This window comes from Pteronotus mesoamericanus, unplaced genomic scaffold (assembly GCF_021234165.1).
Source record: "Pteronotus mesoamericanus isolate MK-2021 breed Mesoamerican mustached bat unplaced genomic scaffold, CSHL_Meso_final scaffold_1186, whole genome shotgun sequence".
Lineage (NCBI taxonomy): Eukaryota > Metazoa > Chordata > Mammalia > Chiroptera > Mormoopidae > Pteronotus > Pteronotus mesoamericanus.
In genome coordinates this window covers 16,295,689-16,563,218 of record NW_026555302.1, presented here as the reverse complement: position 1 = coordinate 16,563,218, position 267,530 = coordinate 16,295,689, and the positions used below count along the sequence as shown (strand labels likewise).

Genomic DNA, 267,530 nt, shown 5'->3' with positions numbered 1-267,530 from the left:
CAAGTACTCGGACCAGAGCCATACGGAGGGAGGGCGCTTGGCGGGGCGCGTGGGGGACGGGACCGAACGTGTGGGTCCACGGGCTAGTGCGGCCGGGAGCGCGAACACACTTTCTGGCCAACCCCGCGAGGCGGTAGGGTGACTGAACGGACTTCTTGGCCACCCTCGTACGCCGGAGGACTGGGTCAGACTGTTGGGCCGGTCCAGGATGACGGCGGGGGTGACCGAATGTGGTTTCCGGCCCACCGCGCATGACGCTCCGCAGACAGAACGGCCTCTCTGGCCAGCACCCTACCAGGGCCGCGGCGGCCGAACGGACTTTTTGGCCGGCCACTAGCGCACTCGCGCTGCCGAACGGACTTTTTGGCCAGCCGTGGTGGCATGGGGAGGGTGGCCAAACAGGTTTTAAGACAACCCAGCACTGCGGCGGGAGGGCCCTAACGGACTTTGTGTCCAAACCGCGAGGCCGCAAGCGTCGCCAGGCACAGCCGCGATCAAGCCCGTTGCGCATGCGCTCGGTTCCCATGACCGCCCCGACGCTGCGATTCACGGAAGAGCCGTGCCTGGCGCGCTCTCCGCTCCGGCACCGGCGACACAGGCCTCGAAGCGGCCTCCAACACGAACCACTCTTCCAGCCGCACGATAGACTGGACCCAGCCATCCCAAGGGTCCTACGTCCCGAACCGGGAGAAGAAAATCCTCACCACCCCGCCCCCCACGCCGGCCCCGGGCGCGTCAGTTCGCAACGATGTTCGAAACGGATCAGAGAGGCGCATCCCTCCCAGGAGCCGAAAGGCCTGAGGGAACTCCGGACAAAGCCGCGGACACCGTCCGCACACCCGTCCGGAAGGGCGCGCCCACAAACGAGGACAGCGCGTCAGCGTCCTTTCGTTTCTGTTTTTCCCCTCTCCTTAGGGGACTGGGACTGCGATCTGCTTGCCCCCTCCGTCCAGGGAGGCTGCTGCACACGCACCAACTCTCGCACGGTTCCCAGGCTCGCTCGGCGCGCCTCAGCGCCTGCCTCTGGGACGCCGCCGCCCAGCGCCGACAAAAACCGCCCCGCACACGCTCGGTGGCCCCTTGGCCCGGAGCCCGCGACCCAGTCGCACGGTAACCGGGCCGTCCCGACGCCGGGCCGCCTCAAACGCGCTCCTCAATGACCCCGCCATCCAAAGTCGCTCTTGCCCACTACTGTCGGCGGCTCTGCCCGCGGACCGGCGCCTGGCTGTCATTCCGCGGAACGGCCACGAGACGGCAGCAGAGACCGCGACGGGGACGACGCTCGGGCCACTCGGCTCCACCAAAAGCCTCCTCGGCTCTCGCCCCTCCCAGGCAACGAAGAGCTGGCCTCTCTCCAGCAAAACTGTTGCCGTTGGGCGCCAAGGCAAGTACTCGGACCAGAGCCATACGGAGGGAGGGCGCTTGGCGGGGCGCGTGGGGGACGGGACCGAACGTGTGGGTCCACGGGCTAGTGCGGCCGGGAGCGCGAACACACTTTCTGGCCAACCCCGCGAGGCGGTAGGGTGACTGAACGGACTTCTTGGCCACCCTCGTACGCCGGAGGACTGGGTCAGACTGTTGGGCCGGTCCAGGATGACGGCGGGGGTGACCGAATGTGGTTTCCGGCCCACCGCGCATGACGCTCCGCAGACAGAACGGCCTCTCTGGCCAACACCCTACGAGGGCCGCGGCGGCCGAACGGACTTTTTGGCCAGCCGTGGTGGCATGGGGAGGGTGGCCAAACAGGTTTTAAGACAACCCAGCACTGCGGCGGGAGGGCCCTAACGGACTTTGTGTCCAAACCGCGAGGCCGCAAGCGTCGCCAGGCACAGCCGCGATCAAGCCCGTTGCGCATGCGCTCGGTTCCCATGACCGCCCCGACGCTGCGATTCACGGAAGAGCCGTGCCTGGCGCGCTCTCCGCTCCGGCACCGGCGACACAGGCCTCGAAGCGGCCTCCAACACGAACCACTCTTCCAGCCGCACGATAGACTGGACCCAGCCATCCCAAGGGTCCCACGTCCCGAACCGGGAGAAGAAAATCCTCACCACCCCGCCCCCCACGCCGGCCCCGGGCGCGTCAGTTCGCAACGATGTTCGAAACGGATCAGAGAGGCGCATCCCTCCCAGGAGCCGAAAGGCCTGAGGGAACTCCGGACAAAGCCGCGGACACCGTCCGCACACCCGTCCGGAAGGGCGCGCCCACAAACGAGGACAGCGCGTCAGCGTCCTTTCGTTTCTGTTTTTCCCCTCTCCTTAGGGGACTGGGACTGCGATCTGCTTGCCCCCTCCGTCCAGGGAGGCTGCTGCACACGCACCAACTCTCGCACGGTTCCCAGGCTCGCTCGGCGCGCCTCAGCGCCTGCCTCTGGGACGCCGCCGCCCAGCGCCGACAAAAACCGCCCCGCACACGCTCGGTGGCCCCTTGGCCCGGAGCCCGCGACCCAGTCGCACGGTAACCGGGCCGTCCCGACGCCGGGCCGCCTCAAACGCGCTCCTCAATGACCCCGCCATCCAAAGTCGCTCTTGCCCACTACTGTCGGCGGCTCTGCCCGCGGACCGGCGCCTGGCTGTCATTCCGCGGAACGGCCACGAGACGGCAGCAGAGACCGCGACGGGGACGACGCTCGGGCCACTCGGCTCCACCAAAAGCCTCCTCGGCTCTCGCCCCTCCCAGGCAACGAAGAGCTGGCCTCTCTCCAGCAAAACTGTTGCCGTTGGGCGCCAAGGCAAGTACTCGGACCAGAGCCATACGGAGGGAGGGCGCTTGGCGGGGCGCGTGGGGGACGGGACCGAACGTGTGGGTCCACGGGCTAGTGCGGCCGGGAGCGCGAACACACTTTCTGGCCAACCCCGCGAGGCGGTAGGGTGACTGAACGGACTTCTTGGCCACCCTCGTACGCCGGAGGACTGGGTCAGACTGTTGGGCCGGTCCAGGATGACGGCGGGGGTGACCGAATGTGGTTTCCGGCCCACCGCGCATGACGCTCCGCAGACAGAACGGCCTCTCTGGCCAACACCCTACGAGGGCCGCGGCGGCGGGGAGCGCGCGCGGCCGAACGGACTTTTTGGCCAGCCGTGGTGGCATGGGGAGGGTGGCCAAACAGGTTTTAAGACAACCCAGCACTGCGGCGGGAGGGCCCTAACGGACTTTGTGTCCAAACCGCGAGGCCGCAAGCGTCGCCAGGCACAGCCGCGATCAAGCCCGTTGCGCATGCGCTCGGTTCCCATGACCGCCCCGACGCTGCGATTCACGGAAGAGCCGTGCCTGGCGCGCTCTCCGCTCCGGCACCGGCGACACAGGCCTCGAAGCGGCCTCCAACACGAACCACTCTTCCAGCCGCACGATAGACTGGACCCAGCCATCCCAAGGGTCCTACGTCCCGAACCGGGAGAAGAAAATCCTCACCACCCCGCCCCCCACGCCGGCCCCGGGGCGCGTCAGTTCGCAACGATGTTCGAAACGGATCAGAGAGGCGCATCCCTCCCAGGAGCCGAAAGGCCTGAGGGAACTCCGGACAAAGCCGCGGACACCGTCCGCACACCCGTCCGGAAGGGCGCGCCCACAAACGAGGACAGCGCGTCAGCGTCCTTTCGTTTCTGTTTTTCCCCTCTCCTTAGGGGACTGGGACTGCGATCTGCTTGCCCCCTCCGTCCAGGGAGGCTGCTGCACACGCACCAACTCTCGCACGGTTCCCAGGCTCGCTCGGCGCGCCTCAGCGCCTGCCTCTGGGACGCCGCCGCCCAGCGCCGACAAAAACCGCCCCGCACACGCTCGGTGGCCCCTTGGCCCGGAGCCCGCGACCCAGTCGCACGGTAACCGGGCCGTCCCGACGCCGGGCCGCCTCAAACGCGCTCCTCAATGACCCCGCCATCCAAAGTCGCTCTTGCCCACTACTGTCGGCGGCTCTGCCCGCGGACCGGCGCCTGGCTGTCATTCCGCGGAACGGCCACGAGACGGCAGCAGAGACCGCGACGGGGACGACGCTCGGGCCACTCGGCTCCACCAAAAGCCTCCTCGGCTCTCGCCCCTCCCAGGCAACGAAGAGCTGGCCTCTCTCCAGCAAAACTGTTGCCGTTGGGCGCCAAGGCAAGTACTCGGACCAGAGCCATACGGAGGGAGGGCGCTTGGCGGGGCGCGTGGGGGACGGGACCGAACGTGTGGGTCCACGGGCTAGTGCGGCCGGGAGCGCGAACACACTTTCTGGCCAACCCCGCGAGGCGGTAGGGTGCTGAACGGACTTCTTGGCCACCCTCGTACGCCGGAGGACTGGGTCAGACTGTTGGGCCGGTCCAGGATGACGGCGGGGGTGACCGAATGTGGTTTCCGGCCCACCGCGCATGACGCTCCGCAGACAGAACGGCCTCTCTGGCCAACACCCTACGAGGGCCGCGGCGGACGAACGGACTTTTTGGCCAGCCGTGGTGGCATGGGGAGGGTGGCCAAACAGGTTTTAAGACAACCCAGCACTGCGGCGGGAGGGCCCTAACGGACTTTGTGTCCAAACCGCGAGGCCGCAAGCGTCGCCAGGCACAGCCGCGATCAAGCCCGTTGCGCATGCGCTCGGTTCCCATGACCGCCCCGACGCTGCGATTCACGGAAGAGCCGTGCCTGGCGCGCTCTCCGCTCCGGCACCGGCGACACAGGCCTCGAAGCGGCCTCCAACACGAACCACTCTTCCAGCCGCACGATAGACTGGACCCAGCCATCCCAAGGGTCCTACGTCCCGAACCGGGAGAAGAAAATCCTCACCACCCCGCCCCCCACGCCGGCCCCGGGCGCGTCAGTTCGCAACGATGTTCGAAACGGATCAGAGAGGCGCATCCCTCCCAGGAGCCGAAAGGCCTGAGGGAACTCCGGACAAAGCCGCGGACACCGTCCGCACACCCGTCCGGAAGGGCGCGCCCACAAACGAGGACAGCGCGTCAGCGTCCTTTCGTTTCTGTTTTTCCCCTCTCCTTAGGGGACTGGGACTGCGATCTGCTTGCCCCCTCCGTCCAGGGAGGCTGCTGCACACGCACCAACTCTCGCACGGTTCCCAGGCTCGCTCGGCGCGCCTCAGCGCCTGCCTCTGGGACGCCGCCGCCCAGCGCCGACAAAAACCGCCCCGCACACGCTCGGTGGCCCCTTGGCCCGGAGCCCGCGACCCAGTCGCACGGTAACCGGGCCGTCCCGACGCCGGGCCGCCTCAAACGCGCTCCTCAATGACCCCGCCATCCAAAGTCGCTCTTGCCCACTACTGTCGGCGGCTCTGCCCGCGGACCGGCGCCTGGCTGTCATTCCGCGGAACGGCCACGAGACGGCAGCAGAGACCGCGACGGGGACGACGCTCGGGCCACTCGGCTCCACCAAAAGCCTCCTCGGCTCTCGCCCCTCCCAGGCAACGAAGAGCTGGCCTCTCTCCAGCAAAACTGTTGCCGTTGGGCGCCAAGGCAAGTACTCGGACCAGAGCCATACGGAGGGAGGGCGCTTGGCGGGGCGCGTGGGGGACGGGACCGAACGTGTGGGTCCACGGGCTAGTGCGGCCGGGAGCGCGAACACACTTTCTGGCCAACCCCGCGAGGCGGTAGGGTGACTGAACGGACTTCTTGGCCACCCTCGTACGCCGGAGGACTGGGTCAGACTGTTGGGCCGGTCCAGGATGACGGCGGGGGTGACCGAATGTGGTTTCCGGCCCACCGCGCATGACGCTCCGCAGACAGAACGGCCTCTCTGGCCAACACCCTACGAGGGCCGCGGCGGCCGAACGGACTTTTGGCCAGCCACTGCGCACTCGCGCGGCCGAACGGACTTTTGGCCAGCCCTGGTGGCATGGGGAGGGTGGCCAAACAGGTTTTAAGACAACCCAGCACTGCGGCGGGAGGGCCCTAACGGACTTTGTGTCCAAACCGCGAGGCCGCAAGCGTCGCCAGGCACAGCCGCGATCAAGCCCGCTGCGCATGCGCTCGGTTCCCATGACCGCCCCGACGCTGCGATTCACGGAAGAGCCGTGCCTGGCGCGCTCTCCGCTCCGGCACCGGCGACACAGGCCTCGAAGCGGCCTCCAACACGAACCACTCTTCCAGCCGCACGATAGACTGGACCCAGCCATCCCAAGGGTCCTACGTCCCGAACCGGGAGAAGAAAATCCTCACCACCCCGCCCCCCACGCCGGCCCCGGGCGCGTCAGTTCGCAACGATGTTCGAAACGGATCAGAGAGGCGCATCCCTCCCAGGAGCCGAAAGGCCTGAGGGAACTCCGGACAAAGCCGCGGACACCGTCCGCACACCCGTCCGGAAGGGCGCGCCCACAAACGAGGACAGCGCGTCAGCGTCCTTTCGTTTCTGTTTTTCCCCTCTCCTTAGGGGACTGGGACTGCGATCTGCTTGCCCCCTCCGTCCAGGGAGGCTGCTGCACACGCACCAACTCCCGCACGGTTCCCAGGCTCGCTCGGCGCGCCTCAGCGCCTGCCTCTGGGACGCCGCCGCCCAGCGCCGACAAAAACCGCCCCGCACACGCTCGGTGGCCCCTTGGCCCGGAGCCCGCGACCCAGTCGCACGGTAACCGGGCCGTCCCGACGCCGGGCCGCCTCAAACGCGCTCCTCAATGACCCCGCCATCCAAAGTCGCTCTTGCCCACTACTGTCGGCGGCTCTGCCCGCGGACCGGCGCCTGGCTGTCATTCCGCGGAACGGCCACGAGACGGCAGCAGAGACCGCGACGGGGACGACGCTCGGGCCACTCGGCTCCACCAAAAGCCTCCTCGGCTCTCGCCCCTCCCAGGCAACGAAGAGCTGGCCTCTCTCCAGCAAAACTGTTGCCGTTGGGCGCCAAGGCAAGTACTCGGACCAGAGCCATACGGAGGGAGGGCGCTTGGCGGGGCGCGTGGGGGACGGGACCGAACGTGTGGGTCCACGGGCTAGTGCGGCCGGGAGCGCGAACACACTTTCTGGCCAACCCCGCGAGGCGGTAGGGTGACTGAACGGACTTCTTGGCCACCCTCGTACGCCGGAGGACTGGGTCAGACTGTTGGGCCGGTCCAGGATGACGGCGGGGGTGACCGAATGTGGTTTCCGGCCCACCGCGCATGACGCTCCGCAGACAGAACGGCCCTTCTGGCCAACACCCTACGAGGGCCGCGGCGGCCGAACGGACTTTTTGGCCAGCCGTGGTGGCATGGGGAGGGTGGCCAAACAGGTTTTAAGACAACCCAGCACTGCGGCGGGAGGGCCCTAACGGACTTTGTGTCCAAACCGCGAGGCCGCAAGCGTCGCCAGGCACAGCCGCGATCAAGCCCGTTGCGCATGCGCTCGGTTCCCATGACCGCCCCGACGCTGCGATTCACGGAAGAGCCGTGCCTGGCGCGCTCTCCGCTCCGGCACCGGCGACACAGGCCTCGAAGCGGCCTCCAACACGAACCACTCTTCCAGCCGCACGATAGACTGGACCCAGCCATCCCAAGGGTCCTACGTCCCGAACCGGGAGAAGAAAATCCTCACCACCCCGCCCCCCACGCCGGCCCCGGGCGCGTCAGTTCGCAACGATGTTCGAAACGGATCAGAGAGGCGCATCCCTCCCAGGAGCCGAAAGGCCTGAGGGAACTCCGGACAAAGCCGCGGACACCGTCCGCACACCCGTCCGGAAGGGCGCGCCCACAAACGAGGACAGCGCGTCAGCGTCCTTTCGTTTCTGTTTTTCCCCTCTCCTTAGGGGACTGGGACTGCGATCTGCTTGCCCCCTCCGTCCAGGGAGGCTGCTGCACACGCACCAACTCTCGCACGGTTCCCAGGCTCGCTCGGCGCGCCTCAGCGCCTGCCTCTGGGACGCCGCCGCCCAGCGCCGACAAAAACCGCCCCGCACACGCTCGGTGGCCCCTTGGCCCGGAGCCCGCGACCCAGTCGCACGGTAACCGGGCCGTCCCGACGCCGGGCCGCCTCAAACGCGCTCCTCAATGACCCCGCCATCCAAAGTCGCTCTTGCCCACTACTGTCGGCGGCTCTGCCCGCGGACCGGCGCCTGGCTGTCATTCCGCGGAACGGCCACGAGACGGCAGCAGAGACCGCGACGGGGACGACGCTCGGGCCACTCGGCTCCACCAAAAGCCTCCTCGGCTCTCGCCCCTCCCAGGCAACGAAGAGCTGGCCTCTCTCCAGCAAAACTGTTGCCGTTGGGCGCCAAGGCAAGTACTCGGACCAGAGCCATACGGAGGGAGGGCGCTTGGCGGGGCGCGTGGGGGACGGGACCGAACGTGTGGGTCCACGGGCTAGTGCGGCCGGGAGCGCGAACACACTTTCTGGCCAACCCCGCGAGGCGGTAGGGTGACTGAACGGACTTCTTGGCCACCCTCGTACGCCGGAGGACTGGGTCAGACTGTTGGGCCGGTCCAGGATGACGGCGGGGGTGACCGAATGTGGTTTCCGGCCCACCGCGCATGACGCTCCGCAGACAGAACGGCCTCTCTGGCCAACACCCTACGAGGGCCGCGGCGGACGAACGGACTTTTTGGCCAGCCGTGGTGGCATGGGGAGGGTGGCCAAACAGGTTTTAAGACAACCCAGCACTGCGGCGGGAGGGCCCTAACGGACTTTGTGTCCAAACCGCGAGGCCGCAAGCGTCGCCAGGCACAGCCGCGATCAAGCCCGTTGCGCATGCGCTCGGTTCCCATGACCGCCCCGACGCTGCGATTCACGGAAGAGCCGTGCCTGGCGCGCTCTCCGCTCCGGCACCGGCGACACAGGCCTCGAAGCGGCCTCCAACACGAACCACTCTTCCAGCCGCACGATAGACTGGACCCAGCCATCCCAAGGGTCCTACGTCCCGAACCGGGAGAAGAAAATCCTCACCACCCCGCCCCCCACGCCGGCCCCGGGCGCGTCAGTTCGCAACGATGTTCGAAACGGATCAGAGAGGCGCATCCCTCCCAGGAGCCGAAAGGCCTGAGGGAACTCCGGACAAAGCCGCGGACACCGTCCGCACACCCGTCCGGAAGGGCGCGCCCACAAACGAGGACAGCGCGTCAGCGTCCTTTCGTTTCTGTTTTTCCCCTCTCCTTAGGGGACTGGGACTGCGATCTGCTTGCCCCCTCCGTCCAGGGAGGCTGCTGCACACGCACCAACTCTCGCACGGTTCCCAGGCTCGCTCGGCGCGCCTCAGCGCCTGCCTCTGGGACGCCGCCGCCCAGCGCCGACAAAAACCGCCCCGCACACGCTCGGTGGCCCCTTGGCCCGGAGCCCGCGACCCAGTCGCACGGTAACCGGGCCGTCCCGACGCCGGGCCGCCTCAAACGCGCTCCTCAATGACCCCGCCATCCAAAGTCGCTCTTGCCCACTACTGTCGGCGGCTCTGCCCGCGGACCGGCGCCTGGCTGTCATTCCGCGGAACGGCCACGAGACGGCAGCAGAGACCGCGACGGGGACGACGCTCGGGCCACTCGGCTCCACCAAAAGCCTCCTCGGCTCTCGCCCCTCCCAGGCAACGAAGAGCTGGCCTCTCTCCAGCAAAACTGTTGCCGTTGGGCGCCAAGGCAAGTACTCGGACCAGAGCCATACGGAGGGAGGGCGCTTGGCGGGGCGCGTGGGGGACGGGACCGAACGTGTGGGTCCACGGGCTAGTGCGGCCGGGAGCGCGAACACACTTTCTGGCCAACCCCGCGAGGCGGTAGGGTGACTGAACGGACTTCTTGGCCACCCTCGTACGCCGGAGGACTGGGTCAGACTGTTGGGCCGGTCCAGGATGACGGCGGGGGTGACCGAATGTGGTTTCCGGCCCACCGCGCATGACGCTCCGCAGACAGAACGGCCTTTCTGGCCAACACCCTACGAGGGCCGCGGCGGCCGGGACTTTGAGATAGGAGGGGAACGGACTTTTTGGCCAGCCGTGGTGGCATGGGGAGGGTGGCCAAACAGGTTTTAAGACAACCCAGCACTGCGGCGGGAGGGCCCTAACGGACTTTGTGTCCAAACCGCGAGGCCGCAAGCGTCGCCAGGCACAGCCGCGATCAAGCCCGTTGCGCATGCGCTCGGTTCCCATGACCGCCCCGACGCTGCGATTCACGGAAGAGCCGTGCCTGGCGCGCTCTCCGCTCCGGCACCGGCGACACAGGCCTCGAAGCGGCCTCCAACACGAACCACTCTTCCAGCCGCACGATAGACTGGACCCAGCCATCCCAAGGGTCCTACGTCCCGAACCGGGAGAAGAAAATCCTCACCACCCCGCCCCCCACGCCGGCCCCGGGCGCGTCAGTTCGCAACGATGTTCGAAACGGATGAGAGAGGCGCATCCCTCCCAGGAGCCGAAAGGCCTGAGGGAACTCCGGACAAAGCCGCGGACACCGTCCGCACACCCGTCCGGAAGGGCGCGCCCACAAACGAGGACAGCGCGTCAGCGTCCTTTCGTTTCTGTTTTTCCCCTCTCCTTAGGGGACTGGGACTGCGATCTGCTTGCCCCCTCCGTCCAGGGAGGCTGCTGCACACGCACCAACTCTCGCACGGTTCCCAGGCTCGCTCGGCGCGCCTCAGCGCCTGCCTCTGGGACGCCGCCGCCCAGCGCCGACAAAAACCGCCCCGCACACGCTCGGTGGCCCCTTGGCCCGGAGCCCGCGACCCAGTCGCACGGTAACCGGGCCGTCCCGACGCCGGGCCGCCTCAAACGCGCTCCTCAATGACCCCGCCATCCAAAGTCGCTCTTGCCCACTACTGTCGGCGGCTCTGCCCGCGGACCGGCGCCTGGCTGTCATTCCGCGGAACGGCCACGAGACGGCAGCAGAGACCGCGACGGGGACGACGCTCGGGCCACTCGGCTCCACCAAAAGCCTCCTCGGCTCTCGCCCCTCCCAGGCAACGAAGAGCTGGCCTCTCTCCAGCAAAACTGTTGCCGTTGGGCGCCAAGGCAAGTACTCGGACCAGAGCCATACGGAGGGAGGGCGCTTGGCGGGGCGCGTGGGGGACGGGACCGAACGTGTGGGTCCACGGGCTAGTGCGGCCGGGAGCGCGAACACACTTTCTGGCCAACCCCGCGAGGCGGTAGGGTGACTGAACGGACTTCTTGGCCACCCTCGTACGCCGGAGGACTGGGTCAGACTGTTGGGCCGGTCCAGGATGACGGCGGGGGTGACCGAATGTGGTTTCCGGCCCACCGCGCATGACGCTCCGCAGACAGAACGGCCTTTCTGGCCAACACCCTACGAGGGCCGCGGCGGACGAACGGACTTTTTGGCCAGCCGTGGTGGCATGGGGAGGGTGGCCAAACAGGTTTTAAGACAACCCAGCACTGCGGCGGGAGGGCCCTAACGGACTTTGTGACCAAACCGCGAGGCCGCAAGCGTCGCCAGGCACAGCCGCGATCAAGCCCGTTGCGCATGCGCTCGGTTCCCATGACCGCCCCGACGCTGCGATTCACGGAAGAGCCGTGCCTGGCGCGCTCTCCGCTCCGGCACCGGCGACACAGGCCTCGAAGCGGCCTCCAACACGAACCACTCTTCCAGCCGCACGATAGACTGGACCCAGCCATCCCAAGGGTCCTACGTCCCGAACCGGGAGAAGAAAATCCTCACCACCCCGCCCCCCACGCCGGCCCCGGGCGCGTCAGTTCGCAACGATGTTCGAAACGGATCAGAGAGGCGCATCCCTCCCAGGAGCCGAAAGGCCTGAGGGAACTCCGGACAAAGCCGCGGACACCGTCCGCACACCCGTCCGGAAGGGCGCGCCCACAAACGAGGACAGCGCGTCAGCGTCCTTTCGTTTCTGTTTTTCCCCTCTCCTTAGGGGACTGGGACTGCGATCTGCTTGCCCCCTCCGTCCAGGGAGGCTGCTGCACACGCACCAACTCTCGCACGGTTCCCAGGCTCGCTCGGCGCGCCTCAGCGCCTGCCTCTGGGACGCCGCCGCCCAGCGCCGACAAAAACCGCCCCGCACACGCTCGGTGGCCCCTTGGCCCGGAGCCCGCGACCCAGTCGCACGGTAACCGGGCCGTCCCGACGCCGGGCCGCCTCAAACGCGCTCCTCAATGACCCCGCCATCCAAAGTCGCTCTTGCCCACTACTGTCGGCGGCTCTGCCCGCGGACCGGCGCCTGGCTGTCATTCCGCGGAACGGCCACGAGACGGCAGCAGAGACCGCGACGGGGACGACGCTCGGGCCACTCGGCTCCACCAAAAGCCTCCTCGGCTCTCGCCCCTCCCAGGCAACGAAGAGCTGGCCTCTCTCCAGCAAAACTGTTGCCGTTGGGCGCCAAGGCAAGTACTCGGACCAGAGCCATACGGAGGGAGGGCGCTTGGCGGGGCGCGTGGGGGACGGGACCGAACGTGTGGGTCCACGGGCTAGTGCGGCCGGGAGCGCGAACACACTTTCTGGCCAACCCCGCGAGGCGGTAGGGTGACTGAACGGACTTCTTGGCCACCCTCGTACGCCGGAGGACTGGGTCAGACTGTTGGGCCGGTCCAGGATGACGGCGGGGGTGACCGAATGTGGTTTCCGGCCCACCGCGCATGACGCTCCGCAGACAGAACGGCCTCTCTGGCCAACACCCTACGAGGGCCGCGGCGGCCGAACGGACTTTTTGGCCAGCCACTAGCGCACTCGCGCGGCCGAACGGACTTTTTGGCCAGCCCTGGTGGCATGGGGAGGGTGGCCAAACAGGTTTTAAGACAACCCAGCACTGCGGCGGGAGGGCCCTAACGGACTTTGTGACCAAACCGCGAGGCCGCAAGCGTCGCCAGGCACAGCCGCGATCAAGCCCGTTGCGCATGCGCTCGGTTCCCATGACCGCCCCGACGCTGCGATTCACGGAAGAGCCGTGCCTGGCGCGCTCTCCGCTCCGGCACCGGCGACACAGGCCTCGAAGCGGCCTCCAACACGAACCACTCTTCCAGCCGCACGATAGACTGGACCCAGCCATCCCAAGATTCCTACGTCCCGAACCGGGAGAAGAAAATCCTCACCACCCCGCCCCCCACGCCGGCCCCGGGCGCGTCAGTTCGCAACGATGTTCGAAACGGATGAGAGAGGCGCATCCCTCCCAGGAGCCGAAAGGCCTGAGGGAACTCCGGACAAAGCCGCGGACACCGTCCGCACACCCGTCCGGAAGGGCGCGCCCACAAACGAGGACAGCGCGTCAGCGTCCTTTCGTTTCTTTTTTCCCCTCTCCTTAGGGGACTGGGACTGCGATCTGCTTGCCCCCTCCGTCCAGGGAGGCTGCTGCACACGCACCAACTCTCGCACGGTTCCCAGGCTCGCTCGGCGCGCCTCAGCGCCTGCCTCTGGGACGCCGCCGCCCAGCGCCGACAAAAACCGCCCCGCACACGCTCGGTGGCCCCTTGGCCCGGAGCCCGCGACCCAGTCGCACGGTAACCGGGCCGTCCCGACGCCGGGCCGCCTCAAACGCGCTCCTCAATGACCCCGCCATCCAAAGTCGCTCTTGCCCACTACTGTCGGCGGCTCTGCCCGCGGACCGGCGCCTGGCTGTCATTCCGCGGAACGGCCACGAGACGGCAGCAGAGACCGCGACGGGGACGACGCTCGGGCCACTCGGCTCCACCAAAAGCCTCCTCGGCTCTCGCCCCTCCCAGGCAACGAAGAGCTGGCCTCTCTCCAGCAAAACTGTTGCCGTTGGGCGCCAAGGCAAGTACTCGGACCAGAGCCATACGGAGGGAGGGCGCTTGGCGGGGCGCGTGGGGGACGGGACCGAACGTGTGGGTCCACGGGCTAGTGCGGCCGGGAGCGCGAACACACTTTCTGGCCAACCCCGCGAGGCGGTAGGGTGACTGAACGGACTTCTTGGCCACCCTCGTACGCCGGAGGACTGGGTCAGACTGTTGGGCCGGTCCAGGATGACGGCGGGGGTGACCGAATGTGGTTTCCGGCCCACCGCGCATGACGCTCCGCAGACAGAACGGCCTTTCTGGCCAACACCCTACGAGGGCCGCGGCGGACGAACGGACTTTTTGGCCAGCCCTGGTGGCATGGGGAGGGTGGCCAAACAGGTTTTAAGACAACCCAGCACTGCGGCGGGAGGGCCCTAACGGACTTTGTGTCCAAACCGCGAGGCCGCAAGCGTCGCCAGGCACAGCCGCGATCAAGCCCGTTGCGCATGCGCTCGGTTCCCATGACCGCCCCGACGCTGCGATTCACGGAAGAGCCGTGCCTGGCGCGCTCTCCGCTCCGGCACCGGCGACACAGGCCTCGAAGCGGCCTCCAACACGAACCACTCTTCCAGCCGCACGATAGACTGGACCCAGCCATCCCAAGGGTCCTACGTCCCGAACCGGGAGAAGAAAATCCTCACCACCCCGCCCCCCACGCCGGCCCCGGGCGCGTCAGTTCGCAACGATGTTCGAAACGGATCAGAGAGGCGCATCCCTCCCAGGAGCCGAAAGGCGTGAGGGAACTCCGGACAAAGCCGCGGACACCGTCCGCACACCCGTCCGGAAGGGCGCGCCCACAAACGAGGACAGCGCGTCAGCGTCCTTTCGTTTCTGTTTTTCCCCTCTCCTTAGGGGACTGGGACTGCGATCTGCTTGCCCCCTCCGTCCAGGGAGGCTGCTGCACACGCACCAACTCTCGCACGGTTCCCAGGCTCGCTCGGCGCGCCTCAGCGCCTGCCTCTGGGACGCCGCCGCCCAGCGCCGACAAAAACCGCCCCGCACACGCTCGGTGGCCCCTTGGCCCGGAGCCCGCGACCCAGTCGCACGGTAACTGGGCCGTCCCGACGCCGGGCCGCCTCAAACGCGCTCCTCAATGACCCCGCCATCCAAAGTCGCTCTTGCCCACTACTGTCGGCGGCTCTGCCCGCGGACCGGCGCCTGGCTGTCATTCCGCGGAACGGCCACGAGACGGCAGCAGAGACCGCGACGGGGACGACGCTCGGGCCACTCGGCTCCACCAAAAGCCTCCTCGGCTCTCGCCCCTCCCAGGCAACGAAGAGCTGGCCTCTCTCCAGCAAAACTGTTGCCGTTGGGCGCCAAGGCAAGTACTCGGACCAGAGCCATACGGAGGGAGGGCGCTTGGCGGGGCGCGTGGGGGACGGGACCGAACGTGTGGGTCCACGGGCTAGTGCGGCCGGGAGCGCGAACACACTTTCTGGCCAACCCCGCGAGGCGGTAGGGTGACTGAACGGACTTCTTGGCCACCCTCGTACGCCGGAGGACTGGGTCAGACTGTTGGGCCGGTCCAGGATGACGGCGGGGGTGACCGAATGTGGTTTCCGGCCCACCGCGCATGACGCTCCGCAGACAGAACGGCCTCTCTGGCCAACACCCTACGAGGGCCGCGGCGGCCGAACGGACTTTTTGGCCAGCCACTAGCGCACTCGCGCGGCCGAACGGACTTTTTGGCCAGCCGTGGTGGCATGGGGAGGGTGGCCAAACAGGTTTTAAGACAACCCAGCACTGCGGCGGGAGGGCCCTAACGGACTTTGTGTCCAAACCGGGAGGGCGCAAGCTTCGCCCGCCATCGCCGCGATCGAGCCCGTTGCGCATGCGCTCGGTTCTCATGCCCGCCCCCAAGCTGCGATTCACTGAAGAGCCGCGCCTGGCGCGCTCTCCGCTCCGGCACCGGTGACACGGGCCTCTGAGCGGCCTCCAACACGAACCACTCTTCCAGCCGCGCAAAGACTGGCCCCGGCCGCCCTAAGGGTCCGACGTCCCGAAACGGGAGCAGAAAATCCTCACCACCCGCCCCCCACGCCGGCCCCGGGCGGGTCAGTTCGGAACGACGGTCGAAGCGGATGAGAGAGTCGCATCCCTCCCAGGAACCGAAAGGCGTGAGGGAACTCCGGACTGAGCCGCAGACACCGTCCGCACACCCGTCCGGAAGGGCGCGTCCACAAACGAGGACAGCGCGTCAGCGTCCTTTCGTTTCTTTTTCCCCTCTACTTAGGGGGTTGGGACTGCGATCTGCTTTCCCCCGCCGTCCAGGGAGGCTGCTGCACACGCACCAACCCACGCACGATCCCAAGGCGCGCTCGGCGCGCCTGAACGCCTGCCTCTGGCACGCCGCCACCCAGCGCCAGCAGAGACCGCCTCGCACACGCTCGGTTCCCCCTCGGCCCGGAGCCCGCAACCCAGTCGCGAGGTCAGCGGGCCGCCCCGACACCGGGCCGCCTCAAACGCGCTCCTCAATGACCGCGCCATCCACAGCCGCTCATTTCCCACTACTGTCGGCGGCTCTGCCCGCGGACCGGCGCCTGGGTGTCCTTCCGCGGAACGGCCACGGGACGGCAGCAGAGACCGCGAGGTGGACGACGCACGGGCACTTCGGCTCCACCAGAAGCCTCCTCGGCTCTCGCCCCTCGCAGGCAACGAAGAGCTGACCTCCCTCCAGCGAAACTGTTGCGGATGAACGTCAAGGCAAGTGTTCGGACCAGAGCCATACGGAAGGAGGGCGCTTGGCGGACGGAACCGAACGTGTGGGTCCACGGGCTATGGCGGTCGGGAGCCCGAACACACTTTCTGGCCAACCCCGCGAGGCGGTAGGGTGACTGAACGGACTTCTGGGCCACCCTCGTACGCCGGAGGAGTGGGTCAGGGTATTGGGCCGGCCCAGGATGACAGTGCGGGTGACCGAAAGTGGAGGCTGGCCCACCGCGCATGACGGTCCGCAGACAGAACGGCCTTTCTGGCCCACGCCCTACGAGGGCCGCGGCGGCCGAACGGACTTTTTGGCCAGCCGTGGTGGCATGGGGAGGGTGGCCAAACAGTCTCTAAGACAGCCCAGCACTGCGGCGGGAGGGCCCTAACGGACTTTGTGTCCAAACCGGGAGGGCGCAAGCTTCGCCCGCCATCGCCGCGATCGAGCCCGTTGCGCATGCGCTCGGTTCTCATGCCCGCCCCCAAGCTGCGATTCACTGAAGAGCCGCGCCGGTCGCGCTCTCCGCTCCGGCACCGGTGACACGGGCCTCTGAGCGGCCTTCAAAACCAAACCACCAAGTTATTGACCCGACTAATCCTAAATGCTCTATGTACCGAAAATGGAGAATAAAATCTCCACTCTCAGACATGCATGTTTGGAACAGAAGCTCTCAACGTACAAGAGCGGCACCAGCATTAGGAACCTGAGGGTGCGCGGGAGGTGCAGGCAAAGTCAGGAAATCATCTGCTGACATGTCCTGAAGGGCACATACACAACACCAGCACTTTTACTTTATTTCGTTTCTTTTCTACCTCTAAGTGTAGAATTCTGAGTAAGTTTTCCTTTCCCCTTGTTTAGGGAAGCTGTGAGGAACACGGCAACTTACTAACGATTTTCAAGCCCGCAGGACACTTTTAAAAACCTCCCTGTCTGGAGTCACAACGCCACTGCCAACAAAAGTGACATAAAACACGCTTAGTACTCCCTTGGCCCATAATATGGAAACCTGCCTCAAGGAAACAGGGCAGTCCTGACCCTGGGGCGCGTTAAAACGCGCTCCTGAGTAACCCGCCATCAAAAGTCACTGATGTTCCACTACAATCGACCACTTCCCCTGCTGACCAGCACCAAGGTGTCATTCTGGAAACGGGCCACGAGATGGCAGCAGAGACCGCGACTTGGAGCGCACTTGGTAAGAGCGGCTCAAGCTTCCTGCGGCTTTTCCAGTAACAGGGAAAGGTGGACGGGCGTTTTCATTTTCCACAACAAAGTGACTGGACAGCGATTTCGTCGTTTCGTGCCACTGCCCTGGGCCTTCTGGGCAACCTCGCCGCTCCGTCTCCCCACAGCATTTTTGTCTTTTGGAGCAGACAACTCCTCCAGCTGCTTTGGCGGTCCTCCGCGGGTGGGAAATTTTTCTCAAGAGGAGACTTTGGAAAAGACCAAAATGAATGGCGATCCGAGGGTGCGAGATCCACTGAGGACAGCACGTGAATCGCAACTGCCTGGACAGGCGGTGACCGCATTTCCCTGGTCACCGAACAAACACGTGCAGTCCCGCCTTATCCTCCGGGATGATGGCGCGTCTTCTGCCCACACCTTCAGGAGCCTGTCCCTGGGGCGGTGCTTTCCGCTGGTCTGATGCGGGGCAGTGCTTGTTGCAAGTAACCGTCTGGTTTTCCACAAGGAGCTCCTCCCTCGGTCCTCCCACCTGAATGCACGGTACACAGACACCACTCTCTTTGGATGGACACCGCCCTATGGAGGGGCTGCTGGTGGCTCCCTTCCTTTGCCCACAATCTCTCCCCTTCCACATTATAGCAAAGTACCAACTGTTCGTCCTCCCCCTCACAATTTGTCTTTAAAAGGGAACACTTTCCTTACATCTCAGTAGTGAGTCGCCTGTGTAAATGCGGTCAAGAAGGGCCCCAACACACCTCGCTTAGCTTACGTGGAACCCAAACATCAAAGTGATTAACGTCACCATGTTGGTGCAAAGAAATACCAACGCTTGAGTTTGATACTTTGAGTATTTCGCCTGTCTCACAAGTGGCATAACGTGATCTGTCCATGATTTATATCTGGACTCGATGGCTCTCAACTGCAACTGGTCAGCCAGACCCTTGGGGCAACGGTGAGCAAGAAATCTGTGGCATGAAACTTCACCAAACACTCCTGACACATTCAAACACTCACAGCTCCTTCTCCATACACACCGCAAATCTGTTTCTGCATTCCAGTTGCGTTTTCACCTTTCTGGAAATCATACTGCCTATTGTGCCAAAAATGTTGTTTATGTTCACCCATCTTCAATATGAAACTAGTCACACAACATTCACCAGTTCTGATGAGTTTTTGAATGCCCTTGATATGACATCTATCATTATACAGTCTAACAAAGCAGTTTCAGATGAAGTTAAAGACAAGTCATGCTCCCAAGCACAGCCCCAACCTCAACCCCTAACCCTGACCCCCAACCATGCTGCACACCGGACACTGGACCGGGTGTCTGAAGCCTGTCCCTGACTCTGGACATCATACTCCAGAGAACAGTCTATCCTCCTACTTTGAACCTGTAAACCCCTGCAACCTAAATGTCTGTCTGAAAACATATTTCACGTTAGTGCTAAAAAGTTAGATTAAATCAAATAAATTGCCCTGGCTGGTGTGGCTCACTGGTTTGAGAGCAAGCCTGCAAATCAAAGACTCGCCAGTTCAATTCCCTGTCAGGGCACAGGCCTGGGTTGAGAGCCAGATCCCCAGTAGGGGGTATGGAAGAGGCACCCACACATTGATGTTTCTTCCTCTCTTTCTCCCTCCCTTCCCCTCTCTCTAAAAACAATAAAACTTTTAATAAATAAAACAATATAAATGACACAGTGACAACGCACATTAGACATGAGAAGCATGAGGACGCTGCTGCAGTGGATCAAGGCGCGCTCTTCCAAAGCAGAAGCGATGAAAATAAATGAGAAAATGCGATGTCCCCCAACTTAAAAAATTCTGGGCAGCAGAAGATACTCAGAGTAAGAACACCCATGGAATTGAATAGTTGCACATTATACTTTAAATAACTCTTTAACAAAGAACTGTATAACTCATCAATGAAGGGACAACTGTATTTTTAAAGAATTTGAATAGTCCCTTCTAGAGAGAAGACATACGAATGGTAAACAAACACTAGGAAAGATGTTAAAGGCTACATCATGGCGCGAGACCCCTTCCCGGACACTACAAAGGCTGTAATTCAGGAAACCAAACTGAGAAATGTTTACAACCACAAACATTAGAAAAATTGACCATTTCTTTTCTAAGTGTTAAATAATACAGATTTTGTATATAATGGTTTGGCATGTCCTCAACAAATTTCCCCTACTGTGGTCAAGAACTCCACTTCAAAATATATACCTGAGAAATTGAAACAGGTGCTATAACAAACTTATATATGATATTCATAACAGCACTGCGAACAACCACCAAAAGGTAGGAAATATTCAAATGTCCACCCACAAGTAAATGAATAAACAAAATTTGGCCATTCTGTCACCAAAAAAGTATCAGGCCCAAGACGGGTCTTCACTGGCAAGGTCTCAAATCTGTGGATTCTTGACTTGGTGCAGTAAAAATTTCACAACACAAAGCCAGGGGATACTGACACTTTGTATATTAAATGTAGGAACAACAAAACAAAGAAAAGGCTTAAGATAGAAGAGGCAAACTCACATCAACAAGAGAACAGGCAGAGGTGCTTCATGGAAAACAGAAAAATGAAGACACAAAGAAGGTCCCAGGAGACAGGGTCAGGGGGTCAGCCGGGGATGAGCTGCCGCTGCCCACTGCTCCCCTGGTTGCAAGTCTCATAGGGACCTTTGGAGATCAGGAGAAACAAAGCAAAGATATGCAGTTAAGGGAAGAAGAGAAGGAAGGCGCATTGTGCTCAATGAACAGTGCATGCTGGATCCTTTATCTTTAGGGTTTTACCTGTTTTCTAACATTGAGGACTTTTTAGACTGCTTCAGCTCGACTTGGGGACTTATGCTGGCACCGAATTTGACAGAATGACCATCGGTTGGCAGACATGAGATGCCAGAGCCAAAATCAGGACCCTGGACACAGACCGTTGACTCAATCCTGGACCCTGGAGTGGACCCCAAACCAAAACCTGGACCCCAGGTCCAAAGCCCCAAACCCAGAGTCATGTGCCCCGACCCAAGCCTGACCATGCAGTCCAAAGGCCAAGTACCAGATGCCAGGGACTGACATCGGACCCTTAACGCCAGACTCCATACACCAGAACCTAAAGCTTTAGCTGCACGTGGACCTCACAGGCGAACCCAGGACACAAAGCCACATCTTAAGAGGTGCAAGACTGCAGACACACAACCGAATGCAATTTGGACTCTAGAGCACAGACCCTGGACACAGAACCCAGATCTACAACCAGGATGCTATGGCCAGAATCTGGAGTTGGAGCCAGGACTGGATCCCAGATGCCAGATGCAGGAGCTGAACCAAATGTTCACACAGTAAATAAACCTAGGGTTAGATAAAATCAACCCATGCCTCTCCAAATGCAAACTTCAAGTTTTACCAAAACCAGCAGCAACAGGCCAAAAGACAGAGTGAACGAAAATAACGCTTAGCTTTGATGGCAGACGTCCGTGATCTCTCAGTTGCAGTGGGTTCAGGAGTTAGCGCGGGCTCGGCCGTTCATTCCACACCGCCGGCTCTTCAGACCTGGGGGGATGGGAAAGCAGCATTTTCCACAAACCTTGTCGGTTCTAACACCTGTGGGATAACAATCAATATAACATGATCAGATTAATACAAGGTGTTCAGCATTTAATACGTGCGTGAGTAAGAATAAATAGCAGACAAGGACGTAATATTAGGTACAGAGGGCACTGAGGAGTGTAGGGAACCAGGGCCTCACAGAAGTGAAACGGGTGCTGTGCAGGTGACTTATGGGAAGTGCGGCAGGCGGGGCAGGTTAGTTTCCGTTGGTCAATCCCAAAAACACGGGACACGGGGCATAAGGTAAAGGGTTCAGCAGAGTCCTGGCTGGAACTTCAGTGTCTAAACCTAAGGTGATTATGCTAATTTCCTCTTCTTAAATCATGTTTTTCCAAGTAAATTTCTTAGGGAAAAAATTGGAGACAATCATAGCTGTGTTTTCTTCCCTCAGTTTTCGATTCTAAAAACATCAGCTTAAAATCAACATACCACACGTCAAACTTTGGTCCCCTCATTCCCAACTTGGAAACAAAAGTCTTACATGCACCACCTAAATTAAAAAACTCTCCCAAGTTTCATTAACGTAATCATTCAGTTGAGAATAGGTTTCTTTCCTTAAATTTTCAATTTTGTGGCAGCAGCGGGAGACCCAGCCTGAGGGACCGGCCGGCTGCCCCGAGGGCCTGCCGCGCCCACGGGGCCCAGAGCAGACCGTCCGCCCCCGCCCCGCCTCCAGCCAAGGGCGGCGGGGCTGCGACCAGGAGGGGAGGGCGGCGGCACAGCCGGGACGGCGACGCGGTGGGGGCTTCAGCGCCGCAGGGACATCGGGCAGCCTGGACACACCGACGGCGTTCCCCCTCCGTTCTCTGTCCGGGGACCCTGGCCCTGCGCACCCCGCCGACGCCCCTCCGCCCACGCGGGCTGCTCCGTGGACGCGCGCCTGCCCTGCGGCCTCTGGGAGGGAGGAGAAGGAACAGGCGGGCCGCGGGGGCACAGGCCGGAGCGGAGAGGGGCTCCGGGACCAGGGCCGCGGGGCGCGGGGGAGCGCACGACCCCACCCGGGCGCGGGGGCGCGGAGCGGAGGGCGCTCACTCGGTCAATACGCCGGAAGCATCTGCTGATGCCCAGGGACGGGCATCGAGTGCGTAAGACACGCACGTTGGTGACAGAGCAAACGCGGCTTCGTGGAGCTCACTGTTCTCGGCGGTGGGAGACAAAGGTATTAGTTCCCATGGGGATACGCGCTGTGAAGAAAAAGACCTGAATGTTCAGAGAGGAAATGAATGGCCATGAAAAACCCTCTCTTTGCAGAAGCAGCGTGGACGCTGAGACCTAACGAGCAGCGCAGGCCCGGGCGTCGGGCCGAGACGCGGCGGAGGCGCCCAGGCCGAGAGGACACGCGCCACGCGCCGCGAGTGGGAGACCCGCCGCCTGGGGAGACCGGGTCCCGGTGACGACGCGCTGCGGGCGCCTGAGGACGGGACGGCCGCTTCCTTCGTCGTTGTTCACACGTCAGTCCTTAATCCCCGTTTCCTCATGTCACTAAAATATTCTTTCTTAGATTCCAAAATTCACCATCTAAAATCTTCCTTATTGAAAACGTGGTCATGTGCCATGTCGCGAGTTCCTCAGAAAACCCAGAAGGGGCACCATTTCACTTACAAAATACCTCTGATTCTAGAAGACCAGGGGTCCAAGCCCTGAACTCATTTAAAAATAGCCTGTTCCTATTTATTTAATCAGTAATGAACTTATCACCAAAAAAAATTTCTAACTGCTCACATTACCTCATTTCTTCATGTTTTCTTCCAAGCTTTATCTATTTTTATGTTTTTACAACACAATTTTCTTACTGTACAATAGCTTACCTTGATAATCGTGAAAAGCAACTTAATTATTACAAATAATAGAATGTATTACAGGGAGAGGAAATAACATGCAGAAATAAATATCCTTTAGATGTATGGAGAGATAGTAACAGATATGATCAAAGAAACAAACCAATAGCAACGGACAAAATACCTAAGATAAACCTTAACAAGAATGTGCATTATCTGTAGGAATAGAATTTTAAAATAATACCCGATAGGAGACACTCGAACTGGGAAGTGACATCGTATTCTTGAATAAACAAAAACACTAGGATGTCAATTCAGTTATTTATAAATTTAATGTGATATAGATTAAAATATCATAATCTTTAAAACTAAAACTTCTTTTCAGTTCACCATTTAAAATAAAAACTTGAAAAGAAAATTCTGAAACAGCAAAGTAATGAATAAAAGCTACTCCAACCAGACATATAAATGTGTTGTGTTATAAACCTACAGTAAACAGTGGAGTACTGCCCGCTGAATAGACAAACTGATGGGACAGAATTGATAATCCAATAATAAATGCAAAATCAGATGGAAATTTTATATAATAAAGAGGAGCTTTATCAAGTGGAAAATATTCATTATACTATAATAGTGCTGGAACAGCTGAGTGGGAAAAATACTGGACCCCTACATTGTATCCTCCACCAAAATCAATTCCTTACTGATTTCAGTAGCCACTTATAACTAATATAAAACACTGAGAGCCATCTAAAACATACAAAGAGACCTAAAAAGTTAAAGAATGGGAAAAATATACTATACAAACATTAACCCAATGAAAATTACATAACAACATACAGTAGACCTGAAGACAAAAAAAAAAAAAGCACTACTACAAATAAAGAGTACTTCATACCAGTAAGTTCAATTACCAGTTAATTCAAAATTTACATTCATTTAAGAACATTCAAAATTATTAGAACAGAGCTACACTGAAAAATACACAAATTTATAATCCCAATAGGAGACTGAACAAACCTCTCATTCAGGTTCTGTTTCAGAACCAACTAAGCCCGCAAAAAAATAGTAAAAATATTTTTAAAAAATGAGAAGCAACTGGATTCAACATCAACACTTAACTGTAGCCAAAAACTGCAAATTACAGATGATTTCCAAGCACCCTGGGAACTTTAAAAACTGGCATTATTGTGCTATAAAGCAAGTTCCAATAAATTTCAAAGGACTGAAATGTACATACATAAAATGTGTCTTCCTTTCCTTGCCATTACTTCAGAAATCAGTAACAAAAGACAACTATATTTACATTTATAAGTTATGACATACAATTCTAAATCATTCCCAAAATAAATCACAGTCAGTATTAGAAAATAATTTGCACAGAATGATAATAAAAATATTGCATACCAAGGTCAGAACATTATGGTTCCAAAAAAAAAATGATCAAAGCTTCAAGATCAGTGGTTGTAACCAAGGGCTGACTGTGCCCTCAAGGGGACATTGTACGGAGACCTTTCAGATTGTCGTTAGAGTGGGGTTAGGAAGGGCGTTACTGACTTGAAGTGAATAGAGGTGATGAATGCTAATGAGCACCCACAAAGAAAAGAAAAATTCCCCAGGAGCAAGAATTATCCATGGCAATCAGAAACCCTGTTCTCTATGAAGCAGGATGTAGAGTCAATCAGAATAGAAACAGCATGTGACTTTGGACCCTAGATCTGAAATAAGACCTCTCTTTGGACAGGGAGCAAGAAAGCTGAGAGCTACGGAAAACAACAACAAATGCCAGCGTCTTGCAGAGATTGGGAGGAGTGCCCTTGACTAAGAAGACACCTGCAAAAGCTCAGATGCCAAGGAAGACCTGACACCTTTGGAGACTCAACCACACGGTGTTAAGCCACAGCGGACACCTGAGGGTCACGCTTCTTTTGACTGCCCGTGAATCACTCTCCGATAGCTGTTTCCTAAAGTTACTTAGAATCTATCATCTTACCCTTTTAGATTCCAGAATTCATGATCTAATGTTCTCCTCTTGGAAAATGTGGACATTTGCAATATTGTGAGTTCCTCCAATGACCTGCAAGAGGCGCGCTTTTCCTTACAAAATACTTCTGATTTCTTGAACACCGGGTCCTGAACTCATTTAAAATGCTAATAATCATGCTACTTTATTTAATTAATAATGACCTTAAGACTAACACATATTTAACTCTTTATTTCTTCATGTTTTATTCCAAGTTTTAACCATTTTTCATATTTTATATAGTTAAAATAAATGCAATGTTATTATTTAATATCTTATTTAACCTTGACTACTCATGAATATCAATTTAAGAATTATCATAAATAATACAAGTCAGTAAATTATATGATAAGTAACATGCTTAAATAAGTACCTTCTATATATACAAAGAGTAATTTAAAGATACAATTAAAGAACAGAGCACTCCCAAATCCGGTGCCCGGTCTGGATACTGTGCTCATAAAATATGGTCCCAAGGTATTGGCCACTAAACTGGGACCTGAGACTTGTAGCTCACAGTCTTTAAAAAAAAAATCTAGTCACTGATATTCCACTAGAATCAACCACTTTTCCTGCTGACCAGCACTAAGATGTTATTCCCAAAAATGCCCACGAGATGGCAGCAGATACGCACGCTTGAAACACATTGCAGTAGTGGCTTTGCCAAACGGTTCATTCTATTTTTACGTATAAAATGATAGCGGTCTTTTTTTTTTTTTTTTAATATATTTAACCTCTTGGGTTAGAATTTTAAATAGACTTTACTTTCTTCATTGTTTAAGGAAGCTGCAACAGACGAAGCAAATTAGAAATGACTTTCAAACATATTTGACACTTTTAAAAACCTGACTCTACTACACTATAAAGCAAGTTTCAACAAATGTCTCATAAAACACGTTTATTTCTCGATTTACCATTAATCTGGAAACTAGTCACAAGGTGACTAGACAGTCCTTACATTTAGAGGTTTGGAATCACACATAAATAGCATTGCAATAGTCCACTAAAATCAACCACTTTTTCTGCTGACCTGCACTAAGATGTTATTCCTCAAAATGCCCACGAGATAGCAGCAGAGAGGCACACTTGGAACACATTGTATTAGTGGTTTGGCCAAAGGATTTGTTTGATTTTTTTGTATAAAATGATAGTGGTTTTCTTTTTTTTTTTTTTTTTTTTTTTTTACCTCTTGGGTTAGAATCTTAGATATATTTTACTTCCCTCCTTGTTTAGACAAGCTGCAACAGACTAAGCAAATTGCGAAGGATTTTCAATGCACACTTGAAACTTTTCAAAACCTGACATCTACACTATAAAACCGATTCCAAACAATGTCACATAAACTACATTTATTGCTCCCTTGGCCACTAATCTGGAAACCAGTCCAAGGTAACTAGACAGTCCTCACATTTAAACATTTTGAAATACACTTCTAAATAACATCGCCATCGACAGTCTTTGATATCCCGCTAGAATCAACCACTTTTCCTGCTGACCAGCACTAAGATGTTATTCCCAAAAATGACCACAAGATGGCAGCAGAGATGCGCACTTGGAAGCCACGTGGAACTACTGGCTTAGCCAAAAGGTTCATTTGGTTTTTATGTAAAAACACAATAAAGACACCTTTTTCATTTTCACCAATAACATTACTGAACAACGTATCATCATTTTTGTTCCACTGCTTTCTGCAATCTTTCAGGCATCTTCATAATTCCATCTTCCCAAAACTTTTTATCTTTTGACCAAGCCAATAAATATAAAGCTGGTTTCAACAAGCATCGTGGCACTGAAATTATACACAATGTTTCTTAAGTGTTCTCACTGCACTTAAGCTAGAATTCATTAAAAATGGATAACTAGAAAGTCCTTATATTTGGTAGTTATGTAATACATTTCTAAATAACTTCCAAAATAAAACAATTTGAATTACAAAATAATTTAAACTGAATGGTGATAAAGATACTACATACCAAAGCTTATGATAAAATCTTCAGCCTTAAATGCACATATCAGAAATAAAAGCTGGAAGTATACAAGTTTTGTATCCATATTAGGAACCTAAAATGCTAAATTAAATCCAGAGAAAGTAGACACAAACCGTGCATGTTGGCATTTCCGCAAGTGTAGCTACATAAAATGATAGTTTTTTTGTAACTATTGGGGTAGAATTTTGGATAAATTTTTTTTCATTAAGTAAGCAACAACAAACAAAGCAAATTACAAATGCTTTTCAAGCACACTTGGAACTTTTTAAAAACTGACTATATTAAACTATGAAGCAAGTTCCAACAAATGTCACATGAAGTATGTTTATTGCTCTTTGCCATTATTCTGGAAACCAGTCACAAGGTAACTAGAAAGTCCCTACTATTTAGATGTTTTAAAATACACTTCTAAATATCTTTCCAAAATAAATCACTGTTGGAGTTTGAAAATAATTTTCATGGAAAAATAATAAAAATACTGCATAACAGGCAGATCATTCTGGTTTCAAAAATGATAAAAGCTTCCTATTCAGAGGGTCTCAACCAAAGGTGTTTTGTGCCCCCAAGGGGACGTTAGGCAATGTGTGGAGCCAGTTCAGGCTGTCCTGAGGGGAGGGGAAGGGAGGGTGTCACCTGCCTGCAGTGAATGGGGGCATTGGATGCTAATAAGCACCCACAATGCAGAGGACGATGCCCCAGGAGAATGAATCCTCGGGCCCAGAAGGTCAATGGTGCTGAGAATGAGAAACCCTGCTCTGTACCAAGGAGAGCCCATTAGAATAGAAATAGCAGGTCCCTCTGCATCTTAGATCTGAAAGCAAGGAAGCTGCCGTCTTGCAAACACTGGGGAGAAGTGCCCCAGGCAAACGGTCAGGGGGCAGGGGAAGGTCTGACTTCGGAGACTCATCACCCTGCGATCCAACAGGGCAGGCGTCTGGGGACCTCGGCTTCTTGCCATCGCCCACGAGCCGCCTTAATAACTGTTTCATAGTGTGACTCAGAACAAAGAATCTGGCTCTTTGAGATTCCAGAATCACCACCTGCAGTTTTCCTCTTTGAAAATGTGGACTTTGTCATACTGTGTGCTCCTCAGATCACCAGCCCAGGGCACATTTCCACTAACAAAATCCTTGGATTTCTGGAACGCCGTGCACCCGAGGGCCTAAACTCATTTAAGATACTAACAATAATGTTACCCTTTTCTTTAGACATTAATATATTTATCACTAACAAAAATAATTTTCCTAGCTCCTCACATCACCTCACTTCTCTTTTTTTCCAGCTTTAACTATTTCTACCTCATATGCAGCTACAGAAATGCAGTGATCACTCTTCATGACAGCATATTTACCTTGAAAATTCATGAGAATCAACTGAAAAGTATTACAGACAGAATTTAGTACAGTGATAGGAAATAACATGCAGAAATAAATATGTGGAAATAGTAAATTAAACATATAATTTTTAAAAATACTTAATAGCAGCAAAACAGATTTTTAAAAACCTAAACATAACAACAAGGTACAGGATCTGCACGAACGAAACTGGAAAATGCTACTCAAAAACAGAAAGTTTAACAAATGAAAAATATCATCTTCTTCTTGGATTTAAAAAAAAAAATGTAATGATACCCATTTACCAAAGTTGTCTACAAATGTAATGTAATCTACATTAATATAGAAAAGTGGTCCCACAGGAAGAGGTCACTTAATTGGGACCTGAGACGTGTACCCCGGAACAGCCTGGCCACCCTTTTCTGCTCCCCACAGGGCGGCTGTATCGGCCCCCCACCCCCTCACCTCACACCCCACCCAGCTCACCCGCTGTCCCCGGATCCCACTGCTGGCGTCACGTTTGACCCCGAGAGTCACCTCAAGGCCCACGGAGAACAGGCGCCGGCAGCAGCGACCAAACTCCAGTCTCTCGCCCAGAACGGCTCTCCCCCCAGGCCTGCAGCTCAATCTGCCTCCCGCCCAGCCCCGCCCACACCGGCGACCGGGGGCCCCCTCTCACCTCCGGCCCAGCCGCCCTCTGGCCTCAGACGGCCCCGCCCCTCATCTGTAAGTTGGACGTTAGGTGGTCCATTTAACAACCAGAAATCAAGTGCAGTTGTGGACATCTAATGAGGAAATACATTAATAATGTGTACTTTATAAAATTAGAGAATACAAACCAGGCGACACATGAATTACTAAAGCACAGAGCTCAAAAAGCCTGAAAGTGAAAGAATGGGAAAAGATACACAGGCTGGTGCAGAAGCAGCTTTACAGTTGTTCTTATGGAAACTAACATAATTATTAAGTAATAAGACGATAAACTCTGTTTCTCGTACTCGCCACTCTGGACCTACTCCTGCCCCACCCTGTGCTATGCAAACGTAAACCCAGTGAAAACTGCACAGTAACCCGCAGTGGACTTCGAGGCAAAAAGCACGACTAGAGGGGAAAAGCGCTTCGTATCAAGAAGTTTCATTTACCAGGAAGATCCAAATTCACAATGTACTTATATCACAAACTTAAATTATATAGAACAGAAATGCACAGAGTAATTAGTAACCATAACAGATTCAGCACACCCCTCTCAGCAGGGATAGAGCGGGCCTCCGTGAGAAACAAGAGACTTTCTCGGAAAATCCAGCAGGGATACCAGGAACACCGTGAGCAGCGAATCGGATGCATTCTCCACAAATAAACAACCATATATGACTCTACCTGGTGACCTGCCCTAAGATGTCATTCCCACAATGAACAAAATGAATGGAGATGCACGCTTGGAACATTTTTTGCACTGACCGTACTGTAATGAAGCAAGGTTCAAAAAAATTCAACAGATTTAAATTATGTAAACTATTTTTCTTGCTCTCATTGTAATTAATCTAGAAGTTGGTCATAAAAGGTAACTAGAAAGTTCTTACATTTAAATGATATGAAATACACTCCTAAATAAACCTCAAAATAAGTCACAATTGGAGTTAAAAAATAACTCGAACTAAATAATAATAAAATAATAATACATTAAAAACATATGGGGAAATGTAGTGCTAAATATGCATGTTAGAGGGAAACAGCTGAAAATTCACAAGTTTTGCATCCATATTACAAACCCAGGATAATAAATTAAATCCAGAGAAAGTAGAAGAATAAAAACACTCAGGTAGAGATGTCTGGAAGGGTATATACTTAAAACAATAGCACTAGTTCCCTGTTTGGGTAGGGTTTTCAATTAATTTTTATTTTTCTGTATAATTTCAGTAGGCTGCAGCAAAAAAAAAAGACATTCTCAGGTTGTGTTTAAAAAAAATACTAGAGGAGAACATGGCTCAATTTGAGAATAACAGTAACCTAGACTGCGCGGTGACAACACCTGGGCCTTTCCTCTGCTCCCTAAGAGGGGCCCCTTTTCCTATTTGTGCTTCTTTGTGTGCAAACGCACCAGAGGAAACGGCAGGGCCCAGCCAGAGAGCAGGGCAGCCTGGGGGGACTCGCCCCGGGGCCGTCAGGGCCCCCTCACAGCCCTGAGCCTTGCAGCTGAGAAGCAGCCCCTCCGGGCTGACCCACGATTCACCTGTGACGACTCGGAGCCTCTTCGCAGCCGCGCTGCCCTCCCGGCTGCTCCGCATCGGGACGAGCTACTTGCACTGAACAGAGTTCCCTTCTTTCCCGCACCCCGAGGCTGGGACTCCTGTTGGCACTGAACTGGAGCCAACGACCAACAGTTCACAGACGCCAGATGCCAAAGCCAGACTCAGGACCCGGACACAGACCCTGGGGCCCAGAACGGGGCCCCCAGAGCAGACCCAGGACCAAAAGCTGAGCCCCCGAGCCCTGTCCCAATCCCAAACTGTCCCCGAGATCCAAGCCAGACCATGGACTCTGAAAGCAGACGCCGGACACCAGAGACCGACGGCCAAGGCTGGACACCGGGCTCCACACACCAGACCCTGGAGCCAGAGCTGCACGTGGACCCCACACACCAGCCCAGGGCAGGAAGCCGCACCCAGAGACCCCAGGTCCCAGACACCCAGCCACAGACAGATTCAAGCCCAGGCCACGGACCCTGGAGACAGAGCCCAGCCCTGTGACCAAGGCCCCACGGCCAGACTCCGGAGCTGGAGCCGGACATCGGAGCCCAGCGGCCCGATGCAGGAGGGGACCAGGTGCTCACATGGAGACAGAGCCAGGAGCCCACGGAGACGCTCCTGACTCCCCACGTCCGGGCGGCCGCCTCACAAATACTTTTTCATGTCTGTGCGGGTGTATGAGAGAGGAAAACAGCTCGCAGCACCCGCAAATTACACCAAACCCTGCAGAAATAGACCAAAGAGGCTGACAGAGCAGTAATAGTAACAACAGCAATGCTCACTCCTGCCGGGAGCCGTCCACGGTCCCTCGGCGACGGCACTTTCCGGAGGCCAGCGGCCCGGCCTGAGTGTCACGGGGCTGGGCCACCAAACCTGCGGGGGAGTAAAAGGTTATTGTCGTCGCACCTTCTAACAGCTGGGATAATAAACTAACAGGATCAGATGAACAGGAGATACTGAGCATTTACTACGCGCACAAGGGGAATCCTGTTCAGATGGAAACCAAACACAGTGAGGTGACGATGGGTATGCAGGTCATTTCGACAAATGGAAAAACAGAGCCTTAGATTTTAAGGGTGACATGCCGGGCATTTAGCTACAAGGCAGCACACCTGCCAGGTTAATTTGGGGGGGCAACCCCCCCAAAACTGTAAGACACACGGAGTAAGGTAAGAGGGTCAGCAAGCTCTTGCTGGGACTATTACTGGCTGAAGCTCAGGTGATGGTGCTAAAGCTCTTCCTACACCAAATTTTAGCAACTCAATCTGGTAGGAAGAAATGAGGTGAGAATCCTAAGTAATTTCTCAGTGTCCCTTTCCTCACAGCCAGTGCAAAACCCGCATGCCACGTGCAGATGCGGGCCCTCCTGGTCACCACCTGGGAAACTCTAAACAGAAGTTTTACACCCACAGGCTGAATTAGGACATTGTTCCATATTTCACTGATATAACCATTCAGTTCTCCCCAAACTCACCTGCCGTTACGCACCTGGCTGCCCGCCTCCGCGGGGGGGACACCGCCTTTCCTGTCCCCCCAGAACCTTCGGGCTGCTCTAAGGACCCCACAGCTACGCCCCGGACCAGCAAGTGACAGTAACCAAATTCCGGGCGTGCACGGCACGGGAACCTCACTTACAGGGGGAGCCAGACGCCCCACGTGCCGAGGAGCATCAGACACAGAACGGGGACGTGGACGCAGAAAACGAACCGAGGCTGTGCCGCCGGGAGGTGCCTGGGGCTCGGAAGCGTCCTGGCAAAACGGTCAGAGCCGCGGCCGAGCGGCGGGTGCCGTTCCCAGGACGCGCGCCAGGTGGCGGCAGAGGAGAGCAGGTCGGGGCCGCGGCGTCTGAGCCGCGGGGTCCCCTCCGCCGGCGCCGAGGGTCCCGGCCCATCAGCTCTGGAGTCTCTGAGCTCTGGGTTCTGGATTCGCGCGGAGGGGTCTCGCCCCCGAGAGAGCACGCGGCCCTGACGTGTCAGACCTGGGCCCTGTGACTGGGGGAGGGGCCCCCCGGAGAGCAGGGGTTCTGTCACGTGACCTCTGCCTGTGGGGACAGGCTCCCGCGTGTCGGAGTTGGGGGTCCTCTCCCATCCCTTCTCGGTCCATTTGGGGCGCACTGTGCGCCCACCTGCGAGAGTGCGGGGTCCTCTGACCTAATCTGGGTCAGGGGACGGAGTGGAGGAGCCGAGCCGGAGCGATTGGGGGGCTGGGGCCTTGGAGCCGAGGCCTGTGGGGGTCGGGGGTCCCACCCGAGAGCGCGGGGCTCTGCGTGTCGGCTCCGGGTCCACGCGCGGCTGTCGAGTCTGTGGATCTCACGACCGAGAAGCCTGTGTTCCTGTGTCAGCGGAGGCCGGGTTAGAAGGATCGGAAGCGGGAGCCCGTGTGAAGGAAACATTGTATCCCCGCCGCCCGCGCAGGAAGCGCCCCGCACGCCCGTCGGCGCCGCACGAACGCGGGGCGCCCCGTCCTCCCGACCGAGGGACACGGGCCGAGCTCCGCGCCCGGCAGCTCGCTGCCTGCGGTCCCGCACCGTCACTCAGTGACACACGCGCCCCTCTCCTTCGGCTTCGCCCGACGCAAAGCCCCCCCCCCCCCGGCCCCTTCGCAGACCCCCATCCCCCATCCGCCTTTCCGCGCTCGGCGCTCGGCGCGGCTCCGGCCCCTCTCGGGACGGAATCGTCCCCTTTCCCTGAAAAACGCGCGCCCGCCTCACGCCTTTTCATTCCGTCACAGCGAATCTTGTTCTCTTAGACGCCGTCCTTTTCTCTATTGCTCTTTTCTGTATTTTAATTAGAATTCTTAACCTTTTAAAAAAAACCCTTAATTTGTAGTGAAAACTGAGAATAAGGAACCGTGGACCGTCTGTTACGTCGGTTTTCCTTAGATTGATACTTATAAGCAAATTCAACCACTTCCAAGGAAACATTTATTTATAGCACGATTTTTAAATATCCCACAAAACGTGTTTACTAATCGTCTCAAATATCCTTAGTTTCTCCATAATTTGCAGCAAAACACGAATAAGCTTGCGTCCCATCGGAAGAGCCCTCGCCCGAGCTGTCCCGCATGCCCCACCGAGACCTGAACCCCCGCGACGTCCCGCACCGACCCCGGCGGGGCCCCTGCAGACCGACCTCCCCCGCCGCGCCCGCGCCCCCGGGCCCGGGAGACCCGCCCTCCCGGGGCGGCTGAAGCCCCTCAAACCGCCTCCGCGACACGGCGCCGCACGGAGCCACGACGCGCCCCCCAACCCGACCGGGTTGTCCTGGGCGTCCACAGACGCCACCACCGCGGACACGCGCCCCACCGCCGTGCAGAACACGGGGCAGCGCGGCGCCCCCCTCCTGCGGGGCCGCACAGCCCGCACCCCGCAGTTCGGGGCGGCCCGGGGTCCCGTCCAGCAGCCCGGCTTAAATCCACTGCACTCGGGGCAATTCCACCAGCAACGGAGCCACACATCCCACGACTCCACCTACAACAGTCACAACGCGGATGGAAACTGCAGCCCAGGGAACGAAGCGCCGCCCCGTCCGCGTGACTCGCCGCGGAAAACACGGACGAGGCTGCCGACGGGGCGGCCGCGGTCACTCAGCCGCGCAACTCGCGCGGCGCCGCTGGCCGAGACCTTCCAGACGCGGCGACGCCCCGCAGGGAGGCCCCGCATTTACCAAACGGGGTTGGGGGGGAGGGCGGGAAGAGGCTCCCCGCCGACACCTTCCACCCGATTCCTCCGGACCGCGCGGGCCCCGCCTGACTTTGTTACAACATCAACGCTCACGTTCGTCTTCAGGAAGAACTGGTCACGGTGGCTGCAGCAAAGAAGACTCTTCCCCGTCGGTCACTTCACTTGTGAGACCAGAACTGTCCCCAAACTCCATCTCCGCCCCTCCTCTCGCCGAGCGCACAGTGACCACGAGACGCCCCCCAGGGCGGCGTCCGCTCGAAGGGCTGCGTTTGTTCCGCCAGGGACGCCTCCGACGCGCAAACGCCGAACCATCCCGGGCCCCTGAGCAGCCGAAGAAAGGCCTGGAGGGAAAAGCGCTCCTGCGACCAGCCGGGGCCGCGCGTGTGCGCCAGGCCCTTCTCGGGCGTCCGGAGCTGCGGCTCCGGCTCGTGCGGTCCAGCCCCGCGCGGCTCTCCCTGTCCTCGCACCATGGAAATCTGGAAAATCCTCTCTGTCCTTTACCACACTCCTTGGAGGCAGGTTTTCCCGTTTCTTTTCTTCTTTCCATAAGCAGGAAAGAGAGGGGTGAGCTAGGCGGCCTTGGAGAGCGCGTCCGCGTGAACCCCCCAGCCGCGTCCAGCTCTGCAAATTCCCCCGACGCGCCCTGTGCCCCGTCCGCGCGCTAGAGGCTGGAGACCGGGCGCGCAGGGTCGCTCGGGGCGAGGCCGCTCCACTCCGCTCTCTCTTCTTTCCCACGGGGGACAGGACCCCCAAACCTGTGCGAGCGCGCGACCCCGGGACCCCTCTCCACCCCATCGCCCTTCCCCCAAAACCTTCCTTGAGTCTCACGTTCTCCGTCATCTCCGCCCGTCCGCAGGTTCCCAGCCCCAAGCAGCAGTTCTCTGTGTTCCACCCAAATACTGCGCGCAGGCCCTTCCCACCTCCCACCCACAACGCAACCCTTTCAAAACCCCTCCCTCCGCCCCCAGCCCTGCGTCTCCGGTCCAACCCTCTCGGTACTCACCGCTTCACAGCGCCACGCACCAGGGTCCTGTCCTCTCTCCAGACACGCCCCGCCCTTCCCTTCCCTTCTCACCAGGGCTTCGCCCTCCGAAACCCGACCCGATCCGCGGGGGTCACCGCCCCCCGCCTGCCTCTCAGCTGCCCCAGCGCCCCCCAGCCTCCCCACCCCACCCCCCGCTCCTCCGCCCCTCCCCGGGCAGCGTCCTCCTCGCTCCTACTCCCTAAGTTCCCAAAGTTCCCGGACCGACCTCGCCTGCGCCGTCCCTTGGTCCTTCCCTAGATCCTCGCCCCGCGCAGCGCCGACGACGCCCCTCGGTCCACCCCAGGTCTGAAATGATGCCTCTCCTTGGACAGGCAGCATGGAAGCTGAGAGCTACAGAAAACAACAACAAAGGCCAGCCGTCTGGCAGAGACTGCGGAGGGGTGTCCTTGGCGGAGAAGACACCTGCAAAAGCTCAGACGCCAAGGACGACCTGACGCCTCAGGAGACGCAACCGCACGGTGATAAAGCACAGCGCATGCCTGAGGGTCGCGCTTCTTTTCACGGCCCAAAAATCACTCTTCAGTAGCTGTTTCCTAAAGTTACTTAGATTCTATAATCTTACCCTTTTAGACTCCAGAATTCACCATTTAACGTTCTCTTCTTTGAAAATGTGGACATTTGCAATATGGTGAGTTCCTCAGATGACCTGCAAGAGGTGTGTTTTCCTTACAAAATGCCTTTGATTTCTAGAACACCACTGCCCCGGGTCCTGAACTCATTTAAGATGTTAAGATCCTGTTACAATTTTATTAAATTATTAATAGACTTATAACCAACAAATTTTTAACTCATTTCTTCATGTTTTTTCCCCAGCTGTTACTATCTTTCATGTTCTGCATAACTGAACTAACATAATCGTATTATTGCATATCTTCTTTTCCTTGACAACTCACAAGTATCAACTTAAAAATTATTATAAATACTACCTTTTAGTAAAGTGGGGGGTGAATAACATGCAGACATAAATATCTTTTACATATACAACGAGTAATTTAAAGATATAATGAAAGAAAAGGACCAACAAATAACAACAAAACATAAAATACTTGGGAATAAAATGGAACAAGAATATTCACGACCTGCATGAACAAAATTTTAAAATGCTACCCACATAAAAGAAGCTTGAACAAATGGAAAGTAACATCATACTCGGTTAGAAAAATCTTGCATAGATGTCAATTTCCCAACGTTCATCAAAAGTAATAACACAAGTAGGTAAAACTTCTTTGTCATCTGCTGAAAAAGACAACAATAGCTTACGAATCATCTAAGACGAGCACTACGCATGGTCCACGGGAGGCGTCCTGGGCTGTCCACGGACTGGGAGCAGGAAAGCAGGGCGGTGAGGTCCAGGAACGCATGCCCGGTGGCGCCATCCCACAGCCACAAGTATTACTATTTCATCGCATGTCCCTGTCTGTTGAAGGGGCACCGTCGGTTCACGGACCACTAACAACGGCACCACGCAGTGAGTCCTGACCCGTGAGGCGCAGCCTGACGCGAAGGCCTCACAAGACCAAGCGAGCGCGCGCGCTGGGGGGGCATCTGCACGGCCTCACTGGCGCCGACAGAACGAGGCGCGCAGGCCGGACACGGACCTGAAGACACGCGTGATTTCAGCACAAGGCTAAGATAAGACGGCAAAGGCCACCTCCGGGCCCAGGGCGGAGCCGGGGCGTCCCAGGCACGGGAGTCCTCGGTGGGAGCCTCGCGGCCCTGCCAGTGCCTCACGCCAGGGGCCCGGGGACCGGACATGCGGGCGTCTCACATCTCACACCCGCAGCCACTGGTCTGGCGCACGGGCTCTGGGGTCAGGCCCGAATTTCAGTCGGGTCTCGTATCTCAGTCCGAGACGGGAGCGTGGCCAGAGCCGCGGAAACAAGGGTTCGGTGGTTCCGAGAGACGGCGATGCAGCCACCGCCGCCACCCCAGCCCCCACCCCGGGACGGGGACCTCGCAGCCCCGCCGCTCGCACCCAGAGAAGCACCAAGGGCGAAAGTGGGTCCCAACGGACACCTGCAGGTGAGCGGCCCGTTAAATCGCCCTTCCTGCCCTTAGACACCGAAGAACGGCTCAGACGTCACCTCAAAGCCGCGTCCTCGCCCGCCGTCCTCCGAGGAGCCGGGACAGTGACCCCGGGCGCCGCCCCGAGGCAGCCGGCCTCACCTTCCGCTGCGACCCCGGGCCGCCCGCAGCCCCACTCAGAGTATCCCCGTCCCTCTGCCCACAGCACGCGCCCGCGGGGCACACTGCGCACTGCCCTCTGCCCTCTCCGGCCTCTGCCTGCGTCACCCAGGCCGACCGTGGGCAGCGTGAGCCTGGGCAGCAGCTCGGGGCCCACGGGGGACCATCCAGACCCTTCCAGACAACACAAGGCCACTCAGCCCTAAGAGCCGACGGGCGGGTGGTCTCGGGCCGTGCACTGCGCCCCCGCGGCCGGGGCCCTGGCGGGAGAGCCAGGCCCAGGGCGTCCCGTCTCCTCTGATCCGCCACTGGGTTCCGAACGGAGAGGGGCTCCGATAGGCAGGGGCTGGTGGCTGGCATGGGATGGCGAGAAATACCGAATAAAAGGAACGTTGACCAATCATCCCCTTCAATAGGCAGAAAGCAAACCAAAAGCCCCGGGGATGGTAGACGGTCAGACGGCCATTGTGAAAGGAAAAAGGGAAGTCGACTAAAACTTCCACCAACACAGCTTTTTTCCTGTGACCTTCCAAGCCACCGACTGATACACTTAAAGAGAATTAACTCAGTTGAGACATCATCAATTCAGGTTTTAGCAGTCCATTCAAAAAAGGGCCAAGAACCAACTGTAGTTGTGGACATGAACGTTAATGAAGATATATGAGCAGGTGATACAATACAGAAGCTACTTGAACAGAAGTTAACATCTGAAACTGTGAGGTCGGGAGATGGACCAGCAGCCAAAAGAGCAGGTTCTTCTATTTTGTAATAGTTTTTTGATTGATTATTTTTAGAGGGGGGAGAGAAAGAGAGAGAAAGAAACAGATTTTGTTACTCCACGCATATGCAATTTATTGGCTGATTCTCGTGTGTGCCCTGACTGGAGAGCAAACCCACAACCTTGGCCCATGGGGGCGATGCTGTACCAACTGAGCAGCCAGGGCATGAGAGGTTATTTTTAGTTTTATTTATTTTTTAAAGATTGTATTTATTTTTTAGGGAAAGGGGAAGTGAGGGAGAAAGAGACAGAGAGGAACATCGATGTCCGTGAAGCACATCGATCCCGTTGCCTGTCCCATGCTCCGTGACAGGGGACCGAGGCCAGCCTGGGCTCTGACCGGGAGCCAAACCAGCGACCCTTGGCTTCGCTGGGTGAGGCCCAACCAACAGAGCCAAACCAGTCAGAGCAAAAGAGGTTTTTGTGTCTTTCTTTCTTAATGAGAGAGACTCAAACTAAGGCCGATGCTGCCCAGCGTGTGCGTACAGGTGTTGGGCAGCTGGTGCCGGGAACCAGGAGAGCCGCCCAGGGCAGGGAGCGAATGAGGAAAGTTTAGTTCACGTGGCGTCCGGGGAGGGAGAATGTCCGGGAGGAGAGCTGATCCGCCATGACGGCCGCGACAGCGCGGGGAGGACCAGCCGCCTCCGGAGGCTCTGCCGCGCCGCGGTTTCAGCGGAGGGACACGTATAGATGGCAGTTTACACTGAGTTAGTAAGAGGGCATGTTGTGAAGACTTAGGAAATTTAAGAATGGGGTCGTTTTTAAAGTGGGAAACCTGGTGGTGGACTAGAAATAGGACAATAGGCTGGAAGGATGGCCAAAAGACAGGTGCTGCTTCCGTTACTGAGAGGTGAGCATATTGTAGACTCAGAGAGAAGGGCCCGGACTGAGCGAACACGGGAAGAAGAGGCGGCGGGTGGGCGAAGCGCTGGCAGGGGGCCAGAGCCGCCCGGGACTGTCCCTGCCACAGAGAAAGCAGCGGGGTGCGGCTCCGGTGCGGTTCCTCTCCCAAGCACAGCCAGCCAGCCGTGGGACGGCCCTCTCGCCCACCAGCACGCAGTCCCTCCTGTTAGGGGGCTGTTAATAGATTTCAGAGGAAGAAATTCAAAGTTGGGTGTGTTATAAGAAAAAAACAGTGTTTGACCTTCTCTTTAAGATGACAAGTACCTGATAATACTGTAGACAAAATACATTTAAATACAGATTAAAGCATCTTTGCACTACATTTTTATATTATATTGATTACATTTTTTGAAAGTCTTCACAAGTTTTATTTAAGATCTCATGCCTTTATAAAAAGTACATTATACCAAGATTGCGAAAGAGGACACCTTTTTTTAAATTTTATTTATTTTATTTTTAGACAGAGGGGACGGGAGGGAAAGAAACATCGAAGTGTGGTTGCCTCTTACACACCCCCTACTGGGGACCTGGCCTGCAACCCAGGCCTGTGCCCTGACTGGGAATCGAACTGGTGACTCGTTGGTTCGCAGTCTGGCGCTCAATCTACTGAGCCGCACCATCCAGGAAAAGAGGACACTTTTACGAGACTTTTTTATCTACTCATCTATATTACCATGTAATTCCTTTCTTACCCTAACACATGTTCTTTTTCTTCATTTTCTCCCTCCTGCTTTGAAAGGACAAGTGCCCTGGGGGGCATCACACCATCCCCTTGCCGGGAAGGCAGCAGCTTCCTGCTGCCTGGACTTGACAGAGGCACTGGCATTGCTGGTTCCCAGAACCAGGAAGGTCACTGAACCCTGAAATTAAATGTGACCCTTCTGGTACCTATAATACCTATTTCTCCATGAGCTTCTCTTTTACTCACACACTATAAGATTAAAGTACATTTTACCGCATAAGAATAAATCAGGTTGTTTTCTTGGTGCAGTGATTAAGTCAAAGAAGAAAATAAAAAAAGACCTTCAAAACGTAGATAAATTCCAACTATTTAAATCTCACTAGTTTATTTTTTTTTTTATTTTATTGAAACTTCACTAGTTTACGTTACAACACACCTACTGGGAAAATCACAGATGGTATCCAATCTTATCCTCTTAATTTGGTCCCAGTAACTCTGACCAAGGAAGTCAGGAAATGTTTTACAGGTGAAACATCAAATTTTGAAGAGGCATCCTTGTTTTTAATTTATTTTTAAACTTTTTTATTGATTGATTTTAGAGAGAGATAGGAAGGGAGAGAGAGAGAGAAAGAAACATTGGTTTGTCGATCCACTTATTTTGAGTACTCACTGGTTGCCTTCTGCGTGTGCCCTGACGGGGTCAAACCTGCTGCCCTGGCGTTTCTGGACGACAGCCCCATGAACTGACCTACCCAGCCAGGGCTGTCCTCTATTTCCCTGATTTGGGAAGAATGAAACTTGAGTATGAAGTGCACACAGATCATCTACTTAGTTACTTTTATCTTTTAAATGTTGATACTGGGGATGATATTGGCAATTCAAGTGACTATAAAAATTTGCTGGAGTCAAACTGTTATTGTAAAACTGGCAACAAAACAAGAAGGTAAACTTCCTCTACTGTGGGACACAAATCACCTCCTTAAATGCTCTTTAGAAGGAATGAGAAGACTCTAGAAACTAAGCCACGAGTGATCATGTGCAGGTGAGTCCCCTCCATTGTTACCCATGGCCAGACTGTGCCTTGAAAATAAAAGTCTCGCGTAAGTGTGTAAACCTTTGTTAAAATGCTACTGTCATTCATTCAAATGGACAGAAGAGGAGATAAAAAATGATCATAAATGCCTTTTAATAGTCAAAAGGCCATCAATGCCAGAAGCTGACAGAATCAGAACAGCTTTGACATAGTGCTTTTGTGAATATTTCACAAGATTATAATGAAAAGATAATGCCTATTTGGGAGACATGGTTTAATATCCATCCAGTAGGAAAGACTAGAAGTAATTTGAAAATGTCTTAATTATTTGAACTTTATCTTTTTACTCTAAATGTAGGAAAAACATTATTTCCCATGGTACATAATAAACATAAATTTATAGGCAGGAATACATAGACCTTACTGGTTCAGAAACACTGCTTGCACTCAGCTCTTATTCCTAACATACACACTAGATGGCATCAGAAAACAGCTCTTCCTGTTGAGTTCCAACCGTGTGTTATTTACAAGTTGCACACTAGATGGCAGCAGAGAAAAACACTCTGGTGCTATTCTCAAGGTGTTCAGGAGATGGCAACAGAAAAAAAAAAAGATTTCCCTGGTCATGTCCACTGTTATTCCAAAAATGCCCAAGAGATGGCAGCAAAGAGCACTTCCCTGCCTTAAGGGCTCTGCCCTCACACCACCAAAATAAGATTCCAGCCCGGCGTGTACCGCTCAATGAGTTGAACCCCGGCCTGCGAACGAAAGGGTCAGTGGTTCAATTCCTGGTCAGGGCAAATACCTCGGATGCAGGCTGTGTCCTCCATTGAAGGCCACAGCAACCAACTGATGTTTCTCTCCTCTTTCTCCTCCTCTTCCCCTCTAACATAAATAAAAGAAAAAAATGAAATTCCAGAACCCTTGTATAAGCTCATTTTTATATAATTCCCATTTTATGCCCCTCATATGTCTTATCTCACCTATTGCTCCCTTTGGGTAATTGAGGTGGGAACATTTGTTAACTCCATTTTACAGGTATTTAAACTGAAGACTGATTCTAACATAGTTCCAAGTCCAGGACTAAGGCCTGTCCTTCTGAACTGCAACCACACTCATGAGAGTACCCGACCTGAACTGCCCTGGGATCCAATCCGCCTCCCTCTTTCTCCCTCATTTATGTGATATTTCTTGCATTCCCTTCTTCATCTGCAATGCATGAAACAAGCTGAAAACTGTTATTCTCAGAAACATGCCGTCTCAGCCTGTTGAAGTCTTGCTTCCAGGTATATTGTTTTACTCTACTGCTTCTAAAAGTTCTCTATAGGTTTAGACCTTTTTACATGTACAGAGCTAAGATAATGTTGAAGTATCAAAAGATAAGGAAACACCAATCCCAAAAAATCACCCCAAGATGATATTCTGTCACAGGAAAACCTTAGCCTGTGGAAAGAGCTCTCCATAGCCAAAACCCCTGCCCGTTGTGGTGTGCTGGCTCCGCTCACCTCCTCACACATTCCTGCCATTTCCCCGCCTGTCGCAGAGGCGGCACCTCCCGACGCGGCCAGGCCTGGTCTCAGGTTGTGGAATGAGAACAGGACCTTCGCACTATCCTGTAAACATCTGCTGGAATGACTGTGACAGACGTTCTCACTCACAGACACAAGGTCGATGTAAATCATGGCCACTGTAGTATTTTTAATAATAAAAGGCTGGAAATAACCTCCATGTTCATTGGGTAGGAACCTGGCTAGATGCATGATAATATATGCAAAGGCAAACCCTGCCACTTTTGTAAAGAAAGGAAAGGAAAGGCTGATGCTAACACGCCATGAGCACTAAGATACGTGAGTGAAAAGAACGAAGTCCAGAGCAGTGTGTGTGGTCGGCAGGCAGGTGTGACACCTCCAGCCCTTAAAAATATACCAGGAGTAATACACACATGTGGTTTTATAAAAATCTGACAGTAAAAAAAAGAAAGAAAGAAAGAAAGAAAAGAAAAAAATGTGCGGTAAGAAACACCCAGTTCCTTCCCCAGAGGCAGCCGCCGGGGTCACCGCCAACAACCAGGGCCCAGGTGCTCCCGGCGACCTGTTCACTCAGACGGGCCAGCTCTGGGCCGCCGACGCCTGCCTTCCCCATTTTGCCTGTGAACAGCTGGCCAGAGGCAAGGGTGTGTACGTGGAGGGGCCAGTTTTCCCTCCCCATTTGAGGGAAGCCCGGCCTGGCCCCTTGGAGAACCTGCCAACAGTTACGGCTGGTTAGTCCACCCTCAGGGGAGGCCGTTTCTCATCCTCTGAGCCCCCGTTACCTGTTCTCTCTCTTTGGAAGGTGGGAGGGTCCAGAAACGTGTCCATCCCAGATCAGAGAGGAGGGGGCACACGTAACAGACTGGAAAGCCAGGAGAGGGGGCGTCGATGCTAAAACACCTGACGTTTACAGAGAGCTTGGCGGAGTCCCAGTACCTGGGCTTGCCTGTGGTCTTTGTCAACTACCCAACCTCTCCACCCACTCTTGTATGACCTGTAAGTTGAAAGATATTATTTAACAACCTTGCTCTTTTAATGGCTGTTAGAAATCATTTTCAAAACAAAATATAGTCCATGGACGAATTCCCAGACTAGGAACTGTCCTTTCAAGCTCTTGCGACAGCATCCGTTGCGTTGATTCCCAAAGCAGATGCTGGTGGGGAGCCGGCCACAGCCACTAGGAGTACACGCAGAAGTTCTCCAGCTCCTTGCGGGTTAACACGGAGTTCCGAGCTTTGGGTCCTGGCTTTCCGACCTGCGGGAGGAAGGAAGTTCAGACCCTCCCACCCACAGATCCCGCAGCAACCCCACAACCCCATGGGGTGTGCATTGTTACGCCCACTTCACAGAATGAGAAAAGGAACTGCAGCAGGGGCCTGAATCCAGTGCTTCCGGCTCCACGTCTCGTGTTTCCCAGCCACGCCACGCTTCCCCGTGACCCCCGGGGATGCCTCGGACCGCGCGGCGCTCCCTGCAGCCCTGGGCTGTCCCGCGGCTTTCATGTGGAGCCGCAGTGAAAAAACCAAGGAGCCCAGCAGGGACCTGCCTGCCCCTTCCCTTGGGACCCACAGTGGCATCGTCGGTGGACCGCAGAGGGAAGCTGGGGTGCAGTCTGAGGCCAGCGGGGAAGGAATGGGGGCTCGCATGCCTTTTTTCCTTTGGGTACAAATGGAAAGTATAATCACACCCACTTCACACATTCTGTGGGGGTTAAATGAGGCAGTTCACACAAAGCTGCACTGTCAGGCCGCCATGCGAAACCTGCCCTAACCATGGAGACCCTCCCCCCCTTCCCTGGAAGGTCTGACGGACATCAGCTCAGCCACCAGGCTCAGGGGCACTTTTGTAGACCATCCACCCCAGCAGCAGGCCGAGGTCACCGGTCTCCTGGAACGATTCCCGATGACTTGCCGACTTTGGAAAGTCATTCAGACTCACTTACCCTGCTCCCTCCGATCCCCCCAACCCTCGGACACACTGGGAAAGGGGACGTGTCCAGGGCGCGGCTCACAGCTGGAGGCCAGCCTGGGCAAGGCCCTGATCTGAAACGCAAGCTCCCCAGCAAGAGCCAGACTCCAACACACGATGTGAATTGTGTGAGACCGTCGCTCCGCTGGAGCCGCAGTTTCTTCATCTCCGCAACCGAAACACGGGGTTAGAATTTCCCTAAAACCCTGGAGATGTTTGGACTGTGTGGGCGACTTTTTCACAGGCGGGCACTGAGGGCGTTCGGAAGGAGTCCCGGAGCCTCACCTCATCGTAGACAGTGCAGGGCGAGGAAGGGCTGCGTCCCGTCTTCTTGGGGCCAGGCTGAAACTCAGAGGGTGAAAGGGCTTAAATTCGGGTTAGCAGGTGTCCCGCTCTGAGCCCGTGTGACAGGTCCCAGCCGAGGCTCGGTGCCCAGAAAGTCCCTGCAGTGTCCCCACCGGGAACAAGTGGGATCTCCCCCCGCAGGCGCTACGATGGCCCCAGAGACGGGGCACACGGGCTGGCCGGTGACAGGTCATTCCTGAGCCACGTCCGGAGTCCAGCGTCCCACCTCCACCCACCCTCAGACCACGCGTGCCCACACACGCACACGCACACACACGCACACACACGCAGCCTCAAGCCAAGGGCCTGCTCCCTGCACAGCGCACGCCCCTGGCGCAGTTTGGAAACTTCAGGAGCCCGAAGGGTCCTCGCACTATAAAAGCAAAGCCTGAGACTGCCTATGTGACCGTGTGCTGCGGCTACAGTTTAAATATAATTCTCTCCCATCCAAGTTGATTGAATGAGTTATTGGAAGAAGGGTGAACCAAAAGTCTGAAAACACGTCCTGAACTCTCTCCTGCATTTGATACACATGACCCCTGACATGCGTGCACGTAATGCTCCACAGTGTGACAGGCTTCCAGCATGTCACTGTGCTAAGGTCATGGATCTGCACCGTGGCTCCAGACGCGGGAGCATCGTTCTTCCCGCCCCCTCACACCCACGATGAGAGGATGACAATGGCACCAGCGTGCTCGGCTTTGTGGCTCCAGGCACACAGGACAGCGGTGAGCCCAGCCCTGACCAGGAGGCGGGGTGCCCCTGAGGGGCAGCTTCCACCTGGAGGCCTCGCGAGACGTGACTGGCTAGCGCCTGTCTGCTTCCCTGCAAGTCAGAGTGTGTCTCTCCGGACCCTGTGCAGCCCCCCAGCTCCAGGCCAGAGGTCACGCACTGGAAACCTCTGCAGCTCTGCTCGCCTGGGTCTCAGCTGGCCTGGAAGGACCCCGTCCCTGGTCCCGTGCACGAAGCACTTCCTCTCTGTTCGATTGTCCTCAGCCTCCCGCAGAGGCTCTGAGAAACACCTTTAATCCACTCTCCTCTGGTCTCAGAGCTGTTGTTTTTCTCCATTTTCTAGTTGGCTGGTCGACATTTAAATACAGTCATTCCACACCAGCTACTGGGAAACACTCAGCGGAAGACAGCTCCGCCAGGCGTGCCCACATGCTCTCTACACACACACGCCTGCCCTGCACACGCAAGACGGACGCCCCAAGTAGCCACCCGCCGCCACGCGCCCCTGGAGGGGAGGCTCACCTTCCGCGTGACCTGTATCACTGAGTACAGTGTGTACGCCTCTCTCTGTGGTGTGGAAGCAGGAAGCTGATGAGGAGAGAAATGAAATCCTCTCAGAAGCACAGAACCAGCCCAACTCCAGGGAGGGTGTTTGTTCTCCCGCCCCTCCCCCTCAACCCTGCCCAAACATAAGCTTCCCAATTTTTTTTAATATATTGATTTCAGAGAGAAAGATGAATTTGTTGTTCCACTTATTTTTGCACTCCTTTGTTGACTCTTTCTTCTATTCCTCGCCTGAGGATACGTTTTAATGAATTCCGAGAGAGAAAAGGGCGGGGGATGCTGACAGGAGGGAAAATAGCGGCGGTCGGTCCTTGTCTGTGCCCGGACCAGGAATCCGACCGACAACCCCGGCGTATCGGGACCATGCTCTGCCGACCTGAGCTCCCCGGCCACGGCCCAGACACGAGGCTGACATGTTTGAGAAAGGAAGCCTGGACTAGTCAGGCAGTCAGACGACCTGGACGCCTCTCCCTCTGTCGCTCGACAGTCGCTACTTGCTGAGCGGGGCTCTGCTCCTGCGCTGGCCCCTCGCCCTGGAACATTCCTGTACCATCAGAATGACTACAATTTACCTCATTCTACAGATGAGGCCCCAAAAAGGCAAATGGCCCAAGTCATGTTGTTCACACTAGAAACAGGATTTAAACCTAAACTCTCCAGCGTGCTCTCCTCAACATCTTAATGCCGCCCTCTGGCAACACGCCTTCCTTCTCTGGACCTGAAACAAAAACATTCCGCAGGGCAGGTAACCCTGCAGCGTCTAAGATGCTCCAGAGGAGGAATCTCACTGGCCCTCAACGTCTCAGATTCCTCCCGTTGGAATGAAATGTGGCCAAAGCAGGGCGACCGAAGAGTCAGTCGCTCTCACATCTGCGGACGGAAAACGGGCCACATGCTAAACCCGACAGGCTCAGGGGGGCCTGCACGGCGACCTCCCAGACGCAGAGACAGACAGTAACCGCCTCGGATGGTCTGACGTTAAAACTTTCTGACTAGAGGGGCGTCGTGGTCACGTCCTAGCCCTGCATCTTCCCGGACAAAGGTCAGTGGGTCAGTCTTTACCTTAACTGGGCCTGTTATCTTTTTGCCTCTATGATAACATCAGAATGTCGGGGTAATTTTCTTTCTCCAGACCCCTCAGCGCATAATTTCCCATAAAGCCCCTCACTGTTATCATGTTACGTGCTCATTGTTCTTTTTTTTTTTTAAGTGATTGTTTTAAAGATTTTATGTATTTATTTTTAGACAGAGGGGAAGGGAAGCATCAGTGTGTGGTTGCCTCTCGAGCGCCCCCTCCTGGGGGCCTGGCCTGCAGCCCAGGCAGACGCCCTAGACTGGGAGCCGAACCGGTGACCGTTTGGTTTGCAGGCAGGCACCCAATCCACTGAGCCACACCCGCCGGGGCAAGCGTTAGCTGCTAACACCTACCTACCCTATCCTGTACCCACCTCTGTAAAAGGAGTACCTGTCTATTATTTTACGTCTTTCCAACCCCTGATGTTTCCCAGCCCCTGCTTTGCTTCCTCCCACCTCCCTAATCTGTCACCACTGGATTTGATGTTATCCCTCTCGTCTTCTTCTCTGATCCAAAAGTATAGAATAAGGTGCAAAACTGCCATTTTCTGGAGCATTTTCTCAGTCCATTGAGATTTTGCTTCCCAGCATTTGCCATCCATTTAGCTCAAATAAACTCATAGAGACTCTTACAGGTTTGGACGTCTCTCAGTCAACACGTCTCCCTTTAAGGCTCTTTGGCTGGACCCACTGCCCCCAAGTGGGGGTGGAGGAGGCGGCACCCTGCCTGGGAATCCCCAGGGCAGCACCTCCGCCCCCGCCCCCGCCCCCCTCTCTGCCCTTCCCTGGCTCCTTCCTCTTCCTGCTCTTTCTCTGAAGCCGACCCCACTTCCCCAAGTATTTCCCGTGCCCAGCAGCTAGGCCGCCAAGCTGATGAGGCTGCTGCTTCAGGTCAAAGTTCTTTAACATTAATAATTATAATACCTTTTACCAGAACTTTTTCGTCACTGGCCACCAGCGGGCAGTGTTTCCCTAAAGAGACGCCAGCCTGGGCCACGCTGGCCGGGCGCTGGCTGTCCACGCTGGAGGAGGCCCCCCCAGTTTATGGGTCATTTCCTGTCATCCCAGACTGCAGGAGACGGGGCAGGGGAGGCTCAGAAGCCATTTCGCTCAACTTAGCCACGGCCCAGCCACGCGGCCTCGGGCACGTCAGTCAACCTCAGAGCGTCTCCTCCTCTGTGGGAGGCCCACTGCCTCACGAGGCTGTTGGAGAAGAGTCGTCACAAGAGTGGACATCGTGCTTCCTGAATGTTACCGTTAAGTCGCTAAGTCATAGTGAGGTAAGAGAGGGCGACGAAGACCTGCTCTCTCCTGAAAACAGGTGAAAGAACACGTGGGGAGAGAAAGCGCAAGGGCCTCAAGCGCCCGAAGCAGCAGGGAGGGAAGAGAGCGGCTGAGTTCCCTGCCGCCTGCTCCTCCCCGTCCCCCCCGCCCCCCCAACCACACTCCCCGCCACACCCCCGGGCCTGCTCCCACCTCCCCGCTCTGCTCTGCTGCAGGGACGCCGGACCCCGGCTGCGATCTCGCCCACCAGCTCCGCTCCGGGAGCATCAAGGTCTTCCTCTGCCATGCAAGGGTGTGAGGTTTTCTTGGGGGTGAGGGAAAAAAGCCCTCTAGACAGATGTGGCCTGGAAGAGAGAAGCCAGCGTACCTGGGGCTGGATCGAGGCGTAGATGGTGCTCCCTGCCACAGGGGAGTCCCGCTCCTTCTCCCTCTGCTCCTGCGGGAGAAACAGCGGAGGACACGTGGGGACATCAGCAGGCGGCGCGGGCTCAAGCGTTTGGGTCCAGCGGAGAGACAGCATGAAGAGGAGGAGCCAGGGGGCCTGGGGGGGTGCGGCGGGGGGGCACCCCCGATGGGGAGAGGCAGGAGGGAGAGCAGCTCACGACGCACAGTCTGCCGGGACACCGGCACTGCCTCGGCGGGAAGGGGCAGCACCGTGTGACCCCGCTCCATGGGCTCCTGCCACCTGCCGCACTTGGGCAACTTGGAAACAGCCCTGGGCTGGCTCCTCGGTCACGGCCCTGAGCTCCGAGGGGGCTGTGGTCTGACCACCACCCAGACCAGCCTTGGTGGTCAGCCTGCCCTTGGCCTCCAGCCAGCCTCCTGCGCAGCCGCGGCGCCGAGAGGGGCCCTGGGCCCCTGTCCCGCCCCACAGGCCGCGTGGGAAGCATGCTCGGCTCTCTCCCCTGAGCCTATGTCACCAGGGTGGGCTCTGGAGGGTTCATCTGGGGCGGGGGCTGGGAGGAGCAGAGAAACCCCAGCTGCCCCTGGAGGCTGGAGAGTCACAGGCACCTGGCAAGACACAGAACTCTGCTGTTTTTCTCTCCTGCCCAGGCCTGTGAGGAGTGTCTCCAGAGAGGTGAACTCACATGAAGCCTGAGGTCGAGGCCTTTGGAGGGGCCTGGGGGGCAGCAGGGAGAGGCCCGGAGGGGCCAGGCCACCAGGTCGCCTTGCTCACTGCGACGCGGAGCGGTGGGTCTGCGTCCCCAGGAGGCGTCTGCACTCTAAGTAAGCATCCCCCCTCTGCTCTTCTTCATTGCCCTGATCGAAAGTGCTCTTCATTGTTGGAGCTGCTTTTGGTGGGCACCTGGGCGTGGGTGGCTACAGGTGTTGCAGTCGCTGTGCCCGGCACCAGGGTCGGTTCTGAGGGGAGGGCGCAGTCTGCTTTCAGGGGCACCCTGACATCCCACGCTGACCAAGGCCCCGGGGCAGGGGAGGAGGCCCCGCACGTCACTTCCTGCCTGGCCCCCAGGCCCGGGCCCAGCCCCCGGGATGGGGCCGGGACGGTCCTCCTGTCCCCCTTCCCACGGGGCAGTTCAGGGAGGTTCAGCCTGTGCCCACATCCTGCCCTGCAGCCCCTCCGCGGTGCCTCCTCTTCCTCGCCCCGGGGTGACAGGGGGTTGTGGGTCCCGCCTGCAGGGACGCGGCCCGGCCCCTCGCGCTGCGGTCTCGCGCTCTGCGCTGCCTCAGCCGGCCTCAGGCCTCCCCCACCCGGAGCCGGCGACTAGGCCCGCAGGCTTCCGCGCGCCAGGCTGCACCGCGCCCGCAGCGCGATGATGAAGGGACGCGCAAAAGTGAATGGGACTTGCAGGGACGCGAGAATTTTGGTCAGACACGAAAGAGGAGAAGGCTGCACTTGCTCTGAGCCTCAGGAAAGGAGGGCACCGGGGCGCCACAGCGGAGGCGCTGGTGGCACCGCCCTGGGGTCCCCATCGGGGCAAGTGCAGCTCTGCACCCGTTTTCCTCTTTCCGTCCGTGGTCAGAGCCAGGACGCCGAGGGGGACAGAGGTGGGGGCTGAGGGCCACTCCGAGAGCGCCACTGGGTGCTCCGCGCCCGCTCTCGGAACGGCCCCTCCCGAGAGCGTTCGCCGGACCCGCTGGGAGAAGCCCGGCCGCAGGGCGCCGTACTTGATGGCGGGTCCGCAGGCTGTGGACGTCTTCGTACACCGTCAGAGACTCCTCGGGGCTGGGCTCTGCGCGGGGGGGAAAAAGCAGGGAGCAGGGCTGGGAGTGGCCCGGAAGCCACCACCCCCGCCCCCGCGCACGTCGCCCCCAGGAGCCGGACGGAGGGAGCGGCCGGGAAGGAAGCAAGTTAGTGCTCTTCCCCGGAGACCCGGCGAGCTCGGGGGCAGCAGCCAGCGACGGCCTCCCCCAGACCTGCTGCTGCCGGGAAAGCCGCGGGTTGGGGAGCGGACTGTGCGCACCGCGGAGACCCGGGCCGGGGAGCGCGGGCCGGGCAGCCGCTGCTTCCGCTCCCGACCGCGGGCACACGCGGCCCGGCCCCGCCGCCGGGATGGCGGGGCAGCGGCCCTCGGGGACCTTCCACTTACCTGCCGGCTTCCTCTTCCTTCTGTGCACGCAGACGCCGGCGAGGACGCCTGCGCCGAGCAGCAGCGCGACAGCGGCACCCGCGACAATCATCCCGAAGGCCAGGGAGCCGAGGGCTGCGGGGTGCGAGCGCGCGGCGTGAGCGCCCGGCCCGCGCGCCCCACCACGTGTGACGTCACGTCCAGGGGTTCCCCCTGCCTCCCTGGGCAACCCTCCCGCAGCGACACTGGGCGCTTGGCTCAGGTTTTCGCCTCTCAGGCCCGGTGCCCTCCGGCGACCCGCTTCCCCTCTCGGGCCTCCGCGCTCTCACTTGGGGAACGGAGACAATGTCACCCGCACGGGGGGATTCGTCACCTGATCTAACAAACGCAAAACGGAGTGAACGTCACATCTGTCTGTTCTTTGCTTTTAACTCAACAAACGTTTGGAGCAAGTCTCTCCTTTCACCTCCCTGCTGATCCTGCCTTCTCTGCATTTCCTGTGCAAACTTCTTCAGTTAACGACGGAGGGGGAAGGGGTTGGCTGTTTCAGGTGCCAGCAGATGAGGCTCTTTACAATTAGCATCTGATGTAATTAACAGTAACTCTGTTAGGCGTTTAGTGCGGTCCTTCTCACTTTACCCAGGGAGGTCTGCGAGCCTGTCACAGCCCCTGTGGAGGAGGAGGCGTGGCTGAGAGACCCAAGGACACGCCCCTGTCTGCACGTGGCTCCCACGTGTTTGCTTCTTCACCTCCCTCCTGGGCTACAAGTTCCTTAAAGACAGGGACTGCAGGTTGTTTCTGCCTGTGCTGATGCCCCATGACGTCTTATTTCTCTGATAAAAAGCGGTGCATGGTCAGCTCCAGGGAATCAGGATCAGCACAGGCAGTAAACCTAGGGCTCCGCCAGGCGCCACTGTGACCCCTGGCGCGGTCACAACCCAGGGTGCTACTGGGGGCGTGTGGTGAGTCACCTTGCAGGGAACTACGTGGTTGGGGAAGCTGTGACTCGAGAGGAGACAGCAGGGCTCTGTCCGTCTAGGCAGGAAGCCAGCCAGCGGCCAGGGCCGGGCCGCTGCTCCCCAGGCAACTGCGCATTTCCCGCAGGAAGGAAAGAGGCCCACCTGCCGGAAGGAGTCTTGATGGGGACGCAACTTCTTCCCAGACGCAGGCGGGCCACCTGCCTCCAGGCCACCCCCGCCTGGCGTCACGCCCCAGCCTCTTGAGCGCCTGAGCCTCATCAGCGGCCCTGCACCTCACCCCCTGCTCCAGCCCAAAGCGCGGCACCTACCCGGGAGCGCGCTCAGGCAGCCCTGGCTGAGCGTGAGCGTCTGGTTGGCGCCGCTGACCAGGTTGCTGACTTCGCAAGTGTAGGAGTGCGGGCCGCTGCCGCTGACCTCGGTCTGCTCCAGTGCGGACACGTTACTCAGCCTCAGGACCCTCTCTCTCCCTCGGTACCAGGTGTAGCTCACGTTGCTGCCCCCGGAGACCAGGCAGGACAGAGTCACCCGGCACTTCCCTCCGTCCAGGGCCTCCAGCCACCCCAGCAGCCTGAGGGGCCCCACCGGGTCTGCAAGCGGAGACTCGGGTCAGGGGGTGCTGCACAGCGGCCCGGCGGGGCCAGAGGGCAGGGAGAGCCACCCTGGGCACTCACCCAGCACAGAGACATTGAACTGGTGTGTCCTGACCAACCCCTCGTCATCCGTGGCCTCCAAGTGGTAGAAACCGCTGTCCCGCGGCTCAGCTGCCTCGATGACAAGGGATAGGTTCTTCATGATAAAATAGGGCCGGTTGTTGAGACGATTGCATTTCAAAGTTCCGTTGTTCAAATCAGAACGATTCTTCCAAGAGACTATCACACAAACATTAAACTTTGGATGCAGCTGTACCTTCCATTCGAAAGAGATTGCATTTGTCTGGATGCGGCGGGGGACGTGCAGCCAGACAGCTGTTTCTGAGGAGCCCAGCACACGCTCGGAGGAATCGAAGAAAGCTGGCGAAGAGAGACGGGGGAGGGCAGGGCTGGCGCCGGGCCGGGGCACGCGGCCAGCGTGACTTCCCTTGAGCCAAGAGGATGGGGCCCCGTAGGACCCCAGAGCCTGAGAACCTGAGAGTGCACATCCTGTACTGAGGACCCCCAGCTCTGAAGGAGCCCACAGGCCCGTAATAAGAGCTAACAGCTCTTGAGTATTTACCGGGGACAGGCAGGTTTTAAACTCTTTCCATGTTTTAAGCCTTTCACTTCACAATGGCCCTACAAGATTCTTGCCCCCTTTTACAGGTGAGGAGACAGATTTAGAAAGAACTTGAAAGTAACCGCCCCAAGTGCCAGTGTGCGAACCACGAGCTGGAACCACACAGCCAGTGGGGCCTTACAGGGTGAGTTCTTAACTACAGGTGTCCAGAATGAACATCACTCCTGATGGGACTTCCTCCCTGCAGCGCTGAGGTGACCAGTGCTCGCCAGCGGTGACCGCCAGGCATTCTGCAGAGTCACACCCAGTAGGACAAACACTCCACGCTAAGCTCGTGCCCCCCTCCTGCGCCCGGCCACGGGCCTGCGCTCCTGACCCTCCTGGGCGGCTGGGCACAGCACCCACGGTCACTCCTCACTAGTGTTGGCCAGCATGTTTCCCTTAAATCCTCACCTGAGGATGTGCTTATTGATGGGGGTGGGGGGGGGGAACATCGATTGGTTGTCTCCCACATGCGTCCTGACCAGGGACTGAATTCGCAACCTTCTGCTGCAGGGGATGAGTCTCCAACCAACAGCGCCACACAGCCCGGGCACGTTTGCCCGTTTTCCAGCCACTAGAAAGCTCCCACACGGACTGCTGCACGGAGCAAGACCAGAAGGGGAGGAGGAACATGCTGCCCGGGCACATCCCAGGCCCTCCCTCCCTCCCTCTCTGGGGCTCAAGATGGGACCGAGTGTGTGTGACAATGTGGCACAGGCTGCTTGTTGCCGCACCCCGTGGGGCAGGCAGGGCCATCTGAGGCGAGAAGGGGTGTTCCTGTGGCCGCCTCCGGCAGGAAAGTCATGTGGCATCCCCCGTGGAGGCAGCAGATAAGCAAGGCCGGGTGGGCTGGGGAGGCCAAGGAGGATGTGGAGGAGAGAGGAGGGGGTGGGACGGTCATACAAACAGAGCTGTCACGATGGAGGGGGCTCTTCAGATGCGCCTGGGCCTCAGGAGCACCCTCAGCCCAGCCACACCCTCATCCCAGCATGCCCGCCAGACACCAAGCAAGTACCAAAAGGGCCTGTAATTACTACGTGGTTGACAGAATATGTTCCTTTGATCGTACCACCCTCAGGTTGAAACACACGGGGCTCCTATTCCTGCCCCGGCACCGGGAGCGGATCTGACTACGAGCAGGACAGACAGAGGCTGTGCCAGGCGGCCCTGTGTTTGTCCCCACGGCCTTCGGGCTGCCCGCGAGAGCAGGATGCAGCACGCGGTGCGCAGGCGAGGGCACAGGTGGGCGAGACGTAACCAGCGCGCCTACGGAAAGGACACGGGCTGTCACCGACTACGCGGTCTTCCCCGGGTCCCCACGGGGGGTCCAGACCTCGTCGTGCACCCGGGGTCTGGGAACCAGTCCTCCTTTTGTTCCACAGCCTACACTTACTGGCTGAGATCAATAATCACCTAAGGAATTTTAATTCTGAAAACGGGAGGCCAGTTAAAGACACGCTACCCGACACTCCCACTGAGAAGATCTAAGAAAAAAATGGGCAACATAAAAAAACATGTTGTTAAAGGCATCAGGGAGCTAATAAAAAAGTGAAAAATTAAGGGTCAGGATCTGAAAGAAGGAAACTTGAAGAGATGAGACCAGCATTTTTCACTGCTGTTCCCAAGGGGTACCTTCTGATTCCACAGAAAGCAGCTCGAAGGCCAAGTGGCTGAACGCAGCTTCCGAGCAGCTCACGGAGCTGAGAGGGCAGGGCCCACTCCTGCTGGGGGCGGGGGTGCAGCTAACACCCGCCAGACTCGGGGCTGGGTTGTGAACAGCTCCATGCTGAGAGTTAAGCGTGAACAAGAAATATACCCGCCCTCACAGACACTTAAACCCAGTTTTGAATCATCTCCGCCCTGATTCAGACCGAAGTGCTCTAGAGCCTCTGTTACTGCCTACGTGGCTGCCTTCTGGAGGCAAACATCAATTATCCCTGGAGAAAGATAACATCAACCAGCCCTGACCGGTGTGGTTCAGTGGATTTGGCTTCGTCCTGCAAACTGAAAGATCACTGCTTCCTTTCCAAGTCAGGCACATGCCTGGGATGCTGGCTGGGTTCCTGACGGGCGGCGTGCGAGAGGTAGCCAATTGATATTTCTCTCCCTCTCTTTCTCCTTCTGTTCCCCGCCCTCTAAAAATAAATAGACTTCCAGCCAAGAAGGAGACATCAGTAGATACACTTTGCCTACTCACACAACCAAAAGAAGGACAACAACAAATTTAAAAACAAAAAATAACCAGAACTGCCAGAAAATCGAACTGTATGGATATCCAACAGCCAAGGAGCTAAAGAAGACACATTCACCCAGACCACGTCACAACGCAGCGACCTGGGTCACCCCGCCCTGGAGAAGCCTTGAGGCTCCGCCCCTTCCAACATAACAGGTCACCGAGACAAAGAAATATCGCCCAAATGAAAGAACAGGTCAAAGCTCCAAAAACAGAACTAAGCAATGAAGAGATAGCCAACCTATCAGATGCACACTGGTAATCAGGATGCTCACAGAAGTGGTTGAGTATGGTCACAAAATGGAAGAAAAAGTGATGGCTATTCAAAGTGAAATAAAGTAAAATATACAGGGGACCAACAGTGAAAGGATGGAAACCAGGACTCAAATCGATGCTGTGGAGCAGAAGGAAGCTATAAACTTTCAGTCGGAACAGCATGAAGAAACAAGAACTCAAAAAAATGAGGAGAGGCTTAGGAACCTCTGGGACAACTTGAAACGTTTCAACATCCAAGTCATAGGGGTGCCAGAAAGAGAAGAGGAAGAGCAAGAAATTGAAAACTTATCTGAAAAAAATAATGATGGAGAACTTCCCCAGTCTGGCCAAGGAGATAGACTTGCAGGAGATCCAGGAAGCTCAGAGAGTCCTAAAGAAGTGGGACCTAAGGAAGCACACACCAAGGCACATCATCATTACATCACCCAAGATTAAAGATAAGGAGAGAATCTTAAAAGCAGCAGGAGAAAAGGAGACGGTGAAATGTAGCAGTAATACGACAACAAACTTACAACTATCAACAACTGAACCCAAAACAAAAACAAACCAAGCAAACAACTAGAGCAGGAACAGGATCGCAGAAATGGAGATCAGAGGGGAAGGGGAGGGGGAAGAATGGAGGGAAAAGGCACAGGGAAAAAGCAGCATCAATAGTAGGTACAAAACAGACAGGGGGAAGCTGAGAATAGGATAGGAAATGGAGAAGCCAACGAACTTACAGGCATGACCCAGGGACAGGAACGAAGGGGGGGTGAACGCTGGTAGAAGGGGGGTGCAGGGCAGAGGGGATTAAAGGGGAGGAAAATTGGGACAACTGTCATAGCATAATCAATAAACTAAATACATAAAATTTTTTTTAAAAAACCATCAAGCACACCATTAAAGTATTTCCAAAATTTTTCATATATAATACCCAAAATAAAACAAACACTAAACAGCTCTAACAAAAGGAAATACATCCAAAAACCAAAAGAAAACATAAGCCACAAAAGCAGACCCAAGGGGCGTCTTGATAATAGGTATTAATCATAAACTTTAAAGTAATTGTGTTTATTATGTTCCAGGAAATAAGTTGGAGAATTTCAGTGGAGAACTAGTATGACTCTCCTGGAGAAGCTACTGTGCAGCTGCTTCTGAAATGGGGCCTTTCTTTTTTTTTTTTTTAAAGATTTTACGTGTTTATTTTTAGACAGAGGGGGAGGGAGGGAGAAAGAGAGGGAGAGAAACATCCACGTGTGGTTGCCTCTCGCAGGCCCCCAACCTGGGACAGAGCCCGTGACCCAGCACTTGCTCTGGGCAGGAGTCAACCGGCGACCTCCTCCCGGTCTGTGGGACCACGCCCCCCCCACCGAGCCACACCGGTCAGGGAGCAATGGGGCCATTTTACTAAAATGCAGCAGAAGCCGTGAGCCTGGTGGGAGCTGTGAGGCCGCCTGCAGAGGAGCCCGGGGCGGCGCCAGAGATGCCCTGGAGCAGGCGCAGGCAGGAGGCCCGGTGGCTTTCCAGCAGCTTCTGCGGGTGTGAGGAAATGAATAAGAGCCGGGAGTCTGCGGCGAGGGCAGTCGCAGGAAGGTCTGGGGTGTGAGCAGGCCCTGGGCGGCCCCTGGGTGAGCGACGGCGTCCGAGCCGGGAGGGACTCCCCCCAGAAAGGAGCAGCCCAGAGGCGGGCGGGCGGACACTGGAGAGCCCCTCAGGGCAACCCCGACGTGGGGGGCTGTGGGTGGCAGGACTGGCAGGGCCCCTCCTTGGAGCAGGAGGCTGGGGCCCACCAAGGCTGTGGTGGTGGAGCGGGACCCGCCGCGATGGTGAGGCTTTGGGACTGCCTCTTAGGAGAATGGGAGAAGCTGTGGGCCGCCTCGCGGGCCCAGCTGAGATCAGAGGGGCTGGACCCAGGTTGCTCTTCCCTGTTAAGTTTTCTCCTGCAGCCTCAGCAGCTCGGTGGTGCAGGAGGGAGGGTGGCTGGAGTCAGGCAGGGCTGGGAGGGGCCGGCCGCGGTGGCCGCAGGGACACAGCCAGGCGCCGGGGGCTGGAGACCGGGACCCACCAACAGGTCGCAGCCCCTGTCCCAGAGGGGCCTAGATGACACACGGAGAGAGAAGCGATGCCGGCAGGAGAAGAAAACATCCACACAGTGTTCGTGCGCACAGTGAGAGGCAGTGAGTGCGGGGGTCAGAGGGGAGGCCCAGGGAGGGTCCAGGAGGCCCAGGACGCGCGCAGCCCCTGCTTGGCAGTTTCAAGGCCCCTCTTCCGGGAGCTGCGCGCCGGGCTGGGCCAGGAACTGGGCCGAGTGCACAGGAGGGCGCAACTCTGCAGCTCGGGAAGAAGTGGGCAGCCGGCTCCGAGGCCGGCTGGCCGAACCGGCAACGCCCCTCGGGCGACCTGCACCGAGGCAGGGGAGGCAGCCACCCAGCTCCCTGAGCCGCGCCTGCTGGCGGCCGCGGAGGCCTGACCCCGGGGGGGCGGGGGGCCGGCGGAGGGAGCCAGGCAGCAGGGCAGCCCCCACCAGCCTGCAGGAGGATGTTGAGGTTTTCCTCGGCCCAGGGCTGCAGCGAAAAGGCGCGAGGCGGGCACGGCAGGGGGGCTCCCGCGGGGTCTGAGCGCCGAGGGCCGGCCGATTCCAGCTGGCGCAGCGCAAGGCTCCCAGGAGGCCCAGGGCCTCCTGGGCCCACCGCGCACTTCGCGGCCTCTACGCTCCCGGCCCTGCCCATGGTCCATGGTCTTCGTGCCCGCGCGTCCCCAGCGGCACAGCCCTGAGCCCACTGGCCTCTGGCCGCGCGCTCTTTCCGAGACAGCGAGTGCACGGCCTTTCACGGTTCCATTCAAACCCTGCGAGTTCCCTGCTTCTGTTCCGGCCTGTCCACTGCTGAGACTGTCCTCGCTTGTCCCTTCTTATTTACCCTTCAAGGCCCCTTCCCCAGGTCCACACCCAGGAGGAAATCTCCATTTTCTCAGTTCCCTTTCCTCACAAACACAGATGCCTGTGAGCAAGACTTAGCGTTTCCTGTCTCCCCCTTACGCTCGTTATTTTACATGCCCGCTTTCCTCTGTCTGGAAGATTCTGAAGAACAGAATCCCCCTGTGTTTCATCCTTGTTCGCCAACAAAACGTGGCATAGTTTTTGGAAGATCATTAGGGCTTTGCAAAGCTGTTCACTGAATTGTCTAATTAATTAAATTCCAGAATGCACCTCAGTGAACTCTCAGAAACAACTCCAATGGAGAACTTTCATGCAGAAACCCAGGGAAGCCGCAGACAGGTGTCCTGGGGCTGGGCCTCACCTTACAGGCTCGGGCTCCTGCGCCTCCCTCTCCCGTTTGCAGACCCTCAGGACAGGCAGCCGCGGGATGGACAGGAGGCAGTGGGGGGTGCTGGGTTCAACCACTTTGGAAAACAGGGAGGCAGCCTCTGCTGGAGGTGCGCATGCGTATACCCGTTTGACCTTCCCTGGAGAGGCACCCAGCACACGTGCATGAACAAAGGGCGCACGCACCAAAGCTCACGGCAGCAGCGTCACCACAGAAAACCTGGGACTGACCCACAGCGACCTGCAGGGCCGACTTCGGGAAGACGCTTCCACGCAGACGATGACATCTTACAAAGCCAGGGAAATAATCAGCTACGTAAAAGAGAAAGAAGAGGATCGTCTACAAATAATAACACTGACAATCTCCTCAGATGTCAAGCGAAAGAGGCCAAACCCAAGACTACCTGCTGTGCAATTCCATTCACATGCAGCCAAAACTACCCCGCGATGGTAGAGGCTGGAATAGTGGCTGTGTTCTTGGAAGTGGGGAGGAAACAGATGGGAGAACATGCGTGGTCTCTGCAGAGCTGTGCACACCCAGTGACGACGCACTGAGGCGCACGTTTGTAACTGTGTGCTTTTCTGTACACGGCACACTTCAGTGAGAAGGCAAATTTAGGAAACGGCAGCTCAGCTGTCCCTACAGCAATCTCTGCAGACCTGGGTTCCCTCCTGAGGCCTTCCATCGCAGACGCCCTCCGGAGCCCGGCTGCTTTGCCAGGCGCACTTTGAGGAAGAGCAGAGCGGCGACCCGGCCTCCTTGCCTGACCCCAGCTCCCGCAGCTGCAGCCGGAGGCGCCTCCTCGAGAGCCCAGAGCTCCGCCGCCCCCGCCCGAGCAGCAGGAAGCCTGACAGCGGAACCCGGAGGTCGCAGCCCAGCCCTAACCCTGTCCGCAGCCCTGGGCCTGCGCAACCTCCCGTGTGTCCTGGGGGTTTCCTCAGAATTTAGGGTCCTAAGTGGGTTTGAGGGCCAAGGCCCACTCCTGTGGGCAGTGATTTGAAGGTCCCACTCCCCAACTCACCTGACCCCCAAAATCATCCCAATCTGCCTCTGAGGTGCTTGAAAATAATTCATTTATTCACTCAACTAGCATGTTTGGAGCACCCGCTAAGTTGGATGCTTTGTTACAAATTGTAGGTCGATTCACATTACAGACATCAGCTGCGATGGACAGGGCCGTCCGCCTCTGAACCCCCACACCCAGCCCAGGGTCCGCACGGCCGCCCACCACACAACCAGGGAGCCCGGGCCAGCCTGGCACAGCGGGTCGAGCGTCGACCACAAAGCAAATGTTGCCAGTTCAGTTCTCAGTCGGGCTGGGTTGCAGGCCGGGTCCCCAGTTGAGGGCGGGCAAGAGGCAACCTATCAATGTTTATCTCACATTGGTGTTTCTCTCCCTTTCTCCCGCCCTTCTCCTGTCTCTAAAAATCAATAAAATTAAACCTTTAAAAAAGAAAGTCATTGGAATCTAATGAACGAACTGAACAAACAAGGAAAATGCAGACAGACTCAGGTGGAGAGCCGATGACAGCCGGGAGCCGGGCGCCGCAGGGACGGCGCGGAAGGGGACAGGACCCACGGACGCGGACGCGGCGGGGCGGCTGCCGGGGCGGGGCGGGGGCGGCACGGCAAGGGGAGAAACACACAGCGACGGTTACATTTCTGAAAAACTCCAGGGAAAGGACGGGAACAGACGGGGAGGTGTTCATGTAGAGGCAACTGGACGATTTCACAGTGTGATACAGTAATATAATCCAATACCTGTTCCTTTAAGTTAAAAAGGTTGAGGTCTCCCTAAGGTCAGGGTTAGGACAATGAGAAAACTCAGAGAAGAGCCACACGGTAAAGCGTCACCGTCTCATCTCAAGACTTAACTGACTTTCTACTCCATTAGAAATAGAGGGACAGGTACAGAACAGCCTCTCTTCTCGGCTGCGATTAGGCAGCGGCCTCCGCGGGGCGGAGTGGCCCTCACCCGGAGGCCGGCGCGCGCACTGTCCTGCGCCCACTGCGGGCTGGGTCTCTCGCGTCCAGTCCGCGTCCCCGCGAGGCAGGCGCCTCTCTTGCCGCCGTTTGAAATACGAGAAACCGCGCTGCCCCCGGGCCAGGGTGGCGCATCGTCCTGCCAAGGCAAAGGCGGCAGCTCAGGTTCCGGGCAGGGCACACGCCTGGGGTGCGGGTCCGGCTCCTAGTGGGGCCTCGTACAACACGCAACCAGTCGACGTTTCACTCACGCATCCATGTTTCTCTCCCTGTTTTTCTTGCCCTTTCCCTCTCTCTAAAAATAAATAAATAAAATCTTAAAAAACAACACAGAAAACGAGAAAACGGGGCCCCTGTTCGCGCGTCGCCCCCTTCGCCAAAACGTTGCGGGTCTGCCCTCCATCGGGCGCGCACCCAGCCCTGGGCCGCACCCCTGCGGCGGGTGCACGCGGGAGGCCATCAGCCGCTGTTTCTCCTCTTTCCCTTCCTCTCTCTCTAAAACCAATAAACATGCCTCGGCTGAGGATTACAAATAGACAGCCCTGAGCAGCGTGGCTCAGTGGGCTGGGTGCCATCCTGCAAGCCAAGAGGTTGCCGTTTGATGCCCGGTCAGGGCACGAGCTTGGGCTGCGGATGAGGCCCCCGGGGGGGTAGCGTGCGAGTGGCAACCACTTGATGTTTCTCTCCCTCTCTTTTTCCCCTCCCTTCCCCTCTCTCTAAAAAGTAAGTAAATAAAATCTCTTTTAAATAAATGGTAAATTTAATTGAATAAAAAAGAGAAACTGAGGAACAGGAGGTGGGTTCAGAGCCTCAGGGCCGCAGAGGAAGAGCGAGTTTTCCCCGGCGGAACCCGCGGTGCAGAGGTGCACGCTCACTCCGTGCACTCCTTCCCTGAACCCTAACAGAGGGGCTGTCTGGGCCGGCGCTGTGCCAGATGCTGAAGACACCGCAGCGAACACGGCACAGAAGCCTGGGCCTCGAGGACGCCGCATCCTCACGAGGGACAGTGGAGCCTGGGAGACCGGCAGTCAGTCAGCGAACGGACGGCAGCCGGGAAGATGGAGGTGCCGGCTGCAGGGGAGGCGGGCAGAGGGGGAGGCGAGACACAGTGGGGGAGGCATCACGGAGAAAGAAGGGGCATTTGAGGGGAGCCCGCAGGGGCTCAGGGGTTACCCCCACAGCGAAGGGAGGACTCTGAGCGTGGGGACCGGCAGCCACTGTGGCTGAAACACAGCGGGTGACAGAGAGGGAGGGCAGGAAGCCAGGAGGGGGGAGCCAGAGACCACCGCACGATTGTGACTTCGCTCTGCATGAAGCCAGCAGCCCGGGGAGGCGTCTGCGCAGCTGGGGGGCAGGCGCTCCCTCCACGCACACGGTGCTGACTGATGCCCGGGAGCCCGTTTCAGGGACAGCGCCTCACGGCTGTGGCACCTCCCGACGGGATGCAAGGGAAGGAAGGAAGCATCATTTTTCTGGTATTCGCGGCAAAAACGCATCCTCTGAGTGATGCAAGGAAACACGAGACAAGCCCAGATTGAGGAGCCCCCCACAAAGCAAAGATTTGTGTTCCCAAAACGCCGTGTCACAAAGAAAGGTTGTGGAGCATTTGCAGGTTGAAGGTGGCCAAGGACATAGCAAATGAATCTAATACATGATCCTGATTGGTTCCTGAATCAGGAAACACTAATGCCATACAGCACATGATTGGGGTAATGGTGAAATTTAAATGTGGACCCTCTATTTGATAGTATCACTATTAAGCACACAAAATCCGATCATTGCGTCTAAGAACGTTCCTGTTCTTAGACGGTGGTGCCAAAACACTTAGGGGAGTGAAGGAGCATCACTCTCACATGGTTCAACAGAAGTCATTAGTGTATGTTTACACGCACATAGATATATATGGAGAGAAAGAGAAATAAAGCAAATGTAGTTAGATATTAACCAACACACCTAGGTGAAGGAAATACAAGAATGTCTTGTACTAGTGTCACAATCCCTCTGGAACTCCAACGTTATTCCAAACTGTACATCTTTCACATTAAGACAAACAAAAAGGGCTTCCCTCAGCCCACGCCGGGCCCCCGGGAGGGCGCAGCCAGCGGACCTTCGGGACCCAGCCCTCCCCCCGGCCCCGGAGCCCGGCCCTGTGTGGCCCCGCGGGGCGGCCGGGACCCGGAGCCGGCGGGACACGAGGAGAACGGCTCGTGCCCATGTCACCGGCTGGTTATCTCCACCTCGGCCTCTACCTTCTGTCGCTCTGGTCCCCAAACCAAGGCTGCTGGTCCCGCCCGCCTGACCTCAGCCTCCTAACAGGCCCCGGACAAATGCCCGCCTGCCCCCCCCGCCCCGCTCCTCAGGGCCCTCCCTCTACACCCAGTGCGCCCGCTCCCTCGCCCCACCCATGGTGTCCCGGGGGCCATGGATCTAAAATGTGCTGCCACCAGGGATGGGGGGAACCACCTGCAGTGGAGGCCCTGCGACAAACGCACCTCCGCACACCTGGGGACCTGGGTCCCAGCTTTCAGTCTGCTCGGAAGATCCCCAAGGCTGCCTCGTTCTCACCCCGTCCTTACCCCTGACGCAAGGCAGCGTTTCCCTAGAGACCGCGACCCCCCGGCTCCCAAGGCCTTGGCGCTGCAGCAGGTGCCGCAGCAGGCAGCTCCAGGCCAGCGGGGGGCGGGGGGGCAAGGCCCCTGGGCTGCTGCCCACGCCACCCTCCGGGCGCACAGCTTTCCTGCCTCAGGGGTCCACCTGCTCCAGAACCACCCGGCTGCCGCGGGGGGACCCAAGCCCAGGGTCCGCTTGATCCTCCTTCCTGCCTGGGATGAGAGGGTGTTTCCTGGGCCCTTCCTGCCGCCGCACGAAAGGCACTCCCTCCCACCACACCCAAAGGCCAAGCGAAGCCGAGGCCGTCCAGACTGCAGATGGCTGGCCGGTCCCCTCCCAGCCCCGCGCCAGCTTGCCGGGTGCAGAGCGGGCTCCCCAGCTGTCAGGGGCTGCTCCTGCCTGCTTCCAGGTGACAGCAGCAGCCACCCGGCCCAGAGGCACAAGACCTGACCCAGCTTCCCTGAGGCCGAGGCAACCCCCCCTCCCTGCGCAGACAGGGCCCCTCACCTTGGCTCCGGCGTCCGGAGAGGGCCAGGAGGGCGAGGGCGAGGGTGAGAGCCGGCCCCAGCATCCCCCTCAGGGCAGAAGGGCGGTGGTCTGCACCCATCCACAGCCGCACTGTGTGAACAGGCCCAGCGGCCACGGAGCAGCGGCACGGCCTCCCTGCGAGTCCAGCCACAATTTCCTCAGCCAGAGCCTTTCTCATTAACTGCGAGCTAAGAGGCTGCAGAGAAACCGCAGGCCCTGGACCTGGCTGACAGTTTCAACAACTGAACTCGCAAAGTTTGCCTCAAGTGGGCGGGGCCCCCGTGACTCACAAACCACCTCCAGGATCCGGAGCCCCACGCCCCCAGCCCAGCTGCCATGTGGGGAGCAGGCAGGGGGCCCTTCCCCGCCTTGATCACCCTGACCAAGCGGAGGAGCCCAGTGGGGTGGGCTGTGCCCGCGGCGGGAAGGGCGCGAGGGTGTGGTGCTGCCCTAGATGAGCGGGAGGAAGGAGGCACTTGGGGCGCTAGAGACACGGGCCTGCCCTGGGCCTTCTCCGTGTGAAATCAAGGCCTAAGCACCTGCGAACGGAGACACTTCCCTAAGGATCTGCTCGTGCTCCAGCTCCTCTCTGCGCTTCCGCATTCCCTTCCTCTTCTCTCACTATCCCTTCCCGGCCCCTTCCCTGCCTTCCTCTCGGGGTTTCCTCTTCCCGTGGAGGAGTGGTGGCAGGAGCCACTCCCTTCCTTCTGCTTTCCCTGTGGCAGCAACTATTGCACTTCCCTCGGCTGGCCCTTTTCATTTTCCACCCTCCCACCTGCTCCAGCGGCTCCGGGGACCCTGGGCTGGGCAGCGAGCACAGTGGGGGTGGGGCCTGCGGGGGCACCCTGACGGAGGGCGGACTTGGTGTCAGGACAGAGACCTGGTTTGGGGAGCTTCCCGATAGCTCTTTTCGGGCACATCATTATGTTCCTGGAGCCTCGGGGGAGGCAGCGCTCGGCAGCGCTCGGGCTCTGGGGCCTGCGCGGCTGGGCTGGCTTCCGACAACGCACCGCTGCGCCCCCATTCCTCGGCGGGAATCGGCGGGCGGTGGCGGGGGGGGGGGGCCGCAGCACCTCCCGCTGCGGTGTGAGGGCTCAGCGAGTACCGAGAGCTGCTGCTCAGCCCTCCCGTGCGGCTGCTGTGCAACCTGCCCTCCGCCCGCGCGGCACTCCCTACAGAGCGACTCCGTTACGCCAGCTCCTACATTTTTGGTTCTGCCAAGGAAAACGCAAGCCTGGCTTTTCACCTAACTGTATTAGCTCAAGCTCTAAAGCCTGCCCATCCGCTGACACCTGTTTTTAAAAAACAACCTGTGCTGGTTTTCCCCAACATCGATGTTGCGACAGCGGAGAGCTGCAACCCGCCCCAGCATCGCTCTGACACGGCTTCTCCAAGCGGGACTCAAGCATGTCGGTTCCGCCTAAACAGCATGTGGGTATAAGAGCACGGGAAACCAACTTGGAAACATGCAGACCCCGACCTTCAGGCGCCCCGGCTCCGCGGAGCCGGGATGACAGAGCCCGGAAGGCGCACACCGACCGCTGCCGGCCTGACAGCGCGCACTGCGCTCACCGGCCCACGGGTAACTCCTCACCCCTCCCTCCTTACAGACACCCCCGCCTGCACCGAGGGGTGGAGACGGCTTCGAGAGGACATCCCCAGGCTCCCGGGTGGCCGGCAGCTGAGCGAACATCCGCTCCTGGCCCTTGGCGTTGGCTTTCGTGGGGGCAGGCAGCCGGACCTGTGTTTGCGGCAATGCCAGCCCTTCTCAGCCTGAACATCTTCACGGGTTCCAGCCCGTGCTTCAGGGCTCCTCCCGCCCAAAAATAGACATTGAGGGGTGACAGAGTCTGCCACCCCTAAATATACCACTTGGGTGTATCGACTGTTTGAACCGAAGGCAGTTTTCTCTTCCCCTGCCACACGTACAATGACGTCGGTGCTGTGCACGCGAACTCTGAGAGAGGAAGACGTCCTCTTCCGCACGTCTCGGATCTCCGGCCGATCTCATCTTTGAATCAACACGAGACACACGCCCGTGACCACGCAGAAGCTCCCTTTCTCTCGCTGAACCTCCCTCTGCCCTGTCCCCCCCCTCTCCCTGAATTGTTACGCCCTCAGGACCTCGGGTTCTGGTCAGCATCAAACTGCCTTAGGAACAAAGCCTCAGGTCCAACGTCCACAGAGATCGAGTCCCAGGTAAAGCCAGAAAGAGCGTCTTGACCTCAGCCCCAGGCCCATGATCGCAGAGGACCCCAGGGATCACGCCCTCACGAAACCGGGCGGAACGACCTCATGGCTCACGGCAGGGCCGGCCCCGCCCTGGCCACGCGGAGGCGTCCACGACCCCAGCCCCTTGGCCGCCGTGATCGCTGACTGTTCCTCTACATAGCACATCCCTTAAAAGTCAGCGGGGAGACAGGTCTTTGAGCACAAATGCACCTGTGGCTCTGGGCTTGGTGCCATTCCCTCCACTAATAAATAAAACCAGTTTCCTGGCTGTGAACTCCTGTTCACCTTCAGTTGGGCTTTGAGGCACGCAGCCCATGGACCCCTTTAGTCTGGTAACACAAATAGGGAAAAAATTAAACTTCACACATATGGAAGGTCACAGAAAAATGAGACTCCCCAAAGTGACCAGCGCAGGCAGTTTTTAACCGTTTAGACAAAAAAACAATAAACTTGTGAAGAACTGACAAGACGTGCCGCTTCGGCAGCGCGCACCCTAAAACGAACACTACGGAGAAGGGGAGCTCGGCCGCTGCCCAAGGGTGGCGCGCAAACTCGCCAGGCGTTCCGCGTTTTTTTAAAATTAAAAAACAGTAATAAAAACAGGAATTGACAAGACAAGCCATTTGGGGCTTGAGGGTAAGCAAATTAGTAGAGAAGTAACCAGGCTTGTTTCTGCAGCCTTCTTAGTCCCAGCTTCCCCGTGAAAAAAGTCCCCCCACCTCCCCGTGCAGGGAGGGAGCCTTTCACAGCGAGATTTGTTTCCTGCTTTAAGGAAGACAAAAAGCAGGCGGTGTCCTTGTTGCACTGCCTGTTTCTTCAGCAACTTTAATTAATGTATATATTTTAAAAGATTTACTTACTTATTTTTTAGAGAGGGGAAGGGAGGGCGAGAGGGAGAGAAACATCCGTGTGTGGTGGTCTCTCGTGCCCCCTACAGAGGACCTGGCCTGCAACCCAGGCCTGTGCCCCGACTGGGAATCAAACTGGCGACCTTTTGGTTCAGAGGCCGGAGCTCAATCCAATGGGCCCCACCAGCCAGGGCAAGTAACTCTAATTCAAAATAATATGCCAGAGTGGCACATTGTGGGGCTGCCTGCCTTGAACCCCATCGAAACAGAATTAGAGCCCACAAGCCTGTTCGAAATGTTGCCAAACCATCGCGAGAAGGAGCGGGACAGGCCTGGGCCCGGGGAGTTGCCCCTGGTACTCCGCCCCCGCCCCCGCCGGCTGCGACGCCCGCGCCGGGCTTCTTGGGGAAGGGACCTCTCAGCCTTCAGCCCCGTTGTCACAGGGCGATGTGTCCCTGTGGAAGTCTCCAGTATGGTCCCGCGTGGCCACCTCGACACCTTAGGCCGTGAGCTGGGTGGAGGGAGCACGAGCGCGAGCCCTGGAGCCCGGCTCCCGGGCCACCTTCGCACCCCGAGCCCAGAGCCCGGGTCACCGCTTCCGGGCCCTGCGGCTGCTCGGCTGGCTCCCAGGCCTGCAGGCCAGCGCCACGCGGCCGTGGCAGCATGTCCCCAGCTCCAGGGCCTGGGGCCCTCCGTCCCCGGCTCCCTCTGCTCCCTCACTTGGCTGGTACGAGAACGACAAGGGCAAGGACGCTGGCGACGGCCACGTGCCAGCTCCACGCTGACCCTGATCGACGGGGGTCTGGGCCTGGTTCCCAGTCGTTCGCCGTGTATCGACGAGCAGGCGCTGGGCATGGGCAAGGAGCACGCGCTGCCAGGAAGCTGGTGACGTCAGCCCAGGAGCAATAGACAGGCTGCGGAAAACAGCTGCGTTATTTCCCACAATTGAAGAGCCCACAGAGAATGAACTAGAAGCAGGAACCAGGTCTGTTTCTCTAAAATGCCTCACAGGGCCGGTTTCCCACCCACTCCTTCCGCCCTGCGCCCCGTGACCCGGGCTTGCGCTGGCCCCTTGTCCGGCTGCCCTGCCCACACCCCCAAATTCCTTCCTCCCAGACATGTTCCAGGCCTGGGCCAGAGGAACAGCAAAGTCAGATTCAAAACCAAATGAGGTTACCTGCTTCTTCTGCGCCGAGTTTACCGGGGTGGCGCTGGTCGAGCGGGACGAGGGGCCGGCACGCCGCTGCGGATTGCAGCGCGTTCGCCACCCCAAGTGCTTTAGCGTCGACCAGGAGGAGCGTTCCCCTTTCCAGACCTTCACCTGTTTTTGTGCAGCCTGGGATGTAAGCACGGTGCTTACATTTTTAAATGACTGGGGGAAATCACGTCAACTATTTCATGACATGAGGAAATGATGAAATTCACATTTTAGACTCCATGCACGAGGCTTTGCTGAAACACACAGCCACACCTCTGCTCTTGCTACAGCTGTGACGTTGCACAGAGGCTCGGGGTCTGCAAGGTCTAAACAGGTTCATCTCTGGCGGCATCTTTGGCTCGCTGAGCAGACACCAAGAGCAGAGCTCACCCTCCCCAGTTGGAAAACCATTTAAGAACCAGAAGTTATTGAAATTAACTGACGGCACACGTGTCCAAGGAATCCAGGAAGATCTGGCCCCTCTACGGCCCCGGGGACAGAGGACCATGCGGCGTCAGCGGCCGATGGGCAACAGGCCCGCACCGAGGTCTGGCAACACGAGGAGACGTGCCATCGGATGCCTTCGAACAGGAGTCAGCAAGAGCTGCGCCCCCGAGAGACGACCCTGCTTCCGCAGGACTTCTCACCACAGCGCGCTGTACTGATATAAAAACTGGGTCGCGTACATTTTCTCAGGCAATGTTTTGGTTAAACAAACTTTCGTAACAGTCAAAAAGTTCTCTGGCCACTGACGGACAGTTTACAAATTCCTGGACTGAAATGTCCAGGCTGAAAGCAGCCACAGCCCGTCTTACACTGTGAGCCGTTCGCTGCAGAGCACTTCACAGCCCTTGGCCGACTTGTTTCCCCAAGCTTCACGGGGTGGGTATCATCAGCAATTTTTACATGACAAGCGGAGACCGAGAGAAAACCTTGCCCATGTCACAGAGGCGGCTAGAATGAAATGAGACCTGCCTGGCCCCGCGCCGGCCTTCCTCCCTTCCTCCCCGCACGCGGCAGGTCTCCTTCCAGCGTGGAACCACGGAGCCTCCGTGGACACCCCGCCCGTCCTGACTGCCCCTCCGCGGCCGCCGAGGCCGGGCCTGCAGCTCTGTCCCGCCCGAGCCTTGGACTCTGCGGGGTCGACGCTGGGTCTTCTAGGGGCTTCTGCCGGGCAGTTTTAAGTCCTTCGCCGCCCAGACCTCGTCCTCTCGGCACGTTCCAGGGCCCAGCGCCCCCGCACAGGGAGGCTCCGAAAGCGAGCTCGCTCCTGGGGCGCCACGCGTGGGCGCGGACGGGCTTATTGTCCCTGCCCACCGAGGGCTTGAATTCCTGTTCTGCGAGCTGATGACGTGGCTGTTCCCTTTCACTCCTTGTCATCTACGCCCTATTTTCCATCCAGGTCAGTAGCAGAACCAGTGAAGTTTATCCTTCGTTCCAGAAGGGGGCACTCACAGGCCCCCTCTTTATCGAGCGCCCGCTTTCCTGTCCCGGGGACCACGCTGGGACCCATGTGACACTGAGCCACAGTTGGGAGGAAGCTGGACGCGTCATCTCTTCCGGAGCCCTCCCGACACCAACACTCCCACCCGTACGGAGAAGTCCACTTGTTTCTCTCTCTTCCCGTCTTTTCCTTTCAGGGTCCCTGAGCAGCCCCCCCCCCCAACTGCCTCAAACCCCAGACCCACCACCTGCCCAGTTCCATTGCGTGAACTGGGGCAAGGCCCTGGCTGTCCCTCGGCCTTTCTCTCACCTGTGACACAGGGACAACGAGGCCACTCAGCGAGTACCCAACAAGTTTTCATATGAGGTTCCTTTTTCAAAGACTATTTATTTTTAGAGAGAAACATCAACATGTGGTTGCCCCTCCCACACCCCCTACCAGGGACTGGCCCGCAACCCAGGCCTGCGCCCCGACTGGGATCAAACCTGCGACCAGCCAGGGCACATGAGGTTCTTACATCTAGTACCAAGAAAGGGAAAATAAACAGGGGGAACTAGAGGATTAGATATCTTTTCTTTAAATGGAAGTCATACTTTTAAATTTCCCTTTACGCTGCTACTGCCATGCTACACAGAACACACTGTCCCTCGCTGAGAAATGGGGCGACCCTCCCCTCCCTCTCGGGCCTCGACCCGCACACCTTCCCGCAGGCAAAACGAACGCGCCCCCAGCACCCTCGTCTCCATGGGTCCCTGCGGCCAAACCCCGAGCTCAGGAGGCGCCCGTCTCCCCGGCGGCCCCTCCCCGTGGGACAGGCCCCCGCCCCCGTCACTCCCCGGGAGCACAGGCCACGGGCCGGGGAGGTACGATCCCCGAGCCTTGAGGACGCCTGTCTCCACTTTCTTGCTCAGGAAGAGTAAGAGGAGGACTTCGAACGGGCAGGGGACTCTGAGAGTCCCAGTTCTTTCAACGTAGAACTTCAGGATTTAAACAAACTCAATGTGAAAAACATTTATTACAGAAAGTTGGCTTTGACATGCTACACTGAAAGCAGACACGGTTTCCAAGTCAAAAGGGATGCTGTGAGCTGCAAAGGGAAGCCCCAAGGCTGGCGATGGGTGGCTCACACCAGCGACCGCGCGGCCACAAGTGACCGAGGGGCCAAGCCACAGGTAGTGGCGCAGTTTGGAACCACCCCTCAGAAATCTCGTTCTTAGGGAACCGTTTCGCAATCTCTACTTTTATTGTCTAACTAGATTTTATTTCCATCTGGAAAATTTTTTTATTGGTGCGTGACCTTTCCCTGACGGTTTTTCCCTCTTGGGTTCTGCAAGGGAAAGGCAGTTCTGTCAGGGACCTGCAGGTGAGGCAGCAGAGCCCGGCAAAGCGGTGTTTAGCCGTCTCCCCAGCAGCAAAGCAGCAAAATGGACGCTAGGAAAGGCCCTATTTGCTAGTTAATCAATGGACCAGGGATCTGTCAACGGGGAGACAGTAATTTAGGGCGAAGACGGGCCGGAGTGCAAAGAGGCGCGAGGCCGGGTGGGCCTGCCCACGCACACAAGCGGCCGCGGGGCCCGGTGTCCAGTGACCTTTCCCTTGAACGCCGGCGCCACTAAATGAAGGAATGACCCTGTACGTTCCGGCTACAGATGTGCCCCCAGTGACGTGGGAGAGCCTCCGGCCCGAACTCTGGAGCGCTGTCCCTGCGGCCTTGCGAAGCCTGCTCCTGCGTCCGGGTGGCGGGGGAGGGCGGGCACTTTCTCTGGACGCGGTGATCCATGCAGAACCCTGAGCACCACGGCCACAAGAGGGCTCTGGGCCCAGGGGCTGAGGTCGGGAAGCCCCCACCCTGAGCCAGGAACCAGGAAAGGGTGGGGCGGGGAGCGGGGACCAGCCCAGGTTTCTGGGGAAACAGGGCTTCAGGCACTTCCCTGTTTGTACGAAGAGGACTAGGAACCTCCCGCCCCTACTCAGAGCAAGAACCTTTGACCAACCACGGTTTTATTTCAAGCTACATCCGAACACACACAAACACAACCTCATCAAAGAGCCAGAAGCTCCCCGACACACACTCGGCGTCGGCGTCGGCGCAGAGCTCAGACCACACCTGCAGCAGCCAGCGCGGCAGCCTCAGCCACAGAGGGTCTGTCCGGTGGTTCGGCTGCAGCTCCAGCCCAGAAACCCACAGGCTTCTCGTTCCCTGAAAACTCCCCACAACCAAAGGTCCCGTGTCTCCTAGGACGCAGTGTCTTCTAGGACGCCGTTGGCCTCGGTCGGTCTGCTCGCGTGCAGGGCGGTGCAGGAGGGCCCCGGGGCACTCCCCGTGGGGACGGGGCAGGAGAGGCGGATGGCGGCCCCAAACAATCACTGCAGCTGCTCAGGTCCCCAGGCCGGGGCTGCCCCTCGCTGCTGAGGAAGGAGCCGAGGCTCCAGGCCCAAGGTCCCTGTTCGAGGACCCTGCACGCTGGGAGGCGAGCGCCCTCCACGCCTGTGTGAAGGGGGTCAGCGGGCTTGGCCAAGACTCCCGCTGGGCTCCTCGCCGGCCCCCCAGCAGCGCCAGGAGAGGAGGGAGACAAGGGGGGAAGGAGGGCTCCCGGCCGACATCACGAAAACATATCTCCCGAAGGACAAAGGGTCCCGGGGGCTGGAGGACAGAGGCGGCATCCTGCGAAACCACAGCACCAGGGGCCGAGGCCGGCGGCACCCGGGCCGGCCGGCTCGGAGGGGGACCCGGGTCACACCAGGAACGAGGAGGTCTGTCTGAACTCCCCCTGCGGAAGCGAAGCACACGCTCAGAATCCCCCGAACACGCCCCCCGAGGCTGGAAGGCCCGGCCCCGCCCTGCACACTCACCTCACTTCGGGCGGAGGGCTGGCTGTAAATGACCTTCTTGCTCTCAGTCCTGCGGGCAAACCAGGGGATGGAGACGCTCAGACCCCCAGCCCCTCCCCTTCAGGCCTGCGGGCAGCTCCGGAGGCCCGAACTGAGACCGGCACAGAACCACAGGGCCCCGGGGGCGGGGGGCGCGTGGAGGGAGGGGGGCAGCACGGAGCCACAGGGACCAGGTAGAACTCCAATGTCCTTCCCAGCGGCCCACAGCCCCGACCTCCCAGCTCCGCCCCTGGGCCCATCACAGCTTCAAACCACCCCGGGGGCCCCAGCACAGTACCGCACTCACCCTTTCTTCGTCCCTGAAAGAGAAGAAGGGAGACCATGTCAGCCGAAGAGCACGGTGCAGAAGGGGGGGGCCCCACACACGGCACCGGCGGGGGGCAGTGGGGGCTCCTTGGAGAAGAGCCCCGCACTCGCGGGCTGCGTCACGAGGGCACCCACACCACGCCCGGGACCTGTGCCCGAACCCGGCACGGGATGAGGGAGACCCTCCGAGGGCAAGTCCTTACTGTCAAAGTAGCCGCGGCGGTAGGCGAACCAGATGCCGAAAACCAGCGCCCCGAGGAGAAGGAGTGTCACCAGGACCGCGGCCACGATGCCCCCGACGTTCAGCTCCACTGCGGGGTGCAGACGAGAGGTCGGCGCACGAAGTCTCGCCGCGGCGCCAGCACACCGCCCGGCCGGCGCGGAGAGCGGCCCCCACGCGGTGCGAGCCGCGCCCCACACGCACCTGCCTCCATGCGCACCGCGTCCGACATCATGGGCATCCCGTAGCCGTTCCGGGCCTCGCAGGTGTACTCCGCCGTATCGAAGGCCGAGACAGGATCGAAGATCTGGGGGCAGGGCAGCCAAGCGCCTGCCTTTGAGGTTCTGCGACCCTAATGCCCGGCTCCCCCGGCTGTGCGCTCTCCCCCGCCTTCCAGGGCTTCTGCTCCTGTGCCCCCGCCTCCCCTCCGTACCAGCTCCCCCGTCTGGGGGTTCAGGCTGTAGGAAGAATTGCTGAAAGCACGGCTGTTCTTGGGCTCCAGAGGCATCGGGACCCCATCGCGGTACCAGAGGTACTGAGAGGGCGGGGAGCCGTCCGTCTCGGAGCAGGTCAGCACCGCGCGGCTCCCAATGGTGGCGGAAGAGGGGACGTCAACTGTGGGCTTGGACGGAGGCACTGCAAGGGAGGGCAGGTGCTGGGCACGGCGCGGGGGGGGCCGCCGGGAGCTGCAGAGCCGGCGAGGGCGTCTCCCCAGCCGTCGGCTCCAGCCCTCCCTCGCCAGGCGCTCGCCCCTCTGGCAGCGCCACGGAGCCCACCCAGAAGACACGCACCGAGCACAGTGAGCTGGACGCTGACCTCCCCGTAGGTGGTGCCGCCTTCGTCCGAGACCATGCAGGTATATGTCCCCGTGTCCTTCCGGGTCACGGAGTGGAAGGTGATGCCGGTGTTCGAGAAGGTCACCCGGCCCTCATAGGGGGCTGCGGGGAGAGGGCACCAGGGCGGAGTGAGCTGGGGGCTGGGGGCTGGGGGCCGGGGCCGGGCGGAAACGGGAGGGAGGCGCAGGGCTCACCTGTGATCTTGCTGTTGTAGCAGACGAGGCTGGTGATGTCACCTTGGGCAAACTTCCACTCCACCCGGGGAGAGGAGAAGCCGGAGAAGGAGCAGGACAACTTGGCAGCTGTGGGCGGGTCCCGGTGAGCAGGAGGAAGAGGCCACACCCATGGACAAGGCGGGGGGCGGGGCAGGGGGGGACCCGGGGGCCTTGGCCTGCTCACCCCTCCCCCGGCCCAGCCCCTGCCAACTCACGTTTATTCTCAGGAACTTGGACTTCGGGTTCGGAAGTGTACACGGATCCCCTGCCCAGCGCCAGCGAGCCTGAGCCGAAGGCGAGATGGCGCGTCAGAGGCGGGCCGCGGGCGCGGGCGTGGCCTTCCCGGTTCAGGGGTGGCCTTCCCGGTTCGGGGCGAGCCGGCCGCCAGCCGCCCCACTGACGGGGCGCCGAGTTCCCTCCCACACGCCCTTTCCCTTTCTGTTCACAAACCACAGTGTTTCTCAGAAAAGCCACTGGTCTAATGGAGACAGGCGACAGAGCGAAATGCCACTCTTTCAAAAGCCAGGCCCGTTTTGCCCGGCGGGCGGGGCTCCGTTGCCTGGAGCGCTACACGGAAAGCTCCCGGGTCCAGCCCCCGGCCGCGGAGCCTACAACAGGCAACTGGTCGATGTTTCTTCTCTCTCTCCCCCGCTTCCTCCTTCTCTAAGGGCACTGAAAACATGTCCTCGGGTTCAAAACAACGAAGTCTGGCCCATTTCACCTGTCATTTCTTTCTAATACTGTTACCTTGTATCTGTGTATTTGGAATTGCACGTCAATGTCAAATCTATAATTAAATGTAATAACAGACACGGAAATTAAGAAAAATACCAAACTGAAAACCGGGCACATGGCATCTCTCTGTTCTCATCAAGACTGGCTGCTGGCAGGAAGGGCCCTCACCGCTGCCCCGGTCAGCTCTCTCTGCTTTAATGATCAGGACTTCGTGTGTTTTAGAATCTCAGATTTTACAATTTGCTGCCAGTGACGCGCACTGAGGGGCGAATCAGGCGCCTCCTCAGGGAGGGAGGGCCCGCCCGACCGCTGGGGCCGCTGGCTCAGGAAGACCCTCAGCCCCCAGGCCTCCAGGGGCAGCGGCCTGCGTGCCTGGCCGGCGAGGGGGGCAGGTGCGCACGGCGCCCACTGCACCGCACCCAGGCTTCCGTGGAGCTGGCCGAGGCCTCGTGGGACTTCTGCTGCCTGATCCTGCTTCCTTGCCTCCTCCCCACAGGCGTGGACCCCAAGAGCAGACCCTGATAAATGTCTTGGGACAGTAACTCACACCTCAGAGTGACGCAAGCTATGGCACCACCCACATAAAGAGCAGCTGCTAATTAGACTCAAAACTAGCCTTTGAAATAAAGGGCTACACCAAAAAAAAAACAATGTCACTGCCCATGGGCTTGGTGGCCATCTGGGCACTGCCGCTGACTCAGCGGCAGCTCCCTCCTGAGACCCTCCTCCGCTGGCACGTCTAAGCCCGTTCGGTCTAAGCCCGTTCGGCCCGCCCGTGCCCCCGACGCCTTCCTCCTCGTCGTCCGGACCCCGCGGCTGGACCCAGGCTTCTCCTCCCTCGATCAAAGCCCAGGCCCCGCGCCTGCAGGCCTTCCCACCTCCCTCTGAGCAGGACCACGGGCCGCCCAGCCTGTGTCGGCCCCCAGTCCAGCCCCACAGCCACGCCCTTCCTATGGCCACCAGACCCCCCCCCCGCCGCCCCCTCATCCCCGAACGAGCCCCTGGGTCCGGGCCGGCCCCACCTCTGCTGTGCACGTAGCTGTGTGGCCCGGGCGACCCCCCATCACTTGCAGTCTCGTTTGTACAATGGGGATAAAAGCAGTTTCTGTATCACAAGGCTGTTGCTGAGAGAGAAACAAGCTCTAATACAAAGCACTTACAAAAGTGTCTGACCGACAGGAAGCACCAAATAGCAATTATATCATCACCTGCCCATAAGCCCTTCTGCCAGGATTCTCTTCCTGACTTCGATGTTTTCTTTAAGTAGCCATAAATGCACAAATACAGAGAGGTAAATACTGCCTGGAAAACACCTGCCCTCCAGCCCAGCAAACCGCCTCTCCTCTGCTCCTGGAACTGCTGGGGGACACTCCTCTCAGGACCTTCATGGGGGGCGGGGGGGCCCGCGGACCGGAGGCCTCCCTCGCTGCATCCTGCCTCTTGCTCACCCGCGGTTTCCCTGCCCACCCCTCCTCTGCTCTGCGCTTCCCCTTGCCTCCTCCCAGCGCCCTTTGCCCTTAACCTTGAACTCACACTCAGCATGTTGTACACATACACCGATGCCCTACTAATGCACACGGTTCACCAAAGCAGAGGGGCATTTCACCCTTTCGCTTGTACTGCTTAATTTACTCTAGGTTCACGGCAAAAAAGGCCACAAAGCCAAGGGCAGCCAGACTTTTGGCCCTTTCACGTACAGAAAACCTTCATTTAACCTTGCACGGCTCTCTCGCTAGAAGTTCCTTATTTATTTCTTTTAGAGAAGGGAAGGGAGGGAGAAAGAGAGGGAGAGAACATCCGTGTGTGGTTGCCTCTCGCGCGCCCCCCACTGGGGACCTGGCCCGCAACCCAGGCCCGGGCCCCGGCTGCGCGTGGGACCCGCGACCCTTTGGTGCGCAGGCCGGCGCTCGGCCCGCGGAGCCGCACCCGCCCGGGGTCCCTCCGAGCTTCCCAAGGAAAGTGTCTGCACACAGTTTCCAGCCACCACCACCGTTCACCACCCAGTCGACTGCAGTGTGGCTCAGGCTCTGACCTTGGAATTAAAATTACTTCTGCTGAGGTCGCCCACCATCGTGTTTCTCAATTCTAAGAGGCCCTGACCACAAAGTGAGAGCTTCTTGGGGGAAAGTCACACTGAACGGACACACAGGCTGTGAACCACACCCCCATCCCAAAAGCGTTAAAATAGCCTTAGAATCCAGAGCGCGAGCACCTGCGTTTCCGGCTGCCGCCTGCGGCCTCCGCGGGCCGTTGCCCTGCCCGCCCCGCCCGCCCGCCCGCCCCGCTCGCCCCGGGAGGTGCTCGCTCCCACGGTGTCTGGGTGCAGCCCTCGTGCTTCGCTTCGGTCTGGGCCTCTGTCTCACGCGCCTGCCTTCCCGAGCTTCGCTCCCTCTGCCCCTCCCTTCATGGGAGGGGCCCCCGACATTCCATCCTCGCCTCTCCCTCCACATTCTGGCAAACGCAGCCCCCCATCCACCTACACCCCCACTGCCTCCCCCCGAGCGGCAGACCCCCATCCCTGAGCCCCCCGCCATCCCAAGGGCTTCCCGCCCCCTCCCCTCGCACACTGCACCGCCCCCCCCCCCCGCCTCTGTCCCCCCGCCCCCTGCAGGTCGGTGGCAAGTCTGCTCGGCCCCTTCAGGCACCCCCATCTGTCCTGGACTCTAGCAAATCCAACACTGAGCTTTACGATCAAGGTCACCCCCCAGGTGCCCTCGAGCGGGCGCCTCCTCTCCACCCCCGCTGCCCCTTCCAGCGCCACGACCCCCGCACCCGGACTGGCTGCGCTGTGCCCCCTCACGCCCGCCCTCTGCTGAGTGCTTGCTGCCCGTCAGGCACTGCTCTGAGCTCACTAGGCGGCCCATCGTTTCCTCCCTGCGACGACCTGCCGTCGGGTGATGCTGTTTTTATCCCCCTTCCTTTATCTGGGGACAGAGGCCCCGAGCGGCTGCGTGGTGGCGCAGGTTCCAATGAAGGCCACCCCAGAGGCGGGGTGGTGCTGGTCCCCTCCAAGCGCCACCCCGCACAGGCTTCCCGCGCCCCGTGGTGCCAAAGGCACCCTGTGAACTCCGCCCTGGCTGGGGGCTCGCCGAGGGTCCCTCCCTGGGTCCACTCCCAGTCGGGGCCGGGCCTCGTCTGCAGGCCAGGCCCCCAGCCCGGGGCGCAGGAGAGACAGCCACACTTGGAGGTTTCTTTCCCTCTCTCTCTCCCTCCCTTCCTCTCTAAAAATAAGTAAATAAATTTTTTTTTTAAAGATAACACGCAAATTCTTCAGGCAGGCAAGGTTTCTGGCACCACCTGACCTTGTGACAGCTTGTCATCTTCATCGCCCTCTCTGCTCTCGCAGTTTACTCTCCGGTGACACCGAAGCGCACACAGTCCCCAGAGGAGCCGGCTCCTCAACGCGCTCTTCCGGCCGCACGGAAGGCCCTTTCCCGCTTTCTCGCACGCGCGGGCACGCGCGTCCGTGTCCAGAGGCAGCCTGAGCTCACCTGAGCCAAAGCTTCCCCTGCCCTGCGCGCGCCACGTCTCTGTACCCTCGGCACACAAGCTCGTCCCTCGCCCCCCCCAACACTGAGCCCCAGGGAGCAGGGACCCCACGTTCACTACTCTTCTGAGAAAGCGTCACCAAGCCTAACATCTGATGCAGGTTTGCACTAAACACCACAGAACCTTAACAACTTAGTCATAGCAGACTAGTCACTGTAACATGTATGGCTGACCTGCAAAGATAAGCCTATTTTTCAAACTGGCAGATAGGGCATACCCAAAGGAAGGAAAAAGCAAACTGGATTTAAAACCCAATCTTTAAACAATTTTAATATAGCAAAGTATTTTCCCCTCAACTGTCCAGCCCTCAGGGGGGAAAAAGAGTATTCTATTAATCCCTTTTTAAAAGTTTAGATTTGTGCCCAGGCTGGCGCTCAACCCACTGAGCCTGTGTTTTGGCCTGTGAACCTAAAGGTCGCCGGCTGAGTCCCAGTCAGGGCACCCCGGTTGGGGGCCTGTGAGAGGCAGCTCATGTTTCTCTTGAACATCGATGTTTTTTTCCCTCTCTTTCTCCCTTCCACTCTCCTGAATAAATAAATGAAAATGAAATTTTTTAAAAAACTTAGATCCATAACTTAAAAATAACTTTTTCAAATTGGCTTCGAAGTTTCAAACAGAATTAAAGTTCCCTGCCCAGAGGCATTGCCCCCCTTCATTCTGCAAAGGCGTCTCTGGGCCTGCAGGTGACAGCGGAGGGGGCGCCCTGGGGGCGGGGCGCAGGGGGAGGGGGGCGTGGCGGGAGTCCCAAGCCGGGGCGGAGCGGGGCGGAGGGGGCGCCCTGGGGGCCGAGCGGAGGGGGCGGGGCGGAGGGGGCGGGGCGGGAGTCCCGGGGGCGCCGGGACGCAAGCTCTAGAGGAGCCCAGAGCGCAGAGGCCACCCTCAAAAAGGTCCCTGGTTGCTACGGACGGGACTGTGCTCCCTTCAGATTCCTCTGTGGAAGCCCTGCCCCCCAGCACCCCAAAACGGACTGCGTTTGGAGACAGGTCCTTTCACCTGGCGATTAAGCTAAAATGAAGCCCCAGGACACCCTCCGCCGACCTGACTGGGTGCTGGTGCCCACACAGGACTAGCTGAGGGGGCAGCAAGGGGGTGGCCGTCTGCAGGACGAGGGGCTTCGGCAGAGGCCAACCCTCCCTGCGCCCCGGGACCGGGCTTCCAGCGTCCAGAGCCGTGAGAAGCTGCCCTCCGCTCTGGCAGCCCGAGCACAAGGGCCCAAAGGTCTCGGGACGCGCGGTCCACGGCCCGACTGCGGCCACTGCGTCAGCAAGATGACATCTCTGCACCGCGAAGGGCAGCAAAGGAAACCATCCACGAACTGAAAAGGCAAGCTGCCGAATGGGAGAAAATGCTTGCAAATCATGTTTCTGATAAGGAGTTAATATCCAAAATACATAGAGAACTCATGCAACTTGATGGCAAGCCACTCCCCTGCCAAAGAGTCCAATTAAAAACGGGGCTGAGGTTGCGCTGACCAGTGTGGCTCCGCGGGTTGGGCATCATACCGCAGACCACAGGGCCGTGGGTTCAATTCCCGGGCAGGGCACCTGCCTGGGTTGCGGGTTTGATCCCCAGTCAGGGCTCTTACAAGAGGCAACTGATCTATGTTTCCCTCTTTTCCCCTCCCTGCCTCCCCTTTTCTAGAAATAATTTTAAAAATTCTTTAAAAATAAATAAATACTCCCGACCGGTGTGGCTCCGTGGATCGAGCGCCGGCCTGCGACACAAAGGGGCCGCCGCTGAGACTCCCAGTCAGGGCACAGGCCGGGCTTGCGGGCCAGGCCCCCAGCAGGGGGCGCACGAGAGGCAACCGCACGGGGATGTTTCCCTCTCTCGGTTCCCTTCTCTCTAAAAATGGATAAACAAAAATCTGTTTCCAAAGTGATTAATAAACAAACGAACGAACGAACGAACGATGAGCCAAGATTCTACAAGACATTTTTCCAAAGACATACAAATGACCAACGGGTACCTGAGAAGGTCCTCAGACACGCAAATAACAGCCACAGTGAGGAATCACCTCACATCCGCTAGAATAGCTAGTATCGAAAAGACTAGAAATAACAAGTGTTGATGAGGATGTGCAGAAAGAGAACCTTCGTGTAGTGTCGGTGGGAATATAAGTTGACGCAGCCACTATGGTAAACAGTATGGAGATTCCTGAAAAAAATGAAAAATCAACTACCGTACACTCCGGCAATTTCACTTTTGGGTATTCGCCAGAAGAAAATGAAAACACGAACTGAGAAGCTGAATCCCCCATATCCACTGCAGCATTATTTACAGTAGCCAAGTTATGGAAACAACCCAAGCGCCCATCAACAGACAACAGAGCTCAGCTGGTTAGAGGGTCGTCCTGTTACATGAAGGCTACAGGTTCGATCCCTGGGCAGGGCACATACAGGACCAACCCATGACGCATCCATGCAGGTGGCAACAAATCAATGTTTCTCTCTCTAAAACCAATAAATAAAAATCATTTTTAAACATACTGAAAAAACAGGTGATGGAATATTATTCAGCCATAAAAAGAATAAAATCTTCAACTTCATCAGTAGAAGAATGGAGAAATAAAATGTGCTGTATCTGTTTGGAGGAGGGAGATTCACAGGATAAAATGTTATTGGCCAATAAAAGAATACTTATCTATATATGTATATACCTTAGTTACCTATAATGTATATGTGAATAGTTTTCAAAGCATCTTGTGACGAAATACAGTTTCTGAAAGAAAAAAATAAAATCTTGCCATTTACAACAACATGAAGAGAGCTTAAGGGCCTTGGGCTGAGAGAAATAAATCAGAGAAAGACCTGTACCCGACGATTTCAGTTGTATGCCACTCCCCCACCCCCAAATACAAACCCACACCAAGCTCATAGAAACAAAAAACAGACTGATGGCTCAGCCTCCGCAGGATGTAAGGGGCAGCGGGGGGGCGGGGGGGATACAGCGAATGGCACAGCACCACGTATTTCAGGTTGCTAGGAGACTAAATCTGCCGCGTTCTCCTCAGAAAGCCCTGGCCAGGCACCTCAGCGGGTTAGAGCACCGTCCCGACGCCAAGGCTGCGGGTTCGATCTCCAGTCAGGGCACATACAAAACGCAACCAATAAGTGCAAAGATAAACAGAACAACAAATCAATGTTCCTCTCTGTCTCTCCAAAAAAGAAAATCAAGAAGTAAAAAAAAATTAACATTCTGTGCCTGTTTGGTGACAGGGGACGCTGGAGAGCGGCGACCCGTCCGCAATGCACCGACTATCACATCGCTACGCTGCACGGCGGAAACCGACACCATGTCGTATGCCGGCTACAGCTCAGTACGAGGAAAATAATTACTTTTTTAAAAAATCAACAGACCTCTTGAAGGCCTTCACAAGGCTTCTCCTATACTTTTAACTTCCCGTACCTGCATTACAGACACACTACTGAGCATCGCCAGACGGGTAAAACATGAGCGTGAATAAAACAACAGCAGCAGTTACCTCCTGTAAAAGTGGGCGCATGTGCTCCCCCGAGCCCTGCACCTTAGGGCCTGCACCGCCACGTCCTCTCGGCAACGCCGCACAACGACGGTGACGGTGGTCCCCGCCTCAGGAGTTGACTGGGGCACAGAAGCTCCAGGCCCCAGAGCAGAGCGGGGCCCTCACCCAGGAGTCCCGCTCCAGCACACAGCACGTTACACAACAAGGCACACGGTGCCATCCCAAAGGTCAAAGAGGTCTGTGCTGGCATAGAAATATGCCCAATATGGAAAAAAATCTGTAAAATATGATCCTGCTTTTATTTTTTAAGGTTTATGAAAGAAATGTAAGTTAATGTTTTAGTACAAATAACCCAGACACAACTCGGCTTCCTTTTCATTTCACATCATTTCACAGATTGCCTTACGCAAATATTTCTGTAATGAAAAGTCATGATTTTGCAACCGAGGGCCACACGCTGCGCTTTGGGCTCCTATTTCTCCGAAGCCAATCGCAGGGTGTGGGCACGCCCACCGGCACTGGCGTGTGCGGGTCACGCGTGCACAGCGGCCACGCCAGACTTCTCTGCATTGCGGCGGTTTTCGTATGTGCGCCAGCACCGACCCTGTTCGTACAGATACCACCCCTGACCTAGGATACGCACACAGAATAATTCTAAGAGCCCTGGCCTGGTGGTGCATTTGGTTGGTTCATCAAAAGGTTGTGGGTTTGACCCCTGGTCGGGGCTGGAGCAGGAGGCAGCCAGGTGACGTCTGTCTGTCTCTCTCAAGTCAATGAACATGCCCTTGGGTGAGGATTTATTTTAAATCTGTAAGAATAGATTCCAAACACCTGACACTGTATTGATCTGAGACGCTAGACCACAGGCAGCTCTTCTATATTCTACATTTGAGTAATAAGTAAACACGTATTAAGTGCATAGTTAATATTTTTTTATTTATGTGAATATGAGAAAAGGAGTGGGAAAAAAATAAAAAGGAAAATAAATCACAACAAGGAAAATAAATAAAACAATGCCAAAATAGAGGCAGAAACAGAGACGAAAAAAGGAAATAAAAGATGATAAAGAATAACAGGAAATATAAAAATAGTATCACACCAGGAAGCACTGAATGATTCAATGAAACTTTAAAGGTGAAATGAGTTAACAGATGTGTAAGAAATACAAGATCACTACGGATACTATCAAGATCCTGGAGTGTGTGTGTGAGTCTGATACATTTCCAGGAAAGAGACAGGGCGGCAGGAACCAGAGCACAGCAGCCGCCAGGCGGGTGAGCAGCAGGTGGGCGAGCAGCAGGTGGGCGAGCAGCAGGTGGGCCAACAGCTGGCGGGCGAGCAGCAGGCGGGCGGGGCGGCGGGAGCGCAAGCGCAGGCGCAGGCGCAGGCAGGGACGGGAAGGGGAGGGGAGGGGAGGGGAGATCCAGGCACTGACACCCACGCCAGTTCCCGCTCTCTACCTCCCAGGTGGGGCTGGCGGTGTATCAATCTGCAGGACTGCGGTGTAACCTTTGAAAATCACTTTGTATCTGAGTAGTAGTAACAACTGAGGCAAACTGTATAGACCCAGCTGGGTATCTATTTGTCCCCTCTGTGTGCTTTCCTTACACTGCGACTGAGGTAGAGCCCAAGTTCCCGCCTGTGGAATCTGAGCAAGGTCTTGGGACCACCGGGGCTGACGGCAGAGGGGACATTGAGCCCCGACATCAAGACTTGTGCCTGGGGCCCTGGCTGGTGTGGCTCCGTGGATCGGGCACCAGACCGTGCACCAAAGGGCTGCCAATTCGATTCCCACTCAGGGCACAGGCCTGGGTTGCAGGCCGGGTCCCCAGTAGGGGGTGCACGAGAGGAAACCGCACATGGATGTTTCTCTCCTCTTCCTCCTTCCCTTCCCCTCTAATAAGTAAAATCTTTTCTAAAAAAATTAATACACCAAAGTAAATACATAGAATCTTAAAAAGAAAACCTCGTGCCTCATATGCACTATCTCATTAAATTCTCGTGGAAGCCCCAAGATGCTAATGTCCATTTTACAGATGAGAACACTGAGGCTTAGCACACTTGCCCCGAATCACAGAGTTGCAGACGGCAAAGTGGGACCCGCAGCCGGAGTGAAGCCTAAAGGGTTGCCCAGAGGCGCGGGCACGGGGGCTGCTGTGGGCTGTTCAGCACAGCAAAGAAAAAGAAACCCCGAACGCCGGATGGAAGGTGCACAACCAAGGGAATTCTGCCGGGCACACACAGCGGCGTACGGCAGGAGGGCTGTTTAACGGCTATTTCGTTAATACATATTCTATACAGGCACCACACGTTCATGAGGAGGAAATGAACCAGGACAGCAAGAAGCTTGGAAAGCTCTTCGGCAGGTCCAGGTCGAGTAGGGAAACTGAGACAGAGAGCTGAACACGCTGGCCGAGCAGTTTGCAGCCAGGCGCAGACGGGGTCGCCGAGGGTCACCGGGCGAAGGAAGGAGGCACGAGCGCCTGCTGAATGTATCCCAGGGCAACCTGGGAACCCAGGGGCCTGGCCCCCGTGGAGACGAGACAACAGCCAGGCTTCAGTCTCCGCTCCAGGCCCAGCACTAGAACCGACTGCAGAGGCTGAAGACCCCTCCTGGCACTGACCAATCAGAGGGCACCCTGACCCTGAAAGGACTGATGATAAAAGACAAAGGACCCAGTGTCGCTCTCCCTCTGGGAGCGGCCCCACCATCCCCCGCCTCCCCCTCCCGCGTCTTCCCCACAGGCAGGCAGCGGCAGCTGGTCCCAGGCTGATCCCCGGAACCTGTCCCCAAAACCGTTTTCTCCGACTTCCCAGGGAGCCCAGGCAGCCCTGCCTGGCATCTCCTGTTGCTTCTTCGATACTAAACCCTTACTGGTTTCATTGTCCACGACTTTCATAAACGTACCCTCACGGGTACGTGGACTCGTGTTGTGAAATCTTTCCCACACCACGTCAAGCGCCCACGCACGGCAGCGGCCCCGCCAGGAACGGAACGGGACGGCCCCGGGCGGGACTGGGCCTTTCTCTCCCGAGCCTACGCTGCCCCGCAGGCTGACCTGCCGTGGTTCAGACTTGTCCCGGGCAGAATGGCGGGATTCCAGGGAGGAGCCCACCCAGAACCACCCCACAGACTGGGACCGCGTACGGTGCCAGCCAAGGTCCGCTGTGCTCCACCAGCCTCCCGATCTGCACCGGGTGAGCTTGGGTGAGTTTCTTGGAAATCCTGACCCCCTGTTGTTACAAGGTAGGAGGCTGAATTTCTTTGATCTCTTTTTTTTTTTTTTCCAACCCTTGAGGTAGAGCTAGAGGTTAGGGTTTGAGAAGAAGCCAGGCCAAGGAAGGAAAGGAGAAAAATGGACAGCTGATCTTTAATTTTGGCGTTCAGCTGAAGCTGCTTTCTGGGGGGTCTTAACAAAACCTTCTACTGGATAAGTAGAAGCGTGCACTCCACTCAGCTCTGAGGACAGGGGGCGTTTACTCCGTCTGGCTCATTTCAGACACTCAGGCGACTGAGAATCTTTGTGGAGGAGAAAGGGGAGGCTGGGAGGCGTGGGAGGTTTGAGATGTGGACACACAGTCGCTGGGAAGACTGCTTACTTGCCAGTACTTACAGAAATGGGAAGGTTTAACTAGAAGTGATCAACTTGACATGGCCAGAATGTATCTCTTTTAGTGCCTAAATTAATTTTTGCATTCAAAACGAGAAAAGCCAGCTCTAGGTTAAACTGAAAGAGTGGGAAGCTTATCTTGATTGCTAATCAGAAGCCCCTGGGGGGGCACCAAGTCAATACATACTAGACTGTAAACCCAGGAAGACCAGTTTCCGGGGGGCGAGCCGGCTCCAGCCGCTGCGGCTGCGCAGGGGTCAGGGCCTCAGGGACGGGCAGCTGTGAGGCTGCTGTTCGGCATCTGCCCACTTGCCAGGCCTGGCCCTTTCCTGGACCCGCCAGGGCTCCAGGCCCCCTGTCCGGTCTGGTCCTTTTCCTGTGTTTTCCTGGGCTGGGCTCTGCCCCTTCACATTGCTCTTTTGGCTTCTGCATGGGTACCCAGAGGAGCGGTTTTCCCTCTTCCTTCTCCCCACCCCCCTCCTCCTTTCCTTCTGCTGGTCCTGGCGTCTGGACCAGGGGCGCCCCAGGGGAAGGCTCCCGCCCGCCTGGAGGATTAGGTCCCAACGGAGGACAGAGACCGGGCAGCCCCCGGGGTGTGTGACTGAGCCCGCAGCTCCCTGGGACAGCTGGCTGGTGGTGGCCTGGCTTCTGGAAGAAGCAGGCTGCTTCAGCCACCCCGTTTGCTGAGCCGAGTGCCTAACGCAAGAATGACCACCTAGGCTGTGCGGGGAGCTCCCATGGAGCAGTCTGTCTTTACGGAGGGAGGGCAGGTCCAGGAGGGGCTGCACTGCAGGAGGCCGAAGTGGGGTTCGGGAAGAGGGGAGGCGGAGGCCGGCATGGGGCTGCCGGGCGCCGGACCCCCTTTCTCCTTGCTGATGGTTTGGGAGAGGTTGAATCTGTCATGGGGGGAAAACTACTAAGGCCCTAGTACATACTTTATCTGTTCTTTCCACATTACAACTTACACTCACCAGTACTTCGTATTAAGGTGCACAGCATGGCCGCTGGACAACGATATACCTTACACACCAACCCCCCCGCCTTTCCTCTGGCACCCGTCAGCCTCCGTCAGAGTGAAGCTCTGTACAAGTCTTGGTGCAGACGACAGCCCTAGGTCCGTTTTTAAATCAGAACCTGTTCCCTCCCAGCTGGACATGTTACGCAGCAACATCTATTTTTCCCAATCAAACCCGCCCATTCACCTGCCAGGGCAAGACTTTCTTGAAACCAGCACGATGCCCAAGTATCTTTATTTCAGGTATTTAAAACTAAATGCACCAGATACTTGACTAAATGGGAACATAATGATTTTAAAGGAACCTCCCAAGAGGAAACTAACCTTGAGGCTGACTGAACACTTGCTGACCATCTTTCCTTCCTTCTCACATCCCCGAGAGCCTCGGGGACAGCCTCCCAGGGCACCCGCCCTGCTCAGGATGAGCCAGAACAGCCCGGAGTCTCCCGGGGGACCTCGAACTCTCAGCTGGCTACGCACTGGTCTCTCCGGTGATAGGCAACCAGCCCACAGTGCCTCAAGAGTCCCCTTTCGGCGGACATAGCCATCCACTCGGGGAAATCTGACCGAGATCCTTACGAAAAAGGCCAGCCCAGCCCCGGCTGGCGTGGCTCAGTGGACTGAGCTCCGGCCTGTGAGCCAAAGGGTCACCGGTTCGATTCCCAGTCAGGGCACTGGCCTGGGTGGCAGGCCATGTCCCCAGTTGGGGGCGCACGAGAGGCAACCGTACACGGATGTTTCTTTCTCCCTCCCTTCCCCCCTCTCTAAAAATAAATAAATAAAATCTTCTTTGTTGTTGTTAAAGCTACTCTTTTGTAACACAGCCTGGTCCCACTGTAAAGTGAGCAATGGGGAGGTCTGGCCAGGCAACGGCACAGTCAGTTTTAACACCGTCCTACAGCTGGACCTGTTCACTATTCCCGAAGGAAACGGGCGAAGGCTCCCCACATCTAAGCCTTTACGGTTCTCACAGATGACCCTACGCTACATGTTGTTTGAAAAACGTCCCACAAGTGGGTGAACGGATTTACAATCACTGGGATGGCAACCCCACTGCTGAGTGTTAAACCAGCTCTTTGCTTTGCCCGGGAGGCCGTCCGGGTCCGGGGCCGGGGCGGTGGCTCCCGGTCGCCAAAGCCCCTCGGGCCCTTCTGCCTCCTGAGGCCCCTCCCAGGTCACAGACTTCATGAAACCCAAGTCCTTCTAGGAGAAGCTCGGTTTTCTTTCCCTACAACTTTGAAATGCAAATGCCTGGTCTCCTCCGAGAGCTCTTGTTGGGCCACGCTTTACGTATTTTCAATGTTTTTAATTTTCTTTATTTTCAAAGAGAGGGGAAGGGAATGAAAAACAGGGAGAGAAACACTGATGTGTGAGAGAAACATCAATTGGTTGCCTCTTACCCGCCCCCAACTGGGGATCTTGGCCTGGAACCCAGGTCTGTGTCCTGACTGGGAATCGACACAGCGACCCTTCGGTTTGCAGGCTGGAGCTCAATCCACTGAGCCCCACCAGCCGGGGCTGGGCCATCTTTTAAAACACAAATTTGGGGCTTCTCTTTGAGGAAGTCACGGTTGCAGCTGCAGCTCAGCGCTGTTCGCTCTCAGAGGAGCAGGCTCCTCAGGAAGCTGCGCTGCAGCAATGGCTTTTAAAGATGCCAGAAGGACTCCCGTGGAAGCAGAAGTGGTGAGTCACCAAACCAGAGGGACTCTGACCAGCCCGAACGCAGTCTCTGGAGAAGCCGTGTGTGACTTGGTGGGGCATGAAGGAGAAGAATCTCAGCGCGGACGGACCAGCGGGGAGGCTGAGAATCTCTACAAGAAAAACTCCCTGTGCAGAGGGTTCTGAGACTGGGGACCAGTTTCAGACCAGGGTCCCCAGCAACTCATTGACCCGCACGGCCCTTCTGAGGTTGTCAAGCAGGTTACTTCCATCAGTTCGGAGCCAGGAGTTAGGGATGAAGTCACCGTTGCAGACGCCGAAATCAGTCTTTTTAATAAACTATCAGTTGTTAAAAAAAAAGTACAAATTTTGGGGGGATAAGTCTTATCAAAAAAGGAAAAACTTTAGCTATACATGAGCAAATCAATTTAACTTATTTCAGCGGTTCCTTTCTAAATCAGTGAATTCTGATAAAAGCAATTGAATATCTAGATATCTTGAAATAACATGAAATATTGAAACACTGATTGCTACACAAGTCTTAAGTTCACCTACTTGTAGGTTTTTATTACAAAGAGGCTGTGGAGTGGGCACATGTGGAAGGCAACAGATCAATATTTCTCTCTCCCTTCCTCTCTAAAATCAGTAAAAATACATCCTCAGATGAGGATTAAAAAAAAAAAATAGAACACTCCACCCAACAGAAGGAGAACATATTCTCTTCAGGTATACACAGAATGTTTGCTGACATAGACTGTTTTGGGGGCCATAAAACAAATCTCAGTAAATTCACAAAGGTTGAAACAAATTGTGTTTTTAACAATCTTTTTAAATAGTAACTCTTCCATCCTGTGCCCTCAACGGGTTTGGCACTGACTCTGACAGCCCCCTGGGCCCTCGACTCTAAGTTTTACTGGGTTAATGTGTGTCTGCAGGTCCTTGGAAACAGAGAAACCCAGTTGTGTCCCCGTCCTCCCGTCCTCCCGGCGAGTCGGGCGCCTGGGGAGGTGGTGGTCACAGAGGGTGGGAGCACCCGGCCACCGAACAGAACCCCACCCCCACCCCCGCACAAGCAGGTCGCACCCAAGACAGAAAGTCACTTCTTTCTACTGCTTTATGAAGAAATCTTTGTTTTCTCTATGCACCCCATTAACGATTAGAATTTTAAGTCTCTTTCTTGCTATGATTTTGTTTTCCTCACCCAAGGACATTTTCCCCCTCCCACTGCTATTAGGGGGAGAGAGAAACATCAACGCACAGAGAAGCACAGATCAGGGGTCATTCGCATCTGGCCTGGGGTCGCACACGCCCGCACCTGGGCCAGGACCAAAGCTGCAGCCTAGGCGTGTGCCCTGACCAGCAATCGAACCCACAAGCTTTCAGGTGCAGGGTGATGCTCCAGCCAACTGAGCCACACCAGCCAGGGTGCGATGATTTTGGTTGCATTTGTTTAAAAAAACCAAAAAGGCCATGGCTGGCGCGGCTCCGCGGATTGAGTGCTGGCCTGGGCACCAATGGGCCCCGGTTCGATTCCCAGGCAGTTGCAGGCCAGGCCCCCAGTGGGTGGGACCACACACTGAAGTTTCCATCCTCTCGTTCTCCTTCCCTTCCGCTCTCTCTAAAAATAAAATAAATAAAATCTTTTTTTTAAGAAAAGTAACAAAGGAAGGAAAAGGACGGAAAGAAGCCAGCCAGCCTCTGGCTTTCTCTACAAATTCATCCAAACTTCCCTTCTAGACTTCTGAGCCTCCGGGGACCCTCCAAGTGAGAGGGAGCTCCAGCCCCGGACCAGGGAGGCGGGCCCACGGCCCCCAGCAGCCACCAGCTGCAGTACCCTCAGTTCACCTTCACAGGGGCGGCCTGCTAGCAACACCTCCGGCTTCCCTCACGGCTTCTTGACGGACTGGCCTCTGCCACACACTCAGAACACAGTCATCACCAACGTTCATTGGATTTACAAGTGAATCTGACATCGCTGTGCACGCGGAACCCAGGCCCAGGGCTCCCACTCGGGCCTGCCCTGTGACCGCCTCCCCGCCGCCGCCGCCTCGCCTGGCGCTCCTGGAGGCTGGGCTGCTACCAAGAAGGGCCCTGTGGGCGGGGGAAGCTGCTGCCAGCCCAACAAAGGTGTGCAGGTGGCCGCACCTACAGTGACGTCAGCGGCCCTCGAGCCGGGCAGGCAGCGGGCCCAGGGGGGCTTTCGTGGGGCCCCTCCTGCCCGCTCCCAGCAGAATTTCCAGTTCAACCAGCTGAGCTCCTCCCCTCCCCCTCCGGCCTCTCCATTCCAAAGGCTGGTTGCTCCCGTGCCCCAGCCCCAGGATCAAACTTCCTGCCAGCCAGCTGCTTCCTCCTGTCTCCCGAGAGAAATCAAGACGCAAGCCAGACTTTGGACAGAAACTCTGCTTATCAGGGAGCCCCAGGCAGCTGAGCTCCGAGTTTTCAATGCCTGGAAAACCCCAGTGTGCGTCCACTGACTCCGCTTCCCACAATCCCCTCAAAACGCTGAAAACTCTTCCACAATTCCATTTGAGAAGTGGCCACCCAGGTCTTTCCTGGTCATGCGAAGAGGAAGCTGGCTTGAGTTAGGGCTCTCCAAGGTCTCTCCGGGCCTGAGGTCGAATGTGAAAAACAAGCTCCACCGTTTCCTCATCTACCACCTAAAATGTTATCTTTCCGCAGGGCTCTCAGCCCCGGTCCGCAGCTGCCCGGGAGGGGACGTTGCTGGCCAAGGCCCCAACACCAGTCAAACCGATACGAAAAGCTCTCCGGGGCACGTTCAGTGACATCACCAGGAGGAAGGACGCGATAGGGTATATACAGGGTGCTCCTTTCGTGTAAGAGAAGGAAAAAGCAAACATTTGTTGATAAATACTTGCATCTGCATAATAGAACACTGGAAAGATACGTCCGAAACTATGGGGAGGCACAGTGAACAGGAACGGGGTGGGAGTGAGACACCCCCATCCTTTAATATCACTTTTTAAAAGATGTTATTTGTTTATAATATTTTCAGGGAAAGGGGAGGGGAGGGGCGGGAGAAAGAGGAAGAGAAACCCAGACAAGCCGCGGCTTGCAGGGCCGACCGCCAACCCCTTCGCCACCTTTCCCTTTGCCGGACGGCGCCCAGCTGCCTGAGCCGCACCCGTCAGCGCCGTTAGTATCGTTTTGATTCTGGAACCGCACCAAGGTACTAACCTGTTCTAAACAAACTTTTTTATAAAAGGATAAAAAAAGTCCAGCCCCTCTAACCCAAACCAAAACGAGGCTGGCGGCCCCAGACAGGGCTGATCTCAAACACGGACGAGCAACACCGGGCAGGACAGCGCTGGGGGCTTAGGACCACCCGAAGCGGCCGGGATGGCGCGACCACTCGCTCCCCAGCTCTGGCTGCTGTCAGTTGTGAGTTTCTAGTTTCCAGTTTCGGGGCACATTCCCTTCCCCAGGGAAGCTTCACTGTGGGAGGGAGCAGACAGGAGTGACTCACTGTCTGCACCTCTGAGGCGAGGCCTAACCCTGGACAGCAAGGCCAGAAGCAGCATCCGCAGCATCCGCAGGGCTCACAGCCGACCCTCAGCAGCTCCCCCATCCTAGCGCTGCCGGTGAGGGGCAGACCCAGGGGTGGACAAAGGGGGAGGGGGGAGGGCAAAACCACAGTTCCAAAGTGCATTCCCCTCCCCCCCACGTCGTTCTGTTCACACTGCCTGGGAGATAGCTGGAGACTTCAAGCACCGGCGCTGGGGGGCAGGGCTGCCAGGTTAGCCTCGGATCTGAGGCTCCCCCAGCAGGCTCAGGCCATCCCCCCACCAGACTCCCCAAGGTGGGGCTGGGCCTTTGCCTGACTGTCCACCACGTCCTGCCCAGCCTCCTCCCGGACGCAGGCGCACAGTGAGGGGCAGCCCTGGAGGGAGAGTCCATGGGCATCTGTGCACACGTCCACCGTCCCGGGGGCTCAGGACAGGCAAGGCACCCGAGAAAGGACCCTACTTATTTTTATGCTCTTGCCACTGGCATCTCCCGGGGTCTCTCCCTGCTTTCCATCCTTGCAAAATCCAAAACGGATGCCCAACACTGCCTTCATGCACCTATAACGGAGCTACAAGCCCGGACGGAAGAGATCCGGACAAGCTTGTGGTTTTCTTTTACAGGTGAAAAGACTGAGCTTCTAGCCCTAAGATCGCCAAGAGCACCGAGCCACGCGGAGCTGGGCCCCAGGCAGCGGCCTGGCTGCGACGGCAGCCTCCGCACGAATCGGCAGCCTCCGCACGAATCGGATGGCGCTCCCTGAAGCAGCCTGATGTGGCCCCCGGTCCGTCCCTCCACCCCCTGGAGATGTGACCCCCCGGAAGCACGGTCCAGCCCAGGCCCATCTGCTGGGGCTGCCGCTGAGGCACTGTCTCCCGATTCCCCGCCCAGACCAGAGGGCTCGCCCCGCTGGGAAGGGCGCTCCCGCCCCGTCCGGAGCCGGACGGCCGGGCTGTGGCACAGGAAGCGAGGAAGCAGAAGGGGAGCAGGAGTTCAGCGGCCTGGCACACGCAGTCGCTGGCTCGGACCGCGGGCAGGGCACCGACCGCCCTCTTCGAAATGAACGTGGCCAAACGAAGCGACCTAGAACCACCGCGATATAGTCTATGCATTCCTTTCCTTGGACACTTCCTAAAACTCAGGCCTTGAGGGGAGTTTGTTCCCCCGACCACAGGCTCACACAGCCGCGCACAGAAGCACCGGTGCCCAGGCAGGGGCGGCCCGCGCGGGCCATGGGGCAGCGGCCTCCTGTCCCCGCGGGGTCCCGGCTCCCCCGCCCCGAGCATCCACTGGGCCAACCTCGTTTCTTAAGGCCATGATTCGACAAAGGGACTTTGAATGCTGTTTTCTGAGAAAACTCAGATTCCAATTCTATCTTCTCTTCCGACTTTGCGCCCAGAAGCATTCGCGGAGCCGGGGGACACAGAGACCCCTTCGCCTGCCGTCCAGGGGACCGCCGCCCGCCCCGCCTCCCCGTCGGGCTGCGGGGTCGCTTCGGGAGCGGGACACCCGGGGCCGAGGGAGTCGGGCGGCTCGCGGCTGCGCGCGGCGGGGGCCTGCGCCCTCCCCAGAGGCGCGCGGAGGCGACGCGGGGCGGGGCAGGGTGGTGGGCCGGGCCCTCACCTGTCCCCGCGGCCCGGAGAGAGCGGGCTCGACCCCTGCCGGGCCTCTCGGCGGGTGCGCAGCGCGGCCAGCGCCCCCCGAGCGGGTGTCAGCGGAGGGGGCGCGACTCCCCGGCGTGGGGGCCGGGGTCCAGCCGCGCACCAAGGGGGGCAGTGGAGGAGGGGTCCGGCACCGGGCGCGCGGAGGGACGCGGAGGGCGCGGTCGGCCGCTCTGACCCGTCCCCGCCCGCGGGTAGGACCGTGGGCGCGCCCGACTCCAACCTCCGACCCGACCCACCGATCCCTCCCGAAACTCCGGGAACTTACACAGGATCACCGACGCGAAGAGAAGCAACTGTCTCCTCCCGAACTTCCCTTTTGTCCCCATGGCGACCGGGACCCCGAAGCGCCGGCGGGAGCCGAGCCCGGGGACAGACCCAACTTCGGGCACAGCCTCGCGGCTCGAGCTCCGGCCGCAGGTTGAGCCCGCCGGCCCGCCCTCCGCGCCCGATTGGCCGGCGCCCGCCCCTGCGCGTTCCGGTTGGAGGAGGCAGCCGTCGCTCCGCTGCGTGACTCACGGCCGCCAGGTGCCGCTCCGCCGGCCGCCGCCGCTCCTCAGGGGCGGGGCGCAAGGCCAAGCCCGTGGCGCCTCTGATTGGCGGGGAGACGGTCGCGAAAGGAGACGGATCCCTCACCTTGCGCAGGTGAGCGCACCCTGATTGGGCAGCGCTCCCGAAGCGGGGTCTCTGACTGGCTGCCCCGTGGGAGCAGGAGGAGCAGGGGAACCCCTGGCGGGGGCAGGAGGGGCTGCGAGTGGTGCCGCGGCCCCGCGGAGCGGATTTGCACGGACGTGCCGGCTGCTGTGGAAACCGTGGTCACGCCCTTTGGCAACGGGAAGCCTCACAATGACGTGCCGGGGGGTAGGAGGAGAGGACCGGGGAGCGGTGAGGGACCCCTGAAACCACCGCAAACCCTGTTCCCCTGTGGGCCGCGCTGGCAGCAGCCCTGGAATGGACCCGCAGGCCGTGGACAAGGAAAAGGGAGGTGGAAGTGGAGAAGAAGAGTTACGTTTTTCTCAAGGAGAACCTTAGGCGCACGGAGACCGAATAGTGCAAATGATGCAAACTGACCTACATGGGCTCCAAAAATATCACCGAGTGACTGGACGTGTCCCCGAGCGTGTCTGACCTGTCAGAACAACCCTACATTTCAGAGTTACTTTCTCACTGCGACTGGTAGTTGGGTGCTAACCAAGCTCCTCTTTCTATAGACTCTGTTTCTACTAAAGCATTCTGTAAATACAGAGTTACATCATTTTTAAGTGAAACTCATGCTCAACAGCTTTGCTCTTTCTAGTTTCTGCAGTGACTTAATTTTAGCTGGTTGTGGTACATCCAGGCTGCCTTTGGGAAAACTTCCTGAACGTTAGCTCACTGCAGGTAAAGAAGTTTACACTTTTATACAAAGCAGTAGTATTCCTTGACCTTTTGCTCGTTTCGTCTCTGCTCACATTCCTTTGGTCCATCCTCCGGGCCAAAGGTCCACTTCTGGTTCCACCCAACCTAAAGCAGTGGTTCTCAAGCACCTGTGGGTGCCATAGGGAACTTAATGCACATAACTATAAACCACGGTCCCCGACTTCAAATGGCTTCCAATCTGCTTCTGAGACAAATACAGGAAATGACAACCAGTAACCAAAGGAGAAACTGCATATCACTACGTTGAAACGAATAGGCAGGTGCCTCCCAAGCACAAACCTCTGTTCTTTACCCGCAGAGGAATTGAGAGTCTTGGAGAGAGACATATATGCACAAAGTTAAGGATGCGAGTGGAGGGGTGCAGGGGAGAGCGGGGAGAAGGGCCACCGCTGTGCACTGTGACTGTTGGAGAAAACTGAGATGGGGGTGGGCAGGAGCCCCGTGTGCGCCTGACGGATGCCTTCGGTTTTCTAACTGATGCTGTTAGTCCTTTTGCTTGGGGCGCAAGGAAGGCCAAATCCACATTTGCAATCTGAGTGCAAACATTGACATTCATTCCTGACTTCATCTGCCTATGCTTTTCAATTTCCCCTTGGCCCTGACGTGTGTTTTCCCTTCTGGAAGGCGGGGGTCATGCATGGACAAGCATACCGCGGCGGATGCCGCGCTGTGCTACCCAGACTCCCCTTCAGGACGGGAAGACCTGTCCCATTTGTCCCCGGGGGTTGGCCCTCGGGGAGTCACCTCCACTGAAGAGAGGCGCCAGGCCCTGCCCCCCCCCACCCAGGGTCTCCTAACTGTGTGTTCACGCATCAGGCCAGAGAGGGACGAACTGAGAATACGACCCATTCAGGAGGAAGCACGACAGTTCTGAATTTGCACAGTCGGATACCACAGTGTCCGATTATGTAAAATAAAAATGGCAGGACTATAAGGAGAAAGAGACAAATCCAAATTGCAATGACAGCTTTCAGGCTACCTCTGGGAGCAGCTGATAGAACCAGCAGATTAAAAAAAAAAGTACAGAGATATGAATTTGAACAAAATAAACAACCTAATTGACATAATACAACACTGCACCCCAAAACTGCAGAACAAACTTTCTTTTCCAGCGATCATAGAACATTTACAAACACTGGCCCCTCACTTGGCCACAAAGCAATTCTCAACATAGTTTAAATTTTTCAAATCATATAGTGTACATTTTCTGACCCCAGTGGTGGTTAAATGCATCTGTTCACTTTGTAAAAAGCCTTCAAGCTGCACTTCCGTCCAGCTCCTGTGTTCATAGCTCTGCTATTTTAGTTATCACCTTGTGTGTTATTTATCGTTGTGTGTACATCTCTCTAAATCCACGTTTTACATGGCAGGTGCTGTACCCGCATTATCCTCGTACACTTCCACACCCCTCCAGAGACGTGAGTTTTTAACTCCCATTTTACAAAAAGAAAAGTGGGAGTTGGCAGAGCTAAAGTCACGTGCAGTGACCGTGCATCAGAGCGGAGTCTGACCTCTGACTCGGAGCCTGTTTACACACGGACAGGCCGCCCTTCGGGAGCGTCACCCGCTGTCCTCGTCCCATTCTCTCCCCGGGAAGTCCCGACAGCTCAGTACAAATTCCACGGTGATGGCGTCCCTCCGCCCTGCTGGTCAGACAGAAATGCAGCGAAGCGGGGCCTGAAGCGGGAGAGCCCGCAGCGCAGGACGCAGCCCAGGCGCCGCTCCGGTCTCCGGTTTCCTGACCGTCCATGGAATGCGGTTGTGACATTTCATCTGGTTGTTTCTCTCCCTTCTCCTTCAGCTTAAAAGCCCCTGGAGGAGAGCAGCACACACATTCTTCCCATTCTTGTGAAATTCAGCTCCTAAGACACTGAAACCACCCACAGCGCCGAGTAGAGGTCAGGGAGTGTGGGGCCCGCTGGGCCGCTGGGAGCGGCCGGCTGGGAGCAGGCCCCAAGGTCAAGCTTGGAAAGGCGGGGCGCGCCAGCCGAGCCACAGGTTGCGAGCGGCCAGGCCGCGGTCTGCGCGTGAGTCACTAGGCAACAAGGGGCTGTTGAGAATTATCGGGCTCTGATAAGATAAAAATGTTGCTTTGAGATTGCTCCGGCTGTGACCTTTCCAGAGACTGAAATCAGAGGATTTGGAAAGTCGGGAGGAGACTGGAAACGAAGGCCCGAGGCTCCGCAGGTGGTGGAGGAGCTCAGACCGAGCGCAGGAGGGAAAGAGAAACGTGAGGTCGGCTGGGACCACGCGGGGACGGCGCCGACACGGCCCCCGGGCGACAGGGCCGCGCAGGGGAGGCGCCTGACGCGAAGCCGTCTGGGCCGCGGGGCTGAGGTCGGGGCCCACGCGGAGCTGCTCCGCCGGGCTCCGCAGCCTCACCCGACGAAATGGCTGCGAGGAGCTTGAAGGGCGAGGTGAAGGTGGGAACCGCCTGTCGAGATTAGGAACCGAGCACCCACGAGCAGGAAAGAGGAGTGTCCGCGCCTTAGCGACGCTGGAGCCGCCAGCACGCCCCGCGCTGCCTGGTCCCCGCCGGGCAGCTGCGCCGCAGGAAGCTGGAAACCGTGGCTGGCGCTGTTGGCAGGTGGAAGAGACGCCTGGGAAGGGGTCGGGGTGTCATCGGCTGGAAGGCGGTCGCCCTGCGGGGACCTCTGCGTTCCGGGTCTCGTTCAGGAGGGTTGTTAACAAGGGCGCACACAGTTGTCAAAGCCCAGGGGCCCGGTTCAGAACTGCGCCTTTATTAGAGGTGAATCACGCCTCGATTAAAAAAAAGAAAAGCTATCATCGAATTATGATATTTGAGGAGGAGGAAAAAGGAAAACTAGAACAGCTAAGACTCAAACAAAGAGGATAATTAGACACAGGAAAAACGTCCCGACCGGTCTGAGACCCGAAGGCACCTGGGCGTTCGGGGAAGGAGCCAAGGCCGCCTGCGTGCGCCCGCCCTGGGCTCGGCTCTGGACCCATTTCTGCTTCATCGCCGGACCCGGCAAGGCCGAGCTGAGCTCGGGCAGTGCCGCGCTGTGGCGCCCCCAGTGGGCCTGCCCATGCAGGGCAGAAGGCCAGCTCCGGGGAGGGGAGGTTCTGCAGCGTGGGCGGTGCGTGGGCGGCGCCGGCCGCGAGATCCACGGGGTGGGAGGGTTGGCTCCGGGCCAGGAAGCCCAAGGGCGGGGAGCCAGGAAGGAAAGGCAAGGAATGCAGAAAACGTCTGACGTACTTTCTTCAAAGGCTTGAAAAATCAGAAACTTGGGTCCATCTCATTCCACAAATAAAGGAATAACCTTTTAAAAAAAACCAAACTTAAGAAATAAAAAAATCTGCCATTAAAATATTTCAAAGGACACGCATCAACCTATCCCCGTGCTGGAAGTTATATGCCTTCTGTATGGTGTTGAATTCTGCCTCAGTAAACATGTGTTTTTTAAAAAAATAAATTTGTTAAATCCAGTGTGGGATCAGTGTTGATAAGAACCGGAGCCTGCCTCTGGCCGCCTCCCTCCCTTCCCCGGCAGCGGCCCTGGGGTGGACCAGCGATTTCCAACCTCTTGTTTCGTGGCACATATAAACTAACTTCCAAAATTCTGCGGCACACCAAAAAATATATAGTTTCTGCCCATCTGAACAACAACCAAAAAAATAGGTAGAGTTGTGATTCATTCAACACCAGATGACTATTGCTGTGTTGGCTGTTGTCATTTTTCGAGTCCAGGGGAAGGAGGTCAGAGGCCCTGCCTGAATAGTCAGGTGTTGCATGTTTTAAAAGTTCTGGTGGCACGTGGGATGAAAACAGCTGGTCTGGAGCACGGGTCGGGGGTAGGCAAACTTTCCAGAAAAGGATCGTCAAAAGCTTACATTCGGAACGGCACACCCGTTTCCCACAACTGTTCTGCCGTTTCTCCACGGAAGCCGCCAGAGACAACGTGCAGACGGTCGCGAGGCCCCGTGGGGCCAGTCTGCTGGCCTCTGGTCCAGCTCCGGCCCCCTTACTGCATATTAGAACCCCCGGAGGGGCTGGCTCACTTGGGGGTCCCTGGCACACCCCCGACTCCAAATCTGGGATTGGGATGCAAGCTTTTCTCCCCCCCTACCCCCTGCCCGCTGCCAGGCGATTCTGATGTCACCCCGGGGCTGAAAACAATTGTCGTCCAAGACAGAGAACTGCAGCCTTAGGAAATTGCCGGAGTTTTGTGTTGGGGTGATGGGGGATGGATGAACGCAGGAAGGAAAAGGGTATTAAGATTAGAACTGTTTTCAATCCAACTGACACATTAAAGGCAACCAATGCTTGGATTAAATGCTTTTAAAAAAACGTTTTACTTATTTATTTTTAGAGAGAGGGGAAGGGAGGGAGAGAGTAAGAGAAACATCAGTGTGTGGTTGCCCTTCAGATGCCCCCCAGCTGGACCCAGTCCGCTACCCTGGCACATGCCCTCCCTGGATACTGAACCCGCGACCCTTCAGTCTGCAGACGGGCACCCACCCCACTGAGCCACACCAGCCAGGGGCGATCAAATGCTCTTTATCGCATGCTTCTGTGTGTGCAGCAGGATAAGGCCTGGCGCAAACCAACAAGTCAGGGCCTGCCGCGCCCCTCCTGCGCTCTGCCGCCTTCAACCTCACCTCCTTTCTGGACCCATTCTCTGTAACCCCCTGCGTAGTTGCGAGCCCTGCGGGGACAAAGAGGGGTTAACACAGCGGCACAGGCTGGGAAGCAGCCCCCAGAGATGCCCGGCCAGCACCCGCCTGCCCCATACCCTCTGTATCCAAGGCTCTGCGCCAGCTGCGTGGCCTGCAGGCCCCGCTTGCCCATCTGACAGAAGAAAATGAGGTTCTCATCTTCCAGCTTTGGCTTCTCCGCCGAGTACAGAGCCTGGAAGGCAGCTGGGTCCATCTGCAGGGCACCTTCCAGCTCAGACACTGGGAGGAGGAGTCACTTCAGCCCAGGAGGTTCAGAGGCTGGGCCTCGAAGGACTGGGTGCCCGTGGTCCCACGAACCTTCGGGGGCCCCGAAAAGCCAGATCGCCACCACACCCAACATCAAGGACAAGATACAGCCCAGAAACGTGGAGCGTCAGGCACTGCTTCCCGTGGGGGACCGAGAACAAGCAGGTCGCAGGGACACAGGCTCTCGGTGTCGCGCCTGGGCGGCGGGGTGGCAGCCCCTTCCCACCGTGTCACCCACACAAGGAAGGGCAGGCTCCGCCGCCGGAACGCATCTCCACGGGTCCCTCCTCGGAGGAAGCCTGGGAGGCCAGGGAATCGGTCCCTGCGCCAAGGCCACCCTGCACCCCCAGCGTGAGGACCCTGGGCTGAGCGCCCCGCGGCCCCCACTGGCGCGCACTCCCACAGCCCCGTACCCGGGATATTGAGCGCCCCGGGGATGGTCCCCGCGGCCACCTCCTCCCGAGTCTTCACGTCGAAGAGCCGGGCGCGGCCCGCGGCCAGGAGCGAGCGGAGCTCGGGGAATGACACGGTGGGCACTGCGGAGGAGACACGAGAGCCTGGGGGGCCGGCCCGGCGCAGAGCCCCCGTCGGTCCTCACCTGCCCCCCACCTGGGAGGCGGCCCTTGGCCCGCGGCCACACCCCCGTCCCCTGCCCCGCGCCCGCCCGCGCTGGAGTCCCGCCGGCTCCCTGCGAGCTCCCGGGGCCCCGAGGACTGTCAACTCGGCGGCCAGCGCACGTACCTGCAGCCATGGCGCGAGCGCACGCCACCACGAAACTGCAAGAAAGTGTTCAGCCGGCCCAGCCGGACCCCGCAAGGAGCAGCACCTCTTGGGGCTGAGGCCGGAACCGGAAGCGAAGCCCCGCCCCGCCCCGCCCCCGCGCACCTGTTCGTGGTGAGACTCGGGTGAGGCTGGTAACGCCCTGGCTTGTCAGACCCGGCACCGACCGGGCACCCACCCGGGAGTCCCGGGGGCGCGCAGCTCCCGCCCCGTCCCACGGGTCAAAGTGCCCCCCCTCCGCCCGGAGACCCAGAAAAGGACACACAGGAGGAGGCGGCGGCGGTGGCTCTGCACATTTAATCTTTAAAAAAAAGGAAAAGAGAAAGGGGGGGGGGGGGAAACCGTCCCCCAAGGAGGGAAGCCGCACGTGGGCCCCGTCGGTGGTTCTCCCCGGACGTCCGCGCAGCTCCCAGCGGCCGCCCAACCCTCTCTTCCCGGGCAGCGGCCACTGCTGCGTCCCCCCACTTCTGGCGGAAGCCTGTGCCCTGCGCACTCGGCAGCACAGCCCCCGGGCTCCAGGGAGAGGGGCCGGCGGAAGCGCCGAGTCCCGGCCGCCGGGGCGGCACCGCCAGCAGGTCCTCTGCCGGTCCTGTCACCGCCACCAGGCAAGCCCCACTTCGTGGGTCCAGTATCCACCACGGACAAGCGCAGGCTCCGCGAGAGGGGCCGGGGCTGCGCCGCGGGCTGGGCCAGGCTGCCAGGACACGTCCCATGTGTCGCCGCTGCACGCTGGCTGCTGTCCTGAACTCCTCCCAGTCTCTTGCCAGGAATGGGCAGTGAAGGAAGGGGGCACAGGGTGGCCTGCGGCTCCAGGGCTTTCTGCCGTTCTGGGACAGGGAGAGCCGGTCAGTTGCTGTCGTTCTTGATGACCACCTCCACACCGTGGTGCCGCAGCTGGGCCCGCAGCAGCAGGTTCTTGTTTTTGAGGTCTTCCACCTGACGGGGAAGGCAGCAGTAAGGCGGGTGGGAACCCCCTGAACTTGTCCCAACTACTGAAGGGCAAACACCAAAGCCTGTCTACAGAAAACAAAACACAGAGTCCCCAGGGGCTCAGTGGCCACGGCACTGGAAGAGGGCTCCCGGGGACAGGAGGCTGACCTGCTGGCGAAGCACGTCGTTGTCCAGCTGCAGCTGGTCGAGCCCCTGCAGCTCTTCGGACAGCCGGTGGTTGCTCTGCCGAAGCTCCTGGATGTAGTCGCACGCTTTGGACAGGATCCCGCCTTTACTCTGCGGCAAAGGCCGACAGGATGTGAGGACCGGGACGGAGGGACCTGGCTTGCTTTCCAAAAGCAGTTCACACACGGGCCTCATTCCCCTAAGGAGCCCCAGAGAGCAGCCGCAACGGCTGCCGCGAGCACCCACAGGACACAGGGCTCGGCGCCGCCCCCCGGGCCCCCGACCTGGCCCGACTTGGTGCTCTCCATGGAGCAGTCTGGGATGATCTTGGACAGCTGCACAATCCAGTTGTTGATCTTGTCTCGGCGGCGCCGCTCCACTGTGGGGACAGTGGGGACAGGGTGACTCAGCAAGAGCACGCCCCAGGCCCAGGGCAAGTGGCCTGCCCTCCCCCTCAAACACCACGGCTGCCCCCCGGCCCCCCAGACGCCCACCTTCATTGTGCTGAGCCCGGCGCTTCTCATCCCGAGTCGTCCGGGGGGCTTCTGACTTCCTGGCAACAGAGCCCACGGCAGGCGAGGAACAAAGATCAAAAAATAAGATCAGCATCGGGGTGCAGACCACACCAGAGCCAGGCCTCATGGTAACTGAGAAGAAACAGGGCTACTCACGGGGAGTAAGGGTGGGTCCTGGGGGCGATGGAGCGTTGGCTCCCCCCCTGCAGCACTTCCTGCGGTGACATCATCACAAAGAACTGGCCTGTGAGGGGCAGCGTGGCTTCCGTCAGGACATGGGACTAGGAGCCTCACCGGGTGCTGAGGCCAAGGCCGTGGGACCCCCCTCACCAGGGCAAGCCTCCTCCTGCCGGAGGGGCAGTGCCATGCTCCCCGCTTGTCCAGGGCTTAGTGACCAGCGCAGGCCAGAGCAAAGGCCCGCCGCCCCCCGGTCGCCCCGCCGCCTGCCCCGCGCTGCAGCCGCATCCCCACGGGCATCTCACCAGTGCTGGGCGGCGTGGCCTGTCCCAGCAGGGCCTCCGAGCCCTGGGTGGTGACAACAGCTGCCGCGCTCCCAGACGTGGCCCCCGCCGCCCCGTCGCCCACGGCCGTGCTGGGGAAGTAAGTGTAGTGCGTCTCGCCCGCTGTCCCCTCCGCGTCAACTGCATCGTCGCTGGTGAACGCGCCTTGGATCACCGCCTGGAAGGGAACCGAGAGGGCAGGGTCCGGTGACCGTCAGATACTCCCCAGTGAACCACTCTGCCGCTCCCACCCCAGGGGCGGGGAGGGAGGGGCATCCGGAAAGGGAGAGCCTAGTGCGGGGGACAGGGCAGCAGGGGCCTCCCCATCCCCAGCCCACGGGTTCCCTGCCTCCTCTCACTCTTCAGAGCTCTGGTCCCCTCCCCCAGCCACGCGCCTGCACCTGGGTCATGGACTGAGTGGCAGGGTAGCCACTGATGGCGCCAGTCCCCTCAGTCTGGCCATCCAGCTGCCCCTCAGACACCTGGATCACCCTGTACATCACCTGGAAGCAGGGAGGAGCGGGGCAGGAGGGGAAGAGAGGACGAGAGAGTAAATGCCAGGGTTTCAGGGCACCTGACAAAGCTCCTCCTAGCCAGGGCCCCAAACAAGAGTCCTCCAGGGACGCAGACCCAGCCACTCCCCCGCCTGTCTCCCTACGGTTTCAGCAAAGCCCCACGCCACCCCCTCCTCTACTCCGAACCTCACGCTCCAACCCCCAGCCCCCGAACCGTCCACATCCTCACCGCATCCTCCAGGCCTCCGTTACCTCCCTCCAACCCAAGCCCGGGTAACACCTGCAGCCGCCTGGCCCCCTCCCTTACCTGGCCCCCATTCTCAGTTCGGAAGACGTACTTGACGTTGGGGTCAGGGAAGGTGGCAGCTGACTGGATGCTGGCGATAGCCACGCTGGTCGGGTCCTCCCCAGTTGCTACTGCACCTAAGTTCAAGGAGCAAGGAGGAGTCTGTGTCGCTGCCTCCCCCGGCCCCGTGTCACTTGCCTGTCACTCGGAGAAGGAGGTGCACAGGTGGCCCACGGCGCGGGGAGGGGCCGTGACGGGCTCTGGGTCCCAGCTCACTTCTGTCTCTACCACTCACCTTCCTGGATCTGCACTGTCCCCTCTTCGGCTTCAGCTGTTTTCTGCTGCCTGTTTGTGAAGGGACGAAGGGGAGGGTGAGGGAAGAGCTGCATGGGAAGCTCCCCGGCCCCACGGCACCCGGGCCCGGACTCCCTGGCGTCGCCCGCAGGCGCCGGAATCCACCGAGTGGCCCCGGGCCACACAGACGCGGAGCGGGCACCAAGCAGGCACGGCCGCCCTCACTGCTAAGAACAGCACGACGAGGCCGGGGGCACTGCTTGCACCTCAAATACTTTTTTGAATGTCCTTTAAAAATATTTTAGGTTTGTCTGTTTACTTCTTTTTTGCTCTCGCTCATGTGGCTCAGTGGGTTGAGTGTCGGCCTGCAAACCAAAGGGTCGCAGGTCCAATTCCCCGTCAGGGCACAGGCCTGGGCTGCACGCCAGGTCCTCAGCAGGGGACGTTCGAGGGGCAACCACACAGGAATGTTTCCCTCTCCCCCCTCTTCTCTAAAAGTGAATTAATAAAATCTTTTTTTAATTAGTTTTTTATTTGTCGATTTCAGAAAGAGAGACAAAGTGGTGGGGAGAGACCTCGCTTTGTTCCTCCACTGACCGATGCATCACTGCTTGTCTCCCACAGGTGCCGTGACTGGGCTCGAACCCAGAGCTTCGGCGAAGCCGCGACGCTTCAACCCACCGGCTGCCCGGCTGGGGCCGCGTGCACTTCACAGGCAGGAAGCCGCATCACAGGCCCGTGCGGGGCTCGGGCGGCCCCACCGAGGGCGCCCTGACCCCGGGACGCCGCCTCCCCGCACTCACCCCTTCATCTCTCCGTGAGGGGGCGCATCCGAGGGGCGGGTCCTGCTGCGGGGTCCTCGGGTCTCCTGCCTCGCGGGCCCAAGGGCTGCGTCCCGGCGAAAATCAGGGCGTCCGCAGTGGCTCCAGGAAATGGGGCAGCCCCCCTGCAGGAGAACGCAGGCCCCGTGAGACGCGGCCGGGCAGAGCCTGTCGTCTGCGGGGGCGACGCCGAGGACAGGCGGCAGCGGCCAGGAAACCAGGGACTCCCCGGAGGACAGCGCCCCCCGTCAGCAGGACCACTCGGCTCCCGGCGGGGAAGAGACAGGCACGCTGGCGCTGGTGGATGGTGACGACCGGCCACGGCAAGGGGAGGCCCGGGACACCGCCTTCGGAACCGCGGCCGCGGTGGCTCTCGCAGCTTCTCGGCCCCGCACCGAACACCGACCAATCCCTGCTCTCCAGTCAAGGGAGGGGCCTGAAGCCGCGGCCCTGGGAAGGCCCCTGGACCCAAACAGCGGACTTGGCCTTTGGGCCCCATTGTAATGACAGGGCTTTTGTTCTGCGGTGTCCAGACTTATGTCAAATGCGAAACACCCAAAAGCCCAAGTGTACCGTCTTCGACCCCGCGTATCGTATTCACCAAGCCCAGAACGACACGGCTGCTCAGGTGTTGCCATGACAACTCCAAACTGACGGAGCCGCAGCGAGAAGGGGGAAAACTCCAGGCCCGAGCTCCGCCGGAGCAGAGACAAAGCGGGGGCGCCCGCCCGCAAGGTGCCGCCGGAGGACGCGGACACCCGGCCGCGCGCAGGAACAGCGGGGCGCCGAGCGGACAGGCGCCACCAGGGACACAGCTGCACAGAGCGAGGCAACAAAGTGCTCCCGGCGCGAGAGGGGAACTTTCCGATACACTCTCTATCCAGAAGGTCCCCAAACCTTTCCTATCCGAGGAAAATCTTCGGTGGATGCGCCTTGGAAAGTCCGGGTCCAAGGAAAGCCTTCGCCAGAAAAGAAAGGGAACTGAAAGCGAAACCTTCGGGAGGAAGCAGCGCGCGGCCCCTAAGAGGAAGCGGCGCCGCTGGCCGGGACCACCCACCTGTCCGTCCCCGAGCCTGCGCGGGCAGCGCCCCAGGTGCCTGGAGGGCGCGGCGGGGCGGGGTGGGCAGGGCAGCGGGCGACTCTGCCGCCCACAGCTGTCAGCCGGGGACGGCCTCCGAGGCGCCAGTGGCGGGTCGCCCCGGTCTCCGCTGCGCGTCCGGAAGCATTTCCCGTGCGCGCGGGGTGCGCGACGCGGGGACCGGGCCGGACGCGGCGGCGCGCACGCTCCCCACGGAGGGCCCAGCAGGGCCGTGCCCGCCGCGGACACAAAGGGAAAACGACGCAGCGCGGAGGCGCTCGGCGCCAGCCTCGCGGGGACCGCGCCACCCGCAGCCCCGCGAAGGCGCCCGGCCCGGCCCGCGGACCCGGCGGACCCACGGGGCCGCACTCGGCCGGGCGCAGGAGGCGGAACGCGCGGGCCGGACATAAAGAGGAAGGCGCGGCCCCTCCCTCAAAACAAAGGCCTCCCCTCGCGACTTCCCTGGCCTGAGGGACGGGCACACAATCGAGCCTGCCCCTCCTTGCCGGCCCAGTCCGTCTCCAGCTCCCGCCCTGTCCTGCACTCACCAGCCTCCGCCGCCTCAGCCGCCGACTCTCCGGGACAGCGCTCCTCTCGGAATTCGGGCCGCTCCATGGACAGCTGCGCATGCGCGCTCCCGGCCCGCGGCCATGCTGGTGAGGGGCGGAAGTGGCCCTCCAGACCCTCCGCTCGCCCAGCCCCTGATCCGCCCCACTTCCGTCGGCTCCATCTTGATGCGGGCGGGAGGGTACGACTTCCTGGGAACCCAGAAGAATGACGCTGAAGGCCGAGGCGCTTTCGGCGAGAACGGGGAAAATACGACTAACTTGTGCTTCCATCTTCCTGCTAACAGGGCTTTTTTATTTAGTTCCTGGAAAGGGAGGCCCGTCGGTCGGCGGCGCCATCTTTGACAAGGGCTGGCGGGAGGCCTTTGGGAATCGGGGGCCCCTATTTGGAGTGTTTCCGGTGGGAGGTGAGGACGCCTTGGCAGGCCTGGGTCTGCGTACACGGCTTTGTATTAGCGTCCGCAGTCACTCGCCCGAAGACCCCCCAGGCTTCCAGCCTGTGAGGCAGTTTCTGCAGCGGGGCCCCGACGCCCGCTCTTCACAGTCGCACCTCCCGCGTGGATCCCGGGCGTAGGATGTCACGGGTCTCAGAGCCGCCTCTGAGCTCCACTGCTGACGTCGGAGATCTCGCGAGGCTCGTGACATAACGAGCCTTGGTTTTGTCAACTGAGGAACGCAGAGGCCAGGACCAACCTGACGCCCAGAATGGTTAGGGGACGAAAGGGCACAGGGCGGACGTAGCCTCTGCTGGGGCACAAGGAACGTTACGTAAATGCAGGTTTCTCTTCCCCATTTCCTGACGACCGTGAACCCAGGTCTAGTTTCTAGCCGCAGGTCTCCATGACAACCGCGGAGCAGGAGCCGGGGCGCAAAGGGAAAGGACGAGGATGGGCCACCCATGCAACGGCGACGCCTGTCACCCAAGACTTGACTCGGATAATGAAACTCGATGCTGTTTCCATGTAAAAATACCACTTTTATTCTGAGACTCGGGCCCTTCCTGGAGTGGGACTTGTGGCCCCAGCCCGTGTGGAGGAGCCGTCCCGGGCCCTGAGCGGCGCCATTCCCCTTCCCTGAAACAGGAGGGAGTTGCTCCGAGGGAGAAAGAAGCCGAGGAGACCTGTGGGAGACCTCCCTCCCTGAAGGCGACGGGAGGCGGGGGCGGAGGAGCTGGGCAGGGCGCCAGTGCCCCCCGCGGGCCCTGAGGCCTCCGCGGCGCTGCGCGGACCCGCTGCTGTCGTCGTCGCTCCTCCGAAGCTGTGACCCGGGCCTGTCGCCCCCGCCTCCGCCCCGGGGCTTCCCGCGGAGGAGTGCGCAGCCTCGGGAGGGCAGACCCTCGACTGGAGTTCCCCTTCATTCTTCACTCGGAGAAACCTCGCGGTTTGCTGCCTCCTCTTTGTGCCCTTTGGCCAGTGACCTCACTCCCTAGGAACAGGCTCTCGGTGACTTTCTTGGGAATCTCCTGAGGGACAAGTGCTCTGTGTCTGACCCAAGTTCGGTAAACCGGCCGAGACAGTGCCTCCCGCAGTCAGTCAGAGAAGCTGGAGGGCCCGAGCCCGCAGAGCTGGGCGCCGCGGCCGCCGGGGCTGCCGATGACACAGGTGTCGGGGCCTCCGCAGGCGGGAGACGACGCCCGGCCCCTTCGGCCCAGGGCTCGGCCCGATCATAGCCCCTCGCCCGTCGCGGGGTTAGCCTGCGTCTCAAATGCGTATGTTCGGCGCTGAGGGGGCACAAGGGTGGGGGGGGCCTGGGCTTCCCTGGCGGGCAGACTAAACCGGCTCCGGGGTTCAGACCTTTCCGTGCCTTCAGCGGGGAGCTCCAGGAAGCTGAGGGGCCGGGCGCCGTGCGCGGGGCCCAGGCTGGAGGGACAGGCTCTGGGGGCGAGGCTGCAGTCCTCGCCCCCGGTGCAGGTCTGTGTCCTCCGGACTCCGTGAGCCTCAGTTCTCTGGCGGTCCCGGGCCCGGGCCACGGCAGCGTCGAAGGAAAGGCTGCCCCCGTTGCGCCAGGAGGAGCGGGAGGCTCGGGACCCCCAAACCCTTTCCCCAGGAGTCCCATCCAGGCGGCCCGGCCTCAGGCACGGGTTTGCAGGTGCCACGTGGATCTTGCTACACATGGTGCTGGGCATCTTGGCAAACTGCGGCTTGGGGGGCACCACCGGCACGGAGCGGACCTGCTGCACCTGAACCAGCGTGGAAGCCAGGCGCATGCCCACACTGCCCGCGGCGCTCGCGGGGCCGGGGCCTGGGTCGCAGCCCTCGGGCCCCGTTTCCTCTGGCCGAGGCGGCTGCGGGGCCGCCTGTTCTGTCCCAGGGGCCGGGTCCTCGCCCTCTTTGGCGCTGTCCACCTCCAGGCACAGCACAAGTGACTCTTCTGGGAGGAAGCCCCCTCCCGCACGGGCCCCTCCCGGCCCCTGCTCCCCCTCCGCCTCGCCGTCCCCGCTCTCCCGGCCGTTGCTGACCTCCCCGGCCCCTCCTTCCGCGGCGGCGGCTGCGCCCCCGTCTCCACCGCCTCCTTGTGCCTCTTGGTCTCTGTCCTGCCGCCCCCCTCTGACTTCACCCTCATCCCCGCTGCCCCCCACAGCCTCTGGGGCGTGGGCCGCCTCCCGGCTGCCCTCGGCAGCGTGCCCTTCGCGGACCCTCTGCTGCGGGTCCCTTCCAGCTCCCGCCCAGGCTTCCCCTCCGGCCTCGGCCTCCTCCTGTCCCTCAGGCTTTCTTTCCCTCTGGTCGTTACTCTGCCCTCCTCCTGTCTCCTCCGCACCGGCAGCCTCCTCCGCACACGCATCCTCCTGCGGACCTTTGGGTTCAGCCTCCTCTTCCTCGGTCTCTGTCTCTCCCCCACTCCCTTCCTTCTGACTGACCGCCATCTCTTGGCTTCCCCCAGCGTCCCCGTCCGCCTCACCTGCCTCTGCGGCCTCCACCTTGCTCTCCGAACTCCCCTGAGCCTCCTCGCTGCCGTCCCAGCTGCTGCCAGCCTCAGCCCCCATGTCCTCCCCTGCTTCCCAGGCTGGCTGCCCCCCCTCGGCCTGTCCCGGAGCCTCCGGTCTCCCGTGCCCAGCTGCTTCTTCCCCCAGAGCACCCGGGTCCTCCCAGCCCCGGGCTGTGGGCACCAGAAGGGGACTTAGGTCATCGTAGGCGCTCAGGAAGACTTCCTCCCCGTTCTCCTCTGCTGCGGAGCCGGCGCCGGCCGAGTCCAGGGAGCAGCAGCTGGGAGCCAGGACGAACTGGGCGTCATCCAGAGACAGCTCGTCCAGGGGCGGCTCCACGGAGAACTCCTCCACCTGCGGGCCGGCACGGGGTTCAGGGCCGGGTCCCCGGGTCCCCGGGTCCCCTCTGGGTTCCTCCCCCCACCCCCCATCCCAGCACGGCTCTCCCTTACCTGAGGCCCCGCTCCCAGCAGCTCCTCCAGGTAGCCTATCCCTGGGTCGTCCTCCCCGGGGGAGAAGGCTGCCCCTGACGCTCCAGCCTCGGCCACCGCCCCGTCCTCCCCCGCCACCCACTCGGGCTCCGAGCCACTCGAGTCCTCGAGGAAGGAGAAGGAGTCCTGCACCTCCTGGGACAGGCAGTCCTCTGGGGCCGGGGCCGCGCCCTCCGCGCCCTCGTCCGCCAGGGCACCCAGAGCTGAGCTTGCCTCCGACTTCTCGTCTGTTGGGAGAGAGGCGGTCCCAGGGACACAAAGGTCAGGCCAGCCCTGACCCTCCCCAGTGTGGTCTGCCCAGCATGGCTCCCATAGGGGCCCCGCGCTCCCAGCTTGGACCCCCACGTGGCTGACTCTTCAGACCAATATTCTAAACTACTGGCCTACAGTTGCCCTTGCTAAGTTCCTGCCAGGTGCTGAGCACCATGCTATACATTTTATGATGCATCATCTTATTTCCCCACAAAAGCACCCTATGCCACATCTGCCTCCATTTTACACGTGAGGGCACAGAGACTGCGAGAGAGTAAACAGCTTGTCCAGGGCCGCAGGACAAGCGGTGCAGCTAAGTGCGACCCGTGCCACCTCCAAGCCAGGCCCTCAACGCGCGCCCCATGCTGTGCTGCCCGCTCTTCTCATGCGTGTCACTTCAGGAGCCGGTGTCAGAGCAGTGCTCGGCTCCCTCCTCCCCACGTCAAGGACTCGTGGCTTAACCAGAGCTCAGGTCCCACTGCTGTGACGCAAGGATGACAACATGCCTGTGTCACACGATTATGAGAAAACAAAACAAGCTAATGCCTGCAAAATCCTCAGCACAGCACTTGGCATATGATAAGCCTTCAACAAGTGTCAGCTACTAGTGTGACCGTTACTTTTCGCTGCTCTCCTTGACGGCGCATTGCCACCTTGTGCTTAGCAATCCCTGCCGCGTGCGTCTGACAAGACCCCATCCTCGGGCGTGCGTGAGATCCTCTGCATGTATTGCATACAAGTTGATAATGTTACTGGATTCCCCCAACCTTGGACCAGGGACGGCAGCTGAAGGGAAGCACCCACAGACAAGGGCGGAGGCCTCCGCCCTCCCCGGCAGCAGAGCCTCAGCCCAGACTTCCAGTCCCTCCTCCCAGCCCTGGGCAATCCCTGGGTCCTCACCTGGGGGGCCGGGGCCGGGGCCGGGGCCGGGGCCAGAGGCAGGGCTTGGCCGGGGCTGTAGGGCAGGGCACTCCAGGCCCCGGGTGAGCCTGGCCAAGGAGACGTTCGAGATGATATTTGGGGGCATGCTGAGGATGGAGGTGATGTGTAGGGGGAGGTTGACATTGTATGGGTCTGAGATGTGGACGCCTGCACAGCGCTCTGCACGGCTGCCACCCCCGGCACGGACTGCTGACCGCCCCGCTCGCGGTGTTCCTGGCTCGGAGCTCGTGCTGCCCGGGGTCTCGGCCTCAGGCTCCGCCTCACCCTCTGCTCCCTCCGCACAGTCGTTCTCCAGCTGCTCAGGCATCAGTGAGCTGGGCTGGGGGCTGCTGGGTGCCAGCAGCGCCTCCGGCTCTGTGCGGGGGGAGAGGCAGGCAGTAGCATCAGCTGCAAGGGACCGGGACGTTCAGGAAGGCTCTGCAACGGGACCGAACGCTTCCTGCTCCCTGGAGCCTGAGGGTCAGGACCGTCTGGAAGGGGCCCAGCCCCGCTTCCCTTGGCCTCTGCAGCAAACCCTCCCCAGCCCGCAGGTCACAGGCCGCCCTCCCTGCAGGTGCTGTCACTGGCTGTCACCCCCCCACACACACACGCGCGCGCACACAACCGTGTCCCTGCATGTGCTCATGTGAACACACCGAAAGAGTAGACGACAAGCTCTGTAAGCCTGGCACCCAGCACTACAGCTGGTACATTATAGGCACACATCACATATTTTTTAAATTAGTGGGTGCACTTGGCTCCATGTACACACACACGCAAGGGCACATCCAGCGGTCTTGTTCACAATACTGCCGTTCCCTTACAGACACGCTCACAGACGTGGGTCCGCGCGGACGCTCACAGGCCCATGTTGTGAATACCACAGCTCACACGCAGGTGCACGCCTGCACTCACCGTCACTGACCCCGGCCGACGCGCTCAGGGAGTCCATGCTCTTGGCTGGGCGCAGGGTCCCCTTATCAGATTTGTCCTCTGCAAGACAAGGGGGTGTGTAGGGCCAGGGCCTGGTGCGGCTGCCACAGCTCTCCCCCATGTCGCCCCAAGCTCACCTCTGTCCTCAGCCCCCCGTGGAAGCTTGCGCTTGGTCTCATGGCCGGAGCGACCCAGGTTGAAGATGGATCTCCACTTCCTGACCTTCAAGGACCCTTTCCTCCTGGAGGCCGTGGAGACATGGCTGGGGCTGGGGCCGGGAGGCCAGAGTGCAGGGATGGGGCGGGGAGGGGCGGGGGCACCCAGGAGGGAAGCCTTACTTGTGCTCTGCGATCTCAATGATAGTGTGATAAGGCCGAATCTGGGGGGGACCATCGCCAGCCTGCAGGACACTGGGCAGGTGGTAGGGCAGCGACCTGGGCATGAGGTCCTCGGGGCTGCCCGACTCCCGGAGCCCAGGAAGGGATCTCCATCCGCCAGCCTCCAGCTCACCGCCTGGGAAAAGAGGAGGACTCACCAGCCAAGAACCGAGAAAAGAGTGGGCGCTGGCCCCATCCCTGCCTCGCACCTCGCCGCTCCCCCGCGGGGGACACGCCACGAGGCCCCTGGTCTAGCCCTCAAGAGGGGGTGAGTCCTCAGGGGCAAAGAGAGCCAGGGGGTCCAGGACTGTCACCTGGTGGGCTGGGGCGGCAACAAGCAGTCCCTGGGGCTGACAGCCAGGACGGCGACTAGAGGTCAGGCCGGGCCTGCACTGCGGGCAGAGAGGCCTGCCCGTCTGACTGTGCCGCGTCTCCCGCAGAACAGGCAGCTGCAACCGGGCGACTGGGGGCCTCCCGGGCCCGGGCGTGACTCCCCAGGCAGGCAGTGGCGCTGTGCGGGCCAGCGGGGACACTCACCGGAGAGGGCAGCGCCCCCAAAAAGCCGGTCCACATGCGTGAGGATGAACTCCACCACGATGGACTGCACGCGCACCTCCATGAAGGCCGCCGTGCCGTTGAAGCCGGAGGCCTCGATGTCCTTCGACCTGTGAGGGCACAGAGTCATTCCCGCCCAGGGCCCCCAAACGTCCTTGTCCACACCCTCCCTCCAAGTGCCTCACACCCGTTCCCCTCTGCGCCCTTAACCCCACCTCCACCCCTTAGACCATAGGTATGGTTCTCAGCTCCAATGCCACCTCCTCCAGGAAGCCTTCTTGGACACCCTCCTCAGAACTAATCTCTACTTCCTTTGCACACCAGGGGCCTGTTTATAACGAATGTCAGGATTTCTCATAGTCGGCTTGCACCGCAGGGAGTGATAAACAGGCCAGTTCTCCGTAGGCCGCAAGACATTTGCTCCTCGACAAGGACCCGTCTCTTTCCGGCCCTGAGCTCAGTGACACAGTGTAAGGAAACGCAAAGGCCCTGCCCTTAGGGACTTTCCCCCAGCTCAGAGCTGGCAGTAAAGGCATGGGGCCCATCCCACTGGGTGTAACCCTGAGCCTTCCTCTGTCCCCCTGGGCTCCGTGAGACCCTCAGTCCCTGCTCCAGCGCACCCACCCAGCCACCCCGCCCTGCGGCCGCCCACTGGGGCTCGGCTCCGCCAGGACCCGCCCACACACGCGCCCACCTCAGCAGGTTGGGAGCCCACACGATGGCCAGGTTGCGGGCGTGCATGTTGGTCTGGGCGCTGAACGAGGCCATGTGCACCAAGTGGCGCATGAGGAACTCCAGGGTCCTGCAGAGGGGACAGCAGGGGTCGGGGTCACACGGGGGTCAGGGAGCAGGAGTAAGGCTGGGGCCTGGGAGCTGAGAGAGAAAGGACACGTCAAGGCCGCAGGTGGAGGGAGCCTGGGCTGTGCAGGGGAGCCCCACGCACCTGTAGTTTGGGACGGGGAGCTCTCGAAGCACCTCTAGGATCTTGACCAAGCGCTCGGGCTCCAGTTGCACCGCCACAGCCTCCTGATGGGTGGGGGTGGGGGGTGTAGTTCAAGAAGCAGGAGTCAGTGCCCCAGCCTGCCCCGCTTCCTCCCCGGAGCTCTGAGACGGACCCGGAGGAACAGCCGTGCTACCCCGCACCGTCCCCGACTCAGAGCCGACTCACACTGGCAGCGGGGGGAGCTCCGAATCTGGGGCCCACGGACCCGCAGCCGAATCCTGGCTATGCCCCTTAACGGCTTTATGACGTCGAACAACTCACTGTCAGTCCCTGCCTCGCCGTCCTCTGTCGGCAACACCCTGGCACTGGAATCCATCCATGCCCTTCCGTGGGCGCCCCTGGCCGTGGAGCTGCTCCACGGGGTCCGCAGAGGCCTCGCCCCCCCCCGCCCCACCCCAGTTCAGCCAGTGTGGGTAGACGGCAGGCCCCTGCTGTCCAGGGTCCCCCGGGGCCGTGTTTCCACCAACCTCAGCCCCCCTGCCACCCCCAGCCTCTCAACTCACAGCAAACTTGTCATAGAGCCGGTAAGTGAGCAGGGGGTCCGGCAGTTCCCTGAAGTAGGCCTTGCACAGGGAGGACACACAGTGGATGTCTTGCAGGTAAACATCTCGCCGCAGGTCCGGCTTCCGCTCTGCCTCAAATTCCTGCCTGGGGAGGTGCAGAGTGGTCAGGAGCGCTGGGCGCCAGGAGCAACGAGGGAGCTGCAGAGAGGCTCCAGGCAGGCTCGAGGGCCAGCCTGCGTGGGGCGCGGAAGGAGGAGATCAGGCTGTGCATGTTGGCGTGCAGGGCGGGCGTGAGGAGGGCCAGCTTGGGGACAGGGATCCCCGTCGGGACGTGGCTGCAGGCGTAGCAATGTGGGCGTGTGTAGGGGTCAGTAGAAGTGGGGGACGAGCCTGGGTGTGTCTCTGGGTACACAGAAAGATGGGAGAGCGTAACCTTAGAAAGAAAGGTAAGTGTGGATCTCTCTAACCTGGGATACGACACCAAAAGCACAGGCAACCAAAGAAACAAAACATTGAACACTGAAATGACAAACTAGTGTGTGTCAAAGGCCACTGTGGAGAAAGCGAGGAAAACCCATAGAATGGGAGAAATTGTTTGTAAATCGGATTCGATAAAGTGTCTAATATCCGGAACATAAAGAACTTTTACTATTCCCAAGAGATAAACAACCCAGCTGGAAAACGAACAGACGATTGGAACAGACGTCTCTCCGAAGAGGATATGCAAATGGTCAATGAGCACACAAGATGTTCCACATCATCAGCTATTAAAGAATTGCAAATGGAGATGAAATATCACTGCACACCCCCTAGGGGGGCTGTAATAAAAAAAGACACAGAGTAACAAGGGTTGGCAGGGAGGTGGGGACACTGGGATGGTGCTGGAGGGACTGTAAAATGATGCAACTGCTGTTCAGCAGAGAGTTACCACACGACCCAGCAATCCCACTCCTCCGTGCACACTCCAGAGGACGGAGCGCACATGTCAGCGCAGACCCGTGTGCACAAGTGGTTTATGGCACCTTCACAGACAACAGGCGGAAACAACCCAGGTAGCCATTAACTGATGAGTGAATGCAGTAAATGCGGTCAAGCCATGCAGTGGAACATCGTTCAGCCACAGAGAAGGAATGAAGTACTGGTACATGCAACAACACACGTGGACCTGGAAAACACGCCAAGTAAAGAAAGCCAGACACACAAGGTTACATATGGCCTGTCCGTGTGAAATGAGCAGAGGAAAATCCGTCCCGACTATGGGTGGCCTGGCGCTGGGGCGCGGATGTGGCAAGATGGCCGCGGGCGCCGGAGGCTGCTTCTGGGAATTAGAGGTGAGGGCCGCACGACCTGTGAATATACTAAAAACCACTGAAATGTACATTTCCGCCCCAACCCTCACCTGAGGACACGCTCATTGACTATAGAGAGGGAGGAAGAAAGAGAGAGAAAGAAACACCCATCCGTTGCTTCCCGCAGGCGCCCCGGCCAGGGATTGAGCCCCCAGCCTTTGGGTGTAGCAGCGACATTCCTACTAACCAAGCCACCCGCCAGGGCCGCCAGGGCTGTACGTGTTTCAATGGTGGATTTCATGGCAGGAGAATTACATCTAAATTTGTTTAAAAGCTGGGCGGGTGTATGTGGGGGCGGAAGGGTGCGCGCCGGCCTGGGGCGGCGGCGGTGGTCCCGGCCTCCCCTGAGCCGAGCCGGGCCGCGGGCCTCCTCGCGGCAGCGCCGGCGCCTGTGCTTCTTTCTCCTCTGGCGCCCCGGCCGCGGGCCCTCCCCAAACCGCCTGACTCACCGGAGCCTCTGGATGTTGGAGGAGACGCCCGAGAGGCGGTAGATCCCGTCCACCACTCCGTGCTCCTCCACAAACTCGGCGCAGCTCCTGAGCACCTGGGGCACTGCGGACACACGAGCGACACGGAGGAGTCAGAGGGACCCGGGCCTGGGAAACGGGAGCGTCAGCAGCGCGGCCGGGGAGGCTCAGGGCAGCGCCGGGGGGCGCGGCTTGTCCGGAGATTATCGCCTCCAACCTTCTGCCCGCGGGGCGCGGGGCGCGGGGCGCGGGGCGCGGAGCGCTGAGCGCGGAGCGCAGCTTGGCCCCGGGGGTGGGGGCGCTCTGCCGCCCCAGGCGGCCGCTCCTGTTACAAAGTCCCGCCTGCGTGGAAGCCACTTGCTTCTCTGGACTTTTCAAAGGGGCGACCATCCGGTGGGAAGTGTTCCGGCGTCAACGCACGGCCAAGGCCGCCTGCAGCCTGAGTCTGGCCGCCGCGGGCCGGGCCGCGGGAAGGCTGCGAAGCGCCCGCTCCGCTGAGCCAGCGCGTGGACGTTAGCTCCGTCCCAGAAAGTTCGCGACACAGTGCCCTTCGGGTGGGGCGGGGCCGGGCGGACGAGACGCTCCCGTGGGCCAGAGGGGCGTGCGCATGGCGTGTTCTCATCCCCACTTGGCAGAAAGAACAACCAAGGAGCGGAGGGCAAGAGCGCGCGCGGGCCGTCCCGCGGGAGCCAGGGCGCGATTCCGGAAGCTCAGAAAGCTGCACGGCGTCCCCCCCACGCCCGGGCCGGCCCCTCCTCTGTCACCGGACTGTACGCCCCTCAGGAACAGGGTCAAGTCTCCGCGTCCGCTCGCCAGCCGACCAGCGCCACATACAGGGGACCCCTCCAAGCTGACCGGTCGCACCCCAACTCCACAACTCCCTGTTTTGAACTCTTTGCAATATAAGCGCCTGGCTTCACCCCAATCCGCATTGCTCACCTCGAAGACACGGAATAAAACATCGGCTCCTCAGCGTGGAATGGAAGGCCCTTCACAAGTCAGGTCTGAGCTGCCTTCCAGCCGCCGCGCCCACCGGCCCCCCGCAGGCCTCGGGCCCAGCCCCCCGGCTACGCCGCGAACGCGGCCTGGCCCCGCTGTCCACCCAGGCTCCTCTGGCCTGGAGACACGCTCCCCTCGGACTGCACCGCCGGGGACGCCTGCGCGGTCCTCCAGACACCCCTCAGACACCCCTCCCCGGCCCAGACCTGTCACCAGGGCAGCGGCACGGCCCTCCCTCCGTGCCTGTGCTGCAGGGCTCGTGGCTCTTTGTCAGGGTTCGTGTCTTTTCTCTCTACACCTGTGTACAGAATGCGACGCCCTCGCCAGCGCCCAGCACAGCGCTGAGGCGCAGCATAGGCTCGGTGAGCGTTTATCGAGGGATGCGGTTCATGGCCCGTCCCTTACGAGGATCGGCGACTTCTCGCGGAGACAGTACAGAACATGGCCGAGGCTAAAACACCGCGTCCCCCCGCCACCCGAGGCCCCGCAGAGCCCACGCGCCCCTGTCAGGAAGCCCCGCGCCCCCCGGGCCGCCCGTCCGGCATTTCTCACGGAGTCTCGCACCTGCTCACGTTTCCTCCGCTTTCGTCTCCAGGAGGCTCGGAGCCGCCTCGGGAGCCAGGGAACCTGGTGCACGTTTCTGAGCACCGGCCTCGCCCTCCCTCTGCTTCTCCCTTCAGCCTAGTTCCTTCACCCATTGGCTGTTTGTCTAAAGTTCTGGGTTTTGGAAGCCGTCCCTTCCAAGCTCTTCGTGAAATTAAGTGAGACGGAAATACAGAATGAAGGAAATAATCAATCCATCAACTAGGATTGAAAACCCTCCTCTCGTGACCTGGCGTCCACGCCCTTTGCCCTCCTGCACCCCAGAGCCAGGACTTGGGTGGGACAAGAAAGGCACCGTGGCCGCACAAGCCAAGGGAGTCTTCACCCCGAGGCTGTGCAAGTGTCCGCTGGCACCCATCTCCTTGAGAGTGAAAGCTTCCTTAACTGCCCCAGCCCAGTCCCCTCTCCCACCTGCTCTCGTTCCTGGCCCTGGGTCACCGTCCCTCCCCAGGACCTGTGTCCCTGGCGGGGGTCCCCGAGCTCGGGTCCCCGGTGCTGTGCCAGGCGTAACTGTGCTCTCGGGGGCCCGAGGCAACACCCAGTTTTGCTACCACAAGACTCATGCACAGTCTGCTGCCACCGCAACCCCAGGTCCTCTGCACAGGAACTGCAGCCAAGCAGACAGGCCAACCTCCGGGGAAGGCCCTTCAAGGGGATATTCGGGGCCCTGGGGCATCAGAGCCACAGAGGAAATGGGTCAAGGAGCGGGGCAGTCGAGGAGCTGGTGGTCAGAGAGATGGGCCGGAGGGAGAGACTGGAGACAGGGCAGGGGAGGCAGAGTCAGAGGCGTGTGGGGCAGGTCGCGGAGGAGGGGCCGGGAGCTGCGGGGGGACAGAGATCAGGACCCGCCTGGGGCCAGGGGCTGGGAGAAGGTGTCGAGACAGGTGTGTCTCTGCAGGAACCGAGCTAATCAGAGGACAAATCAACCAGAAGCACAGGTCTCCACCGGCCGGGCATCACGTTTTCGCGGGGTCTTGGGTTGGAGAGAAGCCGCCGCCGCGCCCTGCACTCTCCCACCTCCACCGGTCTGTGCCGGGGGGCGGGGGAGGGGCCCGACACTGTCGCCCTGGTGCCCAAGGGCCCTCCACCCTCGGGCTCAGGCGAGGCCCAGAGGCGCAGGGCGGCCTCTCCCCGCCGCTGGGCAGCGCGGAGGTCAGAGCCCAGCAGCCAGGAGTCTGTCCTCCCGGAGAAGGGGCCCCTCACTGGCCGGCGAGGTGGGCAGGGGTGACCGGAGCAGGGTCTGTGCTGCATGTGGATGCGGGCCTGCAAGGAAGGGCGGCGCCAGGACCAAGAGGAAGGGCTGGGGGTGCAGAGAACGGGGCCGCGGGAGAGCCAGCCCCCTTCCCGCCTGTGCCCTTGGCCTAAGCCCCAGCTGAGCCCCTCAGGAGCAGCCGGGCGTGGCCCGTGGAGAGGAGCAGGGCGCAGACAGCCCGCTCCCGCGTCCCGCACTCCTCCTCAGGGCCCGGGCTTTCCCTTCCCGAGCCGAGCGGGACGGGGCTGCGGAGGGAGGAGAAAAGGGGAAGAAGGTGTCGGGGATGCGGGGCGGGGCCCTGAGCAGGAAACGAGCAGGAACCCTGGCCCCTGCCTGCACTGCAGGGGCCACAGCCCCGAGTGAGGAGAGAGCAAAGAGGAAATGACAGATTGGGTGGGGGTGGGGTGGGGGGAAGAAGGGCCCTTCTCTGGGAGGAGCTGGTGGTGCCCAACACGGGCTGGGCTGGGCTGGGCGGCCAGGACACCTGCGCTCCACTTCAGGGCAAACTGCGAAGCACGCGGAGTGGCCGCTCCCTGCCCGGCGCAGAGCACAGCGGGCCTGGCGCTGCCGTGGCCGACCCTGGCCCCGCTGCCCCCCGAGGCCCCCAGGGCACTGCTGGAGGAAGCCGGGGAGCCCTCGGACAGGACCCGCCACCCTCCCGTGCGCCTCCACCCACCCCCGCGCCCGGCCTCCGGCGGGCTCCCCCCACGTCACAGCTTCTCCCCGGCCCTCCTCTGGGGACGGGCTGCCCCTGCGCCCAGGGGAAGCCCAGAGGGAGAAGGGTGTGCCTCCCACCCTGACTCCGCACCTGTGGCCCCGCAAGGCTGCGAAGGGGCCGGCGCACACCTCAGCCCCGCCAGGCCCCCGGCCCCGCCTGCCTCCTCAGACTGGGCGGCCTCATCAGGCCCCTTTCCTTCAGACCCCAGGGCCTGACGTCACCCCCCGCCACCCTCGCCTGTCCCCAGCGGCGCACAGAGCCTCCTGCCTTCTCCCCCAGCAGCTCCCCGCCTCGCCCGCCCAGCAGCCCCAAGCCCGTTCCCGGGGACGCCGCCCCTGCGGCCGGCGGCCACGTCGCCTCCTTACCCTCCTGGCCCGAGAGCTGCAGGTGCTCCTGCAGGTCACACCCGAACACCCGCTCCTTCGAGCCGCCCTTCTTCTTTCCTTTCTGCCGAGACTTCATGGCTGGAGCCCCGGGTCGCCGGCCCAGCCACCTCTGTCCCCCAGGGCCTTTGGCCTACCGGTCCCCCATGAAGGCCCAAGCCGGCCTCCGGGCTTGGCCTGGTCCCGCGGGGCAGGGCTCTGAGCTGGGGGTGGAGGGCGGCCTGGGCCACAGGCCACAGCTCCTGCCTCCGGGGCCCCGCTGGCCACGCGGAAGTGGCTGTGGGAGAGGAAGTGCTGGGACCCTGGCACAAAGCTGTGTCTCGTGGCCAACCTGGCACTTGCCCCTCTCGCCCGCTTGGGCCGGGCAGGAAGCTGTGCAGCGCCCCGAACCCGCTTCCTGTTAGAGCATCTCTGCAACCACAGGGCCGGGTGGGGGAGGCGGCCGACACTCACATCCTCACCCACGGCCGGCTTCGCTCATTGGCTGCGGCTGCTGATGTCAGCGCCCTGGGCAGGTGCTGGCGCCTCAGCAGGTGACACGCCCTTGGAGACCCGCACCCAGGGGTCCCGGGTGGAGACCGGAGGCCGACCTGGGAGCAAGGCCGCACGCCTCTGCGCCAAGCACACACAGGACGGGGCACGCTGGGGCCGGGCCCCCTGGGACGTCCCGAGCCTCGGCGCGCGGGCGACCCTAAACCCTTCCAACTGTGACGCTCCGGGGACCTCCTTCGGGGCTGGTTTCTCCGTCTGCCTCTCTGGAGCGCGCAGGCCCCCCACCCTGGGGACTCACCGGCGGGCCTTGCGTGCGTGTGCCCCTCTCCCGCCCCCTCCCGGCCACAGGCGCCCAGCCCCCGCCTTCCTGGGGCGGCAGGGGGCGGTGGCGCTCAGACAGCGATCAGGGGCTCAGGGCTCACGCGCTGTGCGGGCGAGTCAGGGACCAGGCAGAACCGGTGTTTTCTATCTGTTTATTTAAAAACAGAGTATCGTTTTATATGTACAAATGTGCACATATTTACATAGAATGTACATACGAGGAAGCCAGATCCACCGTCCCGGGCAGTCTGGGGGGCCAGGGGCGGGGGGGTCTTTCCTTTGGCCCAGAAACGCACAGCATGTGAGCCGGGCAGGGTTTGGGCACCCAGTCGAGGTATTCGGGCTGCGTGTGCTCGGGAGGCCCGGGCAGAAACAGGGCTTCTCTAAACCCGGTCTCCCCCGAGAGAAACCACCAGGACAGCCCTGAGGTGGCGGCCCCAGGACCCCGGGGGACAGGGACCGTCTCGCCCCCAGCAGCTCCTTGGCGCACCCTGAACCCCCGCCCTCTTTCCTCAACGACCGAGTCAGGAGCCCTCAGCACCAAGTCCCACAACCGCCCACGGACACTCAGGCCACGGTGGACATAGCCAAGAGGACAGCGGAGCCGGCGATGGGGGGGCAGGGGCCACGCGCAGGCTGACAGCCTCGGGCCCCGCCAGCTCGGCCACCCCCCACCCTCCGGGAGGCCGCCTGGGTCCAGGCGCCCCAGGGGAGCGCGTTTCGGAACCACAGGGAGTGAGCCCGTGCGGGGTCTGAGCGGGGCTGAACTCGGCACCGGCTGGCCCCACTCGAGGTGGGAATGACTTCATTCAAAAGTCTGTTTAAGTCTTTTTCTTCTTAAAGGATCAGAGCATTAGTCCTTAAAGACAACAGGTACGTGCAGCAGGCCCCAAGGCCGCCAGGGGGCGGAGGGCTTCTTCTGTGACAGCTGGAGTCTCCGCGGACCCCAGAGGTGGCTTCATACTCGTCTTGCAGGTGTGGGAGCCCAGCTCCCGCCTCGGGAGGCCAGGCCGCAGCTCCAGCTGCGCCCGCACACCTGGGCACGGCCTGCCGTCCCCACCGCCCGCCTCCGGCCTCTGCTTCGCTAACACTGCTCTGGGGTCGGAAGCAAACGCCTGCGTTCGCAGGTGGAGGTCACGCCGCTCCACAGACGGCCCTGTCCACACAGCCGCCCGCGCCGGGGGCCCAGCGGCGCCGGGCTCGGCACACGGCACAGTCACCCCCCAGGCACACACTCAGCCAACACTTACACTCACGCTCACAGTGACCGGCACGCACGGGGCAGGGATGCAGCCCACGGGGGCTGGAGGGAAAGGGCGAGCAGTCTGTGGGTGCTGGGGGCCCCGGGATGCGCCGAGAGCCCCCGTGTCAGCAGAGGAAGCCAGGCTTCGGGGAGGCGGGCCTGGGTCAGACCAGGTGCCCCCGCCCGTTGATGTAGATGCCGTTGCCCGTGGGCTTGGCCCTCAGCGTCCCGTTCTCCTGCACGAAGTGGTTCATGGCCTGCTTGATGCCTTCGTCGCGATCCTCCTCCTCCTCCGCCCGCTCGGAGCCCGGGGACAGCAGCTCAGTTTGCGTCTCTATCTCCCTCACCGTGGTCAGTGTGGAGTAGCTGCGGCCCTCCGGCTCTTCACTCTGCGGGCCGAGGGTGGGGGCTCGTCAGGAGCCAGGACGGGCAGGCAGACCCGAGGGGGCCGGTGGGGCAAGGCAGGGTCCCGGGGCAGGCGCCAGCAGGGCCGGGGGCATGGCTGTCTCAGAGGCACAGGGGACCAGAGGAGGAGCTGGGAGCCAGCGTTGGGTGGGGGACTGGGGACAGAGATAGGGACGAAGGCAGAGCCGGGGTGGGGGCCGGCAGCCGGAGCCAGGCCGAGGCGAGAGGGACAGGAGACGGGCCACTGGCCCCCAGCACGAGGACCAGGACAGGGGCCTGAGGAGAGAGGCGGGGACACCGGTGGGGCCGGGGGCCTCACCATCACAGAGCAGCTACTGTTGTCCTTGAGACTATCGGGGTGGCCCTCGGCTCTCAGCCCTACACTTTCGTCCGGCTGCAGGGCCCGGACGGGGAGGAGTCAGGATGGGGCTCGGCCTCCCGGCACCCGGCCGCACCGGCCTCCCCCCTGCCCACCGCCCGGCCCGGCCGCGCGTCCCTTCTCTTTGGGAGACCAGCGCCGTCGCCTCCGTCCAAGCGCCCAGCCCCAGCCTGGGACCAGCGCCGCCGCCGGTGGCTTCCCCAGGCGCCCAGGAGACGCAAAGCAGCAGCCACGCCCCCCCCCGGCGCCCCCGCCCAGCCCCCACGGGAGTCGGCAGCGTGGAGGGCCGTGCTCCTGGTCAGCGGGGGCACGCACCTGGTTCCGGGGGTCCGTGTGGTGGGAATGCATCCTCCGGATGGAGTTCTCCCTGGTGAGGGTCAGCTCCTCCTCACTGGGAAAGACACCCCTGGTCAGGGGCGGGGCCGCGGGGGCCTCCACCATGAGCCCCGTGGCCAGGACACGGGGCCGTGGGCGGTGCTGTCCCTGCCAGTGCGACCGAGCGGCCGCGGCACGCGTGTGGGCGTGCACGCGTGTGCCTGTGCGGACACCCGGGCGGGCCTGTGGGTCAGGGGGTGGCTCCCGTCGCCCGGCCCAGCCCTGGTCCAGGCTCCAAGCTCTGTCACCTCCCCAAAGCCCGCCCCGCTCGCCGCTGGTCCGTCCCTCCCCAGACGCCGACACGCAGTCCCCTCTCCCTCCCTGGTCCTGGCCCCCCTGCCGCCGGCCCCCCTTTGTCCCCGGCTCGGCTCTCCCGACCCCGGAGTGGCCAGGACTCACAATTTCTGGGTCATCTGCTGGGCCTTGCGCCGGTGGTACAACGACATCAGCAGCACCACCACCACCAGAAGGCACAGGAGCAGCGCCGCGATCACGCCCACCGCCACCACCGAGGCCGACACCACGTCCACCTGCTTGCCCTCGGGCTCGTCTGGGTCTGGGGGAGACAGGCCGCGGTCGAGACCGACTCCCGGGTCCCCGATGCGCCCCCACACAGGGTCCTCACAAAGCGCACGCCCAACCAGCCCCCCAGCCCGACCCTCTGCCGCAGACACGCGGTCACGCCCCCTCCGGTTTGCTCCTCGGCCTCTGCGCCCGGGCTCACCGACGACCTCCACCGTGACCCGAGAGTCCTTCGAGGACAGCTTGTTGCTGACGTGGCAGACGTAGACGCCGCTGTGCTCTGGGGCCAGCGGGGGAAAGCCCAGGGTGTCCCCGTCCACACGCGCCCCGCTCGGCAGCGGCCCGTCCAGCCTGGGGGACAGGGAAGCCGATGGGTGCCGGCTGGGCAGGCTGAGGCCGCCACCGCCCGACATGCCCAGGCCGCGCTTCCCCTGTCGTTGCCCCAAGCCCGCTGTTCCCACGGTGCCCCTCCCTCCCCCAGGCAGGCCCAGGCAGAGGCCCCTTTCCCTGCCGCCCGGCCTGACCCGGGCACCCCCCACGCGTGCCGTCCCACACGCTCCAGCGGGCCTGTGTCACCCGGCGCTGGGCACCAGGCACACACACGGCATGAAGCCCGCACAGCAGGACACTGCACTCCTGTCCGGCCCGACAGACTTGGACGAAGGGACTGGCGCCACCGTCCCCCGGGGCTGCCGCTGCGCTCGGGCAGATCCCGGGCACGAGGCCATGTGCCCGCCACGGGCTCGCACACGTGCCCCTGACCCTCCCCGAGGCCCTGGCCACTGGACCCTGGAAAGGGCCAGGCCCCCCTGAGGGGACGGCTGGGGGCGGGGCCGGGCTGGGGCTCCAACGGCGGTGGCAGTCGGGTCTTGTTTCATCTTAGCCACTTTAGGGCGTTACGTAAAATATTGATATTTAAGTACTGGATTCTTCGTTATCGGTTAAAAGTTGGGAAAAGAGCCAAGGTCTTCAGTAGCTCGCTCCCTGCGATGGCCACGTGGTCACGACTCCCGGGGCAAGCCGGCAGCGTCTGGTGAGCACGCGTGTTCGCGTGTCGGTCTGCGCATGCACCCCAGTTTATCTGGGGCTCAGCGTACGTTGTCCTAGCCCATAACGAGACACGCCAGCCTCGGAGGGGCGGCCCTGGCCCCCAGCGCGGCCCCCAGCGCGGCCCCCAGCGCAGCGCCCTGCCCGGGGCTTACCGTGTCCAGTTGTAGGAGGGAGGGGGCTGCCCCTCGCTCAGGCACTTGAGCGCCGCGCCCTCCCTGCCCACCTGCCACATCTTCTTGTCTTCCAGGCCCCTCACAGAGGCCTCCGCAAGGACTGGGGAGAAACACGGGGACACGGCTTTGATCTCGCGCCCCCCGAGGCCCCTCGCCAGGCCCCACCCTGCCTGGAAGCCTCCCCGCCCTCGGCTCCCTGCTCTTCGGGCGCCCGGCCAGGGCGTCACCACGGGGCTCCTGCTGCCATGGAGCTGAGAGTGTCTGCAGTGGCCTCCCGTGCCCACGCCCCAGGGTGCCCCGCGGAGCCGGTGCTGTGCTGTGCATGCCCCCTGGCTCCTGGAAAGCTAAACAACCCGATGCTTCATTCACTCCCTTAACAAACGTCTGTTGAGGACCCACGTCGTGCCCCGTGCTGGGTCAGCGCCCACAGAAAGCAGTCGCCTCCCTGCAGAGGCTCCAGCGTGACGCGGGGAAACGCCGGCCGTTCCCGGCGCCTTCTCTGCGCCTTCCCTGCGCCTTGCGCGCCCGCTCGCAGTTCCCCGCCCCCCGGAACCCCAGAAGGTGGGCGATGTGACTCCCTGCCCCGTGAGACTGAGCGGCAGCAGGTAAACAGCAGGGCCGGGCCGTCCCACATCTGTCTCTAGTCCCAGTCCCAAGGTGGCACGCGATCCTCCCAGCAGCCCTGGGAAGCAGGCAACTAACTGCCTTTGCGGGGAGCCAGGCAGTGAAGGCCCGAGAGGCCCAAGGCCCTCGGGGTGGCTGCACCCCGGCCCTCGGCGCCGGGACTGGTGCTCTCGCAGCCGTGGGCTGTGGCCGCGGGGCCCCGGCCGGCCCGCCCGACTGGTGCGGCTGCGGGCGCCTCAGCGCCTCTCCCATCGTCCGAGGCCCCCGACTCACAGGCCACTTGGAGGATGTGGGTGATCCGCTGGTCCTGGGGCAGGCCCGGGTGGGACACCACGCAGGTCAGCGGCTGCCCGTTCATGCTGCGGCTGGGCACCAGGTGGAACTCGGAGGTGAAGGCGGCTGAGCGGGCGTGTGCGAAGGAGCGGTTGTACAGCGTGCCCTTGACCTCTGTGTCCCAGGTCACGGTGGGGATCGGGCTGCCCTCTGCTGTGCAGGAGGCGGCCAGGGTCAGGCCCTGGCCTTCTTCCAGCGCGGGGCCCGGGTTCAGTGAGGGCAGGGGAGGCACTGCGGGCGGAGGGGGCGGGGTCACACTCGGCCTGCCCGTCAGGAGGCCCCGCCCCTCCCCTCCCAGCTCAGCCCCTCTCTCCTCCTGTCTCACCAGCAAAGATACCAGATGAGTGGCAGGGTCTTGTATTACCATAAGCGCTGGTCATTTTTGAATAAAAACAATGAAGTCACTTAAAATCTAACCAGATAACATGTATATAATAATAGGCAGCGTTTCCTAAGCACTTCCTATATGCCAAGGATTCCGCTAAACACTTTACAAATATTATCTCGTTCCTTCCTGTCACCGCTCCAGCGAGGTGCACAGGTGTTATCCCTGGCTCGCAGGTGAGGACCCTGGGGCTCGGGAGGCTCAATGGCTTGCCGCTAGGTCAGCAGCTCTTAGGTGCTGACGCCTGGTTCACACGTGCATTTTTCTGCAAGGCTGGTGGGTAAAGGGACACTGTAAAGCCTTTGTCACCTTCATAATATTCACAGCCCAAGCACAGGACGGAGGCGGCTTAGCTGGGCCGTAGGCCTCGGGCTCCAGTGACCGCGAGCGCCCGCAGGGCCACGTGGTGCCTTGAAGGACAGCTGTGGCCCTTGACCACGTTCCCCAAGGTTCCAGACCAAAAAGACATTTGCCCCTCCTGGCCCTACCTGGGCCTGCATGTCCACTTGAAGGTGGCTTTGAAAGAGTGTCTTTAAATGCTGTAAAAACCAGCGAGTTCAGTTGGGAGAAGGGAGTTGGGTGGAGCAGGAGGAAGCTCTTTGGGTCTTTTTTTTCTTTTTTCTCTTTTTGAGTGAGAGAAAGGGAGAGAGAGGGAGGTGCTTGCATGTGCCCTGACCTGAGGTGGAACCCGCAACCTTGGCGCATCAGGGACGATGCTTTAGACGCTTTAACCAACGGAGCCTCCGGGCCGGGCTCTCAGCTCTGAAATGTGGCCGCTGGACCATCCCTGTGGGCCCAGGCCTGAGCTGGGTGGGAATGGGGCGGAGGCCTCGGAAGGCGTCCGGCAGGGGACCGAGGGGCGCGGTCCGGGGGGCCGGGCTGGTGCAGGCAGCGGGGAGGGGGCACAGGCGGGACAGGACCAGCGGGCCTATCGCCCCACAGGTTGGAAGAAACCAAGAGGGAGGTTTCAGGTCAGCAGGGGGTTGGGGGGGGGGAAGCCCCACAAAGAAGCGGATCCTCCCCGAGGCAGACCCAGGGGATCCCGGCGCTGGGGCCACCTGGAGGGAAGCTCTGGATTGCGTGGGAGGGGGTGACGGGCTACACGGGGCGCCCTCCCGTGCGCAGGGCGCCGCTTTGGCTCCTGAAAGCCTCTCGCTCCTCTTACCCAGCACGCGGAGCTGCAGCCGCGCCTGGAAACTGCCGGCCGGGAAGGTGCTGACGCGGCACTCATACTCGCCCTCGTCCGCCTGCACCGCGTTCCGCAGCAGCACCGTGCCGTCCAGGGGGCTCCGCGGCTGCGGCGGCTGCTCCACGCGGCCCTCGTAGGCCGGGCTCACGTGCAGCCCGTACTGGGCGTGCAGCAGCGCCAGCTCCTGGGGGCCCGCGCCCGCGTCCAGGCGAGCCCAGGCCACCTGCGCCACCTGCTCGCCGGGGTCCCCCCGGTAGAAGCAGGGCAGCCTCGCGTCCTGGCCCAGCACCACGGTCACCAGGTCCGCGGTCTCCAGCTCGCCAGCCGGGCACCGGCCTGCAGGGGCAGAGGGAGGAGCCAGGGTTAGGGCCGGCCGTGGCCAGGGCGGGGACGCTCACAGCGAGGGTGGCAGCAGAGGGGACGGAGAGCTGGAGCGTTGCTGCTCGCCCAGCACATCAGGCCATTACCTCATGGCCACCACAGAACTTTCTGGGCAGGTAGGCGTTATCATCACCATTTAACCGGTGAGGAAACTGAGACCCAGGGAGGAAGTGACTTGCCTGAGGCCACGCCCACGAGGTGTGGACGAGTTACACCCTCTCCCAGCCCAGGGTGGGCGGCTGTGACCCGGCCTCTGCCCTCAGGGAGCTCGGGTCCTCCCAGGGGTGCACGGCCCATGTGCACCGAACCGGGGCAGCCCCAGACAAGCCTGTCCCACCAAGGGGACAGACGCCTGCAGGACGTGTGGCCAGTGGCCAGGCCGCGGTGGAGGGCCCTCGTGTGTGGGAAGAGCCCATGCCGGGAAGCCCTTCAAGGACATTCTTCTCGAGGCTCGACGATGAGAGACTGGGATTCCCGGAGACAGGGAGGTGTTCTGTGTGGGAGGGAGTCGAGGCTCTGGGAGAGGCAAGAGCAGGTCACCAGAGGCCGAAAGGCGCGGGTCAGAGGCTCAGCGAGACGAGGTCAGGGTGACACACGGCGACAGGGTCCGCCCGGCGGCCCCAGGGCCAGGGCGCGCGGCCGGCACGGAGGCCGAGCGCTGGGCATCGGCAAGGCACAGCAAGAAGCTCTCGGGAGGGCCTGTCCCGCCGCCCTGTCTGCAAGGAGGGCCCACGGAACGCGAGGCCGGCGCGCGTGGAGCCAGCGATGGGCCCGCGTGGATGGGCTCTGACTCCGGGTCAGCGCTGGGACTGGCCCCCCCAGCCCCCTGAGGCGTGGGTGGAGAAGGGGGGCGGCTCCCCGAGGGACACTCAGCAGGATCCGGTCACGGCCCAGACAGCGGGACAAGGACAGACTCGAAGACACCGCACGGCCCCGCCGTCCCGCACCTGTTCCCACGGCCCTGCCCGGCGCCCTCCTCCCTGTCCAGCGGCTCCTGCTCCCCGGGCAGACACCCTCATGAGCCCCTCCGCCCCCAACCCCACCCCTGCAGCTGCCTTCGCCCCGCACAGCACGTGGTCCCGCGGGTCATGTCTGCCTTTCCCACTAGACCGAGCCCTTCAGAGTGGAAGCTGGGCCTCGCGTCCCATGGGGAGCACACAGCCTGCATTCCGGGCCCACAGCGGGCGCTCGGTCAGACCACGGGGAGCGCGAATGAGCGAGGGTGCGAGAGACACCAGAGACTGGACCAGGACCAAGGAGGAGCCAGCAGTCTGGCTGGGCTGGGCTGGGCTGGGCTGGGCTGGGAGGGGTGGGCAGGGCAGCCTGCGAGCCCGGTGCAGGCAGGGCCGACTGGTCGGGTGGGCTCACTGCAGAGGAAGCAAGAAGCGGTGGACAGGGCAGGCACGTGGGCGGGGGGGGCAGAGACGCCTCCACTGGGGACCAGGGCGTCCCAGTGAGGCAGAGTCTGGGGCCGGGGAGGGGGTCCCCGCAGCCCTGCTCCCGTTGCACCAGTGGGAGGACAGGGGAGGGAGGCGGCCGCTGGGAGCTGGGAGGGCCCCTTTCCAGGGACGGGACAGACCTGCAGGGCCGGATACCAGGGCCCTGAGCCGCCGAGTCCCGTGGTCCCACCCAGCCCGGCCGGCCAGGCCCAGCTAACCACCCGCCCCGCCCCCCCGGGCACCCCCTGTGGGCACCGGAAGGAGCAGGGCCCCTGGGGCGGGCCAGGGTGGGCTGCAGGCGGGCCACGCCGTCCTCTGCGCCCGCGCCGCCGTCAGGGTGGGCCGCAGGGGTCCGAGCTCCCCAGCAGGCCACCGAAGCCCCTCTGAGCGCGGTGCCCGGGACGGCGTCAGGGTGCGCTTGCCGTTCACCTCCTTCCCCTTGACAACCACCTGCCCCACGAGTCACCCACACTCGCCCCCAAATCAGTCCTTAGGGCCCGGCAGGCACCGAGCAGCCAGCGTACACCTGGGCCCTGCCCTGAGTCCCTGCCGGGGGGGGGCCCAGACCCACATCCCGGGCGACAAGCCCGACCTCAGCGCGGCGAGGAGCCCGGGAGACAGGGTGTCCCTCGCGGCTGCCCCCACACCCCCGTCGCCCTAAATCCGCATCTATGGGGGCACCTCGGCCGGGGCGGCTCCCTCCTGCAGGCTCGCACGCAGAGGGAGAAGGGAGCCCGGGCCCAGGCGGAGCCCCAGCAGCCAGCACGGCCTCCCCTCCCCCGCCCAGGGCCTGCCTGGCGTCAGCCCCACGGTGTCACCGGAGCAGAGGGGGCGCCCCGCCTGCCTGGGGAGGTCTCTGTGCGGCCAAGCCCCCCACCTTCTCCCACTTCATCCGCTGGGGCTGGTGGGCTCTGCCGGCGGGGCCTCCGCCCTCGGACCCTCCCAGCCCTCCGCCCCGCAGCCCCGGATGGACGCTGGTCAGGAGCCTTGGTGACTCAGACCTACCGTCGAGCCACAGCCACCAGCAGCCACACCTTGCGCAAGGGAGAGAACAGGCCCGACTGGCCAGACGGGATCCCTGCCTGGCCTCCCCCACCCCGGCCGGCCCCACGCCCCCTGCTCCCAGACAGGCCTGCGTCCCCGGCTGATGCTGGCTGGCTGCTCCCCGCCCTGAGCGTGGGTCCCAACTCTCCCATGTGTGTGAGGCCTGGCCTGTGGTCTCAGGAGGGGAAACTGAGGCCGGCAGCCACAGACAGTGTCTCTGGGGAGGGAGGCTCTTCCTGACGAGGGGCCTCCCCCTCCATCTGCGCCCCCGGCGAGGGCAGGGTGGCCAGCCAGGGGCGGGAAGTGGATGCAGCTGCGGGGAGTGGGGGTGCAGGCGGCTCTCGGGGCTGGTGCCGCGCGTGTGCGGCCATCTCCTCGCGTGAAGGGGGCGTGTTGCACGTGAGCACTCCTGTCCTGCCTTCAGTCCAGGGTCTGTGCCCTCGCGCTTCCAGAGAGAAGCCCCAGGCAGGGGCGTGTGTGAGCGTGGGTTTGCAGACGCAGGGCATGGCGGACACTTGGGCGTCTGCCTGGTCCCCTGTCTCAGCTGCCCGTGGCCAGTGGTAGGGGGCTCTGTCCGGCTGGACTGTTGCCCTGGCTGCCTCCCGCCTCCGCCCAGAGAGCAGGGCCAAGCCTTCTCAGGTGCCGGGGCCCAGAAATGAGGTCGCTGTCCCCCCAGGTGACGGGAAGCGGCCACCAAGGGCTCCCCAACAGAACGGAATGAGAGCTCACTCTGCCCTTGCTCCTGAGGCTCCTACTAGGACTCACCCCCAGCCGCTCCCCAGGGCTCCCAGCGACCCGGGCACGGGCCGTCCGGTGAGGGTTTGGCAGATGGGGCCTGCCCCGCCGGGGCCTCGGCTCCTGTGTCAGCCCCAAAGCCCCCTCGCCACACAGCCGCAGCCCTCCCGCCCAGAGAGGGGGAGGATGCAGGTGAGATGGGGGGAGAAGGGACCTGGGGGGGCCCTGAGGCCCCCCGCTCAGGACAGGTGACGTAAGCAAGCCCTCGTCCTTGCCCCTCCTGCGTTGCTGTGGCCGTGGAGGGCGGAGGAACTCGGAGAAGCAGGAGACTCTCCCTCTGGCTCCCTCCACCTCCCTCGCTCACCCCCGTTGTCCTAAGCCCCCAGCTTAGCGAGAGCTTCCCAGCCCGGGCAGAGCGCCCACCCACCGATCAGAGTCTGGGGGGGCACACGCATCACAGGGGGAGCCGAGAACAATGGGGCGGGGCAGGCTTGCAGGCAGCCTGCGCGGCCCAGACGCGCTCCCAGCACAGATAAGCCCCCTAAACCCCCCGGAGCCAGTCTGAGCCCGGCTGAGTCACCGCAGCAGCCACACTGTGGGTGGGGGACCCAGAATTCAACTTCTCCCACCTCCCGAGATCCCTGCCACCCCCCAAATCCTGCCCACCCCCCCAACCAGTGCGGCCAGTTCTGCCCCACCTCACACGACAGCCTCCACTCAGCTCTCAGGGCACAGGCCGATTTTAAAGGCCAGTGGGGGGCAGGGCGGGGAGCTGGGGGGCGGGGGAGGCCAGGGCCAGGCTCCTTCCCCGTCCAACAGCCCCCCCAGGGAGGCAGCCCCAGCCCCGAACTTCACCTGCTGGTTTCCCACTCTGCTCCCCGTCCACCCCAGCTCCTCTCCGCTCCTCCAACTCGGCTCCCACGCCCCCCGCGCCTCCTCCCTGCCTAGATCTTGGGCAGAGAGGGCACGTTTGGACCTGGCTGGTGCAGCTCAGTGGATTGAGCGCTGGCCTGTGCACCAAAAGGTCACAGGTTCGATTCCCAGTCAGGGCACATGGGCTGCGGGCCAGGCCCCCAGCGCGAGAGGCCGCCCATCGACATGTTTCAGGACCATGGGACCGTTGACTCGGCTGCACCATCTCTGCGGCAGGGGGTCCCCTTAGCAGTCCCTGAATCACCAGGGTGAGACGGAGGTCACTGGGCCACAGGGCTCTCCTGGGGCGCTGGCTTCGCTGGGTTGGGGTAGGTCCTGCAGGAAAGGACCTGGCCCCCCCCACCCTGTAAACAAGAGGAGAAACCAGGGACAGCCCTGCCCTTCCTAGGAAACCAACCCCAACAAAAAGCTGGTCCTCGCCCTCAGAGGGCAGACCTCTGAATTCAGAGAACCCCTCGCCCTGGGAGCCGCGGGCCCAGCTGACAGACAAAGAGCCGGGAAGAGGGCCCTGCTGGAGGGGTGTTGGCAGACTTGGGAGGGAGGAGGGAGGGGACCTCACCCGGAAACTCATCCCATTAAAGCGAAACAAAGAGCTGTGAGCAGGCGCCTCCCCGGCCGCCTCCTCTCCCTCCCCGTCAGGGGTGGGGCAGGGCCCCGGGGCCAGCGCTGTCCTGGTCTTCGGGGCTCCCATGTGCAGAGGCAGGAGGGTGTGCAGGGGCAGGGGCAGGGGCGGGGGGCCGTGCCCGGGCAGGGCTGGCCTTGGTCCCCGCTCAGAGGTGCGGCCGTCCCCCTCTTATCGCCCCTGCCAGACCGACCGCCTCTCCCAGCACCTAGCACCCTTCCGCGGGGCTGGACATTCCCAGGAGAGCCACAGAGACCCTCTGGTCCTGCCCCTGGGCTTTGTAGGTGCCCAGGGTCACCTAACAAAGGAAGACCAGAAATGGGGCCAGACCCCAAGGCTTCTAGCTTCTCTCAGTCCAAGGCTTTTTCAGAGGCAAGAAACACTCCCACGTCCCGGGAGCCCTGGAGGGGCTGCCTGGACGCCAAGGCTGGAGGGGGCCGGCAGCGAGGGGGGCCTGCGGTCTGCATCCCAGCCCTCCAAGCGCCCGCCAGCCCTGGGCAGGGGCCGGCCGCGGCCGCTGCCCTGCGGGGACCGGCTGGGCGCCGGCCTCCAGGGCCGCCCTGCCCGCAGCCCCTTCCGTCAGGCACCAGGCAAGGCCGGGGCGATGCCCCACCTGGAAGGGGCCTCCGCTCCCCTTCCTGGGCGCCTCTTAGAGAGAACGGCTGTGTGTCATGGACGCCCCGCACTTAAGGGACCCTCGTCCCGGCGGCCTCTGCGCGCAGGGACCCGCGGGCCTCGCGGGCCTGCCTGCTGACCCTGCTGCCCAGCGAGGGAGCCGGGGCTGCGAGCGCTTTGATCCCGGCCCAGTCCTGAGACACCGCGACTCCGCTCCTGAGGTGTGGGCAGGTCCTGCGGGAAAGCGGCTGAGCGCCTGGCCCGGCAGCCGCGCCCCACCCTCCTGGCCTCAGCCGGTGGGAAGGGCTGTCTGGACAACGGCAGAGAGGCTGTGGGGGACAGGGGCCAACTGCCTTTCTATTTTAAGATCAAAGGAGAGCAGCCCCACGGGCCACACGTCCAGGCCTCGCCGCCCCGACAGCTTCGAGGGGGATGAGGCGGGGACAGCATGCGGGGCCAGGCTGCGCCCAGGGCCGGGGGTCGATCTGTCCCAGGAGCCGCCCCCAGGCCCCCAAGGGGCTGTGCCAGCCACGCGCCGCCTCGGGCACGGCCCCTGCCTCCCCACCGTGGACCCTTGTGCGCACACATGCGCTCTGCCCCCCCCACCCCGCCCAGGACTAGAGGTCCTGGTCGCCTGCACCTGCCTTAGGTCCATCGGACTCAGGGACGCGAGGCATCTGCTCAGACAGCAGGGGAACGGGGACGGCCACAGAAGCCACACCGGCCGGACAAGTCTCCCCCCGCCAGGTCCCGCCGCCTCTCGTAGCGCATCCAGGGAAAGCGAGGCGCCACAGCCCCCACAGGTGCCTGGTCCTGCGCCCCAGCGCGTCATGGGGAGAGGAGGAGAGACGCCCTGTCCTCTCTCCGGGCACCAGGCGTCCTGCGCCCCCATGACTGAGCACCAGCTCAGCCTGAGTCAGCCCCAGCACCAGTCAGCAGTTCCGAGCCCAGCGGGGCGGCGAGGGCTCCTCCCGGGGGCCCCCGAGTGCAGGCTCCCCTCCAGGCCACCCCTGCCCCTTGCACTGGTCACCTCATCTCTGCCCCCCGAGACAGCTCCAGCCCCTGTCGCGGGGGTCAGGCTCCTGGGCACGGCGACCTGGCCTGGGGCAGGAGGGTCCCCAAGGGTCGGGCTCCTTCGGGGGCCCGGCAGCCGGGCTGGGAGAGAGGCGGGGGCCTCGGCCCAGGCTCACAGGGCAGACAGGGCGGGTGTGCACACCCGACCCGGGCGCGCAGGCCGGGGTCCCGAAGGCCCGGGAGGCCTACCTGTAAGGGACGCCAGGAGCAGCAGCGGCAGCCAGAGCTCAGGCCCCCACATGTCGGCTCCCAGGGACAGGGGCCTTGGTCCAAACGCAGGCCTGCCCAGTGTTTCCGAAGGTCCACCGAGCGCTCCCTGGGAGCCGGCTCGGCTGGAGAGCTGGGGAGGGCACCGGCCCCAAGGCAGGAGGAAGCCGCGGAGTCCTCTGGCACCGCCGCACCTGCCTGTCCCGCGGGGGCCCTGCTGGGGGAGCCGGCCCGTTCTACCCACCCCGCTGCAGGTACCCCCACGAAGCCGTGATCGGAGCTCCGAGCTCCCCCAGAGCTTCTTCCCACGCTGTGGCCGACAACTACAACTACGGCAGAAACCTGGGAACCTGCTCAGCAGGTCAGAACAGGTGCTCTGGGGGCTGGGCCTGGCACGGAGACTCAGAGCCACCGCCCCCAGGCCTGGGCTAGCTATGGGCTCTGGGGCGGGAGGCAAGGACCCGGGGGCGGGACCCCATCATCGGCTCCAGGCCTCCCCTGGCAGCATGTGTGGAAGGGGCTGTGCAGGGAGGCGAGGCGTGGCGGGGGCCGGGGGGGGGCGGCTGACGGCGCTGGTGGCTCAAGGAGGGAGGTGCCAGGCCAGGAGGAATAGGGCAAGGCCCTGTGGGTGGAAGGGGACCCAAGCACCCCACACCCTGCCAGCCTTGCTGCCTCCCCAGGGCCTTGGCATGTCCCCTAGGCTCCTGGAGGGGCTCAGCGTTGCAGCCACAGACTCAAGGAAGGGCAGAACCCAGGGCAGCCCCAGCCCCAAACGTCGTCCCTCGGACGAGCGGAAGGGGCTTGCTGGACAGTCCCTCACGGCTTGCTCAGACAGCTCTGTCCCCGAGGCGGGAGCTAGTTCACAGACCCCTAAGCAGGAACTTGAGGGACACCCCGCCCCGATGCCCCGCCCCCCCCCAGGTAGGAGATGCCAAGGGACGGACCCGCGAATTAGCCCCGTGGCTCCCTGGCCTCCCCAGCAGGGCCCTCTCCGCGCCACACCCCCGGTTACCTGGCCAGGAGTCCCCCAAGTACAAGGGGGCCCTTGCCACCCTCTCCACGGTCACTTGACCCGCTTATCTCACGGTCTTGGACTTTGCAAGGACGACCGTGGTTTAAACTGCCTCGTCCTGCTCTCCCTCGGCCCCCGCTAAGCCCTTCGTTATAGTCTATGCACTTAGAGCCCACACGCGTCTTATCTCCCCAACGCGACGGGAAGCTCCAGCTCAGGCCGCATCGACTGAAGCCCGCTGTGCGCCAGGGAGTCAGCAAGTGGGGGACCGAGGGACCGGGTGACAGCTGCAGCCCCTGAACGTGAAGGCCAGGCTTGCTGTACGATCTCGCCTCAGTTACCCACGTTGGGACAGTCCCTGGCACGTGTGGCGCTGAAGACGTCGTCGCTGAAGGTGAGAATCCAGGAAGGCAGGGGTGTCGGACGGGGCCTGGGCGGAGACCGGCGTGCGCCCCTCCCTGCTCCTGCACCGCATCCCGCGCTGGCCCTCGATCCCGGCTCTGGGCCGCGACCGCGTCGCGACCTCGCCTCCGAGCCGGGCGGGATGCCCGGGCGCCCTGGTTCCTGCCACGTCCACCCAGGCCAGCCCCTTCCCCTCCTCAGGACTCGGGGCCGGGCGAGCGTGAGGGCTGGGCGCAGCCACACCCTGATGCTGCTCGGAGATCCGCCGCGGCCGGCAGGGGTGGGCCGGGCGGGGGGCGTGGGAGGGGCGCATGCTGCGTTATAATTATATTACCACACGTTGGATCCTATCGCAGTTTCAGAGCGGCTCTTTTCCTTCCCACGGACGCACCTCTCCCAGTCCAGAAACCACCGGGAAACTGAGGCGCAGGTGGGAAAGCCGTCCCTGTGTCTCCGGCAGCTTTCCCACTGACAGCACGTCCCCAGGCCCTGCCAGGGTCCCCCCAGCCCCAGCCCCAAGGCGCACGGCGGGAGGTGGCACTGGGCAGGTGGTGTGGTGGCCTGGGGGGACCCACACATTTTCTCGGTCCCTGTGCCCAACAGACGTAGCCTTGGTGGGGGGTCCTTTTCGCCGTCCCTCCACGCGCCTCCCCCCACCCCTGGGCTGCGATCCAGCGTCCCAGGGCCTTGCTGGGGCTGGAGGCCGTGGGCGCCGTCCTCACACTCAGGCCTCTGCGTCCTGCTTCCGGGGGAAGCTGCGGGAGGCAGGTTCTGCCTGGGCTGCCAGGGATGCCGGCTGGCGGCGGGGTTGCCGGGGCCGTGCCTGGTCTCCGCCCGGAGCCCCATTTCCTGCGTGCCTCCCCCGACCACGTTCCGGGCCCTAGAAGGGGCACGATTTGAGCCGCAGAGGCATCTTCCGCACGAACACGCGCCTGAGTGGCAGCCCAGCTGCCTGGCACACTCATTCCTCTGATACAAGTGAGCGCGCACTGCTCGGTGCCAGCCCAGGGAGGGGGCAGAGGCCCTCGCCCGGCCCCTGCCCTCGGGGAGCCCCGGATGGGCAGAGGCAGAGGTGCAGACGACGGGAACCCGCCCGCTCCGCGGCGAACGTGCGGTACCCGCGTCCATCCGGCCCGGGCACAGGTGTGGGCACTCATGACCTGCGTGCGTCCCAGCTCCCGCCTGTGGCCCGGCCGGCCCGTGGCAGCCGCACGCCTGAGCCAAACCGGTTGGAGTGGGTTGTGCTGAAATTTTTGTTTGTGTCAATGGTCCCTCGCGGTGAGTCAGGCAGGGCCGGGAGGGCGCGGCGGGGCGCGGGCAGGAAGAGTGCGAGTGGGGGTCAGCGGGTGGGGCGGGCGCGGGGCCTGGGGCGCTGAGAGGCTGGGCCGGGGGCGGCCGGCGCGTCCCAGGCCGAGGAGGGACAAGAGCAGGAACGGATCAGGGCGGACGCAGCCCTTCTGTGCGGCGCTGCTTCTCCGCGGGCTGCCTTGGCCTCTGCGCTTCGTACGGAAAGGCATCGGGGGCCCGACTGCTACGGGGCTGGAGGGCCAGGGGTCCCGGACTCGCTTCCACCCCCAGGGGAGGCTCTGCACCCACGGAGGGGCAGGGAGGGACCCCACGCAGGAAGCAGGACCCCAGCGTCTCTCCCTCCACTGAAAGCACCCGCTGTCCCCCGTCACTGCGCAGGCGTCGGGGCGACGCCCTTTTCCCACAGGGCCCCACGTGCTGCCCAGCGCCCTGCAGGCCCAGCCCCGTCTGTCATGAGACCCACCGGCCCGGTCGCCTGACAGCACCCGTGGGGCCGGGGGCGCCGCATGCGCTTGGCCCTGAGGAGCCTGCCAGGCAGGGGAGGCGGCTGGACAGGCCCCACGGCCAGGTCCACGTCAGTGGCTGTTGCTCGCAGGGCCCTGCTCCCAGCCCAGCCCAGCCCAGCCCAGCCCTGGCCTTCCGTGAATGCCCGGCTCTGAGGTCAGGGACCAGGGAGCGGGGTGGCAGACAGGGGCCTTCACTCTTGGGCCCCCGTCTCCGGCCGGGCTAGCGTTTTTAGAAAGTTCCAGACAGAGCTCCCGGCTAGTCCTGGGCAAGAGCAGGAGCCCTGGTGGAACCAGAGCCACCCAACCGGCTGCAGCAGCAGAGGACACAGCAATGCAGAGGCAGCAAGGGCAGAGGCCGGGGGGGGGGTCCGGCAAGATGGGGTCCTGAGAACGTGGTGACAGTGGGTCCTGCGAGGGACCCAGGCTGTGCTCCCTGCGTCCTGTCTCCGTCCCCAAGGAGCCACCTTCAGGTGACACCAGGCCTGGCAGCTGCTCCACTGGCATCCGCGGGGCTGGTTCCTCTCCCAACCAGAGATGTGTCAGCCACAGCTCGGCCGCCCCAGGGGAAGCACCTGGGGTCCCACAATCAAGCGTCACCCCCACACCAGCGCGGGCAGGGCAGGGCAGGGCATGGGCAGTGCAGGCCGCTACAACGGAAGGGGGATGACCCCCCGCCGCGCAGCGCCCTCTGAGTCCTGGGGCCCTGGCGGTCCGAACCCAGCTGCTGGGCCGACAACCTGTCACAAGCCTCAAGAAGACCGGCTTTCAGCTCCAGCCAAAGACGTTGGAAGTTGGGGGCTTATTGGAGGCTTTGTCCACGGACTGGGAAACGGGGCCCCCCATGACGGACTCAGGGGAGGCGATGGCTCAGCTCCGCGGGAGCCTCGGGTTTAAGGTGCACGCGGGGCGCAGGTGCTGGCGACCCCCAGGTTCTTGGCCGCGCCTCCCTGAGCACCCCACCCGCGCGCCTTCTCGCACGGTCGGACGGACGCGGAGTCGGGCCAGGGCGGGCAAAGCCCGGCCGTGCTGCCGGGCCCCGGGCCGCCCGGCCACCTCTGCGGCCCGGACCGCGCGGCATCGAGGGGCAGAAACCAGAGGCAAAAGCGGCAGCGCTCGCCCCGCGTGCAGCCCGGGTCCGGGGACGCAGGTCCGGCTTCTGGCCCGCCCGCTGGGACCGGGCATCTGTCTGCCCTTCCCGCCGTGGCGGAAACGAGCCGCTCGCGTCCGGGCCCCTTCATTCTCCGCTGGGTCCGGGCGGGGCGGGGGGGGGGCGGCGTCGGGCAGGTAAGGAGCCGCCGGGGGGCCTGGCTTGAACAGGCGATAGACGACGACGCGAGCGGGGCAGGAGTCCGTTCCTCGCTCCGCTCCCGCTTCGTCAGCGTCTCGCTCTGTCTGCAGCTCATCAGGGCGACACCCGCCCTCGACCCGAGTCCTGGGGTCGCGGTGCCCCGCGTTGTGGGAACCGCGAGCTCCAGAGCCCGGGCTCTGCTGCCCCCCAGCGGCCGGGCGGAGCACTTGCCCAGCCCGGCAGCCGAGGGTGGGGCTGCTGCGGAGAAGCAAACGCCTGCCCGAAGTCCGGCGGCAGCGAGGCCAGGGCGCCCCTCCTGCCCCCGGGAGCCCGACAAGGCCTCTCCCGCCCCGCTGGGCCTTGACTAGGGACAGGGTCCTCTAAGGGGCCGCTGCCCCGCGCCTGCTGGAGGGAGCCGGCTTCCAGGATCTTTATTCACCTCGCACAGCTCCCACGGCCACGGCGACCACTCCGCCCGGGCTCCCGTCGCCACGGTAACCGGCACTTTGCGACCTTCCATTTGCTGTGTGGTCGCACTGCGGCGCCGGTTGCTGGGCGACGGCGGAGCGAGCAAAGCCGGGCTGGCTGCGCAGGCGGCCCTGGAGACCCGTGGAGGGCGCGCTATAGTGCCACCCGCACCCTGGGCCATGGCGGCGGCCTGCCCGGGCGGGGCGGGGGCCTCGCGTTGGGCCTGGCGCCCGGTGGCCCAGGACGCGCTGCTGGCGCGGGCCTTTCATTCTTGTACCGAGCTGCGGGGCCGGCTCTATGTGGTGGGGGGTCTCCTGACTGGCGGGGCAACGGAGCCGAGCGGTGACACGGTGGTCTTGGACGTGGCGGGGGGCCTGGCCGTGCGAGACGGGGCGCGGGCTGGCCCGAGGCGCAGCCATCACGACGCGGCGGCGCTGCACGGGCGCTGGCTATGCGTCGTAGGCGGCTGGGATGGAGCGCGCCGCTTGGCTTCGGTGGCCGCGCTGGACACGGAGCGTGGGGAGTGGGAGGTGTGGACCCCAGCGCCCGGCAGCCGCCCCCCCGTGGGCCTCAGCGGCCACACCTGCACCCGCCTCTCAGATCGCGAGCTGCGGGTGGCCGGCCGGGAGGGCGGGACGCGCACCCAGCGCCGCTACGGCAGCATCTACTCGCTGAGGCTCGACCCCAGCGCCCGCACTTACTGGTATGGCCCCCTGGCGCCCGCCCTGGCAGCCTCCTCCCCCGGGATGGCTGAGCTCTCCCGCGACCATCCCGTCCCTGCCTCAATGCGCCCCTTGGCTAAGGGGTGGGGAAAGGGCAGGACGGCACACAGTTTTCGGAACCCCACTGGGCCTGTCCGTGCACGCCCGCAGCTACGCGGAAGAAGGCTGCCACTCCGCCTCCCGCTCGGGGCACTGCGCCGCCCTGCTCCCGACCCCCGGGCCCCGCCCCGGTCACCAGCTCCTGCTCTTTGGCGGCTGCAGCTCAGCTGACCCAGAAGTCGCTGGGCAGTGGAGTCGCGGAAAGATCAAGGTACTCCGCACACCTTGCTCACGGCAGAACGCGGTTAAAGTTGTGACGCCCAGACCCCTACAGCTCATTTCTCCCCCCAGGAGGAGCCGCCCGAGGCTCCCCGTTTGATGGAACAGCTGGGAAAGCTTGTGAGTAGCGGGCAGGGGTCCCGGCAGGGGCCCAGGGGACTTCGGCATCACTCCTGTTCCGTGGTTGGGCCCTTTGCTGTGCTGTTCGGTGGAGAAACTCTGACCAGAGCCAGAGACGCCGTCTGCAACGACCTCTATGTCTACGACACGCGTGAGCGCCGGCCTAATGGCCGACCTGGGAGCGCGGGACCGTGGACAGCAAGCGGGTAGAGGGAGGGGTGGGGAGGAGGAAGAGTTCGTTGACCAGTTGAAGGGATACACAGGTCATTCAATTCTGAGGAGGCTCAACAATCAAGTGGGGGGGAAATGGGGCCAAGAGCCCTCGGTGCCGAGGCGGCCCTATGCCCAGCCCAGCCTCCCTCAACAGGCTCGTCCCCGGCCCTGTGGTTCCGCTTCCCCTGTGCGGACCGAGCAGTGAAGCGTGTGGGCCACCGGACCTGCCTTTGGAACGACCAGCTGTACCTGGTGGGGGGTTTTGGCGAGGACGGCCGGACAGCCAGCCCGCAGGCTTGCGTCCTGGACCTCTTCCTCTAAGGCGCGGCGCCAAGGACACCCAGTCGACCCTGTGCTCTGCTGTGAACTCACGGAGCCTTATTACTGGAGCTGCCCACCTCCCGTCAAATGCCTATTAAAGTGCAACCTAAGGGTGGGAATTTGTCTGAATCCTTGGGGTCAGGGCAGGAAACAGCAGGCACATCCTGCGTGTCGGGGAAAGCGGAGAACATGGGGCCTCCTCTCTCACTGAGCCACGATCCTCACGGGACCAAAAGCCAGACACCAGGGGCTTCCTGGCCCCGCGGGAGAGGCCCCGGCGGGAGCTAAGCATTCTGACCAAAACATTTAATTAACAAAAAAAATATTACAACAGCAGAGAAAATAACAACAAAGAGAAATCAGAAGAAGGGGGAGTGGGAGTGGGAAAAGACGCACAGGCCTCGGCCCTAGGAGACCAGCACCCCGGCCGAGCTGGCCTTGGCCCCCGCCCCGTCTGCGTTGTCCTTGGCTGGCTTCTCGTCCTCCCCCATGAGACGGATGTTGTGCTTTTCCCGGAACTCGTTCAGCTCCTTCCCCTTGGCCTGGAGCTGCTGCGTCAGTGTCTCGATGATCTTCTGTATCTGGAGGGCAAGCAGCAGACACCGCGTCAGGACCCTGGGGCCCCCACCTGGGGCGGGGAGTGGCCGGGGGAGTGGAGCAGACGCGACGGCTCTGGCCCCAGCTTGACCTGGCAGCACTCCCGCTACCGCGCTGCTGCTTTCTCAAATGCGACGTTCCATAAACCTCAGTGCACAGGAGAATCACTTGGGCTGCTTAAGATTTCACTTATTTTTAGAGAGAGGAAGTAAGGGGGAAGGAAGGAGAGAAACATCGATTGCACGCCCCCCAACAGGGGACCTGGCCTGCAGGCCAGGCACGTGCCGTGACCGGGAAGCGAACGGGCGGCCCACTGAGCCACGCCAGCCAGGGCTGGGCTGCTTGCCTGTCAAGTGCCTCTTCACGGGCCCCCTCCCCAAATGCTCTGACCCAGGAGAGGGGCTGACGTGCTGAAATCGGTCCTCCGGGTAACCTGAATGAAGGTGGCCGCGGGCTCGCCTGGGAGAAGCCCCGCTCCCAGCGCTGCCCACCCCCGTCGGCCGGGGCACGCAGCCCAGCGCAGCCCAGCGCACACGGCACAGCCTGCGAGGCAAGCTCCCACTCAGACCCCCGCGTGTTCCCGGTCCCTGGCCTCCCCTGTCCCTCCGCAGCCCCGGGCTCTGCGCAGGGACCCTCGCTCACCTGCTCCTTGTTGTTCTCCAAGGCGGGCAGCACCTCCTTGACGGTGCGCTCCACCAGCACCCCGCCGACCATGCGGAAGCACTTGCGGGTCTCATCCACCTCCTTCAGGGTATCGATCACCAGGCTGGGCAGGGCGACAGGGCGGCCTCAGCACTTGGGCCCGCGTCGCTGCAGCCCTGCCCTGCGCCACGGCCACGCAGCTCCCCGCTGCCTGCACCTCCGGCTGCCTCGCCTCACCTGTGCTCGTTTAGCTCCATCTCCAGCTCCGCGGCCTTGGACGCGAGACCCCGCTGTTCCTGCCGAAGGCGGTTGAAGCCCGCGATCACCTAAGGGGAGAGGCACAGTGAGAAGGGGCCGTGGAGGTGACACAGGGCCAAGACACAACACAGGACTGCAGGCGTCACCAAGGCGCAGCGGTGGGCGCCTGCCTGGGAAAAGGAGAGGGCGCACGTCCGCACCCCCTTAGGTCTGCCTGGAACCCCGCCCACCCTGTGCGAGGCCCCTGCTGGCCCGCCCTGCACCAGCCGCCGGTGAGGAGGCCGCACCTGCACAGCCACGGGGGCGCCTACGGACAACGGGGAGGCCCAGCCTGGGTGCTTCCGGGAAGGGCTCTCGTGGAACCCTGCAGCTCTGCAGGGCGCCCGCGGTCACCCTGGAGCCCCCTCCCCCGCTGTGCAAGGCGGACGGTGGCGCCTGCCTCCTCTGGCCTGCAGGTGAGCAGGGCCAGGAGGGGTTTCACACCGACCCCTCCCGGCGTGTCTGCCCAGCATCCTGCCCACTGGCTAACTGCCCCCCGAACACCGCAGGGCTTCTGCAGGGCCACCACGCACGGGGCCCTTGCTCCGGGACCACAGGGCAGCGACCTCGTCTACGCTGGAGTTGCCCCACAGAAATCTGCTCTGGGCAGAGACGCACGGGGACGGCGTCGGTCGGGCTGGGACCCCGGGCTGCCCTGTGTGTGGACCAGTTATCCGACCTTTGTTTTCAGTGTGCAACTGTGCAAGATACCCACCACCCTTCTGAAACAACCCTGAAAAAAGAAAAAAACAAAGTTGCCGAGAGACGGTTTCTGTAGCCTGTGCATCCGGAACAACGCAGGCCTCCCGGGAGATGCTACTTCAACTGCAGCCTGAAGGGCCAGACATGGGAGGGGGTGGGGCCAAAAGAGCACAAGAAATGTCACCTGTAAAGGCTCAGAAGCTGTGAGCTCCTTGTTCCCCAGAAACTGAGCAGAGAATTAAAACTGTGAGAACCAGGCTGAGAACCAAGAGCGTCGCCACCGTCACCGCCAGCACAGGGCGGAGGGCTGCCCTTGGAGAGGCAGAAGAGGCTGCTGGGAAAGACGACTGGGCGTGGCAGGGAGGTCGGCAAAAACGCATTCTGAGTTTCGCCCCGGCCCCTCACTGGCTTGACCCGGGACAGACCTCGCACACTACAGCTCTCAGCCCTGGCTACAGACCAGGGCCACCAGGAGAGTCGACAGCCACACCCCCCTGAACGCGGTCGATCTCGTCCGGTCTCTGAAGCGGAGCAGGGTCGGGCCTGGTTTGTACCACGATGGGAGACCCACCAGGAGGGCATTTTTAAAACAGGGACACTGGGGCCCCCAGACGAGGCCACAATCGCTGGGGGTGAGGCCCAGGCCTCGGAATTCCCAGAAGGACCCCCCGGGCCATTCCAGTCGGGAGGGCCGCGGTGCCCGCCTCCCAGAGCTCTGCCGTCTGGCAGACGGGTCGGTGTGAGTGGCTCTGCGGCCAGTAAGCACACTCACTGCTGCCACGGCCTCTCTGCACACCCTCCCCTGGACGCTCCCCACCGGCCACTCCGCCCAGCGCCCAATCGCACGCTCGGTCACCTCACCCCGGTCACACGCCGCGGGCACCTAGCCTTCCTCCTCACGAGGGTCCCTATCGCCAGCAACCCCTGCGAGCCCGCCCGCCCGCCCGCCCAGCCGCCCTGTGCTGCCCCCGTCCCTTCCGCCGCCGGCCTCGGGCCCAGGCACCCCCGCCAGGGCTCGCTTCCTTCTCCGGCCACTTGCTCTCCATCTGCTTGGGCCACTGGTGCCAACAACGGCCTGGGAGTCCCCTGGCCCACAGGTGTGCCCCTCCCTGTGCTGCCCGGACCAACGCTTCCACCTACACGCCAACGTCATTCCACCTGAGAAAAGCCCGGACGCAACCGGGTTCTCGAAGCTCGCACGGCACCCCGGTGGCCGCTCTTCTGGACGTACGGCTGCTGACCCCGCCGCGGGGATCAGCTCTCCGGCGCGGGTCTAGCCCGAGGCCTGAGCTCTGTGTCCTCGGTCAGCAGGAATCTACTCTTCAACTTAAGAAAAGTCAGAGAGGTTTTTCAGGTTCTTCAAACATTCTTCCTAATTAACAACTCCTATTTCCTTTTGGTCCAGTTTACAAACTTTTAATCAAATACCAAACTACAATTAATCCATTTAAACGCATGGATTCCAGTTATGATGCACAATGTCAGCCACTGGTGCACTTCAAGGAAATAAAATCTCTCAGCCACGAACTGCCAACTCACCGCACGCTGGATGCAAAAGCAGCTGCCGTCACCGCGCGGGCCCTGGGGTCCGCCAGGCAGCGAGGCTGTGACCGGGCCGCAGCCTCTGGCTCCTGCAAGACAGCCTCCCGAGTGGCCCTCTCCTGGCTGGCTAGACTGGATTCGCCTCCCCCTCCCTGTTAACCTACAGTTGTCTCAGGATTTTAAAGTTGCTGAGGGGGTTTTCAGGTTGTATCCAGTATTTCGGTAATAAATAGCATGATTTTAAATATCTGGACAGAAAGTATAAAAATGTTACAGCCGTGGGGTGACTTCGGGTCAAGACGGCAGCGTCGGCAGGCGCGGCTCGCCTCCTCGCACGACCGCATCCAAACTACCACTAACATACAGACCCCTCACCCAGGCCGGTAGGAGGGGTGCAGACGCGGAACGGCTGGTCCCTCACTCACGTGTGGTGGATACAGATTTGGGAGGGACATCCCAGGAGCGAGGAGTCCCAGGCCCACACCAGGCCCCCCAGCGCAGGGTTCCAGGGCCAGGAAGGTAAGTCCCCACAACTTCTGCTGCAAATACCAGAGGGGACAGAGTCGTTGGAAGAAACTGCTGGAGCCCCAGGCTCTGCCTCTTAAAGGGCCCACGCACGGCCTCACCCGCGCAGACCCACTCCCTCTGGGCTCCGGCACCGGGGTCAAGGCACCAGTGGCACCGGGGAGAAAGTGGAGTATCTGACACCGAGGTGAGCAGAGGCCACTGTCCCTTTTCTGAGCCCTTCCCCCCCAGGGTCAGCAAGCTGGTGCCACGCCTGAGACTCCATCAACCTGGCTCCCACTGTGTGACTCACCTTGGAGGTCCCCAGAGACTCCCGTCCCACTCAACTAACGGGCCCACCCAGGCTGCTTCTCCATATGAACAACGGGCCTTGGCTCCCAAGTCCTATCGCACAAGCAACAGCTGCCCTCAGGGAGCCCCAGGCCCAGAGCTAGCGGCCTAGATTCACAGCTTGGCTTCTCCTGGGGATCTCCAAGCCCAGCACGAGCAGCAGCTGTCTCAGATCGCTTTACAGCTCAGGCAGGGCGCCTCGGGCAAAACACAGGTGGGGGCTGACTTTGGCCCGCACCTCCTGGGAAACCCCAGGGCCAGCGCACCCAGTGGGGAGCTGCAGGCCACGTCGCGAGCACCACCACCTGCCCCTGCATAGTGGGATCGTCTGCGGAGGGTAGAGGTTGGTGGTCAGCGGTCACAGCCACTCCTTGCAGCTGAATGGCCTGGGTAAACCCTTCCCATTCACCTGCCAACAGCAACCAAGGCTCAACCCCAAGAGGACGGTGCAGTCAGCCCACATGAAGGACGCACCTCGAGTGCCCAGCTTGGGTGATGGGGAGGCTGTGCCATGGACCCTACAGGACACCCACTACGTTGGGCCACGCTACCAAGACACCGAGTTAAAGCAGCTCTACTTAACACATAGAAACAAACACAGGGAGGCTGCCAAAACAATGAGAGAAAGAAACATGGCCCAAATGAAAGGACAGATCAAAACTCCAGAAAAAAAGAGCTAAATGAAATGGAGATAAGCAACCCATCAGATGCAGAGTTCAAAACACTGGGTATAAGGATGCTCAAGGAACTGTTCAGTGAGGACCTCAGCAGCATAAAAGAGATTCAGTCAGAAATGAAGGATTCACCAACTGAAACAAACAACTTACAGGGAAACAACAGTTGAGTGGATGAAGCTGAGAATCAAATCAATGACTTGGAACATAAGGAAGCAAAAAACAACCAGTCAGAACAAGAAGATGAAAAAAGAATCCCAAAAAATGAGGCGAGTATATGCAGCCTCTGAGACTTCACGCGTTCCAACACTTGCATCATCGGGGGGCCGGAAGGACGGGAGCAAGGGCAAGATGTTGGAAATCCATTTGAAAAAATAATGAAAGAAAACTTCCCGAATTTGGCACAGCAGGAGAAAGTCGCGGGAAGACTGGCTCCCCGCCGACCTCCCCCCGCCCGCCCAGCACGGAGCAGACCGTTGGTGACCGGCAGCTGCTACCTCGCAGGACGCCCAGCCGAGCGCCCCGACGGCACCCTGCACTCAGCGACAGGGCTGACCCGACCCTCTTTTACCCCGTTTTAAACGGCTCCTCTCCCCGTCGCCCTATTTCTGCGAACCACACGACGCTAGCCCTCCAGGTCGGAAACTCTGCTTCCACTTTGAACACACGCTTTCCGCTCGACCGCCGAACTCGCTGGGCCCGCTCAGCAGCTTCCTGAGGCTCACAGCACCCCCGCCCGCTCGTCACCCCTGCGCCGACCCCCGCGGCAGCCCTCCAACCGTCCCCCTGTTCCTGGACGCTCCAAATCCGCCCTGTGCACTGGTGCCATCCTAGCTTTCCTAACACTTGATGCCGTGGAAAAATGTTTATGATACATTATTAGGCTTAAAAAGCAGATTATGGAACAGTGTATATTGTATAACACCAATTCTGCAGAATATGTACACATGTGAAATACACATTTCCTCCCCTTCCACCTACACACATATACACAAACCCACTGAGGGTTGTGTACTCTCAAATACACTCCAAAATGGTAAGAACAGTTATCCCTCCAAAGCAAGATCATGGGCGATTTATATCTTATTTTGTACTTTTTCCTGTGTTTTCTACATTTTCCACAATGCACATATTTTAAATTGTAATAGGAAAAAGAAAAATCAATAGTATTGTTTACATTAAAAAGTCCCAAATTCGCCCTGGCCGGCGTGGCTCAGCGGGTTGGAGCATCATCCTGTAAACCCAAGTTTGATTCTGGATCAGGGCACATGCCTGGGTTGCAGGTTCCATCCCCAGTCGGGGCACGTGTGAGAGGCAACCGATCGATGTTCCACTCATATCAATGTCTCTCTCCCGCTCTCTCCCCTTCCCTTCCCCTCTCTCTAAAATCAGTAAGCATGTCCTCTGATAAGGATTAAAAAAAATTAAAAGGTCCCAAAATCTTTGCCATGCGAAGATCCGACTTACTTTCAGGACCTCTTTCCAAAGTCGACCTGATGATCTGATCGATCAGTCACCACACTTCATGTTCACCTAGGCTTTCCTAGCTCTCGCCTTCTCACCCGGGTCCCACTGCCACCCATTCAAATGTATCCCATCCTCAGGCTCAGTGCAAACATCTCTGATGTGATGATGGCCTGAGAAAAACAGGTCTGTGTGACTGTCCAGTCTCTCAGTGAAAGACCCTGCTCTCCTGGTCAGTGACTGTGGGTAGTCAACCAATGCCTCTGAAACTCAACTGTCATCATTTCCCCCCCAAATTATTTATTTATTTTTTTTAGACAGAGGGGGAAGGGAGGAGAAAGAGAGGGAGAGAAACATCTGGGGGCCTGGCCCACCACCGAGGCACATGCCATGACTGGGAATCGATCCGGTAACATTTCGGTTCACGGGCTGGCGCCCAATGCATTGAGCTACACCAGCCAGGGCTCAACTGTCATTATGCATAAAAGGACACTACAACCTACTTCAAATGCCAGTAATTAAGGGACAGAAGACAGGTCCAGTGCCTAGCACAATGTACTACCTGCTTCCATCATGCTGTGGCTCAAATTGGCAGCAACCATGTATCTTGTATTTTTCACTCAGTGATCTCCAGTCTCCAAACTCAATTATCACTTCCTCAGTCCTTTGAGAGATTCTCTTTCCCCATGACTGTTTGCTTCTTTCCTACTTTCTGAACAAACCCTAGGTGATTTCATCCACAACCATGGCTTTGTCTACCATCCAGAAGCTCAGAATTCTCTAGCTTATAGCTCCAACTCAGATTTCTTTCTGTAACTCAAGATTTATACATCTTACCTCCTACTAAATGTCTCTGCCTGGATGTCCCACAGGAAACCCAAACTTAAAATTCTAAAATAAACTTATTTTCTCCCCCACAAACTTGTTCATTTCCCCATAGTCCCGATGGCACCAGCATCCATCAAAGACAGAAACCTGGAAAACAGCCTAGATTCCTTTCTTTTCCTATTTTTTTTTTTAAAGACTTATTTACTTTTTTTTTAGAGAAGGGCAGGGAGGGAGAAAGAGAGAGAGAAATCTCAATGTGTGGCTGCACTTCATGTGCCCCCTCCTGGGGACCTGGCCTGCAACCCAGGCACGTGCCCTACACTGGGAATCGAACCGGTGACCCTTTGGTTCGCAGGCCGGTGCTCAATCCACTGAGCCACACCAGCTAGGGCCCTAGATTCCTTTTATCCCTTTTTCTTCACATCCAAGTCTTGCAGTCTATCCCAAAATTTAGGCCTACCTGCATCCCAAACACGTCAGGCAGTTTCGTGCCTGAGTGCTTTTAAACACATCGTTCACCTACCTATAAAACCCTCCACTTCCTTCTTTGCTTGACTAACTTCTCTCATCCTTCAGAACTGCACTGAAGGAGCACTTCTTCCAGAACACAAAATAACTAGCATTTATTAAACACATACTATATTCTGGTCACTGTGCAAAAACACTTTGCAGGTACTGTCTTGCCTAGCAATCAAAATACAGCGATGAGGTAGGTACGGTCAAGTTTTTACAAAAGGGAAAGGGCAACAGTAGTAGTAACTCATGGGAGGTCATAGACAGTAAACAGAAGAAATGTGATTCAAATCCACGTATGCCTGACCCCAGCGCACTTGCTACGGTCCTGGCCCCCTTTCCATATACCGCAGCTTCCCTTTCCCACCTCCCCCCACCCCAGTCCCTTAACTTCATGCTCACTAGGGGTCCCTCCTCTGCCTGCCCTAAGTAAGGGCCTGCGTGGAACACTGTCAATTTTATGGTTTTGCCGGTCTATCCTCAAATGAGTCTGTGCGCTAACTTTACAAGGTCTATTTCATTTGTCTGTTTTCCAGTGCCCAGCAGAGTGCCTGGCACATGGCAGAACCTCAAAAGGTTCTACTTCTCCCTTAGGTTCCTCTCCCTTGCCTTTTCCCCCATAAGTCTGAAACGCTCTTCCTCTCTTCAAAATCCTACAGCACTTTATACCTCTTCTTTTTCATGTTACCATTTTGCATAACTTATGTCCCCCAACCAGACTGGAACTCTTTGATGGCAAGAAAGGGACGGTTTAAAAAATCCTCAGGCAAATACCTTTCCCTGAGTAACTGTTCAACAAATAACTGGTAAATAAATCTGTAATTAGAAGAGCTATGTTTTCCTTTCTCTTAGGTAGACTTCTTTCCACCTCTGTTAAACACTAGCCAAGGTTAGCAAACCTTGGTGCACAAGCACAAAGGGCTTTCTGGTTAATTTATAAAATGTTTCCCAATGTTAGGCACTGGGAGGGAAATGCAAACTCGGATTAGAAAAGGATTTGTGATCTCAAATTCAACCTGATAATCATTCCCGAATCAAAAATAGTATGAAACACTAGACTGATCCAGTGTGTGCGTCACGTGGCTCTGCAGTGACTGCGACTGTCCACTTAATTTAAGGGTCAGGTAGCCGACTCCACGGCCAGCCCCGGACTAATCCCCGGGGGTTCGTTACTAGCGGCCATGCCCAACCATGGCCTGTCTGTGGGTGCGAAGAAGTGGGGAGAACGAGGACCCACCTCCCGTCAGACCTGAGCATTCTCCCAGACTCTGCATCTCGGGGCTTCCTTCCCGGAGGCACGCCCAGGACTCCAGGGGCGTAGCTTTCACCGCCCACGGGACCCCACCGGCTTCTCCAGGACCCTGACCGCCCCCGTGGCTACGCTAACGCGGGCCCGGAGGGAAAACCTGCGGCAGCCGTGGAACCCCCTCTTCGCGTCCTCTCTGGACCCAGCGGGCTGCCCTCCGGCGCCCTCTCTGCTGCTCACTTGTTCGGCCGACACCGCCCCCTTCCCCGCGCCGCTGCCGCTGCTCTTGCCGGCGCGACCGCTGTTCTCCGCCATCTTCGCCGCCTGCGGGGCTTCCGGCGCGCGGCGCGGCGTCACGTCACTTCCGGTCTCTGGGTCCCGCCCCCTGTCCCGGGCGCCTCCGCCCGCAGTACACGCTGCGCGGCGGATCTCGCGAACGGCCCTGGCTGTGTCTCCATGTAGGACCTGCTCCCTGAGCCGCGGGCGCGGTGCCTCCCACCTGCCGTGCCTTCACCTGTGCCACGGAAACGCCACCCCGGGGGAGGGCGGGCTGAGTGGAGAAGGGCGCGGGGCACGCTCGGCGGTGGGGTCGGGCGGGCGCCCCTGCAGAGATCCTGGGTGCGCGATCCAGCTGTGCAGGTGCACGGTCCGGAGGAAAGGGGGAGACCGAGGAATTTCTGGGAGGTGCCTTTTGAGCAGCGAGCGCTTGGCTGAGGACAGGGCTTCAGGGCGACGCGAGGTCGCTGGAAGTGCAGGTGTCATCTGTCTTCTCACCTTATCATCTCTTCTTGTCGCCCGTAATTACTTAAGAGTGTTTGGAAGACTTGGGGGGTCTTCACCGGCAGGGCTGCGATTCAGCCTCACGGTGTGAAGGGCGAAGTCAGAGAACCCTGGAAGTGTTGCGTGAGGGAGGGGTCGGACCTCATCTCTCGCCTTCCTCAGGCTCAGCTTCCTGGTCAGGCCTGCTCATCACCTCCTATTCCTTCTGTGTCCCGGCCTGCGGATACCCTGTGTTCGGCCCAGGTAACATGTTTTGTATCCTCAGTGCCTGGCACATAGATGCTCAATAAATGTTTGTGAAATAAGTGGTGGTGGGAAACAGTGGGGTGCCAGCCCTCCACCGGACACCTGATGGGCGGGCCATTGTGCCTGTGACAACAGAGCCAGAGGAAGTTCAGCCTTCCTGCCTCCCGATTTGAGCCCCTTGTCATTGCACCTCGGTTTCCCCAGGCTGGGAAACCCGAGTCCCGCCCGCACCATTCACAGACCCAGAGGCATGGCTAGCTCTTCCTCCCGGGAACTGCCCCTGGTGGCTGTGTGCCAGGTGACGTCCACACCAGACAAGCAGCAGAACTTCAAAGCTTGTGCTGAGCTGGTGCGAGAGGCTGCCGGACTGGGCGCCTGTCTGGCTTTCCTGCCGGAGGCATTTGACTTCATTGCACGGGACCCTGCCGAGACTCTACGCCTGTCTGAGCCACTGGGAGGGGAGCTTTTGGGCGAATATAGCCAGCTCGCCAGGTATCAGGGAAGGGCGGGGGGGTCTTCCGTGCCGGGCAGTGCCCCTGGATTGCTGGGAGCGAGGGCGGAGCCTTGGGAAGAGCGCCAGTGTCCGCCCTCCCCCCAGGGAATGTGGACTCTGGCTGTCCTTGGGCGGCTTCCACGAGCGCGGCCATGACTGGGAGCAGACTCAGAAAATCTACAATTGCCATGTGCTTCTGAACAGCAAGGGTGAGACTTCACCCCTCTTCCGCCTAAATGAAGATTCTCCAGATTTGTTTTCTTAACTCTTATTTCCTTGGCCAAGGACTCCTCCTTGGGAGAAGAGGAGCCAAGCTGGGCTTCTGGAGCACCAGCACCAGATACTCCTTCTCCTTCCTCTAGGGTCGGTAGTGGCCACTTACAGGAAGACCCACCTGTGCGATGTGGAGATCCCAGGGCAGGGGCCCATGCGCGAAAGCGACTGCACCTCGCCTGGGCCCCGCCTGGAGTCGCCCGTGAGCACCCCGGCTGGCAAGGTGGGAGCGGGCGGGGGGCCGGGGAGCAGGGAGGGGGCGGAGCCGGAGGGCCCACACACAGAGGAGCGGGAGCGGGAGCGGGAGCGGGAGCGGGAGCGGGGACTGGGAGCGGCTCTGCGCTCGACAGCAGGACAGCTCTTTCGCCCCAGGTCGGCCTGGCTGTCTGCTACGACATGCGGTTCCCGGAGCTCTCTCTGGCACTGGCTCAGGCTGGAGCAGAAATACTCACCTACCCCTCAGCTTTTGGATCTGTGACAGGCCCAGCCCACTGGGAGGTAAGAGCCCCTGGTCGGCACACCAGGCCTTCCCTTAGCTTCGCTCTCTGCCCCGGGCCCGGCCAGCCAGCTTTCCTGCCCCTTCCGACCCAGTGGGAACACTCATTCCCAAGATCGTGGCCTAACTCGCCTGTGCTGAGGAGCAGTTAACATCGTCAGCCGCTCCTAGACGATGAGCGTGGTCGCGGTCGGCAGGCTGGCCAGCACGTCCCCACCCACGGCTGCACGTCTCCTCCCCAGGTGCTGCTGCGGGCCCGCGCCATCGAAACCCAGTGCTATGTCGTGGCAGCAGCGCAGTGTGGACGCCACCACGAGAAGAGGGCGAGCTACGGCCACAGCATGGTGGTGGACCCCTGGGGCGCGGTGGTGGCCCGCTGCTCAGAGGGCCCGGGCCTCTGCCTTGCCCGCATCGACCTTGGTTACCTGCGGCGGCTGCGCCAACACCTGCCTGTGCTCCAGCACCGCAGGCCCGACCTCTACAGCAGCCTGGGCTGCCCGCTGTGAGCGGCACGGCTGGGACGTGCAGGTGGGACGCAGGAACACCCCCCAACCCCGCACTGGGAGAACCGTGACTCTTTCAAAGGAACACGGGCTCAGCTTCTTGGGAAAGAAAGTCACCTGAGCTCAGATTTTAGTTTCAAAAAGGTGGAGTTTTATACAGTCACTGTTTATTTCATGAAAACTGAAATTATGCTGAGGGCTGAGCAGCACTGGCATTGAAAAAAAATATAATCATCATAAAGTCTGTCTTGACACCTCCTTTGGGAGCTGGAGGAGACGGCGCGGCACCCGCTGGCCTGGGCGCCGGTTCTCGGCCCGCGGGCTCACTCGGCCTCCTACCCAGTAAAAGTGCGACACTCAGTGCGTGTGGACAGGGAGGGGCACAGCAGGGAGCTGGTGCCGCGTTACTGCACTTCCCCTGTACCGCCCTCTGTCCGAGCCAGGAGAGGAGGGGAAGGCCGTGGGGCCCCTTGTCTGTGTCACTCACCCAGGGAAGGCGAGCATCGCGCCCCCTCCCCTTTGAGGGGCAGTGCTTCCGCCTGGGCACCGCCCCCCAGCAGGTGCGCCCGCCCATCGCCCAGGGCTGGGTGGCGGCAAGGAGGGCCGCGTGGGGGAAAGGAAGGAACGAGGCGGAGCAGCAGCACCGGAGCCCAGGAGAGAGTGGAAAGGGCCACAGCGTCTTTTTAAAAAATTCTGTAATTTGGGAGAGGGTGGTGATTAATTTCCAAAATACACTTCAGAGTCTCACCTTCCACACAACACAGCTCCCTTACTCACAGCCCTTTGGTTTCTCAGACGAACAGGCAAGAGCCCTCCTAGAGCCTGGAGCACTGACAGCCCCGTGCCCCGGACGCAGGGTTCGCCTCAGTCCCTTACAGACACTGTCCTGCAGACTCAGCTTCCCCCACGCATCTGCCTCGCGGCTCAGGGGCGAGGCTGCTGCAGACACGTGGGGCCAGCGGAAAGGGACACGGGAAGCCCAGGCACGTGGGTGCAGGGAGGGGCGGGGAACACCACTTCCGTTTTCCTTTCTTTTCCTTAAAAAAAAAAAAAAAAAAAAAAAAAAAAGGCAGGGTGTGATTGGCTGGAAGGGGAGAGAACAAACCCGGACAGTGAGCGCGCTCCAGAGGTGAGTGGTGGGGCCCGTCCTGTGAGAGGGAGGTCAGGGCAAAGCCTGCAGCATCAAGTTCCTCAGGAGCTTCTGTCGGCCCAGCTCATAGTCCTCCTCGTCCACATTCACCAGCAGCTTGATGGCTTCGTGGCCCACCGCCTGCTTGAGCGAGTCTGTGATGAAGACGCCTTTCAGTGCCTCCAGTAACGAGCCATTGATGTAGTCGCGCCAGAAGGCGTCGAGGTAGGTGAGCTCAGAGAACTTGATGTCACAGATGATGGAGCCCAGGTCCCGGGACTTGAGGATGGTGTTGGCCTGGTTAAAGCGCTCAAACTGGCGCTCCAGGGGGTCCTGCTTGTTGGAGAAGACGTTGCCCTGCAGAGCCGTCTCGTGCTGGCAGTATTCAGCCCGGACCCGCAGCCTGATGTCTGCGCGGGAGGGGAGAGGCACGGAAGAGACTGCCATGAGGGACCCGTTTCCGAGAGGAGTTCCCGGAGCAGCAGCAGCGAGGCGGGGCCCGCGGACGCCCGGGGCCGAGCCGTGCCCAGACCCCATTATCCCATCACGCGGGCAGCGCCTTGCCTCTGAGAGGCATCTTCCTGGTCAACAGGCACAAGGTGCCTGCACCCTCCCTCACGCCGGGGCACCTGGGCCCCCAGATGCGCCCCTGCGATCTGGTGTAACCGAAAACGAAACCGCACTCTGCGCCAGCACTCAAGGGGGGCCTCGCACCGGGAGCACCCCTCGGGGACCTGGGGGCCTCTCACCACACGTCTGCTTCTCCTTGGGGTCCGGGGTCACTGACTTCCGGCGTCTTCGCTGGCTCCCAAGTGTGGCTCTCCCTCGAGCTGGCCTCTTGCTACACATCTGAGGGCCGGAGGCGGGGCAGCACACCACAGGGTAGTGGGGAGGCACTGGCGGGGGAGAGGGAGAGGACAGCAGGGTGAGCGCGGGAGCGCAGACGCTGCTCCCGGAACGGAGGGAACCCCTTAGCCTGGGCAGGACACGCAGGCTCCACAGTGTGACCTAGGGCGAGGACACCATGAGGCCGTGACCACAGGAGTCAGGGACGCAACAGCGCCTCACCTGATTTTTACGGGGCTGCGGGGGGAGGCAGTGCCCTTTCATTTTAAGCTGGGACTATGCTGGGTTCTGTGTCCTCTTTTCTTTCTTTTTAAAGACTTTATTTTCAGAGAAGGGGAAAAGGAGGGAGAAAGAGAGGGAGAAGCATCAATTGGCTGGGTTGCCTCTCATGCGCCCCCAAGTGAAAACCTGGCCCGCAACCCAGGCCTCAGCCCTGACTGGGGTTCGAACCTTGTTTTGCGGGACAATGCCCAACCCACAGAGCCACGCTGCTCACGGCCAGTGCACTCTTTCCTGATGATGGAAATTAGGGGAGTCGATATCCTCTCACCTGTTTTGGGGGGTTGGGGAGGCCTTGGCTCTGGGTCGCTGAGGGCTCTGGGGGTCACATAGCGAACTGACGTCTCCTCCAGATACCTGTCCACGAGGTCAGGGCGCACTGCAGGGGAGAGGGCGTCACTCGGGGAGGCGCAACCCCACTCCGGTCCAGCACCCCCGCGGGCCTCAGACCCGGCCGAGGCCGCCCGCCCCGGCCCCCACCAGGCCAGCGCTGCCTCCCACCAGGACCCCGCCCCGTGCCCTGCCCCGTCCCGGCCTGTGGCCCTCACCTGCCCGCCTCCTCTTGAGGGTGACGTAGGGCAGCAGGTCATGGCGAGTAATGATGCGCAGCAGCTGCAGCACCTGGCGGAAGTTACTCTCATCACAGCGGCCCTGGCGCTCCAGCGCCAACAAGAAGTCACGTCCATTCCGGATGAGGCCCCGCTCGTGGTCATCGATGACGTCAACGAAGAGGAAGGAAAGGACGCGCACGTCTCTGTGCGTCAGGTGGGTGCCCACGATGTCGAACATGCGATGCAGGCTGTAGAGCCCGTGCTCCTGCTCGCCACGCTCTTCCGGCCACACCTGGCTTGCCTGGCGCTTCCGGCCCGCCATGCTGGGGGCTCAGGTGCGCAACGCCTTCCAGAACCCCTGCTTGGCACCTGCGAGCCCCGCCACGCTGTGGGGACGAGAAGCCTGTGAGGGCGTCGGTGGCAAGCACCGGTCTCAGTCGCGCCTGCACTGCCGGGGCTAACGCAACGCCGGGCACAGGGCGGCGCCGAGAAAGCGTCTGCTAACGAGTAAAGCCTGGAGCTCCCCACTCCCCGGCAGGCGGCGCCCTAAGTCCAAGACACTCCGGGAACTGGTCACGTTGCCCAAGTGAGACTGCGAGGTGAGACTTGAGCGCCACACGTCCAGCAGACCCTGCGTGGGTGCTGCCCTGATGGCAGCCCGCCCCGCCCCCATACGGTGCCCGAGGTCCCTGCGCTCCCCCGCAGCCGGTTCTCCTCCGAAACGTGGGCACCGCCCAGCAGAAGGGACGAGCTCACTCTTTAACGTGGAAGCTGTAGCAAGTGGATTCAGGGACTGACAGTAGGAAACTAAAAATTTCTGGAGCGAGAACTCGTTTCAATTCTGACTGTATCATTAACACACTGTGTAACTGTGTGACCTTAAGCAAGTCTCCCTGCCCCCATCTACAAAACAGGCTTGAAAGGAACTACTCCTCAGACCTGTAAAGAACCCAGTGAAGGCCCCGGCTGCTGGGGCTCAGTGGACTGAGTGCCGCCTGTGGACCAAAAGGCCGCTGGTTCGCCTCCCAGTCAGGGCACAGGCCTGGGGCTGGGGCGGGCAAAGAGGCAACTGCACACTGATGTTTCTCTCCCTCTCTTTCTCCCTCCCTTCCCCTCTCTCTAAAAATAAATAAAATCTTTTTTAAAAATCCAGTGAAAAAACACGTGAAATCACTTTGTGAATCTTAAATAAATCGTCGTGAAAGGGATTTCAAAGAAATAACCATCCTTGACCTCTGTAGCCCAGACTCACCCTTCCATAACCCTATCTTTAGGTTTCCGACAATCCAACCGAGTCCAGAAGCATAACCGCTCAGAAGGCTAATGAATAATATTCACCAAAACCCATAAATTCAAATCCAGAAACATTTTAAGTTCCTATGTGTTTTTTAAAATTGATTGGTTCTAGAGAGAGAGAGGAAGGGAGGGAGAGACAGAAACCCTGATTTGTTGTTCTACTCACTTACGCATTCACTGGCTGATGCCTGCGTGTGCCCGGACTGGGGACGGAACCACTGAGCCCGCAACCTTGGCGTCTGGGGGCGACGCTCCAGCGAGCGGAGCGCGCTACCCGCCAGGGCCACGGCCTTCCCGTCCTGAGCGTTCCTGTGATTCTCCTACTGTCCTCGCACCCCCTCGACGTTCAGACGCCACCTGGACACGCTGCCTCCTACCTTTCCTCATGTCTGCCGTTTACCGACCCCGCCCCCCGTCAACGACCGAGCACAGCCCTACCTTCGTTTCATGATTTGGCGTCTGATTCACAAAGCTGCTCCGTCATCCTGGGTAACGCGAGGACCCCGCCAAGGACGGCCCGCTCGCTCCCGCCCTCGCCCTTGCTGCCCCCCGACCACCCCTGCTGACCCCGCCCCTGGGCTTTGCTAGGCTGGCCAGCCGGCCCCCCTCACTGCCCCGGCCCGGGCCGGGCCCCACAGCTCGCACTGGCGGCTGCCTGCAGCCGGTCTGAGGGCGCCCTGCACCTTCCGTCTGAAGGCCGCTGGACCCCGCGCCACACCCAGGGTGATGCGCTCTCCGAAATGCACAGCAGACCGCATCCCCTTCCGCTACAGACCTGCCCTCACCGCCTTCCTTACCTGCGAGGACACTCCGCACTCCCCACACAGCCGGTCCGACCCGCCGCCGCCCCCCCTTCAACCCCGTAGCCTGCCTTCTGCTCTCCCCGTTACCGGCTTGTGGGCGGCCCCGCGCACGCCCCGCACACGCCCCGCACACGCCCCGCGCACGCGTCCTGCAGCGCCCATCCCTGTGCCACCCCTCAGGCTCTCTCCTTCGCCTCCCCCCGCCCCCCACCCTGCGCCACCGCCCCCTCTCAGAGGGCTAACCCGACCCCCCACCAGTCGGCTCGGACGCCACCTCTGCACCCGCTCTCAGCACCTCACGCTGGGCGAGGAGCCCTCCCCTGTGCCCCGTGGACACTGCTCGCGGCCTTTAAACCGCCTGCTGGAGGCTGCCTGCACCTGGGGAGGGACAAAGCACCCACAGCCATGGATGGAGCCTGGCATTCGGGCCCCACCGAACCTCCCAGAGATCATCCCAAGCAACACTCATTAGGAAACGAGCGCACCTAAGCCCAAGACTGAGAGGACCTCACTAAACATGGATGCACGGGACGCGGTTAGCACGCCGCGCCGCGGCTGCCGAGGCTCCCCACACTGTACAGCTGCTCCTCGCCAGCACCACGCTCGGGCCGAGACAGGCGGTTCTGTCCCCTCTGTACACCAAGAACTGAGCCTGGCTTAAGAAAAAGAACACACGCCAGCCTGCGAACCAAGGTTGCCGGTTAGGTTCCTGGTTCGGGCAGGTGCCTGGGTTGCGGGCCAGGTCTCCCGTTGGGGGTGTGCAAGAGGCAACGACGCACTGATGTTTTTCTCCCTCTCTCTGTGTTCCCCTCTCTCTAAAAACAAGTAAATAAAACCTTGAAAAGAAAAACAAAAAAAAGAGTAAAATAAGCTATTTCAGAACCGCCAAGAGCACACGGAGCCTGGTCCTCTCTGCCTCACCCCAGTGGCCCTGACACAAGCGCCGAGGCGCGCGACGCGCACACTGCAGGGGCGGCCGGGCCACCCTCGAGTCGCCGAGCCCCAGGCCACGCCACGGGTTCTGATGTGTGCACAGGAAACGCAGCCCACGTCTCATTAGGAGGCGCCCCACCCGAGACAGCGGAAACAGCCAGGAAAATAGCTGTTCCCCTCTAGACTGGATTTCCTCGTCTCTTCCTCCCGTTCTCCCGAACGCGGCCTCCGGGTGCCAGTGCAGGGACGGGAGGAGGAGAACTTCGGGCTCCTAGCAGACGGCCTGGGAAAACCCAGCCTCCTCAAGGCCCGACTCGTCCTCCTTGTGCCCCGTCCCACCTGTTCCCTCTGGCCACCTGTTGATTATGAGGACCCCAGAAGAGCAGACGGGCAGGTTTCACGCTCAACCAATCAGAAGGCCGGGTCGCCGCAGCCCTCCCTAATGCGCAGTGTCCTGGCCACAAACCCCAGGAAATGAAGAAACAGGGCCCCGAATAACAGGCCACTGGAAAATGAGGCAGAACACAGGAAAGCACTGTGGTCCTAATTATTCAGCAATGGAGCTGATTCTGCAACAGGCCTCAATTCTCCAAGGGTTAACTCCCTCCACTTGAGGGAAAAAACAGCCACTTTTAAGTTCTAGCCTCTGAGGCCAGATCATTTACGGTGCCCGGAGTGATCAGAGCTTCAAGGTCAAGGGTTCCCAACCAGGGGCGATTTTGCCCCCGAGGGGCATTCGGCAGCGTCCGTGGACCGCGCAGGCTGCCCTTGCGGGGAGGGTGTTCCTGGCAAGCAGGGAGTAGAGGTCATGGACGCCGCTAAGGACCTACAAGGCACAGGACAGCCCCCCACAACAAAGGATTATCCGGCCCACAATGCCGATAGTGCCGAGAATGAGAAACTCTCCTCTACAGGGAGCACGAGGGGCCTAGCGGAATAGAGACGGCCTGCCGCTCCCTACCCGAGGCCTGGGAAAGCCCGAGCCCACCGGGCCAGTCCGGGAGAAAGCAAAAGCCAGCCAGACAGGGGCCTGCTTAACTCCTGTCTCCGACTGGCACCCACGAGCTCCATCCCACTCCGGCCTCGGTCTCTAGCACCTGCTGTTGCCATTCAGGTGAACAGCAGGTGGTAGGGCTACATGCCCTCGGCCCCTGCCCATCCCGGGAGGTCTCACTTGACCTAGTTCAATCTGGACCTCTGTGAGGACGGGAGAAGTGCCGTCCGGTGCGAGACACACACAAAGGCTCCCGCACTTGCCCCTCAAGGCCAGCTTTAAAGTCCTACCACTACACTAGCAGCCGCCCATTCCTTGAGAGGCTGCTGATCAGACCCATTAGATGAAGCAAAATGAAGAAGGGGCCTGCGTCTCCCAAGGCCCTGTCCCGGGAGACATGTCAGGAGGCTGGGGAACAGGCAGCCCTCCCCCTAATTACCGTCTAGGATGGGGAGTTCACTCCGCAGCCCAGGTGGGGATGCCAAGAGCCTATCTAACTCCAGCAGAACAAGAACATGGCCAACTTCCTCTTACACCAACACACACTCAGCTTTCCGTGGCACTGAAGCAGGGCAGCTCCGCTGAAGCTACACCGGGAGCCTAGATGCAGTGCCAGAGCAGTGAGGGAATGCGCCCCTTCTCAGCAGCAGCAGGTGAGCAAGGGCTCCTGGGTCTTGGTGTCTCGGACATGCCAGACACCACAAGACACTCCCTCCGGTCAGCACAGGCTCTGATCCCGCCGGCGGGTTGGAGTCCATTTGAGAACCTAAAATATCAGTCCCCACTTCAGTTTCCTCAAAATAACACTCTGCTCTGAAGAAACGCTGCATTTGTTAGAGCTGCAGTTTGTTTCTTCTCTTTAAGGAGGTCCAAGCCAGCCAAGGACCTGCGGTCTGCGTGCATCTACTGGATTCCCTCTGGACTGGTCATTCTCCATTAGGTTTCTACCTCCCAGCCAGGTCGAGGTGCATCCCAACCAGCGATACCACCTGTCTTTTCACAAAACTGGAGGTACCTGACTCTCTGAGAAGTCCCCGGGGAATAAAGTAACGCGCAAGAACTGAGGAAGTGATGTCCTGAAGAGCTAGGAGAGAGAGCACGCTATCTTCCAGGGCAACGTGTAGTAGACGCTGTAGTTAAGGGCAACGCTCCATATGCCGAAACATGGCTCTGGAGCCAAGGGGCCTATCTGACAGCAGCCCAACGCCGGGCTGACCCCAGCTCTGCTCGCCCTCCCTCGCACCTGCGCCCACTCATCACAGCGCACCTGTGCACTCGGGCTGGGCGGCGAGAACTCATTTTACCCGCCGTTTACCCCACTACCGAGCTCAACGTCAATAAGTTTCTCACACTATTTCCACTCCCTTGCGTTTTTTGAAAACCATAAAAAAGTTTCAGACTTACCTCTGCGAGAAAGTTAATGTCCCAGGTCTCTTCCTAGCAGGTTGGAAGCCAGCGGCAAAACAAAAACAAGTAAAGGGGAAGACAGTCAATATTCAAGCTTTACTTTGAAACCTCAAAGACCCGACGAGTTAGTCGATCTTAATTGCAAAACTACCCGCAAGCCTAGACCCCTTCCGATGGAGATGACCCTCCTTCCCGCTCATCAGAGACCTCGCCCCCAGCCCAGTCGCCAGGCTTCACCGCCTCTCCACTAGCCAGCCAATCTACACACAAAAAACGACTCCCAAAACGCCCAGACTCAGCAGCTCCTGGCAAGAAAGGTCCCTGATTCAACAGCCTGTGGGAAAACCAATTATCCTCCGACACCTTCTCAGCTGAATCCTCAGTTCCTTGAGACCCGCCTAATTTTGTTACAATATTAACGTTGGCTATCGCGTTTAGGGAGAACGGGGAAAGTGTTCCAGGCCACGAAGACGCTTCCCACCCACCACCTCCTTATCGGACCAGAACTACCCCGCGAACTCCATCTCAGCCCTTCCCCTCCCCGAGCAGAGCGCGAGATATGCAGCAGGGCAGCCTCCAGCACTCAAGACACGCACGGTGCACCAGGGACGTCTTCTATACATAAATGCTGACCCCTCCCTGCTAGCACCCAAACAGCCGAAGAAAGGTCTGGAAACCAAGGCAGGCATGTCGCCAGCCTGCTGCCGCCCTTCGCGCCGGTCCCTCTCCCGGACGTCCAGAGCCTCCCCTCGGGCACGCAGGGCTCCGAGCACCCAGCACGGCTCTCCCCGCGTTCCCGCACCGCTGGAAGCCAGAAAACTCCTGCCCTCCGACCACACTCCCGGACGCCGCTTCGCCGCTTCCCCTTCGCTCCCTAACCGGGGAAAACAGGCGAGAGGAAGCCAGGCAGCCTTCGAGGCGAAACGCAGCCGAACGCCCGGCCAAGTCCAGTTCTGCAAACCCACCTGACCGCCCCACCGCCCTCCCACGTTAGCACGAGCGGAGGCCTGGCAGCGGGAACCGGCTGCAACTGATGCCTTCAACTCCGCTCGCTGCCGCCCCGCGGAGGAAGCCCCGACCCCTCCCGGCCCGCAGCCGCAGGTCCCGCGTCCCGACCCACGGCCCTCCCTCCCAAACTTTCTCGTCACCTCGTCACACCGGCAGGCTCTCCACTCCCCAAACCTCCGCTTTCTCCTATTCCACCCGAGTCCTGCCGCGGGCCCTGCCCCTGCCCCTGCCGCCCCAGTGGAGCACTTTCCAGCCCTGCCCCAGACGCCGCGAGTCCGACCCTCCGCTGCCCACGTCTCCAACGCCCCTCGCGGGAGTCCCGGCCTCCGCCCGACCGCACGCCACAGCCCTGCCCTCCGCACCCCGGCGCCCCTCCGCCCCCGCCCCGCGCCCGGCCGGACGGCGCCCCGCTCCGCCCGGCCGCCCACCGTCCCGCCACCCGGCCCGCGGACGCCCCCGCCCCGCCTGCCGCCCCGCACGCCCCTCGCCGCGCCCCTCCCCCACCTGGCAGCGCCGTCTCCTCCCTCCCCCGGGTCTTCGGGCTGCGCGTCGCCACCGCCCCTCACTTTCCTGCCCGCAGCCCTTCGCGGCCCCGCCCGGCCCCGCCCCGCCCGCTCGAGCCCCCTCCCCGCTCCGGCCGCCCCGCCGCCTCACCCCGGGCTCAGGCTCGGCGGCGCCATGTTGGATCCATCCGCGCCGCTCCCCCCGCCGTCTCCCGGCGCCGCATCCGGGCTCCTGCCGCCGCCGCCGCCGCCGGCGCGGGCGTGGGGCAGGGGGAGGGGAGCGGAGGGAGGCGGGCGGGGCGGGGACAGGCTGCGTCCTGAGCAGCGCCTCCGGAACCCGGCCGCTGCGGGCCGGCTGGTGGCGGCTTCAGGGCCACAGTAGGGCATGGGCCGAGGAGCCATGCCAGGTGAGGGCAGCCGGGCGGCGGCCCGGCGTGGGGAGGGCCTGGCTTCATTTGGGCGGCCAGAATGGAGGCTGGCGGCCATCTTGCTTTGGGGCAGCCTGGCAGCGCGCGCGTTTCCTGGCGGCCGGCGGCTGCGGGGCCGCGGAAGGGAGCATAGAGGGCCGCGTTCGCGAGTGTGGAGACATCGGTGGCGCCAGAGCGGGCGGTGTCGACTCGAAGACCCACGGAAAGGCGGGCTGGCGGCCATGGCGCCTAAGGGCGGAATAGGACGGGTCGGGTTGCCGTGAACTGGGGGAGGATCACGAGGAGGAATTGACCTTTGCTCCGAGCTTCCTGTTAACCCGGACGTCCAGGAACCTGGGTCCGCGGCGCCAGGCGCTGCTCGCGGCCCTCTCGGATTCCCCCCCGGGCGTTTGTCTGTTGGAGCACCTGCTTCCTGTAGGGAGCGTCGCCGGAGCTGAGCCCTGGACTTTTGGGAACTGGGACCGGAGGCCTGGTTAGCCCGGAATGGCCTGTGAGATTGGGGACCCGATTACACAAGGCCTTGTAAATTGGTTGATTTTATCCTAAGGGCAGCGGATAGGTTGCGAAGAGTTTTAGCAGAGGTGAGAGCAATGATTAAGAAACTTCCACTTTAGAAAGATCACTGGTGTCCTGGGGACAACTGTGGACTGGAGAGGACGAAGTTAGAAGCAAGGAGAACAATTGGGAAGCTCTTACCCAGCCCAGGGATGGCTGTCGAAGGGGCGTGGGATGGGGAAAACAGATGGGAAACGGGTGTGAGGCGCAGAGAGGGGTGCAGGACGTCGCCCAGTGTTCTGGCTTGGGCAGTTGGGGAGTAATGATGCCATTTTTGTCTCGGAGCGGAGGATGAGTTTGGGTGCCTGTTGGTTATCTGTTAGACAATGGAATGACGTGCGGGCTTGGAATCCAAAAGAAAGGTTCGGTGAGTGGGTGTGCGCGTGTGCGCGTGTGCGCGTGACTAGAGGTGGTTGGTGAAGCCATGGAAGTGAATACGGAAGCCTAGAGAGAGGCATACCTGCGCTTGAGGGGTTACAGGTGAGAAGGAAACCGCAAAGGGGCAGACAGGAAAGGAGGAAACCAGGAGGGAAGCATCAAGGAAGGTGGGTGGTCAAAGGGTTAAAGGTAACATAGCAGGTAAGATGCGACTAAAATGTGTCCATTGGATTTTGCAACAAGGGAGTCAGTAATTTTGGAGAAATCTGTTTTGGAGACCGTTGGGTTAGAACCCAGACTGAAGTAAATAGAATGACAGGAAAGCCACAAGGTACAGAGTGGGGCAAAAATAGGTTTACAGTTGTTAGACTGGAAAATACTACAATAATAAGTAATAACACAATAAACCGTGCTTATGGTGTTGACTGTAAAAGAAGACACCAGCAAGCGAAGGGGTTTTAGGGGACTGTGGGACAGCCAGATGGAGGTGTCCTAGTGACAGCTGAATACACAGATCTAACTGGAGGAGAGCAATGTACCCGTGGGGGGAAAGGAAGTGCAGAACAATCTCTTTTGCACATTTACACAGGCATTAAAAACTTAACCATGAAATGTGGGCTGGGAGGGATGAAGCACACATGTTTAGGTCTATCTTTACTGTTTGAATTTGTTTTACTGTGTATATACATTCCTCTCATAGAAAACTTTTTACACATTCCAGTGACGTATAGGCCAGCCATTCCGAATCGTGAACATTTAAGAGCTTGTTGAAAGCATAGATTTGGATAAGCTCCCCAGAGAACAGCAGAGGGATGAGAAGATGCTCTAGGAATTCCATCATTTAAGGCACAAATAGAAGAGGAGGCCTTGGAGGATCTTTGAACAGGAACAATTAACAAGGAAAAATAAAAACTGGTTGATAATTGTCACAGAATCGAAAGGAATGGAGTGTTTCAAGAGGATGGAAGTTGTTAAGTGCCAGGCGTCCCCAGAGAGGCAGCTAACAGGAGAGTGCTTTTGGCTCCAGACCCAGGTTTTCTGGAAGCTTGGCACAAAGGTCAAAACCTGCCCCCAGTCTCGGAAGCCTACACCGTGCCGTTCCGCCAGTCCTGTCTCAGTAGGTCTCTAAGGCAGCGCTGGCCCGCTCGCGCACCTCCAATGTGTCCACGCTCGTGAAGGTACCTTCGTACCACCTTCTCTGTGAAGCGGCCAGAAGAAAAACCCGTGTTACCAGAATTGAGAAATTGGAAGTCGGAGTTGAGATGGTTAAAACCTACCTAGGGATCACATGGATTTTCCTAAAAACACCACAATAATAGGAAGAGTTAGCACATAGAAGTTATTTTAAAGGTGTTGAAGTCCTCTGTAAGCATGAAGGCGAAAGCCAAATAGTGTGACCTTCGAAGAGTTTTTGGCAGGCAGACAATAAGGAGGAGGGGGACACCTGTCACCCATCCATGCTTCAGAAAGTGAAGGGAAGAGATAGATGTTTGTTGCGGGGGGTGGGGGGGGAGATTTCCACCCCACCCATTTTCTCCCCAGTATCCACTGGAGCTCTGTTCCTCTCTAAACGACCTTTCCTATATTTTCACTTTCTTCACAGATTGCTCCCTAGCTCTTCCTAGAAGGAGAGTCATTCGGCCAAAAGTAGCTGGATGAACGGAAGGGGGACGTGTCTCGCCCCCATGAGCCCACAAAAGGCAAACAGGCAATAGTTCAGCTAGAGCCATGTCCTCTCCACACCTTTGTCCCACAGTGGTTTGACACCCAGCAGCCTTGGCATCATGGCAGTAATTCTTTCCATGAGCCCACCTCTCCAAACCTAACCCACCCCCGTTCAGAGGACTGGAGAAGGGAGTCCGTGCCGAGAACTGCCTTCTCTAATAGGATGGTGTCTCACTGTAGCCTAATGGGACAAGTAGCACCCTCTCTTCCTTAACAGGACTTGGAGGACTCAATTCTTTTCCCTGGGGCAGAACCTTAAGGGTTGTTTACAAATCCCAGCCCAGCCCAGTGGATTGGGTGTCATCCTGCAAAGTGAGAGGTCCCTGGTTGAGGATCCTGGCGACTGGTTTGGAGTGTGCAACAGGCAACTGATCGATGATTCTCTCTCTCTAGCCCTTCCCCTCTCTCCGTCAAGTCTTCAACAATTTTGTAGAAATTCCAGACATTGGTACAGTTGTGTATTCCTATCTAGTCAGCCCATAAATGGCTACATTTGTAGGAATGTTTCTTGTTGGGTGGTGGGTGGGGCCTGCAAGTTCACTCTTTCAACATGAAGACTTGAAATTTAACAGGTGCTGGAGAGAGCATGTCAGAAAGGCTGAACAGATTTCCAGAGGTGGAGGGGAGTGAACACTACCTAAGCCAAGGGCACCTGTGTAAGGATGGGCATTCTTGTGCCCATCAATGAGAAAAGGTATTTCAAACAGATTTTTATATATTTATTGATAAAGAGAGAGGCAGAGGGACATCAATAGGCTGCCTCTTGCACACCCCCATCCAGGGACCCGGCCTGCAACCCAGATAATATGCCTTGACTAGGACTGGAACCAGTGACTTTGTTTTGTGGGATGGCACCCAACCCACTGAGCCATGCCGGTCAGAACCAAGTAAGATTGTTGGTGAGCCATCACTGAACGGCTCTTCACCCTCGGCTCACGTTGTGCATCGTCTCCGTAGTTGGGGCAAAAACTTCATCTCTTGCCTTATGCTCTTTTTCCACCCTCTCCTTGCTTCACCTAAAAGCTGGAGTTTCCCTTTCCTTTAGTCTTTCCAGTCTTTCTTCCTAGGAGCCTCAGCTGAGAAAACATCCCTCCAGCTTTCAAAGACCGGCACCTTCACCTTGATCCTGATTGCTCGCCTTTCTCTGCTGCTTAGCACACACTATTCCCACAATTACCTCTTCCTTCACTGGACTCTGAGCTGACACCCTTCCACTACTGTTCACATCTATTTCCACTGTGTTGTGTGAAGTACTTCTCAATTTTCTGTATTTAGAAAAATCTACCTTTTTATTGATTTTTATTTTTAGAGGAAGAGAAACAGCAACTTTGTTGTTGCACCTAGTAACTTTTTTTAAAGATTTTATTTATTTTTTTAGGAGTGGGGGAAAGGAGGGAGAAAGGAGAGAACATCAATGTGTAGTTGCCTCTCCAACCCCCCCCTACTGGAGACCTGGCCTGCCACCCAGGCCTGCGCCCTGACTGGGGATCCAACCGGCGACCCTTTGGCGCTCAGTCCACTGAGCCGCACCAGCCAGAGCTGGTTCCTCTTACTGATGCAGTCACTGGTTGCTTCGTGTATGTGCCCTGACCAGGGACTGAACCTGCGACCTTGACATATCAGGTTGATGTTCTAACCACTTGAGCTCCCCAGCCAGGGCCAAAAATCTCCCTCTTTGTAACTCGTGCTTAGTGGCCCTCCTTTCTCTCTCTGGATCAGGGCTCAGGGTCAGACCTTCAGGTCGCTGCTGCGTCCCTATTAAGTATTTCTTCCAAGTCAGTGCTGGTTGCAGTTCGGGGTGGAGCAGGTCTGTTTGCCTTTCGTGATACACACACTCCGTGAAGGCTGCTGCCCCGGGCCGTGCGGCCCCCCGCCGCTGCCAGAGTCACGGTCTTCCCCGACCAGACCTCCCCTTAAGGCAGCCTGCGCCCTTTGAGCCACTCATTGTCACAAGTGTCCTCTGAACTCCCGTGCCCACTGAGCCCTGCGTCCCTGCCTGGGCTTTCCTCTCGAACGTTGCCCTGCGGGACCTGCTTGTGGGACAGTCGCCTCCAGTTCTGGTTCGCCCGTCCGCGCCCAGCTGCCCAGCTGCCCAGCTGCCCAGGCTTCATGCTGGCTGCTGATGCCCGCTGAGCGCCCACCGGGAACGCCAGGTCCCCCGTCTCTGGAGAGCGGAGCGGGGGCTGCGGCCGCCCACGGCGCTCCCCGGCCGCTTTCTCCCCGTCGGCCCGCTCGCACCCGCGCCGACAGGACTTGAGACCAGGCCCTCCGCTCCTCCGAGCACTTTCTCACCTGTGAAAGGGGCAGATATAGCCACCTCGTAAGCCGCTGTGTTAGTTGTCATATTAAGTAACAGACATGCAGCGATCATACAGGGCCTATGGCAAGTGTCCGTAAGCGCCAGCTAATAGGAATGCAGTTCTCCCCAGGTTTCGGAAATGCGGCGGGTTCCCTGTAAGTGCCCTCTGCGGCCCCACGGGGACGCCCCAGTCCCCGGGCACCCTGCCGGCGGGGACAAAACGCAGCCCCCGTCCGGCCCGCGCCACCCGCTCACGAGAGAGGCCGCCGAGCCCTCGGCGGGCGGCTCCGTCCACCGGGACCGCCCTTCCCTTCCAGCCCGTCCTCTGTCGTTTTCAAGGAACCTGCGGGGAACGTTTTTCCTGACACAGCTGTGCCCTCGCGACGATGGCCCAGCTCGGTAGCCGGGAACGCCGGCGAGGGAGGCGGCCCGCCCGCCGCGGCCGGGGGCTGGGCCCGCGTTCGCGACGGACGCCCGTCACCCCGCGAGCAGACGCGGCTTCGCAGGGCGCGCCGTCCCCGCGGCCGGGCGGGCGGGGACGGGGCACAGGTCCGGGCACAGCCGCCCGGGGGCCCCTGCGGGCGTCCGAGGGCCGCCGCCTTGCGGCTTTCGCTGCGCACACTCGGCTCTTCAGCGACCGCGCCGCCGCAACGCTCCCCGCGGCAGCGCTAGTCCCCGGTTCCCGGGATTCCGTCAAAAACTCCCCTCTGAAAATGCGGACATGGGCCGCGTGGTGAGTCGCTCAGGGTACCGGCAGGAGGTACAATTCCACTTCGAAATGCTCGCGCCTTCTGGAGTACGATGCATTCAGGCCCTGAATTTATTTAAATGCTAAGAATTCTCATTTTATTTAATGAATGAACTTATAAAAAACAAAAAATACTGTAACCCCTCACATTACCTCGTTTCTTCACGTTTTCCAAGATTCAGCTAATTATACACGTTTTTACACAGTTAAAATAACAATGTAATTATCATTATTGCACAATAGCTCACGTATCTAAGTAATCCATAAGAATCAACTTAAAAATTATTACAAATACAAATAAAATTTAGTACAGGGGAGTGGGTAACATGCAGAAATAAATATCCTTTACATATACAAACGATAAGTTAAAGATATAATCAAAGAAAATACCCAAAATATTTTTTTAAAATGAAAATACCCAATAGCAACAAACCAGGTAAAATGCCTAGGATGTATAAGGATGTCAGTTTCCCAAATGTGCCTACAAATTTAATGTGATTTAGATTAAAATATCAGCAAAATTTTTTAAAAATAAGCAAGCTTATTTTTTCTAATTCACCATCCCAAGTGATTTTTTAATTTAATTTTTATTGTACTTTTCCCAAAACAAGCTTATTTTAAGTTCACATGTTAAAGTCAGGAAGAGTTGAAAGGAAAATTCTGAAAAAGCAAAGTAATGAATAGAAGCTGGCCCTGCATTGTATTATGCCTCGTATCATAAATACATCGCGTAATGTGTTTACATGAAGCACCGTATTATGAAGCCGCAGTAATTGAAACGGTGGGATGACGCCCTGTGAGTAGACGAATTGAAGGGACAGAAGTTTCAGTAACAGACCCAAGTCCATATGGACATTTTGAATGATAAAGATTTCTCCATATATCAGTGGGAAAATATCCATTATGCAATAAACGACGTTTGGACAACTGAATGGGAAAAAATATTGGACCCCGCATCACCAAAATCAGTTCCTTACAGATTTTAATAGTCACTTATAACTAATATAAGACACGGGGAGCTACCTAAAACTTAAGGGTACAAAGAGCTTGACAGAAAAAGATGTATCATGTAAACAAGCCAAATGAAAGTTATATCACAACATATAGTGGACTTGAAGGCAAAAAAGCATGACTAGAAATAAAGAAGAGCACTTCATGTCAAAAAGTTCAATTTACCACGAAGTTCTAAATTTGTATGCACTTGAAAACTTCAACTTACATAGAACAGAGGTACAAAAAAATAAACATTCATAATCATACTAGGATACTTAACATGTCTCATTCAGAGATAGAGCATACCTCTTTCAGAACCCATAGACTCCCTCAAGAAAATCAGTGAGAATATAAAAAAATTAAATGATATAAGCAGCAAATTGGATATAACAAGCATATATACTCCACTGTACTCAACAACTGCAAATTAGAAATTATTTAAGAAGGATTTCTTTTATCTTAAGATTCATTTATTTTTAGAAAGAGGGGAAGGGAGGGAGAAAGAAAGGGAGAAGCAAGGATGTGTGAGAGAAACATCGATCGATCAGTTGCTCCTGGAACATGTCCCAACCAGGGAATGGTCCACAATAAGGTTCCTGTGCCCTGACTGGGAATCGAACCGGTGACCTTTTGCTTTGCTGGATGGCACTCAACCAACTGAGCCACACCAGTCAGGGCAGAAATTACTTTCAAGGACACTTGGAACTTTTTTTAACTGGCCATATTGTACTATAAAGCAAGTTTTAACAAATTTCAAAGGATTGAAATTATACAAAGTGTGTTTCTTGCCCTTGTTACAGTTAATCAAGAAATCAGTAACAAATAGTAACTAGGAAGTCCTTACATTTAGAACTTACAAAATACACCTCTAAATAAGCCCCCCAAATAAACCACAGTTGGGAGTTGGAAAATGATTTGAATTGAATGATAATAGAAATACTAAATACCAAAACTTACGAGAAAATGTACAGTCTTTTTTTTTTAATTATAAGAGAAAGTTTATTTAGAAAGTAATGGAGGTACTAGAAGTGAGCTGGCTGAGCTGCGTGGGCTCAAGAAACAACTTACAGAGCCAGAGAAAGGGCCCCTGGCGACTAGGAGAGGCAGAGGGAACAGGCCTGGTAGGAAAGAGGAAGGGAAAGGCCCAGGCATATTCCAGGGGGGTGAGCGCTGAAAGTGTGTAGTCTTAGTGCACATAGTAGGATAAAAAGAAAGCTGAAAATTCACAAGTTTTGCATCCATCTTAAGAACCTAGAATAGCCCTGGCTGGTGTGGCTCAGTGGATTGAGTGCCGGCCTGGGAACATAAAGATCGCTGGTTGGATTCCGAGTCGGGCACATGCCTGGGTTGCAGGCCGGGTCCCCAATTTGGGGTGTGCAAGAGGCAACCAATTGAATTTCTTTTCCTCTTTCTCCCTCCCTTCCCCTCTCTCTGAAAATAAATAAGATATTTGCAGGGGAAAAACCCTAGAATAGTAGAATAGTAAATCCATAAAAAGTAGTAGAAATGAAATGTGTATGTAGAGATGTCTGGTAGGGTATATACTTAAAATGAGAGCAGTTTTTACCTCTTGGGGTAGGAACTTAATTAATTTTATTTTCCTGTATTAAGTAGGCTGGAACAAACAAAGTCATTTTCATTTTAAGAAAAATAGTACTAGAGAATAACATAGAATAATTAAAGATAATATTTTAGACTGTTGTGACATCAGAAGCTATAAGCAAAAAAGACCAATGAACTTCATATATGAAAACTTTCCACAGGTTTAAAAATAATATTAATAAAGTCAAAGAAATGACAAACTGGGGGAAATATTTACAACTCATTACAAATGCCTTATCTCTTTCTAAAAAAAAAACCTGCAAATTCAGTGAGAAAAAATAAGTGGTAATTAAAAGGGTACAAAAGATACAGGAATTTACAGAAAAGGAAACAAATAGATACTAAATGTATGAAAAGATATTAAGCCTAACTCATAATAACTGAAATGGACATTAAAATTGTCTTGAGATCCCATTTCAATCATGGAATTAGCATAAACAATTCTGTTGTGAACATTCTGATTTTTGCTAGGGAAACCTTGTCATTTCATATATCACTAATTGTAATTAATACTGGTTTAATCGTTATGGAGGGCAATTTGGCAATATTTAACAAAATTTTAAATGTACTAGTTTTTTTTAGGAAACAGTTGCCTATTAAGTATTTATTACACATGTAAAAATTGTGGAGCAGAGAAGGTGACTAACTGCAGTACCGTTTGTAACCGCAAACAGCTGAACGCAAGGCTCTGCTTGAACAGATTATGGTATGAATAAATTGTGAGAAAAATGCAGTTCACAGAGTTATAGTAAATCTCCAAAGACCTTTTACCCCCAACTGTATTGAGGAATTGACAGATATAACTTAAATTTATATTTAAAGTGACAGTTTGAGGGGACTGTGGCTGGGCAGCTCAGGTGATTTAGAGTGCCATCCCCATACACCAAGGTTCTGGGTTCGATCTCACGTCAGGGCACACACACGAAGCAACCAGTAAACGCATGAAGAAGTGGAACAACAGCCCTGACTGGCGTGGCTCAGTGGATGGAGTGCCCGCGCGCAAATCAGAGCGTGGCCGCTTTGATTCCCAGTCCAGGGCACACGCCTGGGTTAAGGGCCAGGTCCCCACCAGGGGGCGGTTTGAGAGGCAACCGCCCAGGGATGCTTCCCTCTCTTCCTCCCTTCCCCTCTCTAAAAATAAACAAATAAATAAATAAAATCTTTTAAGAAAAAGTGGAACAACAAATTGCTGTTTCTCTCCCTTCTCTACAACCAATAAATAAAATTTAAAAAATAAAAATAAAAGTGATAATCTGATATATATGTGATGATTTTACATACACATATTGTAGAATGATCGCCCAATCAGAACAGGTAACACATCCATCACCTCATGCAATTAACTTTTTTATGGTGAGAATGCTTAAGATCTAATTCTTCGCAACTTTGAAACACAGCCCGTCGACTACAGTCGCCGTGTTTTGCAATGGACCCTCAGATACGATCCCACGTACAATTTTCAGGTTGCACCCCTTGCCCTGCCTGTCGGCCCGTCCCTCTCCCCATCTCCAAAGGCGAAGCCTCGTTCCACACCCCGCTCTCTGTGCCACCCCACAGTGGCTACACCCCACAGGCAATACATTTGTATTTCCCCTGGAGAGAGATCTCCAGGGAGAGACGAAAAAGCTTTGGGTTCCACTTATCCACTATCATCTACTATTTTAAAGAAAATGTACAACACGCTAATAAAGGACCAAAACGACATCAGCATCTCCTTGAACACAGGAAGAACACTTGGTATAAACCCCACATTCGTTCATGATTTTAATACCCTCAACACTAGGCATAAAAGGGACTTCCTTAGCCTGGTAGGGGGCATCTAGGAAAAGCCTGTGCCGTCCATCGTACTTAACGAAGAAAGACACTGCTTTTCTCCCTAAATTCAGAACAAGAATGTCTGCTCTCAATCTTTATTCAACACTGTACTGGACGTTTCGGCCATTGCCAATTAATTTATAGTACGCTTATCACATCTGTAGAGGGACTATAGAATTTAATGATTAACAGAATCTGATCCAAAATTACTGCCACAGGCTGGAACGGTGAACAGAGTAAACAAGATATGTACATTTAAGCCAAAATCCATACGTTTAGGTTCTAAAAACCAACTGGAAGATACAAAATTCTGCAGGACTACTGGGTACCTACTGTGCGCCATCCACTAGAGACGCGATTCAGTCCCAGATGGGTTAATTCCAGCCTAAAAAATCCCTAGGCTACACTCATTAGGTCTTCCCGTGGCCTCTCAACTCGTTGGCACTTACTAATAATTCCCGAATTCGATAGTGGTCATTTCTTGGGGCGAGACTGCGTACTTTGAGTTGGCCCTGCTCCCTCAGGCTGGTTACTTGGAAGCTAAGCTATCTGACGCGAAAACACGTGAACCGGGCGTTTCAGGAAGACAGTGCCAGGAACAGAGCCTAGAACGAACGGCCTGCGATCCTACCGCCTCCCCAAGATTGGGGAGGTGTCCGGAAGCGTTGTCTCCGATTACTTCTCTGCGCATGAGCGGAAGTCACGCTTTGAGCAGTCTGCAGGGGGGTTTTCTTCCTTACAGCTAGGTGCCCTGTTGAGCAAGAGGAATCCGTTTCCATTCAGTTCTTCCCGTTGTACCCGTGAGGAGGTGACCATTTTGTTTTCGTTACTACAAAATAAAAATCGCACTCAAGGAAGTGTGAAGGGAGACCTACGCCCCATCTTCCCGTAGTAAAGATGGCGGCGCCCTGCATGTAAACGACAGGTAAAATCACTTCCGCGTTTTTCCTGCGCCCTCGTCCAAGATGGCGGACGAGGCCACCCGGCGTGTCGTGTCTGAGATCCCGGTGCTGAAGACTAACGCCGGACCTCGAGACCGGGAGTTGTGGGTGCAGCGACTCAAGGAGGAATATCAGTCTCTTATCCGGGTTAGTTGAACTAATGCGGACAGCCGCGTCACAAAAGCTATGCGGGTAATCATGTGTGCTTAAGAATAGGGTCCGTGTGGAAGGCACTTCCGGTTTCAAAGTTTTAACTCCCAGATTCACGGAAACTGGAGAAATGCGGGATTGGGCGACTCGGGAGTGAGGATGGTGCGAATTCGGCAAAAGAGACTCGCATTGGGAGCGACATTCGGACCAGACTTCAAGGCTGAAAGCAGCACTTACTTAAGGGACACGCCCCCGGGAAGGTGACGTGTCCCTCTGTCTCCAAGTGCTGGCCCTCCTGACTGTGGTCTAAGGCTGGGGCCGCGGCTCTCTGCTCCCTCTTTCACTCTTGGAGGGAGGAACACATATTAGGGCTAAAAACTCAAGAAGGTGGAAGTTGCAGAATCGCGGAGCTGAGCTCACCGTCAGGAACTAGACATGCCCTCAGCTCCTCTGTATGGAGAAAGTTTGAGTGGTCAGTGGTCTCTGTTTAGTGAATGAATGCCGCGTGCATTCATGCCCTATAAACAAACAGACAAATAAATAATTTCTTTATTGTACATCTAGTACCTAGGAAAGGGATCCAAAGCAAGAGGGAGGCTGAGAAACTGCTCGGGTGTTGGGGAGCCGGAGGCGAGACACCTAACCCAGGCTGGGTCTGTTCAGGGGAGGCCTCCTAGAAGAGGGGGTGCTTGGGCTGAGACGTGAAGGGTGAACCCAAGTTAGCTGGATACAGCGTGAGGGTAAGAGGAGGACATTCAGGGCAAAAAAAAGGGGACAGAAGGAGCACAGGCGAGACTCTAGAAACGCCATGAGTGTGTGAAGAAAAAGAACCGGCTCAGAACTGCTGCAGCAGCCGAAGTGTGGCAGAGAGTGGTGGGCAAGGCTCGCGAGAGAGGCTTGAGCGCTCGAATTTCATCTTGGAGGCGTCGGGATACCTTTAAAGGGTTTTAACTAAGGAACAACATGATCATATTTGGGCTTCGCTCAATCACAGCGACAGTAGAGAGGAAAATAGAGTTGACAGGGATAAGCGTGAAGGTAGGAAATAAATTACGATACTGCCATTAATGCGGGAGAAGGAAAGGTGACCTAAATTCTGCAGTTAGTCGTAGTGAAAATAGAAGATGTGCATTCGAGGAACTTTCGGAAGGTAAAATCAGCAGGACATTGTGAGGGCCGGTGGACTGGGTTAGAGAAGAGGGAGGGTCGGGAATGATTCCCAGGCGTCCGGCCTGGGTCACCAAGTGACCGCTGATTCTCCCGCCTGCGATGACGCTGTTGGGGAAACAGGTTTGAAGCAACAGAGGGAAACGCTGAACGTGAGGCACCTGTGAAACAGATAGGATTTTTCAATATGTAGTTGGATACTGGAATCTGAAACCCCGAGAAAATGTCTGGATTAAAGATAAAGATTTGGAAGTCATCAGTGTGTGGGTGCTAGTCAAAACAAGGATGATATGGGGTCCCCCCCAGGAGGGAGCACCCCATGAGAGGAGTTGTGGGCTGGCACTGTCAGAAGTGAGGAGAGGTCCCAGGCTATACTCTTCGGGGTTGAGGTGAGTGGAACCCAAGCGTCTGCTTTCTGCTCTGGGCAAGTTCCCTGCTAACCAGTGTAACTTTGTCTTCAGTTTTGCTCATGGCAGAAAAGTTCGGTAAACATACTAAGAGAGATTAATCACATACTTTTCTTTTGAGGAAGGAGGGCTGCCCTTGGCTCCAACTTCCCACTCTAAGACTTAGTTCTCTGCTTTTAGTATGTGGAGAACAACAAGAACGCAGATACTGATTGGTTCCGACTGGAGTCCAACAAGGAAGGGACTCGGTAGGCAGACCCTCGGCGGCGGGGGGTGGGTGTCGGGTGGGCCTCTTACGCGGCTTCAGCATATCAGCGCCTCAAAGCTCATCGCCAGGCCTTCCCTGCCTCGTGCTGGCTGCGTCCGCTGCCGCAGCTCCAGAGTTTCCCAGTGCCCATCCCATGAGTCCCAGGCTGGTCACATAAGCCAAGGAGACATCATTTCAGTAGGAGAAGAATTGGACTTCAGTATGAGAAGAATCTTAGTCAAATTGGACTCAGATTTGGTCTTTTTTATAGGTGGTTTGGAAAGTGCTGGTACATCCACGACCTCCTCAAATATGAGTTTGACATCGAGTTTGACGTAAGTGTGTATGATGGGGTGGGAAATACAGAGGTTAGTAGAGGGGAAGGAATGCATAATTAACAAACTAACACAGCTTGAAAGAACCAAAGCGAGCTTTTCAAATGGGAGGGAGAAGCTGAGGTTTGAAGCAGGCGTGGATTACACTCACTGAGGTCCGAGGCCGGAATCCTGGGGTGCACATGCCGCTGGGGGAGTTTGCCAAACGTTTCAGTTCAACCAAGGAATGTGTGTCTGATTACATTGGCTCCTTTCTATCCTGACTCTCTTATTAAGATTTTATAATTCCCCCAGATTCCTATCACATATCCTACTACTGCTCCAGAAATTGCCGTTCCTGAACTGGATGGAAAAACAGCCAAGATGTACAGGTAGGGCTGAACAGGAGATGGGGAAGGGTCAAAGGAGGGCTTGGGGAGGAAGTCCGGGAGGCAGAAATATTTTTAGGATCTGCTGGCCTAGAGGGGCCCCAGGCTTCCTTCTGCCAGGCCTGGACAACGTACTTAGCTGACCTTGCTCTCACGTTGGATCACCGGTAATCTTGAGCTCCCAAGAGACTGCTGTCCTTCATGGTAAACCTTGCATGTCAACACCTTCTCCCCTCTTGTCCCTCTCGTAGGGGTGGCAAAATATGTCTGACTGACCACTTTAAACCTCTGTGGGCCAGGAACGTGCCCAAGTTTGGACTCGCTCACCTCATGGCTCTGGGGGTAAGTTTGGGGTATTTGGTAAATGAGGGGGAAGGAGGTGAGGCCCTGGGCGGCACAAGAATAAACAAGGAACGAGGGTTTTCCCTTGGGCGCGTTCGTCTAGACTCTCTCGGAAGGGGCTTCCGACGGACCAGGATGCGTTGCCCAGGTGGCAGGAACCTCACAGAGTCTCCCTTGTGTTGCAGCTGGGCCCGTGGCTGGCAGTGGAGATCCCGGATCTGATTCAGAAGGGCGTTATTCAGCATAAAGAGAAATGCAACTGAAGGATCAACCACTGAGGCTGGACAGAGGGACCTTGGAGAGGCTGTGTTCCTGTTTTCCTGTCTCATCTCACTGCTTCCCTCACACTCCTCCACCCACGATCGTTACAAAGTAGCCGCAGCAGGCATCACTGGGGGAAGGGAGAAACAAAACAAAACAGTATTGCTGCTGCATTTCTAGCACTACACAGGGAAGGGGAAGCCTGGGGCTTTGGAAAACCAGAAGTCCAGTGCTGGTCTATATCCCTTCCCCAAGTGGAACGATGGGAGGACCCGAAGGACAGGGGGTGACGGAAAGTGGGCACATGGTCTTTCTGGTTTCTGGAGGTAACTCATCAATAAACGCTGCTTCCTCTGGCGGCCTGTGCTTCTCACTGGTGGCTGTTAACAGTGTGGGGATGAGCTGGCCAAGACAGTGCCAAACTGCACTGTGTGGGAGGGAAGGGCAGGAGGAGGACCCTCTGGTCATGAGGCGCGGATGCATGGGAAAGGCTTGACTGCTCTCCCTGCTGCCGCGATCTCTGCCGTTCGCGGGGAGCCTCAGGCGTTAGCCTGCAAGGCGAGGAAAGGTTTTGCAGGGCCGACGTGGCCCACCCGGCAGAGATCTTCCCGGCGCTACTGCCGACCCGGCGCCCTGCAGCTCCCTGGGAAGGATCTGCGCTGCAAGCCTGGAGGCCACGCTCCATTTGCCAGGCTCACAGCCTGCAGGCCACAGAATGAGGTGGCGGGACCCTGTACACCAGGGGCTCGGTTCGCAGCAACGGTGTAAAGGCAATTCCGGGCAGGGCTGGGAACTGGCGGTCCTCAGGTTGGCCGCGTTTCCATGGTGTTGGCGGCGGAGCCGAGGGGCGGGGTCGCGCAAGCGCCGAAGAAGGAGGTGCCCGGTGCTGAGTTCATCTGCGCAGGCGCTCTGAGGGCCGCTGAAGCCGGCGGCCGGTGGCGGGCGGGACCAACAAAGATGGCGGCGGCCCCGGCGGCGGGAGAGACCTGGGCGACAGCTGCGGCTGAAGCTGCAGCCGGGCCCGCGGGGGTGCTGCCTGGCGGCAGTGGGGGGCGGGCCTGAGCTGGGGCCGGGCCCCGGCCGGGCTCCCCCGCCGCTCACCGGGAGCAGGTACGTGCCGCGGCGTTACGCCGGGGGTGGGGGGCGGGGGGACTGCCCCGGGACCCGGGAGGACGCCCTCCACCAAGGCGGAGGCGCAGGGGCCGGTCGGGCCTGGGAGACCGGGGTGGAGGGACCGCGTCCGTGGGCCGCGGGGAATAAGCGCCGCGCTCCGTAGCCAATCAGCGGCCTCGGCCTTTCTGCCCTCGAGGGGGGCGGACCCGCCGCAGCCCAGCCGCGGTGCGAGAGATGCAGAGATCGGCGTCCGGGAGTGTCCGCCCACCCTCCTGGCACGGCCCCTGAGCCCCGACTCCACGTTGGAGCTCAACGGGGGCGCAGGGGGGTGGGGGAGGGAGTCGCAAGTCACCCGTTTATTCGGCTTCCTTTGCAGCTCGAAGGGGCAGGGTTGCGGGTGGGATGCTGTCTCCTGGGCTGTCGTCCTTGTCTCCACACCCCCACTGGCCCCAGGGCCCCAGGGCCTGAGGGCGCATCCCACTTGACTACCCAGCCGTGGGGCCCTTGTCTGGAGCGCTCAGGTGATAACGACAGCTGAGATAGGGGCTGTCATTGGCTTCTCAGAAAAGCTGTTTTCTGCAGGAAGGTGGTGAGGGACAGCGAGCCAAAGCCCCGGGCTGCTACCTCTCATCCATTTACTGCACGGACACTAAGTGTTTACTTTGTGTCGGACATTATGCTGGGTACTGGGGATACAATGACTGGTATGACAGGCGCGGTTCCTGCCTTCCACGCACGTAGAAGCTAGTGTGGCAGCTTAGCTTCCGTCCATGCTCATATGCTGACCCTCTCTTCTGCCAGGTCCAGCCTGTGGTGTCCACAATGCCCCAGGCCTCTGAGCACCGTCTGGGCCGGGCCCGAGAGCCACCCGTTAATGTCCAGCCCCGAGTGGGATCCAAACTACCGTTTGCCTCCCGGGCCCGCAGCAAGGAGCGCCGAAACCCAGCCCCTGGGCCGAACCCCATGTTACGGCCTCTGCCTCCCCGGCCAGGTCCCCCTGAGGAACGGCTCAAGAAACTGGAGCTGGGCCGGGCTCGGACCTCCGGCCCTCGTTCCCGAGGCCCCCTTCGAGCCGATCACGGCCTTCCCCTGCCTGGCTCTCCACCCCCAGCGGTGGCTCTGCCCGCTTCCAGGACCAGCCTGGCCCGTTCCAAATCTGTGAGCAGTGGGGACTTGCGTCCGATGGGAATTGCCTTGGGAGGGCACCGAGGCCCCGGAGAGCTCGGGGCTGCCCTGAGCCGCCTGGCACTCAGGCCTGAGCCACCCACTTTGAGACGTAGCGCCTCTCTCCGCCGCCTTGGGGGCTTTCCTGGGCCTCCCACCTTGCTCAGCATACGGACGGAGCCCCCTGCTCCCCATGGCACCTTCCACGTGATATCTGCGCGGCCCTCGGAGCCCTTCTACTCCGATAACAAGATGGTGAGGACTTGCCTGCCAGCACGCGTGGCCTTCCGTACCCGTGTTCCTCCAGCTTTCTTGCCATCATATAGCCCTCCTTCTTCTCCCAAGTTCCTTTCTTAGCCCCTCATTCCAGCTTTTGGACCACCCTCTCCCCTGCTTTTAAGTACCCTTTGGGGGCTGCCTGTCACTCCCCAGCACGGTGTGCAGGCCCCAGCACATTACCCCAGCCATTTGGAATTCTCCCGTGGGTCCCCCAGGACCGCCCTTTCACTTGCCACGCCTTCTCTCCTAGGACACTGCCTCGGCCTAATTAACCTCTGGAGCTGAGGAGGGGCAAGCTCAGAAGACCTGAGCTAGTGTGGGCGCCCATTTCTAGAGCCAAGTGAGCTAGGCTGGCTGCATTGGGAGCCATCAGGAGAGTGTGCAGGAAGGGGCCACGGGGGCAGGAGGGGGCCTTGGGGGCAGCAAGGTGGGGGCGGGGAGCAGCTGGGCAGCCATGCCGGTGCTCGGGGAACTGCCCCAGGAGCTGCAGCGCCGGCTGGCGGGCCAGCGCAGTAAGTGGGGAGTCGGTGGGACCGCCATGGCAGAGTCTGTGGTACATTCAGCTGTGATGGGCTTACTGCTCATGGCCAGTGAGGTAGGGAGACCCCAGCACCCAGCGAGGGGAGCGGGGGCACCCGGGGGGCAGCCACTGTGGAGAGGTGCACGTGCCGGGCGTGGTGCATGGAGGCTGCTGACGGTGCTCTGACCTTCCAGGCTCACCACACACTGCTGCTGGGCTCGGGGCACGTTGGCCTCCGAAACCTGGGCAACACGGTGAGGACCCCCCCTGCCTGCGGGCGTGGGGTGGCGCGCGGGCGGGAACTCTCCGGGCGGGAAGGCGGCCCCGCGTGGCTTCCGAGGCGGCCGGGCGCCGGTCTGGGAAGCCGACGGCGGTGTCTCTGCCGCTCCCCAGTGCTTCCTGAACGCCGTGCTGCAGTGTCTGAGCAGCACCCGGCCGCTCCGGGACTTCTGTCTGCGCAGGGACTTCCGGCAAGAGGTGCCTGGAGGGGGCCGAGCCCAAGAGCTCACTGAAGGTGGGGCAACAACTCCTGGGCCCCCTCCCAAGTCCCCTTCTCCCGACCCCCTGCAGGCCCAGCTGCCAGCGCTGGCAGCCCCAGGCTGCCCATTGGGCACTTGTGTCCTTTGCCTCCTCCCCGCCCCCCGCGCCTACTTTGTGAGGCGGTTCTGCCTCTGAGCCTCTTCTCCTTTGCCTCTTCCAGCCACTAACCTTTGTTTCCCTTGCCCGCCCCCACCCATAGCCTTTGCAGATGTGATTGGTGCCCTGTGGCACCCTGACTCCTGTGAAGCTGTGAACCCCACCCGATTCCGAGCTGTCTTCCAGAAATATGTTCCTTCTTTCTCTGGATACAGGTGGGAGAGCTGGAGGGTGTGGGTTCCTCTCTGGCCGCGTCTGGGGGGCGGGGGGCAGCAGAGCCCTGGCAGCACTGTCCGGAGCCTGAGGTGTTCTTCCTCCGGGGAGCGGGGACCGTGTCGGGCAGGGGGCGGTGTCTGCGGACCGGCGCGGGGGCAGCTGCTCATGCTCTTTGGCTGTAGCCAGCAAGATGCCCAGGAGTTTCTGAAGCTCCTCATGGAGCGGCTGCACCTTGAGATCAACCGACGAGGCCGCCGGGCCCCACCGATCCTGGCCAGCAGCCCAGCCCCCTCTGCACCGCGCCGCGGCGGCGCTCTGCTGGAGGAGCCTGACCTGAGGTCAGGGCGCGCCCTGGCCCTTGTCCAGCAGCACCTTCCCTTCACCGAACAGAGCCAGTCGGGATGGGGGCTCGGGGGGTCCGGGAAGCGCATGGCCTAGGGAACGGGCCGAGGGGCAGTGCAGGGTGGAGGAGGCAGAGGGCCGTGCAGGGGTGTCGCCGTGTTGAGGGACGAGGGGGCAGTGAGTTCACAGCAAGGCACGTGCAGGGTTTGGAGCCTGGTGGGGGAAGACAGCATGTGCTTCCCTTGTCCACACTCCTGTCTCCCCCTCCCACCTCGGCTCTCCCCAGAAAGCCCTCTGAAGCGTTACTCCTTTGACTCCTCCTTGAAATGTAGGGGAGCGGAGGTGTGGGTGGGGCCCAGGGCTCCGGGGACCGTTTCAGTGCTCTCGGGGCGCCCAGTGTTCCTGCCGTCTCACGCGTGCTCCCCGTGTCCCTTGCTCTGTGCAGTGACGATGACCGGGCCAACCTAATGTGGAAGCGTTACCTGGAGCGAGAGGACAGCAAGATTGTGGGTATGGGACTGGGCACCGCGCCCGGGAAGGTCGGCAGCCGGGGGCGGGGGCGGGGGCGGGTGCAGCTTGGGGGAGAGAAATCGATACTGTCAAGGGGTGTGGGGAGGGGCTGGGTGATGGAAATGCGGGAAAGGTGTGAGGGCCTCGTTCGAAGTGGTGGCGGGGAAGGGAGGGCCGGTAAAGGTTGGGGAGAGGCCGAACCCGAGCAGGTGTCCCCGCCTCCCACAGCGGCTGTCTCTTGTCTTTGCTTCTGTCTAGACCTGTTTGTGGGACAGTTGAAAAGTTGTCTGAAGTGCCAGGCCTGTGGGTATCGCTCCACGACCTTCGAGGTTTTTTGTGACCTGTCCCTGCCCATCCCCAAGGTGGGATTCCAGAGGATTCCAGGGGTGGATGGGACATGGGTTTGGTGACCCAACCCTACCCACCCCCGGAGTGTGGGAGGGAACCCTTTGGGTCTCTGGAGCAGAACTGAAGCCTGGATTGATTGAGAAGAGTCGGAACAGGGAATCCAGGACATGCTGACCCTGCGTTCCCCTTTCCCTCCAGAAAGGGTTTGCTGGGGGCAAGGTGTCGCTGCGGGACTGCTTCAGCCTCTTCACCAAGGAGGAAGAGCTTGAGTCGGAAAATGCCCCAGTGCGTGTGGTTCAAATGGGATGCAGTAAGGGTGGGGGTTCTGGGGGGCTTCGTAGGGGTAAAAGGGGGTGCATGATGCCTTGCTACGGGGAAGAGTATTTAAATGTCTTGAGTTTGTGCGGGAGTTTCAGGTCGGTCCTCGTCTTGAGGGCTCAGGGGGCACAGAGGAGGCAGAACTTCCGGGGAGCGTAGTGAATGCCCATGTGCTGGAAGAGCAATCGAGGGGAGCAGCACAGTAGCCTAACCTTACCTGACATTCATTCAGGTGTGTGACCGGTGTCGGCAGAAAACACGAAGTACCAAAAAGTTGACAGTACAAAGATTCCCCCGAATCCTCGTGCTCCGTATCCTAATCTTCAAATTGTGTCTTCCGTCCGCCCTTTTTCTCGTTGCCCGTGTTTGCAGCGGCTGGACACCTGGGAACTGAATTTTCCGTAGGAACACTCCACCCTTCCCCACCTGCTCCCAGTTCCACTCGGCCCCGGGGGTGGGCGGCCTGGGGCCAGACCTCAGCCCCACTCTGAGGCCCTTGGCCTCCTCCAAACGCTCCTTAACCAGGGCTTAGATCTCAACCGATTTTCCACCTCCCGAGGCTCCATCAAGAAAAGTTCCGTAGGTGTAGACTTCCCACTGCAGCGACTGAGCCTAGGGGACTTCGCCAGTGACAAAGCCGGTGAGCCCGGTAGGGACGGTCCTAGGAGCACCACGGAGAGCGGGGCGGGGGGCGCGGGGGCGGTGAGCAGCGGTGCCTGGAAATGGAGGGTCTCTGGCCCCGCAGGAAGCCCCACGTATCAGCTGTACGCCCTTTGCAACCACTCGGGCAGCGTCCACTACGGCCACTACACAGCCCTGTGCCGGTGCCAGACCGGCTGGCACGTCTACAACGACTCTCGGTGAGCACAGCCCCGTCCGTCCCTCCCGCGAAGCCCGGGAGGGCAGTGCCTGGCGAGGGGCGGGCTCCGGCCCCTCCTGGGCCGGCGGGGAGGCCCTCCCGGTGCGCAGCAGTGACCGCGCCCTCCCCGCTCCTTCCCAGCGTCTCCCCGGTCAGTGAGAACCAGGTGGCGTCCAGTGAGGGCTACGTGCTCTTCTACCAGCTGACGCAGGAGCCGCCCCGGGGCCTGTGAGGCCCTCCAAACCCTGGCACCTGTGAAACCGTTCGAGATCTTTCGGCCCCAGGCTCCCGCTTACCTCAGAGACGTCTATTTTTGTGTCTTTTTAATGGGAAGGGGGGGGGTGGTTGTAGCTCCCATTATTTTTTTTATTGAAAAGTACCCTTCCACCTGGAGGTCCCGTTGTCTCTCAGCCCCATGTACAGAGGTCCCCAGGCCGCCCCCGCCGTGTACAGCCCCCAACTATACAATTTCACTTTTTGTGAATAAATTTATTAAGAAAAACTGATATCCTTGTGTGTACTTGTGCCTGGGGTTAGGCCGAACGGGAGTCCTCCCCCGGCGCGTCGGGAGGAGGGCGGGGCGGCAAACCTGAGACTCGTGCCGACGAGGGGGGCTGCCCTTGAGGCCCGGGCACCCCAAGACCCTGTTGACAAACACTGGGTGTGTTGCCCAGCGGCCCTGGCTCCCGCAGGCCCGGGCCGTCGCTAACAGCAGGAGCTGTTTACGGAGCCGCGTCCCCACGGGCCAGCCTCCGGGTCCCCAGCCACTGCCCACAGCGCAGGCGCGCGGGGCCGTCCTCCGGGGCTCTCACCCGGCGGGGCTCGGAGCAGCGCACGCAGTGCCGCCCGACTCGCAGCTCCGCTGCCCGGCCCGGGGACGCACAGCCGGACTCCGCCGCGCGCCCCCGCCCGGGCCACCGCAGGTTCACACGCCGTCTCCACGCCTGCGCGGCCCGTTCGGGGTTTTCATTGGCGAGCGTCATCCGGGGCCCGCCAGTCAAGCGGGGAACGCTGCCCGCGCGAGAGCCTCCGAAGAGCGCGACGTGCACGGCGTCGGAGGGGCCGCGGGGCTGGGGCGGAGCAGGGGCGGCGGCGCGGGGGTCACGCCGGGGGCGCCCCGCGCTGCGGGCGCAGATAGCGCGGGTGCGGCCCCTATCTCCCCGCGGGGCGCGAGCGGGAAGCCTGTGGGCCTGCCCCGGCGCCTCCCCGACCTTATCTCGTCCGTCTTGTGGGCGGGTCCTGCGCCGCGAGCGGGGGCCTCGCGCTCCCACCGCCGCCTCGGCGGGCTCTGCCATAGTTTCCCGGGAAGCAGCGAGTGGCCGGGACGGGAGCGCGGAGCCGGCGGCGCTCAGCAGAGAGAGCGCCCCGGTCAGCCTGTCGACGTCGCCCTCCTCCCCCAGGCTCCCAATGGGCCGGACCGTGGTCGTGCTGGGCGGAGGCATCAGCGGCTTGGCCGCCAGTTACCACCTGAGTCGCGCCCCGCGTCCCCCCAGGGTGAGTGCCGCGTGCCGGAGAGAGCCGCCTCCACTCTCCGGGCCCGCTGGCGGCCGGAGGCAGTGCGCTGCCCCCGCCCCTCCGCGCCCTTCCCCCCCGGGGGCCAGGCTGCAGCGTCCACCCGTCTTGCCCCAGGTAGTCCTGGTGGAGGGCAGCGAGCGCCTGGGAGGCTGGATCCGCTCCGTGCGAGGGCCAGGCGGTGCTGTCTTCGAACTTGGGCCTCGGGGGATTCGGCCGGCGGGAGCGCTGGGAGCGCGGACCCTGCTCCTGGTGAGAGGCTGTGGACGGCCCGGACGGGGCGCGGGCGGGGGGGGGGGGGCGGTTCACGAGATGATAGGGCGGGGGGAGGAAGTGATTTTGGTGGCCAGCCCTTTCCTTAGTTTCTCCTCTTCCCGAGGACGCGTGGCAAGCAGGTGTCTGAGCTTGGCTTGGACTCAGAGGTGTTACCTGTCCGAGGGGACCATCCAGCTGCCCGAAACAGGTTCCTGTATGTAGGTGGTGCCCTGCACGCTCTGCCTTCTGGCCTCAGGTGACGCCCCCTTGCTGCACGTCCTTCTGCTTTGCGCGTCCTCGTGGCCCTTCCCTGTCCTCGTCACCCCGCCTGTCGGCTGCCCCAAGCCAAGGGGCCGAGTGAGTGGCAGTGGGCCCCGGAGCCGGCATGGGGTCCGAGCGCCCTTCTCACGGTGCCTTCCTCCGTGCAGGGGGCTGCTCCGCCCGTCACCTCCCTTCTCCAAACCTCTGTTTTGGGCTGGGCTGAGGGAGTTGACGGCACCGCGGGGCAAAGACCCCGACGAGACTGTGCACAGTTTTGCTGAGCGCCGCCTTGGACCTGAGGTGACCCTGCCCCGAGGCCCCCAGTGCTGCTCCTCCTCAGCTGGCTGCAGAGCCCCCACCCCCGGGCCCTTCTGTGTCCCTCGGGAGCGCCCCCTTTGTCTCTTCATGCCCAGGGGTCGCCACGACCCACCGCTGGGGTGACTGCCTTCCTCCTCCTCGTCCTCCTCCTGTGATAGCGGAGCTGCCTCCCACCCCACACCCGCCCACCCCACCCCACCCCCGCTCTGCCCGCCCACCCCCCACGCGGAATCCCGGGCAGCTGACTCCTCAGCCTGAGCCCCATTCCCTTCCCTTCCCAAAGGTGGCGTCTCTGGCCATGGACAGCCTCTGCCGCGGAGTGTTTGCCGGCAGCAGCCGGGAGCTCAGCGTGCGCTCCTGCTTTCCCAGCCTTTTCCAAGCTGAGCAAACCCACCGCTCCGTGCTGCTGGGGCTGCTGCTGGGCGCAGGTGAGGCGGGCGTGGCTCAGGGCAGGAGGGTGAGGACTGCAGGGCTCGGGGCTGGAGGCGCGGAGAGCTCTTTTGACTCCTCTCCGCTCGTTCCCCTGCAGGACGGAGCGCGCCGCCGCCGGGTTCGGCGCTGGTCCGCCAGGCCCGGGCCGAGCGCTGGAGCCAGTGGTCCCTCCGAGGGGGACTGGAGATGCTGCCCCAGGCGCTCACTGCCCACCTGACCCGCAGAGGGGTCGCTGTGCTCAGAGGCCAGCCGGTCAGTGGGCTCAGCCTCCAGGCGGACGGACGCTGGAAGGTGGGAGAGCTCCGGGCGTGTAATGAACCTTCGGGTCAAATCTTTGCCTGAGCGTTTTAGCCAGCCCAGGGTTGGTGGGACTGGGGTTGCTCGTTGTTCTCCTGCCCATTTCAACATGAGCCATATTTGTGGTTCTCAGACCTTATTTGTGGCCCTTCCTCCAAGACCCGCTTGATCCAAGCGTGTGGGTAGAAGTACTGTTTGTAAGTGGCAGACAGGTCGGGGAAGGAACCACCCGGCTCCCCTGAGCAGCTCAGAGTGGACACGCTGGCCTGTCTGGCCCGTGTCCTGGGGTAACGGGGCCGGGGGGTGATTTTTGTGCAGCCCACACAGGCTCTCGGGCCGCTTGGGTGCCCAGGAAGCTGAGGCAGGATCCCCATTACCTCTGTTTGTCTCAAATGCTGTCACCCTCTCAGGTGTCTCTCGGGGACAGGTGCCTGGAGGCTGACCACGTTATCAGTGCCGTTCCAGCTTCAGGTGATGGGGTGGCCGCCCTCCCCTTCCCCAGCTGGGGTGCGGGCAGCGGCAGGTTTCTGGGTCAGCGGGACCATGCCGTGCCCCTGCGTGTTCACCCCGTGGGAGGCCAGTCCCAAGAAGGGCGGGGGGGTTGTGGCGAAACGCCTGCTAAGCGGCCTCTGCCGGCTCCCCCAGTGCTCAGCAAGCTGCTCCCCGCCGAGGCCGCACCCCTGGCGCGCGTCCTGGGCACCATCGCCGCGGTGTCTGTGGCTGTGGTGAACCTGCAGTACCGAGGAGCCCGTCTGCCCGTCCAGGTGGGACACGGGAGGAGAGACACGGGCCCAGCTGGAACTCCCCGCCCTGACCGTCTCCTCTTCCAGGGGTTTGGACATTTGGTGCCGTCCTCAGAAGACCCAGGCATCCTGGGAGTCGTGTACGACTCGGTTGCTTTCCCCGAGCAGGACGGGAGCCCGCCTGGCCTCCGAGTGACTGTGAGGGGGCGGCCGGGCCGGGTGGGGGCGCCTCGGGGTCGTCTGCGCCCAGTGTGGGTCACCGCCGCGCTGTCCCCTAGGTGATGCTGGGCGGTTCCTGGCTACAGACGCTGGGAACCGGGGGCTGTGCCTCATCTCAGGAACTGTTCCAGCAGAAGGCACAGGAAGCAGCTGCCACACAGTTAGGACTGAGCGCGCCACCGAGTCACTGCTTGGTCCATCTGCATAAGGTGAGCCGGAATAAGTTGCCCCTCAGCTCCGCACTGTAGGTGTTCAAGGCACGGACTGGTGTCTTGGCCATCGTCCCGCAAGGCCTGTGGCGTTAGGCACCAACGCCTCCTCTCCTCTCCTCTCCTCTCCCCAGAACTGCATCCCGCAGTACACACTAGGCCACTGGAAAAAACTGGGTAAGCTGGGAAAGCCGCCAGGCTGGGGAGACCATGAGGTCAAAGCCCCGCGGTGACATGCCTCTGTCCCTTCCAGAGTCAGCCGCCCGCTTCCTGGCGGCCCACAGGCTGCCCCTGACTCTGGCCGGAGCCTCCTATGAGGGGGTTGCCGTCAACGACTGCATAGAGAGTGGGCGCCGGGCAGCAGCCCAGGCCCTGGGCACGGGCCCTGACCGCTGATCCCCTCGCCCGCCCCCTCTGCCCTGCCGGCCGGGAGTCTCTCGCCCGTGAAAATAAAGTTGCTGGCGCTTGGCTTGGTCTGGCTGTTCTGTCGTGGTCATGTTGGGGGTGGAGGTGGGGGGGGTACAGAGACCGGCAAAGGGTGCCTGGGCGCGGGAGCAGATGCGAGACAACTTTCTTTATTAGAAAATATATCAAAATCCCAGCCCCCTGAGCCAGGTCCAGAAGAGGCAGCTACTCCAGCACTGGCGCAAAGTACCCAGGGGGCGGCTCACTTCACCAGTGCACACCCTGGGAACCATAAATAGAATAAATATTCACAGAGGTCCCTGGAGAAGCTGGATCCCCATCCTCTGCCGGGAAGAGGAAGGGACTAGGGGTCCAGCCCTGCTCCTCCTCCGGGGGCAGGGCACTCCCAGGAGTCGTCACATAAAATCCTGACCTCAGAGATTCACAGTCGTGAGGCCTGGCAGGCACCCCTAGAAAGAGGGCCCCCAGGCCTAGAGGAGCCCAGCTCTGGTCCAGCAGGGCCGGACTTCCACCCGGCACAGCACGAGTCAGTCCCCCGTGTCCCTCCAGCAGCCGTGGGCGGGGAGGTGGGGAGGACGCCCCTCGGGTTCGCGTTTGTGACTAAGGTAGACAGGAAGAGTCAGGGTGAACCCCGGGGGGCTGTGTGGTTGGCAGTAGGCAGAGGGCCGGGCCTGGCGGGGGGCCGGCGCTGCAGCATCTCCTGGCGGAAGGCCTGGGAGGAGCCAGGTGGGTAACGGGGACCAGAGGGAATCCGGGGACCCCGAGGGTCAGTTCCGATGTCTGCTGTGATGTTGGTGTAGAGAGGGCCCAGCTCTCGAGCCAGCAATCGGTATGTAAGTGAGTTCATCCCGTCTTGTGTCCAGGAGTTTTGGGTACGGACCAGGAGGTCAAATCTGAGGGTTAGAGGTTAGAGGCTAAGACCCAGAAAGGAATGCCCAGGAACCTGGGGACCTGTAGGAGCTTTCTGCCTGGAGAGCAGAGCCCCAGGATCCACTCACGCCTCCCTGCCTACCTGTGGGGGTTTTCCTCGTTGCCCTTGTCTCCCCGGTGCTTCACCATCTTGTAGTGCCCCACGGACGTCGGGGGGCGCGAGATCTTCATGCCGGCCAGCCGCACCCTGTGGGGAAAGCGAGGGCGCCTTGGGGGAGCAGGCCTGGGAAAGCTGCCGGCGGGTGCGCAGGAGGCGCTAAGGGCAGCCAGGGAGGGACTGCAGGAGCCCCAACACAGAACAACCCACTACGCCAGTTAAGCTAAAAAAAGTTAACGATTTCCAGTTAGAGCCAAGAACTGGGAGGGGAGAGGAAGTGAAATGGAAAGAAGGAAACATAAAAGTTGCTGTATGCAAACCCTCAGGGCCTTGTGCCAGGTACCCTGGGGCCTGTGAGCAGTTGGCTGAGGTTTGCGCCTCCCACCCTCGTTCCCTAAAGGGTCCCGGAGCTGCCCTTGCAGCCTGGGAAAGGCAGCGCGGAAAGGGAGGGCGCCGCTCTCGGAAGAGCCCCTGCGCCCCCCGCCCCCCGCTCCCCCGTGGAGGGTGGAGCCCAGGCCTGGACAGAAACGGAGGCCTGACGGACACACAGGCCGGCAGTGACGGTGGCCTGGGTGTGTCCCCCACGGGACAGGAGATGCTGTCCCAGGGGACACAAGGGGGGGAGGGGCGTCGAGGCAATGGATCTGGAAACCCAAGCCCAGATGTTCACACCGCAGGTGTGACACTGGGTCAGCTGAGGCAGAAGGTCAAAACGTTCCACGTGCTAAAAATCAGTTGGCCTCGTGCCAATGGCAGGGGCTGAAAAGGGGGATTCCGGGCGCGCGGAGCGCCGCCTGCCCGGCCCCACGGGAAGGAGGCTGGCGGCAGCCCCGGCAGGAGGGCTGGGGGGGCTGCAGGCCCCTCGCCAGCCCGGGACCCCGCGGTGCTCCCGCCTATGATCTGGGGGACCGGCGGGGGCGGGGGCGGCGTGCACAGCCGGACCTGGGCGGACGGCGAGGACCGGGGCTGAGGACGGCGCCTGGCCCCTGCCGGCGGAGGGGGGACCTCCAGGGCGGGGCCGGAGCAGCCGCCGAGGGCAGGGACGCGGCGGGCGGAGGGGGGGAGGGGGGCGGCCGCGGGCAGCCTGACCTGGCGGCGATGTCGTCGTCCTCCCCGCCCCAGCCCCAGTACTCGTTGGGGAAGCCGTTCATCTTCAGGTACTGGTCCGGGGTGAGCGCCGAGACCCCTCCGAAGTACTGCGGGTACGGGAGGCTGGGGGGAGAGCCGCCCGTGGGTTCCACCGCCTTCCGGGGCGCACCCCGCCCTCGGCCCCCGGCCCTCGGCCCGCCCCCTTCCCCCGCCGCAGCTCCCCGGCCTCCCCGCGTCCCCTCCTGCCTCTACCTGTATCCGAACTTGTTCATGGCCACAGCGACGTGCCGGGGTCCCCGGGGGTCGCACACGTACAGGTTGTGGTCGTTCTCCGGCAGCAGGTCCACGTCATGCAGGAACAGGCAGTCCCACTCTTCGTCGCGAAGGGCCTCCCGCACACCCACGTTCAGCAGCTTTGCCCTGTTAAACGTGCCGTTCCCAGCCTGAAAGGCACCGGAGGACCAGGGCGCTCAGGGGCCGCAGGGCGGGGAGAGCGGAGGCACAGCAGGGGAACGAGGGGCCTCGAAGTGGGACGGGGGCGAGGGGAGCGAAGGGAAAGACGGACGGTCTTCAGTTTTTTCACTCAGCACAGCTTTTCTGAGCAATGCTGTGCGCCTGGTGCAGGCTGCTGTTCAGCGCTGAGCCCTGACAGCCCGCAACCACGGGACGGCGGCGCCCGCCTCCGCCTCGCTCTGCCCGCGGTTCAGGGGGTTCTGTGTCCTGCGCAAGGTCACAGAGAGAGCAAAGGCAGACCGACGATTTCAGCCCGAATCTGGGCAATTCCAAATTCGACACAGGAGAACCCGGACAAGTGCAGGCCAGAGGGAATACCCCGCATCGAAGGAGAAGTGCGGGGCTGGCCGGGCGGCACAGCAGAGCCGGGGGTCCGCCCACGTGCAACAGTCCGACCCCCTCACACTACACGAGGGGCCGGATCCGAGCGTGGAGCGGCAGTCGCTTGAGGCTCCCTTACAGGACGGCCGGAGCACGGGGCGCAGGGGCTGGCGTACCTGGTGGATGACGTAGATGCCGTAGGCCAGCTGCTGGCGCTGCAGGAAGGGGTGCAGGTGGTAGAGCAGCAGGCGCAGGTGGTGCTCCCGGGCCCGGTGCGGCACGATGACGGCTGTCCGCGAGCGAGGCTCGCACTCTGCGGGGCGGTACCGGCCGCCCGCTTCCACCCGGGGGTTCCTCTCCACAATCTCTGCCAGAGACGGCACCGGGCTGAAGGACACGGACACAGGACCCACTGTCGGAGGGAATGGCAGGTCGGGGGTCAGAGGGTCAAGGAACAGAGGAGGACCGCCAGGGAGCGGACCACCTCTGGCCCTGGCCATCCCGGCGGGGGCTCTGTGACCCCTGACGGCTCCCCGGGAAACCTCACAGGCCTTGAGTCCCCATCACAAGGACGGCTTTGCAGAGCCGGGAAGGTGCGGCCCCTCCCCCAGCCGCCCTCTTCCCTTCGGGTTCCCCGACTCTCCTGCCTCACAGGGCTGGAAGCTGCAGCGAAGGGCTGGGGGGAACAGAAGGGCTTCCCCCTAAGGAACTGAATCCAGGCCCATCCACAAAGGAAGCAGTTCCTAGGCTGAGGCAGGAAGGCGCCTGCGACCGGGCAGGCAAGGGCGCCCCGTGTGTACGCCCCAGGGCAGAGCCCACGCTCCCAATGCCCGGTCCCCCCGTCTCAGCACCAGCCCACCTTCCCACTGCGTCAGCCTCCAGTTCGAAGTCCCTCTCCAGCCCCAGCCACACTCTTGGCCTTCCCTTCACCTGCGCCCCGCCCCCCCCCCCACTCACCTAAGAGAGGAGATCTTTCGGGACAGTAGGGCAGACCCTGAGGAACTAGAGGGCCACCCGGCACAACAGCAGGGGCCCCACTCAGGTGACTGAGGTTGCTGTAGACATCACGGGGGTGGGAATAGTCAAACGTGGGTCCCTGCTCTCGGCCGAAGAGGGCACTGAGGCTCCGAAAGCCCCCCAGGGACAGGTACATCATGACGGCCAGCTGGGAGCCCACAAGCAGGGCCAGCGTGCACGGCCGCTCCAGCAGCCTCCGCAGCATCCTGGGCTGTGCGGTCTGGGGAAGGAGAGAGAAGAGCTCTGGGGACAGGCAGGAGGGGCGCAGGCCAGCCAAGAGCGTTGTGCAGGCGTGAAGGTGGGGCCGGGGGGGAGGTGAAGAGCAGAAGCAGGCAGAGACAGCCGCAGAAGGGAGCGTGCAGCCGTGCACTCCGGCAAGGCCAAGGGGCCCGCGGCAACCGTAACCGCAAGCCTTGCCACCTGTCACTTCCATCCGGCTCGACTCTCCACCCTCCGGGACCGGCTCCTGACGGCGACTCGCAGTCCCCGCCCCCAAGTCAGAGGAACCCCGCATGCATTTCAGAGGAGTCTCTGGAGAACCACCCTTCCCACGTAAAGGGAGAGAAAGACTCACCCTGGTTCAAGCAGTCCTCCAGACCATGGGGGCTCTCGGGGGTCCCGGGGGAGCAGCGATGTGAGGCATTATCTAAAATTGGAAATGTCACAGAGGACGGAGGAAGCCTCCATCCAGCACTCGCGCCGCGCTCCGGGGACCGGCTGGAACAGAAGTGGGCAAGGATGACGGCCCAGGCGCTTCGGGGCGAACCTGGGGCCGGGGAGGCCCGCTTCCCAGCAGGGGAAGTGAGGGAAAGAGGCTGGAAAAGAAAAGGGGACGAGCAGGACGCGCCAGGTGCCGGGCCTCCTCCACGGGCGACCCTGGAGCGTCACGTTCACTCCATACTTACCCATCCCCCATCCCGACCAACCTGTTTGGGGAGTGGGGACAAGGCCACTAAAGGAGACAGTGTTTCTGCGGGGGGGGGGGGGGCAGGCGGGCCTGTGGCGCGGTCGCGAGAAGACCCGGGCGGAGCGGGCAACGGGCTCCTTCCCGCTCTTCGCGCGCCTGCAGCCGGTTCGGCAGGTACAGGCAGCCTGGCCCCGGGGCGCCGCGGCGCACGGGCGCGGGAAGCGTCCCTTGGCCGCCGCCGCCGTCCCAGCGGGTGGGGAGCAGCGGAGGGAGCGCGCGCGGCACCTGTCGGGGAACCTGGGCCAGCTTACCTGGGGGGGTGCGGTCAGCGCCGCGCCGGGCGTCGCCACCGCGCGCTTTCCGGCCACCCCGTCCCACCCCGACCTCCTCCTGCGGTCGCCCTGCCTGGCCGGCGAGCCGCGCCGGCCTCGGTGCCTGCTCCACCGGAACCCGCTCCGCTCCGGCGCCCGCCGCCTCCGCCCCAAACGTCTCCTCCTCCCGACCGCCCGCACCTGGGCCCGGCCCCGCCGCGGCCGTCCCCCGACCTCTTACCTGGCCCGCGGCTCCCCGTCGTCACCGCCAGCCTGACAGCCGGGCAGGCTTCGCCGCCGCCATCTTGGAGGCGGTGCGGGGGGCGGGGCCGCGCGTCACGGGGCGGGGCCGAGGGGAGGTGGGACGCAGCGTCCGGTCGCTGAGCCGGGGCCGTTTCCCCAGCCCCTGGGGCTCGGAAAACGGCGGCCCGACGGGGCTGTCCTTGCTCCGGCAGAGACTGAGCGGGAGGCCGGCGTGTCGGGGACGCCCCTGCAACCTGGTGCCACTTAGCGGCAGCGCTGATCCTTGCGCGGGGCGCAAGGTTGCTGAGCGCTCTGGCGCCCGTCTGTACCCCCGCGGTGGCCCGCAGGCCTCCGGAGAGACACCGTTGTTAGTAAAGAAGGAAACTGAGTGTGGACGCAGCGCTGTGCGTGCTTTAATGTAAAAATGTTTCCCAGGCATGACAGTGGGCGTTCCGTGAACGGGCAGCGTGTTTGGTGGCCTCCACGGTCCCCTTAGCGTATTGTTTCTCGGGAGCAGATGTCCACACTGAGGACACTGGCCTAGGCGAGTTCACCGTCGGAGAACGGCAGCGCATTCGCGGCGGAGGTGGCAGGAAGGCTTCCCAGGAGAAGAGGTCGCTGGTGGGGAGCCTGAGAACGTGTCCACAGCACATCCGTCTGCTTTGTAAGGCTGTTTCCATGGCGCTGTTTTACGGTTCCGCGCAGGTAGCTCAACAAGACGCAAATTCCGCCCGATCTGATAGAGGCTCAGATGACCCTGTGCTCCCCACATCGCAGAAAAGAAAAGGGTTTGCCCTCATTTTCACATTCATTTCTGTATTTCTGATCTGTGTGTGTTTTTTAGATTTCCTTTTGAACCCATTGTAATATCTGCCTATTCCTTCATGAGTTAAATAAAATCTTTAACACATGTTCATTTTTTATATGTGTACTGACAAAATCTTGACCCAACTTTAGACAGGCTTGGGTGTCCCACTTGTATGAGCCCTCTCTTTATTTATTTATTTACTTTTTTTTCTTGATTGATTTTAGAGAAAGAGGACAGGAAAGAGAACTCTGAACTTTTCTTTCTTCTTTGGGACCCTCTGGGTATTGCCTAGTTGTGTTTCTCTTTTGCAAGCCTTAATACCCTTAAATAAATCTTTATAATTTATTTCTAGCCAAAGTCTCCTGACTCTTTTTGAGGTTGTTTGGCATAGGATACCTTTAAGAACTTTTAGCGGATGATGGACCAGCTGTGTCAAGTCAGGGAGCTAGAGGACTTCAAGATGACTCGGATTTCTTTTCCTTTTTTTAAATCCTCGCCCAGGGATGCGTTTATTGACTTTTAGAGAGAGAAGACGGGGGAGAGAGAAACATCGATTGCCTGCCTTCCATACGCGCCCCTCCTAACCTGGGCAGGTGTCCCATCGGGAACCAAACCCTCAGCCGTTCCCGTATGGGATGGTGCGCCGACCATCTGAGCCACTCTGCCAAGGGAAGATGACGTGGATCACAGGATGGATGGTGGCACTACTGGATGAAAAATAAAACTTAGAAGAGGCACATTGCGGGGAAACAGTGGAGATGACAAGTTGAACTTCAGACGCAATGAATTTGAGGCACCTGTGGAGGCTCCACATGAGAAAATCCTGGACTTGTCTGCAATCCCAGCTTTGAAGCCCACGGGCTGTGTGATGTTGAGCAATATACTCATCATTTTACAGATAAACCTCATCTAAGGGGTTTGTAACAACTAGAGAGAACTATGGAAAAGGGCTGGTATTCAATGCAGTTGAATTTTCAGTGCAAAGTTGGAGGTGAGTGGGCGCCCTGGCTTTAGGGAGCGCTACCTCCCACCCCCTGCAGGGAGAGGGAGAGGAGCGTGGTTCTCCGTGGTGCTCCGTTCCTGCAAGTCAACTTTCACCTTTGACCCCCGCCCTCTGCCTGTGGCCTCGCGACAACAGCCTGCACCGCATTTGGGGACCTTGCTTCTCCACTCCACCCGGCCACACCCCCCGGCTCCATCATCACCGGAACTGCCACGTTTCTGGCAGCTTAAATCCTAACCCTCTGGTTGTCATCACAGCTTCCTGCCTTTCTAGATTCTGAATAAACGCCGGGCCCCCCGGGGCCCAGTCCTGACAGCCACTGCAAAAGAAACCTGGCCTTGGGGAAAACAGCCAAATCACTAATTTAAAGTAATTTAAGTCTCTGTTTAGTTTCTCAAGGAAACGTCAGAGGCGAGCAGAGGGGGAGTGAAGCAGGGCACATTTCAGTAGCTTTAAAAGTCTTTCTCTCCCGTTCAACAGTTCCTGCCTCGAGGAGGCTTGTCCCCAGACCATCCCTTCCGGCCCTGCCCAGCGCCTTACAGTGCCACCTGCGGCTTCCAGCCCAGCCCCGCTCTCTGGTCAGTGTGGTTTGGCACAACAGACAGGAGCCCAGGAGCTGAGCCAGCAGAAATGCTGTCTCCCCCCAGCCACCCCCCACCCCAAGAACCCTGAGGCTCGCAGCTCATCCGGGCCGGGAGGGGGGAGGCCCCTCCCCTGGGGCACGCCTGGGCTGTCACAAGGCACCCACCAAAAACCTGGAATGTCTGTCTTGCCTGCCTCAGCTTCCAGACTGTGAACCCTGAGAGCAGGGACCGTGTCCTCTCTCATCCCCTGAACAGAAGCCAGACTTTTGGGCATATTTTGCAAAACAGCCCCTTCGATCTGACCTCAACAGTCCCCGGCACACTTATTCCCTCATGCAATGCAGGAGTGGGAGGGGACACGCCGAAGGAGACTTGCCGGGAAGAGCGTCAGCACGTGGGGGGCACTGGCAAGCCAGACACAGGGCCGACAGGGCGCGCCCTGATCGTCTTCGGTTCCGGCCCCCCCAGAAGGAAGGCAACGGGACGCCCGTTTCACAGGTAAGGGCACCGAAGGTCGCAGAGACGGAGCGATTTAAGATCACATCAAAGCTTGGGTTCAGTCTGTCTGCAAAAATCTGCATCCCTTCCAGATGCTGCGACAGCCCGTAACCCAACGGTTTGCTGTTGGACCAATGAATGACATAAACACTCAATTTTCATTTAAAAGTTAGGCCAATACATGTTCCTCAGACTGGTTCCCAGGCGAAAATCCTCGTATTTTCAGCTCCTCAGTTCGGACTTGCATCGACATCACCGAGAGAACGCGCTGTGATTCCCTACCTCGTTGGACGACGTGCGCTGGTGGTATTCGGCATCCCAGGGCTGTGCGGGACCTCTTAAACCTGCTCCCGCCCTCCCTGCCCTCCCTAAGGCCGCTGAGGTCCACCGGGCCGACCCCCAGTAAGGCCTCGTCTAGGGAAGCTGTTCCATTCTTGGGCCTGCCTCCCCTCCCCCACTCGCCCGAGCGGTTCGGGCCGGCGGTTTCGCGCAGCTGTCAGCCGGCTGGTCCGGCTGCGCCCGCGTCTTCGGCTTCCCCCCAGCAACAGCCAGTGGGAAACGCGTGCGATTGGCTCGGCAGCGTCCTCTTAACCAATGCGGTGTTAATACGTCGAATTCCATGTTCTTAAAACCACGAGCCCTGGCCAATGAGATACTCCTGGTTTTGTCACTTACTGTCAACCTAGTGTTTGAGAAAACATTCTGTAAACTATATGGAGATTAAGAAATGGGGCCAAGGCGGCGTGGGCGTGTAGAGGCGCGCCCCCCGACCACGGCACCCCGGGAACCAGGCTCCCCGCCCCACCGCGGGGGTCGTGGAGGGACACAGGCCGAGGCTCCACGCCGCAACCGCAGAAGCAGAGATCGCCGGCGCAGGAAGGGCCCGAGGAAGCCGGCGCCCCTGCTCGGTAGCGGCCTCCAGCTCAGGCGCGCGGCCGACACTTGCCTTCCCGAAGGACGGTCAGCGAGCGCCGCGCTAGCCCCCTCCTGGGCCGGGGCGCCCAGCGCCTCGGCCGTCGCCGTCACCGGCCTGTCCTTCCCCAGCTCTTCCCCTTCCTGCCCTTCCCCGCTAAAACCACGTAGGTCCTTGACCGCCCCGGTGCCTCCGTTTTTCTGTTTCCTGCTCTCCTCCTGCTCCCGTTACCGGGGGCCTGACTTTGCGAACTAGACGACGAAACGGCTGAGGTCACCCTGGCCTTGGCCCACGGAAGGAAAGGCCAGGGCCCAGCGCGGCAGGCGGCCGAGCCCACGAAGGAAGAGCGGGGTGGTCCGTCCCCATAGCTGCTGGACCTGGGGGACGCGCAGGAGGCAGGAAGCCCAGGGCGCTGCGTAGGCCCGGCCCCAGCCCAGCTCCACCCACCGAGCTGCCTGGCCCAGTGGGGCGCCCCTGGAGCCCGACCTCGGCTCTGTCACCCCCGCCTCCGGGCCTCCTCCCTCACCTTCACGTCGGCCCCTCCCCACATCCCCAGAAGCCCAGCCACTGCCACTCAAGACTCCAGACTCTTGCAGGTTCACCTGCCCGTCTTCCCCAGCCGGCCCCCCCCCCCCATTGTCACGCACAGGACGGCTCAGGCTCGCTCTTTTCTTTTAAAAAAAATTCCTCACCCGAGGAGATGTTTATTAATTTGAGAGAGAGAAAGGGGGGGAGAGATGGCGAGAAACATTCATCTGGGGATCAAAGCTGCACCCTTTTGGTGCACAGGACGATGCTCCAGCCAGCAGAGCCGCCCGCCGGGGTTCAAGCTCTACATGCAGCGCCTGCCCGGTAGAAACTGGTCTGGCAGCCTGCTGCCCCCGCAGGTCCTGCCCCACTGGCCGCCCGGCTCCCCGCCCCTCGGCTCCTCCTTCGGGCCTTTCTGTTCACCCCCCTGGTCCCACACCAAGCCACAGCCTGGTCTTACTAAATCCCCTTCTAACTTCTTATCTTCACAGGCAGGGCTTACACCGGTGGATTCTGGGGACCCTGTCACTCAGGAGTCACAAAGATAACCTCTCACATGGATACAGTCTTCACTCTTGAAAATACTGCACCCTGGCTGGTGGGGCTCAGTGGGTTAAGCGCCAGCCTGTGGACCAAAGGGTCACCGGTTCGGTTCTCAGTCCGGGCACAGGCCTGGGCTGCCGGCCAGGTCCCCAGTGGCGGGGTGCGTGAGAGGCAGCCACACATTGATGTTTATCTCCCTCTCTTTCTCTTTCCCTTCCCTGCTCTCTAAAAATAAATAAAATCTTTAAAAATAAAAAAAAAATAACACCGTAACATTTGTTTCCAGGAACTCCCTCTGGGAACTGGTACTATTAGCCCCATTAAGCACATGAGCAACCCCAGGCTCAGCATCAACTCCACCAGCGAATAAGATGAACCGCAACTCGAAGTCAGACCCCTGGCTCCAGTTCCAGAGTGCTTTCTACCACGCTTCCTTCAGACCCCCAAGTAGCTCTCATCCCTAAGCACTTGTTTGTGGCCAAGGAAGTTGTTTTTGCGATCTTCGCGCCTTCATGTTGCTGTGGCTGTGCTTGGAGCCCAGTGTTTATTTTGTCCCATGTGACTGGGAACCTCCAAGCCGGGGACAGAGTCGTCGGTTCTCGGAGGGTCCCTCAGGACTGAGGGCTCCGCCAACTGGAGGAACGGAGCGGAGGATCGCGGCGGGGTCGCGGCAGGCTCCGCCGGCGTGGCTCTCTGCCACCCTCCAGGGCGCTACAGCTCCCACGGAGCGGCAGAGACAGGGGTTGCGGTCGCCTGCCTTTTGCGGGCGCTTTGTTCGTTGTTTGTTTCCATCACCTCGATCCCCACAGCACATCTCCGAGGGAGATATTGTCATGGGCAGTTGTGGAAACCAACGTGGTGGAGCCGGATGCGGCCTGCATCTGACTCTGAAAGGGGTACATAAATAGCAGAATTTACACGGAAAAACACGCTGATCCCTTAGTCCCTGAACACCTGCCAATCCATCGAGTCTCCTTTCCCAAGAGGCGAGTCTCTGGGTTAAGAAAGCAGGAGGGGCGGCCTGGCACACGAGCGCACGCGGAGTCCCTCGCCCGCAGACACACGCAGGTCACATAGGGTCATCGCCTGGGCCCTGGACTCCTGGCCAGGGCGAGGCCGGCGGGGCAGGGGTCAGTTTCCCCGGGACCCTTTCCCCGGGGCTAAATAAAAGTGAATAAATACTAAATAAATACAAAGGGCCGCCCTGCTCTCCCTCCCTCCCGTGACCAGCAGGGCCGAGGGGCCCATGGGATGAGGTCTGCCTCCTTGCCCTGCCCGTCCGGCGTCCGGCCGCCAGGGCAGGACCGGGCAAGGGCAGGGGCAGGGGCAGGGCCGGCCTGCGCGTCCTTGCCAGGGGCTGGCTGCCCCTCCCCCACACTGTGTCCACCGTGGGGCCCTGTGAAGCCCCGTTCTCCGAGCTGAGTCCAGGACCCGGCGCCCGGAAAGGGCAGCCGGGACGGTGAGGCTATTTCCTGCCGGCCCAGGGGCGCCGCCGCAGGGCCTCCAGGATCTGCGCCTTGCGGAGCAGCCAGTCCCGGGGGGTGGGGCGCGGCAGCGTGGGGGCCGGGGGCCGCGGCACGAAGAAGCTGTACCGCACGCGTGCATCCCCGGGGTCGCCGGCCACCAGGACCTGCAACGTCAAGGGCCGGGTCAGCGGCCCATGGCCAGACAGCGTCTCGGAGACCGACTTGGCCCCGCTGTAGTGCAGGCGGACAGCCCCGGGCAGCGTCACGTCGGCGGCGGAGGGCGTCAGCGTGTAGTCGCCGTTGAGGACATAGGAGCCGTCGGGGAGCTTCAGCGCCAGGTAGAGGCTGCGGACGCCAGGGCCGCCCTGCTGCCGCACCAGGATGTGGGTGGCCCCCGCCGGGATAGTGACCACGTCATTGTAGCCGTACCTGTGGGGAAGGGGTCCCAGTGAGCTCGGCGTCCCCAAGTCCCCTCCGCCTTGTGAGCTTCGTGTGTATTTGTGTGTGTCCAAACATGTGTGAGCACACGTGCGTGCAAGCGAGCATGTGCAGAGGGCTGTCTCCCCAGACCTGTGAGAGGCGCCCTTCCCAGCCCGACCCCCTTGGAGCCCACCCGGCTCCCACTGTCCGGGGGGAGCCTGCGGGACAGGTGGGACGCGGCTGTGCCTGTGTGCGCGTCTGTCGCTGCCACTAGACCCCGGGAGGAGAGGCAGCCTTGCATCCCCTCGCATCCCGCGGGCCCAGAAGAGACAGGAGGAGAAAGCGGACCGCGCACGAACCTGAGCTTGCGGAAGGAGCCGGACTGCTTGCTGCAGCTGGAGCCATCGCCGCCGCACACCATGCACTTGTCGAACTTCTTCTTGGAGCCGATGACGCGGTCACAGCCGGCATGGATGCAGCGGCCCTGGACACAGACGGAGGGGCTGTCCGGGGAGCAGGGGGTCCCGTCTACCACCTGGGGAGAAGAGGAGGAGGAGGGATGCGAAGGGTTCTCCCACATCCAGAGGGGCTGGGAACCAAGCAAGCCCCACAGCCCGTGGCGGGGGGGCAGGGGCGGTGCTGTGGGCCGAGTCGGGGCGCCGAAGGCCCCTTAAGGCGAGACCCTCCGAGTGACAACGGGAGTGGTCACCGCCGCCGCCTGCCGAGCGCTCCCCGGGGTCAGGCGCTGTGTCAGTGCTTTATAAACACTTGCACGTAAACCTCACAACCCGGGCCTGAGGTTCCAGAGCCGGAACACTGAGCTCCCAGAGGGCTCAGAACTTGCCGGACGGTGACACAGCTGGCAGGCGGCGAGAGACCCAGGTGGGAAACGCAGGGCGTCTGAGTCCCGACGCCTGGCCCTGAGCCCACCGGCGCCTCCCCAGGCGGACGCTAGAGGGCAGCCAGCCCGCGGGAGCTCGCCGGCCTGCCGGCCGAGCGAGCAGGTCCGCTGCCGCTGCTGCTGGGGACGGGGCGGGGCGGAGGGGCGTTCCCCTCCCCCACAGCCTCGGCGCTGTGGGCCCGTCACAGCGAGGGCGCCCAGGGGCAGCGCCGGGTCCTGGGGGCCTGTCCAGTGAGGCACTGGCTGTCCGGAGCCGCCTGAGGCGCCCCTGTGACCTCGCCAGGAGCTCGCACAAAGCGGGTCAGAGGCTTGCCCCAAAGGCCACTCGTCTGCATTCTCACAACACAGAGCGTGGGAGAGAGGAGGAGACACCGAGGGAGGGAGGACAGGCCAGCACTGCGTGACGGGTCACTCATCCAGCGGCTGGGCTTTGTTTTCCAAGCACCCATGGACAGACAGGTCCCGCGGACCGCCAGGCTGGCCTGGCACAACCGCGGGGCAGCCAGCCGTGCGGGACTGCGCTCAGCTGCTGAGAGCATCGTCCCCGCAGGCCAAGACTGCAGGTCTGATCCCTGGTCAGGGCACAGACAAGCATCAACCCATGAATCCACAGATCAGTGGCAATCAGAGAGGGAATCGATGTTCCTCTCTCTCCCTTCCTCCCTCTCTCTCAAATCCATTAATAAAATAATCAATTAAGAAAAAGAAAGAAAGACAGCCGCGGACTGCTGGGGGCGCGTGAGCCCAGGCCCTCACCCGCGGCTCCAGCACGTAGTAGTACCCCAGCGCCCGGGCCTGGCAGGTGAGCTTGCACTGGTCCCTGGGGGCCACGCCCGCGTAGCGAGGGACCCAGTCCATGGGCCCGGGGAAGCCCTTGAAGAGGTCGGTGCGGTGGTTGTAGGCGGCGCACTGTTCTTCGCGGAAGGTCAGCGCTGTCAGGGAGCAAGTGCAGGGTCAGGCCCTTGCCCCTCACGCCAGCCCACCGCCCCGCACCTGCCCGGGACCCGCACCCCGACAGACTGCCAGGGAAGGGTGCGCAAGGGCGAAGTCCCCGCCCTCCCCTGCAGGGACGGGGCTCCGGCCACCGCCAGCCCTCACCTGAGCCCGCCGGGCAGTCCTGGGTGCTGCAGGAGCGGAAGCGGGTGCGGCGGCCCTCGCAGTACTTGCCGCCGTTCCGGGGGACCGGCTGCGTGCAGTCCCGGGAGGAGAACTGGACGCCGCCCCCGCAGCTCCGAGAGCAGTCGCCCCACGGTCCCCAGGGGCCCCAGCCGCCAGCCTGTGGGACCTGTGAAGCCCAAGCGGGAGGCGGTGAGGACGGGGCCTCCTGGGCTCCGGGCCCCGCACCCCATGCCGGCCGGGGACCCCACCTTGAAGTCCTGGAGCTGGTCCACGTGGAGGCAGCGGCCACCCATGCAGGCCCGTGAGGGCCCGCACGGGGTGCCGTCGGCCCACGGCGAGTGCTTGGTCTGGCACATGGCGTGGCCGTTGAGATGGCCCGTGCACCAGAGGGCGGCGCAGAGCGGCGGCAGCTGCGGGCAGTGGTGGGAGTCAGGCCCGAAGGTCAGCTGGCACTGGCGGTCAGCGTCATAGTCTTTACCGGGGAAAGTCGCAGGCAGGAGGAGGGGCGCCTCTGGCTTGTCTAAGAGACAGTGACCTGGGAGGGACCGGGGTGTAGGGTCAGGGGGGCCGCGGCGGCCCTCGAGGGAGCCGTCCGGGAGCTTGGGCTCCCCGGGGCCCGACAGATCCCAGGACCCCCATCCTAGGCCTGAGCTTTCGAGAGCGGCTGCAGTTTACTGGACACTCACGGCGTGGTGAGTGTCGGCCAGCTGCTCACCCAGCGCCCATAAGGCAGCGACCGGGGTCACGCCTGTCGCAGGTTAGCCCCACCGGCAAAGGGACGTACGGTCGCGCATCCACGCTCGTCTGAACAATCGGGAGAGCACCCGCCGTGCTCCCCCTCCTGCCTAGTCTACCCAGCCCCAGAGCTGCTGAGTCTGCTTCTCACCAACGGCCTGCGGGGGCGGGGAGGCGGCGGGGGGGTCACCCAGCCGGGCTGCCAAACCTGCGGTGACAAGGCAGCTGCCTCCAGGGCCGCCTGGTCCTGTGCTGGACAGCTAGGGCCTCAGGAGGCCAGCTCTAGTTCTCCTGAGCCAAAACTCCCTCCCCCGCTGTGCCGTTGATTCGGGAGGAAGTGGGAACCACACAAAGACGGCAGCCTTTCTCAGCCCACCCCACGCCGCAGAGGGAGAAAAGATGGCGCGGGAGGGCGGCCGGGGGAGGGACGGTCCTGCCAGGAAAGGGGACGGCCCCCGCCCACCGCCTACCGTAGCCATTGTCCAGGAAGTCCGTGATGAAGCGGGCACTGCAGGGGGACCAGGGCTCCTCGGGATCCACGTGAGCCATCACAGGAGCCATGACGTGGCGGGAGGCGCTCCCGGGCCCGTTCACGCCGACACAGGGCTTCGAGTTGTCGTGGAGCATGTTGAAGACGTGGCCTGTGAGGGCAGAGGCTGTGCTGGAGTCCCGCGTCCCCGCCCTGTGCCCTCGGGGGGCTGCGGCCCCTGAACCTGGTGCAGCTTCAGATGGTCCCACCCTGCCCCAAACCCCTCCGGGTCCTCTGAGGTCTGCTTGGTATGGAGCCCCACCACAGCGCCGCCTCCCCTCCCCCCAAAATGCACCAGGGCCCCTCCTTAACCGGCTTTCCTCGCAGACAACGGTCCCAGCCCTGACTCCACCCATTGCGTCCCTGACTCCCAGTGTCCTCCCGCGCGCACACGCTCCCACGCGGCGGCAGGCCTCCCCCCCCTCCGCTGTCTCACTCGGCAGGAAACCTCCGCGTCTGTCCACACCCAGAGCCGGGGACGAGGGCCCGGGCCCAGGCCCGGAGGGGGAAGAAACCCCCGAGATGCCCTCCACCTGCCCGGGCCCTGGTGAGCCCCTTGTCCCCGCGCTGCCCCTGCCCCGCCCCGCCCCCACGCATCCCGATGCCCCCGCTCCCTACCCAGCTCGTGGGCCGCAGTGAAGGCCGACTGGAGCCCGTCGTCCTCGACGACCGCGCAGCTCCGAGCCGGGTCGCACACGGTGCCCACGTCGGCCATGCCCAGCGTGTCACAGGTGGAGACCCCACACAGGTCCTGCGGGGGAACGTGGTCACAGGGGATGAGTGAGAAGCCCAGACACCAGGCCCCCGCGGTGGGGCTCGGGCGCCTCGCACAACTGCAGGGCGCGCTTTCCATCCCTGTCCGGGCAGCGCGGCCTCCTGTGGCGTCTGCGCGGCCTGGGGTGCCGGGTGGGGCCGCACCTGCCGGGTGAACAGAATGGCCGTGTCAAAGTGGTCTGGGTCCGTGTCCTCGGGGCTGTTGAGGCCGCGCTGCCAGGCGCAGAAGCTGTGCAGGGTCTGCGCGGCGTTGGGCCCCACCTGGGGCCCCTCCTCGCCGGGCCCCAGGATCACCAGCCTTGTCACCACCAGGCTGACGGGGTTGCGGAGGCTCGGGTGCCTGAAGGCCTTGGCCGCGGCTGCCATGACCGTGAGCAGGTAGCGCTTCAGCCCGGCACCGTGGAACGCTGCCATCGTGTCGTCCGCCACCACCAGGGTCTCCACGAATCTACTCAGGGAGGCGAAGCGCTGGGAGAAAGAGGGAAGGGTCCTGAAATAGCTCCCCCGACCCCTGGGGCCACGCCCCCCACGCCTCCGGCCGCGCCGGCCCCGCCCCCCCGATCCCCGGATACCGGACCCCCAAACCCCAGGGCTCCGGCCGTCAGCTGTCAGCTCAGAGATGGAGGGGGGCGGGGAGCGGGCGGCAGGGCCGCCAGGGCCCCAGGGGTGCACGGCGGCTGGGCCTGCCTCTGGGAGGGGCTTCAGGCCCCCCAGGCCGACTGCGGCTGGAGGGCTGGGCTGACGTGTCTGCCCATGTGGTTGCAGGAACAATCCAGTCAGCAGCTCGGGCCGGGGCCAGATCGCAGCGTGGCGGGTGTGGGGGGAGCGTCTGGAGTGGATTAAAGCTCGAGGGGGGGGCCTGGAGCGGGAGGGAAGCAAGGACGGGCCGCAGGCAGCCCGGCCGTGTGGACGGGGCGCGGGATGCCCTTCCTCCCGGCCACTCCTGCCCGAGCGGGCAGTTTGCCAGGACACTTTGGAAAGCAGCACCAGAAGCCAGTCCCTTGGGCTGCAAATCTCACTCTTGGAGCTGGTGTGTGTGGGGGGATGGGGGCTGAAAATCAAACTTGGGGCCCAGAAAAGAATCAAGGCCAAGGGACCGTGAGGAGAGCCTCCCCCCGGGGTGGCGGCAGGCAGGATGCCAGGAGGGGCCGGGCCGGGCGGGGCGGGTGCCTCCCAGCACAGAGCCTCCGGCTCCCACCGGCCTCGGGGAACCCTGCTGGGGGTCAGGGCCCGGCCAGCAGGGCGGCCGGGGCGGGGCGAAGGCAGCCTCTCCCCGAGGGAGGCTCCCCGGAAGAGAAGAAGGAGGCCGACCGAGGGGAGAGGCAGAGTGACCAGACGTGGAAGTGGGTGGAGAGAGGGGACACAGAGGTCAGTGGGGCAGGCTCGGCGGGAGGCAACCGCAGGACGGGCTCCAGGCGCCTACCTTGGCTCTTCGGGGGGCGGGCCTGGGGTTCCCCGGAGGAGCCTTGACGCTGCACATGGGGCCCTGCGCGCTGGTGGGGCTCTTCCGGCGTAGGATGTGAGCCCCAGGCCCCCCGGCCGAGTTAGGGGTGCCTCCTTCCAGGGGCTGGAGGTGGAGTTCGGTGCCCTGATACTGCAGCACGCCCAGGAGGGCCCCCCCGTCCCAGTGCAGAGATGCCACCGACTCCGGGTCTCCGTTGATGGTGCCGGTGAGGTAGGTGCCCGGCTCCGCCCCGCCCAGCAGCGCGGGCGCCTGGCCCAGGTACTGCACGGTCAGCCCCTCGACCTGCACGCCGGGGTCCTGCTCCAGCTCCAGCAGCAGCATCTCCCCGAAGGCTGGCAGGCGGTACCGCAGCCTGGCAGGGACGCCCGTGCCAGGCAGGACGCTGCCGTTGAGCTTCTCTGGAAACACAATCTCCTCCTCCCGGGGGAGGGGGCTGGCCGAGCGGGCGGAGGGCAGGGGGGAGGTCAGCAGCAGCCACAGGGGCAGGAGCAGCGGCCAGCATCGGGCTCCACACAGCCAGCGGCCCGCCCAGCCCCTCCCGGGACGCGGGTCCGTCGGGGACATGGCACGGTGCCGCAGCTGGGAGGGACGGAGTCCCTCGCCCTTCATGCCCTGGCTTCGTGGAAAGCGCCCCTCTGTAGCCGGGGCTCGCCCTAGACCCCGGGTCACAGGGGCTGGGGACCTTCAGGGAGATGGAGGAACCTTGCCCCTTGGCTCGGGAGAGGTGCCTGGCGGCCGGGCTCCTGCAAGTCCTCCTCTCCTGGGTCTTCTTCGCCCCCTGCCTCTGTCTCCCACCGTTTCTCTGGCCCCTCTCTGTGCGCCCCAGACGCTGGCTGCGCCCCTGGGCCTTTGTCTCTGTCTCTCTCCTGCCCTCTCTCCGCGTCTCTGTGTCTGTGGGTCTCCCTGAGGGTTGTTCCCAGGCTCGCCCGCCAGCTCTTTTAAGCATCCCCAGCCTCTGTGATTGGCGGAGCTGTAAGCCATTCAGCTCTCTTGGTAGGACTCAGATGGATGTCTCATTCTTCCGAAAAATCATAGTTTTTGTTTTCCTTTAAAAAAAAATGGGACTTGCCCAGGGGAGGGGGGACCCCGGGCAGCCCGACAGAGCAGATGGAGGATGGGCCACGGGCGCCCAGCCAGCTGATGACGTCCCCTTTTCCCAAAACTGACCCGCTCAGCCGGCTCTTTCCCTGTTTGGTGGACAGAGCCTATGGGAAGTCTGGGCCAGCCTGGCTAGCACGCACAGAGAGGACCAAGGTCACAGGAGAGCTCTGGGCAGTGACTCCGCTGGCCTGGCCTCCCTTTGCTCGGTGTTCTCGCAGGCTGCCCTCTGCCCCTGGAGGTGCGTTTCCAGGGCAGGGAGCCTGCCCTGAAAGAGGGAGAGGAGGGAACAGGTGAGGAAGCATCAAGAGGGGAGCAAAGGAAGGAGGTGGCTGGACACTGCCAGGACAGGAGGCAAGGGGATGGGGCCAGGGAGAACAGAGTGATCAAGACATGTACTGCCCAGGCCTGGCTGCTGGGGCTCCGCAGATTGAGCACCTGTCTGTGAACCAAAAGCTCACCGGTTCGATTCCCACTCTGCGCATGTGCCTCGGTTGCAGGCCAGGTCCCCAGTAGGGGGCACGTTAGAGGCAACCACACATGGATGTTTCTCTCCCTCTTTTTCTCCCTCCCTTCCCCTCTCTAAAAGTAAATAAATAAAATCTTAAAAAGAAAAAAAAAGAAATTTACTGCCCAAAGCTGAGGGAAAGGCAGGAGGGTTACCACCCTTCCTCCTTCGCTAGCAGGGGGACCCAGGGTGCCACCTCCTCTTCTCTACTGCCCCCACCTCCCTCGGGCTCCCCGGTCCTGAGTTACCGCTTCCCGGCCCCTCCAAGGCCTGGAACAGCCTTTCCCCCCAGGCTCCCCTCCCCACTTCCTGCTCCCCGTTCCCTGGCCCGGCTCCTGGTAGCTCCCCCCGCCCCTGTCTTTTGGCCCCACTCCTTCTACCCCCCCAGCAGCCCTCCCTGCCCCCCCCAGCTCCAGCCAGCCAGCCCCTCAGGAGCCCAGAGGCCCCCCCAGCCGTCAGCTGAGGGAATCCCCACCTGGCTCCCTCTTCTGGCCCCGCTTTGCCCTGAAAACCCAATTTTCCTGGAATACTCAGTCATCTTTCATTTCTCACGCCAGTGGGACAGGGAGAGGCTGGAGGCAGCCTTGTGCACGGAGGGAAACTAGGCTGGCACCAGAAATGGGCGCGCGTGCCTGCGGCGGGGAGAGGGCTTCCGGGAGGAAGCGGCAGCTTCAGTGGAGGAAGCGCGGGACGCCCTGGGCTCTGGACTGGAGAGGCCGCCGCCTCGGGTCTCAGGAGGGGCCCGGGGTTCCGAAGGCTGGCCATGTCCGCCCGCCCCTGCGTGGCCGCTCCTTTCCCCAGGATTTCCCCAGGAAGGAGGGCGCAGTCGGCGGCTCCTTTCCGTTCCCAGAGACGACCACCTGCCCCAGTTCGCACCGTCCCTCTCCTCCTCGGCACCTCCTGGCCCCACATCCCATCCGCCAGAACGCTTCCTTCCCCTCCCTTCCCGCTCAGGTCCCCGGTACCTGCCCTGCTGCCCACTGCTTCCTGCGTCACCCCTATCCTGCGACTACCAGACCCACCCTTGACCCACCCTTGACCCACCCAGGCCCTGACCCGGGGCCTCAGTGGAGGGGGTTGGGGCTGCAGGAGTCACACAAAGGCTGGGAGACCGGCAGGGGCAGGGGCAGGAGGCGCTATCACCAGAGGACTCCTACTGCCCCCTCGGCCCCCACTCGGAGAGGACAAAGCGGGTGACTAAGAAGAGACAAAGGGCCTCAGAGCTGCGTGGGGGTGGGGGGCCGCCGCAGGGGCAGGCACAAAAGATGCAGTGTCCCAGGCGGCCCCCCAGGAGCCCTAACCCCAGTTCTGGCTCAAGCTGCCCCCGAGGCCAAACGGCCCGCAGTCTATCCTGATTTCTGCCAGGCCGGATCAGGGCAAATAAATGAAGGTGCCCCATCACCACACTCCCCGTTCCAAGGTGTTCCAGGGTCGTAGGGAGAGGAGGCCCAGAGAAACGGAGGGGAAGGAGGGGCCAGGTGGGCGGGGCCTGGGGCAGGTAGGCCCGGCCTGGCTCTGCCGGCGCTGTCCCGCCTACCCAGGTCCCAGTCAGTTCCCACAGTCAGGGATGTGACCCCAGCCTTTGGTTCGGTTCCCATTAGGTCAACTCCGGCTAGGAGTCTGCGTGCTGCAGTGTCTCCACAGTTCAGAATCCCGTCTCTGCCTCTGCCCTGGTGTCTGCCCCACCCTGCTGCAGCGCTGGTGGGCTGCGACCAGGGACCCCTGGGAGCTGGGGGTGGCGGGGGGGGGGGGGGGGGGGGGGACCGACATGTGCAAACTCAGGGGTGGCCCAGCTGGAGCGGGGCTTGGAGGCAGAGCGAGAGAACGGAACCGCCTCCAGGGCTGGAAGGCTTCTCTTTGTCTCCTCCACACAGAATGGGGATCGGACGCCTGGTGGTGACCACATTTCTGTGGCTTCGGCCAGGACTGAGCCAGGGTCCGGAAGACACGAGGGGGCAGCGACCGACCCAGGCTGAAAGTGGGGTGAGGAACCCCTCCGGGCGCTTGCTGGGTCTGGGTCTGGCGACAGTAGGTCGGTCTAGGGGCCGCCCCTCCATCGCCCCCTCGGGGCTCCAATGCTGGTGGCCTTGGCATCCTGCTCTTCCTTCGAGTAGGTTTGGCACCTACTTGGACCGCCCGGCCCCACTCAGGGCTCTTCTGCCGAAGCCACGTGCCACATCTGCAAACGAGCTGGCTTTCTGGTGCGGGCCAATTGGCAAAGACTGGGGCCACCCCAGGAGGGCAGGGGCGGCGCAGGCGGGAGAGCGCAAGGTCCCTGGGGCTTCCGCCCAGAAAGGCCGGTGCGGAGGGCTGGGAATAGCCGCCCTCTGCTCCCGTTATTCCAGCCACAGCGAGGTCAAAGCACAGAACCGGATGTTGTCCCCTGCGGGTCGGAGATCCTGCCAGCTTCCGAGATGGCGGCCGCGTTGTGCAGATAGGCGTGAAGCCCGCCCGGAGGTGCGTAGGCGGGACTTCCGCCCGGTCCTCCTCCCGCCGTCCGCAGTGGGCAAGATGGCGGCGCTGAGAGCCCTGCGCGGCCTCGGGGGCGCCGCGGCCCAGGTGCTGCGGCCGGGGGCTGGGGGCCGGCTGCGGGTGCAACCCAGCAGGTGAGACCCAGGGCAGCCCCCCGGCGCGCTCTCCTGTAGGCTAGGGAGTCCACGGCCACGGGGGCCCCCTCGGAAAGGGTGACCCGGGCCTGTGACCCCTCGCCCTGCCCTCTGTGTGGGGCTCTGGGTGCCGCGGCGCCCGCCCCGAGAGAGGGAAGAGGGTGTCGGGCTCGTTCGGCCAGCGGTGAAATCAGGTGAGAGGGACCCTGCCCCTCACCGTGGAGATAGTGTCTCCTAGGAGGAACCCAAACGGTGACCCCGCGCCGGCCCGGTGCGTCGCTCTGGTCACACTTGAGCCGCGCCAAGGAGCCGGCGCGCCCCTCTGTGTCCCCCGCTGACCTTGAATGAGCGGCTTTCTCGCACTCAAGCTCAGCAGGACGGTCGTGTCAAGGAGCTGGGGTCCCGGTCTTCGTGCACGGGGGTCGTGGATGGAGCGATTAGGAAAACAGGTCTTTAGGGCGAATGGACGGCCAGGGGTCCGCTGGCTCGGCCACAGCTCCACTAACCCGCACGGGCGGCCCCGCCGGGGTGTCTGCCCCCCTACACGCGGCCCGAGCGAATGGGGACCTGAGCTGGGCGCTGTTCATCCCTGTGTCTTTAACTCCCTAGGGGTGCCCGGCAGTGGCAGCCAGACGTGCAATGGGCAGAGCAGTTTGGAGGAGCAGTCATGTACCCCACCAAGGAAACAGCCCACTGGAAGCCTCCACCGTGGGATGGTGAGTGCCTGGCCCCCACCGTTTCTGATCCTTTCACCATGCAGTTCAACGAACGTGGTAATAGGGACCATGGCAGGTATTTGTTAAGTGGAGGAGGAACGGAAGGGTTTCCAGGAGAAGAGAAAGAGGAGGTCCCAGCCAGCCCGCGAAGGCCCTCATCGAATGACAGCTCCAGGGCCCGCGTGTCCCGCGTCCCAGGGTGTGTCCGCCTCCCTCCCTGGACCAGGGGTTCCCCCACTGTCCCACGGACGAACCTCTGAACACAATAAGCTTCCCCATCAAAGCCAGCCTTCCGCTTGGACGCTGGGGGCCTGGTCAGCGGACTGCCCGCCTCCCAGGCGCTCAGGACGGAGACCCTCCGGTCGCCTCTGCCGTTTCCTGCCTCACCCGCTGAGCCGGGGTCCGATACGTTGCCGAGCCCTGCGAGTCTTCCGTGTTCCACACCTGGGTCTCGCGCGCGCGCTCACGTTTACTTTCTCTGAGGCCTTGATTCTTTCAGGAGCCCCTTCCCTGGATTCCTGCCCCTGCCCCAGTTCCCGACATTGTCAATGCCATTGCCTCATTGTCCCCAGACGTCACGTTGCCGTATCAGTCACTCTCATGCCCAAGAACCGTCGAAGGCCCTTCCAGCTGCTTTCAAAAGCAGTCGCAGTAGCTGGGTGCCTCCCGTGTCCTAAGCGTTTTGTGTGCATCGTCTCCTGTAGTGCTCGCCACGGTCTCGAGGGCGGTGCTGGTGCACCCGGGGCGGGGCTGGATCAGGGACACACAGGGGCAGCCGTACTTGGGTCTGCCCGACTCCAAAGCCTGCGGGGAAGGCTTGTGGGTCAGAAGCCTGGCCCTGGCTTCAAATCTCATTTCTCCATTAACGGGTGAAGAAAGTACCTGCCTCACAGCCTCACTGCGAGGAGTAAATGCGGTAACAGCTATGCGGGCCCCGCAGTGCGGCGATGGGCGCGCGGCGCGTCCTCCATAAGGGCTGTTGCTGGTGACACTTCCGCCCGCCAGCACTGACCCAGACGCCCCTTCCTTGGGTCTGGGAGGGGCCCGTGGTGGCCCCCTGACCCCCCAGAGAGCACTTTCCTCCCTTTCAGGGCTCAGTGGCCAAGCCACTTAACGGGTAGCTTCTCAGTGTGACCTGTGGTACTGGTTTCTCACGTGTCCTTATTTTCCAAATCAAGTCGTAACCTTTCTGAAGGGCGGGCCTTTTGTTTGCTGGCTGTGAGAAGCACGTGTCCAGTCCCTGGCCAGCCATGACCAGGTGTCTTTGGAGGGCAGCGCATCCTGGCGGTTAAGAGCGGGGACCCCGGGCGGACAGCTGAGTTCGGCCCTGGCTCTCCGCTGACGGGCTCGGGGCGAGGCCGTGCCTGCCTTCCGGCCTCGGGGTCTCCAGTAAGATGGGGATAGTGACCGTAGTGCCTAACGCTCACGTGGCTGTTACGAGAATTAATTAAAATAAGTAAAGCGCTTAGAGAAGTGCCAGCCACGCAGTAAGAGCCACGTTGGTGTTGCCTATCGTTGCCATTTTTGAACAGTGCTCCGGGCAAGGCGGGAAGAGTGGGTTTGCGCCCCGCCCCTCAGAGAGGCTCGGGCCGCTTCCCTTTTCCCACCAACAGTCTCCCTGGAGGGGGGGACGCCCCGGGGCGGGGAGGACAGGCCCGGGGGCGGGGAGTGCTCTCGGGCACCCCCAGGGGAATGGCCAGTGGCCGTGAGCTCTCTCCCCTGCCAGACGTGGACCCTCCGAAGGACACGATGGTGTCGAACCTGACCCTGAACTTCGGGCCGCAGCACCCGGCCGCCCATGGCGTGCTGCGCCTGGTGATGGAGCTCAGCGGGGAGATGGTGCGCAAATGCGACCCCCACATCGGGCTGCTGCACCGGGGCACGGAGAAGCTCATCGAGCACAAGACCTACCTGCAGGTGTGGGCGCGGGGCCGGGGCTGGGGCCGCCGGCTGCCCCCGGAACTCGGCGTGGGGGGGCCCGGACAGGCTGCGGTCGTGGGGACCGGCTCGGTTGCGGGGGAGGGGTGTCGCAGTGGATGCCTGACTTGAGACATCTGGACTTGGTTTTTCTGGCAGAAATGCTCTGCAGCCAGAGCTACACGCCCAGCTCTGCTCTGACCGACTCGGCCCCCCTTTGCCCTTCCTGTGGTGCCTCAGTTTCTCTGCTCTTACATCGCAGACGTCAAAGCTGGGGTCCCTGGGGGCAGAGACGGGGGGGGCAGAGAGACGTCAGCTCCCCAGCATGAGCAGCTGATTCTTGTATTGTCTGAGTTTGTTGTTGAAACCCTCGGTGAGTCAGAGCGACCGGGAGGGAGTCTGTGAAAGCCATCTTTTAGGAGAACGACAGGACCCGGGCGGGGAGGGTCAGAGTTGAAGGAGCGGACAGGGTCGGAGTCCGAAGTGTCCTTTCTGCTGCCGTGGAGAAGGGCCTTGACGAGGGCATGGTGGGTCAGTGCCAGCCCCACGCGGACCAGACTGCGGTCCCCAGGGAGGCTCCGGGCAGCGGCGGCTCCTGGCCCTGGGGTGCTCCCTGCAGCCTAGCCCCACGTCACAGTGACGTCAGGACGAGCACTGGCTGTGCCGAGGAGGTGACGCGCCTCAGCTCTGCCTCCCTCCTGGCAGCTGACAGCCGGGACTCGGTTCCGGGCATTCGCGGGAGGACCATCCCTGCCTGAAACGCATCCCGGCTTCCTTGCGCCCGCACCTCCGGGGACTGCGGCCCCCGAGACTGAGGGCCTGGAGGCCGGTCGGCAGGGGGGCGCTGGACCCGGCTCAGCCTGGGTCATAGGGCAGATTGTTAAATTTCCAGGAATTTTGCGAGCCAGTAATTAACAACGGCTGCACTGTTAAAATTATATTAGTTCACCATGCACTGTGTTATATTAAAAACCAAGGGAGGAAGGACTTGGAGCTCGCGCGCATTTGCTGCGTGCGCCCTGGGGGTGCCTGCCTTCTGCTGGAACCGCTGTGTGTGGCCACGCGGCCCGAGTAGCTGAGAGCTGCCCCGTTGGAGTTCTCCACGGAGGAGCCTGGCAGGCGCCTCAGGGCCGTGGCCCCTCCCTGCCGCTGCCGCCTGGGTGTCTGCCCCGGCCTGGGTGTCTGCCCCGGCCTGAGTGGGACCGGCTCCTCCCTCTGCCCAGGCCCTCCCGTACTTCGACCGGCTGGACTATGTGTCCATGATGTGCAACGAGCAGGCCTACTCGCTGGCTGTGGAGAAGCTGCTGAACATCCAGCCTCCGCTGCGGGCGCAGTGGATCCGAGGTACGCGCGGCCCTCCCCCGCGGCCCAGGCTCAGGGCCCAGGCTCAGGGCGCAGGCCCCGCGCACGGCCCAGGGCTGCTCTCAGCCGGGGTCCCTGGCCCTGTCCCTGTCCCCCCTTCTCCGCAGTGCTGTTTGGGGAAATCACACGGCTTTTGAACCACATCATGGCTGTGACCACACATGCCCTGGACATCGGGGCCATGACCCCGTTCTTTTGGATGTTTGAGGAAAGAGAAAAGGTATGAGGGGGAGGGAAGAGTGGGAATGGGGAGGAGAGGAGGCTGAGGAGAAGGCGGGAGGGAGAAACGAGGCTGGAGGGAGAGAGGACACAGCGGCAGCCTCCCCGGGGAGGTGTCCGTCACCTGGCTCTGGCCTGAGGGACTCTGGCGGGGGCGGAGCGGGGGCGGGGGGCGGTTGCGCCGCCGTGTGCCCCAGCGCAGGGGCCCGGGCGTGTGTCCACAGCTCGCCGTGTGTCCTGTCCAGATGTTTGAGTTCTACGAGCGCGTGTCGGGGGCTCGGATGCACGCTGCCTACATCCGGCCGGGAGGTGTGCACCAGGTGAGCGCCGCCCGCCGCAGTCCCGGCCGCGGCCTCTGCGGCCACCAGGGGGCAGCACTGGCAGATGGGGGAGCTGCCTGCCACCCTGGCCCGGGGCCAGCTGTGCTCACTGTCGCCCTCCCTCTGGCTTCTAGGACCTGCCCCTTGGGCTCATGGATGACATTTATCAGTTTTCTAAGAACTTCTCTCTTCGGATCGATGAGCTGGAGGAGGTAAGATAGGAGTCATTGGGAAAAGCTCCTCCATATTCTCTTGAAAGAAGACTTACGGGGTTTTGGCCCCCCGTTCTAAAGAGACACAAAGCAGTTTGAAGGGTGAAGGGTGTTTTCTTGACCAACAGATGCTGACCAACAACAGGATCTGGCGGAACCGGACGGTGGACATCGGGGTGGTCACCGCAGAAGACGCACTTAACTACGGCTTCAGGTGCGGAGCAGGCTTCCCTGCTGGGGGCGGGTGTCCAGCCTGCGAGTGGCGCCCAGGGGCCGGGGGCGAGCGGGGGGGCCCTCCTGGGCGAGCGGTGACCCCACCGCTGTCCACCCGCTGCAGCGGGGTGATGCTGCGCGGCTCCGGCATCCAGTGGGACCTGCGGAAGACCCAGCCCTACGACGTCTACGACCAGGTGGACTTCGATGTCCCGATTGGCTCCCGAGGCGACTGCTATGACAGGTACGGCCGCAGTGCCCCCTTGGCTCCCGGCCCAGCTGGGGTCCCCGGACGTTCCTTTCACCTCCTTTCTTACCTGTGTGTAAAACTGGCGCTTCTCGAAGCACATGCACATGGCCGACGCCTGATTTTACTCTCAGGGCGCCCACGTCTGAGGTAGAGCTAGTTGGGGCCGCATTTTGTCGCTGAGGGAGTCGAGCCGTTGGGGCTGGGGATTCGCCGGGACCGTTCCGTTCGTGTTGGGACTAGACTCCTCCCGAGCAGACTCTTCCCACTAGAGTCTAAGCTTCAAAATCCGCTCCCATTCCCAGACCCCGAATAAGATTTGCTGCTGTTTTCTCTTCGAGGCTGTTTGAGTCTCGCTCGTTCCGTCGTCCGGAAAGTGTCTCACGAGGGTGGTTGAAGGGGGAGCTGCTGCCAGGCAGGGTCTGAGCGACTCGGGGGGATACCTGGGCACAGCCCAGGACCGGAGCCCGCCGGCTCAGGCGCTCTGGCGGCGGTGCTCGGCCAGGGCGTGGGGGGCGCCCAGCGCTGTCCGCAGGCCGAGAGCGCCCCGTCTGGCCGCCGAGGCGCCTCCGCCCTGAGTCCATCGCGCCCCCTGCAGGTACCTGTGCCGGGTGGAGGAGATGCGCCAGTCCCTTCGCATCATCTTGCAGTGTCTGAACAAGATGCCTCCCGGGGAGATCAAGGTTGACGATGCCAAGGTGTCTCCGCCCCGGCGAGCCAAGATGAAGGTGGCTGCAGGCGGACGTTGGGGGTCTTGGAGGGGCTGGCGGCCGGGGAGGGGTGCCCTGGGGTTCAGCGGTTGCAGAGGCCTCTTTGCGTGAGTGCGCCTCTCGCTCGGCCTCTTCTTTGCTCCCTTCCGAGTCTCCCGGGGGCAGAGGATGCGCCTCTGCTGGGGGACGGCCGGCGAGACAGTTGGGAGCCAGTTTCTGATGCTCCCTGTCCCCTCCCCAGACGTCGATGGAGTCCCTGATTCATCACTTCAAGTTGTACACAGAGGGCTACCAGGTCCCTCCGGGTGCCACCTACACTGCTATCGAGGCTCCCAAGGTGAGGGGGGAGGGAAGACAGGCGGCGGCAGCGAGGGAGGGCGTAGCGGCGGCGGGGAGCTTCCCGCTGCTGGTGGCGGCAGCCTCCCTTCCTCTCGGGCAGGGCGAGTTCGGGGTGTACCTGGTATCTGACGGCAGCAGCCGCCCCTATCGATGCAAGATCAAGGCTCCTGGCTTTGCCCACCTGGTAAGGAGCGCGCCCGGCGGCGACTGGCTCTGGCCGAGATTCTTGTGAACTCCGACCCTGATAACCTCGCCTGACCCTGTTGCTCTCAACCCGCAGGCTGGTTTGGACAAGATGTCGAAGGGACACATGCTGGCGGACGTGGTGGCCATCATAGGTACGAGGCTGCTGTGTGGACAGGGGCGTTGGGGCTCTGTCTGGGGGCGGAATCTGGACACTTCCTATTCTGCATAGACCCTGGGCGTGGACTCCGCTCCCCAGTCTCCTGGGCACAGAGAAGGGTGGGTCCTGGATGACGCCACTGTCCGCCCCCCCCCCCCCCCAGGTACCCAGGATATTGTGTTTGGCGAGGTCGACCGGTGAGCAGGGTGCCAGCGCTCGTCTCCCGGCCTCCCGGTGTCCTGTGCAGAGCCCGGCGTCCCTGGAAGTGGGGCTGTGTGTGCACGTGACACTCGGCTGTCAGGCTCTCTGTGCCTGCCTGTTGCAGAAATGGAGGAACTATAATAAATTAGCCGCCTTCTGGCCCCTCTGCCAAAACCTCTGGGCTGTCTTTCTCAACGTCTTACCGTCTCTAGTCTTCATGGGAAACTTCAGTGTTTGCCAATCCCGCGCTTCCTTCTCCGACTCAGTTCTTCACAGCATTTCCTGTTCATCTCCGCCCTCGTCTGACTCTTGGCCTTCCCACTTCTCCATTCCCCATTTCCTCTTTTTTCCTGGGTACCCCCCCATGCCCAGGCATGCTGCCCAGACACGCAAATCAGGGCTGGAGGTGACGCTTCAGGTGGGAGGGAGCGGGCTCCTGTGGGCCCTAGCGGGTCGCTGGGGGCAGGTGACCACAGACGTGTCTCTGACCAGGGCCGGTGCGAGGAGGCGGGTTCGAGGGCCTTCCCCAAGCCCGGCAGTGCCCTCAGCCTGTGGTGGCACAGCTCCAGCCACGGGATGACCGAGGCGGAAGAGCCCACGTCGCTGGCTCCCATAGTAGGCCCTTCCGGGAGCCGCCTGGTCTCTTGCAGGAAGGGGAAGGGGCCAGAGCTGGGGGAGGCGTGGCAGGAAGGGGGGAACTCTGTGGTCAGGGAGCTTCTCACCCAGCACAGCTGCGCCCTCAGAGCTGCGATCCCGCTCACCGCCCCTCAGCCCTGGCCACCATGGTCCTGGCCGCGGTCCTGCTCTTGCTCCTTTTGGTTGAACAAGCAGGTGAGAGGGCCTGGCCCGGGACGGTGAGCTGGCGCTCCCAGGTGGGAGTGGAGGGCATGTGGGGGCCGGCGAGGCAGGGCCCGCGGAGCGAGGCCGGCCGTGGGCAGCGGGACGCAGCGACCCTGAGGCGGGGCCCGTGGTGCCCCCCTTCCTGGCCCCGTCTTACTTTCTCAGGGCACAGGTGCACCGAAGGCTCCAGCTGGCGGGGCGGGGAGCGTGTGGCATAAGAGGCTGTTCTGGGAAAGGCTGCACTTCCTGTGGGTGCCTGTGGCCTTGCCTGTCGGGAGCTGACCTCTAGCCGGTGAAGTCGTATTTATAAAGTCCCTTCAGGCGGGCAAGAGCGGTCGAGCAGACGCGATTGCCGCTTCTGTGGGGCGTCGCCCGTGACGGTCTCCTCCCGGGAGCCGCGGAAGGCAGGCGGTGGGCGGCCGCGATGCCCAATTCCAGAGACCTGAGCGTCCGCAGAGACACCGAGGCAGAAACGGGAAGGTCTCGGCAGTCGGTTCATGGACCCTCGCGGGCTCTCCGGGGCGTCCTGCGTGAACGTTTTCCAGAAGGACGGTTGCGGACGGGGGTTGGGGAGAATGGGGTTAGTGAAACTGAAGGGAAACGGGAAACCGAAGGCGGAGCGGGGGCTCCACCGGCTGTGAAGGTGGAAGGATGGAGGAGCCGCCGGCGGGAGGAGGGCGCCGGCGCCGGCATGGAAGAAGGGCGCCCCCAGCCTTCGGGGGCAGAAAACCAGGATCTGCCCTCCGGCTGTCACACAGCGGGGCCCCCAACATGCTGCTGGTCCTCCTTGAGCCTGGGTTTCGTCACCCCTAAGATGGCGGCGACGCTTCTCACCCAGGGTGGTTTTGAGATTTATGCAACATGGAGCGTGAGAGACCACCTCTGAAAACAAAGTACTAGACGGGTACCCGTCGCGGCCCACGAGCGCGGGCGGTGGGGGCAGACGGCGCTCACGGCCTGTCGGGTGTTCGAACTGGGTAAACTTCCCCTCTCGGGCACAGGGCGTGAGGAACAGGGCCGAGTCCCGTCCCTTCAGAGGCCCCGAGGCGCGGTCCTGCCCCGGAGTCCTGGGGGCAGAGGCGCCCGCATCCCCCCGCCCGGGAAGGCCCACGCTCTCTTTGGCCATATCTGAGGGGGGGGTGGGGAGGTGAGATGACCAATAATAGAGTAATTCCCTCCCCGCCCTGCCCCGGCTCACATCCTTCCTGTCCGGCCCTCAGCCACAGGTCACAGGACCGAGCAGAGACAGTGCTGTGGTTTTTTTCACTGAAATTTGTCACCGCCTTCCCCTCACCCTACCCCTCCGCCCTGAGGTTTGGGCCTCTGCCCAGCACGCTGGGAAGAGTCCCCTGAGGCCTATTAGGTGCTCAATGGGGCCTGAGGAACCCGCAGGGCTGGAAGGGGAGGGGTTGAGGGAAGGCCTCCACGCTTCCTGCGTGAGGCCTGCGTGGTCCAAGTCTGCAGAGCCCTGGCCCCGGAGGCGGCCCCCGCCTAGGGCGAGGGCGGAGAGGGAAGGCGAGAGAGAAGAAGCCAGGCCGCAGACACGGGGTCTTCCCCGAGAACCCCCTCAGGCCCCTCCGAGCCCCCGCCCCCCGCCCGTCCTGACGCCGACCCCTCGGGCGCCGTCTCTCCCCTCAGAGGCCCTGGGAGAGCCGCAGCTCTGCTACATCCTGGACGCCGTCCTGTTCCTCTATGGCATCATCCTCACCCTGCTCTACTGCCGACTCAAGGTGAGGCTGGGCAGGCGGGCGCGCGTGGCTTTGCGGAGAAGCCCACCGTTGGGAGGGGCGGCGATGGGCCACTACCATGGCTTTTGCTGATGACCTTACCTCTCCTCCAGATCCAGGTGCGAAAGGCAGCGGTGTCCTATCAGGTATGGATCCCCGCCCTCCCCCCACACACCGGGGTGTCAACAGTGTGCTGACTCGGCCCTTCAGGGGCCGAGGCCCTGAGGCGCGGGTCTCGCGTCCTGGCCCGTGTAAGCTTCAGAGACCCCCCTCCCACTCCCACTCGGCCTGCCCACCCCACCTCCCGGCCAAACCACAGGGGACACGCCGCCACCCCCGGGCGCGGAAGGAGAGGTGGGGGGCCCCGAAGGAGGCGGGGGTCTCTGACATCTTGCTCCTTTGCCTCCACAGAAGTCAGAAGGCATTTACACGGTGAGTGGGCCTCGCCCGCCCCACCCCATCCCTGGAAATCAGCAGAGGAGGGTGGACCCCGAGTGGCTTTTGGAAGGTCCGTGGGGGGGGTGGCCCTGGGCCAGACACACGCTCCTGACTGTCCTCTGACCTCCACCTCCAGGGCCTGAGCCCCCGGAGCCAGGAGATGTACGAAACCCTGAAGCATGAGAAACCACCACAGTGACTGCAGGACAGAGGCCCCGGGTCTTGCCCCCTCCTGCTCCCGTCCCGGCCCCAGCCCCGCCCTCGGCACCGCACGTGCCTCCGCCACTGACGCCCTTGGGCCTACCCCCGAGATGACGCTGTGCCCCCACGGACGGACCCACGGGTTCGTCCTCCCTGCCCAAGGCCTGTGGTCAGATGCTGCTCGTTGATGTTCATATTCTAGTCTCCCCCCCGACTGCACCCCCCCGCCCCGCCCCCAGCACCCACTGAACAATGGGAAGGGAACGCCACCAATAAAGCTGCCACCGAACAGACCACTCGTTCATTCGCCCACTCGGCGATCACGCCCTGAGCCGCTGCGAGGCTCCAGGCTGGACACCAAAGATGCCGTTGGGAGGAGGACAGACCCCATTCCTGACCTGGCGGAGCACAGGGCCAGACGCCAGGCCGTTTTGCTCGCTTGAGGGGTGAATGCGTCCTGTGAGGGGCACAGACACGGCCCCTGAGCCCCGGGGTCTCTAGCGTGGAACAGGGGCAGGGACTTCTGTGTTGGGACTCTGGGCACATTCAGAGACATTTGCACCAAAAATGACTTCTGGGTTGTGGGAGAGCCGGGTCACCCAACCTCAAAGAGTGGCCAGCGCCACTGCAGTGGACGTCAGGGAGCCGTGGGCGGTGGCTCCCTGTGTCCGCGGCATCAGCCTGGCCAAGAGGGCAGACAGACGCACAGGAGGGGTGGTGTGGCGGAGGCAGGAGGGACGCTCCCAAAGGAAGGTCGCAGGGGGACAGTGGGTCTTCAGAGGGTCTGGGGAGGGAGACGCCGCAACGGGCCAGGTGGGGACCGGACAGGGGCAAGGCAAAGGGGACAAGCCAGGTCCACATGGGGGGCGAGCTCCTCGAGCGCATGGGTGGGTGGCAAGGGATCCCCCTTGTGGGTGCCTGGCCCGTGTCCGGCTCCGCCAGGAGGCGGGAGTCCCTGCGAGTCTTCGAAGCCCACCCGACGGCCGGTCCGGCCTGGGGCGCAGCAGCCCCCTCTGCCGAGCAGCGCGCGGCCCTCACAGTGACTCCCACTTGTCAAAGTGTGTTTCCCGCTCCCCGTGCCATTTGCTCGGGTCACGAGCCCTTGTGAGGGTTCAGGCTCTTTCACGTCTAACCCGTCCAAGGTCATCCTGTCAGTGACAGACTGAGAACTGTCCCCTCACACTGCAGCACAGGAGAAGAGCGCATCCTGGGAAAGGAGGGGAGGAAGGCGGTCACGAGGGGTGGGGCTCGGGGAGGCCAGCCTACAGGTTGCTCCGAGTGCAGAGGAAATCGGAGCCTCACGGGAAGGGGATTTAAGGTGCGACACGAGAAGAGAAGGGAGCCAGGGAAGGGAAACAACCATTTCGGAGGCTAGGCAGGAAGGACGCTTCCTGGGAAGCGCCGCCGGGTCCCCGTGCCCTGATTCTGGGACCACGAGCCTCACACACTGGCCGCCTTCCCTTCCACCCTGGTTGAACCTGGGCATCGTGGCTGCCAGCACCTCGCGCCCCACACGGCCGCTGCGCCGGAGGCCTGCTGGGCCTTGAACAGGCTCGGGCCCGCCGGCTCCAGGCACTGAGAGGGCCACCGGGCCAGGGCTACAACAGCACCCAGATGGGGGGGGGGTGCAGAAGGTTGTCCCCAGACAGGGGACCAGGGGAGAGCAGCCTGCGGGGAATGACCCCCGCCTTTCACTGTGGGAACGGGGGCTGGGAGGGAAGGGAGGACCCTGGAAAGACACATCTGGGTTCACTTTTTGGAAGTTTTCTCCCCTTCACGGAATGATCTAGAGGAAATTCTGAGGACGTCCTCCGCTCCTGCGGCCTGCAGGAGGCCCGGGATTCAGCGTGTGAACCTCTCATGCTGTTCCTAGTTCCTCGTCCCTGCAAAGGCGCCTCGGTCTCCGCTCAGGGCCGTTCCCAGGCCTGCAGAAGACTCCTCCGCACCCACCCGGCCGTTTCTGACATGTGTCTCTTGGACCCTTCCTCCACCCTCCACGCCCAGCCCCCTTCCACCGGATTCCTCTCTGCCTTCCTCCTCCGTCCTTAAAAACACCAGGCTCGCCACGGACCGAGCTCCCTTTGCTATTTATTGCAGAGACGAGGAGTGGAGAGGGAGGGGGCCCAGCCGGAGGGCGTTCTAGCGGCTGGCGGGCGTGGGCTGCGCAGCTGCCGGTGGCTGGGCATCGGGCTGCGGTTTCAGCTCCACGAAGTAACCAAGTAAGGTCAGCAGGTCACTTTGAGCCTTCTCGACCAGGGGTGACAGCTTCTCCTGTGTCTCCTCCAGGTAACCCCTGGAGATGGGAGGGTCAGAGGTCAGCGTGAGAGACCCGTGGCAGCGGCAGGGGCCTGGGTGGCAGTGGGCGGGGAGATCCGAGATCCCAAACCCCAGGGCCTGGTCCGTGCTGGCAGCTCCCAGGAGCAGGGACAACCCTCCGCAGGGCAGAGGGATGTGCCCTGGGGACAGAAATCCCCAGCCCAGCCGTGGCCCGTCTGTCCCCAGGGCCATGGGGCCGGGACGAGGCAACTCTTCTCTCCACGTCAAAGCTCATCCTCCCCAACCTGCCCCCGGGCCCCGTCTCCTGTGGGACGGCAGGTCCTCCCTTCTCTCCCCCCACAGCCCCTGGGCCCTGACCCGCCCCTGCTGAGACGTACCGGGCCTGCTCCTTGAGCTGCTGGCCGTTGACCTTCTCCACCAGCTCCTTGCTGTACTCGGCCACGGCCTGGAAGTACCCAGAGAACAGGCTCTGCAGGCTCGACTCCTCCGCCTGTCTCCGCACCACAGTCCCTGCGCACAGAGAAACACGCACACACCCCTCTTCTCAGCCTCCGGCGACGCCTCTGCCACGACCCAGGCCCCACTGGTCTCCCGCTCGGGGTCTTCCTTCTGAGCCCTGGGGTCGCGAGGCCCGGGCACAGAGGACGGACGGGCAGGAGGGCGGCCGGGTCTCGCTCCAGCGTGCACTCACCTTCGAGGCTGCAGGCGGTGAGCAGCAGCACCGCGAGGCTCAGCAGCTTCATGGTGGAGCGGCAGGGGCGGCCTGCACACACAGGGCGGTGGGCGAGGACGTGGGGCGCAGGGGGCCCAGCCCCTCCCCAGGGACCGCACCTGGGTGCCCCTCCAACCTGGCCTCCCCCCCCACCATGAGACCGGGCCCTCCCCACAGCCTCCCCCAGCTGTTGCTCCCTACCTGGTCAGTGCCTAGGTGCTGGTGTCTGCGGCGGGCGCGAGCCTGGCCGGGGAGGCAGGGCCTATATATGAGCCCGCTTCCCCGCCCCGCTGTCAGGTGACGGGGCTGTGGAGGGGCGTTGGGGCAGGGGCCTTGCTGGAGTAAACAAGGGGGAGAAATGGGGGAGGAGCGGACCGTGGGGGGTGTGCGCTGACGGTGGCTGGCAGGCCTTCCTGGAGGCCCGGGGCGCGTCGGTTCCTTTGGGGGGTGCGGCAGCAGTCACCGGCTGTTCTCTGGAAAGCTCGGACACGTCGAGGCCCCAGCCCGCGGTCCCTTTGTCCCATTGTGGGTGGATTTCACCTCCTTCACCAGACCCCCCTTCACAGCAACTTGGCAGAGAGGTTTTGGGGAACAGGAGAAAGGAGTTGCAATTTGGGGTAGGGGTGAGGGTCAGAGGGTGGGTGATCGACTGTCCCTTTTCGAGTTAATGTGTAATGGGGGGGGGGGGAACATGAGGGCCCAGAATGGCCTGTGTGCTGACCAATGAGCGCACCCTGCCCCCAAACAAACAAAAGTCAGAAAGTAGCCTCTGCCTTTCCCCTGCCCTGTTGGAAGGCTCTGGTAGGAAAGAAGGCCAAAGTTAAAGGATAAAGGTTGCATGTCCCTGGTCACTGGGTCACCTTATCAGTTCTAGGTGGCAGCCAGCCAATATGAGCGGGCAGGGGCCACGGGGTCCCTCTCACCAAGGCCCCAGCCCGGACTGTAACGGAGGGAAGTAGATTCCTCAGGCCCATGGCATTTGGGTGAAATCAGCATTTGCATCTTTCATCCTTCTGCCCTCAAAGTGTAGGTAGGACATTCTTGAGAGGTGGGCTGGGAGAGGCAAGGGCCCGACAGGAGGGCGACCAGAGCCCCCCCGACGTCTCATGCGGCGCCCCTGACTTCCCCGCGGAGCCCTTGCTACTGGAAGGCATCCACCGACTCCCGCCTGGCCCCAGGGTGGGGCGCACTTTGGGGCGGGGGTCCGTGGGCCTGGGTGTTATTGGCCAGCTCTGCCTGCGGAATCAGGGACGGAAGGATTCGGCACTGGGGCGGCTGCGTCAGGGCTCAGCTCTGCTAGGAGCCAGGCTGCAGCCCCTGCTCCTCCAGCCCCCGCTCTCACCCCGGGACCCATTCAGAGGGAAGCAGAGAACTTGGGGAGCCGTGGGCCCGCAGGAGGGAGTGGGAGTCCGTGTCCCAGGGCGGCCGTGAAGGCGAGCAGCGCGCAGAGCACCATGCGGGGCTGGGGGAGGGGGCCCAGGGGCTCAGGGGATGGGGGCGCCGAGGGCCGACGCAACCCAGGTTCGCAAGAAGTCCTCCCTCCGCCACTCTTCTCAAAAGGCAGTTCTCCAAGCTGCACAGCGGAGGGAGCGTCCGCGGCCCAGGCTCCAAGATGCTCCCTCCAGAGTCCTGCACGCTCCCAGGTCCCCCGACCTCGGACAGGCCGTGTGACCAAGGCCAACGCTCGGGAGCTGACTTCCAGCCTGCGCCGGCGCTGGAGCTCTCCGGACGCGAGGCCTGCCACTCTCCTGCTTCCTCCTCTCCCATTGGCCCCTGGCCGATCGAGGCCGCGTCTATTTCGTACGTTGGGCGGGGCCGAATCGAGGGAGGGTCGGGGCTTTACAAGCTTTTTTGCCCGGTCCCAAGATGGCGCCCGTGACCACGCCAAGAAAGCCGCGTGAAGCCGCAGTTCTGCCATCACTCAAGATGGCTGCCCCCATCAAGATGACCGGGGTGTGCCGGGGGGACAGGGGCAGCGTGATGGTCTGAGACGGTAAGGGCCCCTGCTGCGTTGCAAGCCTCGCCCTGGGGCCTAGGGGTGAGGAGTGGGAAGGCCAGAAAGCTGGGTGGGCTCTGCGGTGGGGCTAGGGCTGCGCAGTGGGGGAGGGGACGGGGTGACAGGTGGGGGCGAGGGATCGAAGACGGGACGGGGCTGTGCCTGGGGTCCAGTCGCCCCACCGGCGCCCTTTCCCCCGACTCTTCTCGTTCCAGGTCTGGTGTCGGATCATGGGGAAGTTTCGGGGACTGGGGAGCGGGATGGTGGGGGGTGGGGCCCGTGCTGGGTAGAGGGAGGAAGAGCATCTTTCCCCCGGCTGAGCCCGGTGCCCCCGTCCCCTGGGCTGAAATGGGGAACACGCTGGGCCTGACGCCGCTGGGGGCTTTGCCCCGCCGGAGCCCTCGTCGAGAGGAGCCTCTGCCCAACCCGGGGAGCTTCGATGAGCTGCATCGCCTGTGCAAAGGTGAGCACTTGGCATTTGGTGTCTCCAGCTGGAGGCGTCGAGGAGGGGGGGGGGTCTCGAGGGCTGGGTGTTCGGGAAAGGGGAGATCGCTGCGGGGGCTTGCAGCCTCAGGCAGGACCGGCGCCCCAGCGGAGCCGAGCATTTGGAGTGGAGCGTTTCGTTGCAGGATCTGAAAGGAGGTCAGTTCCTCCAAAGCGCTTTCCGTGGGAGGGAACGGGGATTCCTTCCTGGGGGAGGGGTTGCTCGCCTGTACTCATTCCTCCCTCTCCCCCTTCAGATGTGTTCCCGGGACAGATGGAGGGAGTGAAGCTCATTGTCAACAAGGTTCTGAGCAGCCATTTCCAGGTGCTCCCACTTCTCGGCTCCTCCCTGCCTGTCCCCTCCTTGTCTCCTGTCCTTCGCACCCCTGCCGCGGCCACCCCCGTGGGGAGGGGAGCGAGGAGGGAGGCTCCTGAACTCCCTTGCCCTGGAACTTGTGGCCTTCACCCGGGTGCCCCTCCGCGTATGGAGGAGTGTTGGGGATTCTTAAAAGGCCTGGATGGGGAGAGGACACAGGGCGAGGCGGAGGACGGAGACGCTGTCCTCCACCGGCTCCTCTTTCCTCAGGTGGCTCACACCGTGCACCTGAGTGCCCTGGGACTGCCCGGCTATCACCTCCACGCAGCCTACGCAGGGGACTGGCAACTCAGCCCTACTGAGGTGAGGGCTCCACACCCCTGGGCCACCTCCCCGAGAGCCCGCCTGGAGGGGGCGGCAGTGCGAGCGTTAGCGGGAGAAGGGGCAGGGCGCCCACCTGCGCATCGGGCCGCTTCCGAGCGAGCGAGCCGGTGGATGGCAGGGGGCAGGGACCCAGCGCCGCGCGAGAGCGTTTTCCTCAGGGCGCCCCTAGGGGGCACCGCGCGCCGCTCGGGACTTCGGGCCGCGGGGACCCCAGCTGTGTGCGCTCTCGGACAGGTCTTCCCCACTGTGGTAGGCGACCTGGACAGCAGCGGCAGCCTCAACGCCCAGGTCCTGCTCCTCCTGGCCGAACGCCTCCGAGCCAAGGCCGTCTTCCAGGTGACCCGTGCGCCCGCCCCCGTGCAAGGGCCCCCTTTCTCCGGGAATGCCCCGCTTCTGGGGGTGGGGGTGGGGGTAGGGGGGTACTCACTGCTCGCTCCCGCCACCCAGACGCAGCAGTCCAAGTTCCTGACCTGGCAGTTCGACGGCGAGTACCGGGGTGACGACTACACGGCCACGCTGACCCTGGGGAATCCCGACTTGATCGGGGAGTCCGGTGAGACACCGGCGCAGGGGTCTTTTCACCGTGGCCGCCCACCGGCTGGCGTTGGCCATGCCCCTTCATCAGCTGTCCCCCGAGCGGTTCGACCAGAAACCTCGTGGGCAGGCCGGGCGGGGCCCCTGGGGAGAGGGCAGCGCCGCTGTGTCCAGGGCTGACTCTCTGTCCCCCGCCCAGTGATCGTGGTGGCGCACTTCCTGCAGAGCCTCACTCATCGGCTGGTGCTGGGAGGAGAGCTGGTTTATCACCGCCGGCCAGGCGAGGAGGGGGCCATCCTGACGCTGGCGGGGAAGTACTCGGGTACGGGGTGGGGTACGGGGTGGGGTACGGGGAGGGGTACGGGGGGGAGGGGCATGCTGGGCGTGGCTGGGCCTCTGGGCCTGTCCCGCTGCCCTAAGGCTCCGTTCCTCTCGCCCTTGGTTTTCACAGCCCTGCACTGGGTAGCCACCCTGAATGTGGGATCGGGCGGGGCCCATGCCAGTTACTACCACCGGGCCAATGAGCAGGTGAGAGGACTGCGCCGCCCCCGCCCCCGCACGCCGGTCGGGAGCTCTGCCCCGCCCTGCACCTCCACGGGCCTGCCCGCCTGCGGTCCCTCCTGCCCGCGCTGCCCGTGCTTTCACAGGCGCCTCCTCCTGCGGACTTCTGCCGGCCCCCTGCGGTCCGCCCGGACGCACACCCCGCTCCCACCCCTGTCCGCAGGTTCAGGTCGGCGTGGAGTTTGAGGCAAACACGAGGCTACAGGACACGACCTTCTCCTTTGGTTACCACCTGAGTCTGCCCCAGGCCAACATGGTGTTCAGAGGTGAGGGTGGCCAAGACAGCACCGCGGGGGCGGAGGGCGGGGGGCGGGGAGCGCCGCCTCCCTCCTGCGGACCCCTCCTCCGCGCCGGCTCAGTGACCCCGTCTCCGGCCTCTCCGCTGCAGGCTTGGTGGACAGCAACTGGTGTGTGGGCGCGGTGCTGGAGAAGAAGATGCCCCCGCTGCCTGTCACCCTCGCCCTCGGGGCCTTCCTCAACCACTGGCGCAACAGGTTCCACTGTGGCTTCAGCGTCACCGTGGGCTGAGGCTGCCCAGCGCCGCCGCAGCCGCCGAGTCAGGTGCCCCAGGGCGAGAGACGAGGCCCCTCTCCAGAGCCCGCCTTGCTGGGTGCCCCACAGGTCCCGGGGCAGAGTCGGGGACAGGACCATGCCCTCCTCAGAACTGGGGCTGCCACAAGGGAGCCGATGAGGCAGTGCTGTGAGGACCCCCCTGCCCCAGTGTGTGTCCTTGGTCCCCGCCGCGGCTCTGGACTGCGGGACAAGGGCTAAGGGGTCTGTCCCGCTCAGTTGTCTCCGTCACACTCCGCCTTCTTCACGTCCCTGTGGATTAAAGCTCCTCGCCTCCTTGTCAGAGCAGAGCGCCCTGCGTAGGACTGGTGCCATCCTGTTTCCCGGCCCAGAGCCTTCCGAGGCTGGGATCGAGTCTTGACCTCAGAAAGTGGGGCCACGCATCCCCAGAAGGAGCATCTTCCTTCCCTGTCTTCCGTGCTTCCAGAGAACAACCTTCCCCCGTGCACCCCCGCCCCGCCGCGACGCGAGGCGAGGCGGTTATTGCTTTAGCCTTTCGCCGGAACCGTGGGCTCCCTCCCTCCTGGTCCTGGCCTCTGGTCCCAGCCTTCGCCCTTCCCAGCCCCAGGTGTCCAGGTGGGCTGTGAAGGCGGCCAGCCCAGCCGCAGAGGTCCTGGGTCAGAGGCATCCTGGCAGACGTCCCTGGATGTGCTGTTGATGCTCCGGAGCACAGCCAGCAGGCCCAGCAGCTTTGCACACAGAGACCTCAGGGGCAGGAAGTAGTGAGGTCACCAGGAAAAGGAAGGAAATAAAGCAGCTGAGAGTGTTGTCCTGCCCACCCCCCTCCTCCGAACTGCCCCTCAGTTAGGCTAGGTCCGACTGCCAGAGAAAACCGTGTTCTGGGGTGACAGATTTCTCAGAGGTCCCCAAGGGGCCTCTCTGTGTGACACTGTCTTCGCGCACGTGCCGTTTGTCTTGCACCCAGAGCTCAGAGGGCCACGTGTGAAGAAAGCCTCAGACTTGGCGAGGGCTCCAGCTGTTTGGAATCTGAGGGCCTGGCCATGGAGAGCAGCTTCTAGGAGGCGGGTGTGTCCTGGAGTCTAAAGCACCCCTCTCTGGGCAGAACGGCTTGTGGAGGGCGGGCAGCAGTGGGCGCAGCGCACTCAGGCGGGGGAGGTGGCCTGCTGAGCGGGGGGCTTTGGCCGTGAAGCTGTGAATGAGCATCACCTCGTGGGCATGAGCAATGGAAGGACGGGCCCGGTGAAGAGGAGGGCAAAGGCCCAGGGCGGAGCGTGAACACTCCGCGAACGCCGCTGGTCCAGGGAGGTTGGATGGGGGAGCGAGCGGGAGGAGGCCATCAGTCTCAGGAATGCCGTGATACAGGCTGTGAGCAACTACTTCGCATCTCCACTGAATAAAAGTCTGGAAAAAGTGAGAGGAGGCCGCCGCAGGAGCTGTTCGGGTGCTGGAACGCATGAGATGGGAGGGAAGGAGTGGACCCCAAGGGACCACGGATCCCAGAGGAAAGGACAGTGAAGTGTCCAAGCTGAGCTCACTGGCCCCTAACCGCTTCCTTCCCTGGGGCCGGCCTTTGATGTAGCTCCACAGGGCCAGTGCAGGAGGGGGCTGCCCCTGGTCAGTCTCCTCCCTCTGGCTAACCTGCGGGTCTGCAAGAGGGAGCAGGAAGGACAGGTGTGCTGGGTCAGCCTGCACCGCGCCCCAGAGGGCTGAGGCTGGAGGTCTCACGGGCCTGGGATGGACGGATTTGAGGCGCTGGGAGGTGGGCAGAGGTGTCGGGAGAAACTTCTGGGCTTTGGGGCTGCTCTCCAGGCAAGGAGGGGGCCGCGCAGCCGCGAGCACATACGCAGGCTCCCGGAGCTGCAGTCCCCTCGGTGCCCCGTGGAAGCGAAAGAGAAGTGCTCAGAACTCGTTCTGGAACCCCACTGTGGGGGGACCAGGTCTCGGGGCTTTCGGGGGCCTTTGCCTCAGGCCAGCCACAAGGCCACACGTCCCACACTGCTCTGGCGCCACCCCACTGAGGGCCCCACGTTCTCCCGTGCAGCCGGGAGCCCCCAGGCGAAGGCCTGTGCCTGGAGACACGCAGTGGCGTTGAGTGCGTGTGACCGATGACGCCCTCTCCCCTGAGAAGGCAGACCTGGAGCTGCACAGTCAGGGGCCTGCGGGGGCAGGACGCAGGGCCTCCCACTTCTGACTGAGACAGGGAACCAAAGTTGGCAATTCAAGGCCCGGTGCCTGGAAAGGCTGAGCGGTGGGTTAGTGTGGTCAGGGGCTTGTTTCCTTTCGTTTCTGTTGGTGGGGGTGGGGGCAGCGTGTTCCTCCTGAAGGTGGGGGGAGGTCCTTGGTGAACCGGATGACGTGCTGTACCATGAACGCGTTGACATCTGCAAAGTGCGTGAGCAGAGCCGCGCAGGGGCGGGGCGGGGCGGGGTGGGGGGCGCGCAGGGGCAAGCGAACTGATGGGTGGGGGGCTGCAGAGTCAGGGCCGGGCCGGGCCGGGCTCTCCCTTTGTTCTCTCCAGCCTTGGGAGGGCCGGGGCGAGGAGCCTGCCTCGGCCGGGCCTGGAGAAGTCCTGTCCTCTGAATTGGTGCAGGACACACGGCCCCCTCCCTCAGGCCGTCCTCCTTGGTCACCCTTTGGGTCACCTTCCAGCCCAAGTCCTGTAAGTGCCCGCCCCGAACTGTACACACTGGTCCAGCACGGGGTCCCTGTGGTGGGCGTGGGCCCCCGACTCTGTCTGGACAAGCTCTTCCTGCTCCTTCCTCGGCTGCGCAGGAGCTCGCTGGGTCCGGGGCTGGGCCCGCGTCGTGCGCTGCAGGGCCTGGGCTGCTTCCGGCAGAACCGCTGTGCCTGGGCGAGAGATGCGGCAAAGCTGCGGACGCCAGCACACAGTGCTTCTCTGCCAGCCTCCGGTCTCGACGCCGGGCGCCCTGCCCAGTGAAGGGTGCAGGGCGCGAGCCCTGAGGTCTCCAGAGGCTCCAGGCGGCGGGGGTCCTGTCCACACGCCCCAGCCCCTGGGGCTCGGCGGGGCTGCAGAGAGCAGGGCACTGGGCTGGGGGCCTGTAAGGAGGTCTGGCTTCCGCGGGAACATCGAAGCAGGATCTTCCTACTTAGAACATCGCCTCCTGTTTGTGGAGTGTTGTAGTTTCAAAGGCTGGGCGGTCACATCTGAGGGGATGAAGCAATCCTATGAGGAGGCACGGGATGTGCTATTCGTAGGTGGTGGTCATGTTTCTCAGAAACGCAAACAGGCTGAGAGTCCAGTGACAGGTCCAAGGTCATGGAGACAGCGAGGGTTGGGGTGCCAGACGGGTGAGTCTAAACACTGGCTAGAGCTTTAAAGCAGAGTGAACTTGGGCAAGTTGACCTGTGTGGACCCCAGTTACAGGGTCTGTTGGGGGCATTGCCTCAGCGCCTGGCACACAGAAAGGGCACAAAATAATTCAATTATCGAGTACCTTCTAAGTGACAGGCCCTATATGTGAGATAGAAGAGAAAAAACCAGCCACGCTCATTCTGAGGGAGCGTTTTGGGAGAGGGAACGGCCAGGGCCAGCGCAGGCGTGGCTGAGGGTGGACCGGAGCGCGTCCGGCTGGGGTGCACTGAGCCGGGGACAGAGTCGCGAGAGGCGGCATGGAGGAGCTAGACCGTGGGATCAGGGGCCGGAAGAGCTGGAACCCCAGGAGGTTCCGAGCAGAATGGTGACATCGTCTGACTTGTGCTGGGAGCTCACTCTGCCTGCTGTCGGGGGAGAGCTCCGTGGGGACGGGGAAGAGCAGAGAGGCGACGGGAGGGGCTCACTCTGCTCTGCTTCCCGCCGGCATCCGGGCATGTCCGCCTCCTGCAGGCTGGGCAGCGGCGCCTCTGGGCCCGGGTGGCCTCGCAGCTCCCAGCGGAGAGGCAGCCCCCCGGTGCTCCTGCCAGGTGTCCGTCTGCGGGAGGCCGAGACGTGAGCGTGGGGATGGCAGTGAGCGGGTGTGTACGTGAGGGGCCCCGATGGCTTCGCTAGTCTGAGCTGTGCCCACGGGCCCCTCCGGGTGCACAGGGCGCCACGCCCTCCAGCACTGGCGTGGAGGCGCAGGGCCGCTCAGGAAAGCCTGGTGCCCATGACCGAGGGGCTGTGTCCGTGGGACGGGCATCGGCCTTCGCTCTGTTACCACGCCGTCGGTAGCGTGGAGGTGGGCGACATGGCGTGAGCTAGCCGTGGTGTCAGGCTCCAGGGTGCGGGAGGGATGTAGCTGGACAAGCTTGGGCATGTGGCAGGGCTGTTTCCACGGGGGAGGAGACTCACCCCACAGTCCGGGTGTGGACGTGGCAGCCCGTGGCCCGGCCCACGCTCCACCCAGTTCTCGGCTCAGCATCCCCACTGGCCGTGCCTTCTGGCGCCGGGGCGACTGTCACAGCCCCTGAACGTGGGCAGGGTGGCCGTCTTGTCTGCTCTGGGCCGCCCTTGACCCCCTCTGCCCTCTCCTGCAGGGCACCCTTCTGGATGTGCCCTGCGCCCAGCCCCTGCCTCATCTGCTGCACTTCATTGCTGCCGGTCTCGGCCCCCAGGAGAGTGCCTGCCTTCTCTGAGGCAGCGCTTCCCTTGCAGGCCATGGACTCTGGCGTGGGACGCGTCTCCCCAAACTTGCACTCCGCCCCTGCCTTCCCCGTGATCTCGGGAGCTGCCCGTTTGGAGGTAGGGGTTATGGCCCTCGGTACCTGGAAAACAAGGACCTTCTGTTGTGTGTGGCCACCAGCTGCTCTCAGTGACTACCCAGGAGGGCACAGACTCCGGACCCAGGGCAAAGGCCTGCGGTGCTGCCTGCTGGCACTTGGGGAGGGACTCTGGTGGGTGGGGACCTCATGGCTCATTGGAAGCTGCTTCTAATCAGACCGTGGAGATTTTCACTCCTGCTGAGCTTCAGGCTACATCAGCAGCCTCCTCTGGGTATAGGTCCTGGGCCCGCTGGGCAGAGAGGGGGAGACAGCAAGCTTTTTCACACGCATAGTGCCTACAGGGGCAGGCGTGACAGCTGCCCAAGGCTCCCCAAAGGGAAGCTCTGAGAGACTGGGGCCTGCGGAACAGCCCATGCCAAGGTCCTGCCTCCTAACTAGGGAGGGCTGAGGACTTGCTGGTCTCTATTAAACCGGAGGCAGCTGGCATTGGTTTGGGACTCTTTTTTTTCTTTCTTTCTTGGTTTAATCGTATTTCATAGGAGCTCAAATCACTCATGTATTCCTCCTCTAATGAATAAACAAAACCGCTACCGTTTACAATGCCATACAGAACACTACATAAAAGAATTCCCAGGAAATTACATTAGGATCTTCTTCCTCAGCGAGGCAACTGCTGTGGTTCCCTCTGCCTCGCACAGCATCTGCCTGAACGCACGTCCTTCTTTGTGATGATCTAAATTTAGGTGAGTACAAATCACAGCAAAAACTGAAGTTTTCATCTTTAATGAAAGGGCTTTGGCAATAACGCCTGTCTCCATGACAGCTGTGCTACCGTGTTCGGAGTCCCAGCCGAGGTACACGGAATTACATCCGTAATTAAGGTGGAGGCCCACATCTCAGGCCGTAATTTCTGTTCCACGGCAAACAAAATCAAGAAAGCAACCGTCAGACAGAAGAGAGCCCTGGCTTCGGACAAGGCAAATCCCAGGGCGGCACGTGAGAACAGCTGCTGCCTCAGCGGAGGGTTTCTGGCGCGGCCGGGGATGAGGCTGCCGCAGGCTGTGCCAGCGCCCGCAGGCTGTGCCAGTGCCCACGCCGGTGCCAGCCCCGCCTGCTGCCCCGGCGCCGGCGCCGATAAATGCGGCGGCAGGATCACTGCGTCTGCCGACTGCACTGGTCTGAAGCTCCCCTTGGACTGGCTGAGACACTCCATTCTGGGCCCCATTAAATACTGCAGAGCTCCCCCCAGTCCCAGCCCCTGGACGCGATAACACTGATGCAGAAATCTGTCTGCACGCCCCTCCGGATCCAGCGCGGATCAGGGCGGGGGCGCAGGCGAACGTCTTCCACTCCGCGCGGGGCGCGGCTGGAGGGCCTGCGTGGCAGCCGCCGTGGGCTCCTCTCCCGCTTTCTCTCTTCCCGACAGTGAGGAGTATTGCTGCAGACGTACATCTCCACATCTCAACATCTCTGATCAGAGAGCGTAATTTCAGAAGCTGTTCGGGTGTGTGGGGGATGGGCGGCCACCGTGTTGGACACGTCTGACCCCGCGCTTGCGGGATGAAGTGCGGTTCTCCGTCTCCCGACGGGAAGTCCCTGTCCCTGCCTCTGCCCCTGGGTGTTGGCTGCTTCCGCCCCGACACCACCCTCTCCCACTAGAAACGAGCTGTTGTGCCTTCTGCTGCTTCAGTTAAGAATTAAATTATAAGCAACGTTGCTCTCCAGATGAGCTAAGAACCAACGTGCAGGCTAGAGTCATAAAAACACGCACGAAGAGAAGAAGAGACTGAGGTTAAAGGAGCCCCGTTTACGTCCCGAGAATGCAGAGGGCGACCCCTTCTCCAAGTACAACATCCAGCGATGACATGTAACTGAGGTCCCAGGCGCAGGCGCTCAGCCCGGGTCCTGCGGGCGACGGCCCGTTTAGCGGTGTGTGTGCACTGGGTGGCATCTGCGGGCCACTGTGACTGTCGGAACCCTTACGGACTCATTCAGTCAACAAATCCTGGCTGAGAGCCTGCTCTGTGTGAGTCTCTAGGGATAAAAAGATGGATAAGATGTTCCCTGTCCTGGTGGAGTATTTGTTTAATCCTCAGCGGAGGATATGGTATGCATTTGAGAGAGAGAGAGAGAGAGGTATGAGAAACATTGATTGGTTGCCTCCCATACACACCCCAGGGGGGGCTGAACCCACAACCTAGGTATGTGCCCTGACCGGGGATCGACCCCGCAACATTTTGGTGTTTGGGGCGACACTCCAACCAACTGCGCCACCCGGCCAGGGCATGGAGTTCAGACGCGCTGCTGGGGAGCCAGACCTCAAAGCAGATCTTAAGGAACGTAGTCGGGTCACCGACAGGGCTGTGGACGGAAGGGGGACAGCTAGTCCTGCTCTGGTCACGGGGCGCCGAGGAGGAGGCAGGAGGGGCTCCCTGGAGGAGTGACCACTGACATGACTTTTGTGAGGGTACCGAGGACTTGTCCAGTTCCAGCCCAGGGTGCGATCCGAGAGGGTCCAGACGCCAGAGAGAAAAGCGGGCTCGCTGGAAGCACGGGCAGACCGTGCTTGGTGGGGCGCGACGTTCCGGGCGGGGAGCGGCGGCAGGAGAAAGCCCGGAGCTGCGCAGGGCCTGCCTCCTCTCTGTCTCCCCGTCCTTCTCGTCTCCGGTCCGGCCGCCCGCTGCCTCTTGGCTGGTTCGGGCCCTCGTCACATCCCACTTATGCTGCGGCCGCCTAGTCATCGTTCTTCCTGCTGCCAGCCCATCCTCCGTGTTCTCGCTGTTTCTAAAATGCACATTTAATCATGTCTCTTCCCTGCTTAAAATTCTCATTTGCGTCCCATCGCCTTCAGGATAAAATCCAGTCTCTTTAGCGTGTCACGTGAAGTCCTTGGTGATCGGGCCCCTAGGTATCCCTCCAACCCTGCTTCCCTGCCTGAACCCGACACATCACGCTTTGGCTCAGGGCTTCCTGAACGAGCTGCGCTCACTCACCTCCCAACACCTGCCCTCGCTATTCCATCTGGTGGGAACCTCCCCCTAGGCCAACCCCCCACCCCAACTCCCGACCCGAGATCTGATCCACTCGCCCTTCAGGCCTGAGCAGAGGGCCACCTGGGGGCGCCGGCGGGGTGGGGGGGCGGGCAGAGCTGTGCCTTTGCTCACGTGCTCGCCACAGCACCCACACGTTGCAGAGTGATGTCAATCAGCTGTGAGTGGTGGGAGGCTTTTATTTTGGGGTCCTTAGGGTCTGCGTACTCCTGGCACATATAATGAGGGTTTATGGAATTTATAAGTTAAATGAGTGAGGATATGAATGAAAGTCTGATTCCGAATGCCTGCTCTTTCCATGTGGCATCGTGTTATTGCCTGTGATGCAGTCATTCGTTCAGCAAACGTCTAACAGGCATCTGCTTTGTGCCAGGCACGTCCCAGCAGCACCAGGTCCCCGCTGTCATCCGGACACGTTCCTGTTTCCCTTCAGGGGGGCTTTCCTGGCCGACGACCCTTTGCTGCCCTGCGACAACATGCCCTGATTCCTGACTCCTTTCTGACTTGTGAACCGTTGGTACCTGCTCTCCCTACCTGCCACGTTTGCATTTGACATGTGGCAACCTCACTCCCTTGAGCCAGGTTTCCAGGCTGGGTCTGCGCTGCCCTGTTTGTGCCCCCAGGTCCTGGCACAAACACGTCCTTGGAGTGTTCGGGCTGCCTCATTTCCTCGCACCTTGTAACCTGGTTCCAATCTTCTTTGTCTACCTTTACCAGCGATCTCCCGCGGCCTGTGGACTGCAACATGCTTTCCCTTACGCTTCCCCCAGCCCACCGTCCTGCTGCTTAGACGCCCTGACAACATTGTGTCCTTTGAAAATCTTTCTCACTAGCCTCTCTGATGTTATGCTTTCCTGGTTCTCCACCTTTGTTTCTAACAGCTCTTTTTCTCTTTCTCCACCACGGAACCTCCCTTTTTCCTAAGCCTCTGTGTTAGGAAAAACTATAGGCTTTTCTCTAAGGCTCAGTTTCGGCCGCCCTATCTTCCTTCTTCTGTGTTCCTCCCTGACAGTTCATCTATTCATGAGACTCTGGTAAATGTAAAAAGAGCTAACATTGTAACACCGCAGTTTACAGCGTACCTTCCCGTTCCCGATTTTGGTGACCGTCCTCATTCGTCTCCAAAACCTACAACCCCAGTTCCAGGGGATCTTGCTGTTCTTAGTAGTTTCGTCTGATGCCTGTTGAGGTGAAATCTCGTTCGATTCCTTTTTCTGGACACTGACTGCCCTTGCCCAGACGTCTACCGCGGCACCTGTACGAGCAGAGCCCCCGTAAGAGCACTGCGCTTTTGCATTCCCGTGACCGGCTCTCCCCTGCTGGACTGTGAGCTCTGCGTCCTGTGAGCCTTCTTTCCCCAGCACCCAGCGCGGATCCTGCCCATACTGTGGGCTTCATAGCCAATGAGTAATTAAAGAACTCTCTGAACTCTCTGGTGCTGAATTCCAAAAGTCACGTTGAGTCTCTCCTAAATCTTGTCAGTCACCGAGTCTTACAGGGTCTTGATGCCTTAGGTTTCTCCATGTCCCTTCTCTTCCGTTATTGTCACTATCCTCACCCAGACTCTTGCCCTTGGTACAGTGACAGGGTCCCCGCCTTGGTCCCCCTGCTCTGACTGCTTCTGTTGTCAGGTCATTCCTGTGTTTCCCCAGGGAGAATAATCTAAAGATGCTATTTCTAGAAGGGTCGGTTTAAGTTCCTTGTTCTGATACATCCCGCAGCTTCCACGTCATAAACCTCAGTCTCCTTTCATCACTTTCTCTTATCACCAGATGCCAGACAGACCCGCCTTTTCCTCTTCCTTCCTTTCTACCATTCGTCTGAGTTCTAACCTTCTTTTAAGGTCCAATCCAACCCCATTTTCCCCAGGGAACTTTTGACTCTTCTGGTCCTGAACAAAATCTTTCTTCTGGGACCTACTATTCTTTATTATATAACTTACTGTGGTACTGAGGTTGGGCATTTAATCACCTATGGCAGGATGAGCAGTCAGTGGCCTCTTAGTCAAATCTGGCCTGCAGCGTGTTTCACACAGCCTTTGAGCGAAGAATTTTTTTTTTTTTTAGTTTAGAATTTGAACTAAGAAGTTTTTGTTTTTGTTTTTAAAGACTTTATTTATTTATTTTTAGAGAGGGGGAAGGGAGGGAGGAAGAGAGGGAGAGAATCATTTATGTACAGTTGCCTCTCATGCGCCCCCTATGGGGGACCTGCTGCCACCCAGGCAGGTGCCCTGATTGGGAATCAAACCAGTGACCCTTTGGTTCACAGGCTGGCACTCAATCCACTGAGCCATGCCAGCCAGGGCTTTTTTTTTTAAAATTAAAATGTTAAAAGAAAAAAAGAATATTTAATAATACATGAAAATTATATCAAATGCACACTTTGGTGTCCAAAAATAAAGTTTTACTAGAATATAGCCACACCTATTTGCTTCCATGTTGTTTATGATTGCTTTCAAACTCTAAGGAGAGACTTGGAGTTTCCAGAGGCCATAAGTATTCACTCTCTGGCTGTTCCAGAGAAAACCTGCTGACCTCTGATGTAGGGTCTTGAATTCCCTTGGTACTCTTTGCAGAGCAGTTTAACAGCTTTGGAGGTGTCTGTTGCCCTAAGGGTCTGCAGCCTTTTCTGTGCTAATTAGCCATTCATTAGAGAGCAGCGGGAAGCCAGAGGGGTAGGCTGCAGAGGCTGTGCAGGAGCCCCCGGCCAGAAACTAGTCGCTGAGGTACCAGGTTTCCATTGGAAAGTGAGAGTCCGAGGATCCAGGGGGGCGGGGGAAGGCGCAGCCTTTTTTCTCTTCTCCGTTTCTGGCCTGGCAGAGAAGACGTGCAGGCGCAGAGGCTGGAGGCGGAGGAAGGCTGCTTGAGCTCTTCCCTGAACCTGGTGTTGGGAAGAGAGCCGTGGTTTGCTGGGTGAGGGACGCTCCGCTGTGAACAACTCAGGCAGGCAGGCCAGGCAGGGAACTATCAAAAGGAAGGCGTTTGGCTTCGGATGACAGTGCCTGTGAGTAGGCGGACAGACTTTACAATGCCTGGAGGTGTCGCCGGCAGGAGAATTGGAAGGATTTCCTTAAAGCAGAAAGGAAGGCCAGATACTCAGATACACAGGAGTAGCTGTTAAGGTCAATGACATTTACTGAGATGTTCTATTTCTCTTCTTCTTGCTCTATTCATATTTTTTCCTTAAAACTTCTACATCACAGTAGGTATTCAGTGAAGCTCCATCGTAGTGAGAAATAGTCTACGTAGGTTGGACTTCCACACCTGGTGCCCACACCTGGGCCGAGCCTGCGGGGCTCGTTTTGGTCCCGGGACATGGACCACCCAGTGGGTTGCTACCTGACTTGCTGGAAGACACAGACAAGACTCTGGGGGACAGACTTGCACGCCGAAACCCATTTTAATGGCAAGAATGGGTGCGAGGCCATTGGCGCGTCTCCCTGTTTTACAGCTCGCCCGCCGGGCCTGGCACAGCGGAGGCACCTGGTCGCATTGGAATTGAACGAATCGGCTTGTGGGAGGAGCGCGTTCCCTGCTTAGGTGGGTGTCAGGGGATCGTCCTTTGGTTGGAGAGGGTTTTTTGGTTTTTGTTTTTCATGATGTAGGACGGAGGATTGATAGACCCTAAATGTCTTTCAACTCCTAGGATCTACGATCTTCCAAATCAGACACTTTGCAATTTCCCTGCCATCCTGTCACCAAATCGTAATCTGCGACGTCTGTGGGCTTTACCCCCTGCACTCATTCATTGTTTCCGCTTCCCATGCACCCTCTTCGCTCGCTTCCTCAGGCGCACACGCCGCCCCTGCGCCCTGCCTGCGTCGCGTGCTGCCCCTTCCCTCTCCGCCTTCGCTCCCCCTGCTCCGTTTTCCGCGCTCTCGTCCGCGACGGCGCCCCCTCCTTCCCGCGCTCCGACTCTCTTACCCTAGTTGGAAATGCAGCAGACCTCTGAGCCTGCCTCCATTGGCTGCGAGGGGCTGTCACTCTGAGGCAGAGGAGTTCCCATTGGTCGGGCTGGAGGCGGGTCCCGAGCTGGCTATAAAAGGCGGGGCGCGAGGCGCGCCGGAGCGAAGCGGAGCGGCTCTGACAGGACGGCTGGGACCCGGTCGACCGCCGAGCGAGCGCCGGGCGGGGAGCGAGCGCCGAGAGCCGGCACGGGGCCCGGAACCCGCACTGACTCTCTTCGCCCCGCCGGCGGCCGTGCCCCCGAGCCGAGCGGCGACTCGCCGCGGTCAGGGCCGCGCCTCACTGCACGTGCCGCCCGCTCTGTCAGCCGCCGCGATGAGCGAGGTGAGAGGCGCTCCGAGCCCGGGGGCCCGGGGGCCCGGGGGACGAGGGGGTCGAGGGGTCGAGGACGTGCCTCAGGGGGCGAGGAGGAGGCCGCTTCTGTCGGGGTGACGGGTGATGAGGGGACGGGGGCGGCTCCGGGTCCCGGGGCGAGCGGGGCGCGCAGCCCCAGCCGCGGAGACCCTCCCGCCTCGGGCCCCGGGAGGTGACTGGCAGGGAGGCTGCAAGTCCCCACTGTGGGTGGCGCGTGGGGGCTGAGGTCCTCGGCGCCGCCCCCGAGCCTGCCTTGAGCTGGGGCCGCGGGCTCCCCTGCACCCCGACTCCTGAGGCGGTCGCCCGCGTGTCCCGAGTCCGCGTCGCGGGCTGCTCTCTCGCCGCCTCAGCCACGGCAGGCGTCGTCGCGGCGGCGGCCCCTCGCCCCCCTTGAGGAAGGTGGCACCCACCGGTCGCTCCCTCCCGGTGCTCAGAGGCGCCTCGGCCGCGCCGGCCGCGCCCGGGGCCTTTGGTGCGGCTCCCTGGGGTCCACCGGCCAGAGCCTCCGTCCCCGGAACCCAGTCCGCGGCAGAAGCCGAGGGAGCCCCCACCCCGCGCCCCGGGGCAGGGGTCTTCCCTCGCAGGCGAGCTCGGCCCGGGCGCCGCAAGCCTGGCCTCCGCGGCCCTTTCCTGGCTCCTGGGACCCCGCGTCCAGTCCCCTCAGCTGCCAGAGCCGCGCTCCGGCCCGCGGCTTCAGCGCTGTGTGGCCTCAGGCAGGTCGGCGACGCTCTGCAGGCTTCACCCGGCGTCTGACCTGTTAAGTGAGGGAAACCCGGGTTGTTCCCGCGATCCCCCCAGAATGCGCGCGCCGAGCACACGGACCAGCGCCGGGCGCAGCGCCGGGCGCAGAGCAGGCACTCAAGCGTCCGCCTGCTCCTTTCGTCCACCTCAGGCTGCAGAGAACTGGTGCAAGGCTCCTCGGGGGCCGGGCGTGCAGAGCCAGCGCCCTGGGGCCCAGGTCTCGGCTCAGTCTCCGTCCTTGGTCGGGGCTCCGCTGGCTCCCGCGGGCGCGGCTGTGCTGGGAGCCAACCGGGACCAGCCGCCGCGTTGCCCTGGTTGCCATGTCCACTGAGTTTGCCGTGGGAAATGCAGCGAGTCTGGGAGCCGACGACGGACAGAGTGGTTTCCAGCGCCTCGGCCGGCTGTGGCCGTGGCTGTGGCCGTGGCCGTGGCCGTGGCCGCCTGCTGCGAGGAGGAGGACAAGTGGTTCAGTGTCCTTTTCTCTTCCCTCCTTCAGCCCTCGAACGAGAAGAGAGGTTTTCTCTGCACTCTTGTCACTGAGGTCTAGAGTTCCGCAGCCCCTCCAGTGTTTCTAAATCTGAAAGCTGCATTTTAAGCCATCCCCTGGGAGTGTGGGACCTGAAGGCCGTGCCAGCGTGAAGCAGTGTGGTTAGCCTGTGCTTTTTGGGGGAGTGCCCAGTCTCCCGGCAGGACTCACTCCAGGGGCCGACGTTTCGGGGGATGTTTGGTGGAGTGACAAAGCTGTTTCCGTACTGTGTGAAGGCAGGGTCAAGTCCCAACCCAGCAGCTGCACTCAGTCGGGAACTCAGTGAAAGGAGGGTGGGATCCTCGGGCAGAGAGGAGCCGTCAGCACGGGCCGGGCTGCTTGGCCTCCCAGGTGGCTGGAGAAACTGGTTCTAACTAGCCATATACCATCGAAGCTGCCTCCTAGTACAGAGCTGAGCCTGGCTTTGGGGATGAGTATTTATAAAATCCAGAAGCAGCCACCAGACTGTACACAGAGGCCAGCTGTCTCCGAACCAGATCCCCGGAGGGTCTCTGCGTCCTTAGAGGCCAGGACCCAGCCTGTTTTCTTCCTCTTGTAAAGTATAATGGAAAGCGGAAGTGTTGCCCAGAGCTCTGCAGCTCCAGGGAGACTCCAACCTGCTTCAGTCCTCCCAGTGTAGCCCCAGGGTCTCCTTGCTCCGTGTTCACTCTGTGAACACTCTGTGTTCAGCCCAGGAAAGCCCTGTGCACATGAATCTTATATAAGCTTCACCTCCCCCACCTGCTTACTTTCTTGCTTCAGAGAAACTGCATGAAATGAGAAGATTAGGGATCTCTCTAAAGATTCCCATTTCAACTGAAGAAGTAGTCTCTAGACCCCCCAAAATTAAAAGCGCAGAGGTTCTGTGGGGGCAGCTGGGAGGGTCCCGGCTCTCCTTCGGTGGCCCCTTGCTGTTCCTCAGCACTGCAGCAGAGCATTTCTGTGTGTCTGCGCGCGCGCTCACAGGGCAGAAGAGCCGCAGGGCCTCCTCTCCAGCTTGTCTGCATTCACAGCTGCAGGCAGCACTTGAGTGTTGTGCAGCACAGTCTCCTCCTCCAGTTGAATAAATTTTCACTAGTTTCAGTGAAGGATGGGAAGGGGAGATGCATTCAGTCCCTGAGGCTCTTTCCAGCAATCCTCCTCCTAGGATGAAGCTCACTGCCTAAGGCACAGAACTGTGATTTCTCATCCCAGAAGAATTTGTCATAAGACTTCTTTATCGTGTTACCCCAGTGAATATAGATTGATTTAATTAACATGCAACTTTTAAGGACTATATTACAAATATTTCCTATAGGAAATCTAAGCAGCATGATATAATAATAAATGCTGAACAAGATGACAGAGAGAGAAGAGAGACCAGTGCAGGCTGAAATTTATCAGTGGGATACATTTGGGTAGAATACTGACAGGGCAAGTACCATCTACCCTTCCTTACAGGATGCCTGGTCCCCTTCACAGTGGGTGCAGTGAACCTGCCCAAGGGGATAAGTGAATAGGAGTGAAAGAACGGGAAGCTGGAGGACTCTTTTCCTAGGTCCTTCGTTTCTGATACCTATCATTGATTCCCATAACTGCATAGCATCGAGGACCAGAGCACAGGCCCTTTTTCTGAAAAGAAGGAAAAGAGAACAATTCTTCACTCTAAAGTATCTGACTCGCCCGACCCAGTGCAGTCAAGCAGGTGTCTGAGTAAAATTAGTGTACCTGATGACCAACCATGCAGGACATGTAGTCTTTTTGTATCTGGCCACTTGACTTCCAGGGAGAGTACAAAGGCTTTGGGAGGAGAAAACTAAGAAGGAGGGGGGAAAAAAAGAATTTGTTAGACAGGCCAAGTAAGTGGTGAGAGGCTACTGGGATTTTGGAATCCTAAGTGCATGATTTTCTAAATCTGTCCTCCAGAACTGCTGCTCAAAATGGCTCGATTTGCCCCAGGATTATTTTACCTGCATGAGTAAGCCAAGTCAGAATCAGATCCAAAACCACTTCTTCAAAGAGATCTAGATCCCTACAGGTGCCTAGAAACAAGTGCCTTGAAACCTAGCTCTTGTTCCATTCTCCCTGAAGCCTGGTTACTGCTTCAATCTGGGTGACTCCTGCAGGTGTGCCCACCTCGGCTTCCCAGCCCCCACCAGGGAAGAGAGAGGTTGGTTACTGACCTGCTGTCCTTGGTACTAACTCCCTCCCACAAAGAGCCATCCAACTGAGTGTTTGCTTTGTAGGCTATGGGAGGATGAGTATGTTTATTTTGAGATGTTAAAGCCAGGGTGGGATGCACATTGAAGATTATAGTAATAAATGATGCTTTGGCACTGCCCTCTTCCCCACCCGCTCCCCTCAGTATGGGGTGAAGGCGCAGCTCCAAGCCGTGTGCAGAGCACCACAAATAACCACTCATTAAACAGTGGCAGCCCCTGCTGGGGGGAATGGGCTGGGGCTGTTGACTCACCGTGAGCTGGCAAGGCCAAGAGATCTGCCTGTGACTCCAGTGGGGGCACTGCTATTCCAGGAAACGGGGAGAGGGATACACCAGGGGGCTTGGGGGTCGATTCCTCTTAGGAGGCATCTGAAATGGAAGGTATCTGTGGGTTGTGTTCCATGGATTAGGAGAAGAATGCGTGTCTGTAGAACCTGGAGGAGGGATTCCTAGTTCTATTTCTGCTATGATCTTGAGGGTGACCTTGAGTGAGTTTCTGAAGCTGTTTGACTGCAGCCGGCTGCTGCACTGAAAGACTTGAACTGATTCCAACAGTGCTCCCAAAGCAGCAGAGCAGGGTCTGCCGGGGGCACCGGGGCATGCAGTGATCTCTCGAAGGTCCTTTGGCAGTGACCTTCATTTAACATTAGGGGGGGAACATGTCAGCAGGGATAGGAGGGCGCCTGGGGAGCTCAGGCCCCTTTGTTTCCACTTAGAAGCAGTTGCACTAACTCCTGTCTCCCTTCGTCTTCTGTGCCTCTGAAGCAAGCAGGGAGCTTACAAAGCCTAGGATTCATGTCTGTACAAAGGCAAGAATGGTGTCCTTTTGGGTTCATATTTAGGATTTTTAGGATTCAGGCCCTTTTTAAGTTTCCCTGCCATGGAGTATCGACAGAATTCTGAGTACCTGTGGCTATGCATGTGAACAAAGTGACTCTAGCAGTGCTGCTGTGATATGCACATGATTGTTTTTGTCGCACAACATCCCTGCTGTACCGTGAAGATGCAGGGCTTGTGCTGTCCAGGTAGGATGACATGCTGCTTCATTCTGTCTACTGCTGCTGCTGCTGTTAATGATCTGTGATCCCCCATTAAAGAACTGAGCGGGCTGAGGAGTGCGGGGAATCTTGTTAGTTCACCTTTCCCAAGGTTAGCTCTAACTTGCTTCTTGGAGCAGAGTGGGTGACACTATCTTGCCTCTTCTGGTGACAGTGGTTGCTGTGGCAACACCCTTAAAGATGAAGGAGACAAAGAGAGTAAGAAGCACAGCTAGAGAAGGGGGCAGGGTGATTGAGCCTGGAGTAGCAGGTACCTATTTGCCAGTAGTGGAGACAGTGAAACAACATCTAAGTTGCTGCTGCTTTGACTGTTTTTAGATGTTTGGCAAGACAATACTCACAAACTATTTTTCGGAGGCAAGGAGCAGATTTACAGAGTCATCTTTGTGATGCAAAGGTAGATGAAAGAACTCGATCAAGGACATGTGGCTTATTTGCTCTGAGGACTGATCTGCTCCCCGTGGTCTGTGTATCAGAGCTCTTGCAAATGGAGCATGAACGTCTGTGGAGCTGCCACACTGGAGGGTCCCTTCCGCCCCTCCTAACCTGGGAATGGTCAAGGGCCACAGACATGCATAGTTGCTGTATAGAATACAGTTTCTGTCCACGCAAACTATTGTTAGGTCCTTTACCAGACATCTAGAGCCACTGTCAACACTTCTGGGGCTAGACTTCGGGAAGACAGGGAGGGCTGGCTTAGAGTAAAAAGAGATCAGTTATGAAGCTCCTATGGTCACAGAATAAGTCTCCAGTGCCTTAGAGCTATCCCAGGTATTCAGTTCCACTATTGGGGGTGTGCCCTGTGGCAGCTGTACTCTTTGACTCCAGGACTGTCACCAAGCAATACCCCAGAAGCTTGACCTTTCTAATATTCAACCCAGAGTTCTATTACTTTACAATGATAACTATTTATTTGTAAAAGGTTTTAGTTATTTACTTTTAGAAAGAAAGGAAGGGAGAGAAGTATCGATGTGTGATAGAAACTAAAAATTGGCTGCCTCTCGCGCATCCCCAACTGGGGACCTGGCCCACAACCCAGGCATGTGCCCTGACTGGGAATCAAACCAGTAACCTTTTAGTTTGCAGGCTGGCATCCAGCCCACTGAGCCACCTAGCTAGGACTGTTAACTATTTATTTTAATACTTTCTAGGCATTTATATACATTTTCTGTAGTTCTTTTTCCCTTCAGGATAGATATTTCCTGCAAATGAAAGGTCTGAAAAGAGCAAGGCTAAGTGACTTACCCAATGTGTCACAGCAAGGAATAGCGGAGCTTGGATTTGAATAGATAGTCAGTGCAGAGCCAGGATATGAACCCGGATCTGTTTGATTCCACCCAATTTGCATGTCGCTTCTTTCAGGAGCTTAAGGCTTGAGAAAATTTTAATTTACATAACAAATATCTGTTGACTACCTACAATGTGCAATATATAAGTTGCAGTTACTATAAGTGATACATAAATAAATGGGAAGTGGGAGATGGAATCTGGTGGGCGATGTGGATGGGATGGGGAGGTCAGAGCAATGGAAGTACCTGTTACACACGTAATATCAAACACACCTTTAGAGTAGTTCTTCCCCTTCATCCTCAGTTCTTTTTCAGGCACATATGTTGAAGTGAGGAAAAGCAATAACCGGGCTTCTGATACCCCTTTTATAGTTTCTGAACTAGCCTCACAATGAGGTCCCTTGGTTGTCTGAAAACAGGTTTCAGATGAAGCAGCAAAGGAAACAAGCGGCAGCACCGTTTGCTCCCAGACTCCACGTGTGAGGCCTGTGCAAAGCCCGAGCACAGTGGTGCATGCGGTGGCCACGGCCACAGCCCCTGCCCTCGCTGGGATTCACTCTGCAAGGGCAGAGGCAGGCGGCCTTCAGTCTCTAACCACAAAGTTATCATTGAATTATGTTAGTGATGAGCGTGACCCAGGAGCAATACCAGGTGCGATAAAACTTACAGTGAGAGCCTAGCCTAGCCTGGGGGCAAGGAAGGGCTTCCTAGAAGAAGGAACCCTTGAGGAGAGCTCTGAAGGACAAGTAGAAAATTTTTTCCTCCTCACCTGATGGCATTTTTTCATTGCTTTTAGAGGGTGGGTGGAGAGCGAGAGAGAGAGAGAGAGAGAAAAGTCAATATGAGAGACATAGATTGGTTGCCTCCCGTACACTTCCCGATTGGGAATGGAACCCACAACATTTTGGTGTACGGACAACACTCCAGCCCACACCAGCCAGGGCTAGAAATGAACTAGATAAAAGGGCAGCAGGGATGAGAACCATGAGCTAAGTTCCCGAGGTGGGACGGCACATGGTGTGTTCCAGAGATGAGTTCCTGAGGGTATCAGAGGCTGCATAATGTCAGGCACTTTCAACTGCATTGAGAATTTGTTTCTTTATCCTCAGAGCACAGTGACCACCTGGCCTGCCGCAGTGGTCCACAGGAGGCCCACAGCTGTGTTAGGTGGGGACAGTGGAGAGAAGCGAATGGATTAGAGATATCTGGGAGAGAAAGGAGCACTTCATATTGAATTGGATGGGCAATGGGAAGGAAAGGTGTCAAGAACAATTTCTAGGCTCCTGGCTTATACACCTGGATGAGAGAGAACACTTGCAGAAGACTAGGTTGGGTAGGTAAGACTGAGAACTCAGCTTGAGATATGTCGAGTTTGAGGTTTCTGTAACACATCCTTGTGAAGATGTGTTGAAGCTCTGGGGAAAGGTCTGGGGAGGAGATACGCATTTGTGTCCTCGGAGGCATCCTTGCTGTTCACTATGGCATCCACTATATTTTATTTGTTATAATCAGCTTATTAGTTAAAATTAAATAAAATTATAAATTTTAGCCCTGGCTGCTGTGGCTCAGTGGATTGAGTGCTGACCTGTGAACTGAAGGGTCATCGGCTCGATTCCTAGTCGGGACACATGCCTGGGTCGTAGACCAGGTCCCCAGTTGGGGGTTTGCGAGAGGCAATCAGTTATTTATCTCACACATCAATGTTTCTCTTCCTCTCTTTCTCCCTCTCATCCCCACTTTCTATAAATACATACATACACACACACATAAAACCTTTAAAAAAAAGTGTAAGTTTTATTCCTCAGTTGCAGCAGCCACATTTCAAAGTACCTGATAGCCCCATGTATTGAGTGGATGCTGTGTTGGACAGCACAGATATAAAACGTGTCTGTCATTGCAGAAAGTCCTATTGCAGGGGTCTGCCAACTCTTTCTGGAATGAGATAGGTAATAAATATTTTTGGCTTTGTGAGTCACATGGTCTCTGTTTCAGCCACTAAACTCTGATCTTACAGTGCCAAAGCAGTCACAGATAATGTGTAAACATTGGCACGGCTGTATCCCAGCAAAACTTTATAAAAACAGGCTGCAGACTAGACATGGCAGTGGCTGTAATTAGCTGACCCCTTGTTCTATTGGATGGTCCAGGTATAAATGATAACCAGAGTGATAAGTACAGATAAAATCATCTAAGAAGAGAGAACAGAAGAGAGCCCAGTCCTAAACCTTGACAGCTTCCAATATTCAATGTCGAGCAGAAGTGTCCAGAAATGTAGGAGAAAACTCAGGAAAAGCCATGACCCAGGAGCCAAAGAAAGGCGAACTGAATGAGAGCGCTGAACGCCTGGAGGGCCGCAGCCAGGTGGGGCTGAAACTTTTTCATTTTCTTGGTCTTAGGGAGGGCATCGGCTCCCTGAAGAACAGCCATTTCCGTGGGAGTAGAAGTCCGGCTGAAGAAGTCAGGTTGCGGAGTGTGGGAGGCGAGGAGGTGGCGAGAAGTCTAGCTGCGAAAGGGGAGACAGAAGAGGCCCTGGCCTCCTCCCTCCACCTCCACCCCCACCCCACCCCACCCCAGTCACCTTTACAACTGCTGCTCAGCCTTTGCTGGCTCGCCGACCTCTCCTTAACCTTTTTTCCCCATTTTCAAAATTAAGGTACAATATACATGCAGTGAAACATACCCTTTGCCGTGTATAGTTTTATGAATTTTGACAAACGTATACAGTTACATAACATACATTTATACAATCAAGATATAAGATGGTTCCGTCATCCAAAAATTCCCCCATTCCCCATTTTCTATGTACTTTAATCCTCACCCAAGGATATGTTTTCTATTGATTTTAGAGAGAGAAGAAGAGGGGGGAGAAACATCAATCAGTTGCCTCTCGTATTTACCCTAACTAGGGATCAAACCGGCAACCCTCTGGTACACAGGACGATGCTCCAACAAACTGAGCCACCTGGCCAGGGTGAGGAAGGCTTTTTTCTTTTTTTCTTTTTCTTTTTAAAGAGGGGGAGAGGTTTTATGTATAAGAGGGTGAAGGCAATTGATTGTAAGGATTCCTGAAAAGGAGAAAAGGGGAATGGGACCTGAAGCTCACGTGGAAAGACAGGACATCCTTTGAATGCTGACAAAGGCCCTGGAGGAGGCGTCAGAGAGGAAAAGTGGTACTGCTGTGTCACGGCCTCTCTGCAGTCTTAAGGCCTGAAGAAAACAGCCCCTGAGCCAGCAGGCCCCTCCTTTTCCTCCTTTCCCATGGGAAGAAAGGATCCACACTGTGAAGTGCAGAGGAAACAGAAGTGTACTCATGGGGAATTGGCAGATGCTGCCAGGAGGATGGAATGGAACATTAGAGCCGCTCAGGCCCAAAAGGGAGGAGCAAAGGAACATGGAAAGGTAGGCTAGGAAAGAAACTAGGGCCCTCTGGGGAAGTCAGGAGTTGATGGTCCTCACAGTTGCTAATTAGTGTTGATTGTGTGTTGAGAAGCGGGAAACATTTAGTCCTGTGTGGGCAGTGAGGCTGAACTGAACCAAGCTCCAAGCTCACTAGAAATGAGGAGTAACAGGCTTGAATGTAAGCAAGGGAGTCATTTGAAATGGAAACCAGTGGGATGATCCTGCACATGGAATTAAAAAATCTAATGGGGATGTGGGGGGCGGGGGTCTACTGCTGCGCCACATCCCACTGCTGGCCTGTGGCCCTGCGAGTGAAGGACGCACACGCAGCCAAGGATCTGCCCCTGGAGGTCAGCCCAGGCTCTGTCACGAGGCCCAATGACCAACCGTTAGGATGAAAGCCAGAATTGGGGTGATTATCTCAATGACTAGAGCAGGAATGGTTAGTCTAGGGTAAGGTTCTCCAGTAACATGTGAGATTTCTGCATAATGGGAGGCAGGACCCTGTTCCCCATGTCCCTTGAGGGTGCATGTGAAGAAAGTGTTGGGCACTGCAATGGAGAGGCTGGTCCTTAAGTACAGCTGCCTGACTGGGAACGGGAGGAAATCATGGCCCCTTGGACCTTCCTCCCAGTGTGGGGGTTGCTCTGCTGTGTGGGTGACCTCATCTAGTTAACTCAGTCTCACACTGGACATCCTCTTCCAGTGTCTACACATGCACACACATGCCCACGCCTTGACTGGATTGGAACATAGCATAATGTTCAAGAGCAGGGATTCTGGAGTTCTGGCTTTGCAGGTGTTACCTGCATGACTTTAGGCAAGTTAACCTTTTGACCTCAATGTCCTTATCTGTAAAATGATCATAGTAACAAGGTCTACCTTCTAAGGATGTTATAAGGCTTCAGCGTGTTAATGTTATAAAGTGCTCAGGAAGTGGTTGGCACAGAGTTAAGAATATGTAATTGATAAGATAAGGGGAGGTGGACTCGCTAAACCATTTCTCTGCGATTGATTCTGGTCAGAAGAGTTCAATATTGAAAGAGTAGATGAGCCCCTGAGAGTTTGTCATACATACCCGGCAAGAGGCAGAGAGAGAGAGAGTTTGAGAGATGCTCATATGCCACAGCTCTTGGGGGTTAGCAGGACCGCTTGGAGGCGTGAGTTTTTGTGAGACACTCTTACAGGGCATGTAGTTTTTGTTGATCCAGAGTGGACTTCCACACCTCCTGGGTTTCCCTGAAATATGATTTGTCTGCTGGCTTGCAGGTAGGTATACCCGCGGACCTTGATCTGTTTAAAATTGCTGAGTTTCTGGAAAACACACAGGAGGGTTGGGCAGAGATCAGGTCCCAGCAAAGGGCTAAGCACGAGACAGAGGATGGGAGCTAACAACTTGTGATTTAACTGCCCCTGCCCCCAGCCTCAGCAAACCACAAACAATGAAGTCCAGAAACCCAGCATGGAGAGTGGCTACTTTGAGAACTGGCTGGAGAGGGTGGAGGCAGGAGGGGCAGGAGGTGGGAGCCCCGGTATCCTACTCTTCGGCAGAAGGTACATGGTAGATTTCAAGGGGTATTATGGGTAATAAGGGTTTTCTTCTCTTTTTTGACCTTTTTAGTGACCCCTCATAAATTTAAGCCAAATAGAGTCGTGAACCCCTGGTGGGCCAGACAGTGGCTGAGCCATGGCTCCATTCCAGTGTCAGTAACCTCAGGGGAGACTCAGGAAGGGGACAGCTGGCAGGGCAGAGGGAAAGGGGTGGCCTGCTTAGAGGAGTCTCAGAGTTACCTGGTGGGAGAAGGAAAGCAGAGATGAAGAGAGGGGAGGCATTAAGAATCAAGGTTCATACTTTCTTTCCAAGGGCAGAGGCTGCGGTGAGAGAAAACAACTGACTGGTTGAGGGAACAGGCTCGGAGTCAGAGGGAAAATGGTTAGAACAAGGAGGAGAGTCGGGGGCTTGCTGGCAACAGAGAAAGTTGGACTTGAAGTTAGAGATCATGGGACCGGAGAGCTGGCCTCATGGTCATGACCTCTTGTCTGGACTATAGACTGTCACCTTGTTACCGAACACCCCATCCTTGTCATGTTTTTGCAGTGTGGACAAATGTCTTGGAATGATGGTGTACAGAATGGGAGGTGTCACCTAGGCAACTGCTAGACCGTTACATCAATCATATGGGGTAAAACAGTTTTTGGACGACAGGAAGGTTGTGGGGAGGGAAAGAGTCATGACTGCCAACCTCCTGAGTCTCACAGAATGTGTCTTCTGGTCAGAGGGGGACTAGGAGGATTTCCACAGGGAATCAGGAGCACTTTTGTGCATGTTCTTCCAGATTTTTATGTATTATTATTTATTTTAAAGATAATTTTATTTTTTAAAAGATTTTATTTATTTATTTTTAGAGAGAGAGGAAGGGAGGGAGGAAGAGAGGGAGAGAAACATCAATGTGTGGTTGCCTCTCGCATGCCCCCTACTGGGGACCTGGCTTTGAGCTGGGAAATGAACCAGTGACCCTTTTGGTTCACAGGCTGCCACTCAATCCACTGAGCCCACCAGCCAGGTCTCTTACAGACTTTTAAATAAAAATATATAGGTGTAGAGATAAGCAATCTATGTCTTTTATAAATATTGGACCATATCCATTTGTAGCCTACTTTAAAAAATATTGGGTAATTATTTTATAACTGCCTCCTATCTCCACTATTTGCAAAATGCTAGGAATATACAGATAAATCACAAAACTTGAAAAAGTGATATAAACGTGACCAGCATAGCCTATTCTTTGAAAATCATATGTGATCAATGAAGCCATCTTAGTTTGGCTCTAATTTTCACGGTAACATCCAAAAGGATGGCATTATCTATCTACCTAACAATTTTTAAATTTGAAACCTATTTTTAAGGATACTTTCCCTGCCAAATATAGCACTGCATCAGCATTTTTATCTTAATAATTTATATTTTACTTTAAATTATTATTTTCTTTTAATTTCCCCTTAACTCTTTACTAGAAAAATGAATTAGAGTTGAGAGAATAGTTGACAGCACATCCATCTGCTTCCCACCTGGATTCAGGGATTGTTCAGATAGTAGCATCTTTGTGTCCCATCTGGCAGGGGACAGCGCAGCCTGGTGGTTAAGAATGTGGAGTCAGCCGGCTCGATCTTGACTGTCTCTTAGCTGTTTCCTTGACTATGCAATGGGGTAATGTCTGAGATTTCAGAGGATCACATGGGATGGTGTCTGGCACATAATAAATGCTCAGTAAATATTATTTGTGTACTACTTGCCTTCTTTACACACTCAGCCTGGAAGACAGGGACAGTGTCTTGACTGGTTTCTCTCCAAATCCATGCCCACAAACCTCCAGTGCTGCTGGTCATTCTCCCACTGGCTTAGTGAGAGGATTATGTCACTCGTCCTCTCTCCTCGGACCTGTAATACAGTAGCCCCTTCATTCATGGTTTCACTTACCGCAGTTTCCATTACCCATGGTCAACCACAGTCAGGAAACATTAAGTAGAAAATGCTGAAACAAACAATTGCTGAGTTTTAAATTGCGTGCTGTGCTGAGCAGTGTGAGAATCTCACGTTGTCCTGCTCTGTCCTGCTCAGGACGGAGCCCATCCCTGTGTCTAGTGCATTTACAATTCGTATGCTGCCTGCCCATTAGTCCTGCACCAGATCCACGGTCGTGGTGTCACACTGCTCGTGTTCAAGCCACTCTTTCTGTGGCTTGACACAGCGCCGCTGTGGCTCCGTGACCCACCCTCTTCATCTTGTCATGTGGGTGCTTGACGTTGTCTCACATCATCACAAGGATAAGTACAGCACAGAAAGATATTCTGAGAGACAGAAAGAGAGACCCCATTCACAGAACTTGTATTACAGTATGTTGTTGTAATTGTTTTATCTTATTATTAGTTTATTATTAACCTCTTACTGTGCCTAACTGATGCATTAAACATTATCACAGGTATGTATGTGCAGGAATAAACAGTATATATAGGGTTTGGTTCTATCTGCAGTTTCAGGCATCCGCTGGAGCTCTCGGAGTGCAGCCCCTGCAGATAAGGGGGGTGACGATACATCCTGTCCCATCTTCCCTCTTAGCTGACAACCCAACTCTTGCTTCACAGAGAGAGCAGAAGCCATCAGAAGAGGACTCCCACACATTCCCACACCTCTGCCACCTCGCTAGCATCTATACGCACATTCTGTGCCTCCATGCCTACATTGTCAGTGACCTGGTCCCATCTCTAAGGCCAACTTCTCTACTCGTGCACTAGATTGATCTCTTTTTGCCTATCCAGGGCATCCCTCTCTCCGTGCACCGTCAGTTTTTCCTTCCCTAGTAAATCATTCCCAGATCTTACCAAACACCTTCCCATGACCTCACATTCTTCCTCTGCTTTTACCAATTTCTCTGCTGCTCCTTAAAGCAGAACTCTTTGAAAGAGCTCTCTTTACTCACACATCCACCAAAATCTCCAACTTATTCGACCATGAACATGGTCTCAAGTCTGAGACCTTCCTCCATCGCTTCCATCACCACCACCCCAGGCCAAACCCCACAGCGTGACTGGTACAATTGCCCCTGGTTTTTCTCTTGCCTCGCTATAGTTCATTCACCACTCAGCAGTCAAAGTGACCCATTAAAAAATATCAGCCCATATTTCCCTTTGCCTCCAACGTTGCACTGCCATCAACCCAGAAAAGAACCCAAAGTGTTTGCCCTGGCCCAAAGACATGCCTGTCCTGGCTCCCTACCAGCGGCACTCCTATGCTCTTTTGCTTCCACGCTCAGCTTAGTCATGCGGTATTCTTGCTCTTCCTGGAATTTGCTGGGCTCCAAATCCACCTCTGGGCTTTCTCCTTGATGCCTCTGCTGCCTAGAAGTCCTTTTCCCAGACTTTCACATGGCTTACCCATATATGTCACTCAAATCCCTATTCAAATTTCAATCACCAGAGAGGCCTTCCTAGACTACTCTGTTTTATTTCCCTTCTGGGCACTTGTCACTACCTGGCATAATTGTTTTATGAGTTCAGGGACTTTATTTTGCACATTGCTGTATTCCCAATGTCTAGAACAATTCTTGGTATGTACTGGGCACTGCGTTGAATGAACGAATCTTGTGTTTTCTTCTATACCCTGTTAGTGCCTAGTACTGTGCTGAACACAAGCAAGTGCTTGGTAAGTATTTATCAAATAGGGTAGAAATGGATTCTGTCAGCCTCTTAAAGCAGAACCTCGTCTCTGGCGGTCATTCAACAAAGGTTCGCATCTGTGGCATGAGGGGTCATACTTTTTAGTCCATTGAGCTGGTCCAAGGGTGAGATGAGAATTATGTGTGAAAGCACACAGTTCTTGTATTTTTGCAAATATCATGTATGCAAACTTGTAAAAGGAATAAACAGAATCTAAGGGCACCAGGAGTCTGCAGGAGTGCATCTGTCTCGGAGGAGTGTGTCTGTCCCGGTGAAGCAGATCTGTTGATGCGATCCTGAGGCAGGGGATCACTTTTTAAACCTAGCTCTGCATCTGAGCAGAGACTGGAAAAAGGCACACAATCGGCTAGTCTCATTTCAAACTCATGACCTTGACCCTGTGAGGGGCCTTAATGCTTCGCAGCAATCAACCCTGTTACTGTTCCCTAGTCCATTCACTCCCCTGCTTTCTAGGCATGTGTTTCACAACTTCCGTCCCCTCCTTCCTTCACTACTGCATCCCTCCTGCCTGTAGATGATGACCTGCTGCCTATTTTACTTCAAGGGCCAAAGCAAGTAGAGGAACACCTGGCCTGTATTCCCGTCTGCCTCCCTCTGGGCCGGATGCTCTGCCTTCTCTCCGTTCCCGCAATGGTCTGCTCTGAGCTCATGGCCAAGGCCACCCTCCGCTCTGCACTGGACCTCAGGCCCTGTCTGTCCCCCAAGTTCTCCTTCACCGGAGCATGTGCACAGGAGGGCGGAGAGTCTGTGGTTTATGCCTGTCACGTCAGGTCCCCTCAAGACGTACCGCTCACCCCGTTTTGGGGCCCTTTTTCTGTGAGCTGCTTTAGTGCCCCTCCTCCTTGTCCCTCATGACCCCTCCTCCGCTGTCACACCTCTCATCAGCATCAGCAGGGCTCCCACATGGCAAAACCCCATGGCCGATGCCCTGTCCCCCTGCTCCTTAGGACAGCCAGGCCGGCCTGGCATGGGACACAGCCACATTCCCCTCCGTGAGATGTTTCTTCACATGGCGTCCAGTCACCACTGTCTCTCGGCTTTCCCCCTCCTGACTTCTCTTCAGTTTTACTTATTGATTGTTCCCCTCATTCCTAGAAGCTCTACTCACTAAATATCCAAGAACTTGACCCTTTTCTCTCCTCTTTCAGCTCCATTTGCGCTCACCCCTTGGCGATCTCATCCAGTCTCATGGCATTTAATGCCGTTGCCTGTGAATGGTTCCTCATCTGCATCAGTAGGGCAGACTCCTCTTTAACTCACCTTGACGATCCAGCTGCCTGTGGAAGCCTCTCCCCCTGCACAGTCGATGGGCGCTGCAGATTGTCCAGAGCAGGCCCCTGTCCTCTCAGCACAGCCAGCTCCTCCTGCTGTCTACTCCATCTCGGGACAGGGGAACGCCACAGTTTTAAGTTCCTCGGGCCAAATGAAGTCATCCTTTGATGTCACCCTTGCTCCTCTCTCATAATGTCACTTGTCCACTCAATCACATTGCTCATAGGGTGAAAACATACCCAGGATCAAACCACTTCTCACCACTCCACTGCCACCGTGCCAGTCCGGCTACATCAGCCTTGCCTAGTTTTCTGCAATAACCTCCCAGCAGGGTTCTCTGCTTCCTCTCTCAAGCCCCTTTTATGCACCTTGAATGTCTTCCCATCTCACCTGTAGTAAGAGTCAAACTCCTTAGAAGGGCTCGCAAGGCCCTACGTAATCCGCCCGCCCCCCGTTATCTCTGCGTACCTCCACCCCCCTTCCCTATCTCCGCTGCAGCTGCGTTGCTCTCCGCTGTTCCTCACGCAGGCCAGTCACACCCCCACCCCTGGGCCCCTGGGAACTCCTGTCTGGACACCCACAGCCCTTATTCCCTCGTCTCCCTCAGTCCTGGCTCCAAAGCCAGCTTTCAGAGGGGCTTTTCCCAACCACTCTGTGTGGAACTGTATTTCTCCATTTCCACCCCAGCACTCACCCTTCCTTTTATAACACTTAGTGCCACTTAACATATGATCATTTTGTTTATTCACTTGTCTATGCACTGGAATGTAAACTCCATGAGGGCAAGGTTTTTGTCTGTTTTGTCCTCTACAGTTTCCCCAGTACCAATAAAAACTTATTCAATGGATTTCGATGACTTTTCTACCTCTCTCTGATCTCAATACCCGTTTTTCAAAAGATTGGCGAATGCACCTGGTAATAGGAGGGCTTGAAAGTGATGATGGTGAGTCTAAGGGGGTGGCACCTTAATATTTCCATGAATATCTAATAATCTGATTTTTCTCTTCCAGCTTAACACCAAAACGTCCCCAGCAACCAACCAGGCACCGAGCCCAGAGGAAAAGGGTGAGTGGCACTGGGGCAGGCTCTTTGCAGAGCATGTAGGTGACACGTGGACGTGAAGACAGGCAGAGCTGTGATTCTGAAGTGCCCAAAGTCAGATGTCATAGCAGCATGGATGAGGGCAAGAAAGCACCAGAGTAGAACTACTGTTTCTATAGGTCTGCTTCCACTCTTTCCTGAGAAGTCCACCTACTGACGTTCACTCTTAGATTCTAGAAACTGGCTCTGGAGTGGCGGGAGACAGGCACAATGATAGGAAGAAACTCGTCACATAATCCCAGGCAGTGCCTCCATCAGAAATGGAGGGGCTGGGCATGAGCCCCGGGCTCTGAACTGCACGGTTCAGGAATAAGTTGTAAGAGAAGGTATTTTCCACATTGGCCCAAGCAGCAAAGCCCCCAAGTAACTGTAACTGATTCTCAGCCTCGGTTCCTGGACTCAAACTTCTTTTTAAAAATTATTTTTAATTTATTGATTTTTAGAGAGAGAGAGCGATTTGTTCTACATATTTATGCATTCATTGGCCAATTCTTATATGTGCCCTGACCAGGGATTGAACCCGCAATCTTGGCGTATGGTCTCACCAACTGAGCTATGCAGCCAGGGTTTCCAGACTCAAACTTCTAGGGGGGTCAGCAGAGACTGGGAGACCATACAGAGCCCAGCAGACGGGGGTCCTAGAGCAAGGGGCTGGGCCATCAGGGTTTCTTCACTCGTGCATCTCTGACGCCCGGCAGGGAAGCCCGGCCGTGCCAAGAAAGCGGAGGAGGAGGAGGAGGTCGACATCGACCTGACGGCTCCGGAGACAGAGAAGGCCGCCCTGGCCATTCAGGGCAAGTTCCGGAAGTTCCAAAAGAGGAAAAAAGACCCCAGCTCCTGAGCCAGCAGCCTTGCCCTCACCCTGCTCCCTCTGTCCCTGCCCCGCCGCTCTGACTCCCACGCCCCGTGTCTCTCTGTCCCCCTAGCCTCTTGAGAGGGCGATTTTGACCCTTGTATGTTATTTTCTGTGGCCCCCTCAAGCCATCACGGCAGTAGAGGCACCAGAAGCAGAGGGAAGGTGAAGACTTCAGTGGGCAGTCACTTGCCTGAGGGTGGACCAGCTTCTGCTCGGGACAAGCCTCCCTCCTTGACCAGTACCTCTGCTGCCCCGTGAGGTCCGAGTGGAAGAGACTTTGAGTCTGACAGGGTTGGGGGGGGGGGCCTGGCCATGGGGGAAGGAGAAGACAGGCTTCCGAGTAGGGTGCCTGAGAGTGGGGCCTGCACACCTGTCTGCCTGCCGTCACGACTGTCAACTTCGGGTCACATCGTCCCCTCCTCCCCTCTTCTCCCCCTCCTCCTTTCCCTCCTCTGTGCTGTGCCGCAGCGGGGACAGGAGCCCCCTGCCCCAGGCAGGCCTGCGTCCAGCAGCTCCCACGTTAGTGCGTGCAGAGTGGATGAGTTCCGCGGGAGGCGGTGGGACGGGGGGAGGCCAGGGAAGTTCCTTCACCATCGAGGCAGGGACCCGAGGGGCAGAGGCAGGGATGTGGGGACTTGGGAAGATTTGGAGAGGAAGAGGAATGAGGGGATGAAAGTGTGCTCTGTGGAAAATTCTTGGGGCGTTGCTGACCCACCTCCTCTATCCCCCATATCTGGCCCTCCCTCAGAGGCCACACAGACCATGTGACCCCCGTAGCTCCTACCTGCCCCACTGTGTAGTCGGGACCGAAGTGGAATAGCCACTCTGTGATTTTGGCATGTTTGATAATTACATTAAAAATATTTTTAAAACCCTCACATGGAGTCATTTGACCTCTCCTGGCTTTTTTCGGGGACAACACTGGCTGGAGCTGGCTCTGGAGAGGGTGGTGGGGAGATGACACAGGGCACAGGTGCCTGGGCACTTTCACACGGAAGCCGCCCTCCCCGCCGCCCCGGCCCGGCCCTCGCCTTGCTCCCCCGCCCGCACCGCCGTCTTCGGCTGCCTCACCACGCCGGCACCTGCTGCTCTATCTCCCCGCCCACGCGCACAACTGTTTACCAAACATAGCAGCAGGAGATGTCTCTGGGTCACATTGAAGACTTTCAACTATAAATTAAATAAACTAATGGCTTTCAAGAGATTTTACATTGTTGACAGATGACCTCTATCTATCGAAACCAGAGCCAAATGCTCGAAGATCAAGCAAGGAACGCCTGTCTCCCCCACTGCCCTCACTTCTTCCAGTTCTTCCTTTCCTGAGTCACCAATGCAGAAGTTGAAACCATGTTGCAGCTGCCAGTAGGAAGCCAGGGGTGATACCCCTGGAAGGGCACCTGCCCACAGCGCGAAGCCGACTGGTGCCTGCGAGCCCACGGCTACAGGATGTTGGGAGCACAGGAAGGCCCTCTGTTACTGGAAGTACCTTCTCCCCCTGTGCGGAGCAAAGAAGGAAATTTTGCGTTTGGAATCTGTTCTCGGTGCGGTACAACACTGATGGTGGCTTTCAGTCCTGGCCTCGTGGGCCAGAGAAGGATGACCTCATTGCCACACCTGCTGTGAGCCCAGCATGTCCTGGCACAGCGGCAGCAGGCCCTGTCCCCTTGTTCCATGGGAGGCGAAGCAGGGCCCCGGGCCCTGGGCCCTGGGGAGGCGGCCTCAAGGAGCTGGCTGGTGCGAGCCCTCTGCTGCGGGCTTCCTGCTGGGAGGATGATCTGGGGCGCGGTGCTGAAGTGGTTTCTTCCCTTTCCCATTTCCTGCTCCCAAAGTATCCCACGTGTCCTCACGCGTGTTTTAAGGCAGGTAGCAAACAGGTTGCAGCTTTGGGGAAGAGAGCTCTGACCGGAAAGAGGTTTAGGCCCCTCACCTGTGCAGGGTTGTTTGCAGCACTGGTGGCCCTGGCAGCTCCCCCGTCCCTGCTGGACTCAGCTCGGCTCCGAGCCCCAGTCCTCCCGGGGATCGCCCCAGGGAGCTGCTGCCTCCCCACCTTCACCGTCTTCTCTGGGAGAGTAAATGCAGGGCCTGACACACCGCTTCGCACATAGCATGAGCCCACTGGATGTTCGGATGTGGGGAGGTGTCTCGCGGGCCTAGTTCAGGGTTCAGACCATTACACTAGGGAAGCCCACAGGTAGCCAAGGGGCCTCACTGACCACAAAGCCAAGTCCCGGCAGGGCTAGGCGCTAAGGAGGAAAGCCGCTGAGGAGGAGGGGGTGCAGGATGGAGCGGCAGGGGTGGTTCCCAGGAGAATGAGGCAACCAGAGATGCGGCCACAGCTTCTGGAAATGTCAGTGTTTATTAAACATATTAGGGCATTGGGGGGTTTGAGAAGAAATATACAGAATGTAGAAAAATCCCAAGAATCCCCTGTGGCTGGGAGTGCAGCCTCTTCCCTTTCTCCCTATTTCCTATGTGTTTTTCCTCCGTTCTGTTTGGTTGTTTACAAGCCATTTCTTGAGGCTCACCGGCCCCCTCTCCTCACCCCCTGACCTGTGAGGACCCACTGTCCCTCCCCTTCCCCGTGACCTGGAGTCCCAGAACAGGGCCCCCGGGGGGTTGGGGCCCCAGTCCTGCAGCTGAGGTTTGCGGGTGAGGGGCCCCCTGCTGGCTCTCCGTGAAGGATTTTACGGGGGTGGGGACTGCAACATCCACATGACGTCATTGGTACTCAGTCATGGGGGAGGCGCAGAGCAGGACACAGGTGCACAAACAAACATGGATTGAAAAATAACAACAACCACCTAAATAAACCCTGAAGGACAGTCCGATCCAGATGATCCAGGTGTTAGCCGGGAGGACACAGTGTGGCGCCGGACCGGGAGGGTCAGGGAGGGGAGAGGCAGAGGGGCAGGCCGGGGGGCACAGGGGGTGGGGGTGCAGGTGGCCTGGAGTCGAGGCGCAGGGTAGCAAGGTCCCTTTCTTCTCAGTGCCGGAGGGACAGGCACCAAACACACAGTCCTTGGGGGCGGTGCAGGGTAGGATCAGGCCCTGGGCTCCCAGAAGGCCAGGGGGTGAAGGTAGGGGAGAAAATGACGTGCCTGGGGAATGAATTTTGGAACGAAACTTACATCTCGTAGGTTGGTGAGGGCAGGGCGGGGCAGGGCTAGGCGCTAAGGAGGAAAGCCCCAGACGGGGTCAGAGGAGCCTAGGTCCCCAGCTCTGGCGGGGCCTGGCCGGTCACTTGTCCGAGTCCAGGCCCATCATGTTCTTGAGGGCGTTCTTGAGGCTGGTTCTGCTGGGGGACTTGACAGCAGGCCGGAGCTCCGAGCTCTGCTCGTCCTTTCGAAGCTCCATCTCGATGACCACCACCTGAGCGCCTTTGGAGGGCTCCGCCCCTGGCCCCCGAGCCCCCGCCCGGCCCGCTAACCGCTATTTCTTATCCTTGCGAGATTCCCCCAGCCCCTTGGACTTCTTCTCACTGGCAGCCTTGGTGCTCCTGCTGTGGTCCAGCATGGCATACAGCACGGGCGTCTGGGGGAGGGGCGCACGTCAGTCACCCGGCCCCCCCTCGCTGTGCCCGGCGGCGCCTCCCCAGCGGTCCAGGCCCCGAGCCCCGCTAACCTGCCGGCCGCGCTTGGAGTCCTTCCCAGCCTTGTGCAGCTTCCCCTTCTCCATGGCACTGAGGGGACATGGCGGGGGTGGGGGTTGTGGGTGAGGCCCCGCCAGAGCCCCCTTCCCCTGGGCCCCTGCCCCGGGCAGCCTCGGCCTACCTGAGCCTCCTCTGCAGGGCCGCCTGCCTGCGCAGCCAGCAGTAGCGCACCAGGTAGAAGAGCAGCAGCAGCAGCAGCACGCCGCCCAGGACGGCCCCGATGACAGCGCCCAGCACCACCCCGTAGCGAGTTGGCACTGGCGGAGGAGGGGAGCCAGTGAGGGACACAGCGGGGGCCTGATCCCCGCCTGCCGCCTCCCCCCTGCCGGCGGGGAGGTGCGGCCACAGCGGCCTTCTGCCACCGTCCCAGAGCCTGATGGTCGCCAGCCTGCCTGCCCCCCACCACACACTTCCCGGCCCCCCCAGACCCTGCCCCATTTCCTCTCTCACCTTTTTCAAAGACATAGAGCGTGACCTGAGAGGTCTTGCCCACGATGTCCGGTGGGTTTTTGACGTCACAGGTGAAAGTGCCGTTGTCACTGTAGTCCAGGTTGTGTATGACAATGGAGCCGTCTTTCCAGCGAGGGTCCCCTACCCACTGGATGCGCTCTTTGAAGGTCCCCACCTCGTCGATGTAGGGCTGTCCCTTGGCGTAGTGGAAGATCTGCGAGGAATGACGGGATGCGTGTAGCTGTAGCCCCAGGGCAGGGGGCCTGGGCTGGGTGGGTGTTGCTGGGGGGGCCCGTGCAGAGACGCCATGGTTGGGTGACAAACATTGACCCTTACTTTGCTGAAGTTGGGATTACGGCTCCTAAAAGATCCCCCCTCCTCAGCTCAAGTTCTCTTTTCCGTCATCTGGGAAGCACCTCTCTGTTATCCAGGCCCAGGCTCCCCCAGGCACTCACCGAGATGGCATCGCGGCCGCCTTCGGGCTGGTAGCGCCAGGTGAAGGAGATGTCGTCAGAGACCCACTCGCTGGACCAGAAGGAGCAGTGCAGGGTCACTCGGGAGCCCACAGCGCCATGGACTTCCCTGTCCGTGTAAACCACGATGGCCTGGGCCGGGGCCAGCACTGCGGGCACAGAAGGGATCGGATGTGCACGTGGGCCCCGTGGGGACACGAGGAGCGGTCAGGGAGGCCCAGGCCACGGTGGGGCCGCAGCAGAGACGCAGCCCCAGGCTCTGGGCTCCCTGGACAGCTGAGCGGAAACACCGTGCTGGTCAAGAGGCAACAAAACGGGATGCAGCCGGCGCCTGGAGGGCAGCGCGGAGCGGCAGTCTGTCTCGACGCCTCGCTGTCCCTCCGGCTCTGAAGCTCTCCCTCAGCCGCAGGCTTTACAATTTTTAAAATTTGCTATAAATCATAGAGGTAATACATATCACATTCTTCTTGTAAACTATTCAAGCAACAGCGATAAAGCTGAAGTCTCTGTTGACGTCACTCAGCCAATTCCTTTCCTGTCGTCCCCTCCCGGGTATGACCACGACTGCCAATTTAATGTGAAGTTTTTCCCATGAATAAAACGCAATGTAAACTTAATAAACTGAACACATACAGGTACTTATGTATATATATATATATATATATATATATATATATATATAGACAATACATGTACCTGGAGGGGGTTTCCATGTTGATTCATAGAGACAGTCTTGTCTTTTTGGGTTTTTTTAAAGATTTTATTTATTCACTCTTAGAGAGAGGGGATGGGAGGGCGAAAGAGGAGGAGAGAAACAGCAAAGTGCAAGAGACAGATCAGATCAGCGGCCCTTTTCCACACCCCCAGCGGGGGACCTGGCCTGCAACCCAGGCACGTGCCCTGAGCAGAAATCAAACCAGAAAACTTTCAGTTCGCAGGCCGGTGTTCAATCCACTGAGCCACATCAGCCAGGGTGAGGGAACCTTGTGTTTAACAGCCACATAGGATTTCACAGTACAGTAAACTCAACTTTTTTTTTTTTACAGAAAATACATGAAGGTAACTAGAAAACGTAAGTCCTCTTCCCTGTCTACTGTTCTTGCTGGTGCAACACGCCCTGCGCTTGACTGGGGGCAGCTGGGCGCAGAGCAGACCCTGAGCCCAGAGCTCAGATGGCTGCAGGGAGCCCTCTGGGGTTCGACCCTCCTCACCCACCTCTTGGCCATTCTGGGCCGGTGCCACGTCCAGGACCCACCCACACAAGGAAGGCCATTCCAGGAAGATTATGTGTGTGGGCTGGGCCTGGGCAGGGGCAACTGTAGACCCTTTTGTTCTACGGGAGGGGGCGCAAGCAGCCCAACAGAGAGACCTATTGTCTGAGCAAGGTTGGGGGCTCATGCCACGCCCCCATGGTTCTGAATCTCCCACCTCAGCACGCAACATCATCAACTTGCTGCCCAGGACCCCTGCCTGAGAGCCTTCCTGGGAATCCCAAATGTTACAAGGGGAGCTATTCACGGGGCCTACCTCCTATTCTTCCTGTCCCCGGGTCAGTCCCCGCCCTTGCGCTTGGCTCCGCGAGGGGGACAGAGCTCCCTCTCCTGTCTTCGGGATCCCCTCTCCCAGTTCCCTCACTGTGCCCCTCTCCAGCGCTGCCTCAGGCACAGCCCAACAGAGTCTAGGTTCGGCGTGGGGACTCAAGCAGCTGACGGCAGAGAACCACCTTGGGCGCGCTGAGCAGCGACTGCCCATTTGCCTGCTGCTCCAGGACAGTTCGGAGGCGAAGGGCGGAATCCATTCAAGGGACCTGCTTTGACCTCCTCCTGCTCACCCCAGCATCTACCACGGGGCAAGGAGCGGGTCAATCAACTTAGGAAGGAAGGCGGCTTTCTTTCGGTGAACAAAATCCCAGAATCCCACAGACGCTTCCTCCTACTCTTTCCACCCCTATGATAGACAATCAGTCCACAGAGAGAAACCGAGGCACCGGGAGAAAAAGGACACAAGGAGCTGGGGTCACAAACTGGGGCCTTTTCCTGAAATCGCAGTTCCTGGGATTTCCCCTCAGGGAGACGGAGGGTTGGAACCTCCTTACGAGGCGGTGACAAGGGACCACAGCCAGGCGTCTGGTCCTGGTCCTTCTGCCCTCACCTCGCTTCCCCCAGGCCCTCAGCGTGGCCCTCAGGCAGGTGGCTGGTGCCACCTGGGTCCAGGCCACCTCAGGGAAGCTCCCTACATTTTCTTTTACCTCCTCCCTTCATAGAACACCTTCATGCCTCCCTCCAAACTGCATATTTCTTCTCTGACTAGCCTATCCCCTTCCTGCTCCTTCTCGCTCTTTCTTTGGCTGCAGTGGGCAGCAGGGAGCTGCTGGGAGAACCCGAGTCCCAGCCCCAGGCCGGGGCGACTCCACTTACCCAAAGAGGAGAAGAGCAGCACAGCCAGGACAGGGCTGGGGCTCGGCGGGGCAGCCCCAGGACCCATAGCTGGGGCAGGGTCTGTGGGGCTGAGAGAGTGGGGGACCAGGAACTGAGCGGGGGTTCCTGGAAGCTGCTTAAAATCCCCCGGGGCCCCAGAATGAGGGGGCTGTCCTGAGCCAGTAACCAATGGGAGCCTGGCATGTGCAGTTGAGAGGTGGCAGGGAGGGGGGCAGAGTGCAGGGAGCAGAAGGGGCATTGTGTCCTCTGGGTGGCGGGGTGGGGGGACACATGCCACCCCATACACAAAGGGCTTTGTGTCTGCTGGCCTCCCCCTGCCCCAGGCTGGAATGTTGGGGGGTGAGGGAGAGGGACAGAAACAGGGACACAAACACTTCTGTGAGGCACAGAAGGGCAGGGGGACCTGAATCCTAAGGCTGGGAGGAGGAGGTCCCTCCCCAGACCCCTTGCCTGAGACGGTGCCCTCAGCGCCCTGGGAGCTGCAGGCAGGGTCCCTGAGAGATCTGGCAAGCAGGGTGTCCACTGTGGCCGTGACTACCACAGGCTTCTCGAGGTGACCAGGTCCTTTGGGAGCCTCCTGCTTTCCCCACCTTCCTGCCTCCTGGGTGCTTCTGCCCAGATGGACGTTTCCTCCCCTGGACAACATCCAGGGAGGAAGCCCCTCACTTCTCCCTCTCTGTCGGAGGGTCCCGCAGGGCCTCCGGCTGCAGTTCAAGCCCGTTTCTGTTTAGAGCAAGTCAGCAGGACTGGACGGAGTGCCAGCTAAAGTACGGTGTGGGTAACAGAGAGAACAACAAAGATGAAGCCCCTCCTTCCAGGAATCCGAGATCTAGTTCGGGGGGCAGAGAGAGGAGGATCCGAGGACGACCCCACCGACATCGCTAAACCCTGCGCTTGCTGCGGAACGCCGAAGCGCTGGGAGCTCCCAGGAGGCACCCACAGCTGCCGTGGCGGGAGGGCGTTCTGCGACAGAGCTTTCATAAAGGCATCTTACTTAATCAGTGAAGTTCAGGGAAGGGGAGTCAAGTCCTGAAGGCAATGTCCGCTATGGCCAAACCTGAAAGGGCGGGTGCCATTTTGCAAAGGAAGATGTAGCCAGACAGCGAGGGTATCTAGGCCGCAGAACAGCACGCCCAGCGACAGCGCCGCGAGAACCTGTGTGCGCTGAGTAGGTCTGTCGAGCACTGGGCTTGCTCAGGCAGAGCTGGGGCCACCCGCTGGACTTGATTTGGGGGCACCTCGCTGAAGGGGCGTCATAGGAAAGGAGTCTGTACAGGACCTCGAAGCTGGTTGTGACGGGCCTTAGAATACAGGCTACAGAGGGTGGATCTAGGTTGTATTCTAAGAATTTCCTGAAAGGTTTTGGGGAAGAGTTTAACGATGGGAGTATCTCTATGCTCAGAGCTGTTTTAAGACAAATCTGGCCAGAAAGATCATTCCGACCAGAGCCCCCCCCAACTGGATGTGGCCTCCTTTCTTTCCCTCCTGGGGATCAGCGCAGTGATTTTGCTCTTTGTGGAACCTCTCATACTCCCTCTGGAATGTTGCCCCTTCTCTCTTCCCTTGCCTTTCAGCCCAAGCCTGGGGTCCATCCCCTTCTCTGTCCTGCTTGTTTGTAAAACGAGACCTGGTACTCAGAGGACTGACTTAAGGTTTGGTCTGCGTTTCAGGGCGATGCATTTCCATCGACTCGGGCCTCCGGGGGTTAGTTTGAGGGTCACGGCTCTTCCTGCCAGGGGGCCACTGCTCCCGTTACCTCCCTGGCATCTCCTCACACTCCAAACTCCGTGGATTTCCTGATTGGTATTATATTTGCATTTGATGCAGAAATAACTGGATTTATGCTATTTAAACCCTGAGTGGAAGGTGCCGGAGTGCTGCATATAACAAGGTCTGACGATGTAATGGGCACGTTTCACATCAGTGCGGAGTTGACCGGCGGTCTCCTTCCCGCCTCCGCTCCACTCTTCTGCTTCTCCCTCATGCTCCTTGTCTCCCCTAAGTCCCAAATGCTCTGCAAGTGGTTGCTGTGCTTGGGTTTCTCAAAGCTGCTCACAAATATATGAGATCCAAGCGAAGTCGGCCCACCCCCACCGAGGTTCTTCTGGCCGTGGGCGTCACCCACAAGCCTGAAACAAGGGACAAGGGAGCCTTGTGCTGGATGAGTGGGCGTTCGGCTGGGGCGCGGGGCTGCGGGCGTTTGAGGAGCTCGGGGCCTGGGAACGTCTCCCCACGGCCCATCCTCACTCCCGACCT

The 267,530-nt window shown here is 59.9% G+C and overlaps 22 protein-coding genes and 1 pseudogene across 35 annotated transcripts; 10 read left to right on the top strand and 13 right to left on the bottom strand.

Moving 5' to 3' along the window:
- Nucleotides 1-43,302: 43,302 nt before the first annotated feature.
- CD244 (CD244 molecule) lies at nt 43,303-58,266 on the bottom strand. The gene is made up of 9 exons (XM_054587611.1): nt 58,062-58,266; nt 52,467-52,805; nt 52,104-52,382; nt 50,837-50,950; nt 50,415-50,479; nt 48,655-48,723; nt 45,888-45,953; nt 44,574-44,630; nt 43,303-43,575 (listed from the first exon to the last, which is right to left on the bottom strand). The coding sequence occupies exons 1-9, from the start codon at nt 58,264-58,266 to the stop codon at nt 43,498-43,500; spliced, it is 1,272 nt and encodes a 423-aa protein (XP_054443586.1). The 3' UTR covers nt 43,303-43,497.
- Nucleotides 58,267-71,690: 13,424 nt separating this feature from the next.
- Nucleotides 71,691-93,828, bottom strand: F11R (F11 receptor). The gene is made up of 10 exons (XM_054587880.1): nt 93,680-93,828; nt 74,391-74,459; nt 74,155-74,262; nt 73,916-74,062; nt 73,558-73,760; nt 73,329-73,431; nt 73,108-73,215; nt 72,885-72,897; nt 72,560-72,608; nt 71,691-72,477 (listed from the first exon to the last, which is right to left on the bottom strand). The coding sequence occupies exons 1-10, from the start codon at nt 93,738-93,740 to the stop codon at nt 72,442-72,444; spliced, it is 897 nt and encodes a 298-aa protein (XP_054443855.1). The 5' UTR covers nt 93,741-93,828; the 3' UTR covers nt 71,691-72,441.
- On the top strand, nt 88,208-88,609 carry LOC129081844 (40S ribosomal protein S20-like; annotated as a pseudogene).
- A 5,357-nt stretch (nt 93,829-99,185) lies between the features above and the next one.
- Nucleotides 99,186-100,528, bottom strand: TSTD1 (thiosulfate sulfurtransferase like domain containing 1). Its single transcript, XM_054587610.1, has 4 exons — nt 100,519-100,528; nt 100,191-100,334; nt 99,588-99,750; nt 99,186-99,500 (listed from the first exon to the last, which is right to left on the bottom strand). The coding sequence occupies exons 1-4, from the start codon at nt 100,526-100,528 to the stop codon at nt 99,407-99,409; spliced, it is 411 nt and encodes a 136-aa protein (XP_054443585.1). The 3' UTR covers nt 99,186-99,406.
- A 326-nt stretch (nt 100,529-100,854) lies between these two features.
- Nucleotides 100,855-106,839, bottom strand: USF1 (upstream transcription factor 1). 2 transcript variants are annotated; one of them, XM_054587878.1, is made up of 11 exons: nt 106,231-106,839; nt 104,587-104,729; nt 103,785-103,834; nt 103,511-103,626; nt 103,090-103,191; nt 102,671-102,866; nt 102,345-102,432; nt 102,168-102,226; nt 101,958-102,052; nt 101,656-101,784; nt 100,855-101,493 (listed from the first exon to the last, which is right to left on the bottom strand). In XM_054587878.1, the coding sequence occupies exons 1-11, from the start codon at nt 106,519-106,521 to the stop codon at nt 101,404-101,406; spliced, it is 1,359 nt and encodes a 452-aa protein (XP_054443853.1). In that variant the 5' UTR covers nt 106,522-106,839; the 3' UTR covers nt 100,855-101,403. The 2 variants fall into 2 exon arrangements, with proteins under 2 accessions (XP_054443853.1, XP_054443854.1); XM_054587879.1 differs by lacking the exons at nt 104,587-104,729; nt 106,231-106,839 and having other exon boundaries at nt 103,542-103,626; nt 103,785-103,817.
- Nucleotides 106,840-107,911: 1,072 nt separating this feature from the next.
- ARHGAP30 (Rho GTPase activating protein 30) lies at nt 107,912-120,247 on the bottom strand. The gene is made up of 12 exons (XM_054587877.1): nt 119,960-120,247; nt 116,005-116,107; nt 114,207-114,351; nt 113,644-113,726; nt 113,395-113,502; nt 112,683-112,810; nt 112,107-112,281; nt 111,906-112,009; nt 111,751-111,828; nt 110,815-111,210; nt 109,624-109,889; nt 107,912-109,525 (listed from the first exon to the last, which is right to left on the bottom strand). Exons 1-12 carry the CDS (start codon nt 120,054-120,056, stop codon nt 107,912-107,914), a joined length of 3,297 nt encoding a protein of 1,098 aa, XP_054443852.1. The 5' UTR covers nt 120,057-120,247.
- Nucleotides 120,248-122,197: 1,950 nt separating this feature from the next.
- NECTIN4 (nectin cell adhesion molecule 4) lies at nt 122,198-136,778 on the bottom strand. Its single transcript, XM_054587609.1, has 10 exons — nt 136,590-136,778; nt 134,501-134,651; nt 127,445-127,804; nt 125,835-126,125; nt 124,917-125,037; nt 123,917-124,065; nt 123,592-123,748; nt 123,133-123,208; nt 122,758-122,832; nt 122,198-122,422 (listed from the first exon to the last, which is right to left on the bottom strand). The coding sequence occupies exons 1-10, from the start codon at nt 136,776-136,778 to the stop codon at nt 122,198-122,200; spliced, it is 1,794 nt and encodes a 597-aa protein (XP_054443584.1).
- Nucleotides 136,779-139,681: 2,903 nt separating this feature from the next.
- KLHDC9 (kelch domain containing 9) lies at nt 139,682-141,386 on the top strand. Its single transcript, XM_054587594.1, has 4 exons — nt 139,682-140,205; nt 140,375-140,534; nt 140,615-140,813; nt 141,030-141,386. Exons 1-4 carry the CDS (start codon nt 139,682-139,684, stop codon nt 141,194-141,196), a joined length of 1,050 nt encoding a protein of 349 aa, XP_054443569.1. The 3' UTR covers nt 141,197-141,386.
- A 109-nt stretch (nt 141,387-141,495) lies between these two features.
- Nucleotides 141,496-150,892, bottom strand: PFDN2 (prefoldin subunit 2). Its single transcript, XM_054587593.1, has 4 exons — nt 150,797-150,892; nt 142,673-142,761; nt 142,436-142,559; nt 141,496-141,777 (listed from the first exon to the last, which is right to left on the bottom strand). Exons 1-4 carry the CDS (start codon nt 150,869-150,871, stop codon nt 141,604-141,606), a joined length of 462 nt encoding a protein of 153 aa, XP_054443568.1. The 5' UTR covers nt 150,872-150,892; the 3' UTR covers nt 141,496-141,603.
- A 54-nt stretch (nt 150,893-150,946) lies between these two features.
- Nucleotides 150,947-153,609, top strand: NIT1 (nitrilase 1). Of its 4 annotated transcripts, none has more exons than XM_054587871.1 (7): nt 150,947-151,014; nt 151,499-151,579; nt 151,823-152,074; nt 152,181-152,284; nt 152,438-152,571; nt 152,721-152,846; nt 153,087-153,609. In XM_054587871.1, coding segments are annotated over exons 1-7 (963 nt in total). In that variant the 5' UTR covers nt 150,947-151,012; the 3' UTR covers nt 153,351-153,609. The 4 variants fall into 4 exon arrangements, with proteins under 4 accessions (XP_054443846.1, XP_054443845.1, XP_054443844.1 ...); XM_054587870.1 differs by having other exon boundaries at nt 151,787-152,074; nt 152,438-152,550; XM_054587869.1 differs by having other exon boundaries at nt 151,787-152,074.
- A 418-nt stretch (nt 153,610-154,027) lies between these two features.
- Nucleotides 154,028-163,475, bottom strand: DEDD (death effector domain containing). 3 transcript variants are annotated; one of them, XM_054587875.1, is made up of 7 exons: nt 163,248-163,475; nt 161,583-161,615; nt 160,618-160,944; nt 156,150-156,538; nt 155,873-155,980; nt 155,226-155,372; nt 154,028-154,886 (listed from the first exon to the last, which is right to left on the bottom strand). In XM_054587875.1, exons 4-7 carry the CDS (start codon nt 156,472-156,474, stop codon nt 154,510-154,512), a joined length of 957 nt encoding a protein of 318 aa, XP_054443850.1. In that variant the 5' UTR covers nt 156,475-156,538; nt 160,618-160,944; nt 161,583-161,615; nt 163,248-163,475; the 3' UTR covers nt 154,028-154,509. The 3 variants fall into 3 exon arrangements, with proteins under 3 accessions (XP_054443850.1, XP_054443849.1, XP_054443851.1); XM_054587874.1 differs by lacking the exon at nt 160,618-160,944; XM_054587876.1 differs by lacking the exons at nt 160,618-160,944; nt 163,248-163,475 and adding an exon at nt 163,098-163,164.
- Nucleotides 163,476-174,345: 10,870 nt separating this feature from the next.
- Nucleotides 174,346-178,215, top strand: UFC1 (ubiquitin-fold modifier conjugating enzyme 1). Of its 2 annotated transcripts, XM_054587591.1 has the most exons (6): nt 174,346-174,727; nt 176,485-176,552; nt 176,823-176,886; nt 177,181-177,257; nt 177,506-177,596; nt 177,782-178,215. In XM_054587591.1, exons 1-6 carry the CDS (start codon nt 174,605-174,607, stop codon nt 177,857-177,859), a joined length of 501 nt encoding a protein of 166 aa, XP_054443566.1. In that variant the 5' UTR covers nt 174,346-174,604; the 3' UTR covers nt 177,860-178,215. The 2 variants fall into 2 exon arrangements, with proteins under 2 accessions (XP_054443566.1, XP_054443567.1); XM_054587592.1 differs by lacking the exons at nt 174,346-174,727; nt 176,485-176,552 and adding an exon at nt 174,770-174,990.
- A 598-nt stretch (nt 178,216-178,813) lies between these two features.
- Nucleotides 178,814-184,664, top strand: USP21 (ubiquitin specific peptidase 21). The gene is made up of 13 exons (XM_054587590.1): nt 178,814-178,967; nt 179,772-180,389; nt 181,128-181,187; nt 181,327-181,447; nt 181,673-181,784; nt 181,968-182,123; nt 182,573-182,637; nt 182,896-182,999; nt 183,184-183,270; nt 183,536-183,614; nt 183,836-183,943; nt 184,049-184,163; nt 184,304-184,664. Exons 2-13 carry the CDS (start codon nt 179,793-179,795, stop codon nt 184,392-184,394), a joined length of 1,695 nt encoding a protein of 564 aa, XP_054443565.1. The 5' UTR covers nt 178,814-178,967; nt 179,772-179,792; the 3' UTR covers nt 184,395-184,664.
- Nucleotides 184,665-185,272: 608 nt separating this feature from the next.
- PPOX (protoporphyrinogen oxidase) lies at nt 185,273-188,876 on the top strand. Of its 6 annotated transcripts, none has more exons than XM_054587866.1 (12): nt 185,273-185,656; nt 185,796-185,926; nt 186,054-186,185; nt 186,358-186,490; nt 186,792-186,936; nt 187,038-187,231; nt 187,648-187,708; nt 187,883-188,001; nt 188,068-188,178; nt 188,259-188,408; nt 188,543-188,585; nt 188,662-188,876. In XM_054587866.1, exons 1-12 carry the CDS (start codon nt 185,570-185,572, stop codon nt 188,802-188,804), a joined length of 1,449 nt encoding a protein of 482 aa, XP_054443841.1. In that variant the 5' UTR covers nt 185,273-185,569; the 3' UTR covers nt 188,805-188,876. The 6 variants fall into 6 exon arrangements, with proteins under 6 accessions (XP_054443841.1, XP_054443838.1, XP_054443843.1 ...); XM_054587863.1 differs by having other exon boundaries at nt 187,648-187,768; XM_054587868.1 differs by having other exon boundaries at nt 185,792-185,926; nt 186,070-186,185.
- A 17-nt stretch (nt 188,877-188,893) lies between these two features.
- B4GALT3 (beta-1,4-galactosyltransferase 3) lies at nt 188,894-194,338 on the bottom strand. The gene is made up of 8 exons (XM_054587861.1): nt 194,261-194,338; nt 193,376-193,447; nt 192,742-193,021; nt 191,961-192,196; nt 191,203-191,393; nt 190,951-191,073; nt 189,847-189,951; nt 188,894-189,727 (listed from the first exon to the last, which is right to left on the bottom strand). Exons 3-8 carry the CDS (start codon nt 193,004-193,006, stop codon nt 189,454-189,456), a joined length of 1,194 nt encoding a protein of 397 aa, XP_054443836.1. The 5' UTR covers nt 193,007-193,021; nt 193,376-193,447; nt 194,261-194,338; the 3' UTR covers nt 188,894-189,453.
- A 6,266-nt stretch (nt 194,339-200,604) lies between these two features.
- On the bottom strand, nt 200,605-207,112 carry ADAMTS4 (ADAM metallopeptidase with thrombospondin type 1 motif 4). The gene is made up of 9 exons (XM_054587859.1): nt 206,507-207,112; nt 205,228-205,551; nt 204,928-205,060; nt 204,251-204,421; nt 203,294-203,580; nt 203,025-203,211; nt 202,683-202,858; nt 201,385-201,560; nt 200,605-201,034 (listed from the first exon to the last, which is right to left on the bottom strand). Exons 1-9 carry the CDS (start codon nt 207,110-207,112, stop codon nt 200,605-200,607), a joined length of 2,490 nt encoding a protein of 829 aa, XP_054443834.1.
- A 3,518-nt stretch (nt 207,113-210,630) lies between these two features.
- NDUFS2 (NADH:ubiquinone oxidoreductase core subunit S2) lies at nt 210,631-217,733 on the top strand. Its single transcript, XM_054587860.1, has 14 exons — nt 210,631-210,760; nt 211,370-211,476; nt 213,203-213,393; nt 214,617-214,737; nt 214,863-214,975; nt 215,220-215,294; nt 215,429-215,506; nt 215,635-215,720; nt 215,844-215,963; nt 216,565-216,694; nt 216,918-217,013; nt 217,116-217,199; nt 217,296-217,353; nt 217,522-217,733. The coding sequence occupies exons 1-14, from the start codon at nt 210,666-210,668 to the stop codon at nt 217,557-217,559; spliced, it is 1,392 nt and encodes a 463-aa protein (XP_054443835.1). The 5' UTR covers nt 210,631-210,665; the 3' UTR covers nt 217,560-217,733.
- Nucleotides 217,734-218,267: 534 nt separating this feature from the next.
- On the top strand, nt 218,268-221,005 carry FCER1G (Fc epsilon receptor Ig). Its single transcript, XM_054587589.1, has 5 exons — nt 218,268-218,390; nt 220,038-220,129; nt 220,240-220,272; nt 220,538-220,558; nt 220,701-221,005. Exons 1-5 carry the CDS (start codon nt 218,342-218,344, stop codon nt 220,761-220,763), a joined length of 258 nt encoding a protein of 85 aa, XP_054443564.1. The 5' UTR covers nt 218,268-218,341; the 3' UTR covers nt 220,764-221,005.
- Nucleotides 221,006-222,841: 1,836 nt separating this feature from the next.
- Nucleotides 222,842-223,988, bottom strand: APOA2 (apolipoprotein A2). Its single transcript, XM_054587587.1, has 4 exons — nt 223,956-223,988; nt 223,734-223,805; nt 223,420-223,552; nt 222,842-223,058 (listed from the first exon to the last, which is right to left on the bottom strand). The coding sequence occupies exons 2-4, from the start codon at nt 223,783-223,785 to the stop codon at nt 222,905-222,907; spliced, it is 339 nt and encodes a 112-aa protein (XP_054443562.1). The 5' UTR covers nt 223,786-223,805; nt 223,956-223,988; the 3' UTR covers nt 222,842-222,904.
- Nucleotides 223,989-225,346: 1,358 nt separating this feature from the next.
- TOMM40L (translocase of outer mitochondrial membrane 40 like) lies at nt 225,347-229,994 on the top strand. The gene is made up of 10 exons (XM_054587857.1): nt 225,347-225,747; nt 225,966-226,213; nt 226,491-226,558; nt 226,820-226,912; nt 227,168-227,269; nt 227,381-227,486; nt 227,667-227,789; nt 227,919-227,995; nt 228,192-228,294; nt 228,417-229,994. Exons 2-10 carry the CDS (start codon nt 226,099-226,101, stop codon nt 228,554-228,556), a joined length of 927 nt encoding a protein of 308 aa, XP_054443832.1. The 5' UTR covers nt 225,347-225,747; nt 225,966-226,098; the 3' UTR covers nt 228,557-229,994.
- Nucleotides 229,553-232,812, bottom strand: NR1I3 (nuclear receptor subfamily 1 group I member 3). The gene is made up of 6 exons (XM_054587608.1): nt 232,714-232,812; nt 232,324-232,561; nt 231,202-231,616; nt 231,107-231,135; nt 230,830-231,012; nt 229,553-230,271 (listed from the first exon to the last, which is right to left on the bottom strand). The coding sequence occupies exons 1-6, from the start codon at nt 232,810-232,812 to the stop codon at nt 229,553-229,555; spliced, it is 1,683 nt and encodes a 560-aa protein (XP_054443583.1).
- A 7,528-nt stretch (nt 232,813-240,340) lies between these two features.
- On the top strand, nt 240,341-259,136 carry PCP4L1 (Purkinje cell protein 4 like 1). The gene is made up of 3 exons (XM_054587858.1): nt 240,341-240,557; nt 257,318-257,372; nt 258,107-259,136. The coding sequence occupies exons 1-3, from the start codon at nt 240,549-240,551 to the stop codon at nt 258,247-258,249; spliced, it is 207 nt and encodes a 68-aa protein (XP_054443833.1). The 5' UTR covers nt 240,341-240,548; the 3' UTR covers nt 258,250-259,136.
- Nucleotides 259,137-260,601: 1,465 nt separating this feature from the next.
- MPZ (myelin protein zero) lies at nt 260,602-265,392 on the bottom strand. 2 transcript variants are annotated; one of them, XM_054587853.1, is made up of 6 exons: nt 265,254-265,368; nt 262,819-262,985; nt 262,364-262,577; nt 262,035-262,170; nt 261,886-261,943; nt 260,602-261,362 (listed from the first exon to the last, which is right to left on the bottom strand). In XM_054587853.1, exons 1-6 carry the CDS (start codon nt 265,318-265,320, stop codon nt 261,306-261,308), a joined length of 699 nt encoding a protein of 232 aa, XP_054443828.1. In that variant the 5' UTR covers nt 265,321-265,368; the 3' UTR covers nt 260,602-261,305. The 2 variants fall into 2 exon arrangements, with proteins under 2 accessions (XP_054443828.1, XP_054443829.1); XM_054587854.1 differs by having other exon boundaries at nt 261,299-261,795; nt 265,254-265,392.
- Nucleotides 265,393-267,530: the final 2,138 nt, after the last annotated feature.

Coding starts and splice junctions, on each gene's coding strand:
- DEDD (XM_054587875.1), bottom strand. CDS start 156,474: ATGGCGGGCCGGAAGCGCCAGGCAAGCCAGGTGTGGCCGGAAGAGCGT. Junction 155,981..156,149: donor CCTCAAGAGGAGGCGGGCAG/GTGAGGGCCACA, acceptor TCTCCCCTGCAG/TGCGCCCTGACCTCGTGGAC. Junction 155,373..155,872: donor TCCCCAACCCCCCAAAACAG/GTGAGAGGATAT, acceptor CTCCCCCGCCAG/TGCCTCCCCACTACCCTGTG.
- USF1 (XM_054587878.1), bottom strand. CDS start 106,521: ATGGAAGCACAAGTTAGTCGTATTTTCCCCGTTCTCGCCGAAAGCGCC. Junction 103,627..103,784: donor GACAGTGCAGATCCAGGAAG/GTGAGTGGTAGA, acceptor CCTTGAACTTAG/GTGCAGTAGCAACTGGGGAG. Junction 101,494..101,655: donor ACGACGTGCTTCGCCAGCAG/GTCAGCCTCCTG, acceptor CTTCCCCGTCAG/GTGGAAGACCTCAAAAACAA.
- NR1I3 (XM_054587608.1), bottom strand. CDS start 232,812: ATGCCCAAGCTTGTCCAGCTACATCCCTCCCGCACCCTGGAGCCTGAC. Junction 232,562..232,713: donor TCCACGCTACCGACGGCGTG/GTAACAGAGCGA, acceptor AGCTCAGACTAG/CGAAGCCATCGGGGCCCCTC. Junction 231,617..232,323: donor TCGCCTCTCTGCTCTTCCCC/GTCCCCACGGAG, acceptor ACCTCCTTACAG/GCCCCCAGCCCAGTGCCCTG.
- USP21 (XM_054587590.1), top strand. CDS start 179,793: ATGCCCCAGGCCTCTGAGCACCGTCTGGGCCGGGCCCGAGAGCCACCC. Junction 182,124..182,572: donor CTGGAGGAGCCTGACCTGAG/GTCAGGGCGCGC, acceptor TGCTCTGTGCAG/TGACGATGACCGGGCCAACC. Junction 182,638..182,895: donor AGAGGACAGCAAGATTGTGG/GTATGGGACTGG, acceptor GCTTCTGTCTAG/ACCTGTTTGTGGGACAGTTG.
- PCP4L1 (XM_054587858.1), top strand. Junction 257,373..258,106: donor ACCGAGCCCAGAGGAAAAGG/GTGAGTGGCACT, acceptor GACGCCCGGCAG/GGAAGCCCGGCCGTGCCAAG.
- NDUFS2 (XM_054587860.1), top strand. CDS start 210,666: ATGGCGGCGCTGAGAGCCCTGCGCGGCCTCGGGGGCGCCGCGGCCCAG. Junction 214,976..215,219: donor TGTTTGAGGAAAGAGAAAAG/GTATGAGGGGGA, acceptor TGTCCTGTCCAG/ATGTTTGAGTTCTACGAGCG. Junction 217,354..217,521: donor GGACGTGGTGGCCATCATAG/GTACGAGGCTGC, acceptor CCCCCCCCCCAG/GTACCCAGGATATTGTGTTT.
- ADAMTS4 (XM_054587859.1), bottom strand. CDS start 207,112: ATGTCCCCGACGGACCCGCGTCCCGGGAGGGGCTGGGCGGGCCGCTGG. Junction 201,561..202,682: donor ACTACGTGCTGGAGCCGCGG/GTGAGGGCCTGG, acceptor TCTTCTCCCCAG/GTGGTAGACGGGACCCCCTG. Junction 201,035..201,384: donor GGCTCCTTCCGCAAGCTCAG/GTTCGTGCGCGG, acceptor CCTTCCCCACAG/GTACGGCTACAATGACGTGG.
- PFDN2 (XM_054587593.1), bottom strand. CDS start 150,871: ATGGCGGAGAACAGCGGTCGCGCCGGCAAGAGCAGCGGCAGCGGCGCG. Junction 142,762..150,796: donor GGGCGGTGTCGGCCGAACAA/GTGAGCAGCAGA, acceptor CTCTCCCCTTAG/GTGATCGCGGGCTTCAACCG. Junction 141,778..142,435: donor TGGAGAACAACAAGGAGCAG/GTGAGCGAGGGT, acceptor CTTGCCCTCCAG/ATACAGAAGATCATCGAGAC.
- UFC1 (XM_054587591.1), top strand. CDS start 174,605: ATGGCGGACGAGGCCACCCGGCGTGTCGTGTCTGAGATCCCGGTGCTG. Junction 176,553..176,822: donor TCCAACAAGGAAGGGACTCG/GTAGGCAGACCC, acceptor TCTTTTTTATAG/GTGGTTTGGAAAGTGCTGGT. Junction 177,258..177,505: donor AAAACAGCCAAGATGTACAG/GTAGGGCTGAAC, acceptor TCCCTCTCGTAG/GGGTGGCAAAATATGTCTGA.
- KLHDC9 (XM_054587594.1), top strand. CDS start 139,682: ATGGCGGCGGCCTGCCCGGGCGGGGCGGGGGCCTCGCGTTGGGCCTGG. Junction 140,206..140,374: donor CCCAGCGCCCGCACTTACTG/GTATGGCCCCCT, acceptor GCACGCCCGCAG/CTACGCGGAAGAAGGCTGCC. Junction 140,814..141,029: donor CCTCTATGTCTACGACACGC/GTGAGCGCCGGC, acceptor CTCCCTCAACAG/GCTCGTCCCCGGCCCTGTGG.
- NECTIN4 (XM_054587609.1), bottom strand. CDS start 136,778: ATGGGGCTCCGGGCGGAGACCAGGCACGGCCCCGGCAACCCCGCCGCC. Junction 124,066..124,916: donor CCCTCCTACAACTGGACACG/GTAAGCCCCGGG, acceptor CCTGTCCCCCAG/GCTGGACGGGCCGCTGCCGA. Junction 122,423..122,757: donor ACAGTAGCTGCTCTGTGATG/GTGAGGCCCCCG, acceptor CTCGGCCCGCAG/AGTGAAGAGCCGGAGGGCCG.
- CD244 (XM_054587611.1), bottom strand. CDS start 58,266: ATGGGCAGGGCCGGGAGCGTAGAGGCCGCGAAGTGCGCGGTGGGCCCA. Junction 48,724..50,414: donor GCCTGCGGACCCGCCATCAA/GTACGGCGCCCT, acceptor TTTCTCCCGCAG/GAGCAGAGGGAGAAGGAGCG. Junction 44,631..45,887: donor TGATACAGGTCACGCGGAAG/GTGAGCCTCCCC, acceptor TCTGAGTTTCAG/CCTGGCCCCAAGAAGACGGG.
- B4GALT3 (XM_054587861.1), bottom strand. CDS start 193,006: ATGCTGCGGAGGCTGCTGGAGCGGCCGTGCACGCTGGCCCTGCTTGTG. Junction 191,394..191,960: donor GCATCTACGTCATCCACCAG/GTACGCCAGCCC, acceptor GGTGCCTTTCAG/GCTGGGAACGGCACGTTTAA. Junction 189,952..190,950: donor GACGACGACATCGCCGCCAG/GTCAGGCTGCCC, acceptor CTTTCCCCACAG/GGTGCGGCTGGCCGGCATGA.
- FCER1G (XM_054587589.1), top strand. CDS start 218,342: ATGGTCCTGGCCGCGGTCCTGCTCTTGCTCCTTTTGGTTGAACAAGCA. Junction 220,273..220,537: donor AGGCAGCGGTGTCCTATCAG/GTATGGATCCCC, acceptor TTGCCTCCACAG/AAGTCAGAAGGCATTTACAC. Junction 220,559..220,700: donor AGTCAGAAGGCATTTACACG/GTGAGTGGGCCT, acceptor CTCCACCTCCAG/GGCCTGAGCCCCCGGAGCCA.
- ARHGAP30 (XM_054587877.1), bottom strand. CDS start 120,056: ATGAAGTCTCGGCAGAAAGGAAAGAAGAAGGGCGGCTCGAAGGAGCGG. Junction 116,108..119,959: donor GCAGCTCTCGGGCCAGGAGG/GTAAGGAGGCGA, acceptor GTGTGTCCGCAG/TGCCCCAGGTGCTCAGGAGC. Junction 113,503..113,643: donor CTCCCCGTCCCAAACTACAG/GTGCGTGGGGCT, acceptor TCCCCTCTGCAG/GACCCTGGAGTTCCTCATGC.
- MPZ (XM_054587854.1), bottom strand. CDS start 265,320: ATGGGTCCTGGGGCTGCCCCGCCGAGCCCCAGCCCTGTCCTGGCTGTG. Junction 261,944..262,034: donor GCCCTGCAGAGGAGGCTCAG/GTAGGCCGAGGC, acceptor ATGTCCCCTCAG/TGCCATGGAGAAGGGGAAGC. Junction 261,796..261,885: donor ACTCCAAGCGCGGCCGGCAG/GTTAGCGGGGCT, acceptor CCCCTCCCCCAG/ACGCCCGTGCTGTATGCCAT.
- PPOX (XM_054587863.1), top strand. CDS start 185,570: ATGGGCCGGACCGTGGTCGTGCTGGGCGGAGGCATCAGCGGCTTGGCC. Junction 186,186..186,357: donor GCTCTGCCTTCTGGCCTCAG/GTGACGCCCCCT, acceptor TCCTCCGTGCAG/GGGGCTGCTCCGCCCGTCAC. Junction 188,179..188,258: donor CGCCTGGCCTCCGAGTGACT/GTGAGGGGGCGG, acceptor GCTGTCCCCTAG/GTGATGCTGGGCGGTTCCTG.
- F11R (XM_054587880.1), bottom strand. CDS start 93,740: ATGGGGACAAAAGGGAAGTTCGGGAGGAGACAGTTGCTTCTCTTCGCG. Junction 74,263..74,390: donor CCAAGTTCCTGAGAATAAAC/GTGAGTTGGCAG, acceptor ACCCGCCCACAG/CTGCCAAGTTGTCCTGCTCC. Junction 73,761..73,915: donor CGTCCAGCTCACTGTGCTCG/GTGCGTGTCTTC, acceptor CCTCCCTTGCAG/TGCCTCCGTCCAAGCCCACA.
- APOA2 (XM_054587587.1), bottom strand. CDS start 223,785: ATGAAGCTGCTGAGCCTCGCGGTGCTGCTGCTCACCGCCTGCAGCCTC. Junction 223,553..223,733: donor CACCGCCTGCAGCCTCGAAG/GTGAGTGCACGC, acceptor CTCTGTGCGCAG/GGACTGTGGTGCGGAGACAG. Junction 223,059..223,419: donor CAGCTCAAGGAGCAGGCCCG/GTACGTCTCAGC, acceptor TCCCATCTCCAG/GGGTTACCTGGAGGAGACAC.
- NIT1 (XM_054587869.1), top strand. Junction 151,580..151,786: donor ATACCCTGTGTTCGGCCCAG/GTAACATGTTTT, acceptor CGGTTTCCCCAG/GCTGGGAAACCCGAGTCCCG. Junction 152,075..152,180: donor GAATATAGCCAGCTCGCCAG/GTATCAGGGAAG, acceptor CCCTCCCCCCAG/GGAATGTGGACTCTGGCTGT.
- TSTD1 (XM_054587610.1), bottom strand. Junction 99,751..100,190: donor CGGGGCGCTCAATATCCCGG/GTACGGGGCTGT, acceptor TCCTCCTCCCAG/TGTCTGAGCTGGAAGGTGCC. Junction 99,501..99,587: donor CAGAGCCTTGGATACAGAGG/GTATGGGGCAGG, acceptor TTGTCCCCGCAG/GGCTCGCAACTACGCAGGGG.
- TOMM40L (XM_054587857.1), top strand. CDS start 226,099: ATGGGGAACACGCTGGGCCTGACGCCGCTGGGGGCTTTGCCCCGCCGG. Junction 226,214..226,490: donor GCTGCATCGCCTGTGCAAAG/GTGAGCACTTGG, acceptor CTCCCCCTTCAG/ATGTGTTCCCGGGACAGATG. Junction 226,559..226,819: donor TTCTGAGCAGCCATTTCCAG/GTGCTCCCACTT, acceptor CTCTTTCCTCAG/GTGGCTCACACCGTGCACCT.